The sequence below is a fragment of the Macrotis lagotis genome, chromosome 8 (assembly GCF_037893015.1).
Source record: "Macrotis lagotis isolate mMagLag1 chromosome 8, bilby.v1.9.chrom.fasta, whole genome shotgun sequence".
In the NCBI taxonomy this organism is placed as follows: Eukaryota; Metazoa; Chordata; class Mammalia; order Peramelemorphia; family Peramelidae; genus Macrotis; species Macrotis lagotis.
In genome coordinates this window covers 100,828,491-101,116,848 of record NC_133665.1, presented here as the reverse complement: position 1 = coordinate 101,116,848, position 288,358 = coordinate 100,828,491, and the positions used below count along the sequence as shown (strand labels likewise).

The following is a 288,358-nucleotide window of genomic DNA, read 5'->3' as shown; positions in this document are numbered from 1 at the left end:
GACAGACATTCCAGAGACAATTATTATCATTTTACAAGTGAAGAAACTGAGGCTCAGAGAGATAGCAGTATTATTTAGTGGCAAGAGCACTAGATTTCAGCTATCTCTGCTGTGTGTCCTTGGACAAGATACTTGAACTCTCTGGGTCTTTACTTTCTCATTAAAACTAGAGTAGAGTTTGAAATAATCATTAATATTTATATAGAGCTTACTTCTGTGGCAGACATAGTGCTGAATATTTTAAAATTATTACTTCATTTTATTAAGAGAACTAAAATACACACAGGGGTTAAGTGACTTTCCCAGGGTCACACAGTAAGTGTCTGGTGCTGAATTTGAACACAGGTCTTCCAGACTCCAGCCCCAGCATTCTATCCACTGTGCCATCTATATGTATCCAAGGTACCAGTTGCTGGAGTTGTACCAGATGACATCTTAGGTCTCTAACAATTCTAAATCCTATAATCCTATGATTTGCCAAGGTCCCACATGTAAAAAGGAATTCATTCTTTGATACTACAATCTGTCTCCAACCTTATTACTTTAATCCATTAGGGTTAATGCAGTTGTTGATGCCCATGATGCCCACAATGCCCTACAGGTTCCTAGCATGTGGCAGATAATAATTGTCTATTGGGTTTATTTGTCTATTGGTTTAATTAATTGTCTATTGGTTTAATTAAATTAATTTATGTCACTAGCACAAGAGATAGTGATTTCTTGGATTAAATTCAGCAGATAGATGGGTGAGGAAGAGGTACAAGGGCTGGCTGTATGAGGTCAGAGAGTGAATTGGTAATTTACTTTCTTCCTAGCTATGGGGCAATCCAGAACTGGGCAAAAATGCCCTCCACACACTCTGAAATGCATATAACCCCAAAGCCAGGGACAATCTTGGCCAACTTTATGGTTTTGGCATGGGTTGCTATCAGTCTTGGAGTTGTGCTCACAACACAAGATATCAGGACTTGAGAACATAGAAGAGAGAGAATCAGAGTTGGGAAGGATCTTTAAAAATGGATTATGTTAGAAAGGGATCTGAGAGATACCTAACCTGGAGTTCTATTTAGCAAACTAAACTGAAAAGGGTTGAAGCCAGGAAATCCGTGGAAAACAAAGAGATGTCTTCTAGTTTAAAAAAAAAAGGAGTGGACATGACCTTTTCCTAATGTTTCATCTACTTCATTTCAAGCCAGAAAATCCTCAGAGAAAAAAGATAAATCCAATAGTTTGTTGACTCAGCATTAAGATCAAGTCCTAGTGAGGCTTCTGTTTCCATTTTAAATCAAACAAAATGAAAGATGGTCATGGAAGAGGGTTCTTTTTCTTGAATTCTATTCCAGTTCCTCTGATTCCTCCCCACCTTAGTATCACCACCATCTAATCATTACCAACCACCATTGGCATGATCATGACAATCATCATCATCACTGTAATCATCATCATCATTATAAACATTACTGATATAAAAGACCAATGCCATCATTACCATTGTGAATACCATTACATTCACAATAATGGGTCACCCATATTTTAATTTATTGTTGTTATCAGAATGCTTATCATCAACGTAATAACTACTGGCAGTATAACAACTATCGGCAACATAACTCACACACCTTTAGGGCAGGGGGTGTTTTGGTACAGTATTTAAAAGCCTTAGCACCTAATGAAATGCCCAATAAATGCTTGCTGAATTGAATTGAATCTCTATCTGTACCATCAATAAATGGAAGCTTCTTAAGGCTAGTCTGTCATTTTTGGATTTGTATCTCCATTGTCTAGCATGGTACTGTCATATATAATAGGGACTTTAATCAAAATGTTTTTAATTGAATTCATTTGAATCATTACCACCACCACCTCCACTATGAAAGTATTACCATCATCATTACCACCAGGGTAACTTGCCCAGAGAGTTAGTCATATAAATTAATCATTCAAATTGGGACTAAGACTCAGGTTTTCAGACTCCAGGGATCAGAATCTTTCCACTACACCAGCCCATCTGCTATCTCTCAGCATTTTGTTTGATCTTTCCCATGCACTTATATTTCAACACTGGCTATCTGTGTTCATGGGCCTTTCACTCAATTAGAGTGAAATCTCTTTGAAAGCAAAGATTATCATTTTTTCATTGATATATCCACAATGCCCATGATGCCGGGTAAGGTTCCTAGCAGCAATAATTGTCTATTGGATTTAATCAAATTAATTGATGTTACCAGCATAAGAGAAACAATAGTAGTTTCTTGGATTAAATTCAGCAGATAGATGGGTGAGGAGGAGGAACAAGGGCTGGCCTGGAGAGAGCTATTCAAAAACCTAGAAGCAGTATTTATATTGGAAGCCAACGGCCCTCCCAACTAGTTGGAGCAAAGGAGAACCATGTTGTGGAAGAATAACAATAGGAGGATTTAGTGTTGTAAGAGACCTTAGAACAAAAAACAAAGAATTTTTTTTTTCTGTCTAGTAAATGGTAAGATCTATGAGGGCAAGGAGTTTGCTTACATAAACCTATGGTTTCCAAAGGAAGGGCCTACAATCCTAGCAAACAATGGATACACCCCAAGGGGGATTACAAATCAGAAAATAGAAAGATAAAACACACCCCACTCTCCCAGTACTAGCTAAGGAGGCACACATCTCCAATATAGCCCCAACCCCTTTCACCCATTATCACTCCACACTTTACCTGGAATCAGGAAGACTTGAGTTCAAATCTAGCCCTAGACGCGTTAGGTGATCCTGGGCAGGTCACTTCCTTAAATATCTATTTGCTTAAGTTTCCTTCTCTGTGCATTGGGGGAAATCTATCTTTCAGGGTAGTTGTGAGGTAATATTTGTAAAGTACTTAGCAGAATGCCTACCACAGTTGTTGCTATCTTTCATTATTGAAGAAGACCATGACACCAGGGAGGTGATGCCATGACAAGCACATGAATCAGATTTGAGTGAGGGGGATGCTGTGCTAAGTCACCATTCTCATTTTCCCTTCTAGAGTCATCTGGGTCCAATGGCCAGATATGAATCAAGACAACTGGAGCTTGCCCTAGATGTGAGGCAGTCATGGTTGAATGACTTGTCCAAGGTCACACAACTAGTAAGTGTCTGAACTCAGGTCCTCCTTACTCCAGGGCTAGTGCTCTATCTACTGTATGTATATAAATGTTTATTCCCTGTCCTTTTGTTCTGGCCCTTCATTTGACTGTGAAAGCATCCAAGCTCTTCCTTCTTGCTAGAGGAAAAATAATCTTTTAGGAACAGAACCTGATTATAACCCAGACATGGAAACTAGCAGTTTCCCAAGCAAAATTCACTCACCTCTAATGATGATGGATGATGATGATAGTGGTAATAATAATAATAATAATAATAATAATAATAATAATAATAATAATAATAGAATGGATATAGCACTTACAGTTTTGCAGTTATTTTTATCTCATTCAATCCTATGAGGTTAGCTACTATTATCCACATTTTGCAATTGGGGAAACTGAGGCAGAGGTTAAGTCCAGGATCACACAACCATTAAGTGTCTGACTCAGGATTTGGAACCTGGGACCTCTGAATTCAAATTTATTGGGTTTCCCATAGCACCATCAATCAATCTAGCCTCTTAATTTTGCAGGTGAAGAAATGGAGTCCAAGAGAGAGCTATCAATTTGCCCAAGGTAACATAGCTTGTAAATTGTAGATGGATCCAAATCCTCTGAATTTACTTCTAACATTCCACCTACAACATCAGGCTAATAGAGTATCAGATCCTAGCAATTCTTCCTCCATGATGTCTTTCAAATATCTCTTCCCTGAGATACAGTGTTAGACTTGGGGTCAGAAGGAGCTGGGTTTTAATGCTACCTTGGACACTTAGTAACTGTATTGCTTAGTATCATGAGTAACTTAGTAACATGAGTAAATCCCCCTTTCTCTGAACCCCAACTTTCTTACCTGAAAGATAAGAAATAAAACCCATGGTGCCATACCTCACAGGTTTGTTTCCAGGGTCAAATGAGGTAACTTGTAAAGTATATTGCAAATTTTAAGATGCAAAAAAAGATCACTTTTTTTTCCGATCCCATATCCTTCCTTCTTTTGATTTGCATCTTAGCTCTGAACCTCCCCCAGAGCTGACTTGACCACCATGGGGTCCAGTCTTTTTAATGGTCCAACTAGAATCCTTCCCACCTTTCTTGGCCTCATCCAGTCATCCTTAACATACAGCCAGATTTTTACCAATTCAGACAGCAAGCCTTCCATGCCACAGTAAATAGTCTTAATGAGTTGCTTTAGTCAAAATTATGGTGGATCCTCTGAGGAAGACTTTCTGAACCTAGGTAAGTCTCCAGGAGCTTTGTCAGTTTGTTTAGGACATCCTCCTCCCCCAAGACAGGAGAAAGAGAATTCAGAACTGAAAATAATATAAAAGTGAATTATAAAAAATTTAAATAAAGTTTCAATTAGTTACTACACTCAAAAATCAGGATCCCCTTCTTTCATTTTACAGATGAGAAAACTGAAGCCCAGAGAAGGGCATGACCCAATGGAAAAAAAAAAAAACTTGACCAAGGAACCATATGAGATCCAGCACTGCCCTTAGTTAGCTTTATGATTCTGAAAAAGTCATTTCCCTTCTCTGAGACTCAGTTTCCTCATCCATAAAATGAGGGGAATGAACTCCATGGATTCCTAAGCCCATAGATCTATTGGATCTAAAATCTAGTGAAGTTATGAATTTATACATGATTTGGTCAAGATAACAAAGGGAAAAGTCTCAGAGCTGGGAGCTGAGGTCAAAATGGCATTGAAGTGGGCCAGCTATATAAGTATAGGTGGGGGGGGGGGGCATTCCCATTGACCCTTCTTCCTTTCTAGGAGGAGGTGGCTAGGGAGATACTTGAGAAAAAACAGCTCTTTGGATTCCTTAGTTGGGAAGCAGAATCTGAGTATACTTGGCCTCCTGAGATTAGGGACCTCTGGAGGGAAGGGGGAGTAAGAGGGGCATACTAGCTGATTTGTGAGGGTCTCTGCAGTCAGAGAACTGAGAATGAAAAACAACTCAAGCAAAAAACTATGAGGTCAGGGCTGGTGGGGAGAAAGTCGTCTGAACTCTAATGAGGTAATCTGAAATAAACAGGGGAAAAGCAATTGGAGGTGACAGGTGTTGATAGGGGGAACCCCTCCCTGCCCCTCGAGGTCATTTCTCCTTAATCACTAGCATTAGTATGGCCCCAAACTTGACAGGTTCTGGGTGAGTCAAATGACATTGTAGCTGCCTGGCTCCTCTCTAGTCATGACAGGACTGGAATGAAGATGGACAGTCCTCCCATCATCACCCAGGCGGATAATTTAGGCCTCAGTTTCCTGTTGATGCACACCCTTCCCTCCCCAACCAGGGAGAATGCTTGACCCAAATGATTCCCATACTTATCTGTAGAGGATGGGCTAGGAAGGAGAAACAAGAGGCAAAATAATTCATCCCAAATCACCCAAGACCAAAGCTGCTAAGCTAGGGTTAGGAGTAGAGCCAGGAGGACATTCCTGGAGCCATGATGAACAATGAGGCTCTCCATGTCTGTCTAGAGGGAAAACTGCAGGAAGAGTGGAAGTGGGTGTGACCTCAGAGAGCATCAAGTTCAACTCCGACCTGAATAGACCCACCCTCACCCCCTCAATAACATCCCTGACAAGCATTCATCCAGCCAAGACTAATCCCTTTTTCCACATGATAGCCCTTTGCATATTTAAAAACCAAGATCATGTCCCATTCCCCACCCTGAAAAATAAGTCATATCTTTTCTAGGCTAAAGATCTCCACTTTCTTCAACCTTACCTCTTCATTTCTGCCAATAATTCCATCTCTAGTTCAGTTACCAAAACTCCATACCTCAGCTATTTTGGATTCTTCTTCCTCTTTCAGCCCACCCATGATCACAGAATTTGGGGACTAGGAAGGACAGTCATTATTATACAGATGAAACAAAACAAGTTCAGAGAGGGAATGGGTTTCCCAGGGTTTGCTACATACCATCCATGTTATTTTGAAAAGTCAAATTTCTCCAGGGTTCAGATTCCCCCTCCCTGAAAGGAGGAATAGGGATACAGGATTTGTAAAGCCCTTTCCAAAGCTCCAAAATCCATCACCTAATCAATAAATAAACAAACACCTACTATGTGTCAAAAACCATGGAGTTAACATTCTAACACCCTATTCTCCAGTAAGCCTGTGATTCTACACAGTGAATCAGAAGAGGATCCTTGGTCTGTTCGCTCCCAATCTCTCAGTTTTCTGAAGGACTTGCCGCCTTGTCCTCACCAGGAATGGGCTTCTTTCTCTCATCTTTTCAAAATGCATTCCTCCATTCTTCAAAGCCAATTTAATGAGCTACTTCCTCCTTCAAACCACTCCCTCTTAATCATCCCCCACCCACCCACCCCTTACAGTTGCTTGAACTTTATAGACCAGAGCTTATACCTTGCTGGCATAGATTTAATAAACCCAGAATCACCTCCATGCCATGAAGACATCCTAGGTGGCCTTAGTTCTGAAACTGTATATAGCCATCATTGCTACTGTTGCTGCTTACTAATACCACTCTCACTAAAAATAAATAACCCCCATTTCCACAGAAAAGGTAAAGCACTTTCCTTAAAACAACATCCTTTGGAGAGGACAAGACTTTGTATCCCTATTTCACAGAAGAAAAAAAACCGAGTCCCAGAGAGATTAAGTAACTGGCTTGAAGTCACAAAGGTCATGTGCGGATTTGAAATCACTCCTGACTCCAGGACCAGTGCCCTTCTCATCATACTCAATGTAAGGGAATAATAGGGAAGGATGGGAGACCTTCCCTAGTCCCTTAAAGTCATGCCACTTATGAGGCCAGCTCTTTTGCCTAGAGAGGAAGCTGGCTACAACTTTGACTTCTATGTGGTTTGTTTGTTTTTTCAGTCCAAACAGAAAATCAAATCCTTCCTCTCAGAACACCTGAGGTTAAACAACTGACCACAGATGTAAGGGAGTTGCTCTCACTAACCCTCAGCCTAGAAAGCCCACAATATAATCAGAAAGTATTAGAGTAACTATAAAGGTGAATTGTTACCCTGGTTCTTTTTAGGAAGTTTGGGTACCTTTCTTTGATTCAGTTAGAAGGGAACAATGGAATTGGCTGAGTTAGCAAAGTAACTGAAAGGCTTGAAGTAGTTAAGTCTTGAAAGAGTTAGAGGGAATCCAGGTTTATGAATTTTTTGTGGAGGAGAGAATTTCTTTTTCCTTCTCCTATTAGCCAAGCCACCTTGAAGCAGAGTTATTTGTTGGGCAGGAAATACTATATACAGTATTTATATACAGTAGGGAACAGAGATGACATGCCAGAGAGTAATGGCTAAAGAAAGGCAATTACTTAGAAGAAGAAGGAGTTTCAAGGAATAGAGCACTCTGAGAGAAGAAAATGACCTATAGAGAAGGACAGTCCCTGGGAACCCAACAGAGCCACCTTCCCAAAAGAGACATTCTGGGGCAGCTAGGTGGCACAGAGCACCAGCCCTGGAGTCAAGAAGTCTTGAGTTCAAATCCAGCCTCGGACACTTAATAATTACCTACCACTTAACCCCCCCATTGCCTGGTAAAAACCAAAAGAGATGCTCCAAGGAAGAAGAGCTACCCAAGAGCTCTACTAAAAAGGAAAATACTTAAAGTCTTTGCTATATGTATATCCAAAACCTGTGCTTCAATACTACAGTGCTTTAAATGTAAGATCTTTCCATGAATAATGTGTGATGCCTGAGTTATAGAGGAAATATTTTTAGCTACTGCCACCTTAGTAAATGCCTTTGCTAAGAGCTATTTGTTTTTCCTAGTGGTTGCATTGTTAATAGGAAGTGCCCTGATGGGGGCTCTTGAATGATAGTATTATGAATGTAGACCCACAGTCTTATCCCTGAAACCTAGAAGATAGAAATTCTTGTGCCTCAACCCCTGATTGAAAATACAAACTTGGGGAGTACTCCATTCAGGAGGCTACAAAAGAAAAATAAAGACACCAAATATTGCCATGGTCAGGTATAGCTATCCCCCACCCTCACTCCACCCATCTCCACCCCTGTCTTCTAAAAACAAAGGATGGGGGAAGGGGGGAATGGGGGAAGATGGGGCAGGAGGAGAAAATAGTTTTAGCAGCTCTACTCTAAATTCAACTAGAGCCCAAGAAAAGTGATTCCCATCTCAAAATATTGTGAGAGCCTAACAGAAGCAGCCATGTGTTCTGAGGGAGAGTAGGGAAGTGCCATATTTTGAGAAGGTTTTAAATATCAAGTAAACCAGATTGAATTCTACTTATGGGCAAGAGACAGCCCCTAAAGATTTCTAAGAAATAGAGTTACTGTGAGAAGATTTGTGTGTATCAAAAATGATACTTGCTGCTGTTGATCAATCATGTCTGACTCTTGGTGAGCCCCATTGCAGGTTTTCTAGGCAAAGATACTAGAGGAGCTTGCCATTTCCTTTTCCAACTCATTTTACAGATAAGGAAACTGAGGCAAACAGGGTGAAGTTTCACAACTAGTAAGAGACTGAGAGACCAGATTTGAACTCATGAAGATGAGTCTTCCAGATTCCAGCCCCAAAGCTCTTTCCATTGTGTCACTTATCCACTCAAAAGATCATGCTAAAAGAGATATGAAGGATGGATTGGGGAGGATGAACTAAAATCTCTTTGTCTCTGTGTGACTCTGTCTCTGTCTCTTTCTGTGTGTGTGTGTGTGTGTGTGTGTGTGTGTGTGTGTGTGTTTGTGTGTGTGTGTGTGTGTTTATGTGTGTGTGGGGTCTAGGAATCAAATCCAGCTTCAGACACTTAGCAGTTGTATAAGCATATCATGTAAGGTCTCTCAGTCTCATTTCTCTTTTCTATAAAATAACAATAATCCTAGAAACATCCATCCAAGGTTATTGTGAGGATAAAATGATAGAATATTTGTAAAGCGTTTTGCAAACTTTAAAGCACAACCTAAATGCCATTATTACAGTGAATAGAATATTAGCCTTGGAGTCAAGAAGTCCTGTGTTCAAATTCCACTTACTAGCAATATGATTGAACAAGTCACTCAGTCATGTGGGGACTTAATCAGTGTCCTCATCTGTAACATTAATCAATAATCTACAGGAAGCCTTTTAGCTCTAATTTCCAATCTTTTGACTCAATGTTCTCTATGTTACTCCCAACTCTAAAATCCTAGGACAGAATACTATCTCTTCCTTCTCATGAGGACTTGAAATAAATTAGGGAAAGAATGACTATTGGGTAAATAGATGCAAGCAGACCCAGGCAAGGTGGAATGAGGGGTTCTAATGACAAAGTCAGACATACCCCAAGAAGATATACAATGTGGAATCTTTGGGTACAATAATGATGTTTGTCTTTCATTCTTGAAGAAAACCCTGACATCAGAGAGGTGATGCCATGACAAGCACATGAATTGGATTTGAATGGGGGGTGGGGGCTGTGCTAAGTCACTAGTCTCACTTCCTCCTCCAGAACCATCTGGGTCCAGTGGCCAGGTATGAATCAGGAGACTGGAGATAGCCCTGGATGAGAGGCAATCAGGGTTAAGTGACTTATCCAAGTTACACAGCTAATGTCAAATGTCTAAGGTTGGATTTAAACTCCCATTCTAATGACTCCAAGGCCAGTACACTATTCGGTGCATCACCTAGCTGCCATTTGGGGACAATAATAGATCCAAAGGAAATACAAAATCCTAAACAGATGCAAGTAATAATAATAACTCCCTTGCCTAGAGAAGAGTTGTCAAACTCAAACAGAAACAGGGCCTCTAAACTATTTGTAAGGTTCCTTGCAGGCCAGTTAAGAACTTGGAAAACAACATTTTAACATCATCTATGTACTGTTGCATTTTTATTTAGTTTACCAAATACTTCCCAATTATATTTTCACTCAGTATTTCTGGCTGTAATATGGACCTGAACCATGTGTTTGACTTTAAAGTTTAAAGGCACTTTCCTGAAAACAGTCATGAATGAAGTTGGATAGTTGTTATTACCGCTTTTTATTTTTTTTATTTTTATTTTTGTAAGGAAAACAGGGTTAAGTGGCTTGCCCAAGGCCACACAGCTAGGCAATTATTAAGTGTCTGAGACTGGATTTGAACCCAGATGCTCCTGACTCCAGGGCCGGTGCTTTATCCACTATGCCACCTAGCTGCCCCTACCCCCTCTTTATTAATGTAGAGAGATGAAGAGCCCTTCAGTTCTGGGTCTTCTGCCTTGTCCAGGGTTACACAGCTAATCAATGCTCAGGTCAGGATTCAAACCCAAGTCTCCTAACTATGAGAACTGTTACAAAAAAGTCATCAGACAGAATGTCAGTTGAAAAGGATCTTAGAGACCATCTGGGCATCCATTCTTTTCTTAAAGATTTTCAGTAAGGGTCTGAACAAAGACCAAAGACTATTACTTTCAATTTAGGAAAAAAAACCTGTTATCTTATTATGTAATTTTGTGATCTCTTATACTTTATACTTTATTTTTCATCACATTCAACTGAGATCAACATATACCATGGAAACAATGTAAAGACTAACAGAATGCCTTCGGTGGGGGGTGGGGGGAAGGAAGCAAGATCAGGGGAAAAATTGTAAAACTCAAAATTAATAAAATCTTTCTAAAGAAAAAAGAAATTTAAAAAGATTTCCCATAGGAGTAAATTCATTATGTTGCAAAGTCCTTTCTGCTTTGGGGTAGCTCTTGTCATTAGGAAGTGCTTCCTTATAACCAATCTAAATGTCTGCAATTTTCATCTATTATTGTTCCTTATTCTGTCCATTTGGGACAAGCAAAATTAGTTTAATATCTCTTCCCCATAACCACCACCAAATATTTGAAAGTAGCATCCATATGCCCCATAAGTCTTTCTTCTCCAAGCTGAACATCCCAGGTCTCTCACCTAATCCACACATGGCATGTTCTCCGGGTCTCCCACTGACTTGTTGTTTTGATATAACATCAGTGACAGAGATAAGGGATGTGGCGGTCTGCTAGTTTGCATAGGAAGGCCCTCATGGGATTCTGATCCAGATATGCTTGAAAAGATGAGAGAGTGCTTCAGCGGTGATACTGCCATTTGGGGGGAAATAGGAAAAACATTCCAATTCTAGAAAATGTCCCTAATATCTTAAATTTATTTTCCTATAATGCAACTTAGATTTTAGGGATTTTAGGATTTTCAAATAACATGGATAGCTATGGCTGTAGATTGAATTAGAGAATATAGAGCTACAAAAGTCCATAGTGTCATAGGATCACAAATTCTGAGCTGGATGGAATTATAATGTTCATCTGATCCAACCAACCCCCTTGTTTTACAGAAGAGTTGTAAAGACACTTTCCAGAATTAAAGAATTTTAAAGTGAGAAAGGCCTTCAGAGGCCACCTTTTCCATTATCAATTGCTCCCCCCCACCCCCACCCCCCCGTAGAGGAATCTGCCACCATACTACATCCTACAAGTGCCTACTCAGACTCTGCTTAACCTTTTCCTTAAGGGGAAACCTCAAGACCTTTGGAGTCACCCCAATTCCTCAGGTGGGATAACTATAATAGGTAGAAAGGGTTTTGTTGTTTTTTAGGGGGGTTCCTGACATTAAATCTAAATTTTGTAATTTCCAATTTGTTACTTCTACCCACTGTTCCTTGTTCTGTCCTCTGGGGACAAAGAGCACAGTTTTAATCCCTTTTCCAATTGATAATCCTTCAAATATTTGAAGCAAGTTATTCCATCTTTCCCATCTCCCACTGAAGTCTTCTCTGCTCTAAGCTAAGCATCTCACCATTCCATCAACCAATTCTTACAGGGCCTGACCCAAAGCTCTTCCTATCCCAGTTACCCTCTCTGAGTGCTCTGGGTTAGCAATGTCTTTCCTAAAATGTGTCTCCAAGATGCTATCTACCTGATTCCTGCCATGTGGACAATGAGTTCTGTCTACAACTTCACTCCAATGGACCAGCCTCAAGTTGAATGTTCTGGCTCTTCCTCCTTTTCCTGCATTGGGGAAAACCAGGTGCCCTCCTCAGGGGCTAGGCACTGCAGTTCATACCAGCCAACTCTGTGGCTCATCTGTCCTGACTTGACACATTAGATTAAGAGGTACAGGAAGTATTCTGCTCATATGCCAGAGGGAGAAATCAAAGCCTATGGGATTTGCCAAATGTTGCCCAGCATGCCAGTTTCAGTGCCAGGGAAAGGAGCCAGCCTCTTCTCACTCCACCATGGCCTCCCCCTCACCCCAACCTTCCAACTCTAAATTCTATGATTCTATAGATTTAATGTCTGAAATGAGAGAAGTGCTTTCCTGGGACTCCTGGGCCTCACATGATTTTTCAGCCTCCACAATGATCATTCCCCCAAACTTTCCTGCCTCCTGGATGCCCTTCCTGATTTTCCAAAATGACTGGTTCGTTACTCCTTTGAAACCACCCCCTTCCCCAGGGCTAAGGGCCAAACCCCAGAGAGGGGTCTGCACCTCTGGGCTCCAAGCCCTGCCTCCTGGGAGGTCCAACCTTCCCCACCACCCCATCGGGCCACCCGCCAGGAACTGAGAATGGGTGTGCGGCGGGTGGCAACGAGGATAGAGGCCGCACCCCCTCCCCAGCCTCCAACAACAACAACAGGAGCAAAACCACATCCTCAAATTCCTAAGGCAGGGGAGTAGGCAGCCTCTGTAACTCTTGCTGCCCTGTAAGGCAGCCTCCATCTCCATATCTCCATCCCTGCCTCTATCTCCACATCTCACATTCCCCTTGCCCTTCAAGCCCTCCCTGCCCAGGGCCCACCTACTTCAAGCCTGCCCTGACCACTACACCTGATCCTTCCACTGCCTGGCTAGTCAAAGTACTTACTATCTGCTCTGGTTGTCATGTCAATGATAGAGGCTACCCAGGGTAATAGTCTGGGCATCAGGAAACATGAGTTCTAATTCTAGCTTTACCACTTCCTAGCTGTATGACCTTGGCCAAGTTACCTTCTGGGTCTCAATTTACCTTTCTGGAAAATGAATATAGCAAGACTTATATTCCCTATTTTATAATGTTGTTCAGAAGACCAAATGACATACAGGATGTGAAAGGACTTTGTGATTATTAAATCTTATATAAATACAAGGGGGTATATATACATACATGTACACACATATATGTATATATGATGGCCACTTTGGTTTAATGGAAAGGTGAATTAGGCTGAGATTCAAGAGATCTGGGTTTGAATCCTGTCTCTGACATTTAACCAACTTCCCTACACTTCTTTGCCTGTCACCCCTTCTCAATCTACTTTCCAGTCTGAATCATTTCAGTTCCTTGCCCCAGTCACTCTTTGATACACAGACTTGAGGAAATCTGACTTCACCACTTCTCTGCCTGTCACCCCCTTCTCAACCTACTTTCCTGTTTGAATCATTTCAGTTCCTTGCCCCAGTCATTCTTTGACACAAAAACCTGACTTCACAACAATTAATTTGAAAAGATCTGTCGGTTTTCATTGACCGTAAACTCAACCTGAATCATCAGAGTGAGAGGCTAATAGAAAGGCTTGGGTGACTCAAAACTCCATTAATAGAAGCAGAATATACAAAACAAGGGAAGTGATCACTCTACTGTCTTTCATGATGAGATTTCATTTAGAAATGTGTTAATCTTGGAGAAATATTTTAGGAAGAAAATTGCAAAATTAGAAGCATATAGAGAAGAGTGATCAGGAGGATAATGGATCTCAAACCTTTGTATCTAAGGTTTCCTCCTGATATGAAGAACTCAGGTTCAGGCTTACCTTGTTTTATTCCTCTTTACCTTATTGCATGTCACAGACATTATTACTATTATTATTTACAAATTGAAGGTTTGTGGCAACCCTGCATCAAACATGTCTATTGATGTCATTTTTTCATCAGTATGTATTCACATTGTATCTCTGTGTCACATTTTGGTAATTCTCTCAATATTTCCAATTTTTTCATTATTATTATATCTCTTATAGCATTCTGTGATCAGTGATCTTTTATGTTACTGCTATAATTATTTGGGGGCACCATAAATCACAGTCAAATAAAACAGCTAATTTGATCGATAAATATTATGTGTTCTGACTGCTCCACCAACTGGTCATTCTCTCTCCCCCGGTCTCCTTATTTCCTGAAACACTGTATTACTGAAAAATATTACATAAACTCTAGTTAATAAATCAGTGGCAGACTTTAAGAGCATTGACTCCAATTTTGCAAAAAGTTCTATGGGTAAAATGTTATCAAACAGCACCACATGCTACAAAGAAATCAATGAAACAAATGTCATTAGTGCCTTATTTTACTACAACCAACCCAGCCTTAAGCAACCACACTCTGATCAATCAGCAGCTATCAACAACACCAAAGACCCTGCACTAGCAAAAAGATTATAACTCACTGAAGGCTTGGATGATGGTTAGCAATAAAATATTTTTAAATTAAGGTATGTACATTATTTTCTTAGACATAGTACTATTACACACTTTAAAATAGACTACACTGTAGTGTAAACATAGCTTTTATATGCACTGGGAAACCCAAATTTTCATGTGACTCCCTTTATTGAGATATTTGCTTTATTGCAGTGGTCTGGAACCAAACCCACAGTATCTCTGAGGAATGCCTATACACTTCAGGGACCTCTTACTTCTCAGGCTAGTTGCCTTCACTCAGATGACCTATAAACTAATATCTCATGTTCCCCTAAGACAGTCACATGTTCTCCTTGCTAACACCTAGGCTTAAAACCTGAGTAATTTTATTTTCACAGTAAAGAGAAACTCCTGAGGTCAGAAAAACTACTGATATCCACAGATATCTGTATAAGGTGTGACAGGGATGTTGAGGTATGCCCCAATGATGTTTTGTTAAATGAATATTTTTGTCCTGTTTTTATTTGTATTTTTAAAGTAAAATTTAGTAAAGGTTCTGAATAAATGACCTTCAAGTTCATAAAGAAAAATCTTCATTTTTGTTTGCCTTGACAATGGAGTAATGTTTAGCTTCAATATAAGGAAGAAGGTATCTTCTCCCTTTCTATTTTTTATGTCAGGCTACATATCCAGGGCAATCTTCAATCATCCTGATTCAAATCTGGCCATTGACTCTGGAGGAGAAAGTGAGGCTGGTGACTTAGCACCTCACTCAAATCCAATTAATGTGCTTGTCATGGCATCAATTCCCTGATGTCATAGTCTCTTCGAAAATGAAGGATAAACACTTTTATAGCACCCTACTTACATGAACTATTTTAATAAATGCTTCAAGGTGGTTACAGGTGGGAAAAGACCTGGAAGAGACCTTGGAGATCATAAGGTCCAACTCCTTCATTTTGCATATGAGAAAATTGAGTCCTAGAAAGTTTCCATGACTTTCCCAAGGCCACGCAAATAGTAAGTAATGGATCTGGATCTCAACCCAGGGTCTTCTTTCTATTATACCTCCTAGTCTCCATCTCTGTCATTGGCTAAAAAGATTTATAAAAATGCATCACCAGGGATAGGAATAGAGATTGGAATGTTTTGGGGATTAATAATGGAAATAAGGAAGGGGCTGGCAATGGATTTGGGCATAGAAATTGGAGATTGGGATGTGATTGGGGATGAAATGAGGATGGCAGGGACAGTGATAATGATGATGACCCCCCATTTCCCTAAGACTAAGGCTAGGGGATAAGCTAGAGTAGACTCGGATTTAGGGATAAAATTACCTGTTGATCAGGATAAGGGTTAAAGGCAGGGTCACATTTAGGAATTATGAACTGACAAGGTCTCAGAAATAGCTATGAAGTATACAAATATAGGAGTAGGAGACTGTGAATTCCCTCCCTCTCCCTCTTTTCACTAGCACCACAGACTGGTTAAACTGTCACCAGAGCAGCCACTGATCATTTTAATTGGTGGTTACTTGGTATTGGCTAACACCAAGCTCAGAAGTTTAAGGTGCAGGAATATAGGAAGGCATTAGAAGAGTCCCAGGCTTCTCTCCTCTTCTTTAGTCACCAATCATCTCAGAATATAAATGGTACACTGTTGACCTGAAAAGAGTTGAATGGAACCACATTCCATATAGGCTTCTTGGGATACCCCTCAATCTCTGCCCTCCTCCTTACCTGGCAGTGGCAGAAATGGAGATATTAAAGTATTTACAGAATCACAGACTTTCAAAGATAGAGATTTAAGTGGCTAAATTGTAACTGTACAAGAGTGCCCTCTCAGTATGATCTCTAATAAGAGAGAGATTTATAAAGCACTTAGTAGGGCACTATGGAATGCATACAGTAAGAGCTTAATTAATGAACACTCTCGATTTCCCTTCTTTCCCCACTCCAGAAGAAGACTCTGGCAGCCCAGGATAGTACTAATGGTTATGAAGTTTTTCTTCTGTGGGTTCTTCACTTTACACTTTGTAACTTCAACCTGGTTCTGCCTTCTGGTGGCAAACAGAATAAGTCTTATCCCTTTTCCAGGTAATGGACCTTCAAATATTTGTCCATAACCATCATGACTCCCCCCAATCCCAAGTCTCCTCTTTTCCATGCTAAATGCTTTTTGGTTCCTTTGATATATCCTCATAAGACATGAACTTATAGTTCTGCACCATCTTGGTCGTTTGCCTCCAAACTCTTTTCAGTCAGTGATGGCCTTCCTGGGGTGTCCAGAACTGAACACAATATACCAATTGTGATCTGACTAGGGCAAAACACAGGCCTATCATCTCAATTCCTGGAAGCTATGCTCCTCTTAATACAGCCTGGGGACATATCCAGTTGAAGCCTGGAAATAAACCAATGTAACAGAGAATACAGAATGTGAGGGGAAGGGTCCTGGGAGATCATCTAGTCTAACTCTTTTGATTTATAAATGAAGTAGAGGTCCAGAGAGAGGAGGTCACTAGCCCAAGGCCACACAGTGATTAAAGTACTGAACCAAAGTTTCCTAACTCCAAAGCCAGAGCTCTTTGTCCTATTCTGATGATCCTGGTGTTCAGTCTGCATTCCAGAGACTCTAGAGTCTCATCACTGGCCCAACAGCCTTAGGCTCTCACCCAAACCCCAGGTGTCCTGTCTCCCAACCCAACATTCCAGCCAGGTGACCCCATGACCCTGTTCCTCATCCATCCTTCCAGGCCCAAAGCCAGAGGTTGGGGGCTCAGAGCTTCCTGACCCCCAGTTCCAGAATTCTCTAAATCAGGGTGTTGTCCCTGTCAGGATCTAAACCATTTATCCTGTAAATGGAGACACCATGTCCTGGGGACCCTACAATAAGGGAGTAGAGGCCATAGATGAGGTAGGAGGGAGGAGATACATAAGGAAGAGAAAATAGAACTGGTCAGCATTTTTTCCAAATCTGGACCTCCAAAGGATTAGGAACACAATTAGTGTTGGTAATATGAATGATTAATAATAATAATGATAATAAAAACTTTATATGTTAAGTACTTCATATACATTATCATGTTAAGCACTATCATATACATCATCATTCCATTACAGTGGAAAAGACACTGACTTCAGAATGAGAGAACCTAGATTCAAATCCTGCTTCTTTAATATTAGCTAGCAAAATCATTTCTCTTCTCTGTATCTCACTTTTCTCATCTATAAAATGGAGGTTGGGTTACAAGGCCCTTCGGCTCTAAGCCCCTGTCAGCTCTAAATCTATGGCCCTGTGAGCTCTAAACAACTCGTTCTATTAAGTTATGCACGTATTCTTCCCTCTTTTCTACAGATGAGAACATTGAAGGGGGGGCGGGGAATCTTAGATACCATTAAGGAAGGAACAAATGAAAGAACAAATGATCTCAACCCCCTTGTTTTATAGATAAGAAACTGAGACAGAGGAGGATAAGATGCTTTTCTGTTCTGCTGATTCCACTCCTACCCTAGCCTTGAAACTCTGCATTTGTCATGTAAAACATACCTTAATTCCTCTGTCCATGATTTATATGCATCAAGGAGCAGAGTGTACCTCAGAAGTATCTATTTGGTATATCTGGCGGAGTGTGGAATTTGGAGTCAGGAAGATCTGAATCTGAATCCAGCCTCAGACACTTCCTAGCTGTATAAACCTGAAAAGGAGATTTAATCCCCCTTCAGTCTCAATTTCCTAATCCATGACATAGAGATAATAATAGCACCCACCTCACAAGATTTCTATGAAGGCCAAATGAGATAGCTCTCAAAAGCACTTATTTTGCAAACCTTAAAGCATTCTGTAAATGTTAGCTCTTATGAAACAAAGAACCCCCATAGGTGGAGGGCCATGCTTTTTTCTTATTCAAACTAATCTGTCCTGTGAGAAAACTGGGGTACATGTGTTCCTCCTCCCTTCTCCCCCCTGTTTTCAAGCACCCACTCTAAAATTAATTTACAATTATATGTATGGGGATGGAGGAAGACTCACAATTTAAGCTCCTGAATATCTAATCGTTATCACCCCCTCCTTGAGGCAAGAGGTTAGCACAGAGAAAAGGAAGGAAGGAAGGAAGGAAGGAAGGAAGGAAGGAAGGAAGGGAGGGAGGGAGGGAGGGAGGGAGGGAGGGAGGGAAAAGAAGAAGAAATGAGAGAGAGAGAGAGAGAGAGAGAGAGAGAGAGAGAGAGAGAGAGAGAAATACTTTATTCTTCAATAAGAAAGCCAAGAAATCAAGGTCCTCTGTCCTCTGATTTGTCTTGTAGCAGTCCTGAAAGAATTCAGAATGGATCAGGAGGTGTTATCAAAGACATAGGCCAATGTTGGAGTACTATGCTACCCCAACACCCAATAGTTTAGGCCAATGTTGGAGTACTATGCTACCCCAACACCCAATAGTTTGGGATTCTTCGTACTTAAGTGCTCAGCCAGCCTGGAACAAGGCCCAGCCCTCAAGACTTCCCTGGAGCTACCTAGCAGAGGCAAACTAAGATACATGGGGAAAATAACTCAGGAATGACATGGAGAGGAGCAGACCCTGAAAGTTCAGCTAAACAGCTTGCTCAGCAGAGAAGGTACCCTAAGGAGTTCTCTCTTTGTGTATGAGGGCTCCATGAAGAGAGGAAAGACTTTAAGGTTGGACATTACCAGGAATAGAGAGGTGACTTTGACACTCTTGTGCCTCACTACTATTATCCTCCAAGTCAGACTAAGAATCAAAAAGTGGCTCACTGTGTGACCCTGGACAGATCAAGTTATCCTTTCTGTGTTACAGTTTCTTCATCTATTAAATAAGGGGTTAGGATCAATGTCTTTGGGAGAAAGTTTATGTTTTGAGGGGTTGTTTCATGGTTACTAATTTCATTATACCATCTTAGTAAATGTCTTTACTAAGAGCTAATTCTATTTATTGAATGATAGTTATTGAGAATTATGCTGGTGAGGTTTCATGAGCTTACAATGTTAGAAATACAGCTCCACAGGGTTATTTCTTAAGAATCAGGGTAGCAGATACCCCGAGGGGATACTATACTCTGAACTATGATCCTTCTTTGCTATTTCATGACCTTTGTTATACTTCTATCTTTCCTTAGTTTGAGGAATGGGGTGAAACTCTTGGCAGAAAGAATGGTTAAGGACATTTCAAGTGGGGCATGCAGAAGGAAGAAGCAAAGGTCAAAACCTTGGAAGTGACCATCACGATGAGGGAGAAGTTCCTGGGGCTGGAGCCAATCTGAGTAGTCATTCAAGATGTGGAGCCATGTGGAAGCAGTAGGCCATTGGGGGGGGGGGGGCAGGCAAGAGGAATCAGGATGTAAGGCAGGAGTGTCCTGGGAGCCAGTAGTGGTTTATGGGCTGAGAAGAGGAAGACACTGCCCCTAGAAGCAGGAGAAGAAGCCAACCCTGAAGCCTGACCTGAAGCCACTTTCAGTAATGGGGCCCAGTGGGTTGGGCTGGGCAGGGCTCCTGGGCCAATATGCAGAAGGCAAGTGAACTTGTCTGGAGTCAATGAAACTCAATCTCCAACTTTCATCACATATTCCAGCCCCAAAACCTTCTGGGGAGAGGGAAGTATGCATAATAAATGTGAGCTCTCAACTCACCTCAACTGCATTCCAGGCAAGTCCTAGCAAACCCTCACAGTAAAAAGCTCAGCCTTCTGCCACCCCAGCTTCCATGACTAAGCATTCCCGGGACCAAGAAGGGTGAGGGAGCTGATAGGTTCCAAAGAGATGATAAAATGGAATGTTGTTTTCCTATAGATTCCTTGAGGGCAGGTTGACACCTGTAGTTTAGATAGGTGATTGGCTCTCCCTCTGATCTAAATTCCTCCCATTTGCCTCCAAGTTCCCCATACCAACCAGTTGCCTCCCTTTCTCTTTGGTTCTTACCTTTATCTCCAACCAATGAATGACCAGTAAAGTTTAGATCAATACCTCAAGGATTTGTAATTGTGTTGCTATGGAGACATCCTTGAGCAATGCAGATCATAATTTAGGCGTCAATCTTTGAGACTGGTTAGCTGAAATGGTTCTCAGAGTTGTCTTGCTCACAGTCCACCACAAGGCCTGTCTACTGTGGGCTGAAAATTCCTTCTCCATCAAGTACTTCTTCCACCCAGAATCTTTCAGTAGACATTTGTAAGAAGCAATCAAAAAGACTCCCCAAGATACCTTGGCAACATATTGTTACAGGCAACTTGGGCAGGGGGGTCAACTCCTGATACATAGACAGAACATTAAAAGAAAAAAAAATGGTTCAAGTCCTTGATTTTACAAATGAAGAAAAAAAACCAGATTTGCTTGAGATCATACAAATTAGCCCTATTCCAGACTTGAATTGATTGAGGCCCAGGCTCTTTTCAATATACTCCAAATTCTCCCAAGGGCATATCTGGATTAATAGGGGTGGTCATGGTAAACTGCTGACATTTACCAACTATTATTAGTCTATTAATTTTCATGTCATCTCCCTACCCTAAACTATAACCAGTTCTATTTACCAAGAACAGCCTGGATAGACTGAATTCATCTTAATTTGATTCAATTAAATGTGTTGCAACTCAGACATTTATGAAGCTTATATGAAATTCAAGGCATAATGATACAAAGATGAAAAAAAGCCAATTCCTGCCTTCAAAGAGATTATAGTTTGGGGTTTTTAATTAATTAATTAATTAGTTTTGAATTTTACAATTTTCCCCCTAATCTCACTTCCCTCCCCCCACCCCCCACAGAAGGCAGTCTGTTAGTCTTTACATTGTTTCCATGGTATACATTGATCTAAGTTGAATGTAATGAGAGAGAAATCATATCTTTAAGGAAGAAAAATAAAGTATAAGAGATAGCAAAATTACATAATAAGATAATTTTTTTTAAATTAAAGGTAATAATCTTTGGTCTTTGTTCAAACTTGACAATTTTTTCTCTGGATACAGATAGTATTCTCCATCACAGATACCCCCAAATTGTCCCTGATAGTTGCACTGATGGAATTAGTGAGTCAATCAAGGTTGATCATCACCCCCATGTTGCTATTAGGGTATACAGTGTTTTTCTGGTTCTGCTCATCTCACTCAGCATCAGTTCATGTAAATCCTTCCAGGCTTCCCTGAATTCCCATCCCTCCTGGTTTCTAATAGAATGATAGTGTTCCATCATATATATATATATCACAGTTTATTAAGCCATTCCCCAGTTAATGGACATTCACTCAATTTTCAATTCAAAGAGATTATAGTTTACAAAAAGTGATAAACATATATAAGAATAGAAGTAATGAGAGGGCTAGGGCAGCAAAGTGGTACAGTAAATAGAGTAATTGGCCTGGAGTAACAGGAAAACTCATCTTCCTCAGTTCAAATTCAGCCTCAGACAATTACCATCTGTGTGATCCTGGGCAATCCACTTAACCCTGTTTGCCTCAGTTTCCTCATCTGTATAATGAGTTAGGGAAGAAAATGGAAAGCCATTCCAGTATTATGGACAAAAAAACCCTTTGTGACAAAGAGGTGGACACAGCTGAAAAGCAAGTACAAAATACCAGTTTTGGAAGCATTAAATCATGAGTCTCCCACAAGGCAATGAAAAGTTTTATATTGACAATACAAATAAATGACTAACATTCATTTAAAACTTTAAAATTAGCAAAGGACTATCTCATTCAGTCCTGGAAGGTAAGGGTTATCATCCCAATTTTACAGATGAGAAAACTGAAGCATCAGACATGGATTACCCAGGTCATACAGCTAGCAAGTGTGCAAAGCAGAATTTGATTTTTAGGTCTTCCTGACTCCAGATCCAGATCTCTATATCTTGCCCCCACTACAATAGTCATGGGGACATTATAAGATTTCATCAACGAAGAATCACACAGGCAAAGGAGAAAAAAAAGATCATGAGAGTCATATTCGATGGTAAAAGCTAGGGTTAATCAGTTTTCCCAGCTGCTGTTTGGTTTAAAACAAATCTCAATATCATGGGCATTGCTTCTATTCTATCAGTGTTCTCAGCCACTTCTCTGATTAAAGGGTGTTGAGGGTAGAGCAAGGCAACACTCCTCCCAAAGCTTCAAAATCCCAGCCCTGTTTCTTTTGATCTGTCACATGCCCCTCCCTCTCAACTTGTTAATTTAACTTCTAGGGATATTTTTATTTGCATTGTTGCAGTTATTGTGTATATGGCTTTCTTGGTTCTATTTATTTTACTTTGCATCAAGTCATACAAATCTATACATGCTTTTCAAAATTACTAATATGCTTTGTTTCTTCTCCACACTAATATTCTATTACATTCTCATGCCACAATTTTTTCAACCAGTTCCCAATTGATGGGCATCCACTTTGCTACCAGGATGTATTTGTTCTTGTTTTGATACCACAAATAATACTACTATGGCTATTTTGGTATATATTTTGGTATATATGGTATATATATTTTTTTGTTTTTCTGCTTTCTTGGGATAAGTCCTCACTAATGGTATTGCTAGACCAAAAGATAGGGAGAGTTTAACATTTTTTTCCTTATGTATTTCCAAACTGAAATCCAGAATAGTTCCCTATAGTGCTTTAGAGAAATACTGTCATGACCCAATAGTTTCATTGGTGTGAGAAGAGTAGAAACCATTCTACTCATTAAAAGTAGTCCACTCAATGTATCCTTTCCCCACAATTCCTACATTATCAACTGGGGAACATCTTATTTTTTCTCTTCCATGCACAGAAGGGATAGTTTTTCATACCACATAAGTTTGACAAGGAGATGCTTCTTCCCCACTAGTGCCCATAGGACATTGCTCCCATTCTGAATATGGGATACAGTAGAGAAGAAAAAAGAACATTTCTATTACCTATTTATTCTGTTTGAGCTACTTTGTTGTTATAATTGTTGTTACTGTAATTTATCCATCGTTCTCCAAGATATAACATGAGGATGCTGTCTTGACTTGTGTGAACTAAATTTAAATGAATTACATACTTTGTTAAACTGGTCTTTTCTCTGTTCTCCAAGTCTCTCTCTTGTGCCCCTTGCACTAACTTCCTTATTACCTCTACCTCATAGTCTCTCTCTCTCTCCTTTGAAGATATAGCTCAGGCACCATCTTCTACATGAAGGCTTTTGTGATTCTTTCAACTGCTAGGATTTCCCCTCCTGAATCACTTTATATTTAACTATCCTACATAAGTATTAGTATTTATTAACTTTATATTTGTATAGTACATATTTTTATAGGATTTTTTTTGGTAGGGATATCTTCCTCACAAGAAAGCAAACTCATTGCAAGGAAACATGATTTAATTCTTTCAACCTGTATTCTAGCCCCTAGCAAAGAGCCTGGTATGCAGTAGGTACAAAATAAATACTTGTTGACTGATTTGATTTGTGGCTCCTATAACGTCTATGGCTATAGAATGTACTGGATGGGGGCTCTAGGAGTGATTCGGATCATTGATATCCAAAACGCTCCATACTGAAACCAAAGGTATCAAGGATCTCTAGGGAAATTGGAAGAAACCTGGGTTATAACTGTGAAATGAAGATGTTGGACTAGACATTCTTCTAGTTCTAATGTTCTAAGCTATATGTCTCTTCAACGTCTGGCATTCTATGTTCTGAGTTTTCATCCCTTTTTAAATTATATTAAACTAAGATTCCCTTGGGAATTCCTTTGGGTAAATAGCTGAAATGAGTGGAAATGGATATAATTTTTACATTCCAGTTTCATATGAGATTTATGTAGTGTTTTATGTTTTACAAAGTGCTTTATAAATATCTCACTTGATCCTGACATAGGGAGGTAGATATTATTATTACTATACAAATAAAGACATAGGTGGACAGACATTAAGTGGAACTTGCTCAGAGTTATACAGTTAATAAATGTCTAAAGCTGTATTGGAATATGTCTTCCTGATTTCAGGTCCAGAACTCTCTCTATTGTCCACCCAGCTGGAAAATCCAGATCTGTCCTGGGGACAGCCTAAATCTCTTAAATCCCCAAACCTCTGAGCTCCTGAGTTCAGATTAGTAAATACTACAATACAATACTACAATACTTCAATAGAGGCTGTGATTAGGGTGGACTTGGGCTTCCTGTAGGTGAGACTTGAACCAGACCCTAAGATTAGAAAAGGGAGGGAGAACATTCCAAGTAATGGTGGAAGGAAAGCTAAGCAGGCAGAAGGGATGTGCCAGGGATAACCTGGCTGTGGTGGAGGCTCTGTGTAGAGGAAGAAAGGACGATGAAAGTATCAACACTCTCATTCTACAGACAAAATATATCTCAGAAAAGTAAAGTGACCTGCCTGACATTACAAAACAAGTTAGTGGCAAAGAAATGTCTTGTTATCCTACTAAATTCCATTGTCTTCTGGTAAGAAGTGACTGGCTTAAGAGTCCAGACTTGATATTGGCGAATTTCAAACCTGGTCCAGGCAGGAATCTCTGGGAGTGGATAAGATACTTGCTGCACTTTCTTGGCAGACACCTTCAAACTTCTGAGAGGCAGAGAGACAGGCCTCAAAGTCAAGGGTTCTGTCTCTAAACTCCACTACCTTTTCACTACATCTTCTTGCCTCTTACCTTAGAGCAAGGAAGGGAGATAAAAGTACATCTTCTTGAGATGAACATATAAAGAAACTGAGGTCCAGGGAAATGACTTGGCCATAATCACACAATGAATCAGGATAACAGCCAGAAAGACCTTTTTCTCAAGGGGCTTACAACCTTAAAAGGGGAGACAATATATGAATAATTATGCACAGACAGGATAAATTAGAGATGATCTTTGAGAAAAGGAATTCAAGGTGATCAGGAATGACTTCTAAAAAGAGGGAAGAATTTTAGTTGAAATCTCAAAGGAAACCTGGGAAGCCAGTAGGTAGAGATGAGGAGAGAACTGAAGACATGGGGTGGGTGAAGCAGCTAATGAAGATGCATGGAAATGGAAGATGAAATATTATGTGCAAGGAACAGCTTGTTAATGTTAGTGGATTCTAGAAAGGGGAGAGGGAATGAGAAGTTGGGGATACACCTGGTTTGCTTCTGGGTCCCTGGGAAGATGGCAATGCTCTGACCCACTAAAATTAGGAAGAAGAGAGGATTTTTGGGAGGGATTGAATCTATGACAGTAGGGTCCTAGCTTTAGAAAGGAAGAGACCTTAGACTTTTAGAGGGGAAAAGTCCAACCCCATAGTTCTACACATGAAGAAACTAAGGTCTAGTTTTTCAACACAGGAAATTGCCTATTCCAGGTCATTCCTAGTAAATAAAGCTAGGGTTCAAATGCATACCCTTTTACTCTGAATTTGGAGTTCTTTCAACATAGCATTGTTGTCTCTTACATGCTACTATGTGACAAGATTTAAAATTTGATCCCAGTTCTCTTGATTCTAAAATCAGTGTTCTTTCAATTATGACAATCTCTTTAATCTATCTGCCTCAGTTTCCTCAATGGTAAAATGGGGATAATCATAGGCCCTGCCTTCCAAGTGTTTTTGTGAGGATCAAATGAGTTATTCATAAAATGCTTAGCATGTAGTAGGTACTTAACCAATTCTTGTTTCCTTCCTTCCTGTGAAGTGGTAATCACTTTAGTCTAGAGTAGTCTGGGTGGATTTGAGGTAGGCTTTGAAGGATATGGAGAATATTACAAAGAAGAGGCAGAACCAAGGTGCAGAGGTGGGAAGGTTAGAGGAATATAAACCAGAAAGTAAAGTGAACAAGATTAGCTAAGGCAGCCAGTATGTGAAGGAGAGATAGAACTGAAGAGTTTGGAATGATTGGGCAGAAATCTCCAGCACCAAGGTTGGGCAGTTCATTGAGTGGTGACCTGGTAAACAAACAGGGCTGCCTTTAGTTCAGGTGGCATGAAGCACTTCGGGGTGGGGGGGTAGAGAGGGCAGTTAGGAGGGGAAGGTACCCTTCAAACCAGAGGCAGGGGATTCAGTGGCATGACCTTGCCTCCTTTCCTACCCTGGCTCCCATTCCCAACTCCATTCCTCTTCCCTAGGGGCCTCATTTCACAGCAGAATCATCAGCAAGAGGAGTTAAAGGTTGGTGCTAAGGGCTGGCATGGTAGGCTCCCCTGGCTTTAATGACTTTGATTTCAGTCCCATGAAAAATCTGATGATTCTCTGAGTTATCCCATTCCTGTGCTGAGGGCAGGGGGTTGGGGAAACTATGGGAAGGGAAGAATCAGAACAGCTGGGACACCCCCCCTTCCCCATCCTCCTCCTGCCCCCACCCAACCGCATCCCCCTATTCCATAGAAGCAGTGAGCTGGAACAGCAGAGGCCCAAGTCTGGTTCTAATTATGATGGATGATGATTATTTTTTTAAATTATGTTTCAGGGTTTGTAATATTGGTAATAGCAGGCTGAGAAAAGGCTGGCTTGGAATGGGTATTGCCCCCTCCCAAGTCCCCATCTCCTCCTCCCCCCCAGTCCCTTCTTCCAGTCAGGGTTCTCTTTTAAACCCTCCCAGAAAGTACTCTCCATTAAAGCCATTTCATTAAAGCCCATTCAGGCATCAAGCATTGACCCCCTGCCTCCTCTACTGACACCCAAACCCAAGCTACTGCTCTGGAATCTACTGCTCCTCTGCCCCCATTTCTGCAACAAGACTGTAGTGGGCATTCTCCAGGAATGCCTAATTAGAGGTCTGGGGATTTCTAGTCATAGTGAGGACCTTGCTTCAATGCTAGCCCTTTCCTTCCCTATCTTTGGTCCTGGAAGAGTGGAGGAATAACTAGGGTCTTTCTTGGTGAGGAGATTTGGAATGGCACAGGGGCTTTGATTCTGCCCTGAATCATCACCAAGACTATAGCCCTTATTTTCTATTGAGTGACCAGGGACCAGATAAGCCTGAACAGATTTTCTCCAGTGGAGGTTGCTATCTTCTCTACCTGATTACACTGACCCATGAGAGAAAAGTAGCTATCAGGTACCAAGACACCAGGATCACACCCAAGACTTGGTAAGCAGGTCTCTTGGCTACCAGCATGTTCTCAAGAAGCAAAACCTCTGACACCAGGCCTGACCCCCAGCAGCATCCTATTGGCACTGGCATCAGATGTAGCACCATATAACCTGGTTCCAGCTATCCAGCTTTAGTATATGATTCCTCTCCATCAATTCTTCAGTTCTGCCATCCTGGACCATACTTTCTCTTTCTTGTATTGGATACTCCTGTCATTTCCTATTCTCCCTCTTCAACAATCTTCTCAAACTTTGGGCTTTCTCCAAACCTCAATTCAAGCCTCAAGAGTCTCCTCACATGCATTTTCTTTGTGTATGAATTAATGTGTATGTGTATGTATGTATGTTTATGTAAAGTCGTTCAGTTATATCCAACTCTAAGAATCCCCATAAACTTTGTCCATGGCGTTTTCTTGGCAAAGATAAATGGAGGGGTTTGCCATTTCCTTCTCCAGGGTGTCTCCATTTAATAGATGAAGAACTGAGCAAATAGGGGTAACATAGCTAGTAAGTGCCTGAGACCTGATGTGAACTCAGATCTTTCTGACTCAAGACTTGGTACTCTATCCACTATGCCATAAAACTGTGATTCTCTCTCTCTTTTATTTCAGCCAAGCAAACAAACCATCTCTGTTTGAAAATCCCATAGGCATCTCAAATCCATCATTAAATCTGTCTTTCCTCCAAATTTCTCCATTCCTATTGAGGGTCTCATCATTCCTCTAGTCAACCAGGTTCTTGGTCTTGGAATCATCCTCAGCTCTTCACCTTTCTTCTGCCTTGCCATTCTTATCTAATCAATTGCCACATTTTATTACTCCTGCCTTTTCTCTAATGACACAGTCACTTCCCAATTTTAGGCCTACATCACCTTTCATCTACACCATTGCAAATACTTTTCATTGATTTTCATGCATTCAGTCCTACACATAATATCAAGTCCAACAATTCCCATTTTGTAGATAAAGGAACCTAAAGCTATGAGAGGTGAACAAGCATTCCTGATTATACCGCTAGTAAGCCTCTGATTCAAACTCAGATCAACTAAGAAGCTGTTCAACTATCCAAACAAAGGAGATGGAGAGGGATCAGTTAGACAAGCAGGAGGAGAACCTGGTGAGAACAGTATCAGAGCATCCAAAGGAAGAGAGAATACCCAGGAAAGGTGGGGGATTTTAGAGAATCAAACATTGCAGAGAGGTCAAGAATTGTTAAAAGGCCACCAGACTGAGCAGTTAAGGGATTATTGATCATCCTTGGGAAGGTCACGATCACAGACAAAATCTTTAATTATGTGCCCTATTATTTTTTAGGTATCAATATCAAGCTTAGCAGCCTCACTTAAAAAATTCATTTTTCTCCCCTCAAAAAAATTGGATGCACTAGTACCTCTCCAATTTTTCCACTCTTTAAAGATCCCAAATAGTGGCTCAGGAATCATAACCACAAGCTCTTTTAGTGTTTCATAGGATCATAAAATTCTAAATCTAGACGAAAAGTCAGTCATTTAGTCCTAACCCCTTCATCTTACAGTTGAAAAAAACCTGAGGCCCAAAGAGGTTGAATGATTTGTTCAAGATCACTCAGATGGTGTCAGAAGTAGAATTTGAAGGTTGATCCCATGACTTCAGGGTCAATACGTTTTCCATTGGAAAAGGTATAGGCTAATGGATCAAATCTAGGAGAAGGATAGAGACCATGTGAAACACATGACTAGTTTCTCAATCCCATCAAATTCTGTCTGATCCCAACAGGTAGAAAACTAAGTGGGAGATATAGAGTCTAATACAGATAATTTTCTGGAGATTTTATATTCACTGCTGATTTTCCCATAGTCTTAGAAGACATAGATTGTTGTTTAGTCGTTTCAGTTGTGTCCAACTCTTCTTAAACCTATTTAGGGTTTTCTTGGCAAAAATACTGGAATAGTTCACCATTTCCTTCTCCAGCTCATTTTATAGATGAAGAACTGAGACAAACAGGATTAAGTGACTTGCCCAGAGTAACACAATTATTAAGTGTATTAAGTATTAAGTCAGGGACATGAACCTGACTCCAGGTCCTGTACTCTTATTCACTGAACTTACCTGTCCTTGAAGGCTTATATGTCTAGGAACAACCACTACAGGGAAACATTTTCATCCTGTATTAAGACCCAACAGAGCCCAACACATAAAATTTGACCCAATTAAACCCATCTCTAGTTCCTCTGATCTCCTTAGGTATGGCTTTGCCTGGCTCTGATGGAAAACTACATCCAGAGCTGTGTCTCTAAGAGAAATGTTGCTAGGGAGTTCATGCTTGGAGCTCTTCTCTGAAGCAGCTCCACCCCAACAGTGGGCTGGGCCCCCTTTTCACCTATGCTGTGAATCTGTGTGGTCTTCTGGTCCAGAGAAATTGAGTCTTGTTTCATGTCCCCAGGAGAACAGAATTCCCTTGAAGCTTATTTGTGTGGATCTGTGTGTGGCAAGAAGGACTGGAGGTGGGTCCTAAGATGATCAAGTTTCTTTGGCACCTTGGTGAGAGCTGGAAAGTCTGTAAACCTTTTCCTGAAGAATTGACTAACAATAAGAGACAGAACTGTCAATTCATCCAAGACTAAATGAAATTAAACTTTGTACATAAAGTTCCACCATCTGTACCCACTATACCTTTTCAACCTTATCTTTCCTTATAAAACTTCACATTATGTGCCTCAGTCCCTCCGAAGTCACCCTTGATTTACAACCTGTGACATGGCTTATGCCAAGCTCTCTATCTGTTATGTATTCTACCCATCCATCTCTACCTCTTCAAATCCTACCTATACTATCAGATTTAACTCAAATGTCCTTATCTCTAGAAAGTGGAGGCAATTCTCCCTAATTTCCCCCAAATGGTGATAATCTTTCTCTTTGGAACTTCCAACTTCCACTCATTGCTCCTAATTTTTTCTCCTCAGGAAACAAGAAGAACAAGTTTCAATCTTCTTTATTAAATTTTTGGAAAGCAGATATCACATCTCCCCTAAATTTTCTTTTCTCTATACTAAACTCCTAATACAAAACATGCATACAAGGAAATAAATACAAACCAAAAAGTAATCAAAGCAGTTTCAAAAGAGGATTAATAACTAAGGGAGAGGAAAAGGTGGGAGGATCATGAGGAAACTTCAGTTGATATTTCCATGCCATGGTCTCTAGTCTCTTTCCCATCTTTGTCATCCTCCTCTGGATATACTCAGATATGCCAACATCCTTCCTCAAATGTCACATCCAGAACTGAGTAGAATACTCCAGTTGCTCTCATCAAAGAGCAGGGGAATTGTCACCTCATTAGAGGACCAGAGAATGTTACAGTTGGAAAATACTCAAGTCCAACTCTGACCCCACCCCCTCCGAATTTACAGATGAGGACTCTGAGTGTCACAAGCGGGGAAGTGACTTCCCATGATCATACAGCTAAAGTTGCTAAAAAGTGACATTCTAACCCTGGACATTTGACTTCAAATCCAGTAATCTGCCACTACCCAAGCTACTTTGGAAAGTCACTTTTAAGTGGACTCTTCCTCTCTCCATACCTGCCTCTTCTTTAAAGAGTTCTGCAACTAGCCCCCTGGCATCACTTCCACAAAGCAGAAAGATCTCATTACAAACAAGGCCAATAACTCAAAGATCGGCCAAAAACAACACCCTGTTTCAGTTCTGCTCCTTCTCCATGTTGCTATGCTCAGAGCTAGCGAATAATAAATTGGATAGTGGAAAAGCAAGCCAGCCGGAGGAGGTGTAAATAATGACTTGATATGGGTGAGGCCCCAAGCCTCAGAGGGGGAAATGGGCGTGGGCTCAGTGTAGGCCCCCGCCCGTCCAGCCACTGCTTCCCCTGAACCCCCTGCTCCCACACCCATCAGCGGGGCCTCCCCAAGGAACTTCCCTCCAGCCTGATGAGGTCATGAGGCACCAGGGGCTCCCTGGGAAGAGAGGTATGGCAACAATCTGCAGCAGAGGGTGGCTGGCTGATGGCATGGCTCTGTTCTGCAGAACTCATGGTAAATCCCCCACTGCCTCTTTCCATCTGCTTATCCCAAGTTGCAAGAAGCCAACCATGGGTTTGTCCATGAGTGAGAACATGTGTGAGCATGAATCTGTGTGAGTGACTATGGATATGTAAAAGTTTCTGCCCTATTGTGTGTAGATGTCCATATGTGCAATTCAGAATGTCTTCCAAAGCAAAATATAAGATGTGCACAAATGAGTCAGGATACATTCCTGAGAGCATTCCAAAGCCAAACACAAGAAACTTCTGGGATTCTCAGTTGCATTGGCTTACCCATACGTCTGCTCTCCTCCATTCCTGTGGATAAGGAGGAGACTGTGTCACTCTGATGTCAGGCTAAGACCTTTCAGGCAGAGTTGTTGGAACATAGGGCAAATTTTCCACTGACCCAATGGCTTAACAACTTTATGGGGATGTTGGTTTATTCTTATTGCTTTGTTTTCATTCTTTGATTTTCTACATTTTTCAGTATTGTTTTGGGGCTTATGTTCTACAGGCTAAAAAGTATTTTTTTAAATTTTTTTCTTTTTAAGTATTATTCTTCTGTATACATTCACAATCAGGTTCCAAGTGACTTCTCCATCTTGATTCCTCCAGCTCCCTCTCATCTAGGCTGACTGCCCATCCCCACCATGACTACTATCATCATCTTCAAATAAGCTATCCAAATTCCATTTCTCTTGCTTCCACTCCATGCCTTTGCTTTTCCTGTTGTCCTAACATCTCTGCTCCACTTTCCTATCTAAAGCCCTTGTGCTCTTCAGGGTTAAGCTCAAGCTTCACTTCCTTAGGGAAGTTCTCATGTTTCCCTCTCTTTTCTTTAAACTCCTGAAGCACTTACAGTCCATAACTACCACTGCCCAGGTAAGACAATGCTATGGACTAGAAGGGTGGGATGGATGACTTGAGTTGGAGACATAATGGAGTGTAACTGATCCAGAGGACCTGGGTTTAAGTCCCAATCCTGCTCCTTACTGTTTATATGACCTTAGTGTCAGATTCCATATCTATTCTCCAGACTGCAACATTAGTGCTTGGCTCAATCTCCATAGAACAGGAGGGCTACACATCTCCCACTGGGTTTTAAGGGTCGGGAATGGTTTTCTAATGCTATTATCTCATGAGCTCCCACCAATATCTTCCACTAATGATTATTAGTCAGTCAGATACAATTAAATTTTAGAAAAGGGATTTACTTAGGTGGTATTTACTAAGAATAATTGGTATTATAGAATAGCACCTGCCCCCCAAAAAACCTATGGGTAGTTTCTCAGCATAATATACAGAGTTCAGGGCAAAGTGGGCTCTATAGTAAAGGGTAATTTACAGCACTTAGAAGTACTCTTCTGGTTGCTGGGATTCCTTTCCTGCCCTTCATAGCATACTCACAAAGTTCTCTTTAGAATGGTGATGGTAGTTTTTCTACTGGATTTCTTGAGGAACCTTGAATCTGACTTTCTTCATCAAGTGCAGTCCTTCTTCAGTTCCAGGTGCAGACCTTGCTATAAGCCATTGTTCTGAGTATACCACTAAGATGATGTCTGACTCCTTTGGTCCTCTGCATTTCACTAGGATTTCCTCTGGTCCAAGGGGGGAGGAGGAAACTGAGGACAGCAACAAGGTACTCTTCCCATCCCTACCCAGCAATTCATTTTCAGGGGTTTGTCTAGAGGCTTCCACTATAAACTAGGAGTCAGGAAGACTGCTAGTGGGTTTTTCATTGATCTGATATTTTATAGATACGCCACAGGGCATGACCTGGTTTCCTCAGTCAATCTTAACACACATCCTATGAGTTATCATGCTCATTCATTCAAAAGTTTTTCAAGAACTGCAAGCTCAGTGTTATTAGTCATATTCAACTTTTCATGACCCCATTTGGGGTATTTGGCAAAGATACAGGAGTTGTTTGTAATTTCCTTCTCCAATTCATTTTAAAGATGAAGAAACTGAGGCAAAAAGCATTAACTCACTTACCCAGGGTCACACAGCTAGTAACTGAGTGAAGCAAGATTTGAACTCAGGAAAATGAGTCTTCCTGACTTTATTCTGGACACTCTATCCAGGGTGCCACCTAGCTGTCCCAAATTCAATATTAGGGGAAGGCATAAATTTAGAGCCAATAAAAGGATAGATTTAGACCTTGGGACCATAAAGTCCACTCCTTCCATTCTTCAGATGAAGAGACCTATACCTCAATGGAGAGGTCACGCAGTTAGGAAGTATCTGACAGAGGATTGAAATGTAGGTCTTCCTGACTCCTAGTTCAGTGTCCCATCCACTACACCACATTGTTTCAAAATCAGAGAGCCTAAGGTTCAAATCCTGGCTTTGCCACCTTGGATAAATCACCATCTCAGGGTTTCAGTTTCCTCATCTTTAAAATAAAGGCATTGACTTAGATGACTTCTTAGATGTCTTTTCACTCTTTTCATCATAAATGCCCTGATATGATTAAACACCATACCCTGGCATGACCCCATCTGTATTCAATTAGGAATGGCATCAATAATCTGGAAAACATCTCTGTTCCACTTTCCTAGTCAAACCCCTTGTGCTCTTCAAGGCTAAGCTCAAACTTCACCTTTGGAAACCAGGTTAGGAGAGATTTGGCTAAAAGGGATATTCATTCTGGAAGAGGAAGGGGGTTCAGAAGGAAGAGAAACAGAAAGGTTGCCTTCAGGTATTTGAAAGGAATTCAGGAATGGAAAGGGGATTCAGCATGCTCTATTTTGTTCCAGAGGTAAGAATGTATAGAGGTAGCAAAAAAGCAAATTTTCGCATGGTGTCAGGAAAAACCTCTTAGCAATTTGTTTTTGTTCAGTTGTTTTTCAGTCATTGCCATTTCCTTCTCCAGCTTATTTTACAAAAGAGAAAACTGAGGCAAACAGGATTAAGGACTGAGACTAGATTTGAACTCAGGGCTTCTAATTCCAGGCCTAGCTCTCTATCCACTGAACTATCTAGTTGTCCTTCAGAGCAATTAAAGCTATACAAAGTGGAATGAACACTCTTGCATTTCTTCCCATTGAAGGTCTTCAAGCAAAAGCTGAGTGACCTTTATGAGAAGGAAATATTGTTTTGGGGATTCCTTTCAGATATGTCCTGGACCAGATCCTCTAAAATTCTGTGGTGTCATTCTTTCTGCATTTCTTTCTAACCTATGTAAATAGGATCCCTTTTGTTTATATGAGGAGACGTATCATGACATAATGGATAGGGAATCCTTGGAATCAGAAAGACCAGGATTTAAGTCCTATCTCTGGTGTATATCAGCTTGGCAAAACTGAGGGTCCCCTGCCAACAATCAAAGTCAAGGCTTCTTCACTTAAATATTTTAATAACTTGATTTCAGTATTGTTGCTTTTATTTTGTGTATTGTGCAAATCATGATTCAGAGAGAAGGGGTCCATAATGCAAAAATGGTTAAGAATCCAGGTCTAAGACTCTACATTCTGCCGTACCAATCTGTATGTAATCACAGATCTCTATTAATCATCATCATCATTTATAACAACAACAACAATAAAAATGAAATGGAAGCACAAAGAGCAGTGTACCATTTCCCAAACCACTTTGACCCCAGATCATTTGGGAGTCTGAAATATATTGATAGCACAAAAATGAAGTGTTTCACTGGAATCAAGGTCACTATAAAGCAGGTGCAGTGATAGTCAAGAACCTTTAGAATCTCAGAGGATGTGTTCACTTAACCAGAATGTCAGCTCTTTGAGGGCAGTAACTGATGCATTCTTCAATTTTATGAGCCCAACAAGAGGTGCTTATGGACAATAAGTACTTAATAAATGATTCTTAAATTGTGTCCCAGTGGCAACATCAATTAAAGAAGACAGGGCAATGACCAGTTATCTCTTTCCATACTTGAAAGAATTTGCCATCCTGCCTCCCTTGATTAAGACTGCAACCTCTTGGGGCACCTAGGTAGCGTAGTGGATAAAGCACCGGCCTTGGAGTCAGGAGTACTTGGGTTCAAATCCAGTCTCAGACATTTAATAATTACCTAGCTGTGTGGCCTTGGGTAAGCCACTTAACCCCATTTGCCTTGCAAAAACCTAAAAAAAAATAAAAATAAAAATAGACTGCAACCTCTCTAAGTCTTAGGAGGTCATTTTCATAAGCTTCTGGAGCAAAAATGTACATTCCCTGGTAGCCAAATATTTGGCAACTCAGTTTTGTTTACCTGGAGAGGCTAGTCTTTGGATAGTAGATACAGTCTGTCAGACCAGGATCATCTCCCTCATATCATGATAAATCACTGGAGAAGAATGGTGATGGAAGAAGCAACCAAAGAAAATTGAATAACTAGAGTTTCTATAGTGCTCAGAAGGTTTGTAATGCATTTTATAAGCAGTAATTACCTAGCCCTCAAGTGTCAGAGTCAGGATTTCTGTCTCCAGTACTGTATGCTATACATCTTGCTACCACAGTTAAGAGTTCTGATGGGGCAGAGTTTACTGGACAGAGGAAAAAGCTACGGGAGCAACAAAGAAGAGAGCTGGAGATTTTCTAGGAAAGAAGCCATTCCTGACCTTGGGAACCTCTAAGCCTTGTGGAAAGAAGTCTAACAGATGGGGTCTTGGCATTGGGTTGATGACTGATGTCTTATGCTGAGAATGAGAGACAAGAAAGTAGAAATTGTATAGGGCTTTAGTGTCTCAACTTTTGTTATTCAGTCATTTTTCAGTCATGTCCGACTCTTCATGACCCCATTTTGGGGTGTTTTTTTTTTGGCAGAGATACTGGAGTGGTTTGCCATTTCCTTCTCCAGTTAATTTTACAGATGAAAGAACTGAGGCAAAGAGGGTTAAGTGATTTACTAAGTTACCCAACTAGTAAGTGTCTAAGGTCATATTTGAATTCAGGAAGATGAGTCTTCCTAATCCCAACCCCAAAGCTCTGTCCACTTTACCACCCCATTGCCCTCGGTATCTTAAGCCCCAGGTTCCATGTGAATACAGTCAAGATATTTTGTTTATTTTGTGCTATGACTTCCTCTATTAATCAGGGTTCATAATGTTTTCACTAATTTCCCCCTAAAGAAGTTGTGCAACGCTACTAAAATTAAGCATCACCAGAAGTTAATTCGCTGGATTCCTACTGGAGAGACAGGAAATCATGAGGTGATGAGGGTCTGAAATGGAGCAGGGGGGAGTGGTGAGGAGAAATGGAGGGGGAGATTCTGTTAAAGCACAATCAAGAAGACTCAGAAAGTGATTGAATGGAGGGGGTAAATCAAAGATGACTCCGAAATGGAAGCCTGAGCATTTTCATGGGGAATATGGATAGAGAGATAAGGAAGCCTATGGAGAGGAAAAGATGAAATATGAGAAAGAAATAGGGCAAGAATGGAGATGATGAGATGAAGGGTGCAAATGGCAGGATTAGTCTTCACCAGGAGGGCCATTTTATCTCCTACTTCAACAGGAAGATCTGCCCAGTTCCATACAATGCTAGGGTCTTCCTTCTACTAGTTATCTCCAATTTATCTTCTCTACATCTCATTTGTAAATAGCTTTCTTCACATTGTCTCTTCTAATGAGACTAGACTAGGTTCTTTGAAAGAAAGAAATTTTCCCCTTTTTCTTTGTGTTTCTAGTACCTAGCACAGAGCCTGACCCTCTCTGATTCAAGAGAAAGACCAAAGAATGGATGGAAAAAGCCAGGGAGGGATGTCAAGAAGCAAAGGAAGGCAGCTGAGGAAGTTTATGTCAAATGACTTCCACCTTCATATTGGAAGAAGTGAAGTTGTCTACTGTGAGAGGTCTTGGAGGCAGAGGATTGGTGTCTCGATGAGAAAAGAGAAGCTTTGGAGGAGCTTCATTTGCCTTTCATGCTGGATCAAGGCCAGTCTGTGGAAAGACTCTCTCGCCTAATTGGCTCAGTTTTGCTTACACTTCATCACTAAATATTACATGTTCCTAATATTTTGATGTCAAGTGGTAGGATTGTAGACTCTAGAAGTTCAGAGCCAAAAGACAGCAAGAACTAAAATGGGGAAAGTAACTGAATTTAGGGAAGTCAACAGAAAAGTTATTGCAATGGTCCCAATCTGAAGAATCTGAACTGTGGCAAAATGATAATAGTAGCCAAGACTGTTTTTTAAACATATATGTGCACATAAATATTGTATGTCTTTTAAAGGTTTGCAAATCTCTATTTCATTTGCTCCTCATAACAATCTTGTGAAATAGGAAGGACAGGTTCAATTATCCCCATTTTAAAGATGAAGAAACTGAGTAATGAAGTAGCTAACCTGGGGGGAGGGGAGGGCAGTGTTAGCTTTAAGGAAGATTAAAACTCAGTTCTCTCTGGTTCCCTCTGGCAAATGTTTATACTACAGCAAAATATTTATACTACAGCATTTTTTTTTAATGGTAATGAAAGTGGGGAGAGTAGAAACTTCATGATGAAAGGACCTGGAGTTTGGTTAAGGATCAGTCTGAAATCTGGGTTAGGATTAATTCTGTGGCCAAAGTATGTCATACTTAAAGCTGGGAGACACCTTGGAGATTTTCTAGTTCAATGCCCTTATCTCCCCTTATCTCCCCTTCTCTCACCCCTCCTCTAAATTCCACCTATGGAATTTTTCAGATGAGAGACTAAACCCTAGTCAAGTGACTTTCCAAAAGTTATATAGGTAGGAAGTAGAAGGGGAAAAGAATTTGGTAAGTGGAAAGATTTAATGCTCAAGCTAGTGAAAGAGTAAGTTTGGGTTTATCATCAAGCTCAGATCATATCCATAGAAGACACAGAAAATAGACTCATCTACATATCAAACCCATAATCCTGACAGATTTGGTCACTGAACCCAGATAAGGCTAACATGAAGCTGGACCTATTCAGGCCATCACTGTTTAGGACCAACCATTGTTCTTCAACAACTTGGCCCTGGATATTATTCTTTGAAATGTAATAACTCTGAAAACAATGTCTAAAATGCCCCTGACCTGGAGCTGCAGAGGTCAGGCCCCATTCTGGAGCAGCTTTTGGAATCAGGGACGCACTCCTCACAACTCTGCTGGCTGCCCTGTTTCTTGGATGCACAAAGCTAATCTTTCACAGGGACTCAGCTTATTCCTTTGTCTGTCAAGGCCCTACCCTTCCTTTCATCTGTCACCCCAGGGGTGGTCTGGACAAGGAGTTTTCTTTGGAAAAAGCAACAAGAAATAGCCATGTAAATGACATTTGGCCACATTCTATTCCTATTGAGTATTCAAGAGGAACCTAATTTGGAAGGGCCAATAACAACAAAGCAAAGGCATCAGCAGCAAAGGCTGTGGAACAGATTAGTAGCTTACACACACACACACACACACACACACAGAAACATAGACACACACACACACACACATACACACACACACACACACACACACACACACACACACACACACACACACACACACACACACACTTCTCCCCCAAAAAGTACTATCAGTTTTTGGAAGGAATTTCTTTCTAAACTAGATCTTTTAGGTCCCAGAAAGTTGAATGTAAGTTGAACCAATATCCAAAGATATTTTTTTTAATTGGCCCAGAAACCTTCTAACCAGGGTGATTGGCCAAAATCCTGCTTGTAGATAAAGTGGACTAGACATCCTCCCACTGGAGCTGATTTATACTACAATCAGGGAGGTAGGGGAGTTAAATTGAAGGGGCTGCCAATAGTCCTAATGACAGTACCAGCTCTTCTATTCAGAGGTTGCCTAAAGACATCAGATAAAAAGAGCCCAAGCCCCCGGGAGGCTTTTCTATAATAGTGTCTGAGCTGAGTATGTTGGAAGGAGGGACAGAGAGAAAGAGAAGCAGTAGAGGCCCCACCAAAGCAGCATAGTGTGGTACTGTCAGGTTACCTGAGTATCTATCCCTATGTGTCTCTGTCACTGAGAAAAGTATGTGCTATGGGCTGCCAGCTACCTGAAACCTCAAACACAATGTATGACAAAAAGACTGGGTGATGGTGGCTCTGGTTCTCAGTAACAGGTACATCCTTGATGGTGACATGTAGCTTCTTCCTTCTCTTTGTATTAGTTTAGAAATCTGCTTCAGAAGTCCCTGGCAGCAGATAAAGGACACTTTTCCATAGATCATCTGTGACAGGTGAAAGGATAAACCCTAGACTGGAGCTAATCAGAAACCAAGAGAAGAGGAAAGAAAGATTAATGCCTACTAAAATGTGTGTGTGTGTGTGTGTGTGTGTGTGTGTGTGTGTGTGTGTCCCTCCCTTGAAATAGGCAAGGATTTCTTAATGCAAGCTATGATGTAATTTTAAGTAGCTAAACTTCCCTCCCCACCCAAAATCCAACTCTCAGGAGTCATTTTTCATCTCTAGGTAGACAGCTCTCAAATTATCTGTAGTACGAATCACTTCCCTGAGTTCCAGTATTCTGCTAGCTGGACATCTCACCTGCATGTCTCACCAATTCATCATGTCCAAAAGTAAACTCACCATCTCTTCCTCTAAATCTCTCTCTTCCCAACTTTTACATTGGTTGATGGCACCAGTGTTCTCCTAGTCATTGAGACTCAAAACTTCAGCATCTTCTCAAATGCCTTCCCCCTCCCAATCATTTAACCAAATCTTGTCAATAGGCCTCTTCTGTTTATCATTCCCACTGCCCAAACAAATTCCTCATTCAGAAATTTGCCAACTCTTGCCTGCACAATTGCATCATAGGTCTCCCTTCCTTTCAAACCATCTTCCATGTCATTGCTAGATTAATCTTCCCAATATAGAGATCTGGTCATGCCATTTCCTGTTCAAAATTTTCAGTGGCTCCCAGTTGCTTACCATATGTACAAACTCCTTAACTTAACATTCAAAGCCCTCCACAATCTGCCTACAACCTATCTCTCCAGAGTATTCCCCCTCATTTTTTCAGGTCTCTAGTCAAATTAGACTCCTAAAGGTATATCTCCTTCCTGGCTTTTGATCACATCATTTCTTTTACCTGGAATGCCCCTTGAACTGACTCTCTAACTGCAGATGGTATACTCCATTAGTCAGTGAAATCTAGCTCTTAGCACAGGTCCTGGGCCATTGAAGGTATTTAACAAATGCTAGTTAACCAATAGACAACTTTTCCACAAACTCTTCCATAGACCTAATCTAATCTCATAGTACTTTGCATGTATTTTGTATATGTAATATTTGGATTTCCATGATATTTAGCTGTAGTCATAGCAAGTCTTCTCTACTAAATCAGGAGCTCCTTGAGGTCAGGGACCATGTTTTAATTATCTCTTATTAATCTAGTGTATCAACAGACATAAAATCCTTCAGCCAGCTCAAACTTGAAGCCCTTGCAACTTGGTAGGATCTGTCCAAACCTATATCTTGATGATGTGACATGTCAGAAGAGCACTTTAAATATATCTCAATGTAGTTGCTCAATAAATGTGGGTGGAATAGCTATTGGAGAATGAAAGATTCAACATTTTTAGATCTTTTGAGAAATATAATTATGTCTAGAGAGTAATACTCATTGGTATTTCTCCTATCACAAACCCCTTAGATCTATCCAAGGACAGTGAGAGGTTTAGAATGTACCATATATGAGGAATATTTGACAAAACTAAAGATGTTTTAGCTTGAAAAAGGCAAGACTTAGTAGCTGCCTTCAACTATAGTAAGGTCTGTCATAGATAGGGACAGATTTATTCAACAAAGTGGGTTGAACTAGGACCAATAAGTGGAATTAGTAAGGAGACAGAATCATAGCATCTGGGAGCTATAAGCCATCTCAAAGGTCAGCTAGCCCAATCTGTACTTAAGCAGGAATCCCATTTGCAATTTCTATATGTAAATGGTGCTTAAAGACTCCCAGTGACAGAAAACCTATTATCTTCTGGGGCAACCTTATTCCTCTTTTAGACAACTTTTGTCATTAGAAAGATTTTCCTTATGCAGAACTAAAACTCTCACCTATTCATTGTTCCTTGTTCTGCCCTTGGGGCCAAGCAGAAAAAAAATCTCACTCCTTTTGATCTGTGCTTGATTTCATCTCACAGCTCTTCCTGATCACATCCTCTACCTAATACTTCTTCTCCTCAAGCAAAACAAAACACAATCTAATGGTTTGTTCCATGGTTTGATTTCTAACTCTCACCGTTTTGGTTGGTCTCCTCTGGTCATGCCCCAGATTGCTAATATCCTTCCAGACTTAGAGCTGGAAACAATATTTCAGCTGTGATCTGGCAGAGTATATATGATCACTCCCTATTAGAGGTATGTTTAACAACTGGCTCTCCAGGAAAAAAAAAATTATATATACATATATATATATATATATATATATATATATATGTATAAACACACACAGAGAAGACACTTTTCAATATATTTAGTATCATTAGCATTTTCTCCATCACTTTAAGTCTAAACAATACACAAAAGAATAAAACAAGTCCTGATTTGTAGCCTTTACCAATTTCCCAGGTGTTAATGCTCAAATTGAAAATGCAACAACAAGCTCTATAGATGGTAGGAACTGCTTCTCATTCTGCATAATATTGTGCTTTCATGAATACAGACCTAAGAAACATTAGCTTTTTTTTTTTTGCTCCATCCTCAAATATTGGCTAATTATGAAGTGAGGAAGACGGCCCTATTTACAAGTCTTCTTGGAAAATGGAGCAGCCTGTCTCAGGAGACAGCTCAGGGTCCAAGCAAAATCACTTGTCAAGGGTGGTTTATAGAGAAATCCTACATTAAGTAGGAAATGACATGAGATCCTTTCAGATTCTGAAATTTCAAGATTCTGTGACATACTGACTGTACATCAGAGCCATGGCCTGTTGGCAATGACAAGATGTCTTTTTGATAGAATCTAGAGGGAAAAAAAGAAGACTATGGGAAGAAGTAGGTTAAACAAGAATAGAGAAAAGGTTAAATGTAGAAATTTTGAAAAATAGAAACAAGACAGGCCCATAATTAAAAGAAAAAGACTAGAAGACTAAAAGCCAAAAAGCAAAGGATATTGGATATGAGAAAGTCCAAGGGAGAATGGGACACAAGGGGAAAGAAATAGATGTTGGATTAAAAATACAGGAAGGGAGAGAAAATTAGAAAAATAATGCAAGAGTCTCTAAGCTGGTCTCCCTGCCTCCAGTCTCTCTCCACTGCAGTCCATCTTGATCATGCTGCCAGATTAATCTTTCTAAAACGTTATTTTAGTCATGTCATGTCCCTGGCTCAAGAATTTCTAATGGCTCCCTACTGGCCACCACATCAAGCCCAAATGTCTCTGCCTGGCTTACAGGGGCCTTAACAATCTGGCCCTACCCTACCTATCCAATTTTATTTCCTACCACTCCCCAAAATGTATTCTCTGCTCCAACTTCCAAATTAACACACACACACACACACACACACACACACACACACACACACACACACACACACTCTCCTACTTTGAGGTTTTTTTTAGGGTTTTTTTTTTTGGTTTTTGCAAGGCAAATGGGGTTAAGTGGCTTGCCCAAGGCCACACAGCTAGGTAATTATTGTCTGAGACCGGATTTGAACCCAGGTACTCTTGACTCCAAGGCCACCTAGCCGCCCCTACTTTGAGTTTTTGTTCATGCTTTTTACCTCTACTTGGAAAGTCCCTCTTCTCTTCCTTTGGTGTCCCAGTATTTTTCTTTATTTATTCCAGTGCACACTAATTCTTCCTCTTGAATTTCTATTACTTATAGCTTTGATAATTGTTTATTAGAGACATCTTAAATCTGTTGTCTCTCTCCATACCTGGGCCTTCTCCAAGCTAAGTAAGGCCTCTCTGTTTGCTGACCAGCTACCACCTGTGGGGAGGTGGGCCTCCTGGAGTCTTCCAGGAAAAAACATCACCACTGCTGGGAGAATAAACCTCAAGGAGGACCTAGAACACTCAAATCTCATTTCTTCTTCAGTAAATTTCTTTCCAGCCACTGGGAGCTACCTGGACTCTCTGTTGAATGGATTAGATTACTACAATTCCATTACATTTTCTCTATCCCAACTGAATCCTGGCTACCAATGTAAAAAAAAAAACAAAAAACTTTGTCCTCCATCCTCCTTCACTTTTTTTCTAACCCTTATCTATTTCAACCCTACTTCAACCCTATTTCAACCCTCTCTCTCTCTTTTGTGCCCCCCTAGAACATCTGCTCCATAATAACCAAACTTCTTTTCATCTTAAATATCTTTCTTATTCACTCTATCCATGTATCTTATAGCTCACTGAGAGTTGACTCTCCTAAAAGCACCCCATATCTCACTACCCTTTCAAGTCTAACTACACTTTCTTTCATGTCCCATATCTTGCTGATCACTCTCTGGTGTTCCTTGTAGATGACTCTCTAATACCAACCTTTCATCCTTAGAGGTTCATGCAATCCAAATTTGACTCCCACCCCATATATCCCTGTCATCTACTGAATCCCAAGACATTCTCCTTTCTTCAGTGAGTTCAGAGCTTGAATCACTGGCATTTCTCCACCCTCATTCATGCCTTCATTCTAGAGTGGATTTCAATATACATTCTGATACTCCCTAAAACACTAATTTTTCAGTTCCTTGGTCTAGTCATTTCCCATGATCAACTCAGCTACCACACAGAGATATTCACACTCTTGTCTTTGCCTTCATCTACCACTGTTTATTAACTTTCATCAGTTCACCTTTCCCTGTGCTTTATGATTCCTGCTTCTATTCTCCATCCTCACTTTATATCACAAGGGCCAATCCTGGACCTTATTCTCACTATATTCTATATCATTTGATGATATCATCGGTTTCAATTATTATTTCTACACAGATAATTTCCAGCTCTAAATTTCTCTACTATGATAGACCTATATATCTCCAGCTTCCCTTAGACATCTGGAATTGAGATAGCACAGGAATGATCATAAAAGATGATGTCTTAACTTGCACGTGAATTAAAATTAAGTTAGGCAGAGTTGCTCAAAGTTGCCAGCCTCATGCTTTTTTCCAGAATCATCAAAGTCCAGTGGTAGGACAAAAGTCAAGATGGTCTAGGATGCTTAACTGACTAACATTGTCAGTGTCAGACAAAACTCTTAAGGATTTCACAACACCTGCTTCAAGCTGCCTTCATGGCCATTGGAATAAGGCAGCGAGATGATAAGAGTGCTAGGTCGAGAGTCAGGAAGACCTGAGTTCAAATGGGATTTCAAACCCTTTCTAGCTATGTGACCTGAGCAAGTCATTCAACTTCTGTTTGCCTTAATCCCCTGGAGAAGAAAATGGCAAACCTTTTGTTTGCCAAGAAAACTTCATGAACGATATGAAGAGTGCAATGGTCCACAGGGTCAAGAAGAGTAAGACAGACTGAACAACTGAATTACAACAATGTGCAAGGGCCTCAGTTCCAAATAAGAAGAAAAAAGACAGTTCTTGCCTTCAAGAAACTTACAATCTGGTGGGAGAAGGCAACACACAAAGGAAACTGAAAAAGTAAGGGGAGAGAAGATAGTACAGGGACAGGGAATTTTAGAGAGTAATGATGCTGTAGTTGGAGTCAAGGAAAGTATCTGGTGAGAAATGAAAGGTTGGTTGGGTTTCTGAGCTCTCTTTGAATAGAAGTTTTAAGAGGAGGTTTTTGTTGCACCCTCTGGTCATCTAATCAGAGGGGTAGCCTACTGAGGGTAGATAAGGTATGAGTATCAAAGTTGATGCAATCTCCATGATAATGAATTCCTGATGATGAGTTTTTTGGGGGGGTTGGGGGGGAATGATTCTTTATGTTTGGCTATCATCTCCTATCATCATTGTTCCTCTGCAGTCACAATTGATAGTTTCATTGACTAGAGTTCTTAAGTCTTTCAAAATTGTTTTTTACAATTCTCAAGTTCCCCTGATTCTGCTCACTTCACTCTGAATCACCCTGAAGTCTCTCTGAAAACTATAGCATTCTTCATTTCTTATAGAGTAATAGTTTTCTATAATTTTTTTCATCCATTCCCTACTTAAAGGATACTCCCTCAGATTCAAATTCTTTGCCACTACAAAAAGAAACATGCAACAGCCTTCTAATTGGCCTCTCAATCACATCTCTTCCTCCATTCATCTGCCAAGATGATTTTCTAGAGTTTAGATCCAACAGGTCATATCTCTTTTGAATGAACTTCAACAGCTCCTGGACTGAATATAGAATCCTTTCTAGGACATTCAAAACTCCTCATAATATGGCCCCTTCCTACCTTTCCATTCTTTTCCCATTTTTCACTCCTTCACAAAATCTATAATCTAGCTTATACAGACCAACTTATAGTTCTTCATACAACCTCTTCAGCCTCTGTTCCTTTCACACTGTTCATTCCCCATTCCTGGAGTTTCCCAAACTCTTTTGAGGAGTCTTTAGGAGGAGTCTTTAGGAAGTACCCATAGCTACTGCCTTCACCTCCATGACTATCTTCCAACTATTTTAGAAGATATAATATATATATATATATATATATATATATATACATATATACATATGTACATAAAAATAAGGTATGAACTAAATAAATATAAAGTCATTTCAGACATTCAGGGTACTAATGACAAAGGAAATTGAGAAAGATTTTCTGAAAGACATGTCAGCTTCAACAGAGCCTTGAAGAGAGGCAGATGGGCCAAAACATAGAGGAGAGAGGGAAGAACATTCCAGACATGCAAAAATGAACTGAACAAAAGCATGGAGTTGGGAGATGGAAAGTCACAGATAGAGAAAATCAAGATCAATCTGGCTTGAATAGAGAGTATATGAGGGAGGTATTATGACATTAGTCTTTAATGTCAAGTAATGAAGGACTCTCAAGGCTAAATAAGTCAGTCTGTATTGTAGGAGCACTAAGAAATCACTGAAGCTTCTTAAAGAGTACACAGATAAGATCAGACCTATATCTTTACAATTTCAGTTTCTAAAAAATAAACTCTCCGGACCCGAGTTTCCCCATTTGTAAAATGAAGGGGTTAAACCAAATGATCTCTAAGGTTTCTTTCAATTCTAGATAATAAGCCTGGTTGTTTTGTTTCTGGCTTCTTAATGAAGTTCCTTCAGAACAGGAACTAGGATGATGTTCTGCACAAAATAATGGCTCTCTATTTTTGATGCATGAAAAGCATCAATGAATGAACTCATCACCAAAGAATACACATAAACATAGGATACATTCTCTGTTTACTCCACTATTCTTTGAAGATCCATGTGTGGGCACACATCTTAGTGTAGGTACCTCCTCTACTGAAGAGATAGCATTCCCTTTTATTCGGTGGTCTTCATGATCTGCTGTGAGCAAAACAATGCACTTAATGGCTAATTCTCTGGTGATGAGCTTTTTCTCACCTGGCTAGTATAGTCCTTGGATAACAGACAACACGGTGCCTCATGGAGCCATATTTGAATCCTTTCGAACTTTGTAAGACCAGGGAGTGGGGCATGTACTATTGGCATGATCTTTAAGAATCCAAAAGTCACCTCCACAAGACATGGGAAGATTCTATCTAGAATTAATATCTTTAGTATGGTTATTGATCATCATCATAATGACACATCTCTTGTGTTTTCAAGGTTTACATACACAGTGAAATGGGTAGCACAGGTATTCCCTTTGTGGAAAAGAAAATTCTTCATTTGGACTTTCACTCTGATTAACAGGGGACAGTTAGATGATGCAGTGGATAGAGCACTTGAAGTCAGGAGGATAGGAGTTTGAATCCAGCCTCAGACACTTGCCATTTATAAGCTGTATGACCTTGGACAAGTCACTTAACTTGATTGCCTCGTTTCCAGGGCCATCTCCAGTTGTCCTGATTCATATCTGGCCACTAGATCCAGATGGCTCTGAAGGAGAAACTGAGACTGGTAACTTAGGACAGCCCCCTCCCTCCCTCAAATCCAAGTCACGTGCTTGTCATGGCATCACCTCCCTGATGTCCTGGTCTTCTTCAAGAACAAAGGACAAACATCCATCCTGATTAATAGGGCAAAATCAAGACAAAGAAAATTAAAAGGATTTTATTGTACTCAAAGTAGCAACACATTAAGGCTGATCACTAGAGATCAGAAATGACTTCAAGATGGAGACAGTTTTTATAGGTAACTTTAAGATGATTCAGACTGGGTCCACCTCAGCAAAAGAGGTTGGGTCCTTGAATCTCAGTTCTTCCCCAAGATGGCAAGGAAGCAACAACTTTCAGTTAAGGATCCCTGATAAAGAGCAGATGATACAGAACTCCACCAGATCTGTGAAGGCATGATAAGCAGGTCTAGGAACAATGGGATACAATGTAACTTTCAACATCTTTTTCTGGATGAGGAAACTGAAGCACCTTGAGAAAAGTCATACAGCTAGTCCTTCAAGGTCTATTTTCCTCTGTTTGTTCTAGCATCAATTCCTCCTTGATCTTGCTTACCTGGTAATCCATAGCATTTATTGCCAATATGAGACATCTTGACATTCCAGTCAAAAGATTTAGAATAGGAAGGGACCTTAGAATTCATGACCCTTATTTGAAAAATGAAAAAAAAAAAAAACCAAACCTGATGCCCAGGAAAAGGAGAGTATCTACCATGTCACCAAATAAGTGGTAGAACTGACATGAAGGCAAAATTTCTGACTAAAAAATCAAAATTCTTTCCATTGTGCAGATTTTATAGTACCTACACCTCAGTCAGTGAAATTTTGAAATGCACAATGCCATTGTAACAACAGTAGTAATCACTGTGGAGGATACAAATGGGCAGAGCTTAATCTTTCTCAGGCCTTGGTTTCTCCCTTCAGGAGATGGTTCCTGGCATGTCCTTTTCTTCAGTCACTGCCCTCTCCTCCCAGTTTTTTTCTGAATATTAAAGCATCTCCACACTGTTACAACAATTAGCTCACTTTTAACCAAGGGACAATATAATAACTCTCAGATCCACAGGGTCCCTTATTCTGATATTCTGAAAAATTATTAAAACAATCACAAAAATTCAAAGCTCCTAGTTAGAAAAATTCCTAATATATGGATAGAAGTTTGGCTCTCTGTACTCTTTTAAATTTTGTGTATTTCCAGATAATCCATGGATTCTTTCATTCTACTTTTTTTTTCAGCCCAGGCTAATGTATATACCATTGAATCCTTCATAACCGAATCTAGGTTTCTTGAAACAGAATCATGATATGGGAAATGCTTAGAAAAGAGAAACAAGAAGAGTATATAATAATCCCTGTTTTGGGATAGGTACGGGGTAGAGAAATTGGAGGAGGATGAAATCTTTTGAAACTTCTAAAAGTCCCTGAAGAGATAGTCACATGGGACAGCTTTTGGTTTCAAAATGCCTGCAGAGAACTGATAGCCCATTTCAGACTTTCCCTTCTCTCTCACTTCTCAGCTCTCCTTTGTCCCTCTTCAAAGGAGACTTGTCCATTGACACGGTACCTCTGCTTCTCTCTAGCTTAAAGTATTAAGTTCCTGGGGGTTTGGGGGTAGGCTGAGGACTCCATCTCTTCTACTGCCACTGCTGCTCAGTTCCTACAATCCCAGATTTGTCATTTCAGTCTGTTTTCTCATAGACAATGTATGTCTTTTTTTTTATTACTTTGTTTTTTGGTTTTTTTTGCAAGGCAAATGGGGTTAAGTGACTTGCCCAAGGCCACACAGCTAGGTAATTATTAAGTGTCTGAGACCACATTTGAACCCAGGTACTCCTGACTCCAGGGCTGGTGCTTTATCCACTGCGCCACCTAGCCGCACTATGTATGTCTTTTTTAAAACTTGTCACTCAGGAATGAGACTGAATGCTTGTCGTTCCAAACTACAACTCTCACAATTCTAGTCACTTCTAGTTATCATAAGATCCCATTATATTAGGAAGGCATTTTCTTGTCATATAAATATATGCCCTCTTTTATGTGTATTAGTTCCTTCACTTTGATTGAGGTCCTTGAAGGCAGGGGCCAAATCAACTACTTCTTTGTCCCACAAACTCTGGTATAGAGTAGGTACTTAAATGTTACTGAGGATTTATGTATACTCTACTAAAAAATATTGTAGTCAGAAGTTCTGAGTTTGAATTCTAGCTCTCTAACCTTAGGCAAGTAGCTCAACTTCCAGGACTATAATTCTCAGCTGTAAAATAAGGACAGGGCATTCACTGTGAATTCAACTAAATTAAATTGCTAGGGAGATTTGGGAAACTGCAGGTAATGATTTGGTGCTCAATAGGGTTTTTTTTTCTGTTTTAAATCAGTTTTTGTTAGAATTTTTAAAAATTACTGTCATTCATGCATCCTCCTTGTGTTGGTGTAGGTTGCGCTGCCAGTTTTTAAGTCGTGCCCTCGGAGGCCCTATCCACCCTAGGACCCACCCAGTGACACCTCCTATGTGATAAACATCTGGCTGTGTGGGTGGTGTCCAAGAGAACTTTTCACATTCTTCCACAATGTGATCTTCCAGGATGAAGTCATGTTAGGGGGATTCCCAACTTAAGTTCTTTGAAGGCGGGGCCATTTCCTAGGCTTTTATTCCATCCCCCACAGTGCCTAGTAAATGATTGGGCACAGAATTAGATTCTCAATTAACAGAGTTGAGTTGGATTGAATTGAAACACTGAGAAAGGGGTTGTGGTATTCTGTCTCTTGAAATGTTTGAAAAAGTGAAAAAGTGATCAATGTGTGTGTGTGTGTGTGTGTGTGTGTGTGTGAGTGTGTGTGTGTGTGGTATGCTGTCCTTCCCTGGTTCTTGTTCTCCTCTTCTGCAAAGTGAATAAAATGGAATATATTTCTAAGATTCCTTCTGACTTTAACAAGTGCCAGCATGGAATAGTGAATGGCTCCCTGGATTTGGAGTAAAAAAAAACAACAACACTCTGAGTTTGAAATGGAGATAATAATACACTAAGCTTGGACAAGTCACTTAAATGTTCTAGTCTTAGATCCCATCTACATAAAATGAGGGGCTTGGAACATGTTCATCTTCAAGTCCCCTTCCAATTCTCAATCTTTTTTCCTACTTTTTTTAACATCTTTTTTTCCAGTAAAATGTCTATTCCCTTCTCTGCCTAGAGAGCCATCCCTTGTAGCAAAGAATTTAAAAGTGGGGTGGAGGTGGGGAGAAGGAAGAGAGAAGTCAGTTCATCAAAACACACATCAGTTAAGTCAAACTATATGCAATGTTCCATACCTATACTTTTGCTCTTCTAAACTACCAGAAGAGGGGCAGCTAGGTGGTGCAATGGATAAAGCACTGGCCCTGGAGTCAGCAGTACCTAGGTTCAAATCTGGTCTCAGACACTTAATAATTACCTAGCTGTGTGGCCTTAGGCAAGCCACTTAACCCCATCTGCCTTACAAAAACCTAAAAAAAAAAAAATACCAGAAGAAAAGGCTTGCCTGGTTATCCTAATTACATAGCATTCAATTTTTCCCTTTTTTCTTTTTTATTCCTCTTCTTTCTTTTTTTCCCTTTTTTCCTCCTTTCCCTTTCCCTTTCTTTTTCCTCTTTCCTTTTCTGTTCTTTCCTTTATTTTTCTTTCATTTTCTTTTCTTCTCCTTTTTTTCCATTCTATTCCTTTCCCTTTCCTCTTATTTTTCTTTTGTTTTGCTCCATAATTTACACTGCAAAATTTTTCTCATTGGTTCCTTTTGCACCACCTTCTCATGCTTCTCTGAATTCTTCATGTCTACTATTTCTTATGGTGCTCCACAATTTTTGTAGCCATTCCCAAATTATTGAATGCCTACTGTGTTTCCAGTTCTTTGTTGCAGATTGAAAATGAAAGATTTCTTCTTTCCTCATGAACTGCTTTCCCATTCTAGGACTTTCTTTTATGATAACAGTAATTCACATTTATATAGAACATTAAGATTTGCAATGCAGTTCTTTCATAATCTATGAGGTTAGTATAGTAATTTAATTGTTATTATCCCAAATCCGTAGAAAAGAAAATAACAGTGAAATGAAAGGATTTGCACAAAAATCAGAGTTCATTAGTAGCTATGCTGGGATGTCCAGTCAGGTCACCTGACTCCAAATTCAGATATTGGCTTAAAGTGTCCTCTTTTGGGAATTGCCAGAAGTTAAAAGAATCATTTCAGAGGCTGAAGTAGTTTAGCCTGGGATAAGATAGATGTACTAGTGGCCCAATGGACAAAGCCTAGACTTGAAGCTAGACCTGAGTTCAAATTCTACCTCAGACCTAGCTGTGTGACCCCCAGGAAAGTTTCCTGGTAGGTACCCCAGTGCTGTTACCATTGCCCCCCATAAATAAAACTGACCAAGTTAACCCCAAATAACTAGTGCCCTGGGGATTAGAGACTCAATTCAACTCTTCTTAGCTACTTCACTTTTTCCAGACCCATGTCCGCTTGGAAGCTAGATGACTCCAAGATCTGCCATGTTAATAACTCCAATGCTGTCCATACAAGTATCTGCCCCAGCCCAGGTGTCTCAAGCCCTTCAGGTTAGGTGGCTGTTCATGTAGCCTGCTCTCTGAAGCATTGATAGAGTGGTCTGTGAACTCATCCTAGGCCAAACTGCTGATGCTATTGTAATGTATCTTCAAACTTCTAGCCAATCTCTCCAGAATTGAGGGTGATTCAATTGCCTACATTTTGTATACTGATAAGTCTGATATGAATACACACACACACACACACACACACACACACACACACACACACGAGATCCCCTCATTCAAATTAATATATTTGGGGGTCCTTTCTGAGGGAATTGGGGGGACAGCTCCACTTTCATGTTTTGGTCACAGGATCTCCTCCCTCTCTAAGCCCAGATGGGCCCAAGAGGTTTTACCCTAACTGCTTTATTTGAACTGTAAAAGCAAACTGCTTACCTCAGTTAACTCTGGACTCTTTAATCCACTCAGTTTTAGACACCTTAAATTCACTAACATGACATTCTACAATTCCCGAGACACTCTTGAGAGTCTGTGTGTGAAAATGAGGAAAAGGGGGGTCTGGCATATTGGCCACAGAACTGCCATTACCTAACTGTCTAATGTTAATGATCCACTGAGACTATCTGCCTTCTCACACATATGAAAGGCCTCTCTTTCTGAATCCTAGTGGAAGAAGTCAGTCTATGAAGACTGGAGGGCTCTGACCTGGATCCAGGCTTAGGGCTGTTTGTAGCCTTCGTGTCTCACACACTGTAGATCCACTTCAATAATTTTGCCAGGTAGCAGTCCCCAGGCTCATTCTACTGAACAAATTAACTCATGGAATGACATGTGGTTCTGGCCTTCCATTTACATCATCACAGAATCTTTCAAGGCACTGATGTTACAGTTATATAGACTACTGATATAGGTAACTAAATGAAACTGGAAAATAAAATTGCTGTTGAGAATATAAAAATTGACTGAACAGATATAGGATGCTAAAATAAAGGTACTTTAATTTATTTTTATTCCATATAACTCACTTATAAAGTCAGAGAAAGACTAAGCAAAGAACTAACACAAAATTTCTTAACTGTTTCCTAGGAGCGAGGTTAAGAGTAGGAAAAGGAAAATTGGGTTATAGTACTGGCTTAATCACTAAGCTACTTGACCTTGAGTGTCTCAAAACACCTTTTAAAAACTTTGTTTCCCCCTCTGGAAAAGAAAAATGTCCACCTTTGATACTCTTCATTCTACATTCTGGGGTTTCCTCTCAGCTCTAACATATAATTATCTATAGTCTCTTTCCAGGTCTGATGGTCTGTATTCCAACATCCTTTCAACTCTGTTATTCAGTGTTCCCAGACTCCCTTACAGCTCTGACATCCTACAGCTCTACCAATTACCCTTTACAAGAAGATTCCTGGTTGTATATGGTCAGGAGTTCTTAATCTAGCATCTGTGGACAAGCTTTAAAAAGACATTTTGCTAACTGTATTGCAAAGGAACTTGTTTCCTTTATAATCTTACATATTTTATTTTATGCACTTAAAAGCCTTTATTTTTTTCTGAGATAAGATCTAAAGACTCAAAAAGACTGCCAAAAAGGTCCATAACACAAAAATGTTAAGAGAGTCTAGAGGACCTTTATTATATGTGAGTCAACTAAATCTTTCCTAGTTCTGAATTTCCATAGTAGCCATTTTTTTCACATTTGTATCACCAATCTACTAATATATAGTAGGCTAAATGCCTATATAAATGTATACTGAATTGGTCATAAGCCTTATGTCTGAAAAGGACCTCAAAAAGTCCTCTGGTCTATCCTTCTTGGATATCTAAAACATTCTAGCTTTCAAATGAGAAAACTGAAGTTCAGAGAAGTTAAATTTCCAAGTTCATTATAAGTGACTTCTCCTATCAACATAATCATAGCAGCTAAGTTACAATTTTTTTTAAAATGCTCTCATCTAGGATTTCAGCTGCAGCTCCCAAGAGTGGTCACTTTATTAGCCTGGACAGTGAGTTGATCACTCCTTAGCTGGTAAAACCTCATGTTCCTGAAGGGAAAGGATCAAGATGACTTTAATGAGACCTTTCTAGCTAAGTTCCAGTATTATAATTGTGAAAAACTGACCCCTAAAATGGCACAGTCCTACTCAGTTTCACTTTGGCTTTTGCTCAGTGAGTCCCCCACCAGTGGTATGAGTCAGGTGGAGATGGGAACACCATGTCAGTGCGGGGATCGTAGTTCATTCAGCTAGGTAGATCAAAGGACAAAGAAAATTCAGGAAGATCAGGTGGGGAGGAAAGAGCATAGACTAGTCATCAAGGAAGACTGGGGCCTGGTTGTCAAGGTAGAGATTGGAGTCAGGAACCAGAGATCCAATATGGTTACAATAGGGTCTGAGCAAAGCAGTGGCTATGTAGGTAGGCAGAAACTAGAATGACAAGAAACCAACAAGACATGAGGTAATCAAGTAACCTGAGCTTTTAACATGGAACACATACAGTTAGGTTTCTTGGCAGGCAATCACCTTGGCATCTGTGGTATGTGTATATATTTGGGGGGGGGGGTTGTCAAGTGATGCATTGTTGACAGCAATGTAACGATTGATTACATCTGAAAGATCATGGCCCCTTAATGTTCTCTCATTCAATTGAAGGCAGGAATGGCTTGTAAGCGGCCTGTGCTATGGAAAAATTCTTGGTTCTGTAAAATTTGCCTTGCCTTTTGGGGAAGGTGTGTGGCTCTCGGAGGGCTAATAAGGAGGAGGTAATAAATGGAGGAAATATTTACACAGGGTTTTTCTTTGATGACACAGGACTAAGTGAAGAAGGACAAACATAACCTTCTTTTCCTAGATGTGTACTTTAATTTGGCTTGGCCACCTGTGTGTGATCATAATTCCTTACTATAGAGTGCTTAATACTTTTCTAAACATTTTCACATACATTGTTAATTTATCCTCATAACAACCCTGTAAGCTATTGTAAGTAGGGTTGATCTGATCAAACCTATCTTATTTATGTGTGAGCTACTGTTTCTTCTCCAGAGGTTCTGTTAGAAATGAATGGAAGTCTCAGAACTACATTTTTCTCTCCTCTTTTCTTGTATTCTCTTCTTTTCCCTCCTCCCTCTTTTCTCACTTCCCCTTCCTCCCCTTCTCTTTTCTCCTGTTCTCTCTTGGGACTCCCTATCTTGCCCAGGCTGGAAATGCAGTGGCCACTCATGAACCTGATCCCAACATTGATTGGCACCACAGTTTTGCCCTATTCCATTCCCACATGAGCCAGTTGGTCTCTCCTTAGACATCCTGGTGTCTTCCTGCATCCAGGGACTTACCATATTGGTCTCAGACTTTATAAGAATACTATTGACTTTAACCTACTGAAACTCAAAGCTCCTGAGTTCAAGGAGTCCCAGTATCCTTAGTTTCCCCACTAATAGAAATCATAGGTATAAACCATCATACTTAGCCAGAACCATTCTTTCAGATGAGTCTCTGAAGAACGGTATAGGAAGTTCTCATTGGTGAACTTTAGTAAACTTCTCATGTCACCTATAGGTATATATAGACCCTAGTTAAGGATCCAAACCTAGGGGCAGAAGCTGATATATATTTCCCTGGACAAGAGCCTAAGATTATTCCAGTGAAAAACGTATATGCTTATCTCAAAAGTTGTCAAGTACTACATTATGTCTTGTACAACATTTCTGAAGTAAAAGGTCTAATAAGAGCTTTCTTGTAACATAGTCATTTATGTATATAATGAGCTTCACTCTGGTCATATTTCCTCAGTATCGGGCTTCTGCATCTCTCCTTTATGGTTCTGGGGTTATCCCTGAGGAGTTGGGCTGTTTTTGCTCTAGTGTCATAGTTCACACTTTCATTCTGGATCTTCTTCCCACTGTTAGCTTTCAATGACTAGGCCCCACTTCCATTTAACTATTTAACATCAATCAACTTTTACAAAGTAATGTTTACTTCAGGGAAAGATCAGTGAGAAAAATATGTACTATCCCCTCAATGGCTTGGGATACATCCTCCCTTATATCACTTAGGTCTCTAGGGAAAGTGAGCTCATACTTAATACAGTTACTACATAGCAATTTGATGTTCAGAAGTGGCAAGATTGCTGAATTAGTCCCTATCTCAATTACTACTGGACTGGCTGCAAACCTGAGAATTCACAAGACTATTGTCTACTATCTCTTCACCAAAAATGAAAGAAAAAAAAAAGCAAAGAAGGTATTCTATACTAATTACTCATGGTTGGACTGTGCCAATGTAATAAAAATGACAGTAACACCTAAATTTATTTATTCAGGATCAAATGTTAAATGCCAATATCAAATTTGGATGACTTTTATTTCAATGTTTTATGGTTATATTCAAGTAATTATAGGAGAATTATTTAATACATTCTATAGTTATTTTGAATGAAATATCTCTCTCTTCCTGCTATGTTTTTGGTGGTAAAATATAGAATGAGATGCAAGAGATGTTGTAAAGGTAGATTTGGCAATTGACTAGATGTGTAGGATGAAGTAGCTGAGGATAATGCTAGGGTTGTGAACCAAGAGGCTGGAAGAATGGTGGGGTCTTCTACAGAAATAGGAAAATTTAGAAGAGGAGAGGGTTTGGAATGAAAGAGATCAAGATGTTTTGGATGACTTGAGTTTAAGATATCACCAGAAAAACAAGTTTGAAATTCTAAAAGGCAACTGGTGATATGAGACTGAAGGGGCTAGATATATAAATCTATGAATCCTTGGTTTAGAGTTGATAATTAAACCTTCATTTCACACATTCAAGCAATTGCTGAGCACTATTAAATTTACATTCATAGCATCACTCACCTATGCTCCCATCTTTTTTTTGCATTTTGGCAAGGCAATGGGATTAAATGACTTGCCCAAGGTCACACACCTTGGTAGTAATTAAGTATCTGAGGCTCGATTTGAACTCAGGTCCTCCTGACTCCAGGGTCAGTACCCTATCTACTATGCCACCTACTATGCCTGATCCCTTCTCTTGATTCACAGTCACTACCTAGTTCAAGCCCTCATCACTGCTCATCTGCATTATTACAAGACTCCTAACAGGTCTACTTGCCTTTTTCCCCTCTCCAATAGATCTGCCACCCAGCTGCCAAAGTAATATTCCAAAATCACAGGTCAGAGCCCCATGATTCCCCTATCAAACTATAGCCCCTTATTTTTCTAGGATCAAATGCAAAGTCTTTGGCATCAAAACATTTTACAACCAGGTTCCAACCTATTTTACCAGCCTTATGATACATTCTTTCTCTCATGAACGCTGTGGTTTTGTCCAACTGGTTTTCTAGCTATCTCTGGGTCCATGTACATACAGGCTGCCATGTACCTGGATTCTTCAATACTAAAGGAAGCACCATCTACTTGAAGCTTTTTTTAAATCCTCCTTCATAAATTACTCTGTATTTATCTTGTGTCTATCTTGTATCTATCCAATTACTACATGTACATGCTGTCTCCCTGTAAGTTCCTTGGAGAGAGAAACTGCTTGCATTTTCTTTTTGCATCCTTATATCTTAATTCAATGACTGAAACAGATGGTGTTTGTTGAATAATTGATTGGTGGGAAGGCAATGAGAGAGAAGCAAGTTTTATGTGTCTGTGTCTCCCCATGATTACCCTGAACAGCTCTTGTCCCACAGCCATGCTTTTTTTACCTTCCTTGAAGAGCTGAGGTTTAGTTCAACATAAAAAGCAATCCTGGGCTGACAGTAATTCAAATTCAGCTATGGGGTGTGTATCTGAATAAGATGCTGAATCCCTAGTCCAACCTGTAGGGATGTGTCTAAGAGAGACCCAGACATTACATCTTGTCTTCAGAGAGCTTCAAGAAAACAAGATTCATACACAAATAATTAGAAACTAAGACAAGGTGGCTTAGCTTGCTAGACTTGGTCTAAAAATCTGAAATCAGTATGGAAAAGGTAAGGGGGCAAAGTTATGAGAACCAGAAGTTGAAAGTAAATCTGAACACTTAAGATGTGTTGCAGAAGGAAGATAGTGAACAACTAAAATCAAATCAATTCACATGCGCCCTCCAGAAGGATCTTGCATAAATAATTTAATAGAATTTAAAAAAATAACAACACCACAAAAAAATAAAGGTTTTCTTTAACATCAAGTTAAGTAGGACAGGCTATTTACAATAGGATCCCAATTTTATGAATGGGTCCCTGTTTTAAAAGGGCCACCCAGAAAAACTATGAAATGACGTTTCTGGAACAGTATTCAAATGTGCAGGTCAGCAGCAGGGGGTTGGGATATGAATGCCAGATTACTCATGGAATTACATGCTTCTAACTACCCTTGAACCCAGAGACCTATGACAGTATTCTCCTCCAAAAAATTTCTTCCAGTAGAAAGAAGGTAGTTAATTTTCTCCATTCTAACCCCAAAACAAGTAGTCAGCAAAGTTTTCTCTTCAAAGAAAAAATATTTGCCAGAAATAATTAATTATCTGGACAGTTTTCTCTTCCATATTGGTGACCTTCCACCTGATTTGGAGCTATAAAGAATATTTCTGTCTGGATTTCTTTTTCCCTTATGCACACTGTCAAGTTTTCCCTTGCCTTCTTCCTTTTCCTCTCAGATGTTGACTGTCAATATCACAGATCACACACACTTTGGCCAAGTCAAATGTGTGGGGCCTTGTAGAAGTACAAAACTGAGATGGAATAAACCAAGTCAATCACCTGTAATCACCATTCGAGGAAGATGAACTCTGTGGCCCTCAGTGATGAGGGTCGTGGGAGGAAATGGAAGCCACGGGAGAATGAAAAAAAGGGAATATAAAGGTTTGGGTTTTTTTTTATAGTTTCATCCAAATAACCTAAATTTAGGTTTAATTTCATACTTTTTATTTAAAAAATTGAGTGAAATGAAAATGAGATTTAATTATAGACACAAAAAGAATTAATCATTGAGAAGAGAGAGGAATGAGGCCAGACATGAGATAGCAAGTTAGCACTTGATCAAAAAGGAAAATTTCTCCCCCTCCTTTAATAACCCAAATGCCTTTGACTTTAATCTTGTTTTGTTGAGGGGATCTGTGTGGTTCCACTACATGGGAAGAAGTTTTTACAGTGTTTTAAGTCACTGAAACAGGAAGGTTTTTAAAATTATTTAGTAACCTGGCAACAAACCACACCACCGATTTCAACAATCCAACAGCACAACTGCAGGTGTGTCTGAGAGCCCCAGTGCCTCTGTTAAGACTATTCTATGCCAGAACATTTATTAGAATCTATTTGAGAAAAAGACACAAAGTTAACCTATTTTTATTCCTTTCCTAGTCTTCCTTTACCTTATTTTTTCCTTCTTAAATAAATGTATTTTTTTTTTTGGAGCCTGGGGTCCCTCCTTGTTCTGTATGTGGTAGCATGTTGTTGTGACAGCTGATTTGCAGTTAGATGCTTTTCTTGGAAGCAAAAAAAAATACATTTTTATACCAAGAGGAACATCACATGAACAAGCTCACTGGGTAAACAGCACCAGGGATAGAGCAGTTCTTGCTCAGTGAGAAGTATGTCATTTCTCCCTGACTTTATTTTGAGTTTTCCATGTGTTAGTCAGGAACAGGATAAAAAATATGTTTCAGAAAGTTTAAGGAAATAAGAAATTAAAGGCGAGAAAAATAAGCTACAAAGAAGTATCTAAAATTAGTAGCCAAGCATAGTGGAACAAACCCCAATTAGCTATTTTTGACTGTTGAAAAATTAATCTTCTAATACTTCTATTTTAAGGGTACCCACACCCTTTTCCCTTTTGTTGTTTTTTCTTTTTAAAACATTAATCAGTACCTCCTGCTCTCTACCAACCCCCCAAGTAAAACAAAACAAAAAACAAACTTGAAAAAATAAAGTCCTCAATAGAGTCCCTGCCTAGTTTGGCAAAACTAATTTTTACATTGTCCATGTCCAAAAAACGTCTCTATCTGCATTTTAAGTTTGATACTTCTCTGCCATGAGATGAGATACATGTTTTAACATCATTCTTGTGGACTCATAGTTTAATCACTGAGTTGATCAGAGTTCTAAAATCTTTCAAAGTGTTTTTCTCCATAATATTATCATTGAATAAATTTTTTCTTAGATCAGCTCACTTTGTATAAGTTGATAGTCTTCTCAGTTACCTTGAAAATATTTTATTATTTCTTATGGTAAAATAATATTCCATTTCATCCACAATTTGGCTAGTCCTTCCATAAATAAACCTTGGTTAAGTGTTCAGTTCAAGGTCCTGGCCTAAATGTTGAGAGTACAAATATAGGAGGTAGTGTGGTATAGTGGATAGAACTTGAATTTTAAAAAATTTTTAAATTCTGAATTTAACGCCAAATAAAATAAGCATATGTATATATGTAATAAAATAAGGAGGACTGTACACAAGTGTAAATCTCTATTATGTGCAGCTTGCTTTTACAATACATATATATATACATATATATATATTAATTTTCAAAGCTGTCCTATTTGTTCTTCCTTCTGGTCTTCCTTCTATTCTCTTCTGTGTATTAAAAAAGGTTTCAATAAACCTCTTGTAACTTTGTTCTTTTTGGGCTACCCTATCCCTAGACTCCTTCTTCCTGCCCCTATACAAACTGATTGGGGAAGGGCAAAGAAATCCTTGTAACACATACTTATAGTAATTCATAAAATATTTGAATGTATTATTTTTCATCTTGAAACCACCATTTTCTATCAGGAGATGGGAAACATGCTTTATTGTTGGTCCTCTGGAATTGTGGTTAGTCATTACTTTGATCATTGTAAAGTGTTTTGTAGCTGTTTGTCTTTACAATGTTGTTATTGTATAAATTTTTCTGGTTCTGCCCTCTTCACTCTGCATCAGTTCATACAACTCTTCCTGAGTATCTCTGCGATCATATATTTTTAATGTTTCTTATGGAGAATAATATATAATAATAATTTGTTCGGCTATCTGATGGTCAATTCCTTTATTTCTAATTCTTTGCTATAATAAAAACAGCAGACTATTTTTGTACAAATAGGTCCTCTTTAATCTCTTTGCAGTACAGTACAGACCTTGTAGTGGAACAAAGAGTTTAGCCAAAATGGTTATACCAAATTATGGCTCCAAGCAGTGGACTTGAAATCAATAAAAATTCAGATCTCACTTCAAGTATTTACTCATTGTATGATTCAGGGCAAATTATTTAATCTCTCCGAGTCTCATTTCTTCATTTATGAAATGGGAATATTATGATCTTTTTGTCATAGTGCTATAGCAAGGATATCCTGAGATAATATATATACAAAACACATTGTTAACCTTATATTACTCTATAAATAGGATGTATAAATCACCATCATAATTACTATTACTAATAGAAAAAACAGAGTCAACTACTGGTCAAGACAACTACTGGAAGAGAATTCAAACTGTTCAGATCCCATGTACCTATTTCATTCCAGTCCTGAAAATTTAATTACACCAAATAATTTTTTAGGTTTGTTTTTTTTTTGCAAGGCAAGCAGGGTTAAGTGGCTTGCCCAAGGCCACACAGCTAGGTAATTATTAAGTGTCTGAGACCGGATTTGAACCCAGCTACTCCTGACTCCTGGGCCGGTGCTTTATCCACTATGCCACCTAGCCACCCCCAGGCCAAATAATTAACAAGAAATTCAGGGAGAAACTATAAGAGTAACTTCTTCCATACCAGACCTATAAAACAGATTAGACAGAAGCCCAAGGGCAATAGGAAAGTTTCCAGCAAATTAAGCACCAGCAAGGTAATTTCCTAGCACAGCCAAGGGCACATATAACTTGCAAAGCTCAATGTGGAGACAGCAAGAGCAGAGGGAATCCAAGAAAGCACCCCCCCCCCCCCGCAAGGGAGGAACTTGAAAAGTGCCGGAGACATAGCAACAGAAGGAATCAGCAGTAGTCCCGGATATGCCAGGCCTAGGGGCTCTGAGGTCTCTAACACTCTAGCCTTGGAAAATAAGTCAGGGAGGGAGAAATTGAGAATCAGTGAACTCCCTGAAAACTCTGATTTAAAAAAAATAGCCTGGTTAACTATACTTCAAAATATTATAAATTACAACTACCTTTATCTATTAGAATCTGAAGACTAAGTAAAGATAGAAAGATTCTAACAAGAAACCCCAAAAGGCAATATCCCTGGAAAGTCATAACTGAAATGCAGATCTCCCCTGTCAAAGAAAAAAGTACTGCAAACATCCAGAAAAAAAAAGGAATCTGAGTGCCAAAATAAACTACATTTAGTATCACAAAAAGCTACTATTATAAATGAGAGATCTTAGAATAAAATATTCCAAAAGGCCAGAGATATGCTTTTTACCAAGAATAGCTTAATTCTTCAAAGCTTAAAATTAATCCTACAGAAAAAAGTAGATTTTTAATAGATTAGAGGAGTTTTAAGTATTTCTGATAGAAAGATCAAAGCTGAATAGGCATTTTGAAATATAAATGTAAAGAGTCCAGGGAAATTTAGAAAGATATATTTATTTGAAAATTTGGAAAAAGTTGCATGATATTGTAGTACTAGCATTCTAATAGGTCCAGGAGGCAAAGGGCATTAATAAGTGTTTACCATGTGCAGGTCCTTGCTAAGCAAATAGCAATATACAAGCAAATACAACAAAAAGATGGTCCTTCACTTCAAGGACTTTACACACTAATGGAGAAAGATAACACATGAAAGGGAATTGATAAAAAGTTGGAGGAAGAGGTACCTGAGAGAGGAGCAGAGTGGTGAAGGAATTCTAGAGTCAGGTGGCAGAGCCCAGGGATAAATGAAGATGTGAACAGGGCTGGCCTGGTCACTTTCCTTAAAACAGAAGTTATAGGAGGAAATGACCAATCAGAGGACAGGGCAGCAGGGGCAGAATGATCACCAGGGTGAGAAGGTAGAGCAATGAGACAGGATAGAACGAAATGGAGCCCAGAAAGGAATGAATTTGGAAGGAATAATTGGAGGTAGGAAGGGAGGGGGGAGAGAAAGAGAGAGAGAGAGAGAGAGAGAGAGAGAGAGAGAGAGAGAGAGAGAGAGAGAGAGAGAGAGAGAGAATCCCTTTAGGATTTTAACGGATATATCAAGTTAAAAAATAAAAACAAAATCTTTTAAGTAGATTGTTTTTGTTCTGAGTGTTTGAGACAGAAATGAGAAGGAAGGGTAAAGGGAATACACTAAAGGAAAAAGAAGGTGTAACCTGGACTCATAACTAGGTTGCACCAAAGGAAGACTATATAAACATGAAGAGAGGGTGAGCAATAGATGAAACTCATTCTTATCTCAAAAGAACAAAAGTGGTTGGACACAAATTATTTTGTGTAAAAATACATCAAATTAACATGGAAACTGAGGTGTTGGGAATGTGTGTGTCCAAGATAGAAGATAATATTGAGGAAAGGAGCAAAACAAACTTACTAATCCTAAAGGAAGAATTCAAAAGGAAAAGGGGAAGGACAGGAAGAAAGCAAAAACTAGAACCAAAGAGGATAACTAAGATTGCTGCTTCTCCTCCATCCTTGAAGGACATCAGGGAGGTGATGCCATGATATGCAAGTGAATTTGATTTAAATGAGGGAGGCTGTGCAAATTCACCAGCCTCATTTTCTACTCTGGAATCAACTGAGCCCAGTGATCAGATATGGAACAGGTGATTGAAGATGGTCCTAAGATTGCTTCTTAAGACAATTGGGGAATGGCTGAAAGTTGTGATACATGAATGTTATGCAATATTTTTGAACTTTAAGAAATGCAAAGGAAACTACTCAGTGAATCCTGGATAGTATGAACAAATAAAGAATGAACTGAGCAGAACTAGTAACATTTATACAAAGATAGAAATACTATAAAAAATTCAAAAGATTTAATAACTCTTATTAATAAAGTGACCAACTAGATCTCCAAAAAAACTGTGGATAAGTATAGTCTAGTGTCAGATGTAAATAGGTACATCCTTTTTTGGATGTGGCCATTGTGTGGATTTAAATTGATGGATGGATGATGCTTGTCACAAGGGATTTCTTTTTTTAATGGAAAAGGATTCAAGAATAGTGAGATTTTATATATATATATATATATATATATATATATATATATATATATATATATGGTCATTAAAATAATATGTAGAATTTATCACATACTTCTAGAAAATATAAGTGGTATGAAATGGAGCTTCCTAGTTTCATACAGAATCTTCTGTGTTTTGCTTGGTTTATAAAAACGTTCTTTTGCTGATTAAATTCAGAAAATACATTAAAAAGAAAAAAAATTTAAAAGAAAAAACAACCCTCCTAAAGGGAACAGTCTCTGGCCTCAAGAAGCTCACAGTCTAATAGATGGTAAGGAAAACATTGGCAAGGAAATATGAAAGATAGGAAAAGAGTAAGATGGAGATAATACTTGTGGGAAAAATCACATACTCTGATTAGAGAACAACATGAATAATGTAATTGTGGTAGGAACAAAAATAGGTCAGGAAGAGATCATTTCAGGTTGGAGCTATGAAGGGCTCCGGTAGGAAATAGAATTAGACTAAGACTTTAAGGAATGGATTTTGTCTAGAGGGACAAGGAGGGAAAGAAAACCTGAAGGGGCACTAGGATGAAGACAAGATATAAGGCTATATATGGGAGCCATGTTAAAGTATGAGCTGACTGGAAAAGAGGATGTATGTGTATGTAGTAGAGAATAAGCTTATTTGGGTAACTTGAGGCTTGATGTGGATAGCATGGAATGAATGCCAGGTCAAAGGATTTGAGCTTGTTCTGATAAAGACCTTAGTCTTTGGACTAGGAATTAGGAGATCTTAGTTGGGGTCTTAGTTCATCAGGCAACTTGCTGGGACATTAGGCAAATCCCTTTTTTCTCTCTGGGCCTCAATTTCCTCCTCTGTAAAATCAAAGGATTGTAGAGTACATGATCTCTAAAATTCCCTAACATTCTCTGATTCTAGATAGCTGTACTGTATTAAAAAAGATCAGAATCTGCATTTCATTTTCATCAAGCCTCAAACATAAGGGAAGAATTAAGCTTTGAGGGAGTATCATTTCCAAATTCAAGTAGACTTTTGTCTTGGAGCCTCCCTCCATAGAAAAATCTTGGAAAGTTGATATTGACAGGCATGCTTTCTTTTTGAATTGCATGTTTATTTAGTTATTCAGTCTGTGTGCTTGCTGGGATGGCATCTTGTGATAAACATCTGCTTTTGGTGAGGGTCTTGGTGGGGGTGAGGAGAGTTGTTGGGACTTAGTCATGATCAACACACAATCACTTCTATATCACAAACAAAACATTTAAGATAACTTCCCTAAAACAGAAGATAAAGTTCAAAGGCCCGATTTACAATCCTTTCATGAGGACTTTGTAAATGATGGACTCCAAATACTAGTCAAAATGGTCTGTTCCCATAACTAACAAGTCATGTACATTCTTATTTCATGTCTCTATTAGAACATTCTCTTTCCTTCACCTGTTGAATTTCTAGTCATCCTTTAATTCTCAACCCAAATGCTACCTCCTCCAGGAAACTTGATTCCCCAGAGGGTAAGAATCTTCCTCTTCAGATTTGCATATCACTTAATTTTGAAACTTTCAGAGCACTTCCCACTAAATTTTGTGTATTTTACTTATATTTATATCTTATTCCCTTATTCCCATCAAGGAAGGGGACCTTATTTTATCTAAGTAATTTTTATATCCTCAAGTATCAAGTAAGCACAGACCCTTAAGTTCTTTGTTGAATGTTCAATGAATAAGCTGTTTAAATAAAAATAGTGCAAATTTCCACAGTATATTTACAAAGATTTCTTCACAACAATGAGACAGGCAACATAGCTAGCATTATATTCCCTTTTGCAGTCAAGGAAATCTCTGCTTGTCCTAATAAGAGATGGTTGGATTAGATAACTTAAGGTCTTTCCATCTCTAAGACTATGATCTTATGAAGTATGAGCTGGCTGGGATTTCAACTCAGGTCTCAACACCTTTTTTTGCAAGGCAATGAGGGTTAAACAACTTGCCCAAGATCACATAGCTAAGCAAGTCTTAAGTGTCTGAGGTCACATTTGAACTCAAGCTCTCCTGAATCCAGGGCCCATGGTCTATCCACTGCTTCATCTAGCTGCCCCCAATAAGTCTCAACTCTGAAGAAAGATGGAACCCACCAGAGATGAAAGAAGTGTACTGTAAATCACTTAGATGTTTTCTACAGTTTATGACTCCTGTCCCTTTTATCTTCTGCATGTTCTGTAGGATGAAATAAATCTTGTACCTGATACATACTAACTTGAATACTTGTGTAAAAGATAGGAACTTCCTTAATACATTCATAGATATATGTATTCTTAAATCTCCCAAAATGGGAACATTCTGAGTTAGGACAATGAGAATCAAAGAGATAATATTATTTGGGGATAACCCCCAATATAAGAGCTTGGGGGCCATTATACATGAAGTTAAAGATAGTCCAGGCAAGAAGTGAGAATATGCTGAACTAAGGTGAGTGGAGAGAAGAGGATGGATTTAAGAGAGGTCACAGAACTAAGACTTGGGAACTGATTGGACATGGGAGTTTAAGGAAGAGGACATAGTCAAGGAAAGTCTAAAGTTATAACTGAATTCTGTCAAAGTTCAGCTTGAGAGCTTCCTTCTTCCTGAGGCCTTTCCCGATTCCTCTCCCTCCCACCATTATTGAGACAACTTTGTACTTTTTGTATATTTGTATGGACTTTGCAATTTATGAACTTGTGTACACATAAGCTCCTTTAAGTAGATAAGTGTTCCAATCTCATCATATCTCACATAGTTGGTGCTTAATAATTGACTGGAAGGATAATGATGTCCCAAAGAGAAACAGAGCCTTTCCTTATGTGCAAGTATAGTTTAGTTATTCTCATTGTCATTGAGAATGTGGCATTACATAATTCTAACACATAGCTTCATGCTGATGTTAAAAAAAGATGTGATTTTGTACCTTTGAGTGGCTAAAGATTATTGAAAATACTGCATCACCTCTCAAATATGATCTACCCTAAGTAAAAACAAAATTCAGCTAGGAAACAATTTTACAGTCATATTTCTGATAAATGTCTCACTTCTCAAATAAATAGAAGACTGATCAAATTTATAATAATACAAGCTATTCCCCAGTTGATAAGTGGACAAAGCATATGAACAGGCAGTTTTCAGAAAAAGTTTATTTATAGTAATATGAAAATCATTATTAGAGAAGTGCAAATTAAAACTCTGAGGTACCATCTCATACTTATCAGATTGACTAATATGACAGAAAATGAAAATGATAAATATTAGAAAAGATGTGCAAAAATTGGAATACTAATGCATTGCTGTTTTGAGTTGTGAACTGATCCAACCATTCTGGAGAGTAATTACCCAAAGGCTTATGAAACTGTGAATGCTTTTGATTAACAATATCCCAAAAGATCTAGACTATATCGCAAAGAAGTCATAAAAATGGGAAAATTGACCACATTCACAAAAATTTTTATAGCAGTTCTTTTTATGGTGGTAAAGAATTGAGGGGATATCCCTCAATAAAGGAATGGTTGAACAAATTGTGTTTCACGAATATAATGGAATACTATTTCTCTATAAGAAATGTTGGGCAGGTGGATTTTGGAAAAACCTGGAAAGAATTAGATGAACTGATGCTGAGTGAAGTGAGCAGAACCAGGAGACTACTGAATACATTAACAGCAACAACATTCTGTGATGATCAAATAAAATAAACTTAGTTCTTCTCAGCAATACAGTGATCCAAGACAATTTGAAAAGATTCATAATAAAAAATGCTAACTATATCCCAAGAAGGAAATATGGAGTCTGAATGTAAATCAAAGCATAATTATTACTTTTTTTTGTTCTCATGGTTTTTTTCTCTTTTGTTCTGATTCTTTCACAACATGACTAATGTGGAAATGTGTTCAACATGACTGCACATATATAATTTAAATCAAACTGCTTGGAACTCAAAATCTTACAAAAAGTTAATTTTGAAAATTATCTTTACATGAAATGAGAAAAATAAAACACTAAAGAAAAAAAGTAATAGTATTCATACTTAGATTCCACCCCCCCCCCCCCCTTTACTCTGGCCAGGAAGCATAGCTTAGTGGAAGGAGAATAGAGTGAGAGGCAGAAGACATAGGTCCTAGTCCTAACTCATTGACTAACTGTTCCTCTTGAGCAAGTCACAATTTCTCTAATTTCCTTGTTTCTGAAATAGTAAGGGTGAACTGGTTAATCTTCTAAGATCTTTTCCAACACTAGCATTCTATGACTTTAGGGAGCTTCAAAACAAGTCAAACTTTCATGAGTCCATACATTCATTCCACAAACAACACTCTATATTTTGTTAGGTGATGGGAAAGATGCAACTACCTACCTTCAAAGAGATAAAGGCATACTTTGCATCTTCCCAACCTGGAAAAAGTAGTAGGTAGGGAAGAGAAAGAGATCCAATGAATACATTTCTACATTTGTTTTAATATACCTATTATACAGCTCAATATGGAAGGTTCATGTATGTTTTTTACAATGCTTTTTTTTTTGGCAGGGCAGTGGGGTTAAGTGACTTGCCCAAGGTCACATTAACTACTAATAGCAAGGTAATAAGTGTCTGAGTCTGGATTTGAATTCAGGTCTTCCTGAATCTGGAGCCAGTGCTCTATCCACTGCATCACCTGCCCCAATACTTTCTTTTAAATTTTTTGTTTTTATTTGCTGATAATTGCTCAATTTCTTCTAGTACCTCTTTACATATAACAAAGACTATTTTTAAAGGAAATAAAAAGGATGAACAAGAAAAAACTTCTTAAAACTGTAAAGCAACAGATTTTAGGGTTTTACTTTCTCAATTTCTATGTTTTTTTGTTTTATTAGTTTAATCTATTCACATGTAAAGTTATGTTAGGTTTATATTTTTATCTTTGTTTCTAATATAACTTTCTTTTACTGAATTGGAATTTTTAAAAAAATCCTTTTTGAAGATATTTCTAATGTTATTTTTGCTTAATCTGTTTTAAGGAAATCCTTAAAGGTTCTCTTCTCAATTCCTTTCTCCATTCATTCATTCAATGGTCAAAGGACACAAACAGGCAGTCCCCAGATGTTTGTTCATTTTTGAAGAAGACCATGACATCAGGAAGGTGATGCCATGACAAACACATAAATTGGATTTGAGTGAGCAGATGCTATGTTAAGTCACTAGCCTCACTTTCTCCTCCAGAGCCATCTGGGTCTAGTGACTAGATATGGGTCAGGACAACCGGAGAGGGCCCTAGCTGCAAGGCAATCAGGGTTAAGTGACTTGCCCAAAGACACACAGTATGAGTCAAGTGTCTAAGGTCAAATTTGACAATCAGATGAAAAAACTGTATGATTAGTACCATTCCACATCCACCAGACTGGGCCAATGTGACAGAAAATAATAATGACAAATGCTGTGGTGGCAAAGGACTAGGGGATATCAATTATAGAATGGCTGAACAAACCATGATAGAACACCATCTCACTATAAGAAATAAGCAGGATGATTCCAGAAAAATCCAAAAGTTATACAAGGAAACAGAAGTAGCAGACCACCCTACAAAGAAACAGCAACACTATTGTGTGTTTCATGATTATCAACCATGAAAGACTCAACTACTCTGACGGATACAACGAACCAAGACAATTCCAAAGGACTCATGATGAAAAACACCACTTATCTCCCTAGAGAGAACTGATGAATGTGTAATGTTTTTCATTTTCACTATTTTTCTGTCTTCTCCTCTCAACATGGCAAATACATAAATGTTTTGAGTGATTTCACAGATATAATGGATATCATATTGCTTGCCTTCTCAATGGGTGGGGGGAGGAGATATGAAACTCAAAATATAAAAGGAATGTTATAGATACATAAACATTCTTCCATTTCCCTACTCCATTTGTCCACCTTTCTCTTAGATTTTGATGTTTACATATTAATTCCTTTTTCATTCTACCTTTACATTTTTTCTCCATTTATTTTTTTCCTTCCTCTATCCTCCCTTTTTTAGTTTTTAAAATTAGTCTTTTTAAAAAAAGATTTCTTTACTTTGCTATATCTTCATTCTTTTTTGTCTATTCTAAACAGTTTTTCTTTCCTTCATGATTCTTATACATCTTCATTTCTTCTTTAGCCTGGGTTCCTCATAGAATTAAAACTTTTTCTTTTTTGCTTATTTGGGGAGATTTGCTAAGGCAGATTCAAATTTTTCAGTTGTGTCATTTTTCCTGTATAGGCCAAACATTCTTCTTTGAAGATTCTTATTTTTCTCTTGTACTATTCAGGAACATCTTGGTGTGGTTCCATATTCTTAGAAACCAAAGCTTTTGCTGCTTTATCATGTATTGCTTCATTTTTCTTTTGTTTACTCGGATTTCTGGGTCTGTTTAGATGCCATCTTCCTTCTGTTATTAATAACTAACCTGCGGATTATAGTAGATATACTTGCATTCAACTTTTTAAAAGGAATTTTCTTCTGGGATCTTTGGTAACTTCAGTCTTCTTTATTCTTCTATCATTCAGTATCTGATTCTTTTCTCTTGATGGCAGATGCCTTGAAGGTTGAAACTCAATGGTATGTCTATTGCTTCCCACACTACTGAGGAATTCAATTTTCACTAGCCTCAAACCTTACATCATGTAACTAGGGAGTCAAGCACTAGTCCCAGCTGGATTCTAGTCTCCTTACCTTCTGTCCTGGTGTGGCACTCCACATATGGCACTCTATTCCAGATTTCTCCTAATTTAGTCCAGTGGTTGACCAGACTTCTGATTTCCTACATCTCCAGGTCCTCTGTGATCATGAATCACTAGGCTCCCGCAATGCCATATTGCCACAAGATGCCTAATTTGCTTGGGAAAAATAAATTCCATCCCTTCAAGGGGGCAAAAGCAGTGGGACCTGATGCTCCTCTGGAGGCAGATGAGAGCTGGTGAATCCCCCTGGGGCTCTGAAAGCTGCTTGCCTTCATCTCCAGTCACTGGGAAGTGATTGAGTATGCACACCTCATGTTTTTAATGAACAATATTCAACTCAAACATTTGCACAAAAGCAAATAAGACTGGGTATTACCACCTCCTCCACAGTTGATCTAAACTAACAGTTATGCACCGTAACTCCCCAACCCCAACTTTAATAATATTTCAATTTTGTTAACACGATTGTAAGGATATGATTCATTCCAGAAATATTGGTATGCTGTTCCATCATCATAATTTTCTTTTACATAGCTGTTGTTTCTATGATTTATTCTTTGATCCACTCATTTCTCATTGTTAAACTTCCATTTGGGTATCTTTTCTTTGCTTGTAATATGTTTCCATGAGTGGTCAATTTGTGTAAAAGTTCCAGCAAACTATATATAGTTTCCTATATACTGGTGTATAGCAATAAATTATAAAATTGGTATATAGGTCTTATACTTTAAAACAGTATAAAGGTGCAGACAATATGTAAAATTTTTGCTACCCCATTTAGAAATGTAATGACTTAATTCTCCAGAAATTTGTTCACTTTACAGATTTTTTCTCATTTATTTTTAGACTAGTCAAAAACTGAGAGAGCAATACATTAGCTTCCTGTAATAATTGTGTTGCTGCCTCTTGAAGTTATCTTCTTGGAGCTCAGATGTGTCCTTTATGAATTTTAATGCAAATTCCCAGAGCACATAAGTTCATTACTAATATTCATTATTTTATGATTCCTTTCTGCATGATATTTACCTATTTACCCTTTTAAATTTTTGAATACCTTTGAAAGCATTACAGCAACTATTATTATTATTATTTTTTGCTTTTTACCCCTCCATATAACTGTTGTAAGCAGTGCCATGGTTCTTCAGTTCCTTTTTTTTTTAAAAAGTGTTCCTGTTCCTATTGGCTTCCTTCCTCTCATTCCTGATCCTTTGTTGCCTTTAGGGCTCTATTGGTCTCTCCTGCTTTTTTCTGGTTATATATTTCTTCCCCCCTTGACTGGAGGTGGGTGGGGGAATGACACTTTTTGGGATGCAATTGTTGTGGTGACTTGTCTGGGATCACATCAGTGGTTAAGTGTCTTCTTGACTCCAGGCCTGGTACTACATCCACTTGCTACCTAGCTGCCCCAATCTAACAATGATAGCTATTAAAAATCACAAAAATCTGAGACCCTTTTTACTGGAAGATTCCAAGTAGAGAAGCTTTTTGCTGTTAAGAGCTACTTGCTCAGGCATAGATTAGAGGTGTCAAGATTACTCCTGTAACAAGTTTAAAATGTAACTGGGAAATGTTTGACTCTATAATGTGAATATGTAGGGCTTTTGTTTTTGTTTTCCTTTCATCTTAAATTTATTCTTTTCTCACTCCTACTGTTAACTCCCCCCTTTTGTTAATATTTTGTTTTCCAATTATATACAATAGTAATATGTACCCATCATTTTTTTTTGCAAGGTTCTGAATTCTACAATTTTCCCCCCTCCTCGCTTCCCTCCTCCCCTCCCCACAGAAAGCTGTCTTATAGTCCCTACATTGTTTCCATGTTACACACAGAGATCAAACTTTCCATTCAGTTCTGGTCACCTCAATAGGAAAGTTTGAAAGTTCCCTGTTTCATTGAAAGTTCATCTTTTCCCCTGAAAGAGGATATTCAGTTTTGCTGGGTAGTTGATTCTCAATTGTAAACCAAGATCTTTTGCCCTCGAAATATCGTATTTCAGTCCCTATGAAGTAGATGCCGCTAGATGCTGTGTAATCCTGACTATGAAGTTTCAGTAGTTCAATTGCTTTTTTCTGGGAGTTTTGGAATTTGGAATATTCCTGGAAATTTTTCTTTTGGGATCTCTTTCAGGTGACTGGTGAATTTCCTCAATTTCTATTTTACCCACTGCTTTTAGGATCTCAGGGCAATTTTGCTGTATTATTTCTTGAAAAATGAAGTCTAGGCTCTTTTCCTGATGTGGCTTTCAGATAGCCCAATAATTTTTAAAATTATTTCTTCTGGATCATTTTTCGAGGTCAGTTGTTTTTCCAGTGAGATATTTCACATTTTCTTCTAATTTCTGGTTTTTGGGGAAGTTTTATTTCTTCCTGATTTCTTGCAAAGTCATCAGCTTCCTTTAGTTCCATTCTGCATTTGAAGAAGTTATTTTCCTCAGACAGCTCTTTTAATCTCCTTTTCCAGCTGGCCAATTCTGCTTTTTAAGGCATTCTTCTAATTTGCTTTTTGTTTTACTTTTTTTTCCACTAGGCCTTAACTGGTTTTTAAAATTAGTTTCTTCAGTAATTTTTTGTATTTCTTTCACCAATCTGTTGATTTAGTTTTCATGATTTTTCTGCATCACTCTCATTGCTCCTCCCAATTTTTCCTCCATTTCCCTTAATTGCTTTTCAAAGTTTTTGTTTTGAGCTCATCCACAGTCTGAACCCACTTTCTATTTCTCCTGGAGGTTCTGGATAAAGAAGTTTAATTTTGTCATCATCTGAGTATGTTTTGATCTTCCATGGAACTAAAGTAATTCTCTATGGTCAGATTCTTCTTTTTTTTTTCTGCTGTTTACTCATTTTCTCAGCCCAAGACTAATTTACAGTACTTCCAAGGTTTGGGGTTTGTTTTTTTTTGGGGGGGGACACCCCACTGGGACCTTTATTCCTCCAAGGTCTTATGCTTTCTTGCCTGTGTTTTTATATGTAGATAACCACCTCACTTCCCTCTGCCCTGGAGCTGTAAGGAGGGATCCTGCTTGGCTATCATAATATGGAAGTCCAAACTGCAACCTTGATCTGAGCGTAGGCAAGCACCAGAGTCCTACCCCAAGGGAGAGCAGAGCAATTTCTGTAGTCTTCCCTGATCCCCTTACCATCTGCGGGCTTTGCTCTGGGGGTACAGGCTGCTTTCTCCAGATTCTTGCTGCAGCTGTGGCCAGTGCTCCCTCACTCCACACTCATTCTGGTGTCACAGAATTCTCTCCCCACCCCTTCAATTTGTTCCTGGGCTGTGCTGCAAACAAGGCTTTTTCTGCTTCCCATTTCTGGTAAAACACAGCTTTCCCGCGAAACTTAAAAGTTTGATCTTGGACTGGGAAAATGTACCAGTCAGTCTTTCTGTGGGTTCTGCCCCTCTAAATTTTGGCTAATCATAATTTGTTGGCTTTTGGAGTTTTTTTTGGGGGGGTGTTCCCAGGAAATACTGCCTTCACACCGCCAACTTGGTTCTGCCCCTGAATATGTAGTTTTCTAAGACAATATACTTCCTGCAGGAATTATACCCTTCCCTAGTTTTACCCTACTTCCCCAGACAACTCCAGGTCTCTTCCAACTGAATTTTTGTGTTTCTGTGTAATCTCTGCGAGATACTGAATAGGAGGTTGAATTTGGAGTGATCAGGGTTCAAATTTACTATGATCCTGTGGGACCAGAAGCAAAACACAATCTTTCTGAACAAAGAAATTTTTCACAAGTTATACACATCCTTGACATATTGTTGTGGCACATAATAGCCTTTATATAAAGATTACCTATATTATTACTGAGCTAAGGAATTTTCTAGCCCAACTTCCTTACTTTACTGGTAAGGAAACATCAATGTGAAAGAAAAGTTACACAAGTCATGGGCTAAGTCATAAAACTAGCTGCCTTCCAACCAGCTATGATTATCCCTTAACAACCTCTTACAACTCCTCAAATCATTTCTTATCAATCCATCCATCAACTCTCAATTCAATAAACATTTACTAATTGAACACCATTAACAATGTAATCCCAAGCGGGCGGCTAGGTGGTGTAGTGGATAAAGCACCGGCCTTGGAGTCAGGAGTACCTGGGTTCAAATCTGGTCTCAGACACTTAATAATTACCTAGCTGTGTGGCCTTGGGCAAGCCATTTAACCCTGTTTGCCTTGCAAAAACTAAAAAAAAAAAAAGAATGTAATCCCAGATGAGGATAAAAAATACACACTTTTTTCCTTCAGGTAGTTTACAGTCTAACTGAGGTTAAGCCACATACATAATTATCATATTGGAATATGGGAAAGACAAAGCAAGAATTCCAGCTATATACTAAGAAAATCTGAAGAGTGGATAGATCACTTCCAGCAGTGGGAAATGAAAGAAGAATGTAAGAAAGAGGGTCTTGAGGACTTCAGTGGGTAGAAATAGGTGATGTTTGTCCTTCATTCTTCAAGAAGACCATGACATCAGGGAGGTGATGCCATGACAAGCACTTGAATTTGAGAGAAGGGGTGCTGTGCTAAGTCACCAGCCTCACTGTCTCTCCTCCAGAGCTATTTGGGTCCAGTAGCTAAATATAAATCAGGATGGCTGGAAATGGCCCTAGATGTGAGGCAAAGAGGTTTAAGTGACTTGCCTAAGGTCATACTGCTACTATTTTTTAAAATTTATTTTTATTCTAATTTTGTACAAATGTTTTTCTTTACATTAATAAAATATACTTGTTTACAAGTAAACAAAATACCCCTCCCCCCATGAATATAGATAGACTTGCTTGGGCTTGGGCAAAAAAGTAAAGGGGGGAGAAAAAAATTAAAATTAAAATTAATTATAGCTATGGCCAGGTGGCACAATAGACGAAGCACCAGCCCTGGAGCCACTAGCACCGGAGTCCATATCCAGCCTCGTAAACCCAATAATCACCCAGCCATGTGACATTCAAGCCACCCGATCCCCACTGCCCTGCAAAAACCAAAAAGAAGAAAAAGAAGACCCAAATTAAAATAAAATAGTAACAATAGTAGTGGTGGCTGGGTGGCAGACAGCATTGGCCCTTGAGCCAGGAGCACCTGGGTCCAAATCTAGCCCCAGACACCCATTGATCACCCTGCTATGTGGCCCCAGGCAGGCCACCCAGTCCCACTTGCCCTGCACCCTCCCCCAAATAGTAACAAAAAATGTGTTTCAGTCTTTGTTCCAACACCATCAACTCTGTCGTGAGTGGATCACATTCTTTATGATAAGTCCATCACAAAAGTTACTTCCATATTTTTCCAACGTTGCCATTGCTGATCACAACTCCCTCCTTTCTTATTTCTCCACTACCATGTACTATATTTTCTCTCTCCTTTCACTCTGACTCTGCTGTAGGGTTGCTGAGTGGCGCAGCAGACAGATCCCTGATCCTGGGGCCAAGAAGCCCTGAGCCCCCATACCACCCCTTAGGCCCAGAATCCACCTGGCCCTATGGTCCTGGGCAGGCCATCCAATCCCAGCCCCTTGCAAGAAGTAAAAAAAAAAATGTGTTATATCTGACCACTGTCCCCCCATGGTCCATCCTCTCCTCCTTTATTCACATCCCCACCCCTTCCCCCTGCTCCCCCCTCCTTCTTACTCCAGTTGTCTATAGCCCATTGAGTATATTTGCTGTTTCCTCTCCTAGCCATCTCTGATGAGAGCAAAGGTTCCCTCATTCCCCCTTGCCTCCCCCCTTCCATATCATTGCAATAGCTCATTATAATTAAAAAAAAAATCTTATTATGTGAAATAGCTTGGACTATTCCTCCCTCTCCTTTTTCTTTCTCCCATTCCATTTCCCTTTTTTTCTTATTGACTCCATTTTTACACCATATTATATCTTCGAATTCAGCTTTCTCCTGTGCTTCAACTATAAAAGCTCTCTCTACCTGCTCTATTAACTGAGATGGTTCATATGAATATTATCAGTATCATTTTTCTATACATGCAGTTCATCCTCATTAAGTCCCTCATATTTCCCCCCCTCTCCTCCAATCTCCATGCTTCACCTGAGTCCTGTATCTGAAGATCAAACCTGTTCAGCTCTGGCCATTCCAAAAGGAACCTTTGAAATTCCCCTGGTTCATTGAAAGTCCATCTTTTTCCCTGGAAGAGGACATTCAGCCTTGTTGGGTAGTTCATTCTTGGCTGCATTCTAAGCTCTTTTGCCTTCCGGTATATTGTATTCCAAGCCCTACGAGCTTCCAATGTAGCTGCTGCTAAGTCCTGTGTGATCCTGACTGCCGCTCCACGATATTTGAACTGTGTCCTTCTGGCTGCTTTTAATATTTTCTCTTTGACTTGGGAGTTCTGGAACTTGGCTATAATATTCCTGGGGGTTGGTTTTTTGGGATCTCCTTCTCAGGGGGATGGGTGGATTCTCTCCATTTCTATTTTGCCCTCTGCTTCTAGAATATCAGGGCAATTTTCCTGTAGTAATTCTTTGAAAATGATGTCAAGGCTCTTTTCCTGATCATGACTTTCAGGTATTCCAATAATTTTCAAATTATCTTTCCTAAGTCTGTTTTCCACATCAGTTGTTTTTTCAATGAGATATTTCACATTTTCTTCTAATTTTTCATTTTTTTGGTTTTGAAGTATTGGTAAATTCATCAATCTCCCTGAATTCTATTCTTTGTCTGAAGGATTTATTTTCCTCAGAGTTTTCTTATCTCTTTTTCCATCTGGCCAATTTTGCTTTTTAAAGCATTCTTCTCCTCAATAACTTTTTGAACTGTTTTATCCATTTGACCTAAGCTGTTTTTTAGCATGCTATTTTCTTCAGCATTTTTTTGGATTTCCTTGACTAAGCTGCTGACGTCATTTTCATGTTTTTCCTGCATCTCTCTCCTTTCTTTTCCCAGTTTTTCTTCCAACTCCCTCATTTGTTTTCAAAGTCTTTTTTTGAGCTCTATCATAGCCTGAGCCCAATTTCTGGTTTTTTTGGAGTCTTTAGATGCAGGAGCTTGTGCTTCCTCATCTTCAGACTGAGTATTTTGATCCTTCTTGGGCTCATTTGCAAAATATTTCTCAATGGTCTTCCTCTTGTTTCTTTGTTCATTTTCCCAGCCTAAGCCTGTTTTTTGGGGGTGTTTCCTGAGCTTTTGGGACACTCCCACAAGGGTCTCAGTGTGTGAAGTTCTGTCCTCCCTCCTGGTCTGTGAATGACCATATGTGCCCCCCTCTGCCACAGGGCCGAGGTGGGTGGGGCCCTGTTGTTCTATGGGGGGGCCTAGACTGGGATCAGGATCTGAATGTGGTCAGAGCTCCAGAGTCCTGTTCCAGGGGCAGAGGACAGAGCTCTGCAGTCTCTCTTCATTTCCCTCCCTCAGCTCAATGGGCTCATGCCCTGGGGGCTTACCGCCTCCACCTGCTTCTGTTTCCGGGTCTAGGCTGCCAAAAGACCAGGCTGCTGGCTGTGTGCCCTGAGGGCTGGGCTCCTCGTCCTGGCCCTGGCAGAGGTCCCCCCCTGCTCCCCCACTCCATGCCGGTGCTCCCCAGGGTGCAGCCCAGGAGACTCACCCGCTGCTGCGAGCTGAGGCCCCCAGCGCCTTGGGGCTGCCTCCGGGAGGCTGAAGTTCCTTGGCTCTGGCAGGCCACCCCTCCGGCCCCGGGGAGCAGAGCCTCTCTGCTCTTTTCCAGGTTACCTTGAGTAGGAGAACTGCCTCACTGGGTCCCTTCGTGGGTTCTGTCTCTCAGAAGTTTAGTTAGAGTCCTTAGTTTATGAGTTTTTATCAGAGAGTTCCTAAGACTCGATCCCTTCATGTCACCATCTTGGCTCCACCCATACCGCTACTATTTGAGGTCATATTTGAACTCAGGTCCTCCTGAATTCAGGGCAGGGCTCTACCCACTGAGTCATCTAGCTGCCCAACAAAAATAGGTAAGGGAAAGATGAGAGCAGGGGACAGTGAATTGTTTGGAAAACATGAATATGAGTAGAGGGATAAAATGACCTTAAATTCATCAAACAATGGGGAAGAACTGAATAATTTTGAGTTAGCCTAGTGATCTAAGAACTACATTAGAAAGACTATTTGAACAGTAATTTTAAAGTTTAGAGAGTAAGGAAGATACATTAGGAATACATTTAGGAATCCATGATAGAAGAGGAGAATGAAACAGAAGGGATGAAGAGTTATTTTGCAGATGCATTCACCCAAGTTGGCAACTAACTCATTGTGGAAAAGGAGCAAGGGTTTTGTAGGTGACAAGTATTAATCAACAGAAACAGAAATGTTAGGGATGAGGTAGATTCTGAAGATGTGCTCAATTTTGAGTTCATGGAAATTCAGATGACAGTGAGATATTCAGATAAAAAGATTCAATAAACAATTAGAAAAGAGAGACTACTTCTGGGGGTAGGTGGAGATGGAGAAATGTTTTTGTGAATTATTCCTATAGAGGAATTCCTATAATAGCCATAGGATCTAGGGCAGAGTCTTAGCTAAATTTGTGATTAAGAAGCAGAAGCAGCAGCTATTGAGTGAAATTATAGAAGGGTGGATCAGAGTATATAGGATAAAACTATGAGAAAGTCAATAGAGAAGTATTGAGGAGGAGGTGATCAAGTGCTGAATAATGCAGAGATGCCAAGGAAGATAAAGGCTTAAAAAAAGGCCACTGGGTTAGGTGACAAAGAATTATCAAAGTTTCTTTTAGTCCTTTGATCTACAGGTCTACATGGTTTATTTTCTGGAAATTTCCCAGCAAGTCAAAGAATTTCAGGAGGCTGGAAAAGATTTGAAAAATATGTCCTTAAGTAGCAAACAGATAAACATTAAATTGTAACTTCTCTTCTTGTCATCTCTTCTCTGGTCTGTGGTTGAAAAGAGACTTTCTATGACTGCAGATTCCATTTTAAAAATGACTTCCTTCTTGCAGTCTTCCCCCTGCCCCATCTGTCAATGTCAGATTTCCTTTTAAAAAAAATAAGAAAAGGTCTGAGTTGAAAGGAGAAAAAAATAAAATTTAAGAGGGGGAAAAATGTCTAGGTAAGTATTTCTTTTACCCTTCCTGATGAGTTTTTCTATTAAAATCCAGATATAACTATCCTCTAAGGCAAATCTCAAACATAATCTCCTTTAGGAAGTCTTTCCCTATTTAAGTCCAAACATCCAATTCCCCAAATATTTGACTATTTTTGGGTAGGCACTATTGGACATTGAGACATTCTTTTCTTGAGCCTTATATCCTTAACATGTAGCACTTTATGTTAGTTATTTGTAGGTACTTTATTCCTGCTAGACTATGAGCTCCACAGGAACAGAAACTATGTACAATCTAAATTATACAGTTCTCCCAGAATTAAGCCCAGAATCCCATCCATAACTGGTCCTCAGTGTCTGATGAATGGAATCAAGAAGGGTATGTTTTTGCTAAGGCTCTAAAACAATTTTATAGCTATGTGTCAAGCATATAACCTTTAATCACTGAAGACTCCATCATGATGTCCTATTAACAATTCAATGATATATGCTGCTAAGGGAGTCATAATTAGGTTCATGCTATCAAATCTTTCCTCTAACACAATGAACAATCCAATTCCTTTCTCATTTTACATGGCACTACCAATTTTGCCATTTATACACCATCTTGAATTATTTCCTATGTGAAATGTTAAACACTAAATTTCTTGAGGGTTGGGACTGTGTCCTACTCTTTTTCAATAACTTCCTTAGATCTAGCACAGGGTCTGGATGATTGCATTGAATAAAGGGAAAACCCTCCTTCCAAAACAGCAAAGTTTAACAAGTGAGAAATTAAGGACTTGGAAAGTAGGTGGAGAAGGTCAGTGAAATGGAATGGAAAAAGTTAAGGCTCAAATTCCAATCAATGTCTTGGTGTCACAAGCTTTAAATTACTCCCCCTCTCTATAGGTTTCATCCTCTGGAATAAGGGGGGATAGATTCAACATTCTAGGATGTCCAGGCTTAAAATCCTTCACTCTTTTTCTTCTCCTTGCTTTACTGACTTGTTTTTTGAGCTTTCAACTTTTCACCTTGAGGGCCTTAGTCTCCTTGTTCCTAATATGCAAGCATATTAACTATCCTCTAATCAACTATCACAAGAATCAATCATGAGGGAAAGGTCTTTGGAGGGCATCCAGTTCCATGCCCTCATATTACAGAGTAGGAAATTGAATCTTAGATAGGGGAGGTGGCTTGTCCAAAGTTACTGCTAACTAGTGGCAGATTTGGGAATTAGAACTTGAGCTTCCACTCTCAAGCCTTATGTTCTTCCCATTATATCATGTCTTTTCCCTGATAAAAGAAATAGAAAAGGTGAACAAGAATGATAGTAAATGAGGTCTTATTTAAACCACTCATCTTATTCAGCAAATAATCAGGGTAAAACATTTTATATTTTTAGAAGTTGAATTTCTGTGGCTGTTGAGTTTTTTAAGACCCAAATCACCTCTGAGGGCTACAGGAATAAAGAGATTGGGGTGGAGTGGATTGGGAAAGAGAAGAGGAATCTCCCAAAGTAGCTTAATAGACGTCTCAGGAGCATTGTTGAAGCTGAAAACTCATTTTTCTTAATACTGTTTCTTTTCTTGCATGGGCAAGAACTGGCAACCTCAAAAGTGCTGAATGAAAGTGCAGTAATGGATGGGATTCCTTGGACTACAGACCAACTGCTTACCCGCAATTACCTTCTCTGTCTCTATATGTGACTTCATTGCTGTAAACACCATTCACCGCCATATAAACCATTAAATTAAAAACACACCCAGCATGTGGAACAAATCATAACATTTCCGCGTATGGGTTTGTTTGTTCACCCCCTCCCCCCCCCTCTTTTTAACTCTAAGTCAACAGAACAAGAGAATAAATTCTCCACTGGTGCCCCCATGCAGTTAACTTCATAATACCATTCTTATTCTATACAGCACACATCATTTTAATTTACAATTAAGTTTTTCTCCCAGCACAAATGTCTCATGCACCTTTCAAACTATAAACTTCATTGTGTGGAAGCTTCACATTTCAAGAATAAAAAAAGAAATTCATTTCACAAAATTAATGTAAGGTCAAAGAAAAACAGGATGTAGGGAGCCAATTTCTGGGCACTATCACAAAGAGGCTCAATTTCTCCCTTTTCCATGTAGATAAACTAGATCTAGGTTGAGAGAACTTCTTGCCAAAGATCCAGCCATGGGGTAGGCAACGCAGACAACTAAGATGAAAAGTTTAAGAGTACAAGTGAGGGACATTTTTTAGTATCACTGCTCACCTATTTCATTTGTCAAAGAATATTCTATGGTGAAGAAGTATTTATTTCCTAGAGTATCACATGTGAATAGTACACAAAGTGGTATACAAATTTTTTCTACGTGATCTATTCCCCATCTAACAAAGTTAGGACCAGCAAGGACAACCTATAAAAGCATAATAAAGGTAGGAGATGATTGTCAAAGGCATTGATGCCCACTTAAGCCCAGGCAGTACTATACAATGGGCTACTTGTTACTGGGATCTCCCATCATCCTTTTTTGCTTCTCTCATACTGCTCTCTCCTCTGAGACCCCAAGTGTCCTCATGGAATCTTTAAGGTACTGCACTCAGTCTAGCTACTGGAGCTGTGCCCAAGATACAAAACTACCTCTGGACCTTACTCTCCTCACCTCTTCACTCCCAGCTTCCCAAAGAACAAAGGTCTTTTTAATCTTCTCAGACAGGAGGAAAGCAATCATATAAATCCATTTAAAAAACTCTTATTATCCTATGATTACTTAAGAGACTAACTCCTCCCAGGGCTATTTGCACTTAAAAAAAATAAGAATCTGCAAACCCAAGAGAAGAGAGGGAATACTACTGGGGGGGTCATACTACAATTGCACCTCCCTTCCCCTCCTTTGATATCAGAGGAAAAGGTCAGAAAGCCTCTAGTACAATTGGCCACTAATTTACCATATAACTTAAGGTAAAAAAAATGTTTCTTTGCTTTCCCATCTGGAAAAGAAAGGTGTTAATAGACAATTCCAAGATCCGCTCCTTCTGCTATTCACATTCCCCCTTTTACTTACCCCTTATCAACCTACCTTTTGTGCAGAGGTCAATAATTAGTGAGGAAGTCTGAAATTTTAAAGCAGAGGACCTGTTCTCAAATTGTGGTTACAGGAACTTAGCCAACATAGTCTGCCTCAGTTTCCTCATCTGTAAAATGAAAGATTAGATGATCTCTTAAGGTACTTTCTAACTTGAAAGCCCTGTTCTAGAAAGCTGCCAAGTCCTGAGTCAGTATATAGAGCTGATAAAAAAATAATATGGGCAATTGTCATTCAGGGACTGAAGGCTAAATGGCCTAGTCTGAAGGATACTATGCTTTAGATGACAGCTTCTGTATCATCAAGGGCAAAAAAAAAGTAGCTAAAGGAGAACAGCATCATACAGGAAGCCCCTCTTGGATGCACAGGGCCAAAGTACTGTTTACACTGCAATGTCCAGATGTCAGAATTAGAATTTGGCCAAGGTACCAATCTATTTTTCAATTTTAACCTAGGTTGAAATAACCTACACATAGGACAATGGAAGGCAACTGACCTTGTTTTATTTAGAGTCAAATATATGAATGCAGTAACATTAGGAAGCTCATCTCATGACGACCTAGCTGTCTGTGTAAGCAGCCTTTAAAAAAAAATCCTCTACCCAGGCTTAGCTGCTGTGGTCACACTAATTACATTTTCCTTCCACTGAAGCAACTTGTGCTTTTGGATCAAAACTCTTGGAAAAACAGAAGACTCGTACAAGGATTAACTAATTAGGAGTAGCAAAACTCTTTGAAAGGAGAAGATGGTACAGAGTTTCAAAAAAGCAAGAGACTTTAAGGATTTTAGGATAGATGTGGAAGAGAGGGGTATCTTGAGTTTTATGTATTAAAAAACTACATCAAAAATCAGTATTTTGGATAGACTGAACCTAGGAAGTAGTTCATTGGTAGATACTGTTGAATGGGCAGCCCTATCTTATGTAGCTATGTGAAGCAACTGTTTAGCAAATACTAAACAATATTTAAACATTAAAATTAAATGAAATGTTAAAAATAATTAAATCAATGGTTTTGAAATTAAGCTATATGTTGGCAAGCTCTTTTTCAGGAACAAACCACACTGTGGAAAGTAATGGCTTTGGCCTGTCCCTAAGGACCTCACATGCTCTTTGCCACCCTAGCAAAGATCCAGAAGCTTTTGTGAAACTAAGGAAGCCGAAGAGTGAGGAAAGCTCCTAGACTTGACAGAGGGATGACCTTGGGTTACCTTGTTTCTCTATGTCTGTTTCCCTATCCACAAAATGGAATCAACACTTGTACTACTGAGGAGAACATAGTAAATTTTATCAAGTTATGGAAATGGGGGATGGGGTGGCTAGTGACTAAGTGGCGCAGTGGATAGAGCACTGGCGTTGAAGTCAGTTCAAATCCAGCCTCAGACATTTAATAATTACCTACCTGTGTGGCCTTGGGCAAGCCACTTAACCCCACTGTCTTGCCAAAAAAACCGCAACCCCCCCAAAAAAACCCCTTAAAGTTATGGAAATGGGAACTATATCAAGTATTTTCCCACAGAAACAATATTATAAAGGATGGATGGAGGGTGTGAGGGATTTGATAACACATCAGTTATGTTTCATTATATGGTGACTTTTTTTATATGTGGACTCACTGAGAAGCCTAACCACCCCTCTTCTGACATGGTGTCTATGGGAAAATGCATCCCAAATTCTGATTTCCAAATTAACTTTTAGAATATTGCCCATCCATAAATTAAGATTGCCTATGATGTTACGATACTATATAGGTATCGCAAAGCTTCAGAAAGAGTCCAGCTCTTCAAACAATCAAAAAAACTTTTATTAAGCTCCTACTATATGCCAGGCTAACCTTAAAACTTGAAACTGTTTCCATGAGCTAGTGTGAGAAAGTTCATGACCCCAGTCAACCTTCTGTTGATGAGCCAACCTTTCCACATTCCTTTGCATTCAATGTTCAAGGAATAACACATCACCAGATTGTCTTCAAGTTTTTCAAGCACCATAGAACCTGCCCAGAGGCTGTGCTACACCAGCAAGAAACTGTAAAAATCCAAGTTCACCAATAGACCCCAAGAGGATACAAGAGAAACTCTTTAAAAAAACAAATATTAAACCTTTTTGAAAAAATTTGATGTATTTTTATATAATTTTTATTTCCCAAAATATTTCTTCCCTCCTTCATCCAGAGTATTACTTACAAAAAAGAAGGAAAAAAGGGGGAAAGTATTCAGTAAATCTAAAAACACATCAACCCAATCTGACAGATTATGTATAATTTTCCACATTTGTAGATTCCCCTCCTCTGCAAAAAGGAAGCACATCCCATATCTCATCTTCAGGACCAACCTTGGTGATTATAATTACACAATATTAAGGTTTTCTTTTTTGTTCATTCCATGTGCATTGTTGCAGTTATTGGGTATAGCCTTACTTACTTTGATTACTTCACTTTGCAACAGTAATCTGTCTACTTATGCATCTCTGTAATCTTCAATCATCTTTTTTTTTAAAGGCACAGTACTAGACCATGACATTCATATACCACAATTTGGTTAGATATGCCCCAACTAAGGGGCATCTACATTGTTCTCAATTTTTGGCTGCTTCAAATTATTTGGCATATATAGAAGCTTTCTATTTTTCATCTCCTTGGAATATATATGTAAAAGTGAGATCTCTGGATCAAAAGGTTTATGCAACTTAAGTCACTTTCTTAGAATTCCAAACTACGTTTCAGAATAGTTGGGCCAATATTAGCGTGTCTATCATTCCATAATCCATCTTACACTGACCATTAGCATCTTTTATATTCTTTGCCAATTTGCTGGCTGTAAGGAGAAACCTCCAAATGAAATGTAAGATTTAAAGATAAAAAATGGACTTTTTCTTTGACTGCCCTTAAACTTCTGGATTAATTTTACTTTGCTCTCCATCAATGTTATTAATATGTTCATTTCACTTAAAATGTTTTACATACAAAATAGCATTTGCAACAGCTTTGATATTAATTTTTTCATTCTTTATCCTATTTTCCTGATTTCCCCCCCCCCCCCAAAAAAACAGCTAGTACTGGGATTTATAGGTTGAAAGGACAAGGTCAAGAAAGAATAATGACCATTGTTGGAAAGGTTGTGGGAAATCTGGGACACTATTACACTGTTGGTGGAGCTGTGAACTCATCCAACCTTTCTGGAGAGCTATTTGGAACTACACCCAAAGGGCAACAAAAATGTGCTTACCCTTTGACCCAGCAATACCACTACTGGGTCTATATCCTGAAGAGATGATGAAAAACGGTAAAACATCACTTGTACAAAAATACTTATAGCAGCCCTGTTTGTGGTGGCAAAGAATTGGAAATCAAGTAAATGTCCTTCAACTGGGGAATGGCTTAGCAAACTGTGGTATATGTATGTCATGGAACACTATTGTTCTATTAGAAACCAGGAGGGATGGGATTTCAGGGAAGCCTGGAAAGATTTGCATGAACTGATGCTGAGTGAGATGAGCAGAACCAGAAAACACTGTACACCCTAACAGCAACATGGGGGTGATGATCAACCTTGAAGGACTCGCTCATTCCATCAGTGCAACAATGGGAGCAATTTTGGGCTGTCTGCAATGGAGAATACCATCTGTAACCAGATAAAGAGCCGTGGAGTTTGAACAAAGTTCAAGGACTATTCCCTTCAATTTAGAAAAACACAAGATATCTTATTGTCTGATCTTGTTACCTCTTAGACTTCTTGTCTCTTCTCTAAGGATATGATTTCTCTCTCTTCACACCCAATTTGGATCAAGGTACAACATGGAAACAAAGTAAAGACTGACAGATTGCTTTCCGTGGAGGGGTGGGGGGGAGGGAAGTAAGATTGGGGGAAGGAATTGTAAAATTCAAATAATATCTTTAATAATAATATCTTTAATAAAAATTAATTAAAAAAAAGAAAGGACAAGGTCAGTAGGGAAAAAAAGCACTGTGAAATTATGGTAATGTCTACTGATAGCAAAGGGGAAAGATGAATTAGAGGCAAACACAATGCAGAAATCTGAAAAACTCCTAACTCCAAATACACCACTATCAATAACAGATACCTCAAAGATATTAATGAATTAGCAAAGTGTTTCTGTTTCCTAATTCCAAGTTTTGGAAGGAAATCCAACTGGTTGAGTTGATCATTTTTAATCTCATTCACCTTTCTGATGGTTCCAGAACAGATATTCTGGGAAGAATGGTCTGAGAAAAGACTAGCTGCAGCAGCAGCCTGGCCTCCCCACACTCTTCACTCACCTGTGAGATGCTGGGCAATGAAGTCAAAGTGCCTGTCCAGTGAGGTCTGAGATATTTAAAATTTGCTCAAATCAAAGCTCCAAGGTTAAACATTAGAGAGGACCTGGTTCAGCATCCTTTTTCACAAAGAAGGAAAATGGTGCCCACTTGCCCACACTCCTATAGAGCTTGTGTTACTGGGCCCTGATAATTCTCAGACTCCAGATCAACTCCAGATCTCATTTCCTGCAAACAGATGTCTCAATAACTGGCTTCCTTAGGACTCTATCTGCCAACTAAAAATAAAATCACTGGATATTGGTTGTACCAAATCAGTGTAAATGTTTTCATGTTGGAATGCTTGAGAAGAGTCCTCAGAACTCAAGGCAGTTGTGGCAAAACGGGTCCTGTCCTGACACTGATTAAACATCTAAGGGACCTGAGGACCATCCTCACCTCTCACTGAACTCATTTTTTCTCAATTGTAAAATAGAGGTAAGAGCACAGAATTTATAGTATGTTATAGCACTAAGGTTCTTTACTGCTATAGCCCAGGAGCATGGCAGGAGATGTTTAACAATCAGCTCTCCTGAGCCAGCAAGCCCCTCCAAGCTAACCTTTATTTTACAAAGGAGCAAAGTGAAATGTGGGCGTGATTAGTCTCTCATCATTCAGGTAGTAAACTGCCGGGTGCTCTGCTACCTACCAAGGACCTCTGACCAAAATCCATGCTTCTTTTACTATACGACACTGTCTACCTACCTCACAGACTGTCACAATCTTGTCTAAGTGCATCAGTGCTTGGCAGTCTTCTGCTGTGAATATGCTGGGAGAATCCCAGGTTGAACTCCATGGGGATGTCCAAAGTAAAGTCTTCATAAAACTGTCCAAACAAACACTTCATCATCACCCTATCTCCTTCTCAATTCAACCCTCTTTCCTCCCTTTCAACTTTAGGTTTCTATTAAGTACATCTTTCTGTGGGAAGCTGGTAGTTTATGACTTTTATAAACAATATTGTCAGAGTAACTAAATAATTCTCCTCAGTGAATTCTAGACCACCATGGCAACTCAGGAGCCAACACTTGCCTTTAGAAGATCCAGGATATTAACCACATAATCTTATACCTTTCAAAATAAATCAGTAAAAGTTTTATCTCTACAAATTAAATTAAATCCTCCAGCAATAATGGAAAAAATATCAAAAGAAAACCTTTCAAAATTGTATAAAAAAATCCTAACACCTTTAAATATTGTTAATTTAGAAATTCAGATCTCAATGTAAAAAGATTATAATCTGAATGACTTTCAAGTGAGATAAATGCATAAAATAAGGATTAAACAAGAACAGGACAAGATTATGGCTTAAGGGGCGTACCAGTGATACAAAGTTACCTCAAAATAATTCCCTAATAGGGACAGCTAGGTGGCACAGTGGATGGAGCACTGACTCTTGAGTCAGGAGGACTTGAGTTCAAATGTGACCTCAGACACTTAATTGCCTAGTTGTGTCAAGTTTGACAAGGCACTTAACCCCACTGACTTGTTAAAAAAAATCCCTAATAAATCACTAATTTTAATGAATTCTTGTTATAATTTTCTGAAGTAAGCATTCTAGAGAGGCGATGTGAAAAAGTGAAAATTATCACTAGATTTGACATCAAGAGATATGAATTTAAATTCTGGCCCCATTCATTGCTCACTATCTGACCAACTAAGGGATTTGCAGCTGCTTAGAATTCAAGATTCATCTCTGTCCAATAGATATTACAACTTCTAATTTTTAATTGTTGTTAATGTTTAGGTGATTATAAGAACTAGTATATGAATAATAGCACACATTATTTTAGTACTTCTCTGCTGTGAAGGAAAGATCAGAATTACTTATTTTAGTCTTGGAACCTATGAAAGGGCACTTGTCCTTTATCTAAGACAACTGTTAAGTAGGAAATGCTGTTGATTTTAGAGGTGTTGGCAGGAACCATACTTAGACCTCTAATGCATTTATAGTAACTTATATCTACTGAATCAAAACAGATGTATTAACTGCTAATAGAGCTAATGTAACTAGAGAAAGAAGTTTATAGTGATTGGAATTACTGAAGCAGTAAGTAAAATCTGGTCACATGAAAATTTACATTCCAAAGGAAATAAATCTCTGAATACAGACTAAGTATATGGTTTCCAATTTGAGAGTTGAAATCACAGGGTACATAGTTCTGAACAGACAACAAAAATCAACTTAATGAATAAATATAACTATTAGAAAATTAGAACACAGAATTTCCAGAAGCTTATCAGTTTTTCATAAGATGTTCAAAGTAGTTTATTTTGGTTAATGTTCAATGTTGATATTCATTACAGTCGCAAGGAAATTGGTTTTTAATCTTTGTCTACAATTACAAACAATGTGAAACTAAGCACAATAACAAAAACTTTAAAGAATATACAAGTGGTAAGTAATTCTTTTGGGGCCATTGGAAATCAAAATATTTAATTATACAGAAAAAAAATTTTTCTGGCCTCAAAATTAACTATAAAAATGGCTTTCTTTGCTCACACATTCAAATACAAATATCTCAAGTCACAATTTCATTATGAAGGAAATAATAAAAAATTAAACAAACGAAGTTAGCAATAATATTACAGTGGGGACAAAAAAGGTATTTTATACAGAGCTAAAATAACATTTCAGTGCTTCAGAAGGGTTACTTACCTGTGATTGCATTCTCTGAAGGGGCATCAAACAGGCCACTACTTCGGGTGTTTTTCCTGCCCTCTGCAGGAAAGCTAGAAAGTTTATGATTCTTATGACAAAGATTCTAAATATGACATTTAAGCAGCCATTTGATGCTACTTCTCCCTTTTTTTTGTGAAGTCAGGATGAGAACATGAAAGTAAAGGAGTAAAAAAAAGAAAAAACAACAATATTTCTCTAGAAGTAATTAACCTAAGTCACCTTTAGCTATGAGGCTCTGCATCTATCAATAAGGATACATCTTTTTAGAGTATTACTACTGACAACATACAACTCTTTTTCAAAGATGAAGTCATGAGTCACTAGTTATTTGTTTTCTGGAAACAAAGAAGGTTGCAGGCTGGGTCCACTATCTTTCTGTGGCATGAATCTATGGTAATACAGATTTGTAAGTTTTGTCAAACCTATTCACTTATATCGAAGATTAAAGATACTGTTGGAAGAAATATAAGAAACATTGTTAAAGATTTCAAAGTCATGTGCAAAATACTAAGAAATTTAAGAAGAGAAAGGAAGCAGGAGAGAAAAGAATAGCAGGAGAAAAGAGAGAGAGAGAGAGAGAGAGATTACTAAGAAATAACATAATTAATAGGAAGAAATATAAGAAACATTGTTAAGGATTTTGAAGTCATGTGCAAAATACTAAGAAATTAAGAAGAGAAAGGAAGGAGGAGAGAAAAAAATAGCAGGAGGGAAAAGAGAGAGAAAGAGAGAGAGAGAGAGGGAGAGAGAGAGAGAGAGAGAGATATTACTAAGAAATAACATAATTAACAGGTATGATCCAAAAAGAAAAATAACCTTAGCCCACTGAATCACAGGAGGCAAAATCCACAAAATGAATCAGTAGTAAAATATATGAATACATAAAAATATTGGTCACAAAAAGAGTAAGGGATCTTAATAGAAGGCAAAATTGATTTCATGGGTCACTAAGATGGGACCCATGTCTAGCACATGGCTCTGGAAGTACATAATTCATATAAAAAGAACACAGGAGACAAAAGAGGTAGTGGAATATCATAAAAAAGAAGACATACTCAGGTTTAGATATATGATCAGACAATGGAAAATATTGGAAAGCATATGAGTGAGTTACAAATTGGCAAAAAAAGAAAAAATACAACTGATACTGACATCAGAGTATTATTATGGATCACTAAATCAATAAAGGGAAAAGGATGAGAATTTTGGGAAAGAGATCACAAACTTGGCATTATAGTATAACAGAGTAGTAAGGAGAGCTTTACTTATTTGGACATCCGAATAAAACTCGTATTTCTCTCTGCTAAATGCAGAGAAGTTAATTTCTTGGTTTCCTTTACAATATTTTCATCCTTTAAAAGACACAAGGCATGAGGAAACTAAATGCTATTCTGAACCTGTTTTTCACCAACCCCAAGGAACTGGTTGCTGAAAGAGAGATAATAGAGCCTTGGGGGAAAGTGACCAGTACACATCATTAGTCTACATTTGTCCTAAGTTTTAAGAAATAATTTTCAAAAGACTCAGAGAAAGGACAGGTAGGATTCAATGGTCTAAAATTCTACTTAGAAATTTGACCTTGTGCTAAGCACTGGAAACCCAAAGTCAAGAATATTCTCCCTTATAGTTTAATAATACAGGGGAGTAGTTTCTAAGAAAGGGTGATGTGATATGGGAATTCACAGAGATGATGAGTGTCCAAAGACAATGATCACAATTCTCAGAGCAAAAGACAGAAAGGGAGAAGAGAGGTACCTTTATGATGGCAGAGCAGAAGATGACCAGGGTGAAGTTGAAGATATGGGAAACAAGGAATGCAGGGTGGAGTGGTTTCTGCTTCTCCTAGTTTTGTTCTCTAGTGGTCTGGATTAGAGACAGTGGCAGCAGTGGCAATGGCAGGGTTAAATAGATATGTAGTCCAAGACATGCAGAAATACATGAAAAGCAAAATTATTCAACTCTTCTGTTCTACTTTTTTACCACGGATGGCACAAAAAAAGAATAATAGGAAGCTGATACCCAAGATAAGTAGGGAGATAAAAAGAAGTACTCAGATGCCTGGATAAGCTCAAGATATTTGACCTAACATATTTTAACCCAGGGTGGTAGGAGAAACGGCAGACATGACTGTCTCTGAAAAACTATAAAGAATGGAAGGAATGTTGCAGAACTTGGGAAGAGGAGTCTGGAAACCATCTTTACTCCCTATTCCTCAGGCAGTTCCTTCAAAGTCCGTTCACCACCCTCCGAGAAAAGTCTACTCCTAAGCCTCACTTTGAAGATGATGGCCTCCTCTGGACCACAGTTAGAAAAACCTCAGTCGCCAACCCTCAAGTCACTCAGTATTCTTTGGACATCTCCTCCTGGTTTATAGACACTAACCAAGAAGTCTAAGTTGGTAAAAGGTCTCAGCATCATGCTATATATGAGAATTAGTTGAGGCAACTGGGCTTGTTTAACCTAGAAAAAAGAGGGCTTAGGTGGAGGCAAGATCTCTGTCTTCAAGTTATCTGAAGAGCTGCCATGAAGAAAAAGGATCAGACTGGTTCTAATTAGGCCCAGAAGGCAGAACCAGGAACAATGTATGTATGGAAATTGCAAAGACACAAATTTAAATTTGATGTCACAAAAACCAGCCTAACAATTGGAACTATGCAGAGTGAGGCTGGACACAGCAAATTCCCTGTCATGAAAGGTCTTCTGGACTGGATGATTTCTGATAGCCCTTCCCAATATGAGATTCTAAGATTCTCAAGGAAAATTCAATGAAAATCATCTAGAAAACAAGAAGTTGGGATATCAAAGTTTCTGGTAGAAGCTATCTATACAATGAAATTCTAATTTCTAAGCTGAAACTTTAGGAAAGATTGGGCAATTTACAGAATGATAAGTTTATGTAGATTTTGACCAGAAGCATAATAATTTGCAGGCCTAATTGGTAATGAATCTTCTTCCTGCAGAGACAAAGATTTGGGTAAAAACAGAGAAGTTAAACTACAAGAAATCAGTTCAGGCAGTACCTGGGTGAGCTAAGCTAATAAATGACAGCTACTTTTAAATCAGAGGTAGCAATGCCAAAAGCAGCAATTGATTCCATAATACTATGACTAGGCCTGGAAAGTACTTTAAATATGAAATAATGTTCAATCTCAAGTCTGACTGATGCCAATTTTCATTGTGAACAGTTCTTATCCTAGAATTCTTCTTCTTCTTGAAAGAAAGGAATACTGGTTAAGGGGGCTGTATAAGACACAAGATTTTGGCATTTGTAAATCTTTCTCAGAATTTAGCTTGACAAAGGATTTGTAGGTGTTAGATGATATATTCTAATTGCCTTCAATATTTACTGCCCAAGAGTCAGAAAATTTAGTCCTAGTCACAATTACATCCCTAGGGATGTTGCCTTGAACATGCCAGCATCTTTCTGAATGAAAGGGAATACATCTTTAAAACAGGGACAAGATTACCTTTAGTGAATAGCACTGATGTAGAAAAACATGAGTTAACATAGCTCTTAAAATTAGAAAGTACTTATGCAAAAGTAAGGAGGTATTACTATTTCCTTCCTCTACTAACCTGATGGGAGGGAATTATAATCACTTCAATCATTTAAAGTATTCTTATGACTTCATTCTATAGCTGTCTTATAAACTAATGTTTTCAATACAAAATGGAAGAATCTTCAGGTATTTGTTTGCCTAGTCTCTTGGGGTCCTGCCTTTATGGTCTCACATCAGAATGTTTATCCTGATTTTCTACAAACGTATGTTCATATGGATACACAATATAGTATAGTATGTTCTATATATGCATTATACAACAATTATAAAACATTTTAGGATTTGCAAAGTACTTTATAAACATCATTTCTTATTTGAATCCTCATAACAAACATAGATCATGTTACAGGCTTGACTACCCTATTTTACAGATGAGAAAATCTGAGGCCAAAAGGAGGGAAATGACTTGCCTAAGGTATCTGAGTGAGATGCAAACCCAGGTCTTGTAAACTTGTAGTCTCCTATTAAATCTGTCCTGTTGACTCATGCTATAATGCCCAAAGCAGAAACTACTATCAGAATATATTGTAGGCTCTCTGGGCTAGAAGTTCAAGCTGAGAAGTGATCACAGCTGAGTGAGAGAATGATGATTCCAGGCAAGTTCCAACTGAGAAGAGAGGGAGAAAGCTGAGCTGTATCAAAATTTTGGTAATAATTTTATAATTGTTTTCCTTCATATCCATTGTAGATTAGCAGAGGTGTCACAGCTTCCTCTGAAATATTCTGGCTACTCAGAGGCCATTTTGTATTGTTAGCATCTTGTGATGTCTTACCTCTTGGATGCAAGTTCCCTGGTGGCAGGGACTCTGGATTCCTTTTCTTTGAGAACTCCTCCAAACCTAGCACAATAATTTGTGCACATGGTATGTTGACTGTCTTTTTTGGTACACTCAAGAAAACTTCGAACTCTAATATATGATAAGAAAAATACCTTGGTTTAATGGTAGGTCTGACTTATCATTATCTTCCCCAAAGGGCTATGGATAGAAGCCACAGTGTATAACAGAGTGAAGAGGCTTAATTAAATATTTACTTAGAACTAAGTTAACATGATATGAATCTCTAAAATGAATGGTCATAAGCTACACAAAGTTCACTAAATTTTATAACTGTCCAAAGAAATAGTTCCATAAAGACATTATTATTCTTATGACCATCTTAGAAAAAAGAGCCTTTGAAATAAGCTTTATTTCATGATGGCCCAATACTAATTTGGGGAGGCAAAGCTAGAGGGTCTGAATAAAATAGAAGGGACTTCTAGTGTGTCTGGGAATTAAAAATTGCACAGAAATTGTACATCTCACTTCTGAGATGATTACCTTCTATGTCATCTGGAGGAAGAAGAACAGTTTCCCACCAAGGTGATCTACCTTGGAGCATCATTCTTCTGGCCACAATTTCTCAGGAAAATCATCAAGGTACCAAATATGCAAATACAAAGTGCCATGATCCAAACTGGTATAGTGTTGGGTTGTTGCCAACAGCAGTTATCTAAATAATAACTTCAACACACTTCCAATTTTTTCATAAGTTATAACAACCCCTTACACTTGTTTAATGGGTTAAAAATTAATCCCCAAACATCATCAGCATTTCTGAAATAGTTGTCTTGATAATATGCCTAAAGATATTTCTTCATTATTGCAAGAGTCTGAAAGTAAAACATTTTAAAATGGCAATAAATCATTAGTGGTATATGTGATGAGAAGATAAAGTGGTTATTGTGAAGGAATAATATCTAGAAACAAATCTATTTTTTTCATTGTGTTTTGCACCCCCACCATGACCTCCACCCTCCAGAAAGGAGTTTGTAGATCATAAGGAGCTTTGCTTCATCAGGAGCAATTCTTAGCAGGAGGAGAAAGTGTTAACTTCTGGTCTGCTAACTGAAACACATAAATCAACCCCCCCACCCCCCAAATCAATATAGGTTTTGAAAAGTATACTACATATAGCAGTTTTCATTCTATTCTGGCTAGAAATGAGGCAGTAAAAGCAAAGACCAACATGAGTTTTTAAAATATACTATATAACTAGCTGCTCTTTTTTTTATTTTTGGCTAAAGAACTGGGCAGTAAATGAAAATTTAAGGTGTTTATAAGATATCCTGGAGGTGTTCTCAGCTAGAAAACTGCAGTAAAATTAAAAAGAAAAATAGAACAGTCTGCTGGCACAATTTTAAAAACCTACTCTATCAAAGAAAACCATCAAGAAAGAAATGGAGTAAATTAATTTCCACATCTAATGGGGAATATATGTGATTAATGCCCAAGCAACCCCTGTAGTTTTAAAGTCCCAAAGGGAATGATCACCCCAGAGTACAGGCACTGCAAGGAGCACTATGTTTTCAAGGGCTGGAAGGGACCTCTTTTGAAAGCTTTTAAGAAAAATATTCAGAGTTTAATATGCAAGCAAGCAAGAGGTTTTATTTAAACAGGGGATGCCTGTATTCAAAAAGGCAGGTTGGCTTCTTTCTGGAAAACTTTAATTTTCCTTTTCTTATTAAAATACAATCAACTTCCAAAAACATACCTTATCTTCAAAGTTTAGCAGAAGCTTGAAATAATTCAAGAAGAGCAACTGCCAAATTAGTTTGTTTGTTACACTTTTATCTAAAAGGGGGAAAAAACCCCAAAAGTTGATATACAAATTACTAAGAAACTGAACAAAATTGTTAAACTGGAATTTCTGCTTTTGGCACTTTGTTTTAAACACACCTATGGCTTCCTCAGGGTCTCAATTCAATACCCAGATGCAGGAATACTTCTGCACTTCATCTCTAGTTCACTAAACAGATACCCTCTTACAGAGGGAACTGGACAGCTGACTGGAAGTAAGTTTAGTTCCATGTTCTTACTGCTAGTTTTTCTCATAACTGAGTTAACTGAGGCTTAAGGGGACTATGTAACTTGCCCAAGTCACTTGTCCAGTTAGTGTCCAAACCATTTTAACCCGATTTCTATTCCAGGAAAATAAACAACCAAATGTACCACATAACTGAAGAAGCCTACATGCACTTAGGCTTTCAACACAGAAAAAAGTAGTTCATTTTTTTAATTGTGAAGTCCCCCCTCCCAAAAAAAAAAACCTATCTACAACTTTTCTCCTTCAGTGTATGGAAATATCTTTAGTGAAAGTCCTCATGACCTCTGAACCACACTGTCTACAAGGTGTCTTAGTGACAGCTGACTTCAACCACTCCAACATAATTAAAGTTTCTGCTTGTTTTGCTACTGGGAGGTGGCTTCCAAACATGCATCCATTCTGGAAATTATTCCACTGTGTCTTCTCTAAAAATGAAGACTATATAAACAATGAGAGACAACATATTAAGAGAATCACTTATCCTAAAAAATAAAGTCACTTGTGTCTCCTGAGAGTTTCATGTTACCACCAAGTCACTGGTTCCCCATCTGAGGTTCTAGAGCAGCTTCTTCATCCTGCGATTCTGCTTGTCGATAGTCAGGGTCGTGCGCTCCACTGAAGAGGTCAGGCCATCAAGGACTTCATCCTGTCTCTCGAGTTCTGTCTCTGTTTCTAGAGCAATGCTCTTCAGTTTCTTCAAGATCTATCAGAAAACCACAGAAGTTTTCTTCAAACACCTATTCATAATCCAGAAACCTCTTGCATCCAAACATTTACACAAATTGTCCACCATACCTGAAATGTCCTACATCAGGGCTGTCCAACCATACTTTTAAAAGTTTTTATTGAAACAATAACCAACATACTTTGATTTGTCATTTTACTGAGAGCTCTGTGTTAGCTTGGCTTCATTTACTAACTATTTAATAAACCCACAGGTGGGCTGCATGCAGCCCATGGGCCACATTTAGGACAGCCCTGGCCAACATCAGAGAGCTTCGGCAATTTCTCCATGAAGCCTTCTCAGATTCCTTCCTAGTTATTATTGTGACTCAAATTATGTATTTACATATCTGTAGACATGTTGAACGCTCTGGTGGAATGTAAGCTCATTTTTTTTTTACTTTTGTTCATATATTCCAAGTATTCCAAGCATCTTGCATAGTGCTTAATTAATAAATATTTGTTGAAATGAACTGGTTATATGGTAAATTCAAAAACAAACACCCTTACACAAAAGAAAACACCAGAGTTGATGTGAACATTCAAAGACCAAAGAAATATCATGAACTGAAAGACCACAGGGCCTCATGGGAAGAAATGTTGTGAGACTGCACCTGGAAAATTTTATTCTTCAATTCCAGGCAATACCACACCCACTACTGACAAACTGGGGTGGAGAAGTAGGGAAGGCAATAGAAACGATCCAAGGGTTGGTGGGATTTAAGACAGATGAAAAGAACTAAATCTATCTTGGCTGACAATGGAAAGGAGATGAAATCATAACATAGCATACACTAAAACCTGTTCAGTTAAAGATAAATATTAAACAGTGGTATTAACTAAAGAAAAACTGAGTTTTAAAAACAGTGAGTTTTACTGCCCTATGGAGTAAATCTGGCCAAACTAAAATGATATTACCAAAAATATTTAAAATCACAATGACCAAATGATTAAAGAAGTTAGAAAGCATAAAGAAAGGAATTGGCCAATATGACCTCAATCAAGAAACTAAAATCTTCCTAGTTTTTCTGACTTCATGCCATATTCTTCAGATATTTTAATAAACAAATAAGGGTTTAATCTTGTTATATCACTATTATTTCAATTAGGTAAACATTTCCAGGATCTGAGCATAACTTCTGGAACCAAAAAAATGCATTTTAAAAGAAATATAAAGGACAGACCACTAATAATCAACATCTTAAAGAAAATCTACAAATCATTTATTGGGTCAACAAAAAGGAACTGAAGAATCTGAATTAGTAAATGGGGACATCCAGTATTTCATCCTCCCAATGGATCAATATCTCTACAGATATTTTCCAAATATTTTGTTACTATGGTCATTAATAACAATATTTGTGTTTTAAAGGTGAAAAAACAGTATGCAAGTACTTCATAGAAATAACTACTCCCATTTGGCTCTAATTCTCATTTACTGTAAATGGATCATTAACACAAAAAATAGCACACAGGTTGGGATCTGTCTGATGGCCAAAGGAGGAATGATGATATTTAAATGGGCAAAAACCTTGGTTTTTTTTAATAAATGATACTTAATTATCCTTCCTAAAACAATGTTGAAAAATATAACTGGTACAATCTCAAAAGTAGACTCTGTGTGATCTGGAATTAAAGCATTCTCATACATTGTTTATCATCAGGCAAAAGAATAAATCACTGACAAAAGTTAGTACTTTCAGAAAACAACACTTTCATACCATTAGAGAACCCAAAGCTGGTGGAAGCTCCATCAGTTGAGTCACTTAAAAAACTGGACAGAGCCCTGGAAAATATACTGTAGGGAACAATCCAGCTTTGGCAGAGGGGGATGGACTACATGACCTAATACAGTAGGTCTTTTCCATCTCTTATTTCTATGATCTCATATGGCTAATGCCCAAACAGCATAATAATAATTAAAAAAAATACTAGTTCACCACTATGGCATATAGATTCCTACATACCATTTTTTTCATATGGGTAACTATCAAGTCTTACTTTCCCACTCTAGAATTTATTCATTTTTACTTTGCTCTTAGAGTCAAGAGAAGGCCTATTTACACGGAATTTTTCTAAAATGTTTTCCAATAAATGCTTCATTTATAAAAAAAAACTGCCTGGTATTTCATCTGATACAAACTGAAGAGCCTTTCACAAATTGTGCCTGCAGTTATTCACTAGAATGTGTACTTCTTAGCAGGTTCTTTCTAAATGTGTTGCAAAGAATTGATTTTAAACTAAAAAATGCTTTAGAGCAATAAATTTCTAAACCATAAAAAAAGGCAATATAATAGAAAAAAATCCTAGACCTGAAATCAATAGGAAAGAGTTCCAAAATTGGTTCTCCCAGAGGACTGAGCCTTCTTGAGCCTGGATTTCCTCTTCCAGAGAATGTGGAACAGTCTTCCTTGACTCTCATATTCATAGTCTATCTAGCACAATTTGATGTGGTAGAAAAGTAGGAATGACTTTGAACTCATGGATATGTGTGAGATTATTCCAGCTGTTTTATACTTGGCTTCAATTCTAATGAAATGTTTTTCTTATTTCTGTGCTCTCTTTTGCCTGCATCATATTAGCTGAGAAACTATACCTAAGCATCTTCTTCATTTTCAACCTAAGGAGGAAAAGCAAGACCTAGAGAAAATTATCTATTTGGGGCAGCTAGATGGTACCATAAGATAAAGCACTGATCCAGGAGTTAAAAGAACTCTATTCAAATCCTGCCTCTGAGGCTTTACTAAGCTGTATGATTCCAGGGAAATCATTTACCTTTTCAAAGACTCAGTTTCCTCATTTGTAAAACAGGGAATATTACTGTATTTTTTAGCCCTTAAAGTGACATGATGTGAGATGATGTTGCTATCAACAATAGGATTCTTATTAGGAAAGCATTTTATATATCTACCTCACCAGGGAAATGGGAAACTATCATCATCATCATCATCATCATTATTACTCTTTTCTCATGAAAGAATAGTTCAGGAGCTTTGACTTTGAATATTCAAGCCAGAAATATGAATTCTGAGACATTCCAATTTACCTTAAAAGTTTTTCTTTTAATAAATTGTGAACAAGTTACTGTCAGTTGGATTAGATCTTACAAGGGATTAAACAAGAGCAAGCTTTGTATCTATTTGTATTTCTGAACTAATATGCCATAAGAAAACATTTATATCAATAATATTTAGATAATATTTAGATAATTAATGAACTATCACCAGGAAAGTCATTTGTCAAATCTGAGGAGTCTCAGAGCTATCAGACACCTCACAAAGTCAGAGGAACTAGAGAACATGATTACACTGAGAAAAGGTTTAGAAAAATTAGGGATTCTAAGGCTCAGGGAGACAGAAGTATTAGAAAAAACTCTGCTGCTAGAAACACTCACGAGACAGGAAAGAGTAAGCAATGAAACATTTATTAAATGCCTAAGCTCTGGAGAGGGTTAAAGAGGCAAAAGACAATTCCTGACCTCAGGTTGGATTTGTGCTTCACAGAATGAGAGAGACAACAAACAAACATAACTGTCCAAACAAGCTCTCTAAAGGATAAACAGGAAATCACTAAAAGAGGGAAGATCCTAGAATTCAGAAGGGTGGGAAAAGCTTCCTATAAAAGAAGGGATTTTTAAATGGGACTTGAGGGAAGTCAGGAGGTAGAGATGGGAAGAGAGCACTGCAGTCATGGAGCCAGAGATGGGGCAGCGACAAGGCTGTGGTGCGGAGGGTGTAAGAAAGACTAGAAAGTTGTGTGACTGAGGGAGGAAGGAAAGAGAAAGGCATAAAGGACTTTGAAAGCCAAATAGAAAATTTTGCTTTTGGTCCTGATGGCAATAGGGAATCACTAGAGTTTACTGAAAAGGGGGATAACACAGTCCTTTGCTTTAGGAAAAATCACTTTCATGGAAGATGAAATGAAGTGAGGAGAGAAACCTGGGGAAGGCCAAGCCACCAAACAGTATAATAAGGATGCTATTACAATAGCCTAGATATGAGGAGAGGGCAGCCTGGAGGCAGTACCAGAAAAGAAAAAGACATATTCAAGAGATATTGCAATATTTGCATATTCAAGAGATATGCAAACATAAAAGCAACATGAGATAGTGAAGAACCAGCATGACTGCTAGGCTGGGAGGCTGAGGACTAGGAGGATAGTGGTGCCCTTGATAATAAAAGGAAAGGAAGTAGGGGTTTGGAGGAAAGATGATGAATTCTGTTTTGGAAATATTGAGTTTCAAATGTCTTCTGAGTTCAAGATATCTGAAAGGAAGTTGGAACTGCTAGATGGGAAGTCAGCATAGAAGATGGAGTAGGAAAGGTAGATCTGAGAATCATCAGCATCATTTACATTAAAATTAAGCTAATAAAAATCCATGGGAGTGGATTAGATACAGAACAAAGGATCACAGATCTAGAACTAAAAAGACCTTCATCTCATAGACATAAAAGCCTTCAAGGTCCTTTTTTCATAGGTCTTTTTTATATATAGGTTTAAAAAAAAAACCCAAGACCCAAGAAAAAATAAGCAACTTTCTGAAGGCCACATAAGAGTAATCATTATAGGCAGAATCTGAACCCAGGTCCTCCGATTCCATAGTCAGAGCTCTTTCTATTCTTTGTCTACTAATTTTAATAAGCTGACAAATCTGGCATTGTAGGTATCTCATTATCAGCAACACTCCTAATTACCTCTAAATCCAGTTCACTGGTTATCTGAAGGCAAGTTCACGTCATGAGTTCCAGCTCAGAGGATATATCCTCAGTCAGGACAAGAACCTGATCAACTGGTCCTTCCCATTCATGACTGCCAAACTCCTACCCTAAAGCATAAAATACCAAGTTTCCATCTGTCAAGAAAGCCGATATTTTGCCTTGCACATATTTCATAGCTATGGGTAAAGGATAAATTCTTAACGAAGGATGGAGGCAATTATAAAAGATAAAATAGATAATTTTGTACATGAAATTGAAAAGCTTTGAATAAATAAAATTAAAGCAACACATAATCAGGAACAACTGAGATTTTTGTTATATATATATCTTTGATAAGGGTTTGATATTCAAAACATAACTAATAGAAATATATGAGATCAGAAGTCATTCTCCCAATAAAGAGGTAGTCAAAGAATATGAATAGTTTTCAAAAGAATTGCAAACTATTAACAACCACATGAAAGGTGCTCCTAATAATCAATAAGAGAAATACTTTTCAAAATGACCCTAAGCTTCACCAAACATTTAGTAAATTGGCAAAGATGTTAAAACAATGGAATAATCAATGATGGAAGAGTTATATTAAGACAGGTACATTACTGATGGAGCAACAAAATAGCATAACCATTGAGAAAAGCAATTTAGAATTATTCAAATAAAGTGACTGAAATGTTTAGATCCTCTGACACAGAGATTCCATTGTCAAAAAGGTCAATGAAAAAAAGAAAGGTTCAGGGGCGGCTAGGTGGCATAGTGGATAAAGCACCAGCCTTGGTGTCAGGAGTACCTGGGTTCAAATCCGGTCTCAGACACTTAATAATTACCTAGCTGTGTGGCCTTGGGCAAACCACTTAACCCCATTGCCTTGCAAAAATCTAAAAAAACAAACAAAAAAAGAAAGGTTCAAAATGCTTATAGCAATACTTTATAATAAAGACCTAAAAACAAACTAGATGCCCACCAACTGTGGAATGACTAAAAAAATTTTGGTATATAAATATAATAGATTATTATTGTGCTGTAAGAAATAGCAAATACAATATACAAACTTAAATGAAATATTGCAAACTGAAGCTAAGCAGAGCCAAAAAAAAATATACACAATGATTATAGCGATATAAATGGGAAAAAATAGACTTTACAAAACAATCAAAACTGAATATTGCCAAGTTATAAAGAATCTTTGGGGTTCCAAGGAAGTGGATCTCTGCACATAATGTCAGATTTTCTCTTCTGATATTCTGATTGGTTTTGCTGAAATTTCTTCTTTCTCGCTAAAAAAAAATTTTTCCCCTAAAAGATGAATTTATGTTGGAGAAAAAAAGGGTACAGGAATGGACACAAAGTAAAACAAAATGTTTTCATGAATTAGTTTAAAACTTTATCCTTCAAGAGGGTTAGGGGTCCTGGTCACCTAAGGACTGCTCTCAATAATACCATATATTTCTGAATAACTAAATGTATAGTTCTAATAGTTATACTGCTGTAGTTAATAGTGGATGATGGATTAGTTAATTCATTCTTTCATAATCAACAACATTTAAAATTAAAATGGCAGAGATAAGAACAGACCTAAATTCTCAGGATTTTGCTTTATTTCTGAAAATAATATAAAACATACTTCATAGAGCAGAATCTACACTTCACTCTATGGCTAAGATGCATTTGGTTAATGTACAAAAACTGACATCCAAAAATCAACTCTGGATATTCAAATAAATTAAAATCTTGCTCAAAAGCAAAGCACACAGTAGCTGATAAAGAATCAGCCCTCAGTTCAATTCCACATGCTAGCTGTGCATCCCTGTAATCTCATAGTGACATAAGCAACTGTCAAGAGCAGTTACTGATCTTTCTTAAGTAAAGGAGGTTTTTTTTTTGTGAGAACAGCTATGAACTACAATGAAACCACTGGTCCAGATTCCCCCAAAATAAAAATAATCTCATAGACATAAAAGCCTTTAAACAAAGAAATCATTTATCAAATAGTCTAAGACATTTGGCTTGACAATAATAAGAATTGAAACTAAGGTTTGGGGACCAATAATAAAAATTCCAAGAGAATGAAAATCATATGAATAAAAATTCACAACTGTTAATATCTCTGAAATCTTGGTAAAGGGTCCTTTTTGCTTTACAAGAAGGACTGAAGTAATTAAATGGCATCGTGTGAATTCCATATAACATGGGATGGAAAGAATGGAAAAATCTGAAGTCTGGCCAAATCTTAAAAACAGTTGCTACTTTTGGGGCCTAAGATGACAACCTGTCTAGTCATCAATGCACAAAACTCCACCAATGTACAATGACCTATCAGCCAAATCCTAATTGAGTTTTAAACCAATGATTAAGATTTAAAATGAAGACTTCTTCTGGATTCAGAAGAATCATGAGACTTGCTCAAGAATGATATTTCAAGACATATTCTTACCCAATTAGAATATCAACCAATTAGAATCAGACTGTGTGTGTGTGTGTGTGTGTGTGTGTGGTACTAGTATCTCAAGAGACAATGAAATAATTATATAGTAGATTTTAAGAGGGGCACCACCACAATCTAGTGAAAAGAACACTGGTCTTAAAGAGTCAGAAGATCCTGAGGCTCAGGATCTATCAAATGGACATAATATTCATACTACCTATTGCACAGAATTATAAGGACATGTAAACATAACTGCATGTATTTTGTGGTATTTATAGCCTGCTACTGATCATCTGATACCTTTCTACCACTCAAGCCTTATCATACTACTATTTGGTCTGTATTCTGCTTCAAATATGTCTATTCCTTCTCTAGAATTTTGGCTGAATTGCTACCAATCATTTATTAAAGAGTAACACAAACACTCCATCATCCAGGAAATCTTCAATGAGTCCTCCTTGTCAGCATTCACTTTTCACTTTTACCTCTCTCTGAGAACCAAATTAGAGAAAATCACATGATAATTATTTGTTTCATTCCTCTATTAGTCTTTGTGAGATCCATGAAGGCAGGCATGTTATGGATCTTAACTTTTTATCTCTGTGCACCATGTGCCAGTGCTCTGGACATAGGAGGAGGGGCACAATAAAAAGTTTTCTGAATAAATGAATAAACTTTAGAGAGAAGCATCTTTTTAAAAATGGAGAAACATTTGAAAAGCTTTATATAATCTGGAGTACAGTTAAGAGAAACTTAACATTGGGGAAAAGAAGAAAGCCATAAAAACAACAAAAAAAAAGCCCCATAAATTACCGTTAGAATGATGTTTGAATAAGTGAAAGGTCAATTTCTGGGAAAGGTGAGCAGTACTGAAATTATGTTGGGATGATTCAGTCAGGATGTGGAAAGGCAAAGCTTGAATAAATACAATGCGATGCCTAAGGCAAAGATGTAGAGAACCAAAAAATCCTTTAACTAGCCTATATGGGAGAAAGAACACTATTCCTTTAAAACAAATCTGTAAATGAAAGAAAGATGCAAAGACTAATAGACATAATGATCTTTTGGGCCTTTTTTTATGCCTGGGATAATTTATAAGTATTCCTAACTTTAAAAAGGAAGGGCAATAACACCATATCTAGTTCAAATAGCTAAAATATTCACCTTGATAGTTCTCTATTTGGCCAGGACTACAAGTCTGTAGTTTAGTAATAGTTATGAGTAGACTTTCACATCTTAGCATGGCAGTCACAGTGAATCCTTGGCAAATGCTGGTAAACATCACAACAAGACAACATGGCACTATCATAGTCCACTTAGAGCTGGGCTGTCATTAAATCAGGTGCCCTGGCAGAGCAAATGTAAGAAATACAGCAGATACAGTCGAACTACTTATTCAAACAGATGTTTACATTAAAAAAAAGTTTCATTTCAGCATCCTCCATTCATGGTGCCAGCCTAAGGATCAGACACCCTGGGCTGAACAGGCACCAAAGGAGACCCTGGGAAACTTACTTCCTACTTGTGGGCTTCCTTTTATTCAATTGTAACAAAGAAGTAAAGCTTCCTGTACTTCTAAAGGAATCGGCACTGAATTGCCTCGACGTTTCTCGACACAACAGTCCTGCTGTTCCTGTCACTTCAAGACACAAGCTCCAGCTTGGGGGGGGGGGGGGGGGGGCAACCACCCTACATCATAAGCACTGCTCATTTAGTTATTAAGCTGATCCTAAAAAAGAAACAATACTTTTTTTTTTTTTGCAGTGAAGAATTATCAACCATTTCTGAACAGACAGAACTTAGATAAATCAAGCTGTCTGCAACTTAGAATAGTTCTACCAGTTGGGGCCATTAATATCCTGTAGCGAAGGAAAGGAAAAATTTTTGGCTTTCACCACAGCCAAACCTCAGGAGACTATAAAGAACATTCTATGTTATAATTAATCATATTCAGCAAACAAAGACCACCACCAAAGGCCTCTACATATACTTTCTATTTCACCCTTTGTAAGTAAGCCACTCCACAGATCATCCATATACCAAGACTACCTAACTTGGGAGTATAGCTAAATGCAAGGAGAACCAAACAAGTCAGGAGAACACCAACTGGGATTAGTGGATCAATTCCACTAATCAATCAATGAAGTTTAACAATAAACAGGTTTATCAAGAGAAAGGCAAACCAACCAGGGCCTTTTGAGTATGAAACAAATTATGATGACATCAAAAGGTACTCTCTAGAACTACTAAAATAATAACCAGTGAATGTTAAGTGCACTCAACTTAGAAACTACCAGTTATTGGCAGATGACACCAAAACAAGTTAATAATTGAAATAACAGTGAAAGTGAAATAAGAGGTATTGAGAAACTAAAACGTCCTCCTCTTTGCAAAACGGCTTAAGAGAGTTTCTGCCTATGCAGATAGTTTTTCTATTTTTTTGTGAGCCTAAGGCAGAAAATGTTCACTTAAACTATCATTTGAATAAGACTTACCTACAGTTTATCCTTCAACATTTCAAATTTCCCCATCACAGTTTTGCTGTATCTTAGATTGGAATAAGAAATTAAATGGGAATTTTTTAGGAGTTTTGTAGAAGTTGCAGATGATATCAAAAGACTGATAAGTGACACAAAGCATATAACCAAATACTTAACCCAAATTTCACAATAAACACCTCACAAAAAAAAAAAGAAAAGAAAAATTAGACTTCTCTGGGAGGGAGGGCCAAGAAATTTTACATGGATTTTCCAGGTCATGGGGGCACCACACCCCTAACCCCTGTGATGTGGAAGGTATAACTGCCTCCTGCTTGGCTCAAATAAGAGATAATTTGCTATTGTTAACTCTTTAGGCCTTTCTTAAAGTTTGCTAATGCTGACCCCTTCAATTCAATTCACTTCAAGAAACATTTATTGGAACTACTGTGTACAATATAGATGAGAAACATACACATATGTGTGTCTATAAAAATACAAGTTATTCTGGAGAAAGGGGAAGAGGACACTAAATAGTGAGAAGATCAGAGAAGGATATATGTAGGAGGTAGCTCTTGTACTGAGCCTTAAAGGGAAATGGGGATTCAAAAGTAGGTGAGAAGAGTGAGCTTCATTCAAGGGAAACAGTGAGAGCAAATGCATGGAAACAGGAGACATGCTAGAACATATGAAAAGGGAAGAATGAATTTTGCTACTTCTGGTTTCTCTACTAAGAACTAAACTTTTTTATTGGAAATTAAAGAACAAAAATAGGTAAAAAAAATAATTGATAGAAGTAAATAAGAGAGGATCTAGTTGCCTTAGAAGAATTCAAGTCACTCAGATGAACCTTGATTCAGATCCTTGGATACTGTACTGCCTATACAAGTTCTAAGTTGCAGTTCCAGGTAGAAGAAGAGCAATAGCATTTGCAGCCTCAGAGGAGTAGAAGCCCTGGTCAGAGTTTCAGAGTGGAGAAGAGTGTGTGTTGGCTCTGGTCAGAGTTCCAAGGCAGAGAGAGAAGCACTAGCTCTTGTGGCTGCAAAAGAGTAGGGATCCTTCCTGGGTAAAGATTAGAGCAACAACACCACCTCTCTTTGATCATACCACCAGTGCCCTCACCGCCCCCCCGAATAGTTCTTAAAACAGAACTACAAAAAAACCCAAAGCTTAAAACAGTGCCTCCTCCACCCCAAGGAAAGTCATAAAGTTAAAAATCAAGAAATAGGCTGAAAAAAAGAACTCCTTAAAAGCAAAATTGGCAAAATGGAAAAAAAGTACCAAAGTTCTTTGAAATCATTCTTTAAAAAAACTAGAATTGGGCAAGTGGAAGTTAATGACTCCTTGAAACATCAAGAAACAAGAAAATAAAGTTAAAAATGAAAAAAATTAAAGAAAATGTTAAATATCTCTTTGTAAAACAACTCACCTGGGAGACTTCCAGAAATGGAGCCAAGATGGCAGCATGAAACTAGCATGCTCCCAGAGCTTTTCCCTACCAAAAACTAAATAAAATCTATACAGACATGAAAACTAAAGAACCCACCAAAAAAAAAAAAAAAAAAAAAGACAAGCTCCAAAGAAGTTTTCAGCTGCAGATATCATGGAGAATCTTCAGAGAAGGTCTATCTCTTTGGCGGGGGGAGGGGGAAGTAAAGCCCAACTAGGCAGGAGAACAGGAAAACTAGAAGGAAGTTTTTAGCCACACTGCAGACCAGGTCACCACAGCTATTTAGCAAGCCAGCAGGGAACACTGAGGGAACACTGAAGCAAAAGAACTGGATTGGGAACAAATCACTACATGTGCAGAACCTGGACATAAAGGAAGAAACAAGGTTCTGCAAAGGCAATGCATGAACTATACAGACAACATCTTGGCCTACAACAAACCAGGGATTACACCCCAGTCTTGGCATAAAAATCTTGGGCCTATACTACTTATACCCAAGATTAGAGCTCAGACAAACAATATGAGCAAAAAAGCTAAAAGAGCATTCACTATAGAAAGCTACTATGCAGATAATGCTACCTCAGAAGAAGAAAACAGTGAAAAATTACCTACAGGGGAAAACTCAAAAGAGTCTATGAATTGGACTCAAATCCTAAAACTCACAGAAGAGCTTTAAAAAACTTTTAAAGCCAAAGAAAAGAGGGGAAAAAAATGAAAAAAGAAATAAGTCATACAGGAAAATTATGAAAAATTGACCAAAGAAATCAACTCCTTTAAAAGTAAAAATAACCAACTAGAAAAAGAATAACACTTCAAAAAAATAAAATTGAACAATTGGGAAAAAAATGTCACTCAGAAAAGGGTAAAATTAATCAACTGGAAAAGGAAATATAAAAGTTAACTAAAGAAAATAAAACACTAAAAATTGGAATTGAACAAATAGAAATCAATGTGTCTATGAGAATACAAGATTCCATTCAAACAAAGTAAAAAAGCTGAAAAAATGGAAGAAAACATAACATATCTTTTAGGAAAAACAAATGACCTGGAAAATAGATCCAGGAGAGATAATTATTGGACTACCAGAAAGTCTAGATTAAAAAAAAAAATTGGAAAAAATCTTTCAGATTATCACGGGAAACTGCCCAAATCTGCTAGAGCAAGAAAACAAAATAGCCAACAAAAGACTACACAGAAAGAGATCCCGAGATAAAAACCCAAGGGCTATCATAGCTAAATAACAGAATTCTCAAATAAAGGAGAAAATACTACAAGCAACAAAAAGAAGCAATTTAAATACAAAGGAAATACAATCAGACTTACTCAGGACTTATCAGCTTCAACACTGAAGGACTGGAGGACCTAGAATACCTTATGTCAGAGGGCAAAGGACCTTGGATTACAACCAAAATTCAAATATATTCTATTCAATGAAATAGAGAACTTCCAAAATTTCCTTATAAAAAGACCAGAACTTAACAGAGAATTCAGTCTCCAAATACAAGACTCAAGAGATGCACAAAAACGTAAATGAAAAGGGGGGAAAAAATTTGTCAAGAATATCAAATTGTAAACAATCCTATAAGGGAAGATACAACACTTGTAACTCTTGAAAACTGTAATATTCTTAGGATAGTTAAAAGGCTGAATATAATTGAAGAGACTGGATTTAGAGGATTTGGGTATGGTTGGGTTCTTATCTTTCCACTGAAGAGGACTAAGATGACATTACTATATTTGAATCAAATAGCCCAGATGAAAAGCTGGGGTGCTTACTCTAAACTTATGTATCTCAGTTTCCTTTGACCTACATTAATTCTGTCTTGCTCATAAAAGCTTAACACTTTTTCTGATGAGGGCATCCTAAGCTGGTCAGTCTGGAACCAGTGTGTCCCATACCTCACAAAGTTCTTAAGAGAGACTTTCAGACTGTTCCAATACTTGGAGCACTTAGAAGCTCTCTAAGTTAATTAGAAGTGACTTTAGGAGCAAAGGGTGGGAACCTACTTAGAAAGTTTGGATTTAATCTATACTTCAGTTAACAAGGGTACCATGCTTGGGGAGCTGGGGGGGAGGACACTCATGAGGACTGTGTGTCCTAGAGGGTACTAAGGTGTAAAATGATTATAATTTGATGTGATTCATGACTCTTAAGAAGTGTATTTCTAACAAGACAGAAGAGGGGAGGGTACTAAGTGATTTTGAGGCAATGTTGCTTGTCAAATAAGCAATCAACCTGCAATTGTACTTTGATATTACTTTAAGCTTATCAAGTAATCAATTAATCAACCTTTGATTGATGGTAGTACTTGATTGATGGTACTTCTAAAGATAAGTAACATCAAATGAAGAGGTACAAAGTTCTATTTTAGTAGAGGGAAAGAAGGGAGGGTATGAACACTGAACAAATTCTAGTCAATAGATTTGGGCCAGAGAGGGAACAAAATACATTCCCACTTAGGTTTAAAAATCTAAGAAACTTTACAGGAAAGGTGAGGGAGGGGGGAAGGATAGAAAAGGGAAGAAGGGACTGATAAAAGGGAAAGCTAAAATTTAAAAGAAAAGCTAAAGGGGAAAGGAAGTAAAACTCTGGTGAGGAGGAATAAGATGAAAGCAAAGAGAAAAAATATAAATGGGAAAAGACAGCATGGAGGGAAATATAGAATTGGTAATCTTAAATGGAAATGTGAATGGGATAAACTCTCCCTCTATCGGAAGCAATAGCAGAATGGATTAAAAACAAGAATCCTACAATATGCTGTTTACAAGAAACACATTTGAAGCAAAGAGATACACGGGATATAAAAGTAAAAGGCTAGATGCAAAATATATTATGTTTCAGCTGAAGTAAAAAAAATCAAGTGTAGCAATCTTGATCTCAGATAAAGCAAAAGCAAAAAATGATCATATTAAAAGGAATAAGGAAGGAAACTATATCTTCTTAAAAGGTACCATAGGCAATGAAGCTATATCATTATTAAAAATGTATGCATCTAGTAATATAGTGTCCAAATTCCTAGAGGAAAAGCTGAGTGAATTACAAGGAGACACAGACAGCAAAACTTTAATAATGGAGAATCTCTATCTCTCTTTCTCAGAACTGGATAAATCTAATCACAAAATAAACAATAAGGAAGCTAAGAAAGTGAATAAAATCTTAAGAAATTTAGATGTGATAGACCTCTGAATAAAACTTAATGGGGATAGAAAAGAATGTATCTTTTTCTCCTCAGTAGATGGCACCTATACCAAAACTGACCATGTACTAGGGCATAAAAACCTTATAATCAAAAGTAGAAAGGCAGAAATAATAAATACATACTTTTCACATCATGATGTAATAAAAATTACATGAATAAAGGGTCATGAAAAGATAAACCAAAAATTAATTGGAAACTAAATATCTTAATTTCAAAGAATAAGTGGATCAAAAAAATCATAGAAATAATAAATAATTACATCCAAGAAAATGATAACAATAAGACATCACACTAAAATTTATGGGATGCAGCCAAAGTAGTTTTTAGGGGAAATTTTTTTAAATCTAAATGCTTATATGAATAAAACAGAGAAAGACGTGAACAATGAATTGGGTATGCAATCAAAAAAGCAAGAAAAATAACAAATTAAAGATCCCCAATTAAATACCAAATTAGAAATTCTGACAATCAAGGGAGAGATTAATAAAATTGAAAGCAAGAAAACCACTGACCTAATGGAGTTGTCCTTAAGCAATTTCTATCTAAAACCATCAGCAAATATATGTAATGGGAATAAACTAGGAGCATTTCTAATAAGATCAGAGGGAAACAAGGCTACCCATTATTACTATTACTATAGTATTAGAAATGTTAGCTTTATATTAAATGGGGCTGATGGATCCCCCTTCCCCCCACCCCTTAAGCATAGACATAAAATATTGATCAGATGGAGCAGATTTTGGGATTGGGATGGAAGAAGAATGAGGCACTGGATTTATAGGATCAAAGAACAAGAGCTGAAGGGACATCAAAAACTACTGAGCCAACTCCCTTTCATTGTGCAGATGAGGAAACTGAGGCTTATAAGGGTAATGTACCTTGACCAAATCACAGAAATATTATGCATCAGAGATGGAATTTGAACCTGACTCCCAGAGAAAATGCTCTTTTCATTCTATCATTCCTTGAAGGAGTGGTTAATAATAAAGGTTAGTTCCTGTGAAAAATGTAACTTTAGGGGCAGCTAGGTGGCGCAGTAGATACAGCACCAGCCCTGGAGTCAGGATTACCTGAGTTCAAATCCAGTCTCAGACTCTTAATAACTACCTAGTTGTGTGGCCTTAGGCAAGCCACTTGACCTCATTTGCCTTACAAAAAAACAAAAACCTAAAAAAAAAAAAGAAAAAGAAAAGCAAAGAAAAATGTAACTTTAAAATACACACTAAAAATAATTCCTAGGTTTTTAGGAAGGTACTGTTTATGTGATGCATGTTTATTTTTTAAATAAAAATTAGTTATCCAGAATAAAAAGAAATGCTAGCTTTAGCAATAAAGGAGAACAAAACTGAAAACTCAGATTTGGCCATGAAGAACAAAGCTTTCATTCCTTACAGTTGGTAGGATGATATACTTAGAGAACCTGTGAAAATTATCTTAAAAAACTACTTTAAACTATTAACAAATTCAGCAAAGTAGCAGGATATAAAATAAACCAAAATAAATCATCAGCATTTCTATATATGAACAACAAAGCCTAAGAGCAAGAAATAGAAAGAGAAGTTCCATTTAATGTAAATGCAAGGAAAAAATGAATAAAGTAACTGTAGACAACATTAAATACTTGGGAATCCACCTCCCAGGACAAACTCAGAAACTATGAACACAATTACAAAGCACTTCTCACAAAGTCAGATCTAAACAATTGGAAAAATATCAATTTCTCAGGGTTATGTTATGCTAATATAATAAAAATGACAATTCTACCCAAATTAAATTACTTATTCAGTGCCAAACCAATCAAACAACCATTTTACCATGCTAGGAAAAAAGTAACAAAATGTATCTGGAGCAACAAAAAGTCAAGAATAGTGAGGGAACTAGTGGGAAACTAGAGGGAAATAGTGAAGGTCTATACTAAAAAGCAATAGTCATCAAAGCTTCCTGGTACTGGTTAAGATTTAAGAGTACTGGATCAGTAGATTAGGATAGGTTCAAAAGAAACAGTAGTAAATGACTACAGTAATCTATCGTTGGACAAATCCAAAGATATTAGCTTCTGGGATAAGAACTCTCTATTTGACAAAATAATTGTTGGGAAAAACTGGAAAGATGTATGTCAAAAACTAGGTAAAGACCCACATCTCACACCCTATATCAAAATAAGGTCAAAATGGATACAGGATTTAGACGTGAAGTGCAACCCCATAGACCAATTAACAGACTAAGAAATACTCTGTCAGATCTATGGAAAGGGGAGAAATTTATGACCAAGAAAGAAACAGAGTGCAATATAAATTGCAAAATGGATGATTTTGACTATATTAAATAAAAAAGGGTTTGCACAATAAAACCAATGCTGCCAAAAAAAAAAAAAAACAGAAATCTGGGAAATAATTTTCACAGGTCTCATTTCTAAAATATTTAGAGAATTGAATCAAATTTATAAGGTTACAAGTTATTCCCCCCATTGATAAATGGTTAAAGGATATGAAAAAGCATTTTCAAATGAAGAAATTAAGGCTATATATATAGTCATATGGGAGAATGCTCCAAATCATTAGAGAAATGCATGTTAAAACAACTATGAGGTCCCACCTCACACCTATCAGATTGTTTTCCCTTTTTATCATCTTAGCCAATCAATTTTGGGAAAGTTGTGGAAGGACTGGGACATTGATGCATTGAGAGAAGTGGTGAACAAAATGCAACTACGGCCAAAGAACAATAAAACTGATCATACCCTTTGACCCAGAAATACCAATGCCAGGTCTATATCCAGAAGAAATCATAAAAAATTGAAAAAGTCCCACATGTTAAAAAAAATTCATAGCAGTTTTTTTTTTTGTAACATGGCAAAGAATTGTAAATTGTAAATTGGGGAATGGTTGAACAAGTTATAGTATATGAATGCTATAGAATACTACTGTTCTATAAGAAACCCTAAATGGTCAGATTCTACAGAAGCATGAAATGAATTACAGGAACCGATGCTGAGGGAAGGGAGCAGAATCAAGAGAACATTGTACACATTAACAATAATTTTGTGAGTTGATCAGCGTTGATTGATGAATGCAGCTCCTCTCAGCATTTCAGAGAGCAAGGGCAACCCTAGTAGAAAGCCGAGTAAATGGGCTATGCTATCCCCATCCAGAAGAAGAAAAACAAAACAAAACAAATCCTACAGAATCTGAATGAACACTACATCCACTTTTAAAAAATTTCTCTTATGTGTTTCTTTCCTATCTCATGGTTTTCTTTCTTTTCCCTTAATCCTAATTCCACATACCAAAAATGACTAATCTGTAAATATGTTAAATATAAATATGTATGTGCAATGCTCACCAGACTGTGTGCTGTTGAAGGGAGGGTGGAAGGAAATTATGTAACTTAAAAACAAGCATATGGATGAATGTTGAAAAACTTGCATAGCATATAGTTGGAAAAATAAAATAGAATATCAATTTTAAAAACACCTAGAAAATAGATCATCTAAGAATACTTGGACTAGAGGCAGCTAGGTGGAGCAGTAGATAGAGCACCAGCCCTGAAGTCAGGGGGACCTGAGTTCAAATTTGACCTCAGACACTTGGGCAAGTCACTTTAACCCCATTGTCTTAATTTAATGCAATAGAGGACTGTTAAGCATTCCTAATGAAAAGACCACAGTTGAATAGAAAACATTCCTTTCAAATATAAGATTCAAGATGATAGATAGAGGTAAACATGATAGACAGGTAAACATGAAAGAGAACACATAAGGGACTCAATAAAGATAAATTATTTATGTTTCTAGATGAGCAAATGATTTCCCAAGACAATGCTTGAAATCTCACTCTCATCAGAAATGGTCCAAAAGACAGAATAACATACACATACACAGATGTTTGAGTATAAAAATCTGTCTTACAAGGGAAGTAGTAGGGGAAGGGGAGAAGAGATGTGGTGGGGTGGGGGGGGGGTATGGGGAAGGGACTGATAAAAAGGAGGACAAACTAAGGAAGACCAAGGTCAAAAGCAAAACACACTTTTGAGGATGAGGAAAAGGATAAATAGGGGAGGAAATAGAATGAAAGGAAATGCACAATTAGTATTCTGTCAATGGGATGAACTCACCCATAAAGTAGAAACAGATGGCAGAATGAATTAGAAACCAGAATTCAGTAATTTGTAAACAAGATTCTTACTGAGGGCAGCTAGATGGCGCAGTGGATAGAGCACCAGCTCTGGAGTCAGGAGTACCTGAGTTCAAATGTGACCTCAGACACTTAATAATTACCTAGCCATGAGGCCTTGGGTAAGCCACTTAACCCCATTGCCTTACAAAAAAAAAAGATTCTTACTGAGTCCCTTATATTAAAAAATGACAATCTACCCAAGCTAATTTACTTATTCAAAACCATACCATTCAAACTGTAAGATTCATTTAAGTTCATATAAGTTTGCCCAACTTTTTCTGAAAGTATACTGCTTTCATTGCTTGTCATTTCTTACAGCACATTAGTTTCATCAGTCATATAGTATAACTTGTTCCATCCATTTTTCCCAGTTGATAAGCATCTCCTCAATTTCCAATTCTTCGCCACCCCCAAAAGAGTTGCTATATCTGTACCAAGGGTCTTTTTCCTTTTTTTTAAAAACTCTTTGGAATATACTTAGTGTCCCAACTTTTCCACATCCTTTGCAACACTTGTCATTTTACTTTTCTGTCATATTAACCAATCTGATAGGTGTGCCAGAGTTGTTTTAATTTGTTTTTCTCTAAACAGTAGTGATTTAGAGCATTTTTTCATATGACTGAAAGGATAACTATTCTTTTTCTGAAAATTACCTGTTCATATCATTTGACCATTTATAAGTTGGGGAATGCCTTGTAGTCTTATAAATTTGTCCCGTCTTCTGTCTGGTGTCTCTTTGGTGCTTAGCAAGGTGACTAACACATAGTCAGGGCTTAATAAATGCTAATGACCAAATAACTAAAGTCAAGAAGGACTAGAAATTAGTTCTCTTGGTTCCTTCCACTCCACAAAGCAAATCAGACTTAGGTAGTACTTTATGGCTTACAAAACAAGAACTGAGGATGAAAATAAGAGTCTGATCAAGTCCTGTAACAATTGAGTTAAGAAGTCTAAAGTCAGAATGAATTGCTGTTTGCAAAAAAAAAAACAACAACAAAACAAACAAAAATGTTTAAGTTATAATAAGGACAAGAAGAGAAAGTAAAGCATAGGAATGCAGGCTGAAAAGAATATGATAATAATAGATGACAGAAATAAAGCTGAATTGCTCAACTACTCATCTCTAAAATGAGGGGGTTGAACTAGAAGAGTTTGAGATTTCTTCTAGCTCTAGATCTATGATCCTATAAAATCTAAATACTATTGATAGCTTTTTAAAAAAATTACCTGACTTCTCTAAATTAAATTCATGTGATCTAGAGAAATTATATGCCATAGAATTGAAAGAATTTTCAAGTGATCATAGAATTATTGTCCAGGATCTCTGAAGATTAGTGGAAAGGACTAAAGTTGTGTTTATTTTCCAAAGAAGAAGAAATTAGAACTGAGTCAATTCCCTGGGAAAATTCTACAAGATATTGTTCTATGTATAGTTCCAACCACTCAAGAAAAGGAAGTGGAACCATCATGGATTTATTAATGTCATGCCAAATATTTCCCTTTTTAAAAAAAATTATATTTATTTCAAGGCAATGGGGTTAAGAGTAACTTGCCCAAGGTCACACAGCTAGGCAATTTTAAAGTGTCTGAGGTCGAATTTGAACACAGGTACTTCTGACTCCAGGGCCAGTGTTCTATCCACTGCACCACCTAGCTGCCCCTGAAACACTTCCCTTTTTGACAGGATTCCTACTGAACAGAGAAAGGCTATAGATATAATATAGATGCCTGGATTTCATCAAGACTGTGACAGAGTTTCTCATGATGTCACAGTATAAAAGATGGAGGACATATGCAGAATGGATAAAATCTGATTGGATAAATTAAGACAGTCAAGTGACCAAACCTGAAGAGTATTGATTAAAAGATTGTGTTCATCCAGGAAGGACATCTTTAGTGAGATTCCACAGGACTTTGCTTTCAGTCCTGTTGTGCTCAACATTTTTATTAGTACTTTGACTAAAGACAGATGGCATGCTTATTGAATTTGTAGGCAGCACTAAGATGGGAGGTAGAGCTAATATACTAAGTGATAGAATCCAGAACTAAGATTATGGACAGAACATCTTAAGGTGATGTCTAATAGGGATAGATATAGTCTTGCACTTAGGATAAAGAAAGTTAACTCCACTCCTGTGGCAATAGGGCTAGACAATACTATGTTTAAAAGATCCAGAGATTATAATGGCCTTCAAGGTCATCAATGTGGCATGGTAGCTTAAAAAGCTAATTAGCTTCTAGGGAAGGTAATGTCCTAAGATATTGAGTTTATGTCATTTTTGTACTCTGCTCTAGGCAGATGACATAAGGAATGTTAATTTCCAGGTATTACAGATATTTCTGAAGGGTCACTGACAAACTCAAACTAAATGCAGAGGAAAGCAATCTAGAGACTCAGAAAAAGATAAGCCATAAGGCTTTAGGAACCAACATTGTTCAGCTGGGAGATCTTGATGATGGTGAAGGCTAAAATTTATTGTATTTATTTATTTATACGCGCACACACACACACACACACACATTTTAAAAAAGAACCTTCTATCAATTGGAGCTGTCTAAGAAAACAGGACATGAGGCCTAAGGAAATGGAGTTCACTAGCACTAGAGGTATCAAAGGACAGCCTGGACAATTACATGTCAGGGAGGCTGTGAAAGAGGTCCCATGTGTCAAATAGAATTTGGACCAGATGATCTCAGAGTTCCAACTCTAAAAACCAACACCAAAAACCACTATTCCACCCCAAAACATACATACACACATAAGTACAGACCAAATAGGAGAAATCTCACAGCTGTTGTAAATCCATTTATTACAACTCCTCTATTATGATCTGCAAACAAGCCAAAGGTTGACTAGGAAGATAGATAGATACCTGGGGTGGAGGGGTGGGGGTGGGGAGCACAACGCCCCAATTCCTAAGCAGCTTCAAATAATTGTTTTTCTTCTCATTCAATTTTCTATTATTTCCTATACAACAAACAGCTACAATGAGCCCTCTTCACCTAGATGATTCAACCAATTTGGGATTTTATAAACAGTACAAATTTCCTGCTTTTCCTTGCTGCCAGCTGGCCCCTTCTCCATTCTCCAGGTGGCTGAGTGAGGACAGCAGTCTTCATACTTCTCTCCAGCCATCTCTGTATCTGGACTGACTTCTCCGGCTACCTCAGGTCCAACAGACCCAAAATTACAGGCCTCTAAGGTCCTAACACCTATTTATTTCCCTTTCGTGCCAATTTTAGGACAGCATGGACTATTTCAGTTGTTCTTGGTTCAAATATTCAATCACCATAATATTAATAGGATCAAATATTCCATAAACCGTGAAGAGTTGTCACATTTAGACTTGATTATACTAGAGGGAAGACCTAGGAAAAAAGTGGAGAAAAGCAAAGGCAAGGCAGATTTCAGATCAGTATAAAAGTATAAAAGGAAGACATAACAGAGTTCACTATAATCAAATGAATTCATATGACTGCAAGCTCCCTGCCCCTGAAAGCATTTGACCAGAGGCTGGATAATTTGTCAGCACAGTGTAGAGAGCACTGGGTATTGGTATCAGAAGAGCTGAGTTCACATCTCCCTTCATCTGGGCGAGATTTACTGGCAAGTCACTTAAACTGCTTTGAAACTAACAACAGCCTCCTGGGCTGAGGAGGGTCCAATGAGGCACTGTAAATGTGAGACATTAGTACCAGTCAGTCAATTAATATTTATTAAACATATAGGGGTGGCTAGGTGGCACAGTGGATAAAGCACTGGCCCTGGAGTCAGGAGTACCTGGGTTCAAATCTGGTCTCAGACACTTAATAATTACCTAGCCATGTGGCCTTGGGCAAGCCACTTAACCCCATTGCCTTGCAAAAACCTAAAAATAAAAAATATTTATCAAACACTTACTGCAACTATGGGGGGGGGGGACCACAATAAGGCAAAGTCAGTCCCTGCCCTCAAGTCACTCACAATTTAATAGGGAACATTATCAAAGAGGATTTAAGCATTGGGGAGGCCATTGGAGTAGAAAATTTCTAAAGTCCCTTCCAATTCCATAGCTTTATGGCTCTAGGATTATCACTGGAAATGAAAAATTATTTAGAATGTCTAGTATTTCAGTGAATTAAATATTCAGAGAGGATATCATCACTGTTGCCTACTAATAAAGTAATGCCTTTTTTAAAAGTTTCCAACTATTTCTAAAAAATAACATGTTTCAGAAGAATAGTAACATATGAAAGGCAATAATAATCAAAACACAACAGAGGGTTTTATGATAGGAATTCAAGATCAAATAGCTGCCACCAGAAATTACTAAAGGCTAATCTATAAGGAGTTTGTATTTAGTGAGCAATGTAAATCATGCAAGGAAATACCATAAACTGTGCAGGCTTTAAAAATTTAGTATCTATGAAAATCTAAGAAGACATGAACTGGTATAGTTAGAATGACTCTACATCTAAAACTCATTTGCATGGACTGAAAGATGACAATTAGTCATATTACAAAATATCCTGAAGAACTCAACCAATAAACTTCCCTGTAATAAGACCACTATCACAGAATAAACTGTTGCCCAAAACTGATTGAATAAAAAGGCTATACAAAACTAAGAACAATGTTCTTATCATATCAAATATTAAGAATCTCTACAATATACAGAACAAAAAAAAAACTTTTTAAAATGAAGAAGCTCTAACAGAAAAGACCAAAACGAGGTGGAAATAGAATTAGGGGCATATTATTTCTATTCTACAGCTTTTGGAGAGTCTACAGATGATAAGATGCTATCCTAATACTTATTCAACCACAAAAAGAAATGATTTTAGCAACTCTTGTAATAAACCCTATAAATCATTCAGTATTAAGAGTAATAGTTAAGGTAGAGATTTGTATTAAGGACTAGTTCTATCTGACCTTCATCAAAATATAAAAAAGATGAAAAGAATGAGATTGATCATGATAATCATGATAACAAAGATTAAATCTGTGCTGCTACTACCTATAAAGCTGTAGCAACTAGGTACCTAGAAAGATATAATCAAGTAGGTAGAATTATATACCAAAAGTTAGCTATCCTGGTAAATTAAAAGATCATAAATTAACATGCCACAAATACAAATCCCAATATATCTTTGAGAATTTAAAAAAAATACACTGACCTGGCACCAGAACATCATTACAGGAAAAAATGTTGCCTCCAACTGCTTGGATCCAACTGTTTCATAATCACAGAAAAGCTGCTTTTAAGAGATGACACCACACTGAATACTTAAGAATCTCCCAACTCATGGAATGGATAAAAAAAAATTAAAACCATATGAGGCCCAGACAAGTCATACCTGTCATCCTGTTTACTGGAGTTGTCTCAAACATGCTTTCAGTGGGTCTATAAAAGATAAGCTTACAGCCCAATTGGATCCTTCAGTTACAAAAAGCATAATTTCATCTATCTAGTGTAAAAGTTTTCAGAATATTAAATCTAAAGGGATAATACTAGGATAGCAAATAGTCCTCTAGATCATTTCTATCTTGGAAAAAATGAGAACAATACAAGTGATAATAAAGATATTTATCAAATACTTAAACTCTGAGCAAGTTACTGTTGGGAATACACAAATATTCTTTGTATCCAGGGGATGTATGGTCGAATTTGGGAGAAAGAAACACATAAATGATAACTAACAGTACATGGCAACATGCTTAATAGCAAATGAATGATCCATAAATAAATAATTCATGCTGTTGGAATGCAAGGGAGGAAAGAAGTCAAAGTAGAAGACTTCTGAAATAGTATTTTATTTTTACTAACATCTTTTGTTTTTATGTCACCTTCATTTCTAAATATATTCCTCCCCATTCCCAGACAGTATAACAAAAATATAAAAAGGAAAAAAACCAGTTCAAAAAAACTAACCAACACATGAATTCAGATTGACAATAGAAGCATTAGAACAATCTCCACCCACTATCTCCAGGCTTTACAAAGAAAGGAGGCATGCCTAGCTCATTTCTGCCCTTTGGAGTCCAACTATTATATAGTGCTCAAGGTTCTGTTGCTATTGGTCTTTCTATTTACATTATTAAATAGCCACTGTATGTGTGGTTCTTCTGGTCCTGTTTCCTTCAATTTGTGTCAATTTAATTCATAAAGGTCTGTCCATGCTTCTGTATTTTTCATATTTGTAATTTCTAACAGTGCAGTACTACAATTTGTTTAGCCATTCCCCACTCAAAGGGCATCTATGTCCCAGTTCTTTGCTACTATAAAAAGCACTGCCATAAATATTTTTGTGTATATGAGATCTTTCCTTCTATCTCTGACATCCTTGGGGTATATGCCTAGTACTTTGATGTCTAGGTCAAAAGGCATGGACAATTTTAGCCATTTTCTTACCAAAATTCCAAACTGCTTTTCAGAATCACTACATGGCATTAATATATGAAGCAGCACCATTTAAGTACTCATTTATAAACAACAGTATAACAAAGTGCAAAGAATAACTATCAGTCATAAAATATGAAAGCTAAATTGGTATAGAAGGAGATGCATAACAAATGAGCCAAGAGGTAGGTGGATACTTAAGTGCTGCTAGCCTTCCCCTTGTGGTACAAGTCTTGTGCAACAGGTAAGAATGCAAGCCAGAAATAGCTCTGTTCTAAGCAATGAGACAGTTAACTCCTCTCCCTGCGTCACCCTGAAGTCAGGCGAGGCTTTCCAAGCATTAACCACTGAACCATTGCTCCTGACTTGGTGAAATTCTAGATAAGTGTTCCTGAAATAGAAAGGTCTCAAACAGTCATTCCTGAAACACTGAGGTACCATCAATTATCCAAAAAGATACTGATAAGTACTTAAAAACTGCTATAATAGAACTAACACAGGCAGAAATTAGAATTATTTTAATTCACCATTTGAAACTTCAAAAGCCTAGTTTCCCAAAAGAGCCAAATCAAGAAGTAATACCAAAAGATTAAATGCAACTCAGTTTTCATTTGCAACTCAGATTAAATCCAACTCTTCTGAAGTTTTCTAAATATAAGACTGGCTAAAATTTTCTAAGTACTAGCAGCTGATGCCCTCTAAAAACTTATTTTGATTCTCTGTTTGCTGACTTTCTGCATCAATGAATAGAATCAATCTTCTAGTCACACTCTCAAATTCCTTACTGAAATATAAAATAGAGACACAATGGAAGAAATGTAAAGTGAAAAACTTGCAGTGTGAATGCTTTTTCAAGATAATAGTCAAGCTTATTTGTGAAGAGATGAGATTGTCTCTCCCCCTTCTCAGCAGAACTAGTAACAACAATGGGTGGAGAATTGCTCCATATATTTTCAGACTCAGTTTGGTTCCCTTCTACTTTTTTGAAATTCCTTTTTTTAGGGGTGGCTAGGTGGCAGAGTGAATAGAGTACTGGGCCCTGGAGTCAGAAGTACCTGAGTTCAAATCCAGCCTAAGACAATAATTACCTAGCTGTGTGGCCTTGGGCAAGCCACTTAACCCCATTGCCTTGCAAAAAGAAAAAGGAAAAAAAAGAAATAAAGCACAGCTTCAAAGTATGCACTAATTAACTATCATTTTAGAAACCAAAATTTCATCAAATAAGAACTTTAATTTAAATTATTCATTAAAAAAGTAAAAATAAAATTATTCATTAACCCAAAGGCCATTTTTAACATACAAATCTACCACAAAGCCCATGTTAAACTACTCTACTCATAAAAAACATGAATGTGTACACACTGAGGAAATATTTTACTGGTTTTCTACATTAGGATAAACCAAATTATACTCAAAGTCTAAAGGAAACTAACCTGAAACAAAAGAGAGTTAAATTGAAAAATACCAAAAATTGAAAACAATGCATATGAATATAATAAAACACAAAACAAGTAAGTTTGCTTTTGGAAGCTATAGAGAATAACTATTGAGAATCACTCAAGCACAGCTACATATTGGCCACTACAAGTATACTTTTATGTTTTTTCTTTTTTTCCCCAGTTACATGCAAAGACAGTTTTCAAAAATCCCTTTTTTTTTTAACATTTTGAGTTCCAATTTTTTCTCCCTTCCTTCCCTCTCACTCTCTAATCAATCTGATATAGGTTGCACATGTACAATCACGTCAAATATATCTCCATATTGGTCATGTTGTGAAAGAAGAATCAGAACAAGAGGGAAAAATCACAAGAAAGAACAATTTTTTTTTCAGTGAAAACAGCAAAGCATAATTTCTTAACTGACATTTCCCCCCTTCAGTGCTTCCTTATGATCTTGCACATAAAATACAAATTGACAAAAAAGTTCTTCTATAAGCTTTCCAATCTTGTTATATCGTATTTCCCTTTACCCATTCTCATACCATTCTCTCATATCCTCACCCTGCTCACTCCAGACTCCATAAAAGCCCTGCCCAAGTCCCTGCCTTCACTGTCCATCTCCCCTGTGGATGGCTTTCCTAATTTTCAAGTCCCCAATTCAAGGGATCCACGGACTCCAGGAAATTTGTGCTTGTCTTCCATTCCCCAAATCATCTACCTCACTTTCAATTTTTCACCCTAATCTGTCTGGACCTCTCCTACTTTTTTTAGTATGAGTTATTTGTAAACATCTCTTCTTTCCCCTACTAGATTAGGAATTCTTTGGTGATGACTACTGGCTTGTATCCTTTTTGTATCTCTTAGTGCAATGCATTGCATTAGTTTTACAGTTACACAATATTTAAGGAACTGAATTTTCTAGGTTGATAAAAAATGTAATGTGTGAAACATGATATAAATGAAAAGAATCTCCAAATTTCTATTTTTGAATGTATTAAGGTCAAATTTAAAGTCATCAAGTCAGTGAGCAAATACTGTCTACAAGAAAAAAGATACATGATATAGAGACCTCTTCCATATCTCTCCCCTACAAGTGGCATTCTCTGAAACACTAAGTATGCCCTTTTTTAGGATAGGAACAAAGTCATCTTTTGTCATCATAACGCTAGTATCTTATGTGCAGCACTCACTTGCTATTTTCTTCAAATCCAGTCTCATGAATAAACTCACAAGCTATGGAAATAGCTTTCACCTAATACAGCTTCAATTTCCTCATCTGCAAAAATAGAAATACTACTACCTGGAGGACATTTGTTCTGAGGCTTAAAACAAGGTAATTCATCTAAAGTGCTTTGCAAACTTGAAAGCATTAAAGACACTGAGTATCTTTTCATTTGAAGGTCCTGCTGTCTGTCAATAACATGCCCATGTTCACCTCTGAGCCTGGACTACTCCCCATCTCTCTCAATTCTCACCATGCTTTAAGGCCAAGGAAAAGCTTTTAACTGCACCACCTTGACCTTTATTGCTCCCTCTTTACTTAGTAAGCCATAAACAATGCCCACAGTCCCTCTCCTTTGCTGAGTTTTCTCTTATTTCCCTGAAGTACCTGAGGTCAGAAGCTCTCTTCCATGACAGGTATTCCACAAAGAATGGGACTCACAGCTGAGAAAGCCATGTTCCTCCTCCTCTTTCCTCCATCCTTCCTTGTTTAACTGCTACTCATCCTTCAAACCCTATTTCACTTTGTCATTACCTTTTCTCTATCAAAGGACCTTTGATGTTACAAAGTTCTCTAGGTAATACTGGGTACTCTAGTTACTATATCCCTGCTAGACCATGAGAACCAGAAAGTCGAACCCCATCTCTATTGAACCTCTTATTCTACCTCCACACAGCCTCTGGGTTCAATGCTCTGTGCACCTTTAATGCTTGCCAAATGAAATGAGGCTGAGGGTGGAATTTCAATGTATCCTTTATAAGGACTAAAAGCTAGGTGTTCAAAGAAGGCAAGAGGAGGGATGCTGAAGAGGTCAGAGGAATTGAGTCTGGGAAAAATGATTTCAGTGATTCTAGATTAAGAAGTTGCAATAGGAGGTAAAAATTCCCTAAGATAACTTCTCTTAGAAGATGAACGAATAGGATGCGATTGTGAGGTACCCAGCTGAGGTGATGAAGAGAGCTTGATAGGGTTTGAGACCCTAAGGTGTGCTAGAGACCATAAGTCATCTTGTAATACACAGGAAATCAAGAAAGAAGTCTGCCCTCAATATTTCAAGGTGCTGTATAACCTTTCTGAGGCTCTACCTCCAACCCCCTTTCATTCCAGCCTGGCCATTTATTTCATGTGCTTGTTCAAAGGGCTATTAACTTACGTTGAATGCTAACTAAGGTCCTTCATCTCTGAATCAGAGTTCTTTGGTCTGATGTGAAAACAATTAATTTTTATGTTAAAAATATTAATTGGGTATGCCCAAAGTAAGCTTTAGAAGTAATATGAACAAATAGAAAAACAGATGCAGTAGTCCAGTTTGTTAACCTGGATTGATATTAAGTACCTAAATAAAAATAGATTTATAAAAACATTACTGAACTAATGAGACTTTTAAAGAGTTCTACAAATAATAAAAACAGATGATTAAGGATGTGGTAAACAATACCTAGAACAAAAAGGTTAAGGCTTTGAGCTAAGGTCCTAGATGCCAAAAGGAGTTCAACGAATGCTTGTTGAAATGAATTCAAAACTTTTCTGCTCAGAAATCTTCCATGGTCTCACTACACTCAGGACAAATTCTTTAGTAGGCATTTAAAGACCACCATATGCAATTACTCTCTCACATCCTTCACTTCAGGTATTAGTATTAATATTATTAGTATTAGTTCATTAGCCACTTACCTGACCCTTGAAGTTTTTTGCCTCTAGAATTTTGCTTACTCTTGATCTTTCCAAACAGAAAGTCCTCTCTAAAAAGGACCCCAATGGACAAATACCTTTACAGCATATCTTTTTGGAGTAGCAAAGAAATAGAGACTAAAGCAATACTTTCTTCCCTTAAAGAATGGATAAACAAATGATGGTTTAAGAATTTAATTGAATACTATTACAATGAAGAAAAGATGAAATATATCTTAAGAGAAACCTGAGAAAACTAGGGGTAGGACAGAATCCAGGTCTGGCATCAGGAAGACCTGAGTTCAAATCCTGATTCAAAAATTTATGGCAGTCACTTAACCTTTGTTTGCCTCAATTTCCTCATTTGTGACATTGGAGATGATTATAGCACCTAGATCACAAGGATGGCAAGGATTAATTGAGATGTTTGTAAAGCACCTAGCAACCATGCTTACTGCATTGTAGGTGTCATATAAAACTTTGACCATTATTTTGTCATTATTCTTTATGTAAATGATATAAAAGGAAGTGAGTGGAACTAAGAGAACAATTCATTCAATATCATTATATAGAAAAATAGCTCTGAACAATGCTCAATGATGATCAATCATCACTGCAGAAGATGAAAGCTGCTCCCCACTTCTTAACAAGAGAGGTAATGCACTCAAGATGCAGGAGACACACAATAAGGAAATGTGCTCTGCTTGACCATGTATTTTTGTTAAAAGGGGACATCTCATTTTCTCTAGTGGAGGAAATTTAGGATATAGGAAAGGAAAAATGAAAAGATAATTAAGGTATCCTTAAAAAAAAACAGAAAAAAAAGTCCAGGAAAATAGAGTAATAGCATTGTAAAACACAGGTTGATTACATTTTATATTTAAAAAGCAAAGCAATAGGGGTGGCTAGGTGGTGTAGTGGATAAAGCACCAGCCCTGGAGTCAGGAGTACCTGGGTTCAAATCTGGTCTCAGACACTTAATAATTACCTAGCTGTGTGGCCTTGGGCAAGCCACTTAATGCTATTTGCCTTGCAAAAACCTAAAAAAAAAAAATTTTTTTTAAAAAGCAAAGCAAGCTATGAATTTTCAATTTTAATTCTTCTTTTTCATTCAAATTCCACCCCAGCCTGCTTACTATGTGATCTTTTCTTCTTGTAACTTCCAAAAGACTTAATGTCTCTTTTGTTTTGCTATCTGTCCACAAGGATGCATCTATAAGATCCTTAAGGGGAGGTACCAGACCTTACCCTTCTTTGTTTTCTCCAGAGTTCTGGGCATAATAAACAAGTACTCAACAATTATGACCAGAAACATTTTTTTAAAAAAAGAGAAACTTTAGCAATAAAAAAAAATCTTTAAGCAAACAAATGAGGACCTGGAGAATCTAAAAAGACAAGAGACTTCAGAAGCCACCTGAATTGTCCTCACAACATGAACAAGAATCTATTCCATAACATGTGTGACAAGCTGCCATTCAGTCCTCACTTGTTCCAGGGCAGAGCAGAGGAGGCCCCTCTCTTAGGAAGCCACTCAATTCTTCAACTAACTGAAGGCAGTCTGGAAGCCCCCCTGATACCCTCACCCCAGGTCCTTTCTTCCAAGACCCAGTCCTCTACAGCATGACCCTCAGGACTGATGGTCCTGCAGCTCACTGATATCATTACTAAAATATGGTGCTCAGAACTGAATGTGACACTTTCTCCAAATATGGTCCAATCAAGGGAAAGGTCAGTAAACCTATCATGCTGCTCTCTCTATTCCAAGACATGATTCTCCTAAGGCAATCTTCTCCTTTTTTCATTGCAAAATTATACTACTGTCCCATTATTTTTGCAATCCACCTTAATTTCTAGATTTTTTTTCATATGACCCAATATTTAAATCTATCCAGATTTTTCTGCATTAAAACATCTAATGTGTCAACTATTCTTTAGATGTTAGTGTCATTGTCAAATAAGACAAACATTTGATTAGTATGAAGGAGTGTTAACTACATTTCAGTTCTTGAATGTCACAGAAACTCAAATTTTATGAATTTTTTTTAAAAAAGTGGATTCTCAAGGGGCAGCTAGGTGGCACAGTAGATAGAGTCAGAGTCAGGAGGCCCTGGAGTCGGGAGGACCTGAGTTTAAATTCGGTCTCAGACACTTAATAATTACCTAGCTGTGAGACCTTCAGTAAAAGCCACTTAACCCCACTGCCTCACAAAAACTCACCCCCCCCCAAAAAAATTGGATTCTCAAATATTAAGAATGGTTTAAGGGAGGAAAAAAAGAATGCCAAGGTGGTATAGAACGTGAACACAGAAAGACTACAGGAAAGTCACCTTCTCTGGGACTCAGTTTCCTCATCTGTAAAATGGGAATACTGTAACATCTCATGTGATTGTAGAGTAATTATAAATTTTAAATTGTAGAGTAATATTATCAATATAAGGTATTATTATCATAATATCTCATTCTCATATTTTCCATTGAGATTTAGCTAGAAATATTTCTAGGACAATTACATATACTTTTCTTATTCTTTACACTTAGTGTTACTGTACAAGTGGATAAAATAACTAATTTTGTAAATGAATAAAATTATTAGGATCTAAGTCCCTCTTCTGTAAGCTCACATCCACTACAAACGTGAGGACAATGAGGAGGAGGAAGATGTTGCTGGTAGTGACAGTGGCAAGGGTAATGGCATGGTAAAGAGTAAAAACTAAGTTTTTAGTCAGTTTTCCCATCTTTAAAATGAAGATAATAATACCTATGCTACTCTCCTTACAGAAATTAAGTGTTCTGTCCACTTTAAACTTTATTAAATGGGATTTATTACTACCTGAAGGCAAGGGTCACTAGACCAGATCAGTCCTCTAGCTTCCTTCCACTTATATTTCTGAAAGATTTAATACAACTGTTAGAAATCACATATTTCATTAAGTAATAATCAACATATTTCCAAATGTAATTCAATTGGCCCTGCTAAGCAAGGAAAAGCATTTCATAATTTCTTTGGAAATAAGTGGGCATGTTTTCATTCTTCGCATATGAATATTTGAGTCAAAAGGTTTTTGAAGCACATTACCCAGGTACAGATAAGTTTTCTCTGTGAGATAAACTCTATTCAACAAACCCAACTGCATCAACCAGCTGTGTTGGCACTATAAAGACCAATCATATTTTAGGATTGTTAAATGTCCTAATACAGTGAAACAAAAAGGTATAAAAAAGCAAAAACCACTAGCCCACAAAACATCCTATTGGCCCACCCACACATTAGAATATGCCACTTCATATCCTTTTCTATCACAAATGTCCAAGAAAACCCTAGCAAAAAAAAAAGCTACTAGGGAAAAGCCAATATTAAATTCCTTTTAGCTTCGTTGCTAGATTTCTCTAAGAGCTTGAACAAGTGCCAATTGACAAAGGGGAAACTAAAAGGTTTTGCTATCTAATTTCTATGAATTTTCTTAACTCACACAATCAAGTAAGTCTTCAACAAAACCATTAACTTATCCCAGCAGTATTTTTCCATCTAATTCCATTCCAGTTAAAGGAGATGAACATTAAAAGAGACAAAGAAACAGAATTTTTTTTAGGTATTATTTAAAACAAAAAGTAACTTAGAGGAACCCAAAAAAAGACAAAGTTTTGCATTTCAAGATTTGGTCACCATTACAAAATGGATAATAAACAAAAGACCATAGTTCCAAAAGACAATGCAAACATATCAGACATTATAAACTATTAAAGTGATTCTGCCAAACCAAATCTAGTGAATAAAATTCTTCTCCTAGCCTCCTTAACCACAGCCCTTAAGCTAATACCGTCCTAGACCTTCCCACACCCAGTGACATTACGACAGCCATCGTTATTCAGTAGACAGAGGCTCAGACATAGACCACAGGAACTCAGCAAGCTGCTGCATACCTATACAGCACAGCTCCTGGAAACTGGCCCAGATAACCACAAAATACTACACTTACCATGAATGTCCCCTGGTGAAATCATGGCAAATCCTTTCACTTAAACTCCCAATTGCAATTTAAGACCACGAAGACTTCTACTTGCAAAGTACTAAGTTGAATATCATCTACAGCTGAGTGCAAGGAGATTTGCTTTTGAGTTTGTTTCCCCTAGAAATTAAGTCCCTTCATGCTTATTTTTAAGCTACTGTTACATTGGACTTCAAAACATCCATCCCTAAATATAAATCAAGGATTATATCTTTTTAAAATTTGTTTTTCATCATAGAAAATGTATCATTTCTTTTTTAAAAAAAGTCACAGGAAGAATAAGGAAGTAGGATTTCCTTTTATTTCTATTTCTTCAGAACTAAATTCTCTTAATTTTTCAAGGTCAGGTCAAAAAGCATACCCTACTCCAAAATAGTAGCAAGAGCTATTTATCATTTAACATTAGAATATCTTTCTGGTTACCTTTATTCATTTTTTTTTTTTTTGCAAGGCAATGGGGTTAAGTGGCTTGCCCAAGGCCACACAGCTGGGTAATTATTAAGTGTCTGAGGCCAAATTTGAACTCAAGTACTCCTGACTCTAGGGCTGGTGCTCTATCCACTGCGCCACCTAGCTGCCTCATGCTGGTTACCTTTAAATAAATATGCAAGTAACTTGAGTCAAAGACTCTTCTGAAACAAGGAGTTCAGGGATGGGAATACTTGTTACTTAAATGGATCACAGGAGCAGCCTGTGAATATGAACATCCTGTATTTCCCTAAGGGTAGTAATCACTAGCTTCCCTTACAAGCATGTAGGTTCACAAGACTTCAAAACATAGACAAGTTTTATTTATAAAGTAAAGAGAAAAGAAAGGATTTACATCTAAGCCCACAAGTGAGTCAGGCATCCTCCACCTACCCCAATATCCAGAAGAACCATTTATTGTTTCTAGTGACCTCTAAGGATTCTGTGCCTTACATCTTGAGCAGAAAAGGCAGAATTGTGATTATAGTAACAATTCGCATTGTGGGTCCTTCTCTCTGTCATCATTCTTCTCAGCTTGGCTTTAATTGTTTTGACTCTTTTTCAGAAGATGGTACTCATTGGTACTAGCTATCAAGTAGCTGGACTATGGAGTTACTGTACTGGCATCTCTCTCCAACCTATTTAAACCTTCTGTTCTTATACACCTGAATTCCATATCCCTGTCTTCCACAAAAGAGAAACTCTTTCAGATGTTTTGGAAACAGGTCTGTATTTTATGCTGGGTCATCTCACTGCAAATCTATTAACTATTTATTTTTACTCCCCACCCCCATCATTTGAGCTTTTCTACCAGCATCTTCCTCTTAGTATTTGTGCTTTTGAAATGTATTCTCTTCTCTTTACTTCAAATAAGCAAATTTTTGTAAATGCACTTGACACAATGTCTGGTAAATGGTAGGCACTATTGCTTCTCTCTGTTCCCCCACCTTCCCTCTTCACATTGTCTTTACAATTCTAATTTTTTTTCCCAGTTGAATAGGCTGAGCAAATTACTCAGGCTTGTTTCTGAGAAATCTTTAAAACTTAGCAGCTGTCCATGGCTCACCAAACTGGACTCTTAGGTGTCTGTCAATCTCAGCTTGTGCTGCCCTAGTTCCACATTTGTACAAGCTCCCCTTCCATGCCTTGGCAGACCCTTCTCCAACGATCCCTTTTTCATCACTCTCTGTTGAAATCTCATTCCTTACAACTGTAACTCAAATGTCACCTTCTCTAAGAAGTCTCCTGAGTTCTCAAGTTGGAAAGGATCTCTCTCCCTTATCAATTGTTCCTAGAACAATCTACCACTACTTTGTCCATTCCATTCCATTAAACTTCATCATACTTTTTTGTATCCTTATTTTATTACTCTCTGAGATGATGAAGTGCCTGAGTAAGAAGACTGTCATTTTTTTCATCTCTACATTCTCTCAGCACCTAGCAGAATGCCTCACATGAAATATTTATTAAAATACCCTGAGTGGGGCAGCTAGGTGGTGCAGTGAATAGAACACCAACCCTGGAGTCAGGAGTACCTGAGTTCAAATCCAGCCTCAGACACACTTAATAATTGCCTAGCTGTGTGACCTTGGGCAAGTCATTTAGCCCTAATGCATTAAAATTATAAAAAAAAGACTTAAAAAATACCTTGAATGATAACATTAAAAATCACACCTTACAGGTGAAATCTTTACCTTCTCAGTCACAAAAGCCCCATCTCCTAGTTCAGCCTAACTGTAACTACTAGACACAAAAAAAGAATAAGTATGTCTTGACTACAAATGTTTACATTTGAGATAAATGGGGGAAAAAGAGAGATACTCAAATTCTACCAGCCTGTAACCCTAAAGGCTTTAAAAGTACCCTAAAGAATGGTCAAAGAGGTGGCTAGGTGGCATAGTGGATAAAGCACCGGCCTTGGAGTCAGGAGTACCTGGGTTCAGATCTGTCTCAGACACTTAATAATTACCTAGCTGTGTGGCCTTGGGCAAGCCACTTAACCCCATTTGCCTTGAAAAAAAAACCTTTAAAAAAAAAAAGAATGGTCAAGAGTAACACTTGGTAAGTTTGCATTTACAGTACTTTTAAAGTTTCCAGTAAACCAAAAGACAAACAATAGCTATAGTGAGTTTGTTTTGGACTCAATAAGTATATCAAAGGAAGTGATTAAATGCCCAAGTGGAACATAGTAGTTGGAGAATAGAGAGCAGTATTTTTATGTGCTGTCAACATCAAAACCAAGTGACACATTTTAAAAATCTTTGCAAAAATGAATGCTTTTTTAATGAAAAAGGATGGGCCCAAGTTCCAAAGAGTTTAGGAAACACAATATAATCAGAATTATTAAAAACAAATACTTAGGCTGAAGTAAAAAAAAAATCAACATCAAAGAACCTTAATACTGGTGTCATTAACTTAGGAAAGAAGTCTACAAGCCTATACAAGCCTATGTGTCTGTGTGTGTGTGTATACACATGCATATGTGTGCATACACATATATGGACACTCATGCATGCAAGGGTACATAACTTGCAAGCCCTTAAGTAGTAAGTTTGGTATATGTGTGCATAGGAACACATGTGTGTGTGTGTATATGTATGCATGTATATGTATATATATATACATCTTGTTACATAAGAGTTGTGTGATGAAACTTTTAAATAGATTTTTAATTTCTACACATTACACAACTTTCAAAAATTAAAAAATACTTAATAAGTGCTGCTTGATGTTTGTTGAATGTTAAAAAAAAAAGTCCCTGGGATCTTTAAGTACATAAGCCCTGGGTAAGAACAAAATGATCCCCATTTTTAAGAAATTTTATTAAGACCCATATTCTGCATTATCTCCACAGAGGAATATCATAATGAACTTACAAGTTATGTTTCTTTTGAAGGAGAGAAAAATATGAGGTTATTAAGAAAGAAGGAAAAAATGAATTGCAAGTATGAGAAAAATGCTGTCAATATTCCAACTACCATTTGGGACTTTGCTATTACCTGTCTTAGTTCTTGAGCTTCTTCCTCAGAAACCTGCTCATTCATTTGTAACTGGATCTGACTGCTTTCTCCACTTTTGAGGGAAGGTCCAGGGTGCACCACACTTTCTATTAGCCCAGATGCTGGAATGAAAAATTCAAATACAATCATACACTGACATCTTCTGGAAATGTTAAGCAAGCAAGAATGCAAGACTAGTCAAAACCAAGCAAAATATTTAAAGACCTAAGTTATAGGATACAGATAAAGAAACTGAGCCAGAAAGAGATAAAGCAATTTGTTCAAGGTCACAGAGGTGACACAAGGAGATACAGGAATCAAACCCAGGTTCTCTCTATGATTTTGTTTTGCTTTGTTTTTTAAGGAGAAAACACTTTTTTCAAAATTCGTAGTTAATTTTTCTTAAGATCTAAAAAAACCAGAAACAAAAAATGTAAGAAAACCAGAGACCTGATGAAATTTACATTAGTTACATTACTAGGAACTACAGCATCATTCAAAGTTATTCCACCAAAGGCAACAATTTCAGAGAATACAGGAAATTGCAGCATTAGTCCAAGCCAAGCCAAGACAAAATTTATGAGGCTCACTTAGGTGGTAGGTGAGTCAGAGGGCTCTCCCATAGTCAAGCATTTACTCAGTTTTAAAATCTAGGTGTTTTCCACTGCCTCAGCACTGCCTATTATCCACTATGGTTTACAGAGCACCTGGGAATCCAATAATCTAACCTAAGAACAAAAGGGCAAGCAGAGTGACAAACAGTGCTGATCAATGTGGCAGCACAGATTGGGTTTGGAAATAGCAGGCCACCTGTCCCTTATTTAAAGAGCTCCTATATCAAAATAGCTGCTAGTTCTTGTCCTAGATAAGGGCTTCGATTAAAGGTCAATATTTGCCTTTTATTTATAATCCAGATCATCTCACACTTAGCACTAGCCATGTTTATCAGGACCCTTCCAACCATCCCACAAGTGGTCAAGGTAAAGGTTTGACTGTTTAAAGCAGGCTTCTACCACCTTCCATTACAGCTAGAAGCAATGCAGCATAATGGTAACAGCTGTTAAAGACATCATCAGAACTGAAAAGTAAATAAGGTTAGAAGCAGAAGCTAGCCTTCTGCCTGAAAAGCAGGAACCAAATTGGTTAGCAATGATATGCATCAGTTAACTTAAGCAAAGAGTGATGGGACAGGCATTTCTCTCTATATACATGTCCCTAAAAAAACCTCTTCATCTTGTTTAAGAGTAATTCCTGAAAACTGCAATTCTCTGAAGATCTCTGAGCATAAATGTGGAGAAGAACCTCATTTACAACAAGCAAACTGGTCAGTGAATTATTCTGTGAGTATGATTTGCTCTTTGCCACAATAAAGAAGGTCCTTTACTAAAACTGTAACAAAGTTAGAAGATGGAAATAAAAAATCAAGATGGATAATAGATATGAATGTCCCAAATCTCAGGACAAGAGCACACTCTAAGAATCACCCACCTAATTAAAGTCTGCTCATCAAATTTATTTTCTATAAGATATGACCTCTTTAATCCAGCATTTCAGACAACTTCCAGAATCCCATCCAATCTTAACTTTTCCATCTCTTACCTTCACACCAGCTTCCCTAAAGCCAAGGGAGTCTATTATTGATATCAACTCACCTGAGCTTTCCCATCTCTGTACTTTCATGTCTTCCACCTGCCTAGAATGTCTTTTCCTCCTTCTACCTGCTAAAACACTTGTTCCTTAAAACAGAACTCAAATTCCACCTCCTCTTAAAAACTATCTTTGACTGACCATTCTGGTATTAAATAAACTTAATGGCCCAATCTCCTGCACTGATTCCATCTAGATTACTTAATGATAGCTGATGCTCATGTTCTCAAATGCTCTCTAAACTAAAGATTATATTCCATTCACTGTTGTGGGATTCAAAAATTCAACAACAGCTTGAAAATTTGCAAGCCACTTCAGATTAATATTTTTATGTGTTCATTTAACCAAAATTATTGATCACAGAATCCCCCGTTCCCTGGCCTTTCTAAAGGAAATTAAATTTTATTATATATATATATATATATTATGGCATGTTACCCACCCAATGTAACACACATGTATGAGACTTCATTTCTCATACTTTATTTTTCTGCTTGAAGCTGAGCTGGTTTGAGTCTACATATACCTGAAGGGAAACCCAAGTACTTACTAGAGAGCACATCCCCTGAAAGGTTAGCCACCAGGTGTTGAAATTGACTTCAACCACAGTCACAGGCATTAAAATCTGAAAAAAAACTATAATCTACATCACTGCAAAGAGTTTCCATACAAAGATGAAATCATAGATCAATAAAATCCCTTTGTGTAGCATCTGTATTTTTTGAGTACTTCTACATGGTACAACAAACAAATATACATGATGGGAAGGACCATTATTGTTGTAAATCTTATTAGGGTCACAATACATGTGGTATGTACGTTTTGCATAAGTAGCAGCAATAATAACTGGAAAATATGGTTTAAAATGAATCACTGAGCTATTTACACAAAGATGACTTCAATAAAGAAATATGAGAACTTAAGAAAGTTTGAAATACCCAGTAATTTACAATTTTATTTTCCTATCTCCTAAGTCTCTCTAATCTTCTCATTATATTTCTTTAAAGTTTTATTGTTGTTTTGTTTTAACATTACATTTACAGATAACTCCCATTTCATGAGGTTTCTTGTAACAAAGTAAAACAACTAAGTGAAATGAATAATAGTGACCTCATCTCAAAGTGCACACAGTCACATCTGGAACACTCCCCCACTTCTCTATTTAAAAAAAAAAAAAAACCAAATCTATTTTCTCTCTACCCTTACTTCATTAAAAAAACACAACAAATTTCATCTAATTACTATGCACAGTCAAGCAAACTAAATTTCTTCAATGGCTATACAGAAAAATGTCTCATTTGGCATTCTAAATCTGTTGTAGAGAGCATGTTTCATCTTAAGTCCTCTGGAATCACTGTCTGATCATGGTTCTTTTCATTGTTTTGTACAGTGTTGATACTGTATAAATTGTTCTGGTTTCGCTCATTTCATTCTTTATCAGTTTATAAAAGCTTTCAAAAACTGGTTATTTTTATAATACTGATGTCATAGTATAAATGTTATGCTTCATAATAGAAACAAGAAATAATTTTCTAAGTGAAAAACTGCATGTTTCAAGAGAAATCTGGAAGGCAATTGCTCTCATTATAGATAACTGACAGGTTCTACCTATTTCTATTTTCAAACTGAAATATATGAGATAATGGATTCTTTAATGAACTCCATTTACAAAGGGGAAAAATAGCTTTAAACAGGATTTATTTAAAAAGCTACATCTGAGTATCTTTTCTCACTCAGAAGTTCCTTTCAATGAGGCAGAGTGCTGCCTCACCATCCTGCCCATCTTTTGGGGCCCTGGACCATGTCCTTCCTTCAGTTCACCAGAGGGGAGCCATTCCATGTGCTGAAGTCTATCAGTTAATAAACACTTATATGATGAGCTAGGCACTATGTCGAGTGCTGGAGATAAAAAAAAAGGAAATAAAAGGATTCCTATGTAGCCTGGGCTACTCCATGAAACTTTCTAGATAGAGCTCCTCCTGCCCAGGAAGCGCAAGCTCACTGTGATCAGACTGCCACCCTGTGGCTGTAACTTCTACTCAATAAAGAGACTACCAAAGGTTTGGTGTTTCTGAGGTGTCAGAAAACTCATGATTTCCACCCCAGCCCCCATTTCATTTGGAACAGTATAAATACAGGTGGAAGAAAAACTGCATCAACCTTAACTCACTGACTCAAGGGTAAACAATATTTATGATGATGATGGCTAGCATTCATAGACTGCTTTAAAGTATGCAAAAGACCCTTCAGGAGATTAACTTCTTCGATCCCATAGAGGGTTATGAATCTCAGTAATAAATCTGTCTGAAGAGGAGCAAGTATCTCAGAAAAGTTTGGAGAGGATGATTAAAGGTTCAAAGGAAGGATGGCATGACATCCAAAAAGGACAAGGACAGGATTACTACCATCCTCTTCTGTCTCCCTCTACCCAAACGAAAAGGAACCTTCCTCTGGTCTCCATCAAGAATTAACACTGCTTGGGGCAGCTAGGTGGTGGAGTGCATAGAGCACTTACCCTGAAGTCAGGAGAACATGATGATTTCAAATCTGGTCTCAGACACTCTATAATCACCTAGCAGTGTAACAAGTCATTAACCCCAATGCCTTACAAAAACCAAAAACAAATAAATAAACAATTAACACTGATGGCCACAGATTCCAGTGTGAGCTGAGGGGGAAAGGAAACAGAAATGAGGTGTGATGAAAACAAAAGGTCTTGGAAAGAGAGGGTAAGCCTGATTAATGAATATCACTGAAATGGAATAATGGATTGGAAAAGGAAAAGGAGTAGGTTTCTTTTATCTAAGGTGGGAGGAGAAGAAGATAGAGAGAAAGAGAGAAAGTGAGGATGAGAGACATAAAAGTAAATTCAAGAATTTAGGATTGGACAGCGTAATGGATGAGAAGAGGAACTGGGGGAAATGAAAGAGCTTGATCATACTAGTGAAAGCAAAACAAAACACAAACTGCTGCTTTAAAAAAAGAAAAGAAGTTCCCTGATTGACAAAGAGTCAAAGGATATGCAAAGACGATTTACAGATGAGGAAATCAAAACAATCCATAGTCATGAAAAACTGCTCTAAATCACTCTAATTTGCATTAGAGAAATGCAAATTAAAGCATCTCTGAGGTACCATCTCATACCTCTCAGACTGGCCAATATGACCAGAAAGGCCAATGATCAATGGTGGAGAGGATGTGGGAAATCTGGGACTAATACATTGTTGGTGGAGCTGTGAACTCATCCAGCCTTTCTGGAGAGCAATTTGGAATTACACCCCAACAAAAATGTGCATCCCCTTTGATCCAGCAATACCACTACTGGGTCTATATGCTGAAGAGATTATGAAAAAGGGTAAAAACACTTGTACAAAAGTATTCATAGCAGCCCTGTTTGTGGTGTCAAAGAACTGGAAATTGAATGAATGTGCATCAATTGGGGATGGCTTAATAAACTGTGGTATATGTATGTGATGGAACACAATTGTTCTATTAGATACCAAGAAGGATGGGAAGCAACATGGGGGGCAATGATTAACCTTGAAGGACTTGCTCATTCCATCAGTGCAACAATCAGGGACAATCTGGGGCTCTCTGCAATGAAGAATACCATCTGTATCCAGAGAAAGAACTGTGAAGTTTGAACAAAGACCAAAGACTATTACCTTCAATTTTTTAAAAAAAGGTATCTTATTATGTAATTTTGTTATCTCTTATACTTTTTTTCTTTAAGGATATGATTTCTCTCTCATCACATTCAATTTAGATCAATGTATACCATGGAAATAATGTAAAGACTAACAGACTGCCTTCTGTGAGGGGTAGGGAAGGGAAATCAGGGGAAAAATTGAAAAATTCAAAATAAAAAAACAAATTTTTTAAAAAAGAAAATAGGCTAGGTGGCACAATGGATAAAGCACTGACCCTGGAGTCATGAGTACCTGAGTTCAAATCTAGCCTCAGACACTTAATAATTACCTATCTGTGTACAGGCTTTGGGCAAGCCATTTAACCCCATTTGCCTTACAAAAAGCCTAAAAAAAAAAAATAAGGAATACAGACACACACATATCTATGGCATACATCTATATATATACATATATATATATATATATATGAGTATACATACATATGTATACTTCATATCAGTATACACATACGCACAAATAAATGCATATTTAATAGAAGAAATCACACATTTTACTATAACAACCCTGGGATACAAGAAAGAAAATAGGAATGGATAAATAAAGTCCCAAAATATGCTACATACAAGAAACACTTTTTAATGCAGAATGGAACAAAATGAAAATCAAGAGATAAAGCAAAATCTATTATGCTTCAAGTGAATCTGAGAAAGGCAGAAGTGACAATCATGATTTATAATAAAAACTGATGTCAAGAGAGAATTTGGGAAACTATGTTTATAAGAAACAAAGATAATGAAAATAATAATTAAATATATTTACATCAAATGGCAGATCATCTAAAGGAAAGCTGCAAAATGAAATAGTCAATGACATGATAACCAAAAACTTAACAGTCTAGAAGGTATCTCAATAAAGCCTTTATAAAATGAGATTTTTCTGTTAACTCAGGATAAAATTTTAATAAAGCTTTGGTTCTGGAATTAAACCTTTGAAATATGAATAAAAGGAAAAACAAAAACTTTTATAAGAACATATAATCAACTACCTTCCTTCTGAATCACCAAAAGTTTTAAGTACTTCCAAACTTAAATTGTATAGTGTGGGTACATTGCACATATTTTCAGACTGGCTTTTTCCTCTTCTCTTTATTGTTTTTAAAAATACTATTATTATATGAAATGGCTTTCTGGAAGAGGAGAGGTAGAGATATGGGAGAAAATCACTGTGAATAAAAAAAATAAGCCATCAATAAAAATTTATTTTAAAACAACCCCCTTAAATAGTCCTCTTTATAAAATAAAACCTCAAAAAATGGGAAATTCATAGATTCTAGGGTCTAGAAAATATTGCATATTCTGAGAAGCACATCATGGAACAAAGAGGACCTGGGTTCTAAAAAAACTAAGCTTAAGCTGCAGCAAGTGTTGTTGAGATAGAAAGGGATGTGTGGGCCTAGAAGGGTTGCTCCTTCCCTTGAAAAGGCAAGCTCAGTTTCACTAACTGGGTTAGTGACTAAATTAGTCTCTTAGGTGCTTTTAAAAGATCACAACAATTTTTAAGAGCCTTTAAGGCATAGAGAGGTTGAGATCTGCCATAGTGGAAGAAGTGACCAGACCAACGAAATCACAGGCCTTTTAAAACATTCCTGTCAGGTAAGAATGTCATTTCCAAGTATGACTCATTCAGAAAAAGCATGATTGTTTCTACTATAACTTTCCAATAGGATGAAGGTATTTCTGTGTCTGCCACTCACCTGCATGCCAAATGGTGCTGCCCTTCTCTGCTGGTGATGAGTCTCTTATGCTTTGGAACATCATCGCATCTTCTAAAAACTCAATTTTCTTGCTGAATTGCACTTCTAAAATTTGGATAATCTGTGGCATCTTTGCTGACAATAGTCGAAAGGCTGTGTCTGGTTTACCAATAAATCTCTGGCGTAAGCTAATTTCATAAGGGGTGTGAACTTTAATGTCATCTACATCTTCTCTTTCAAATCTGTGCAAAAGTTGAGAATTGGAGTCACTGATTTCCAAGGCAGAAACCAAGACAGTAAATTTTCCTGGTTTAGCATGCAATTCAGAGCTTTGTGAAATAATTGCTGGAACTTTTATTATTATCCCTGATTTTCCAAATGCCTCAGAACTGGTTATTGAGGTACTTTCCTTGGGTTTTGCTTCAGATGGGCTTTTCCAGAGTTTGGTATTAAAGGGCCACCAAGAAGGAGATTCAAGTTCTGTGAGTAATCTAAAGAGAAAACAACAACAAATGTTTATTATAATGTAGCCAAACATTTCAAGCATGTGTTCTTATAGACAATTCTGACTTAAAAGAACCTGAAAAAGTCAAATGTTCAAGAAACCACTGTGAGGGATCTTTGGTCTCAGTACGAAAGGTAGTATAAAATAGAAAGAGCAAAAGTCTTGGGAGTCAGAAGAATTCCCAATCCAGCCTAACATTTATTGGCTGTGGATGATGAGAAAATCTCTTCCCCTTAAGCCTCTGTTTTTCTTAACTATGAAAAAGACTATAATATGAGAACTACCTACCTCGTGGACTTCTATATAGAAAGTAATTGGTAAACACTGAATGAACAGACAAACTTTCAGTGAAAGTCAAACATACAATAGCACAGAAAATTCTACTAATTAAAATGAATTGTGGCTAAGGAATAAAATGTCAGATTAATATGAAGGGTCTAATGACTTCATTTAGACAAACAGGCTCATTATGAGATTTTTTTTCCTAAAAAAAGTAACATTAAGCAGTAAACTAATGGAATGAAAGCAAGCAGATTTAGAATCCAGTCTTAGATTTGTTTCTTGATAGCACAGTGACCTTGAGCAAGTCACTTAGCCTCAATATGGGGTTCCATATACCCCAGTTTCTTCATATATAAAACAGGTACAAATAGCAGCTGCCCTGCCAAAGAGTTTGTTCTAAAAAATCAAAATTAAAGATGACACTAAAATAAAAACACTGAACAGGAGGCATCAAGACTTATCTTAAATTGTAGCATATATACTCCATCTATTTTTTCATCATAAAGATGATTGGGATCATCCTTCAAATCACCTTCTCATTTCACTCACTAATGAATACTTCTGGACAGTCACACTTATTCCTACAAGGTTCACTCCATGAATGTTATCTTGTCTCAACTGGATCACACAGCAGCTTTTGGATTTTTTTCCTTTATTAGCTATCACACAATTCCCCCCTCAAGAACCATTCCAAATCTCCTTTCTACTCAAACCTCATATACCACCTCTTCTTCCCTCCCTTCTTTAAAGTTATAGCTTCACTTCTCACTCCATGGGGAAATTCGAGATCATTCTCCTCCCTGCTTCTATCCTGCTCAATACTCCAACAATCCCTTTCATCGTCATCCTGCATTCTTTTATTCTCTGCTCCCATCTGATGGAAAGGGACTCTATTCTTTGCCAAGAGTAGTCTCTCCACTAATGCTCCAGATGCCATATCCTACAAGACTCCTTTAGGAGCTTGTCCCCAATATAATTTCCTTTCTTTCTCTTGTTTCTTCATGGCCATTGTACTACTTCCTTTCTTTCCTTTCCTATTGCTTATAAACATGTCCAATCTCCCTTATCCTTTAAAAAAACATCCTTCACTTGACCCTGTCACACCTCAAGTTATTAAACTTCATCTTTTCTTACTCAGTCAACATCCTAGGAAGGATTATTTAGATTTCTTTAGCTCCATTTCCCTATTTCCTACTCTCTTCACAACACTATCTGACCTGGCTTTGGACCCTACCTCCTCAATGAAAAGTGCTCTCTCCAAATGTACCATATGAACTCAACTACTAAATGCAACAGCCTTTTCTAGTCCTCACTTTACTTCTCTTTAATTTTGTTGGGTTTTTTTAAGACTTTTTTTTTTGTTTTTGCAAGGCAATGGGGTTAAGTGGCTTGCCCAAGGCCACACAGCTAGGTAATTATATTAAGTGTCTGAGACCAGATTTGAACTCAGGTACTCCTGACTCCAGGGCCAGTGCTCTATCCACTGCGCCACCTAGCTGCCCCTTCTCTGTAGTTTTTAAAACCACTGAACCTTCCCTTTGCTCCTGGACACTCTTTTCCCCTAGGGTACAGAACACTGCTCTTTCTTGATATTTTTTCGATCTGTCTTACCATTCCTTCCCAGTTTCCTTTTCTGGATCCCTAATCTGCCCCTCCGTAATAAGTATTTATCTCCCAAAGTTCTCTCCTAGGTCTTTTTCTTTACTCTCTCTCTCCCCCTTACTGTTTCACCAAGTATCATGGACTTAGTTGTCAGCTCTATGCAACTAACACTCAACCTCTAGGAACAGCCCTAATCTCTCTCCTGAACTACATTATTAATCACTTGCTAAGAATTTCTACTCTGAGATCCCCTTAGCATCTCAAACTGAACTGAAACAAAAGAAAATGCATTCTACTTCCTCACTCCCTCCACCTCCCCCATCCAGCCTTCTACAAATTCTTCTACTTCTTTTGAAAGCACCACCATTATTCCAGTAATTGAGGCTCACAACTTAATCATTTTTGAGTCTTTTCCCCTTCCCCCTTACCTAGCGAATTGACAAGTCTTATCATTCTACCTCTAAGACATCTCTTATCCACCTTCTCTCCATGCACACAATCTTTACTCTTGTCTTTCTCATCTTTCTCTCCTAAACTATTCTAATAGTCTCCTACCTGACCTTCCTGCTTTTCTCTTTTCCAATTCACCTTATAGAGCTGCCAAACTGATAGATATCCTTTAAACACTGATATAACTAGGTCATTCCCTTAAGCTTTCAATGGCTCGAATTTACCTTTAGGATAGAATACAACCTCCCACCTGGTATTTGAGGCCTTTCATAATCTGCTTCCCAGTTATGTTTCAGATTCAATTACTATTCCCCTATTCATATACTCGATTTCTGCTTAAACTAGTCAACTATTCCCCTAATATTTCGTTCTCTTTCCTTTGTATGGGTAGACTTCAATATCTGAAAAGGGCTTCCTTTTAATCTTCACCATATGGAATCCCAAACTTTGTTCAAAGCACAACTAGGGTGCATCATCTTACCATACAAAGGAAATTCCCTAATATACTCTGCTCCATCAGTTAATTAGCACTCAGCCTCATGAAATTACTTTGAAAAACTTGGTATATACTTTGTATCTACTTAATAGTGTAAGTGTTGTATCCTTACAGTAGAATATAAGCTTTTTGAGGTTAAAGTTTATTTTCATTTGTTTTTATAGAGCCAGTACCTATCAGAATGTCTTGTAAATAGTAGTCCTTACTACATACAAAGGAACAAACATAAACATGCAAATATCTGTACGTAAATGTATACATACACATATAACATACATTTACAGTCTATTCAATAATAAATTATAAAAGAGGTTCAGCACAGTACTCCATTGCTAACTTGTGGATAATTGCACTGACTTTTCATATGGAACCTTGTTGGTTCAGTAACTTTAACAGGCCTGAGGAGACCTTTTGGTATGATGCAGGTAGGATACCAGGTAGGGGTCAGGAACTGAGTTTCACTAAAACATGGCAATCCCATTCTCTAGGAAGAACTGCTTTCAATCGCAAACAAAAGGTGGGCTCATTTAAAACCAATGTCCAACGATGTTTTAAAAATCTGGCAGTGAAAGATCATATGACCTTAGAAGCAAATCTGTTTTTTTGGAGTTTTTTAAGAGAAATTCCTTCTCTATTGTAATTAGAAAAAGACATCAGGATCCCTGCCTGGAATGTTACCTAGATCTATTGAATGAAAAGGGCAAAACCCTAGCTGGAAGGAGTGAAGAAGGAATAATAAACCATAGAAGAGGTAATATCAGTTTTTTACTTTCTTTACAAACCTCTTCCAGGATAGAGAATGTGAAACTGGTTGCTAGAAATCTAGACTCTGCCCATCCACAGCTGGATGGACAAGCTTCTGACCTCCTACAAGATGGACAGTTTAAAAATGGAAGGAACTGCTTTTACAATACAGCTAATTATTTATTGTTCATCACCACTGTACTGATTATGTAGAAGATGGAGGAGCTCCTTGTCTTCTGTACTAACACAAATGCTCAACAGACAATAGTAATGCTACTTTCTGTGATGAAAAAACATCTTCTAAAACACTTTGAATTCATGAGATACAGAGGGGATGCTACTGTTCAGAGAATGCTGCTTATTAACAAATCAATAGTGATGCCTACCTAGTCATTCCAATGAATCAAACACTGTTCCCAAGGATAAACAGCAAAGTCAAAGAACTATAAATCTGAGAATGGATATATGACAAAACACCAAAACATCCAAGTTGAGTGTAAATACTTAATGTATTATAGGAAAAATTCTGGAATCAAATTATATTAAGTACTTATTATAAAACAAAAATATATTAAATATGTAAAATATATGAATAAAAATTATATGAAACCTTCTGGGATTAAAGTTTATGCAGATATAAGAAAGGGAAGAACTGAAGTCTTTAATATTAAAGCACCTGATTACTGGTTGCCACTGGAAATGCTTGCCAAACTTAATATAAACTTTATTGACAACGAGTTTTATCAGTGTGAAACACAGTATTAGTAAATGTATAGCTTAAAACATAACCAAAGATCATGAACTATGCATCAAATGGTATCTCAGTACTGCACCATTTTATCATCTAACTCTGCATTACAATCAAACTTCCCAACTTAAAATCATCATTTATATTCTCATTTATGGCATGTCAATTCTACCAAGTGTGCTTTATAAGCACCATAGACACAAGAAGTAACAGAACTTCTTTTTGCCTATTAGGAAATTTGAATACTGAAATAAAAATTCTCAGGTCAAGAAATTTAAGCATGAGGAAAAAAGATCAGGTAATCATCCTTTTTTATCAGATTAGAAGTAATTGACAGGGCAGCTAGGTGGTACAGTAGATAGAATGCCGGCCCTGGAGTCAGGCATGCCTGAGTTCAAATCCCACCTCAGACAATTAATAATTGCCTAGCTGTGAGACCCTGGGCAAGTCACTTAACCCCATTGCCTTAAATAAATTTTTTTTAAAAAGTAGTTAACTTTAGATTAATTCAGGAGTTATATACTATACCTGTCAGCTACATCCATATCTGATTCAATCTTGTCCAATCCTTTCATGATGTTATCAAATTGCTCACCCTGATGGTGAAGGACTTTTGCTGTATCTTCTAACCGTTTCTGGGAACAGGCCATTAGGCCTGTCAATTCTTTACCCTTGGTCATCTGGGAAGGCGCCTGAGCTCCTGGGTGAGACAAGAGCAACTCCCTCCAAAAATGCTCAATAATGTTGAAGACCACATTCCGGCTGGGCTGGAAGGAACTGAACCAGTGCTTATTGTGGTCCTTCTCCAAAATAGTGATAGAGCTGAAGATGAGGTGAGATGATTCTTTTTTAATTTCACTGATGCTTGAAAGGGGAAAGCTGACCAGCAATTCTCCACTCTTATCAGCCAAAAATTTTAACAAAACTGAAGTCAATGAAAGCTTGCCAGAGATCCATCGTTTCTCAGGTTCCAAATAATAAGAACATGGCCATGTGTGGATGCAGATGTCTCTGTTCATCAGCTTGCTTAACCTACTAGACACAAAAGGATCCAACTTTTTACCTTTAAATGAGAAGAGAGAAAAAAACAAATTAACAAGACATATTCCTGCTTTCATAAGAAAGTCCACATACCATAAACAAAAATATTTGTAACATTTTTTTTGACAGCCAAAAATTATGATCAAAGTAGATACCCATAAACTGGGAAATGACTAAACAAATTGTGGTACATGAATAAATAGGAAATAGGAACATTAATAAGATATAAAAAGTGATGTGTATGATAAAGAAAAAGAAGCAAGGAAGGATCTAAATGAAATGATGCAAACTAAAGTAAGCAAAGTCCAGAAAACAATTTATATTGTAACTACAACAATGTAAATACAAAGAAGCATGAAAATAAAATCAAAGAGAATGTTACAAAATCATAAAAAATTAATATGGTTAGAGACAGAAGACAGTCCTCACCCCTTTCAGAGATAGGAGATCAACAAATATTATAAATTGCACATATTTTAATTCTGAAGGAAGAGTGACATATTCTTAACACTCTAAGTGCTATCCTTTTTTGTTTGTTTTGACTTGCCCAAGGTCACATAGCTAGGTAATAATTAAGAGTCTGAGGCTACATTTGAACTCAGATCCTCCTGACTCCAGGGCCAGTGCTCTATCTACTGTGTCACCTAGCTTCCCCCAAGTGCTATTCTTTAGCTGAAAAGAACATCAGATAGCAGACATTTTCTACCCTTGGGAATCCATCCCAATCTTTCATCCTCCAAATCACTACATTACAATTTACTTGTCTTAAGTGCCTTCTGTTTCAAAATGGAAGGAACAGAAGCTCATTTAGCCTTTATCAGATCAAAAAGCAAAAATAACCAGATCTCTGTAGACAAACATATACATTTAGGGATACATTTCAATTTAAATCTGAGTTTCAAAGACCTTCCTAAGTAAGATGTACCCCACCCTTTTCAAACTTGATGCGACAGCTCCTACATTACAAAATTTACCTTAAGTTTCCCAGTCCCCCCACCAGTTTAGTTACTAGTGTTGTAGTTCTTGAAGTTACTTGTCTTCATAAATGATATGAACTCCCAGTAAACTATCAGCTTCTTGAGGGAAGGGACTGCTTTAATTTTCATCTCTCTATTCCCAGGACACAGAACAAATTCCCGTTTCTGGGAGGTCCATCAAAAAAAAAGTATTGAATTGAACTAGATTCTGACAGTGGGGCATAGTAGGATACCATTAAGTATTTAATAAGTTCTTTTAACTACCTTTCTTAAGGACCTATTTACATGGTCAAACTATGCTATTCAGTGTAGGAAATCCAAAAGAAAAGGATCCAGACTGCAATCTTAAAGAGTCAAACTAGTTTGGGAACAACAATCTATACCCATGAATCAACCAGAAAATAATACAGATAGTAGATAAAAAAAAGGCATACTCCTGTGATATGCATGACAAGCACTAAAAGAATTCCAAGACAGATTCTATTCAATTCAATAAACATTCACCAAATGACCACAATGTCAGAGGCCACAGTGAGGGAACTAGCAGCATTAGTTGAGATGTGGTTTCTGGTTTCATTCGAACACAGGCCTTAGATGTCACTGAGTTCAACCACCTCATTTCAGCAGGGAGACAACTTAAAAGGCTCATAAGGTTTAAATGACTTGTTTGAGGTCCACACATGACAAAAGTGGCAGAGCCAGACTCTTAACTCCTTCCTCTCAGACTATGTTTGTGGTTCTTTCCACTGTGTCACTGCCTCCAATAACTTAAAGCCTAGGGAGGAGAAATGATGTAACTACAAAAAAATATGAAGCAAAAAAAAAAATACATACTAAGTATATAGGAGAGGTGGGAACAAGGAACAAGTTCTGTGTAGCAATATTTTAACAGTGTTCTCTTTCTACAAATGCTCCTCAGGAACTGGTAATAGATCTTTGTTTTTGTTTGTTTGTTTGTTTTTATGTCTATTTTTTGGCACTGCTTCTACAGGGATGCAGCAGAAAGGGTAAAACTGGAGCCAAAGGACCTGGGTCCAAATCTTGCCTCTAAAAACTTACTGTGTGACTTTTGGCAAGTATTCTTATCTCATTTCTACATCTATTTTAAAAGGGGGTAAATGGAGGAACAGATGTTTGGGGAATGTAGAGGAAACAGAAGCTTTCTCAATAAGATAAGGGTTAAAACAAGGATGCCAAAGTTACCACTATTATTTGCTAGAAATGCCAAATTATTATAATAACAAAATAAAAGAAATTGAGGAAATGAGAACAGATACAAAAAAATAAAATCGTGCTATTTTTCTGGTGATTGGGATGGTTTATTTTGAAAACCCTGGAAATTAAACTAAATATAAATTTTACTTAATAGAAACAATAACTTCAGATAGTAGGACATAAAAATAAAAGCAATGAAAATCATTAGCTTTTCCACAAAATCCAACAGGAGGAAATTTCATATAAAGTATCTATAAAACATGAAAATATCTCAGAGTTAAAGTCCTAACACTTGGTTAATCTACCAAGATATGTTCAAGACATATAAATATAACTAAAAACACATTTTATAGAAATAAAGGAAGAAAAACTATTGGAGATGTTAATTATCTGTTAATAGTTATACTGTGACAAAATAGTAAAAATGACAAAAACCTAAATTAATGTAAATTTAGATCACACCAAATTACCAAAGGGGTACTTTATGGGACTAGAGAAATAATAACATTCATCTAAAGGAACAAGATTTCAAGTATAAATTTATAAATCACACCTAACTACAAAAAAGTTACTTTAAAGAACTAGAAAAATAACAAAATTCATCTGATACTAAGCAAAGCTAGCAAAACCAAGAGAACACTGTACACATTAACAACACTGTGAGTTGATCAACTATGAGGGATGCAACTCCTCTCAGCAGTTCAGAGATCAAGAACAACACTAGGAGACCTCTTATGGACAATGCATTCACATCCAGAAGAAAAAACAACCCCCCCCCAAAAAACCCCAAAACTACAGAATCTGAATGGATAGAAACTATGTTCACTTTTTTTTATCACTTTTTTTTAAGAGTTTTCAAGGCAATGGGGTTAAGTGGTCTGCCCAAGGCCACACAGCTAGGTAATTATTAAGTGTCTGAGACCGGATTTGAACCCAGGTACTCCTGACTCCAGGGCCGGTGCTTTATCCACTGAGACACCTAGCCGCCCCACTGTTCACTTTTTTAAAAAAAACCTTCTCTTAAATTCCTTCCTATCCCATGGTTTTCTTTCTTTTCCTTTCATTCCAATTTCTCAAACATAAAATGACTAATATATAAATGTTAAACACAAAAGTATATGTACAGGGCAGCTAGGTGGCACAGTGGATAGAGCACGGGTCCTGGAGTCAGGAGGTGCCCTGAGTTTAAATCTGGTCTCAGACACTTAATAATTGCCTAACTGTATATGACCTTGGGCAAGTCACTTAACCCCAATGACTTAAATAAATTTAAAAAAAAATAAAGTATATGTACAACTTTTACCAAATTGTTTGAGGGGAGGGTTAGGGTTAGGCTTATAAATATGCAAATGGATGAATGTTGAAAAACTTTCATAATATATAATTGGAAAGCAAGCACCGGCCCTGGAGTCAGGAATACCTGGGTTCAAATCCGGTCTCAGACACTTAATAATTACCTAGCTGTGTGGCCTTGGGCAAGCCACTTAAGCCGGTTTGCCTTGCAAAAAAAAACCTAAAAAAATATATATATATATATATTTGGAAAAATATTAAATATCAATTAAAAAATTCATCTAATGGAACAAGACTTCAAGTATAAATTTAGAATCATAACAAACTACCAAAAGGTTACTTTACAGAACTAGAAAAATGTAACAAAATTCATCCAACTGAGCAAGACTTCAAGAATCTTCAAAAATAATGGAAAAAAAAAATGAAAGAGGCTTAAGTGTGTCAGATCTGAAGCTATACAATAAAGCAGGAAGAACTATCACAACTATCTTTCACTGACCAAAAAAAAAAAACCCCAGAAAAGTTGAACAATAGAACAGATTAGGTAAAAGACTCAGATATACTGAAGTTGACTATGTGATAATCTTGATTACTAGGTTAAGGACTCTCCCATTCAACCAAAACTACAGGGAAAATTGGAAAATCTGGTAAAATTAAATTTAAACCAGTATTTTCTATATCACAATAAGCTCCAAATTCCTAAATATAATATATAATACAAACATAAAAGGGTCATATTATTTTTAAAAAAATTAGAGGAAGGGATATAAATACGGCAATAGTTAATAAGTGATTCTAAAATATGCTTTTAAAAACAAAACTATACAACAGAATTTGATGGCATTATTATCTTTTGTTCTTTTTACTCTATTGAATGTTGATATTAGTTAATTGAATTTACAAGAGGAAAAATATGGAACTAAAAATTCTTTTTCCTTCTTTTTTTAGGGTGTAGAAATGATCTTGAAGGAGGCTGGATTTAGTAACCTCCAAGGTTCCTTCTGGGTACTGTATCTATGATCCTATGAAGTCTAAGATGGTTTCCAAGAAAAACTGGTAATCTCACTTTTCTCTATGCTAGTAGCTGGACTATGAATCAACCAGTTTTTAGAAACAATCAATAAATATTTATTAAGCAAACACCTGATAAGCAGCAAAAACAAAAAAAAATGTGTCCTCCATTCACAAAAAGCTCTCCATTTGCCGGGATATCAGGTTTCCTTGAAGTTCTGGAAGCACAGGCATTAGGATGCACACCTATTTGTGTGACCTTGGGTCAGTCATTTAATATCTCTAGGCTTTACCTACCCAGAATCATATTATCCTTTTGCAGAGAAAGAAAGACTTACCTGCCCTCTGACAGACCTGAAGCCCTGGGTGCTAGCTGCTTTTGTTTTCCCTCTCCCATTTGCTTCCCTCATCTGACAAGAACAACAGTTATTCGTGGAAACACAATGTAAAGACTGACAAATTGCTTAATGTGTGGGGTGGGGGTGGGGGAGGGAAGTAAGATTAGGGGAAAATTGTAAAACTCAAAATAAATAAAAATCTTTAATTAAAATAAATTTTAAAAAAATGAACAACAGCTCCATCAGACACAATACGAAGAATAGCTCAGTGAGTCCCAGTTGAAAATGACTGGACAAAATGCTGCTATATTCACACAGCCCAATACGGTGGGACACTGCCCCCTTGATCTCCCACGACCCTCCTCTCTCCCTGCCCTTACTGCCCCTCACCCCGGGGGCCTCCTCCCTCTGTTATCCGGTCCGACCTCCAAGTCTCCATCCACTCCACCGTTCCAGTCCTTCCCTCGATACTTTCTGTCCAAAGCCCCGCCATCATCTCCCCTCCCTTACTTCTCTACAGGAAGCCCTCCCCCCAATTTCTCCCCCTATTCCCCCTCCTAATCCCTCAAAATGGGTTCAATGTGGGTTCTCATCTCTCTAGGGTCGCCTTTTTTTTGAAGTCATAAAGGGATGAAGAAAAGAGTCGCCGTTAGGGCTGGGGTGTTATTCTCTATTAGTCTCCCCACCCCCTCCTTTTTCCCCCTTCACTCCCCCCCAATCCCCGAACTGGCTGAGAGATAAGCCCCAGCCCCCTCTCTGAACCTCAGTTTCCTAACACAGAAAAGGGGGGGAGTGTCTGTGAAAGGCCCCCGCAGAGCTCGAAGGCTGATGGATTGCCTTCCCCCCAAAACTCCCCTGTGTCGGGAAGGGGGAGGGGAGGAAAAGTTCCATCACCATAGCAACGGGGGGGGGGGGTCGGGCCGCGTTACCAGAGGCGTTCCGAAGCGAGGGGCTCCGTCCCGTAGTCTGCGCGGGTCTGCGGGTCAAATACGGAGCAGAGCTGGAGCCAGTGACCACGCGTCCTCCAAGGGGCCGGGAGGTCGCCGGCTGCTGTTGTTGTTGTCGTCGTCGCCGGGCGCGCTTCCGGCCCAGCGCACGCCGCCGCCGCCGCCGGGGGGCAGTCAGAGCGCAGTGCGCGTGCGCACGCAGCAGACCCTTAGACGCCGCCTTGCTCTTGCCCCTGGCCGTCGCGCTCGATTTTACGTCACACATCCAGGCTCCCAACTTCTTACTCCCCTCCCGACCATTCCGGAAGTGGTTCGGCCGGTGCGGCGCAGGCGGAAGGCGGCTGTGCGCAGGCGCGGGCGTGTCCGGCGGCCTCTCTCCGCAGGCCCCCGGGCGTCCTCGGGAGCTCCCGGCTTCTGCTCTCCCGTGTGGAGGAGACTTTTTATTATGGCTTCCTAACTTGGGGCCCGGCAAACAGTAGGCGCTTAACAAGGGTGGGCCCGGAGACGGTCACACAGCTGGCGGCGGCCACAACGGGGATTCGAACCGGGGACTCGGGACTCCCAAGGCCTGGCGGCCGGCTTGTTGCCTCCGCCCCTCCTCGCCCTTTGTGGGAACACTTTTGCGCGGCAAGCCCCCCACCCCCAGCTGAAGGGCCCAGAAATCCGGCTGAAAACAGCTTCCGGCCCAGCAGGAGCTGGGCTGGCACCTGTGTGCCCAGGAGGCATGGATCGGGAAGCGTGGGTATACGCCAGCAAGTGCTTCGGCGGACGGGGCACCCGCCCGACGGCCTATGAGAGGTTTTGCCAACCCCGTGCGAGTGTGGACTACATCGAGGCAGCATCTTTCACTTATTTGGACTTTTTCAAAGGGTATCTGCTTCCAAATTTCCCCTGCGTTTTCTCCTCTGCCTTCACCGAGGGCTGGGGAAGCAGGAAACACTGGGTGACCCAGGATGGAAAACCTAACTTGGATCACCTCCTTTGGAATTTTGGTAAGCATTTCAGTCCATCCAAATAGCAGCCCAGTGGCATTAACTTACTTGCTGCTTTTTAATGTTAAAATCAAGATCTCATTTATGTACTTAGTAATTTTCTTAAAGCAGGGTCTAGGTGTACTCTGGGGAAATGCCCAATAGAATATAAATGAACAAGTCTTTACCTTCAGAGAATTTACAGGATAGTTTTTGAAGAAAGGAATTGCCTTCATCCAGGGCCATCGCCAGTTGTCCTAATTTATATTCAACCACTGGATCCAGATGGCTCTGGAGGAGAGAGTGAGACAGGTGACTTAGCACAGCATCTGATTTATGTGCTTGTCATGGCATCCCCTCCCTGATGTTGTGGTTTTCATCTAAAATGAAGGAAAAACATTATTACTACAGACAAGTGGCCAAAAAGGAGCAATAAAATAAATAGGAAATAAAACACGGAGTGCTTATATATTACTCATTGAAAAGAGACCTGGTCAACAACTCACTACAAAACATAGGAAGTTGTTTCTTTCATCAAAGGATTATAAAATGAGATCTATACAACTTAAATTTTGTTTTGGTTTTTTTGCAAGGCAAATGGGGTTAAGTGGCTTGCCCAAGGCCATACTGCTAAGTAATTATTAAGTTTCTGAGGCCGGATTTGAACTCCGGTACTGCTGACTTCAGGGTTGTTGCCCTACCCATCCCTGCAGCTTAAGTTTTTATATCACTTTACATGGTTTTACATCCATATTTTTTTAATTTTTTTTTGTACTCCACCTCTTAGCCACCCCCCACATCCATTATTCCACTTAATCTTTACCAGGGTAGGCCAAGCAAGCAGTATATTCATCTTATAGATGAGGAAACCAAAAATCAAAGTGATTTATTTAAGGTAAAATAACTACTTATGAAAAGCATATTTAAAGTAACTTAATGGGATTCATATCCTTGGATTTGTATTCCTGAATCTAGTGTTCTTGATACTATTAGCTAGTGACCTTGGGCAAGTCACCTAACCCTGATTGCCTCACATCCAGGGCCATCTCCAGTTGTCCTGATTCATTTCTGACCACTGCATCCAGAAGGCTCTGGAGGAGAAAGTAAGACTGGTGATTTAACACAGTCACCCCCATACTCAAATCCAATGCCTGTGCTCATCATGCCATCACCTCCCTGTTGTCGTGATCTCTGAGAATGAAGGACCAGCCTCATCATCATCCACATTAGAGGCATTTACCTGCTACTATTCCCTCCCTTCCATTCCAATCTTCCCACAATGGGTTGGGTCACAATCCCTGGGAGTCCTAGACAACTCTCAGACTAGTTCTTTGTAGGAATGGTTGTTGATTTGCCTTAAAAGGTTGGACTTCTTTGAGTTCCTTATTTCTATGAAATCACAAATCTGATATTTTTTTCAAAAGTCCTCCCCATAGCCTGTTGAAATCCAACTGTGCTTTTAACTCAGTTGGTATCTACTCTTAACATCCTACCTGATTAATATAAATAAAAGATAATATATTGTTTTATGTGTGTTTGTTTTTTCTCCCTAAGTATATCCTAAGTTCTTTCAGAACAAGGTCCATGTATTAATACAGTAAAGAAGCACCAAGGAAGTTCCAAAGTCCAGAACATAGAAGCATTATAGATTTGTTCATTTTAGATAGGTTCATAGGGGAAGTTCTTGAACAGTCTTTGTTAAACACCAGTTATCTGGCAGGCACTATGCTAAACACTTTACAAATATCTCATTTGTTCCTCACAGCTTCTCTGGGGGGGGGGGGGGGGGGGGGGGGCAGGTAGGTGCTGTTATCCCCATTTTTTCAGTTGAGGAAACTTGAGTCAGCCAAACTTGTTAAATGACTGGCCCAGAGTCACACAGCTAGTAACTGCCTGAGGTAGAATTTGAATATGGGTGGTCCTCAGCTTAGTGTCTCCTAGTCAAAGGACAGCCTTTGGTACAAAAGGGGGAAAGGCATTCTGGAGGAGGGTGAGAAGGACTGAGGAGAAAGGAACAGCTAAGATGCAAAAGATTTTTCTCAGCTAGTGTTTTGGTAAGAAGGATCTATGTTTATTTCAGGGGATGCAGTCGTTCCTGTTGCAAACTGCAGTGTCCAGGAATACAACTCTAATCCAAAAGAACAGATCCCTCTGAGGGATTACATAAACTACTGGAAAGAATATATCCAGGGGAACTACTCCTCTCCCAAGGGATGTCTCTATCTCAAGGACTGGCACCTTAGTAGGTAAAAGGCATAGAATACTGCTGGACCACTAAGTATCAGCTTAACCTTTGATGGTTTTCTGACAATGGACAAATTCATTCACCAAGTATCCATTCGGCACCAGAAACTGACTGATTGGAAAGCAAAAGGCATGAGCAGAATTTAATGAAGGTAATTTGAGGAGAGAGAAATAACAACTTAGAGAAGCCTATTCTCATGAAATTCTCTCAACTTTGAAGAGAGATTAAGGAAAGCAGCCTTAGTGAAATGTCTGTGTACCCTAAGAGTATGTCCCTAAACTGAAGGAAATCTGCCAGTGAATTGGTAGAAATTTGAATTAAAATGGAATGATCTCTTCCCCTATCCCCAGCATTGATATTGTCTGTAGAGGAGTTCTCAGATCTTATTTTGCTAAAATCAAAACACCTAATGAAATCTCAGTTTATGTATTGATAAATTTATCCCCCAAGTAGAAATGATGAGAGAAACTTATTTATTTGGACTTAAAGTTGAGGCTATTAGACTAGGTCAGTTCCTTCCTGCTCTGATGTTTTATGATTCATTGAAGACCAAGATGAAGGGAAGAGATGAGAAAACACCTGACTTTTCCTAAATGACCCAGATGAATTATGCCCTAAACTAAAGAAACAACTAGGAGATACCATGAAAAACTGTGTAGGTGTGTAACAAGATGACTAAAAGTCACTCCAAAATAATTACCTAGCTGTGTGGCCTTGGGCAAACCACTTAACCCCATTGCCTTGCAAAAAAACCTAAAAACAAAAATCACTCTAAGACATCATAGGCTAAAATGCCAACTTAAACGATATTGTGCAGTTGGATTTCTTGCCTTCTTGTTGGGTGGGGAAGGGGCAGGAGAGGAAGAGAATCTGAAACTCAAAAAAATTTTTTTAAAGAAATGCTCAAAAATAAAAATTAGTTTTAAAATAAAAGAATATGTGCAATAGAAGTTCAGAGGAGAGAGATTTCAGAAAGGGATTGAGAAATTCAAAAGGAATTCATAAAAGAGCTTTCACATATCTGACTTTTTACTGTTCCATTTGTCAAAATCTTTGAGGCCCATTCAAATGCCAGTTCCATGAAACCTTCCCTGATGCCAGTGGCCTTTAATGATCACTCCCAGAGTATTTTGCTCTTTACTTTTGCTTGTAATAATTATATGTATTCAGCTCTTCATACTAGACTGACCTGTTGTATTTTATTCATCCCTGTACTTTATAATTCTTTCTTTAGTGCTTTATATATAAACCATGCCCAGTTGGTATTTGTTGACCAAGTTAATGAATTAATACACTACTCCAGCTCAGGCACCATAAGCACTGGGTGAGCTCAGCTTGAATAGAATAGACTAGCTAAGGCACAGGATGGAGTAAGTGGATTAAGACCAGGTGTTGTTGACTCTTAGTTGCAAGCTAAAATTAGTATAATTACTCTTTGCATTGGGGAGCCATTGGATTTTTGAGCAAAAGAATGCTAACAAATAGTGATTTTCTACAGAAATATTAAAAAAAATCCAGATAATCATTTTAACCTTGTGTGCCAAGCATATATAATAGAATATATCACTTTAAATTATAATACTTATTAAGTGTTGTATACGCAATTATATTCAAATCAGCCTTTACTTGACCATTGAATATTGAAAGGAAAAAATGAACAACTGGGCATACTCCTTGCTCCCCACTGTCCCTTTCCAACTGCCCTTCACACTGTCTTTCAGTTATTTCTTCCCTTGGGATTATGTCTATATTGACTTTGTCTAGATTCTTATTACATACTAGTCTACGTAATATGACTTTTTTTTTTGCAAAATGTTCTGTAGAAATAATCTTGATTCAGAGTTACAAAATGGTATCATGAGAGGGGACCTTAGAGGCCATCTACACATCAACTCATTTTGCATATAAGAAAACCAAGATACTTCTCTAGCTTTGCATAACTCATTGCCAAGTTAGGACTAGAATCTAGATTTTCTGAGTATTCACTGTTCTTTTCACTCTTACCATATTGCCCTCCGTGAATAAACAAATGTATATTGGAAGACTCCAGTCATGCCTGAGTCAACTGGTTCTTCCCAACAGAAAGTTACAATTGGTAGCTACAGTCAATAAGCATTTATTAAGCACCAGCTGTGTGCAAGAAAGCAGCATGATGTAGAGACAATCTCAGAACCCCTATGACCTGGGTTCAAGTCCTACTAACACTTCCTGACTGTGTAACCTTAGAAGCTTAGCCTCTCAGTGTTCAAGGCAGCTTTCATAATGCTTTCTTTGCACAGAAGGTATTGATCTGTATTGGTATCACAAGAGCAAAATGTAATCCGCTTAGGAAGACTTTTAGTGCCAACCAAGAGTTGATTCCTCATAGCAGTAGGGAACCATTAGAACTCATTGAGCAAGGAAGTAACATGGTCAGACATGGTCTGTGCTGTAGAAATCCCAGTTGGACAGCTGACAGGAAATTTATTTGTAGAAAGGTGAGCCTGGAGGCATCCTAAGACTCCTAGTGAGAGGGGATAACTGGAGTAGTGTCTGTATGAGTGGATGTGTAAGAGTTGTTATTGAGGCTGCTCAACAAGACTTGGTAACTAATTGGATCTGGGACATGAGAAAAAATAAGGGATCAAGGAAAGCTGCATTTAGGAAAATTTATCCCAGTAAAGAAGATGGACCCTGGACTTGCAGAACTGCATGATGCAACCTCCTCACCGTGTTTTCAACACCCTTTCTTTTCTCTTTTAAGGAGTTTCCCACATGACCATGTATATACCACACCTGTGTATTTCTCATCTGATTGGCTAAACGAGTATTGGGATGAACTAGCTGTGGATGATTATCGTTTCGTTTACATGGGGCCAAAAGGATCATGGTAAAGCAATGTTTGAGACTTTCTTGGTGCTGTGGGCCCGCAGGGTATCTTTAGTTCTGTGGGGGTGCTTCAGACAACCTATTCTGCATTGCCTCTACCAGTGTCATGAGTTGCCCAGACCACAGTGACTAATATAATGGTGATGAGCCTTTTGATATTTTGCTAGTTTGATCCTCATAAAGCAGATACAATCTGACTCCAAGACTACAGTCCAGGTCTTTCCAACATGTCAGCACTTTAGCTAGAGTCTGGGGTCTGCTGGGATAGCCTTTATAACCTGAGATCAATTCAGTGTTCTGGGGAGGTATCAGATAAGTCAGTTATTTTTCCTAAACCACTACTTTTTATCATCACTCTCTTCATTAATAAGCTTCCATGGCTTCCTCATACCTGCAAAATAAATTCTTTATTCTTTATATCAACATTTTACTGTCTTATATAATATGATCCCTAATGTAAATGCCAGTCACTCTAGGCTGACTGCCCTTTGAATATACCTTAGATTTCTTGCCTCAGTGCCTCTGCTCACATAATTTGCCATTTCCTCTCTCTTTTCTGGTGTGTCTTATCTAGGCTTCTGCTTTACCTAAATCCTAAGCATCCTTCCTTGCTGGTCTCTAAAGGATCTGGTTCTTATCCTTTAGGAATCATTGTTCTGTAGGTCCTTGGAACCCCCCCCCCCAACTTCTCCTCTCACAGACAGCCCAAAGATCATCTCTTTAGGTTGAGCTTCATCACCTTGTACTCGTTTACTAAAATTCCCTTATTCCTGACCTCTAACTTAAGCTATTATGATTTCCTGAGTCCAAAGTTAGAGCATATCCTATATCTATCTACTTTCCCTCCACCCTTTATTACTAATATTGCTACCATTGTACAGTATAGGTTTTATTTTTTTAGTATCCACTTTCTTTTTTTTCTCCTCTCATTCCCATTTAAATCTATAAGAATGGGTTTGGGAGGATATTAAAAAGAAAAAGCAGGGGCAGCTAGGTGGCACAGTGGATAGAGCACCAGCCCTGGAGTCAGGAGACCTGAGCTCAAATCCGGGCTCAGACACTTAATTACTTAGCTGTGTGGCCTTGGGCAAGTCACTTAACTCCATTGTCTTGGGGGGGAAAAAAACCTAAAAAAAAGGAAAAGCAGAACCTATAGTTATATGCAAATTCAGAAAATATTTCACAATTAACCTTACAAGTTCATATGAAAAAAATTTACCCCAGATTTGGTGGGCCTAAATTGATATAGCTAATCTCTACTGAAATTTCTTCAGACCTAAACTTGACTATTGTATCCCTCTCATCTGTGACAGACAGTCACTGTATTTCTTCCTTTCCAGAGTCCAGATAAGAGTGGTCTCTACTCTTCAGAACATACCTAACCTCAGTTTGGGATTCACCCATCTATCAATTACTTCAAGTTGGATCTAAAGACTAAATGTGTTAGGTCTGTTCTTTTCTCTACTAACCCATTAATTTATTTTTCTGGGATTTTTTTCAATGCAGTATCAGATAATTTTAATTAAAAGCCACTATATATATATTCCCATTATAACATAATTTGAGATCCAATAATACAAATTTCTTCTTTGCCCCATAATACTTTCATTATTCTTGCCCATTTGTTCCTCATTATAAATTTCATCACTTGATCTAAGAAGGTAGCAGAAGCTATAAAAGACTGAAAGCATCAGACAAGTAACAATTGTACCAGTAAATGAGAGGTTTTTTTAATCAGGCTACTGATAACAGGTTACAAAGTACTTTTCTCACAAACTGCTCTGCAAGAGAGTGTATCAGCCTCATCTTTCAGGTGAGGAAACTGCAAATCAAGACATGTGACTTGTTCAAGATCACACAGCTAGTATCAGACACACAACTCATGTCTAGGTCTTTTTCTTCTACTAATCTTCACAGATTTTGAAGCATCATCAATATGTCCTTGACACATATGATAGGAAGATTGGTTAAGGTTTTATGGATATGAAATACATGGCTAAACTTTCCATGTTTTATGTCACAGGAAGTTTTTTTTTTAGCGTTTTTGCAAGGCAATGGGGTTAAGTGGCTTGCCCCAGAAATTTTTTTTTACTAAATAAAATTATTGTGCAACTCATTGTCTCACTCCACAGGACCCCATTCCATGCAGATGTCTTCCGCTCTTATAGCTGGTCTGTCAATATCTGTGGAAGGAAGAGATGGCTACTCTACCCTCCAGGGCAAGAAGAGAGCCTGCGAGATTATCACGGGAACCTGCCCTATGATATCACTTCCTCTGCCCTCCTTGACATCAAAGTATATCCAAAATACCCCAGATGCTGTCCTCCTATTGAAATCATCCAGGAGGCAGGGGAGATGATCTTTGTCCCCAGTGGATGGCACCATCAAGTTTATAATCTGGTAAGATCCATGAAACTTCAGGGCTCCACCTTCTCAGTTAATCTCTCTCTTCATATTAAAAATGATCTCTTCTCCCCTAGATTTTTTGTAACACTTTGTCTGAACTTCTCTTTTGCACTTATGACATTCAGTCTTAACACTGAGCCTGGCATAAGGAAGATCCAAGTTCAAATTTGACCTCAGCCATTAATTAGCTTTGTGACCCTATGTCACCCCTGTTTGCCTCGATTTCCTCAAATGTAAAATGAGGTTAATAATAGCCCCTACCTCCTAAGTTTGCTTAGTGTAGTGACTGGCGTATTGTAATCACTCTTTAGATGTGAGCTGCTATGATTATGTGTATGTTCTATTCCCTATAGAGCTTCAGTACTTACTAGTGTGTGACTGTGGGCAAGGTACTTAATCCTTCTGAATCTCACTTTACGCACTTTAAAAATAGGGTCAATCATACCTGCACTGCCTATTTTACAGAGTTTGAGAAGGAACCAAACATGACTTTTGTGAAACTTGGAATGCCATAGAAATATGATATACTATCATTTCGAATTATTTAAAGATGGGTCTACATAGTTGTGTTTAATAGATGTTCACTGAGTTAAATTTAGGCTAAGAGAGTGAATGGGTTTTGTTCATTTAACTTAAGAGACAGATGGACTTGGGTTCAGATTCACCCTTGATATGGGAATAGCAATGCCTATAGTCCTATACCTACCTCAAAAGCTTATGTAAGGATCAGATGAAGAGATAATATACAAAAAATGCTTTTAGAACCTCAAAAACATAAATTCTATTTGCAAAATGCCTTGCATGTAACACATAAATCCATTTGCAAAATACCTTGCATGTAAATCCTCCATATGAGTTTCATTCTTTAAAATATTTTTCTTTGAGTAACATTTTATTTTTTATTTTATATTTTTTATTTTTGAGTAACATTTTATTTTTTCCCATTTACATTTGATGTTAAATTTCATAGGATCATAGAACTTACGATTTAGATAAGGAAGAGACCTTAGAGGCCAGTGACCTCAACCCCTTCATTTTGCAAATAAGGAACTAAGGAGTAAAGAAGCTGACTTGTCTTGCATCTTAAGCAACAGTCAATAGTTCCCTGTGCTAGACAGCAGGGAAACAAAGAAATAAAAGGCATTGTACCAGCCCCCCAGGAACTCACAGTTAAGTTGGGGAGAAAAGTTATACTTGGAAAGAATGAAGCAGTTTCATATATTCAGGAACAGGGATGACAGACTAGGGTTGGAGCATATCTAAGAAGAGCTGGTAAGACTCACAGCCTTTAAACTGAAAAGGAAAGGTGGGTAGGGAAAAATCGTTTGAGTATATATACCTAGTTAACTACCAATGAGAGAAACCACAATGTAGGTAGAATAGCAGTAGAGAAACTAAGAAATTTCTAGGAGAGAAAAATCAAAGAAGCCATCAGTAAGAGCCATGACCATGGATGCCTATAGACAGAATAGGTTAGAAAAGAGAGGTAGAGGGCAGCTAGGTGGCGCAGTAGATAAAGCACCAGCCCTGGAGTCAGGAGTACCTGGGTTCAAATCCAGTCTCAGACACTTAATAATTACCTAGCTGTGTGGCCTTGGGCAAGCCACTTAACTCCATTTGCCTTGCAAAATCCTAAAAAAGAAAAGAGAGGTAGGGAAGGTAAATGAAAGATCCTAATATTATGAGGCAACAGTGAGCTTATAAATTTAGCCAGGACATGATAGGCTAGCACCTAGGGGTGAAATGTGGACCCAAAATGGTTTGTTTTATCCAAAAGAAAGAGTTTAAAGGTAAGAACTGAGAATCATCATATTTGAAGATATTATCACATAAAGATATATAGGAACCAGGAGGGAACCTGGTAGAGAACATTTGAATGAATTGTCATGGTAGTACACTATTGACCACGTGGACAGAAGGAAGAACTAGCTAAATGAGATCAAGCATAGAAACATGATATGGGCACAGAAAAGCATGATATATAGTAGAGAAAAGAGACTTAAGCTATCCAGACATCTGCTGGAGCTCTCAGTCAAAAGCAGAACTACTTATGATTTATTAGATTGCTCAATGACAATTTTATGCTTCAAAAAATGGAAAAAGCACTACTCTGGCTGTGATTCTCATCAACAAGAAGGAACTTTTGATCGCAGAGACGGAACAAACAGTGACATTTCCATCTTAGAGTTCATGACAGATAAGGAAAGGAAAGCCAGGCATGGTCTAGCATGTACCACATTTTTAGCAAGACTGGATTTTAAAGGGTTCTTAGGATAAATAGTATATTTTTTTCATGAAATAAAATCACTATATAAATTAGCAGGTAAGATTTTCTTAGAGCTTTATGAAATGATTAAAAGTAATTGGGGCGAACTTCATAAAGTTTCATTGAGTTACCATTCAGTGAATCAAGATATCTTAAAAACATCAGCAAACAGGAAGAAAAGACTACATAATAAAGTGTCACAGTATCAGTTCGGTCCAAACTTTTCATAATGCCTAGATTGAGGCATCATGTCCTAAAAACCAGGCTAAGGCAAGAGCATGAACTTGGGCCAGCTTCAGCAACAATTAGACAACATCTTCCTAGGCAAAGAAGAATACAATTTATGGAAAACAGAAGTGACAACAAAGATACAGAGATATGTGTGTCCTCCTTTCATGCAACAGTTAAAAGGATAGTTTTTAAATAAAGGCACTTATCTGACTTCTATTAAAATTCTATGGGGAAAGTCAACCCAGGAGATTTAGGAAGTTTTTAATAATGGCCTAAAGTCACAAAGAGAACAATTCCAATAAGGGTGATAGTTTGAAGAGAACAATGTGAACTAACAAATCCATAGAGAAAAATTTTTTTAATAGCTGTGTATTCAGAAGACTGATGCCAAGGCAAATAGGAGAAGAAATCTAAAACCATGGCAAAGGCTTAAAATAAGTAAAGCTTAAAGTGAACTGAGATTGTTTAGAAAAGCTAAGAACCATAAAAAAGGATTTAAAAAAAATATGAAAGGAAAGGATAACATAAGGAAAAGAACAACATAATAAAAAACAGATACAACTACTTAACTACTTAATTTGCTTCTGTTTTCTATATCAAGGGAAACTTTAGAAAAGATAGCCTAAAAGTAACAGGAGAAATAAAAGCCAAATTGGAAAATTATAATAAAGGACTTCTTAAAGGACTTGAATTCTAAGTCATCAGACCTAAACAAAATACATTCCAGAGTACTGAAAAAACAGATAGATGTGCTTGTATAATATAATCTCCATCATCCATCTTTGGAACACCCTAGGAAAAAGTCTAATGTGCTGTCTTATTTAAGAGAAAGTGGAATCTGCAAACCATTGACCAGTTAAAGTTAACTTCATTTCCTGCCAAAATCCTAAAACTTTAGCCAGTGCTTGGTAGCTGAACATCTGGAAAAGGAAGAAAAGATTATAGAGAACTCATAGAATACTCTAATAGACCTAAATGTCATCAAAACATTGGTAAGATGAAATTTTCATAGAAATAAATAATTTTCCTTGAGTTTCAAGAAGTCAGCTTCAAATTCAGTATCTGTATATAGCAACTGTTTTTTTTTATTTTTTGCATAGTGGTGTGTGAGGGAAGGGAACTTAGTGGATTGCAAGCTCAACATTAATCAGCAGTGTGGCCTAACAACCACAGAAGCCACTGAGTTTTTGGACAACTTTATCTCTGGTTGTTCAGCCATTTTCAGTCATATTTGACTTCTTGTGATCCCAGAATGGCTTATCATTTCTTCTCCAGCTTATTTTATACATGAGGAAACTGAAATAAAAGAGGGCTAAGTGACTTGCCCAGGATCACAGCTAGTGATCCTTGAAATCAGGTTTTCCTGACTTTAAGCCCAGCACTCTGTCTGCTTGTACCACTTAGTTGTTTGGAACAGAAGGAAAGAAATGATAATCCCATTGTACACTGCCCTGCGTAAATATGAATGTGTTGTATTCAGTCTTTATGGTCATATTTTAGCAAAGATATTTATAAACCAAAGAATATCCAGAAGAGGGTAACACGATGAGGAAAGGCCTCAAGATTGTGTCTCATCGTGTATTAATTGAAGGGATTGGGAATGTTTAGCCTGGAGAAGGGAAGAAAGGGTTTCATGATATCATAACATTCATCAAGTACTGGAAGGACTCTCATGTAGAACAAGATTTAGACTTGTTCTGTATGCCCTCAAAGGACACAACTAGTAGCAGTGGATAGAAATTGCAGAAGCAGATTTTAGTTAAGTGGGATATAGTTAATAGCATTGGGCTTAGAACCTAAAAGGACCCGAGTTCAAAGTCTACCTCTAGTCCTGGTTCTCTACCAAGTTAACTGATAGTTGTTAGCTGTTAATACCTCTCTCAGGGGTCTTTACATTTTCTTTTTTTTTTTAAGTTTTATTTAAGACAATGGGATTGAATGACTTGCCCAAGGTCTCACAGCTAGGCAATCATTGAACTCAGGTCCTCCTGACTTCCAGGGCCAGTTCTCTATCCACTGCACCACCTAACTGCCCTACATTTTCACAGGACTTGTAAAAGGCTAATGAGAGGGCAATTTGGGCCTCTCTACCATTTCTTTGTTTCTCTTGAGACATGATCTTATTTCACCCAAGGTGGAAGTAGCTCAGACACCCAGGAGCAGTCCCAATATGATTGAAGATTTAATATGTTCTGACCCAGACTGGTTCGCCCCTCCTATAACAGCATGATATCCCTTCATACCTGGGACTCACTATCTTGGCACCAGACTTAATATCTGATATGGCTTCCCCCATTTCAGCTCACAGTCCCCAACTAGATCTCCCTTGACCTCCTCGGCAGCAGAGGCTACAAGCACTGCTATCCTCAGCCTCCTCAGCAGCAAGGGCTGCAAACACTACTGTCCTTGGCTTCTTTTCCTTATCTTTAAAAAATGAAACTTGAGAATCTATCTTTGGGATCTGTCAACTGGTGACTAAATATCATCAGCATTTGCTAACTCTGTCAGAATGTCACCCTTTGATAACCTCTGGATACTCATTTTAACCCAATTCCATATGAATCACTCTTTCAGGATGATACCATCTCCATTAATCACAACTGGTTGAATGGCTGTAATGTAGCTACCATGTGGCATTTCCTCCAAACTGAACTGGATGCTGTGCAACAGGAGATCTTTGAGTGGAGGGACACTATGGAAGATTGGCATCAGCACTGCCAGGTATGATGGTTGAAAACCTGAGTTGGGCTAGGGAGGGAACCAGAGCTCTAGAAAGTATCTGATTGTGGGTTCCCTACTTCCTGCAAAAAGGATACCCTACATAAGATAGAATCTGCATATAAGGTGGTGGGGTTTTTTCCCCAACAAATCTTTGTATTGATGGAGGCCTCCACAAAGCTCTTCCCTGAAATATGAAGTTTATTCTGGGTTCTGACAGTAGACTTGAGCCTGCTTTCTGAAAACTAGCCTAGCTAAGCATGGAATGGTTTTTCACCAGTAGACTCATCTCTTGGTGACAAATTCTTTGTCCCACAAAGAAACAACCAAATGACCTTCACTCCTGTAAGCCCCTTGTTTCTTCAGTGTTAGTTAACAGGAAAGGTAACCAGCAGTTCTAAGAATCACATGGTTTTAAAGATAGTCCATAAACTTTCATTTGATTCTTCTATTCTGATGAGATCATTCAGTGTCTGACAAGTTGGCATACTGCTAGAGGAAGTGAATCATAACAATATTGACATTCCTACTATGAATGTAACCAGAAGATAAATTGCAGCTAAATGGAAAGATGACTCACAGACACTCCTCTAAAACAAAAGAGCTGGCTTTGTCGTGTACCCTAAAGTCACAGGAAACATTACTTCATGGGTGTTTGACATCTTCTATCACAATATTCAAGAAAAGTATTTTCAAAAAACATGAAAATAACTTATGAACATCAGTTGCAAAGAATGAAGAGTATAGAAATTCTGAATCAAGGTATAATCTGATACTCTGACTTTGGTGCAGAAATGAGAAAAGGCAAGGCTGATGAGGAAAGCATGGTTCAGAAAAAATGAGACTGAAAGACACCAAGCACTTTAAATCTTCTCAGAATCTTCACATCTTTATTATGAACATTCTCTTTGAGAAAAGAATTGGTAGTCTCTGTAAATGGCAGCTACCAAATAACATCACAAAAAATGAAACTGCTTATATTTTACCTGATGGGAAAAGACTTGCTATTGATGAGGAGACTATTCCTCAGTTTTCTGACCACCAACTTGTAAGAGCAAACATCATAATTACTAAAAAGATATAATGAGAAAATAAAGTGGCATATCACTGAAATAACTTTATTCTGAACTATTCAAACAACCAATTAATAATGAAAGTTGGGAAATGAACTTACAGAAATGACTAATACCAGTTATGGTAACTTTATGCAGAAATTTAAGTCATATAAATCAACTGCCATAACAAGACCAGAAGAGTCTTTGATGTAGCCAAAGGCTCCTTTGTAAAATCTTTATGAGGGATAATAGATGATTATGAGCAATTTTATCTCATGAAATAGAGAAAATCAGGCTACAAAGCTAAGCTAGAGGATCTGCTAAGCAACCCAAAGGCATTTAAAGACAGAACTGGAAGGACAATAAACAGAAGAAAATGGAAAATAGATAAATATAATATTTATAAAAATATAACTATAATAATATTAATAACTATCTTAATCATCAATGACAATGAAGCCATCACACTAGAATTTTAACTTCATGGTCCTGAATGTGCTGATAGGGACCAAAAAAAAAAAAGATCAAAAAAGCAGTGGACCAGGGGTACATTGAGAAGATCCATACTGGAAGTAACATGATTGAGACTATTGAGGAAGTGAGTAATACACAAGGTATCTGAGGAAGGGAAACGTCAAAGATATGGCAATAAAGAGTACATCAGTAACCATATGCCTACTTTAGCATGCAAAACCTTTGTTAGTCATCAGTGCACAAACAGGGCATCCTTAATAAATGTAATAGTATGGAACAAGCAGACTTTCAGAAGAGATATTTAAGAGTGAGTCACATCTTTTTCATTTTCCATTTAACTGAAAAATGTAAAGAAAACAAGATCCTACTGTGCTTTCTTTGTTGATCGTGAAAAAGCATTTGATTTAAGTAGTAAACACCTCTTCCAGCAAAACATCTCCCATTCCCATGGTAAAAATTATTTAAGATACTTTGAATGACACAATAGCAGAAATAAGCTCTGCTCACAAACCTCAGTCACCATAGACATCCACTACAATGACTAAAAGCAATCCAAGGGCAGGTTGGTGGCACTGGATAGAATACTGACCTTAGGAGTCAGGAGGCTGAGAGTTTGAATCCAGCCTCAGATCCTTGACACTTAACTGAGTGACCTTGAGCAGTTACTTAACCCCGATTTCCTCACATCCAGGGTCATCTCCAATCATCCTGATTCATATCTGACCACTGGACCCTGGTGACTATGGAGGAGAAAGTGAGCCTAGTGACTTGGCACAGCATTCCCCTCACTCAAATCCAATTCACATGCTTGTGATGACATTACTTCCCTGATGTTATTGTCCTCTTTGAGAACAAAGGCCAAAAACATCAAAGGTAGTCAGGAGTGATTCACTGTGGGTGTGGGGATGCTGCTTCTGGATGATGACTGGTTGCACCAGGACAGTCCATATAGATGATATGCATTTGCACAAACTACCTCTTAGCTATTTGCATGTAAACTTGACACAGGTAATAATGACGATGGACAGCAATATTGGGCCTAGAGTTTAACAGAGGAGGAAGAGTTACTTGTCATCTTAATGATTTCAAACTTGCCTTTGTGAGAGAAGCACATCTTTCAAAAACCAGCATCCTACATGTGTTCTTATTTGACAGCCAGGGGCAGAATGTAGCACTTTCTGAAGAACTGAAATTAAGTTTCACACAGAGGACCTTGTATGTACCATGTGACTAATGAAGAACTTCAAAGGGGAAAAAAAGTTGTAAATAATGTCATTTAGGAAATGTATCAAAGTTAGATGGGTTAGTCACATGGCCAGAAATGAGGGCTGACAAGTGAGCTGTTCCCCACTGGCATCCAAATAATGTCTGGAGTCCCAGCACATAGAATGAATTATGATGTAAAGGGGAAGACATGGTCAAAAGTCTCACAGTTGAGCAGAAATGAATAAGCTATAATCTGCACCAAACAAACAAGATCACAGTATTTAGTATTTAGAGTTTCCATATAGGACAGACTAGCATAATCCTACTGCTTTACATATGGTAAGTACTTCATGTTTGTTAGGTTGGATTGAATTAACTATTACTAGATCATAAGGCAGGCCTGGCTTGGGAAAGCTCCTTCCTAAAAGAATTTGAAAGTTGCCCCCAGCCCACTATCTAGTAGTGGGGGGAAACAAACCACTTCCCAGAGGAAAGGAGCCTTAAAAACTTTGTCTTGCATCCAACCCTCAGAAGGCTAAAGTAACAAATGGGGATGGGGTCTTGTTTGTTCCTCATTTGGCATTTAATCAAAAGTTGCCTTAGGATATTGTGTGGTTTTTGTTGTAGCATTGTTAAACTTTTCACATTTTTATGTCAGTTTTCTCTAACTAAATTATGAGCTACTTGAGACCAAGGACCCTGACCTAAATTGCTTCTATTCCTGAAGTTTCCAACTAAAGGTTGTGTACATGCTCAAAGGGTTCTCAACAAAAATTTATTGAAGATGTGCTTTGGACGTGTCATTTGAAGCAAAATCTCATAATACTTTTTTTTTCTTTCTGATCTTCAGGTGATCATGAAGTCATGCACTGGAATTGACTACAAAGAATTTTATAACTTCCTCAAAGTCATAGCAGAAAAGAGAATTTCTCTCCTAGAAAAGGTTCCTGAGACCAAACCCTTAGAAAATATTTACAGTGACAGCTTTGGGCTGGGCCCCCATCATGCAGCATTTGATTTGGGTCGAATTGTTGATGTGTTAGCATCCTTGATCACAAACCCAGATTTCCAGAAACTAGAGACTGATAAACTTTCACCATCCCCAGAGGACTTGTTCAACCACCTGAAAGAAATAATAAATGCTTCTTCTCTCTATGCTTTTTAATTAAGTAGCAAGAATTAACTGCAAACTGCAGGTGTCCATCAATACTCACAGTCTACTTTGCCCCAAAGGTGATCTTGAACTTGGAAATCACTAAAAATTCGAATCTAGCTCTTCCATTGACTACTCATGTGACCTTGGGAAGATCACCTGTGAAATGAAGTGGTTAGACTAGATGAGCCCTAATAGGCCCTCTGGATCTCCTGGTCTTGGTACTAGGAACATAATTTAAATGAAAAGGAATTTTCTATTCCCATAGCTTCCCTTGAGATCCAGTCTAGCAGCATTGATGCAATAGAGAGAAAAGAAATTAAGTTCAGAAGCTCTTCCAGCAGATATTTATTGACATGTATTCTTAATGTGATCCTGCAGAGCCAGGCCAGCCACAGACTTTAAAGGCTTAAAGTAGCATCTCTCCATCCTGGGTACCCATGAAACTCCACTTCATGATGGACTCCCCCAAAGCTATCACATGCCAGCACTGAAAGCAACATTAGTGACTATCCATGAATTAAAGTAAACAATATAGCAGCAGCAGCTCCCTCCCCTCTCCTCCACTTGTCTTCTGACCCCTTTCTCTTCTGTAATCACCCCAAAATGGCTCTACCAACTATGCCTCTCATTTAGTGATCCCCATTTTCAGATAACAGCCACATGAAAACCTCCCCATGGCTCAAAGGGATCTTTGTCTGATGATGTGGAGCAAAGATGAGGAGAGTGGGCCACATGTGGGAAGCAACAGATCTGAGTTCAGGTTTCAATTCTTATTCTCATTCTCTCCATGGCAATCCCTAAGCCTCAGTCTCCCCATCTTTCAAATGGAGTTGATAGTATGACACTAACTATTCAGATTGCTATTTGTGAAGAAAGTGCTTTATAAACCTAATGGCTTTATAGGGACGATAGCTAATCTTAGAATTAGGGCTACTAAAAATGCTACAGCTTGGAAACGGGTGGGAATCATTCTTAAGATTAATCCCAAAGCTTGATTTGTGCATATCTGCTGTACTCTACAACTTGGTACTTTATGTCAGCTCTCAGACAGTGACTGCCCACACTTCTTCTCTCACTTGTATTTACCCTTATATTATAACAGGGTCCATCCAAGATACAGGATTATGGGTAGCACAGTGAAAGGTACTGGACTTCTGTTTTTCTGGCCCCTGCTTTTCATCCTTCATTGGCCCCTTGGGGAGAAGCAGAAAGTTGGAGGGGCAAGGGCACATGAGACAAATGAAGACAGTTATTCTTCCTGATTTCTCGGTCCTGGCTCAGAACACAAAATCCAGCCCTCTGGGGCAATAAAAGGTCCTTGAAAGGAGAGACCATGGCACAAACATTTCAGTATTGTCCATAACATCTCACAGTAGCTTTGTACATAGCAAATGTTTGACTTTTTTTTAAGAAAATACGAAAAATATTTAAAGTGCAATCTTATTTTCCCCCTTAAACTGACATCTTCCCCAAGGTAAGAATCAGGGAAGCCTGACCCAGTGGAAGACCTCAGAGCCTGCTTGTCTGCTTTCTGGGTAGCCCAGCAGGAAGAAGCTGCAAAGAAAAAGTGAGATGGCTGGAGAGAAAAGCGATCCATTTCCTGAGGAGTAGCACCCCGAGAGTCATTTGCCTTGGATACTTGACTGTGTCCACAAATCCCTATCTGGGGAAGGGAGGAACAGACCAAAGCCTGGTTCTTGCAGCCACACACTGTAGGTAATTAACCACCATGATCAGCTTTCTGTTTCCCCAGTGTCAGCTGGTCTACTGGCTTCTCTTTCCTTCACCTTCAACCTGACCCAGACCCAGGCCCAAGTCAAAAGATCCCCAGCAGGGTTGAGCTACCAAAGAGCCTTCTGATTATGGACTCCAGCCAAGCGGTGCAACCTCATGTCCTCCTTCTGGATGTGTTCATAACAGGACTGAGTCAGAGCAAGAGAGAAAATAATTAGTCCAGCACCAGAGAGAACCATTAAACTCGGCACCTGAGAGGTTTTGACCATCCAGTGCCATAGAGCACCAGAAGTAATGAAGTAACATCCAGTTTTCCCATTATTCCAGGCTGCTTCTAGCATGGTAGAGGAAAGCACTCTTCTTGGGAGACCAGATGTCTATGTTTGAGTATGCCATCCCCTTCTGGGGATAATGACAGGGGTATGAATTAAATCAGTGGTTTCATTGGTAAAGGGCACTTGCTGGCCAGGCAGCTCCAACCACAACAGCCCGACACCTTCTGTCAATGTAAGGCCTAAGATAGTTAGTTGCTGGGAGCACTGAAAAAACTTGTTCAAGGGCACAGCCAGGATTCTTCAGAGGTGGAACTAGAACCTGGATCTAATTGACTTGAAGGCTGGTTCCATATCCTCCTGCCCCCATTCCCCCCCCCCCCCCCCCCCCCCGCCGCCCCAGCCTTACTATATCCTCTTATTCTGACATGCAACGAGTGGGACTAAATTATTACCGTTTATTAATCAGAAGATTGTGAGAAGCCTCCTTTCCAAAAATTATGAGTTGGGAGATTATTCTCAACCAGAATATCAAAGATCCTCTAATCTTACCTTAAAAACATATGCCACAACTCAAAGAAAAAGGGAAAAGGAGAAACTCAGATATTGAACAACCACTGTGAAAAATTTGAGTCTCTGTGTGGAGAGCTCAGTTTATCCCCACTGTCATGGCTAGAGACTCAACTTCCAGTTCACTGATCCAAGAAGGAAAAAAGAGATTGAACATAAAGGAGGCAGCATTATGTAGTGGATCTTGTACAAACCTGCAGTATGACCTCAACACTCATTTCTTTCTACCTTGTTAAAAAGAGAAGGGGGCCAAGTTGGGGGAGGAGGGGAAGGAGAAGCTACATTGTCTCTAGGGTCCATTCCAGTCCCAACCTGATTCTATTAATAAATTGGATCTGTTTCTAGAAAGAGAACTCACCTCCAGGGCTGTTAGCAGAAAATCATACAAGCCTCCTCTGTGAATGGGATCCATCATGTCCCTGATCAGGTGAATTTCTGCTCCCAAATGCTGGATCCTAGGAAATACAAACCCAGAAATTTCTCAAGTGCTACTTTTGGAGTGCTGTAGGGAAGTTGTTTATGATTTCCCTGTTGGCATCCTGTAAACCATCTTGTGCTAAGAATTTCTACCACCACCCAAGCCAGTTGACAAAGACAAAAGTGACCCATGCTTAAGTCCCTGTATATCCAATCTATACCAACCTTCTGCTATCTCCTATGTAAGATTGGCTTACCGGGCCCGGGATACAACATAGATGAGTAAAGGCAGTAAGTCATCCATAGGAAGCTTATATTCTCTCTCCAAAACCCGGGAAACCGTGTTTTCAATCTCATCATAGGTCTTCTCAAGCATCTCCAGCTTCTCCCGGGGATCCACTGTAGTGCTATTGTAGAGAGGTAGTAGAAATAGCTCTCATTTAGACCAGGTCTTAATGATGAAACTTGTCAGCTTCATCAGCCTCCTAAGAAACAGTGAAGTTTGCTTGAGATCATCACATAGCTTGTGTAAAAGTCAAGATTCTGGGGGCAGCTAGGTGGCATAGTGGATAAAGCACCGGCCTTGGAGTTCAAATCCTGTCTCAGACACTTAATAATTACCTAGCTGTGTGGCCTTGGGCAAGCCACTTAACCCCATTTGCCTTGCAAAAAAAAAAAACCCTAAAAGTCAAGATTTGAAACCAGGTCTCCTGACTTCATTTTGTCACCTGGGGAAGGGTAGGACATCCTAAGGTCATCTCATCTTTTCATCTTTAAATCTTCCTTCATGTAGAACCATAACTTAAGCCAGACCAGACTTTGGTAGAGAGGAGGGGAAGAGAGATGGAGAGAGAAAATGAAAGGGGAAGAGAAACTTCAATCTGGAATGTACTTCTCCACATTACCCCTCCCAGCCTGATGGGAGATCCCTACTCTCAAGAATCCCTTCCACAAAATGAGCAGAACCAGAAGAACACTGTACACCCTAACAGCAACATGGGAGTGATGATCAACCTTACCAGGAGGGCAACAATCAGGCACAATTTTGGGGTATCTGTGTCAGAGAATGCTATCTGTATCCTGAGAAAGAATTGTGGAGTCTGAACAAAGACCAAGGACTATTACCTTAAATTTAAAAAAAAAACTGTTGTCTTATTATGTAATTCTGCTATACTCATACTTTGTTTCTTCTTTAAGGATATGATCTCTCATCACATTCAACTTAAATCAATGCATACTATGGGAATGATGTAAAGACTAGCAAACTGCCTTCTGTGGGGGGTTGGGGGAGGGAAGCAAGACTGGGGGAAAAATTGTAGAACTCAAAATAAATTTAAAAAAATTAAAAAAAAAAAAGAATCCCTTCCAGTCTGAAAGAAGACCCAGAAGACCCATACCTCAAAAAACTCCGAGTCTAATGGGGAACAATAAAGCCTTGCACTGAGGAGTCCCCTGTGTAAGCCAGGAATCAATTGCAAGTGGACTCTTGTGGAAACGCACATTAAAAAAAATACATAACCAAGTTCAGAGTGGTATTAGCTAAGTCGAAAATGCATTAAAACTAAGAGGCAGGAGAAAGTAGAACAAGCCAGAATAAATCATGGAAGACTTTTTGGTGGAAACAGATACACTTGTAGAGAGAAGGGGCAGTGCTTCCATCCAGAGAATGGCCAATGTACTTAAAGAGTATAGACTACAAAAACCTAAGGCAAAGCAGGGAATATTGCTAAAGGCATGAAGTTTGGTAGAGTAGAACAGAATCAACTGACAAAGGAAACTGTTAATAGGGGTATTGAAAACTGTCTGAGAGTTTATCTTCAATACAGTGAGGAGGGAGCTTTGATGGACCCATCTCTTGCTTTACTGCGGAATCAGATGAATGGGTGAATTGGGAGCTGGTGGGGCCAAATTATGACTTGTCTTGTATATCCACTTAAAAAGCAGTTCAGAGTCACTTGATAAAAGTTTGAAAAAAATAGATGAACAAAGCAAAATCTTGGAGGGCACACCTGCATGAATAATGGCAACATGGAGGCATTAAGGTCTCAAGTCAAGGCAACTGTATTTACTGGCATGCAGTTGGGCTAACTGGAATAGAATATGGGTATGGTCTCCAGCTACGGGTGAGAATGAAAGTGGAATGTTCTGACCCTCTCCAATGGGAGGAGAGGAAAGGCCCCACAGGGTCCACCCAACTCTCAAATGGGGTAGCTGGCCCTGAAAGGGTGACTCACATGATCTTTTGCAAGCACTCTGTAGCAGAGAGGAAGCACTTGTCTCTAACCAGGGAGTGTCTCTGTAAGGGGACAGTAAGAACCAAAATCAGCCTGGGGTCTCCTACCCAATCTCCTCACTATCTTAGTCTTTCCATAGGCCAACCTAGAATCTAGAGGCCTACATTCTGATGATTCTCGGCCCTTCGACATTCCCCTTCAATCGCTGTCCTCAGCTAGCCCTAATTGACCCTTGAACCCCAGCCTATAACTGACCTATTAAAGATTCATCAATCCTACAAGCCAGGACAAGTCAGATTAGACCACCTAAAGACCCATATTCTCTCATCATAACTTATCCCAGCTTGTGAAAGCTAAAAAGGAAATTGCAGAAGAAACTCAGAGTAATGACTTCCCCAAGAATCCATAGCTAGTATGAGGTTAGATCAGGACTACAGTTCTGACTCCAAACCCAGTGCTCGTTCTACAACTTGCTTCTTCTCTAATCTAGACAACATAAGTATATTTTTCATTCCTGGTATGTTTTTGTTGTCAGCACAACCCCCTAAAATTGCTGCATTCCTATCTATTTCGTCTTAAACCTCTCTTCCTAACCTCTACACAACCCATTTCCTCCAGCAAGCCAGAAGCCTTCCCTAATGCCAATAACTTCAACAGAACCTTCTTGTCCCTCCTTCTGTCTCTACCCACCTTAACCAATCTGGCATCCTACCAGAAATTAGGTGTTTAGCTATCTGAGAAGGCAGTCATCTCACCTGATTGGCTGTCAGTGTGAGGTCCTTGAGAGGCCACAGATGCCTAGAACAAGAAGAACACATTTAGCAGAGAGCAAGAGGGAAAAGGGCTGGTTATGTCATCGAACATTTTGCCAAAATAAGCTATAAAATATTCTTGAAGCATGTACCGTTAGAACTGAAAAGACCCATAGAGATCAATGATTCCACCACTATTATGCTATATGGTCCCCTACCAACATACCCACCTTATTTATATTTAATTGTTGATCACAAATTCCTTCTGATATAAATACTATAATATTGACTTCAACCTCATTGGACAGAGAACAAAATCAAGACCCAGAGAGATCGTAGAATTTAGTAATAGAAAGGTACCAGGGATATCTTAAATAAATCCCTCATTTTAGAAAGGCATAAAGACCAAGCCTGCCCAAAATTACAGAAATAGTAAGGAACAGAAGAGTAAAAACCCAGATTCTCAAGCTCTCCACTCCCCACTAAAGCTTCTGATAGTATAATGGGTAGAACCTTGATCTGGAGTCTGGATAGACCTGAGTTGAAAACTAGCTGAAAGCACTCAATAATTCTGGTTAACCCCTGACTGCCTCATCTAACCCGTTTCCTCATCTATAAAATGATAACAACAGCACCTAGATTGTGGTAAGAATTAAATGAGGTAACATGTGCAAAGTAATTTGCAAACCTTAAAATGTTGTGTAAATCCTAGTTATTATTGTTATGGTTATTACTGTGATGTGGTTTTCCTGAGATCATAGTTAATTAGAAGAAGAACTGAAGCCTGGTTTCCTGACTCCCAGCCTGGAGCTTACCCAATTAACATACCTTGTCTCCAGCTTGGGGAATTTAAAGACTAATTAGATGTTTACCTTACCAATGATGGTTTCATTGAGGACCTACCTCCAGAGAAATATAAACCCAGTGAATGACTTCCTAGGGTTCCTTTCTATCCCAGATTATGTATTCTCAATGATTTTGACCATCTGTAGCCCTACTTTTCGGCTTAAGCCCATCAGTCTGTACCAAACTGTTATGCAAGCCTATTTTAAATGAAACAAAATAAAAAAATTCCTTTTTAGTCTCTCAAGAAAGATTTCTCCAGCCTTTCCAGATTGTTTCCTTTAGGCAAATAGTCAGAACAAAGGCTGGAAACTTCCTTTGAAATTCAGTAAGAATGATAACTGAACATAACTCTGGAAATAGATAAGATCATCTAGCTATTCCCCTCTTCTTTGAAGTGATTGGCCTCTTGACCCACCTAAGGACTGTGTCTTCTCTTTGGGAATTCAAGGTTAAGATTTTGATCAAAGGAAGGAATTCCTTAGGAGGAAGAATCCAAAAAGGAACTGACTAGGTCTAGAATGTTAACCCCAAATTCCATTTTAACAAATTATGATTTTTTTCTTTGTTCAAGATTTCTATAAATGTTACCTAAAATCTTCCTGGCAGAAATCATGTCAGATAATCTGGGGAACTATCCCAGATGCTAGAAGTAGTTTGAATATAAATTAATATTAAATTAAAAGAAATTGCCTTTGGCAAACTAAATTGCAGAGTACATTATTAATATTTTTTCTTGGACACTATCCCTCTCTTGCTGTATGACAGAGCCCTGTCCTAGGCACATGGAGAATAGGTTAAAATATTCACATACCATGCCCCTGGAATAATATAATAATAAAACAGAAGCATAGTGTCCACAAAGAAACAGGTAATAGAAAGGTCCCCAAATTCTATGTGCAAGAAAGCTGAATTATACAAGAGAGGAAAACTGTAGGGTCAGGCCAGTGCTCACATAAACATCCCCAACATGTGACACCATTATATAGTAGAAGAGAGGCCTGGGTTCATAGCTTTGTTCTTCCCCTTATAGGTAACCTAACCCTTCTAGACTCAATTTCCTCATCTGTAAAAAGATGGGGTTGAACTGGTTGGCCTCTAAAGCCTCCCAATTCAAAAAATCCAAGATAATTTTATCTGGTTATTCAGAGTACTTTTTTCCTGAATACAGGTAAAATTACTGTCCCATAAAAATCCAAGCAATGGCCAGAGTGTATCAGAAAGGATGACTTTTCTGTACCCTTTGTAACCTCACTGGCACCAAGAAATGGAGATGGATGATTAATCCATCCTCCAAGCAACTCCTTTCTCTGGAGAATCAACAAAAAGACATAAATGGCACTGAGAAGAAAGAATGGTGAGAGAGAGAGAGAGAGAGAGAGAGAGAGAGAGAGAGAGAGAGAGAGAGCAAACCCAAGAAGGGTTCCTTCGGGATCTGGGATGGAAAGGAGTCAGAACCAAGGGGACCCCACTCACTTCTGCACGTCCAAACATTCCAGCAGCTTGGTGTCTGAGAATAGGCTCAGGTCAGCTATGCCCTGGCTATAGAGGTTATCTTCCTTCTCATGGTACAACATGTATAGCATGAAGAGCTCTGGATAGAAGCAGGGCAGGATGATTGGCAGGACCAGCCTGTAGGCCTCAGGGTGACTGGAAGAAAGGAAGAATTAGGTGGATATGTATCTGCAGAGATGATGCTTAGTATGACCTTCCTGCAGAGACCCAAGAATAGTTTGTCATCTCCTTCTCCAGTTCATTTTACAGAGGAGAAAACTGAGACCAATAGGATTAGGTGACTTGCCTAGGGTCACCCAGCTAGCAAGTGTCTGAGGCCAGATTTGAACTTATAAAGAGGAGCCTTTCTGACTCTAGACCCAGCACTCTACCCACTGTGCCACCATGCTGCCCCAATAAGCTCAAGGGTACAGGTATACCCTCAATAAAACAACTATTAAGAGGAAGCTCAGCCTTTCTCATTTTGATACCCTCCAAAATAAATTCATTATATTTTAAACTTTAAAATAGTTTGACGAGAATTGTCTTATTTGATTTTCCCAATACCAGAGTGAATGAGAAAAAAAAACCCCTTATTCCCAACTTTTACCAGAAGAGAATTAAGTCCTGGGGGGAGAGGACCAGATGATTTCTGAAGTCCCAGTTAGCTCTAAATCTATGATTCCAAGGTCATAGAGTGAGTTAGTTTCTAATGGAACTAGAGGCTTCATTAAGACCTCCTGACAGTCCAAGGCTCTTCTCTCTCTCTCTCTCTCTACTGTGTTTCAAGTCCTTGTTTAGATGGTTCAGAATGGGAAGAAAAGGCAAGAGGTTCTTGAACCACTGAGTACACTGAAAAGAGCATTATCTCTGGAGTCAGAAAGGTTCAAATCCCACCCCAGAATTTTATTACCTGGAAGCCTAGAGTAAGTCACTTCACCTCTGCTGGTCTTACTTTCATCATCTATAAAATAAGGGGTTGAACTAAATGGCCTCTGAGAGCCTTTTCAGTTTAAGATGTATATACATGTATATCTCCAGGATTCCCTATCTGAAAATATTTCAGGCTCTGATGTGCTTCCCTTTCCCTCAAGGAAAGGATGAAAGGGAAGGGGCCTGCCTCCCTCAGGAGGGAGCTGGCCTTAGACATGAGGACAGTATGGACCTAACCAGAAAGCCGTTAGACTCTGACTCCCCCATCCACATTGATCAGTATTTTACATCGACCTGCTGGATAGATAGCAAATGTATAGATAGATAGATATATTTTATCAGTTTTAATTTACAATATGATATTGATAGAAAATAATCCACATAAAGAAAAGTTTTTTGGATCCCTGCTCATACTTCATCTATATTTCCCTATATTTTCCTAAATACTCCTTAAAAGCTCACCCTTGGGGGTGGAGCTAAGATGGTGGCATGAGTAGACAAGTTCTTTGAAAGAGGCTTCTTAAGAGTATAATGGGAGGGGCAGCTAGGTGGATAGTAGGTCTCAGACTTAATAATGAACTAGCTGTGTGGCCTTGGGCAAGCCACTTAACCCCATTTGCCTTGCAAAAACCTAGCAAAAAACCTAAAAAAAAAAAAGTATAATGGGATCAGGACACCAAAAAGTTTAACAACCTATGTACAAATCTCTGTTTGTAATTCAGTCCTCTGCATAGAGTAGGTACTTAATCATTGCTAGCTCAAGATTGAAGTGAATGACTCAGGCCACAGAGTACCAAAGCCTCTATCACATATGTCACCATTTTCATTTTAATTAAAATTGCTTTCATATTACCAATGTCAAATTTCTCTTTAGCCTCATTTCACCTTTTGCAAGCCACTGATCATCCCCAAGTCTCAGTTCTCCATTTGTAAAGTGCTAGCAGATGAGAATTTGTAAATGGTACAAAAGATAAAATACAGTAAGAATGACATGGACAAACTTGGAGCAAAGGCAAGAACATTCATACTAAATGTGATCAGCCCTCAATGAAGCCTAGATTACTGAAATCCACAGATTTTGCTGTAGGAAATGTACCCAACCTTCTCTTCCCCACCAAACCTGTGCATTCATTCCTCTATTCCTCCACATGACCCTATCCATGGGACTCCCCTCCTCTGGAGGTAAGGTCCAGAGAACGAGATTAGAATTATAGGATTTAGAGCTGGACAGAATTTAGAGAATAACCAGTCCCAGGATCCACAAAATACAGCCCTAGAATCTAATCCAGCCAACTTGTCTGGCCAGTATTTACATTGGAAATTTTACATTAAAGAAAAAAAGATTAGTCAACAGTCTTGCCAACTTCAAGATTGGTCCAACCCCTTTTCTTACTGTGAAAGGGTCCCAAAGCTAAAAGAACTGAAATTTGAACATAGGTCTTGGGACATGCAACCACTGTCTCTTCCACTTTACTTCTCAGAGAGAAAACTAGGGGTCTGAGTCAGCCACATACAGGAAACCTAATCCCTGGGGAGCAGAGAGTGAAGCAGACAGAATCCCATCTCCAGAAAGTCAAAGCCCTAGAGACAGCTCAGTAAACACCAAGATGCAGGGAGGACCTGTTACCTTTTACTAGTGTCTTCACTCTCCTCTTGAATTTGGCCTTGCTGTTTCAAGGCCACCTGCAACAGTCCCCTATAAACATAAGAAAAGAAACAAGGTTTTATATGCCCTCCTCTCAGAATCTTGAAAATCTTGAGTTGGAAGGGATCTAGAAATCATCTTAGGCCTGCCTACCATTGCCAACTTACTGATAGAAAGCCCAGATTTCCTTGGCATGATGTTGCACTTCTTCCTGAGCCAGGACGAGCAGGTGTTTGTTGGCTCCAATCCCAGAGTAAGTGGTCTGGAAGGCCATTGTCAGCAGCTTCAGCAGCTTCCCCAGAGGGTGCACAGAGGATTTCAGGGCCTGCACAGTAAAGGGACGGTTCTAAACTCCTTCAGAGAATCACAAAATCTTAAAACTGCCCTTCAAAATTCAGGGCCTGTCCCATTTAATATGGGTTGTCTGACCTTTAGGGCACTCCTAGGTACCCTGAAAGAGAGGGTACTGTTGAGTGCCCCCATTTGTTCTTTATAAAGAAAGCAGGAACCCAAGGAAACAAAAACCCATCTTCTATGCCAGAGGTTAACTTTTTTGTGTCAGGGACACACCCTGTGGCAGTCTGGTGAAGTCTGTGGGCCCCTACCCAAAACAACACTTTTAAATAACTAAAAGAAAAACAAAATTTCCATTAAACTTTAGCAAAAATACAGATATAATTTTATTTTCTCAAAGGGAATCCCCTGAAATCTATCCATGTGGACTCTAGTTTCAGAACCCCTAGTCTACACAATATGAAATCAGAAGGACCCAAGAACAAAGAATGTCAAGACCAAGAGGCTCCGTGGGATACTGAATATAGAATGTTTGGTCTATAGGGGACTTTGGAATTCTACAATGACAAAATTGGGAAGAGACCTGAGATCTAGAACTTAAACTATCAGGGCTAGAAGAGACTCTAGAACACATTAACTTTGAACACAAAATGAGAAAGATAGGTGGAATCTTAGAACACAGGATATCAAAGAACATAGAACATAAAAAGTCAGCATTCAGAAGAAAGTTGAAATGAAATTTCCTGACTCCTTATCAATGCTCTAAAAGTGACTAAGGAGAGGGTGGGAGAGGGGAGATAAGACAAGAGACCTCAGTTTAGTCTCAAGTCTATTATAAAATCACTGAGACATCTAGGTGACAGTGCCCAGAATAGTCTTCTTTCATGAGAATAAACTCTGAATTGGGGTTTTCCCAAACTCATTTGGATGAATCTATTTTTTTCCTTATAGAATTGCTCAGGGCACTCTGAGGTGAAATGATTTGCCCAAGTCACCCAACCAATGACACTTGAAACCAACCATCTACTCTTTTAAATAAACCTAGGGCTCTTATAGTATGGAAACAGTTGGGAGAATGGGAAGACAGATGGGAGAATGGGAAGAGGGAGAACAGACCATACATACAGTTACAGTGGTAGAGAATTGGAGATTAGATGTAGCAGCAGATCTCTAAGCTTCTCAGGGTAGAGAAGCCTCTTTAAGGCTAAATATCAAATTAGATCAGGACCAAAGTTTCACCATTGCTCCCTGGAGACCACCACCACCACTAAACCAAGGGAATAAAAAGACTCAGGGCTAAAGGCTGCACTGCCCTGGGTCTCTTCCCTGCCTACTAAATCACATGTCACCTGCTCCCAAATAACCTATCCATCATTCAAGAACTCTCTGTGACTAGGAAACCCCCTATCTTCCATCCCTTCCTCTTCTTACTAACAAGGCAACCCTAAATGTCTTTATGGAAAGAGCAAAAAAAAAAGGGGGGGAGGGAGAAAGGCCATCACCAATGCTTACTCTCTGCCTCCCAACTCCAACATATTCACTTTCTCTACTGGATCAAGAATAGGAAGGGAAGGATGAACATATAAACCAATGAAAATGTTCAGCCATTTATACATAGCCAAGAGTAGGAAATGTAGGAGTGATGAATGAATGAATGAATGAATGAATGAATGAATGGATGAATAGATGGGTAGATGCATGAATGGATGGCCTGAGAGTGGGAAGGACAAAAGGGAGTTCAAAAATCAAGGAAGGCTTAAAAAAGTTTTAAAAAAAAGGAAAAAAAGGAAAAGGTTTTAGGGCCAAATGCAAAAGATCCCTTAGATTGTTCCCAGCAAAAGGGAAGAATTCATGACAGCCTCAAGCTTAGGACCTGATCCTTTAATCTTCTCTCCATTCTGAGTGTCAACTTTCTCTTATGTAAAATGGGAGTGATAATCTCTACTCAGTCCTCCTCATAATGAGGACCAAGCCAAGTATTAATAATAATAAAGTTTATTACCATTTTATACAGAATTATAAGGATTCCAGAATGTTTTCATGCATTGTCTCTTCTGAACCTATCCTTTATTCTTCACAAGGACTGTCTCCATTTTACAGAGGACATTGAGACTCAGAAAGGTTATATGGCCTGCCTATGGTCACAACACTAATAAATTAAAAAGGACAAATAAGAACCCACTGTATCCATGGCTCAAGTTCCTGAGCCCTTTCCACAATACCAGGCTGCTTTGAAAGGCATAAAACAAGACCCATGTTTGAGACTATTATTCACATTCCCTATGGGCATCTGCCTTGGAAGCTGGGGTAGACACCTGCCAGAAGCACAGTTCCCTTCCCTCCCTCACCAGCCCCCATTACTTTCTGTAGGTAGAGTTGGAGTGACTCTGGCTCCCGGTGTGCTGGCAGTTCTGCAAGTATGTCCTTGATCTTTGCTGAGACTTCATCCGGGTTACTTCTGGGTCCCAGAAGACACCAAAACATCTCATGGAATTCATCATCCTAAGGAGAGGGGCCCCACTTCCTGGCCTTGTTTCCCTCCCTTCGGTCTAGGGATATCCCCTTTTCCTGCTCCTTCTCAGAGTTCAGCAAGGGCTAGACACAAGGAAGGCCTCAGTAAATAAAGTGGAGTGAGGGTGACTGATGAGAGACACAACCTTCCCGCCCATCCATCCGTCCATCTATCTGTCCAAGAATGAGAATAAGAAGGGGAAGCTTCCTTTAGGAGTTGACCTGTGATCCTCTCTCCTCACCATTGGGTGACCTAGCTCCACTCTTACCTGTCACAGAAGAGATATTCCTGGGATTTCCGAATCTCCTTGGCTGTCTGAATATGGAAGCCCAAGAAAGCCTCTTGAGCATCCTCTGGACAGTTACAGCGGATGAAATTCTGGAACTGCTGATAGATACCTTGCCATCGGTTCTCCACAGGGAAGTCATCTAGCCCCAACTGGCTGGAGACAGGGAGAGAGAGGACCTGGCTCATATGACCCAGGCTCACACCTGCCAGTGCTGTTCCCCTCCAGCCTTTAAACCTCTTCTCCATCCCATATCCCCATGTCACACACCAGGAGGGGTCATGGCTCTGGAAGGACCAGGTAAAGTGAATGGCAAGGGACAGGAAGACCAGCAGAGAAGAATAAATAGAGGAAAATAATAATGTCCTAGGCAGGTGGATTATAAACTATTCCTGAGTATTTGGGTATCCACGGAATAGCTAAATAGATGGAACAGGTAATGATAGAAAGAATTAAGAGCGAAAGGAGGTAGATAAAAGAAAGCAAAGAGGAAGAATGAGAGAAGACAGAAACAAGAGGCAAAGAGTCATATTATGTCCCTAGGGATCCCTTACTCCATTCATCCTGAGTCCCTTCAATCTATGATCTGTTGTACATCTGGGATAGAGTCTACTTTTCTGGCCTCAGCCAACTTTTAGCTCTTCTGACCCACACTGACAAGGTTTTATTGGGCAATACAACCCAGAACATAAAGGTTAGACACCACTGATCTATAGAAGTTCCTAAGTCAGAGCTCAATCCATTCCTCAATGCATAGGCCAGGGTGATCCCAGATTCCCCACTCTCAATAATCCTATTGCTGGTAAATATAATGAACCAGCAGTTCATTTGAGGGTAATGCCAAGGATTCAGCAGACAAGATGAGCATGTTGTGTGAGAGCAAAGGGGAAGGAAAAGGAAAGAAGTATGGAGCTAGAAACAAATGGGCTCCCCTGGGTCCCTCTCTGCTCACCTCTGCTATTAAGGACTGAACCAAACTGAGGAGGGGAATTTGGAGAAGGGAAATGTAGGTAAGGAAAAGCAAATCAACTGCAGGGCCTCAAAGTGCAATATGAGTGCCCAACTCTGAATTTGCTTCCTAGGGATAGGTAACAAGAATGGCATTGTAGCTATAAGACTAGATGGATCCTAAGGTTCTTTGCAGTATTTATCTTTATTGTTCTAAAGGCAGTTTTCATTGTAACATTTTATATTTTATATCCAAAGCACCAACATTCTTTTTTTCTAAGACTCCTTTTAGTTGTGAGATCTATGATCATGGCCTAAGGTCCCTTATTAGTATAATGATCTAGTCCCTGCTAACTCATAGGATATTCTTTGTTCTAAAGGCCCTTCCAGATCTAATACTTCCATATCCTTTAGCTATAGTATTCTGTTGTTGTTCAATCATTTCAGTTGTGCCTGAAATGATCCCATTTGACCCTTCATGACCCCAATTGAGATTTTTCTTAGCAAAGATACCAGAGTGGTTTGCCATTTCTTTCTCAAAGGAAACTGATTCAGCTGACTAACAGATTCAGCTGACTTATCCAAGGTCACCTAGCCAGTAAGTATCTGATTTGAACCATATGAATCATCTTCCTGACTTCAAGCTTGGCATTCTATCCACCTAGTTGTTTCTCCACATGCTTTCATTTACCTAATGGAATTCATTAAAACCTTTAGGTTAGGCCTACTTTCCTTGATTCAAGAAACAAAAAGGTAATTGCCCCATCTATATTCAAATGTTTAGGAATAGGATATAGGCATATATTTAGGAATAGAGTCTTGAAGGTAAAAGAGCTGGGTTCTTACCGTTTACAGGTATTCATGGGATCCAGGGGATGAGCAGTGGTCTCCAGGACCCCCTGGGTATGAAAACCCCTACCAACTCTAGAACTGAAGGAAGCCTTCAGGAAGTAGCCATTGGGGAAAGTGATTTTGCCCTGGAACAAAGAGAGAACAAAATAGGATGTTGTGCCTTACCTTCTCATTCAAGAAGACACTCTTTCCATTTGGAGCTAATTTTCTGACCTTTGGTTGCTATCAAGTTACTCTGATGGAATTCATCCATTTTATCCCATAATTTTACCAGGCACAGGCTACCCTTAGCCTGCTCTACCTACCTTTCTACTTCATAGCTTTTGCACAATGTACTCATACCAAGGACTATCTCTCTTTTGTATTTGTATCTCCAAGGCTTGACACAATGCCTAGAACCTGGTAGGAGATTAATAAAAGCTTATTTGTCTTGATTAATTGATAGTCATTGACTATAGAAGGCTCCTGCCATAAAAGCAAATATGACCAAGAAGGAGTTAATGACTATCAACACTAAATTCCTCCTCTAACTTCATTACAGCCTAGAGGTGACCTTGAGCTCTTCAGGGCTCTGGCAATAGGGAGGAACATCTGGAAATTCCTACCAACTTAGGACTTTTGTCAGTGAAGAGAGGGTCCAAACTAAGGAAATGATACAATTCTGACTGGTTTTACTCTATTGGGTGTGAGTTTGGGGAATGAGGGAGTAATTGGTTACTACCAGATTGGGGAATAGAACTGATCTAAGACTAAGAAGCTTTAAGCTTTTTTGTGAGTTGTGGGGAGGAGGAGAGGGAGGATGTGATCAAATCTGTTAGCCTAGAAATAGAATCACATTGCTCCATGTCATGGGAAGGAAGGTAGAAAGATGTAGAAGTCAAGAGCTTTGCAGAGAGATAACTGTTGAAAGCTATCTTTGCATGTAATTGAAAAAAAATTTTTAAAACTAATTAGAAAATAAAATAAGTAGAAGCACAGGTATTGGACCTAAAATCTTGATTATTGATTTCTTGAAAGTCAATGAATCCATCCCCCAGCTTTAAAGTTACCCAAAGTCCAAAAAGACCCTTCACCCAGTCATCCACTGGATTTGATATCCTCAAGTTAATGCTACCATCTTGTCTCTCCCTCTATGGGAATACAGCTCAGCTCTATCCAAACTTTGCATTAATAATAATTCTGGAAGAAGGAAGAATTTAAATGATCCTACTCCCAAGTCCAAAGCTATAATCTATTGAATCTATTCTATTTAACCCATTCCACTAAATAGCTAAATGGAAGCTGCTTACCTTCCCTATGTAAGCCAAGTCTCTTGTGAAGCTGCCCTCATAGAGGGAGTCATCTTCCAACAGGAGAATTCCAGGACCCTAGTGGTGGAGATACAAGTGAACCTAGTGAATGCTTAAGAAGACTATAGGGAGCCAAAGAAGTCAGCACCTCACCATGTTGTTGTAAAGTACTTTAGATATTTATTATTTACCAATTTATTTATGATTATCTCAAAACAACCTTGTAGGTTGCTAGGTGATAGAGCATAGGCCCTGGAATCAGGAGGACCTGAGTGCAAATCTGGCCTCAGACACTTAGTAATTACTTAGCTGGGTGACCTTGGGTAAGTCACTTAACACCACTGCCTTGCAAAAAAAAAATTAGTATTACAGTCAAGAGACCCTTATTTTGGGGGAAGCTAGGTAACACAATAGATAGGCCCTGGAATCAGGAGGACCTGAGTTCAAATCTAGTCTCAGACAATAATTACCTAGCTATGTGACCTTGGGCAAATCACTTAACCCCATTGCCTTGCAAAACCCAAAACAAAACAAAAACGACCTTGTGAGATAGATAGTATAAATGTTATTTGCCCTATTTGACAAAGGAGGAAATGAAGATACAGAGTCTGGCTTCTTCAGTTACACAGCCAGTAAGGGGGGGAGATAGGATGCAAACCCAGGTCTCCTTACTCCAAGTCCAGGGCTATTTTCAGTATGCAGTTCAGGTATTTTCATGTCCCTTTTATGGAGGAAAAACCAAGTTCAGAAAGGTAATGACTTGCCCAAGGTCACATAGCTCATATATGCAATTCATTATCCTGTCATCTGCCAGAGAAAAGTCATTTGGATGAAGAGACAATGCATGAAAACATTCTGGGATCCTTAAAATTCTATATAAAATGCTAATAATAATAATAATGATAATAATAATAATTATTATTATTATTACTTGGTTTGGTCCTCATTATGAAGAGGGCTTCTCCATTGCAGGGAGAACTATTGGAAAACTACTTCTGACCACTGAAAAAATGAGACAACCCCAGGTCCAGGAATCTCAAAGGATAAAAAGCCACACATGTTCCAATTCTGGAGAAAGCTAGAGAGCAAATGAACCAGGAATCTTCCCCATGAATCTCAGAGTTTTATGTCCTCTGATCCAGCCTCCTTATTGTAGAGAAGAAGAAGACTAATGCAAGAGGGAAACACAACTCATCCAAAATGATAATGCTCAAAAGGAAACTAACTTCAAATCCCACATTCTTCCAACCACACCAAACCAGAGCATGGTTTATAAATTGCTTTCTGTCCTTATATCCCTGTAAAATACTTAGTATATAATGCTGAGCAAAGGGACAGAACCAAGAGAACATTGGACACACTGACAACAACATTGTGAGATGATCAACCTTGATGGAGGCAGTTCCTCTCAGCAGCTCACAGAGCTGGGACCATCCTACTAGATAGGCTATGGATGATGCTATCCCCATCCAGAGGAAGAAACAAAACAAAGAAAAACCACCAGAATCTGAAGGAACACTACATTCGCTTTTTAAAAATTTATCTTATGCTTTTCTTTCCTAACTCATGGTTTTCTTCCTTTTCCCTTAGTCCTAATTCTTCATACAGAAAATGACCAATCTGTATACAAGTGAAATATAAATGTATGTGTACAATATTCATCAGACTGTTTGCAGCTGAGGGGAGGGTGGTGGGAAAGGAGGGTAGAAGGGATGACTTAATCAATATTCTTTATTGTTCCCAAACTGAACTACCCAAGGCCACTGGGGCTTTTGTCAAAAGGACATTGAGGCCAAAGAGATTAAATGAGGCTCAGGTCTCCTTAACCATTTGTAACTTTCTCTCTACGATGCCATGACTAGTGAACAGGCTGCACCAGGAGCTTCTATGGCCAGACCAGAGCCCCTCTGAAGGTATATGTTAAAGAGAGACTCTGTCTTCATAGTCAGAAAGCTCAATGCCTACAATCAGGAAAACCAGGGTTCAAAACCTTACTCTAACCGTTGTTAGTTTGATGACCATGGATTTGTCTCTTAAACTCAATCTCTATTTTTTTTAAACCATAAACAACTACCTTGTGAGGCAGGTAGTAAAGATATAATTATCCTATTTTTACCGATGAAGAAAGTAAGCCAGAGAAATTAAAGGATTTGCCAAATATCATAACTCCAGGTCCTTTTTTTTAATTTCCAAGGTACCATTTTGCTTCTCTCAGAACACATAGCCATTTCTCCAGCATCCTCCTAATAACTGTTATTGAATTTTCCCCAGAGATCTCATATAGCAGTTTGCATCTTTCTGATACATATGTAAAAATAGCTGAAATCCCACACATTTAGGTTTGCAAAACAATTTACCATTTGAACCTCAGAACAATCCTGTAATAGTGTACACTGCATATTATCTGTGTTAATCTAATTATTCTTCCATTAACTCATTGAGAAGGGGAACTTTGTAAGAAATTCTCTATATGTTCCATACCTCTGAACAAACTGCTGAGCTCACAAAAGTAATGTGTTTGTTGAATAAATGGATAAATGAACAAAAGAGCAAATGAATGAATAAATCATTCTCCACTGATGAGATAAATTTAATATAAGGACAGTGGGCTCATGTGAGCTTTTACCAAGTTTTACCAAGACTTTTCCCTTTAAAAAAACAAAACCAAGGGGCAGCTAGGTAGCACAGTGGATAGAGCACCAGCCCTGGAGTCAGGAGGACCTGAGTTCAAATCCGGACTCAGACACTTAATAATTACCTGGCTGTGTGGCCTTGGGCAAGCTACTTAACCCCATTTGCCTTGCAAAAACCTAAAAAAAAGAAAAAATCTATTTGGTTTATTATATCAGCAGTTTAAATATGTTGTTCTTTTTTCCAGCTCCTTAGCACTTTATAAGCCAAGACAATGTTGTCAATTGTGGAACAAAGAAAGAAATTAGTGCTTGGTTTAGATCTCTACTTTTACTTCTTTTTTATTTAACTCTATTTAAATGTTATGATTTATTTTTTGAAAAAATTTTAAAAGTAACTGCAATGACTTACCACCATCTTATCTGCCTGGAAAGTCCTCTGGTAACAGACGCCAGACTGGGTGACCACAATGCCTTGCCCATGCCGGTGGTCAGCCTGCCACAATCCAATGTAACGTTCCCCCCTAGAAGATGAGACAGACAATCTGTAGCAGAGGGCTGGATCATAAACTATTGCCCATTTCACCCTCCAGCCCTTGATAAAACAGCTAGTGGGTCTTGTTGGCAAGGTATCACACAGCAGACAAATCATGTGGGATCCTAGGGCGGAAATGGAAAAATTAAGGAGAAAGCTACATATTTCTCTGACATATTTTATTCTTCCCCTTTTCTTTAATTTCTATAATTTAAAGGAAATGAATTGTAGGAAAAAGTACACTGGATTTGGATCCAAGAGACTTGAATCTGAATCCCAACTCTGACACATATTATCAGTGAACAAATGCCTTCATCTTTCTGGATGTCAGATACTTTAACTGTAAGATGGGGTTATGAACTATCAACCCCATAAAGTCAGTGTCGGGAAGATGATTCATAAGCCATAAAACACTCCAGAAATGAGGGTATTTATTATTGTAGCACATACAAGAGTGGAAGTCAGACACCCTCCTAGAAATAGGATATAATAGCAGAGAGAACAAGGTATTATTCTTGACTTGAGGGTCAGGAACCTAGGATTTGAACCTAGCCTCTAAAACATTATCTTTGTCAACAATTTCCTCATATATAAAATAGGGATCAATAATAATAATAATAAATTAATCAGTAATCAATAATTATATGACCTACCTCATCAAATTGTTGAGGAAAGGTTTTATAAATCAGAAAAATTATATAAATATTATTCTCAATAAAAATAATAACTAATATTTATATTATACTTACTGTCTTGTTTGATCCTAACAATAACCCTTGTAAGCTAGGGGCTCTTATTATTCCTATTTTACAAATGAGGAAACAGAGGTGAAATGACTTGTTCAGGCTTAACGATCAAATTTGAACTCGGGTCTTTCCGATGACAGGCCCAGCATCTTATTTGCTGCACCACATGAAGCTTTTTGAGAAGGCATGAAAGGGAGAACTTTTGTCTGTTCAGCAGGATGAGGAAGTCAAGTCTCTAGTGTGGGCTGCCAATAAATAAATCAAATCACAAATATGTGTATTCTGAATTCAAATTCATTTCACTTTCTATTTCAATAGCATTGGTCTTCAGAAGATCTCAAAGTCTTTTCTCACTCTTTGAACCAAATCTTCGAGAAATGGAAATTGTATTTTTCTCCACCTTGTTATGTGGTTTAGAAAAGTTTCAGCTCAGTATTAAAGTTGAAGGGTTATCTGGGCATGGGGTCATAGATTTAGAGACAAAAGGGCCATCTAGTCAAATCCCCTCCTTTTATAGGCAGGGAACTGAAGCCTAGAGAGGTTAAGCAAACTGGCAAAGGTCATCCAGGAGTACATGTACGATTTGAACCCAGGTCCTCTAACTCACTCATTTACAGGGAGGAGATGCAGATTAGACCAGGGAAGGGGTTCACCTAAGACCAGAGCCAAAGACTTCTACACTTGCCTCTCCAGTCCTAGTCCAGGGCTCTTTTGGTCACACTCTATGGTGGAATTAGCTGGAAAGGAAGGAGCAGAACCTGTGAGCCCTGATTTTCTCTTTCCTGGTGTGGAGGCAGAAAGCACTGAAAATTCAGTTCCTAGATCATAGATTCAGAACTGACAGAAACCTTGGAGGTCATTGAGTCCATCCCCACTCACTTGATGGATGAAGTGGTGAAGCACAGACAAGCTTCTGAGGCAGGATTTGAACCCAGGTCTTCCTGACTCCAAATCCACTATCTTATCTTCTACAATGGGATGCATGGGGCCTCTCTTTACAATTTCTCTTAGAACAATGTCCTGATCTGATATCCTTCCTTGAGATAGAAAATCTAATCATGTTTTCCTTGAGTAGGAGACTTAACCAAAATAGGGAGTGTATTGAGAGTAAAGGAAGCTAGAGCATGATGCCAACTAAGAGTGCCTTGTTTATTGTTGACAAAGGAAGTGGGGATGAGGAGAAGGAGCCTTTGTGAGGGAGCCAGGGCTGGGGCTCTTTTTAATTCTTTATATGCAAGGGATGTCTTTGGCAGTAATCTGGCAAACCCCTTCTCAGGACTGTGTTTAAATGAACAAAGTGCAGTGTTACAAAGAAAACCCATTGGATTAGAATGCAGATACCAAAATATTTCTTAAAACTAGTCATAAGCACCAAATTAAGAGCTCCTGCATTAGGAGGAAAAGTATTATGATTATTCTCTCAGAGTCTGGGTCCACATGAACATAAATCTCAATTTATAATTACACACACACACACACACACACACACACACACACACACACACATACACATGAAACTGTCTGCTTTTGTTTTCCCATTGCTATGGATTCTCATCTCTGCTTCCATGATAAGTCTAAAAGGTTAAGTCTTGCTTTTCTGATTCAAAGGGAAGGAACTCCACCAGGAGGAACTTCCCTCCAAGCAGGTGCTTGTGCGTTTATTCAATTAGGTGTCTGATAGATGGGAGCAAATGAAAATCTTCCATCCCTCATCACCTTCCCCCAAATTCCTTACCTGTTTCCGGTCACTGTTAAGAGCCATCGAACCAATCATACGTTTTAGAGGTCTCTTTAAGTCAGTTTTCTCTGGGGTGTCCTATTTTCCCCATCAGACTAAGAGTTTTTACTCAGGCAGCAAGTTCATAAGAACAGAGTCATGATTTTTCCCTTAGGCTGCAGGTTCCCTATGGTATGTTTCTTGCTCAAACAAGCCAAGTCTCAGATTTTGGCCATAAGGCTGTGACAGAAAGATGAATTGGCAGCTACTAATAATCCAAGGGAGAAATTCAATTTCTACACAAGGTCCTTACCTGTCTTTGTCCTCCCAGACCCCGTAACCATTCTTCTTGTCTCTGTCCCAGTGCCCCGTGAACTTAAAGGGCTGTGGAGCCTGAGAGGAGCTCTCTAGGACTCCAAACCCCTGCCTCATGTTGTCTCGGAAGTAGCCTTTGTACACAGACTCATTGGCATACCTGAAGGGGAAGAGGAAGTCTGTAGGTCAACAGACATCAGAAAGGATATGGTGGCCAGCACATCCTAAACAAGAACTCCACACCTCAACAGAAGGAGACCAAAGCTGTTGCACCTCAGAGCCAAGGCCATCCACACCATTTTGAGCCAAGTCAATTCATTGAGAAAAACTCCAGTGCCTGGTTACAAACAGAGTTCTGGCCCCAGTTACAGAGAGCTGATGCTGTTGGCCTTCTTCAGCCATGACAGATATCTTGACTCCCCTCATGAGAATTAGACAGGAAACTTACTGAGGGACCTCTGGGCCAGTTTCTACCAGAATCCCCCAACCCCACTTGGCTAAGAATCTGCCCCCTGCTTCCTGTTGCCCATTGTAGTCCTGATGTCAATGACTCCTAAGGGAGGGCCGGTAATAAGAAACAATAACTCGGTCATTCAGAACCCAGGGTGGACCAGGCAAAGATGAAGGAATTGTAGAAGTTAGGAAGCATATTTAGACCTATATCATGTGTTAGCTACAAGCATTAAACTGATTTTATTTAGCTCCAGAGAAAAGAAATTTAGATAAATGAGAAGAAATGAGAAATAAATTTTGGTACCATATAAGAAAAATTTCCTATTGATTCATGGACATAGCAGGTTCCCTATCATTGGAGATATCCAGGTGGAGGCAGGGTAACCAATTCTCGGGAGGTGAGATGGAAGGAATTCCTGTTTGGGTTCTAGGTGGACAAACTTGCCTCCAAGGACCCTGCCAACCAAGATGCTGTCATCTTCCCCCAGTGTTCCTGCCCTTTCTCTTTGTTTGGGAGATTAATGAGGCTGGAAAATTCATGCTAGAAAAGTCACTACTCCCTAAGGAGAGATGCACTAGAAACAGGATTCCCAGAATCACAGAATGTTGAGCCTGGGAGGGATCTTAGTTTAGAAACCATTTAGTTCAAATGCTGGGCACACAACTCCTCCCAAGGGACAGATGAATTTGAATGGGAAAATATTACATATATGTATTAATATAATTAGTTTTCTTGTAATATATTTTATTTTATACATTTTAATTCTGAGAAAGGAGCCTTATGCTCCTTAAGAAAGCTTGATCAAAGCAATACACTACCGTGTCTATAACCTGAAAAGATTATGAAACAGGTAAAAACATCACTTGTACAAAAATATTCATAGCAGCCCTATTTGTGGTGGCAAAGAATTGGAAATCAATTAAATGCCCTTCAGTTGGGGAATGGCTTAATAAACTGTGATATATGTATGTGATGGAACACTATTGTTCTGTTAGAAACCAGGAGGGATGGGAATTCAGGGAAGCCTGGAAGGATTTGCATGAACTGATGCTGAGTGAGATGAGCAGAACCAGAAAAACATTGTACAGCCTACACACATGGGGGTGATGATCAACCTTAATGGACATGCTCATTCCATCAGCACAACAATCAGGGACAATTTTAGGATATCTGTGATGGAGAATACCATCTGTATCCAGAGAAAGAATTGTGGAGTTTGAACAAAGACCAAAAACTATTACCTTTAATTAAAAAAATTATCTTATGTAATTTTATCTCATACTTTATTTTTCTTCCTTAAGGATATGATTTCTCTCTCAACACATTTAACTTAGATCAATGTATACTATGGAAACAATGTAAAGACTAACAGACTTCCTTCTGTGTGGGGGGGGAACAAGATTAGGGGGAAAATTGTAAAAAAAAAATTCAAAATAAATAATTTAAAAAATAAATATACAGAAGGAACCTCAAAAAGAGTCATAGAAACAAAAACAAATTTAAAAAAAAAAAGTTTGATCAAGTAAGGCCTGAACCTAGGGACTATAGAGGGAAAGTAATTGGAGCAAAGTCACCCAGTAAATCTAAGAGCAGAGCCAGGGTCTCACACCTGGGTCTCCTGAATCTGCCTTGGGTGTTTATGTATAATATGCATAGAGGGCAGGAGGGTGTCACTCTCCTCCCCACCTCCTCCCCACTTGGCTCAATACCCAGTGTCATTACTTACTCACAGATGCCATAGCCCTGCATCTGGCCCTCCTGCCAGTGGCATTTATAACAGTCATACTTGTCTTCAGTCCCATGAGGGACCAGGCGGATCCCAAACCTATAGAATCAATCAAAGATGGCACATGAAGTCTGTGATGATCTAGCTCCTTTTCACTCCCCCATTCCAGGGGACCTCTGGTCCTCTCTATTTCCTGCTTCCTAGCCCGCTCTCTTTCTCCAATCAGCTCCTAAAAACTCTCTATTGCTCCTGCTAGATTTATAAGTATTTTTTAATGATGATCATGACCATCACAACCACTTATCTATAAATCCAGGAAAACTGGGTTATTAACAGCTTACATTTCCATTGGGAAGACGTTTACAAACAGCTTTATAAACCTTGAAACACTTTGTAAATGAGAACAATTATTATAATTATCTTTGTTGTTAATTCATTTCAGTTGTGTCCAACTCTTCACAACCCCACTTGGGGTTTTCTTATCAAAGATACCAATATGGTTTGCCATTTCCTTCTCCAGCTCATTTTTGGAAATGAGGAAATTGAGGCAAACTTATCTAGGGTCACACAACTGGTAAGAGTCAGATTTGAACTCATGTAGATGAGTCTTCCCAATTCTAGGCCCCTACTGTTCCTGCTACTGTACCACACAACTGCCCCACTTTATCATTTTGGTGTTTACAAAGTCACTTTCCACCCAACAGTCTTATAAGGTAAGTAATTATCATTATTCCCATTTTAGAGATAAGAGACTTGGCCAAAGTCAAAAAGGTCAAACCAGCATGAAAAGAAAACAAATTCATCTTTGCTTCCCACTCCTTTTCTAAAAAGATACCCTTCCCTCATTCCCTGATTTCTTCATCCTCTCCCTTGCAAAAATCAAGCTGGTTCCTAAACCGACAGAAGAGTCAGCCCCACTCCCCCGGGTCCCCTGCCCCATGTGGCCTCAGCTTTGCCTCCCCTTTCCTGAGCTGTCCCAGGATCAGGCCCTGAGGCTTTCCTGCCCTCGCTATCATGACCTTCTCAACTCATGGGGTCTTACCCATGCTCCAAACCCTGGTGGAAATCACCAACATGGTTTCTTCCATCCGGCCACTTCAAGGTGCCCCTGAAACACAAACAAGTGAAAAGTAAAGGCAGTTTAAGGGCAGCTGCTCAGGGACAAGGACAGGAGAGAAGGCAGTCATGCCTTCAAGTCTTCATCTGTTCCTTAACTTTTCCGGATAGCAAAAGCCTGCCTTTGGTGTCACCAATAAGAAGTGTGGAAGAGGAGCGGCTAGGTGGCACAAGAGATAGAGCACTGGCCCTGGAGTCAGGAGTACCTGAGTTCAGGTCCTGCCTCAGACATTTAATAATTAATAATTACCTAGCTGTGTGGCCTTGGGCAAGCCACTAAGCCCCATTTGCCTTGCAAAAACCTAGGGGGAAAAAAAGTGTAAAAGAAAGGAGAATCATAGACAAAAGAAACTGTGTGGATTCAGGCTTTTCTAATAATGATAAAAATGACAGTTGGCATTAAGTCTCTCAATTTGTAAAGTTCATAGTGCAAAAGAATACTGTATTTGGGATCAGAAAACTCACTCATCTAACATTGGGGCTGTTCAAATAGCGAAGGGGATGCCCTTAAGGGTTCCAAGAATGAACCAAGGAAGTGTTGAATAAATTAAAATGAGGATTTCTTTGGTACATAGACTGGACTAAATGAGGTCCATTCAGCTCTCAAATTCTGGAAGACTCTTTCCCCTCAAGAACCAGCACTTCCCCTGATCACTCACTTTCCATGAGGCTTCCCCCAGAACCAACTTCCATCATAGGTGGCGAGTCGGAACCGATCCTCAGTTCGAAAAGTGTAGAGGCAGCAACGGGAGGGAGGGGGCTCAAGCCCCTCCTGATTCTGGTCCTGCTCCAGCACAGGGAAGTCCTTCTTCTCACTCAGTGCCTGGCAAATGGCCTGGCTCATCTTGGACAGCCAACAATCCTACAGGAAAAAAAAGCTAGGGTAAACATTTCAAAGATTTGGGGAAGGTAGGAAAGAAATTGGGGAGCTAAAGTCATGACACTGCTTTCATTCATGCCATACCATGAGGAAACCTTACTGAAATGAGCATATAACAGTCTCCAAGCTCATCTCTGTGTCCTCAGGGCTGCTAGATGGTGGAGTATATAGAGCACCCCAAATTATAAATTAAGAATGCCAAGAGTTTAAACTGTGTCTTAGATACTAACTGGCTTAGTCAAGCCATTTAACTGCTGCCTGCTTCTTCAGTTTCTTCATATAGAAAATGGGAAGAAGAACACCTACTTCCCAAGATTGTTGAGGACCAAATCAAATCATCAATGTAAAGGACTCTGCAAACCTTAAAGTCTAACATAAATGTCGATGGTGATGATGATGATGATGATGATGATTACAATTTACTAACTATTCCTACTACCACTAATACCACTACTACTACCTCTGACAATGACAGTAACAACTACTACCATTACTATCAAGATAGAACTCCCACAGCTACTCAGAAGAGTCCTTTTCTTGATCATACCCTCCCCACCTCAAACTTTAATCACCCTTAACTGCTTATTGGTTATTTCTATTATTAAACTCTGTCTAGTTAGCCCAGAGTTTAGAGAGGAGCACATGAGAACCTGATGAGGTGAGGGGAGAAGGGATTAAGGTGGAGAGGGATTCTGACTACATGTAGAAGAGTTAGCTTCACACAAGGGAAAAAAATGTCCTCCTGAGGCTTAACCTAAGAGTAATCATCTCACAGCCTCATACTTTGGCTCATAGAGTCAAATCTGACTCTATGACTTCTGACTCCAGTCAGTATTTTCTCCTTAGGATCTTTGTAGAGTAAAATATTTCTCACACCTTCTCTAAATGAATGGTCTTTCTCAATCAGGATATAAACTTCCTGAAGACTAGCTGATCTGCTTATAATCTGTATTACCAACATTTAGTATGTAATTAGTGCTTAATAATTTTTTTCTCTTATCCATTCATTTCATTCAGAGAGACCTATGCAAATAAATGGTGTGGTTGTGTGAACAACTCTTTCTGTTACAGACATAGCTCTATCACTTCTCTTTCATTCCAAGGAAGAAATCTGTATATTCAAGACAACTCACCATGGAAAGAAAAGGGCCCTGGACTTTATAGCCAGGTGGGAAGGATGCCTGTGGTTCACTGACCCGACCCTTCTGCTTTCCTGGCTCAGCCTCCCTCCCTTCTCACCTTGCCCTGGACATCCTTTGCAGAAAGAGAGAACTCTTCTTCAGGTGTGATGACATGGAACCCATACCTGGAAGGACAGGAGTTACAATCAGCAGTCCACAATAGTGAGACCATGGGGTAGTGGAATGAACCTGGACCCAAGGTATGAAACCTAAGACCAAGTCACAATTCTGCAGCTGACTCTTTGTGTACTCCATCTAAACCTATTTCTTCCTCTGCAAAATGGGAGTGAGAGGGGCATAGCCAAGATGGCAGCATGAAGGCAGCATTTCCTAAGAACTCTGACCCCCCCCAAACCCCCCCAAAATGAACAAAGGATGGTTCTAGCCAAAATTTAGAGGGCCAGAACCCACAGAAAGAGTGAGTGATACATTTTCCCAGTCCAAGATAACTTGGAAGTTCCGCCAGAAAGTCAGGACCGGGGCTGGAAAAAAAGTCAGGGGGCATGGCTTGGCACAGCCCAGCTGAGAGATCACCAGCAACAGCTTGAAGGGGCGGTGAGAGAACTCTGCTGCACCTGGGCAAGTGTGGAGTGAGGAGCATAGCTAAAGAATCTGCAGCAAGAATCAGGAGAAAGCAGCCTGCACCCCCAGAGACTGTAAGGGAAGTCTGCAGAGATTTCTCTGTTCTCCCTGGGGTAGGACCCCACTGTTTGCCTACACTCAGATATTGCAGTTTGGCCTTCCATATTGAGATAGCTGGATCCCGGGGGCAGCTAGGTGGCACAGTGGATAAAGCACTGGCTCTGGAGTCAGGAGTACCTGGGTTCAAATCCAGTCTCAGACACTTAATAATTACCTAGCTGTGTGGCCTTGGGCAAACCACTTAACGCCATTTGCCTTGCAAAAACCTAAAAAAAAAAAAAAGATAGCTGGATCCCTCCTTATAACTCCAGGGCAGAGGGAAGTAGTGGGGGGGGGGGCGCGGCCATCTACACATCAAAGCACAGGCTAGAGAACATAAGACCTTGGAGGAATAAAGGTCCCTGTGGGCTGTCCCCACCCCCAAAAAAAAACCAACCCCAAAGTCTTGGAAGTGCTGTAAATTAGTCTTGGGCTAAGGAAATGAATAAACAACAGAAAAAGAATCCAACCACAGAGAATTACTTTAGTCCCATGGAAGATGGGAAGATATACTCAGATGATGACAAAATAGAACCTTCCGTATCCAAAACCTCCAAGAGAAATAGAAAATGGTCTCAGACTATGGATGAGCTCAAAAAAAGACTTTGAAAAGCAGCTAAGGGAGGCGGAGGAAAAATTGGGAGGAGAAATGAGAACGATGCAGAAAGATCATGAAAACCAAATGAAAAGCTTGTTGAAAGATATTCAAAAACATAATGAAGAAAATAATATGTTAGAAACAAGTTTAGACCCAATGGAAAAAAGCAAAACAAAAGGCAAATGAGGAGAATGCATTAAAAAAGAATTGGCAGCTGGAAAAGGAGATATAAAAGCTCTCTGAAGAAAATAACCTCTTCAAATGCAGAATGGAACTAAAGGAAGCTGATGACTTTGCAAGAAAGCAGGAAGAAATAAAACTCTGCCAAAAAAAGCCAAAAATTAGAAGAAAATGTGAAATATCTCATTGGAAAAACAACCGACCTCAAAAACAGATCCAGAAGAAATAATTTAAAAATTATTGGGCTATCTGAAAGCCATGACCAGGAGAAGAGCCTAGACTTCATTTTTCAAGAAATAATACAGTGAAATTGCCCTGAGATCCTAGAAGCTGGGGGTAAAATAGAAATCGAGTGAATTCACCAGTCATGCCCTGAAAGAGATCCCAAAAGAAAAACTTCCAGGAATATTATAGCCAAATTCCAAAACTCCCAAATCAAAGAGAAAATTCTAAAAGCTGCCAGAAACAGATAATTCAACTGCCGAGGCTCCATAGTCAGGATTACACAGGACCTGGCAGCATCCACATTAAGGGCTTATAGGGACTGGAATATGATATTCTGAAGGCAAAAGATCTTGGTTTACAACCAAGAATCAACTACCCGGCAAAACTGAACATCTTCTTTCAGGAGAAAGGATTAGCTTTCAATGAAACAAAGAACTTTCAAACTTTCCTACTGAGGCGACCAGAACTGAACAGGAAAGTGTGATCTCCATGTACAGCATGAAAACAATGTAGACTATAAGACAGCCTTCTATGGGGGCGGAGAGGGAAGGGAGGAGGGAGGAAAAATTGTAGAATTCAGAGCCTTACAAAAAATGATGGGTACATATTACTATTGTATATAATTGGAAAACAAATAAAATTTTACAATTAAAAAAAATGGGAGTGAGAATACCTACATTATTTCTAGGATCATTTATAGGAAAGTGCTTTATATACTTTAAATGTTATAGAAATGAGATATTATAATTATTGTTAATATTCCAGCTTAGTAAAGTATCATCTCAGAAGACACTAGCACTGGCATGGGGCTTTTAATGTTTGCAAATGTTATCTGATTTTATCCTCACAGCAATCCTAGAGAGGGTTAGGTAAAGGGGGAAGGGAAGAAGCAGGGGTGTTTGGGAGAACTAGCACCTCAGGAGTAAAGGCTTGTTGAGCCCTTTTCAGGGTTGGGGTCCACTTGACACCTTTGGCTCCACAAGCTATAACATGCACATCCTAATAACCATCTCAGCAGAAAGGCTAAACCAGGAGGAGACTCAAACCTGTTGCTGAATTAGGGGGGTATCTACCCCCAGCATGTGAAGACTTTTCTGAAGGAATGGGAAGATAAGAACAATTTGTTCCAATGTACCCACTAGTTTGCTATTTATAAAACAGAAAGAGAAAGGAAAAAAGTAAAATGACTAAGATTGAGAAACCTTGACCAAGGGCTGGCAACATAGTGTTTTAGGGAAAGAGCTCAGGATTTAAAGTTAAGTGACAGAGGCAATGATTTCCTGTCTCAGGCATGTAGAGGATCTATATAATCAGAAGGCACCTTAGAGGTCATCTGTTCTAGCCTTCTCATTTTATGGAGAAAGAAACTAAGACCCTGAGAGGTTCTGTCATCTTCCCATGGTCAAAGAATCAGTAAATAGCAAGGGCTCACTTGTTTTGTTTTAGGTTTTTGCAAGGCAATGGGGTTAAGGGACTTGACCAAGGTCACACATTTAGGTAATTATTCAGTTAGGTAATTATTAAGTGTCTGAGGCCAGCTTTGAACTCTGGTTCTACTGATTCCAGGGCTGGTGTCCATTGTGTCATTTTTAAGAAAGCATTTTGTAAACCATAAAAAAGCCATCAGGAAGAAAGCTATTGTTTTGATTAAAAACCTACCATGTTGGGGCGGCTAGGTGGTACAGTGGATAGAGCACCAGCCCTGGAGTCAGGAGTACCTGAGTTCAAATCCAGCCTCAGACACATAATAATGACCTAGCTGTGTGGCCTTGGGCAAGCCACTTAACCCCATTGCCTTGCAAAAACTAAAACAAAACAAAACAAAAAAACCTACCATGTGCTAGGCACTGTGGGAATCAAAGAAAGGCAAAAATAAAAGCAGTTCCTGATCTCAAGGGGCTCACAGTCTAACAGGAAGATGTATCCAGGCTAAATTGGGGGTGATCTCAAGATTAAGGAGGACTGGGAAAGGCCTCTTTCAGAGGGCAAGACCTGAAGGAAGCCAGAGAAGCCAGAGACAGAGAGGAGAAAGGAGGGCATTCCATGCATTGAGGACACCCACTGAAAGCTTCCTTCTTATGGAGGAAAAGGGAGGGGGAACTGAGTCAGGGTCACCACATGCCATCTCACCACATCCTCTTCCTACTAGCCTTGCTGACTCACCTGTTCGAGGTCTGCTTCTTGTCAAGTGTGGCATCCACCCAAACCAGCTTCAGGTCAAAAGTCTGGAAGTTGTGACCCTGAAAGAACAAAAGATGGCATCACTGACCATGGGCCCAACTTTGGTGTTGCTCAGTCATTTCAGTCTGACTCTGTGGCTCCATTTGTGGTTTTCTTGGCAGAGATATTGGAATGGTTTGGCCAATTCCTTCTCCAGCTCATTTTGCAGATGAGGAAATTTAGGCAAATAGGTTTTAACCAGTTTTCCCAGGGTCACACAGTTGGTGGTTTGCATTTCCTTCTCCAGCTCATTTATAGATGCATAAAAAATGAGGAAAACAGGGTTAAGTGACTTGCCCAGTGTCACACTGCTAGTAAGTGTCTGAGGCCAAATTTGAATTCAGAACTTCCTGACTCCAGAATGGGGTCACCTCACTGCCTCAACTGCAAGTATATTTTGGAAGAGGTCATCCAACAGGTGGTTTTTATTTGTTTGTTTACAAATTCTGCTCTTATGTTCAAAGTGTACTCATCCTATCCAGATAAAAGAGCTATGGTCCTGAGTTAGGAAGCCCAAGTTGCAGCTCCAGCTCTACCCCTGACAAGCTGTGACCCTGTGGCAAGTGATTTGACTTTTTGGCTTTCCCAGTGGTAGAATGAAGAGATGAAGAAGGTACAGTTCGTTGGGGGACCCAGATCCCCAGGTCCAAGCCCCAGCCCAGATGAGCTGCATGACCTTGCAAGGACTTCTGTTCTGATCCTGTCAGACACAATTCACACACAAATAAGCGTGGGGACATGACACAGGCAAAGGACCAGAGGGACATGTCAAGTGGATGTGAGGAATAGAGAATGGGAGGTCTGCAGCGATAACCCTGGAGGAGGATTTCACTGGGTAGAGATGTGGGGGGGGGGGCTCTGAACCTCAGCCCCCCTCCTCCCCAAAATGGTGGCTGCCCCACTACCCTAAAGGATGGTTGTGAGGCTTATACTATAAATTACTTCATCCAGTGCTAGCACTTTCCTTCCAACAACCCTGTGCTGAATGAAGCACCTTGTCCTGAAGTCTGGGGCAGAAGGAAATTTGTGTTATTAAACAAGTCAGCTTTTCTAGGTTTCAGTTTCTTTACCTGTAAAGTGAGAGATCAGAAAAGATTTGTTTCTAATTTTCTTTCCCATGCTAAACATCCAATAGGTAATTTATTTTTTTTTATTGTTAGGAAGACTCCTAAACAATGAAAAAGATTTTATTATAGTTCATATTTACACATTCCTTTAAAGTTTGCTGTCATTTTTTTAAAAACTAGACCTATGATTTTATTGGTATTGGGAACTTGGAATGAGTAAACATTTATCTATACAGGACAATACCTGCTCTACAACAGCTAGAAATTGTCAGAGGCAGAATAACAATTCAGATATTCTTTTTTGTTTGTTTGGTTTTTTAAGGTTTTTGCAAGGCAATGGGGTTAAGTGGCTTGCCCAAGGCCACACAGCTAGGTAATTATTAAGTATCTGAGGCCGGATTTGAACTCAGGTACTCCTGACTCCAGGGCCAGTGCTTTATCCACTACACCACCTAGCGGCTCCTACAATTCAGATATTCTAAAAAGATGCTGAGTGCCCTTACCTTGGGGCCATACTTCTGTTGGCATGGATACTTATCCATGTTTTTTCAGGGTAGGGGCTGAGCACTTACTCCATATCCCTCCCTATACAATCTCCAAAGAATACACATCCCTAAAACTATTGCCTCTATCTCTTTCCTGAGACCACTTTTCTCACCTGCAGTAGAACAAGAACATCATTGAAAAGGAGGACTCGGTCAGCTCGGACAGGGCTGGCCACCACTGGCACTTCTTGGCTGTCTTGGAGCAGTCGCCGATTGGCAGTGCAGAGGGCATCCTAGAGAAGACGGGGCGGGGGATATAAATATGATGGGGAGAGATCTTGATGGGAATTCAATGAAATTCAGAAGAAGCCCCTGGCTCCCTCTCCCTCCCATCTCCATCCTCCAAGAAACTAACCCTTCCTCTGGCATCCAATGCTCACAACATTACTGGTGGTTAAGACTTGCATAAAATAATGAGAGTTCTTGGGCAATAAAGACAATGGACAATACACCTAAGCTTGTTAAGATTTTTTGGACATCATTTTTGTTGTGTTTTTTGTAACTTGTTTTTATGAAGAAAATAACCCTACCATAATGAAGCAAATATATTGCAAGAGGACTCACTATATCAATGTGGACAACATTTGTCCTTCGTTCCCAAGGACATAGAATATCAAAGCTGGAAAGGTTCTTAAATTCCAAAACTTAGAATGTCAAAACTGAAAGATGACAGAAGGAGAGACAGGTGGGAGTCAAGGAGAAAAACCCCTTCATTTATAAAGGAGTAAACTGAGGCCAGGGAGAACATGCCCAAAATCATCTACTGAGTTAGTGGCATGGTCCAGACTCAGTGTTCTGTTCACCAGACTCTACTACAATGCAAACTGCTAAGTGAGGTGGTCCGCTCCCAACACAGGGAGGGGGGCCTTCTCAGAAAGGCAGGCTAAAAACACAGACTCTCCCAGTTTAAGATCATGAATTATAACCTATTTATTCCTTCTTCCCAGTTCCTGCTTATTCTTTTCCAAAATAGGAAAGTTTATTAAGGGGCTGTAGAGACCAATGTAGAATGAGGGATCTCAGAGGGTCTTTAAAATTAAAAAAAAAAAAGAAAAAGCTCATCCCCTCCTCCAAAAGTCTTAGCCCTAAGTAGAAGACTGGGCAAAGTACTTGCCCTTGCCCGGATCACTCACCACCAGCCGGTTGCCCAGTCTCTCCCACAGAGCCTGGGTGGCTGAGGCCTTGTCCAGAGCCTGTCTGATGAAGGTCTGAAGAGCCACGAAGCGGTCAGCAGCCTGGATAGCCAGCTCCCTGGCAGTGTGATGCTAAGAGAGGGGAGGCATAAGTAAGGGCCAGGGCAGAGTCTGAGTCCTGCCAGATGAGGGAAAGGGGAAGACTTGGTAGCCATGGCCATGATAATATCTAACATTTCTAGCGTACCTTGAGGTTTATAAGGCACTGTGCCTATAGCATCTCATTTGATCTTCACATAAGAACCCTATGAAGCAGATATTATTATCCCTATTTTATAGATAAGGAAACTGAGGCTGAGAAAGGTTAAGGGACTTGATCAGGGTTTCTACTGATCAGCTACTAAGTTTCCAGATGAGACTTGAACTCAGATCTTCCTGACTTCAAGTCCAGTACTCTTAACTACTTCGCTGCCTCAATATTTATAAAGTTGTCATGCAAAAAGGAGTTTTGATTTTATTCTGCATGGTCCCAAAATTGGGACCAATGGATGGAAGTTACAGAGAGATTTAGGCTTTAAATAAGGAAGAATCTTCTAATAAAAAGAGCTGACCCAAAGTAGAATCCTTTGTCTCAGTACCTTCCCAATTCCTGGAGGTTTTTCATAGGCTGGATGACCATTTCAAATGTCACATAAAAGGGGATTTCTACTCAGGTACAAATCTACAAAGATAGCCCCCCAGACACTTTCAGATTTGGGGATTGTGAAATTCTGTGATTCTATCAGGATTCAATGTATCTGTCATCTCCTTAGATGCCACAACTCACAAAGATTCTTTTTACCTTAAAAATAAAATCAGTTCCTTCTGGAAGGCTTTCTTGATTCAAATATCACATTTAGAGCAGGAGCACTTAATTATAAATACAACTCCAAGTTCAGTGCTCTTAGAATTTGTGGGTGCTGTATTCACAAGAGTTCTGCCATTTGTAAATAGTTTTATGCCTCTCTTTACCCTGTCCCTTCCCTGTGGGATACTTGTCTCCCTACAAGTTAGGGGATCTCTAAGAGCAGGGGCTCCATCTGTGGCCTCTCAGACCAAGGGCTCCCTTGGGCTGGAGGCTGTGTCTTCCCTCCCTCCCAGGCAGTACCTCACCAACAGCATCTCCAAGTCTCAGCAAGATGAGGACGTACTGCTGCACGTGATCTGTGAGAGGCTGGCACAGGACATGAGGCAGGGCAGCTGTCCCTGAAGCCTCCAAGGCCACGTTGGTCAGGAACTGCTTCAACACCTTCCTCTGGCTCCTCCAAAGCTCACTGTCATTCCATGGCCCCAGAGGAAAAAAAAAAGGAACTCCACAGTGGAACCTCTTTCCTTTTCCCTCCTTTATCCCTCTCTAATTCCCAGTCTCTAGGTAGCAGATTCCCAGCTCCTAGGACTCCGGATAAAACAATCTTTCCACTCTATCACACTGCCTCCCATAGATAAATTAAAATAGGCCTATCAGTCAATAATTTATTAATGGCCCAAAGCTGACCAAGGCTTAGCTCTGAGTCCTGGGCTGGTTCAGGGAGCTGTAGCCACGCAGCCTAGGACTCAATATCTCTCCAAGCCCCAGCCCCAGGACTCCCCCCTTTCACTCACTTCTTCTTCCTGGTGGCCTTCTGAAAAGTCTGCAGCACCACACAGTCAGTGTATGTCACAAAATACCTGTAAGGAGTAGTTTTATAAGATACCCACATGGAGGACATTAAGTTTTCTCTGCCTAGTCAGGTTCCATCCATGACACCCCAACTTTCCACTTTCCTGCCCCAACCCTGCACTGGATTCAGGGAAAATAGCCATGGCTAGTCTATGGATGTCTTTGTTTACCCTTCAAGAATCACAGCCCTGGCCTGGGGGCTGTGGTCCTATGCAAACAAAGGTGATATTACATTGCCAACTTGCCTTTTTTCTCTATTTTTTCTATCACTCTGTTTTTAGTTAAATTTTGTCTTTTCCTTTCTACTATTCCCTTAGCCTTACCCTCCCAGGAGGCCAGATGCTCCAGAAAACAGGGCTCACATATCTTCCCCCTGTCTCCCTTACAAACAGCCCATCTGGGTTCCTCCAGACACCAACCACTTCTAAGACAGCTTTGATTCATACTGCTATCACCAAGGTTGTTAACCTAGAGTCCATGAGCCCTATTTCAAAATAAGTAATTTCCTTTTTAATCCTTTATATTGTATTTTTATGCACTTAAAAACAAAGAAAGGACTATCAGCTTCCACAAGTCATGCTGGTAAACAGAGTCTTGGAGAAGCCTACACAATGCCTCCTCCTCCAGAGCACTCACTGTCGGTAGGCCTCCAGGAACAGGTCCGGTCTGTGAAGAAGGTGCAGGGTTTGCAGGCTGACAGTGGCTGGGGAGTTAAGCCTCTGCCTCAGGGTCTGGAGGCTGGCCTGGGTCAGGTCCCACAGGTTCTGGTACTGCTCGCTGAGTTGCAGCAGCAGCTGCAGGCACTCTTGATCCTTCATGTTGAAGGGCTCTTCTCAGACAAAGAGAAAACACCATCCCTGAGGGGCTGGCTCCCTTTGGGGAAAGGGTCCAAATAGGGCCCATCCCCAGAACTTTGGGAGGAAGACATGACCAGGTAGCCCCAAATACCTGGAGCCTCCCTTTTCCTCCCATCTCACCATGAACAGTGTGTTCTAAGCAAGCAGGAAGACTTGGGGAATCAGACCTCCTAATCCCTCCACCCATATACTGGCACACACTCAGATACCTGTGTTTGTGCTCAGGTACACACTCAGACTCATACACACTTACATAGACCAACTCACCGGGGGCGGGGGGGGGGGGGGGGGGACAGAGACTAGCAGGGATGACTGACTGCTTTGCAGGGATAAAAGCTTAACTATATCTCCAAAAACAATGAATGTAGGCCATACATTTTAAATCAATTCACATTACATTTCTCCATCATCTTCTTAGACCAACAACAAAACATTAAATCAAGAGCTGATCTATAGACTTTATTGATTTTAGAAGTGAAAATGCTAACACAGAAAATTTAATAATCAACTCTGGTGAGCAGGTTTGAACTGGCCTCAGCACACCCTGGCCCAGTTTAGATAATCTCAATAAACTCACTCAGTGTTTGAGATATACCTACCTACAGCAGATAAGAGAGATAATTAAAGTGTAATTGGGTGGTTTAGTGGGAGGGAAAGAAAGGAAATGAATGAAGGTGAGAAGCCAGAGAAGAAAGAAAGGAATCATCCCAAATTATTATATCTGTTAAATATAATCTATAATTTATTATATCATATATAATAGTACACAATGTAATACCATGTATATTTGTTGTTGTCATTTCAGTCAAGTTTGAGTTTTCATAACTCCATTTTGGGGGATTTTATTGGTAAAGATAATGAAGTAGTTTTCCATTTCCTTCTCTAGCTCATTTTACAGATGAGGAAACTGAGGCAAAATGGATTAAGTGACTTTCCCAGAATCATACAGCTAGTAAATGTTTGAGATAACTGAGGCTCAGAGAGGTCTAAATGTCTTGTCCGATGTCACCATGGCAGCCGGGTTGCAAGATTCCTTCTCAAATCTCTGTCTTTTCTTAGGCACTGTCTCCCTTTCCTGTAGCACATTCCTTTCTCACCTCTACCTCAAAGAATCTCCACCTTTTTCAAGGCTAATCTTGGATGCCACCTCCTACAGGAGATCTTTCCACTCTGACATCCCATAAGATTTTGTATTCATTTTGTGTGTCTTTCATAGTATTTACTCACTATGCCATTTCCCCAAGTAGCAAGTAAGCTCCTTGAGAACAGGTCTTTGTAGTCTTAGGACATAGAATAGTATCTGGATACAGTTGACACTTAATAAATGTCTGTTGAATCGAATTGTATCACGAAAGTCTCTGCCAAGAAGCACACATCAACCTGGTGACTGAGGGGCAGCCTGGTAAGACATGACCAAAGTGGGTTTCAAGAGCAGTGTAGACCAAGATGGACTTAGCCCCTCTAAGCAGCTCAGTGATGAAGGACAATCCTAAAAGACTTGTGTGGAAAAATGCCCTCCTCATCCAGGGAAAGAACTGAGTCTGAATGCAGGCCAAAGCTGACTACTTTCACTTTTAAAACTTACTTTATTTTTTTTCTTCCTTGTTTTTTCCCCCCCTTTAGTTCTGTTTCTTCTTTCACAACATGACAAAAATGGAAATAGGTTAATAAGCATGATTATTCAAGTTGATTACTCACTGTCATGGGGAAGGAAGGAAGAAAAATGTGGAGCTCAGAAGTTCACAAAAAGATGAATGCTGAAAACTATTTTTGCATGTAATTGAAAAAAATTAAATAACATTAAAAGAAAGAGAGTAGTCTAGACCTAGATGTGCTACTTGCTGTGTTATATTTGATAAGTTCTGAACTTCTCTGGGTCTCAGGAACAGAGATAGCATTTGCCCCAGACACCTCCCAGGGTTGTGATGATGATGATCAGGGGAGCTCTTTGTAAACTGCAAAAGCTTAGGACACATGGCAGGAATTATTAATTATTCTAAATTTAAATTGAATTGAATCATAAAAAGTCATTGTCATAAGGGCTAGACCCTTTTCAAAGATGGGGGAATTGAGATCAGAAGAAATCACCAACTTTCCCAAAAGAAAAAAATTACTGTGATATAGAGATTTCAGGAACCATTTTTTTTTTTTTTTTTTTTTTTGCAAGGCATTGGGGTTAAGGGGCTTGCCCAAGGCCACACAGCTAGGTAATTATTAAGTGTCTGAGGCCGGATTTGAACTCAGGTACTCCTGACTCCAGGGCTAGTGCTCTATCCACTGTGCCACCTAGCCGCCCCTGAACCATTTTGTAAATGAAAAAAACAAAGCTCTCTCTGAATACTTCCAACTTTAAATCTATGACTCTGGAACTTGCAGAGGTTCACAATGATTAGCGATTAGTGTTGAAATGAGATTTGAACTCAGATCTCCTGACTTGGGGTCAGAGTCCTCATCCTCTGGGAGCTTACATAGAGATAAAACACAAACAAATACAGGGTGAGCATGACTGCCAAGCAGGAGGATGACAATGACCTTGTCCAAATCTCAGCTTAACTTTTGTTCCTCAACTGTTTCCCTCCCATTCATCTCTAGGAGAGATATAAAGGAACCTTAAGTTGGAGAAAAACTTGGCAGTTTGTAGAAGCCAATAGTCACTGGAGAGTCAGATCATTGGGAATGAGTTGGGGATATGGGGAAACTCTATCCCTAAGTCAGACTAAGGCTTCTGTCAGAGACTCTGCCCTTGGTGATCAGAACCATGCATTAAAAGAAATATTCATAAGCCTTCAGGGACACTGCACTGGCTGCATTCTGTTCTGGAAGCCCAGATCACAGGGCAGTGCATCTCCTTTTTGGAAAACGAATAGTCCAAAATCTAAGAACTGACAGGTCTGTCTTTGGGGAAGAAAAAGGAAAAAGTCAAAAGGCTAAGGGATTTTCCCTTGCCTCATGACTAGGTGTGTGACCTCTGCCTTGCCATGTGAGGCCAACCCTAAGTAATAACCTGATAGGGACTACACCCTATGTCCAGCTGCCTGGAAGACACTGCACACCTGGGCCCTTCCACGAGGAAGCCAGACAATACACTGGGGAGACAGACGATGCATTAGGCTTAGAGTCACAAAGATCTGAATTCAAACTTATCCTCAGATACTTAACTAGCTGTTTGACCCAGGGTTAAGTCACTTAATCTTTGTTTACCTCAGTTTCCTCAACTGTAAAATGGAGATAATAGCAGCATCTACCTCAAAGGGTGGTTAAAATATTTTAAAAGCCCTTAGCACAAGGACTAATACAGAGAAGATGTTCTATAAATGTTTATTCCCTCTTCCTTCCTAGGCATTTCCCTGGTCACAACTGTTTCCTACATAAGTTTATTCTTTGCACTGGTGGTTTGCATATTTATGGAATAGTATAATCCAGGGTTTGGGTTTTTTTTAATATACTATTAAGAACAATCTTACTATGCTATTTTATTTGTTTTTATTCATTAGTTTGATAAAGAAGGGAAGACACTGGGTGCTAACACAAATGAAGGTATTACAGACCTTCCCTTCACTAAAATTATCTTGGGGCACTAATCTTTTACTTTAGACTGGCAGCACCAGATCTTAGCCCCAAACCCACTGAGTCCTGAAGGGGCAATGACTTATTCATTTTTCATTTTTGTATACTCATTGCTTAGTCCAGAGTCAAGTAGACCTAAATTCAAATCTCACCTCTTACATTTACTAGTTGGGTGACCCAAGGCAGAACACGTAATCATTTCATATTTCAGGAAAATCTTATTAAGTCAGAGATCAGATACTATTGGTAGAGGGACTATCTGTATCAGGAGTTCTCACACTGGAAAAAAAGCACAATCTTTCATATATCAATATAATCCCAGTGCTCTGAACACAGTAAGCATTAAAAACAAATTTGTATTTACAAACATGTTTCTTCAGAAGAATTTAGAATGAAATTAAATTAGAATGAAAGCTTCCTGAGGACAGAGGACACATTGGTTTTTGATCTTTATATTTTCAGCCACACAAGACTTGAGTTCAAATCCTGTCTCTGGCATTTTACTGGGCATGTGATACTGGCATATTTAATGTCTCTGAGCCTCAGTTTCTTACCTGTAAAATAGGATACAATAATGTCTAATAGAATTGTCATGAAGATCAAATGAGATATTATGCTTTCTAAAGCAGTTTGCAAACCCTGATACATTACATGCATCATATGGATATTTTTATTATTCAACATTTAAATAATCTTTGATTTCATTTGGACAAGTGCTTTCTTAACCACCACAGATTGCATCCAAACCTTAGCACTCTCCACTGTACCACACTGCCTTAAAGAATTTTACACAAAGTAGGCATTTAATAAATATTTGAGTTGAATAGAATTTAAATCACTCAGTAATTGGGACATGTGGACTGACAATATTTCATTCTGTCATTGTGTCAGCATACAGTAGGCACTTAACAAATATTCATCAATTAACTGATTCCAAGAAAGCTGGGCTGGAAGCCTCTAGTAGACCTGGGCTTGCGTCCAGATTGAGGACAAGGACTTGGGCAGTTTATCAGGACCCACAAGTTCACTGGCCAAGGCCAAAATGGGACTCTCCAGACATTTCCCTTCCCCAAGACTCGAACTCACCTGCCAGGAGCAGAGGTTGAAAGACAAGGGTGTTGATGCGGCCAAGTAAGGCCAAGAAAGTTTCTTCCTCTTGTAGCAGTGATGTCTCCTCGGGAGTAGACATGGCGTAGGGAGAAGTGTGGCTGGGACTGAACCCCCAGGCGTCATCAGGGTCCACCTGATCAGGGACACACAATTTCATCAGTTTGTCTCTAGAAACTGTTGCAAGATCACCAGCCCATCCCCACCATCACCGCCCAAAACAGAGGACCAAACAGAAGCCAGATGATCGACTGGGAAATGTGGCACATGAATGCACCAAGATCTTACTGCTCCAGAAGACATGAAGAAAATGATGAATGCTGAGAAAGAAGGGAAGATTTACATGAACTAATGCAAAGATAAAGATGGGCATCCTCTCCCAACCTTCATGGTTTATCCAATTTTTTCAAGAAATAAGATAGTTTGGGCAAGTCACTTAACCCCATTGTCCCATAAAAACAAAAACAAAAACAACAAAAAAAAGGTGGCCCTCTCCTCACTTCACCTTCAGTGATGCTCTAACTCTCTCTCGACTCCATGCCTAACACCCTCACCCCCAATGTGTACCTGGCCCCTTGAGTACCTCAATGCCAAACAAAAATGCAATTCAAGTCATAAGGAAGGACAAAATGAAGAAGCAGCACACACTACTGCTATTAAGTCTAAACCTATCAACATCCACAAGAGTTTCCCTAAAGTGTATCATGTATCTGTACAGTCACCCAGTTGCCTGAAAGAACAGAAAAAACAAGATGCCACTATATTTAATGGGATTTTAAACAATAAAGAAGCCTTTGATTTCACAGATCAGAATACTACAACATAACAGTTCTCTTTCAATGAGGAAGTTTGTTAAGATAATGCAATATTCTTTGATGAATGTAATCAAGGATACCAATGATAAACAGCACATTGGGGGCAGCTACGTGGCACAGTAGATAGAGCACCAGTCCTGGAGTCAGGAGGACCTGAGTTCAAATCCAACCTCAGACACTTGATAATTACCCAGCTGTGTGACGTTGGGCAAGTCACTTAATCCCATTGCCTTACCAAAAAAAACCCCAAAAAACCAACAATAGCACATTAATAACTAACATCAAACAAAATATCCATCATAAGAGGGAAGATCACCAAAGGACTCCTTCACAGAGTAAATAAAAGTGGACTGGGAGGAGATGCTCCAATGGTCTTGTCTGTGGATGATGCTGTATTGATTACATCAAACCCCAGGACATTACAGAGCTTCTGGGGAGTAGGGTGGGAGATGAAAAATGTTTATGTACAGAATATGAGCATATGATCTGGGCAAATGAACTAGTGCATCATTCATAAACCTGGAATAGCCACTGTAGATGGATAACAAGTTGGGCTGGGAATCATATTGGATTTAAAAAAGGTAGACTGGACCTATATTTGAAAAACTCTGTAAGACATTTATTTTGCATTTTCAGCATCAACAGTATCCACTGAATAAGTCAGATTGAAACTGTGATGTGCAAAGCCCTGAAAAGTTTTGGTGCCAGAGGAGAAGGAGGAGGAGGAGGAGGAGGAGGAGGAGGAGGAGGAGCAGCTGGTTCCTCTGGGGTCCAGGGTCTAGGGAGTCTCTCAGTGATGCTGTTTCATCTGGGGGGTAGTGATGCCTCCTGGGGTGACCCAAGATTGTCTGCAGTTGCTGCTGGTGGGCTCCCAGCCTGAACTGGGGCTCTGGGAATCCCAGAGAGCTGTGCCCATTAAGCAGATGGGTGGAGGGATCTGCCCTTTGGGGCTCTCAGGAACTATTTATATATATTTTACAATTGGGAGAAGAGAAAGTGTATGTGGTGGAGTGGGGGAGGGTGACAGCCATAGGTTTCTCTCCCTCCATCCCTATAAAAAGAAAGGAAAATGTAAAAGGCTATTTCAGAGGCCCTCTACTCTTTCTACACTTTCTCTCTTGGGAACTCATCAATTCCCAATGGGTGGAAGCATCAAATCTATGCAAATGTCTCCTACTAGATCTCTCTCCTCAGCCCTAGTCCTCCATGCTTTATTAACTAACTATTGAACATCTCCAAGAGTGTCAGCCCCAGGCAACTCAAACTTTACCTCTCCATAAAAGGACTAGCCCTCTTTCCCCCTACACCTTCCCTACTTCCTAACTTCCCTCTTTCTATCTGGTACCCGGGATCAAAACCTAGGAGTCATTCTCAACATCCCCCTCTCCAAACCATCCTCAGATCTAATGGTGCCACATCTCTGAAATCCACCCCCTTCTCTCCACTCCCATGACCACTCCTCTAACTAGGTCCTCATCACCCCTTGCCTTAACTAGTACAATGCTTCTTTGTGGGTCACCTTGGGTACAATCTCTCCTTTTCCAATTCATTCTCCATACGGCTGCCAAAATGATTTCTCAAATCACAGAAATAACAAGTCTAGAAGTTTCATTGACATGATCCTCTACTGCCTTTAAAATAAGATAAAAAAAAAATGTTTGGTATTTTAAGTCCCTTCACTATCTGGCCCCAAGCTATCATTTCCAGTGGATTACACATTATTCACAGGCTCTACTACAGTCAAGCTGGCTTTTCCCTACTTAACATTTCATTTTCTCTTATTGTGAATTTGAAAAAGGTTAGCCCGTGCATGGAATATCCTCCTCACCTTGGCCTCTTAGAACCCTTAAGTTTCTTCAAGGATCAGCTTCCATCCAATTTTCCTAATTATTCTGTTGTTCAGTCATTTCAGTCATATCTTTCTTTTCTTGGGAAAGATACTGGAGTGGTTTGTCATTTCCTTCTCGAGCTCATTTTACAGATGATTAAGTAGAGGCAAACAATGTTAAGTGGCTTGCCCAGGGTCACACAGCTAGTGTCTGAGGCTGGATTTGAACTCAGTTAGATGAGTCTTCCTGACTCCAGGTCACCACCAATTAAGTTGTATTTACTTAGCTATGTATGTATTACTTCTTCCCAGTAGTATATAAGGTCCCTGGGGCAGAGAGTATTTTATTTCGATCTTTAAGAGCCCAACATAGTGCTGGGTCCTTAGTAGGTACTTATTAAATATTGAATTGATGCATCCAAGATTAGAAGGAATATAGAAAGCTACAGTTAGTGTTTCTGATAAAGGACTCATTTCTAAAATATAGAGAGAAGTGAATTAAATTTTTAAGATCGCAAGTCATTCTCCAATTGATAAATAGTCAAAGGATATAAACAGGCAGTTTTCAGATAAAGAATTTAAATATTTATAGTCATGAAAAAAATGTTCCAAATAAGAGAAATACAAATTAAAACAACTCCAAAGTACTCTCTCAGATCCATTAGATAGGCTAAGATGACAAAAAGGGAAAATGATCAATGTTGTAGAGGATGCAAGAAAATTGGGACAGTCATGCATTGTTGGTGGAGTTGTGAACTGATTCAACCATTCTGGAGAGGAATTTGGAACTATACCCAAAAGGCAAATAAAACTGTGCATCCCTTTGATCCAGCAACACCACTACTGGGTCTGTATCACAAAGGAACAGTTTCACACGTACAAAAATATTCATAGTCGCTCTTTTGGAAATTGAGGAATGTCCATCAACTGGGGAATGCCTGAACAAGTTGTGGGATGTGAGTGCTATGGAGTACGACTGTTCTGTAAGAAATCAGGAGCAGCCAGACTTTAGAGAAGCCTGGAAACAGTTGCCTGAACTGATGCTGAGTGAAGTGAACAAAGTCAAGAGAATGTCAGACACATTAACAACAACACTGTGAGATGATCAACTGGAATGGACGCAGCTCCTCCCAGCAGTTCAGAGACCCAGGACAACCCTGAGAGACCTGCTATGGACAGTGTCATCCACACCCAGAGAAAGAACCAGCATCTGAATGCAGAGCCAAGCAGCCTATGTTCACTTTTTTTAAACTATTTTTATATTTTTTATTTCTTTTTTTTGTTTGTTTTTTGGGGGGGGGGTTTGCAAGGCAAACGGGGTTAAGTGGCTTGCCCAAGGCCACACGGCTAGGTAATTATTAAGTGTCTGAGGTCAGATTTGAACTCAGGTACTCCTGACTTCAGGGCCAGTGCTCTATCCACTGTGCCACTTAGCTGCCCCTGGATTTTCTTTAGACTTTAAAAATGTCCTGCCCTCCCAGGTAACCATTCCCCATGCCTCCCAGCTCCCTTTTATGTGTCTTCTCATATTAGAACCTAAGCTTCTTGAGGGCAGGGACTATTTTTCAATTTGCTTGTATTTCATTTCCTCACACATAGCTTACTACAAGTTTGTTTCCTTCCTTCTTCACTATATATCAATGGGAGCTATCATCCTTATTCTAGTTCTAGGCAGGGTCACAGGAGTTCAGAAGACAGCAGTAAGGTCAGGGTGAATTTGGAAAGGTAGAAGAAAAGAGGCACCGTATTCCATCCATCCATTCAGTCAATATTCCCTATATAGGGGAGAGGGGAAGCCCCGGGGGGGGGGGGTCATTTTCTGTACTCTGAAACTTTCACACCCTTCCCAGCCAGGTCTGAGCAGGTTGGGCAGGTAGGGACTTGGAAGGAAGGCAGGGCAGATTCGGGGCAGTCAGACTGGTTGAAGTTGAGCAATAGCACCTGGGCAGGCCATGCCACAGGCAATGGGGGTGAGGAGCTAAGAGGGGGGCACTATGCCACAGGTAGCTTGGTCTGCTGAGGAAATTCCAGGTCTCTAGAGCTTGTCTGGTTACAGATGAAGAAATTGAGGCCCAGGGAGATTAAGTGACCCAGCAAGGTAGTAAACATCAGAGGCAGCATTTGAACTCAGGTTTTCTATTTTCAGACTATTTTCTCTTCACTGAATCACACTGTCTCCTCCTAGAACCCTGGACCAGATCTTTAACTTTTATCTTCCTCCATTTTCTAATCTGTGGAAAGGGGCAATACTTGTGCTGCCTACCTTCTGGGGTTGTTGAGATGAGGCTCTTTACAAATCTTATGTCCCTAAATAAATGTCAGTCATCATCATGATTATTATTAGGGGAGAAAAAAGGTAAATAAATTGTAAAACAACAGATTATATAACAAGCAGTCTCACACATAGAATAAACATAGATAATGCTTTACAATTTGCCAGGTACTTTACAAATATTTAATCACAAAAACCTGTCATTTTGTAAATGAGGAAACTGAGGCCAACAGAGGTTAAAGGACTAAGGCCAAATTTTGATTCAGCTCTTCCTGACTACAAGTCTAATGTCCTACCTACTTTGACACCTAAAGTCAGAGACTAGAGAAGAGGCTTGCCAGAGGCCAGCCCTAAAAGGGTCAGATCTGCTATGACATATTGACAACAGATCCCAGAATCCTGAGGTATCTGAGCTAAAAGGGGCTTTAAAGATCCTTAGGACCAAACCTTTTATCTTTAGGTATGGAACCATAATTTAACAGAAATAATCAGAGTCAAGAGGCCCAGACTAGACTCTTAGCCCTCTCTTCACTAGCTGGGTAACCCTGAGCAAGCAGTCTGATCTCTCTTGTCCTTTTATTCAAGCTGAAAGTGCTAAATAATATCAATAGCCCCACCCCTTTCTATAAGGGAGGCAAGGGAAAAGGAAGAGGGAGAAGGAAAAAGAATTAGTATTTATTTGTGCCTTGTGTTGAGAGCTTTACAATTTTATTCTCATAACTTTTACATATATTTTATTTTTATATATTTACTGCTATTTTACGATGAGAAAAACAGGCAGACATAGGTTAAGAGACTTGCCAGTGGTCAGTGGTCACACTGCCAGTAAATATCCTTTTTTTTTTTTGCAAGACAATAGGGTTAAGTAACTTGCCCAAGGTCACATAGCTAGTAAAAGTCAGATGTCTAAGGTCAAATTTGAACTCAGGTCCTTCTGGTGCTCTATCCACTGCCCTGCTAGTAAATATCAGAGGCTGAATTTGAACTTGTGTCTTCCTGACTTCAGGTCCAGGCCTCTGTCTGCTTCACCACTTAGCTTTGTCTGGCAAGTAGGGGGTTTTTGGGTTGTTGGTGGTGAGTCATTTCAATCATATCTGACTATTCATGACCTCATTCCAGCAAAGATGCTGGAATATTTGCCATTTCCTATTCCAACTCATTTTACAGAGGAGAAAACTGAGGCAAATAAGATGAAGTGACTTGCCTAGAGTCACACTAGTAAGAGTCTGAGGCTGAATTTGAACCCACATCCTCCTGACTCTAGCTCCCATGCTCTATCCATTGTGCCACCCAGCTGCAATAGAAGGTTTAAGGAGAGTTATTTTTTGATGAATCAGTGATTTCATCAGTGGAGGAATTTCCCTCATACAAGCACATCAGCCACATCAAGTCTTAAATATTTGCAACAAGGCACTGAGAGAGAAAGGGTCTTGCCGAAGTCATGGAGCTACTAAGGGGTCATGGGTTGGACTATAGCCCAGGTCTTCTAGATTCCAAAGTTCGTGTATTATTACCTTTGTTTTCTCCTTTATAGAAAACAAAATTGAATCTCAGAGAGGAGAAATGCACTGCCTGGGTCAAACAGCCCACACAAATCATCTCTAGTGCTTTTTTCAATGGGGAACACCCAGATCTTTCCCCCTAAACCCTCCTCCTACCCCCAACTTCTCTATTTCTGTAGTGGACAGCAACCAGCCCCCAGTCCCCCAGACTAGGAGTCATCCCCCAGTCCTCACTCTCTCTCACTTCCCAAATCTAAGACCTTCCTATTGTCTGCAAGATCAAATGGAAAATCTCTTTGGGGCATTCAAACCCCTCCTATCTTTCTGCCTTCCAGTATCTTACTCCCCAACACATTCTCTTCCATTCAATGATGGCTCTAGGCATTTTCTGCCCCTACCCGCCCAAGCCCATCCAGGAATACTATCCCTCCTCATCTCCACCTATTAGCTTCTAGGTGGTACAGTGGATAGAGTCCTGAAGTCAGGAGGACCTGAGTTCAAATGGGGCCTTAGACACTTGACTCTTACTAGCTGTGTGACTTTGGGCAAGTCACCTAAACCCTAGCTGCCTCGCATCCAGGGCCATCTCCAGTCATCCTGATTCATATCTGGCCACTGGACCCAGCTGACTCTGGAAGAGAAAGTGAGGTTGGTGACTTAGCACAGCAGCCCCCTCATTCAGATCCTATTCATGTGTTTGTTATGGCACCACCTCCCTGACATCATGGTCTTCTTCAAGAATGAAGGACAAACATCATCATCATCATCATCAGCTTCTACAGTAAGCCTTCCTCTTAATTCTTATACCTTCCCCCTCTTAATTATTTCCTCTTAATCCCCATTTATAATTTGTTCATATTTGTTTGAAGTCACCTCCTTGAGAGCAGGGACTGCCTTTTGCCTCTTCATATCTCCAATCCTCATCACGATGTCTGGTTCATAGCAGACAATTCATATTTATTGATTTGTTGATCCTTCTTAGGCAGTCTTTTCCCACTCAGCCCAACTGAGCCAATCTTCAATCAAAGGCCACAGAGCCCTGTATACAGCAGGCTCTAAGATGACTATCACACAGAATCTCTTATTCCCCCCCCCCCCCCCAATGCAGACTGCAGTCTATCCACGCCTCCACGGAACCATGAAACTATCTGGTGACTATGTAGACATCATTGATGGGCTGCAGGCCAGTCTGCTGGATGTGTCCTTGGGTTAGTCCTTTCTCTCTCTTGGCCTCAGCTGGACATGATGGTGTTTAACGTCCTTCTTAGCTCTGACAACTAAATCGTTGATCAAACCAAACTAATTACAGAGTTAAAATGATGAACTAGGGAATGACTAAAGAGATGACGACACATAAATGTAATAGAATATTACTGTACCCCAAGACATGATGAAAATGACCAATTTAGAGAATCCAAGGAAGGCAGCCTGAAGTGATGATAACAGATTCAAGGGTTATAATGAAGAAAAGGAAACTCAGAAAGACTCAAGAATGACAATCAACGCAATGGCTCATGGTGACTTCACAAGACCAAGCAGGCCTCCCACCTCCTGGTCAACAGCAACGGGATAAAAACAGTCAATGGGTAGATTTGCTCTGCTTGACTCGACTTCCCAGTGATGAGGGAGGACTTCAAGCTAGGGAGCAGGGACTGTAGGGAAAAGTTGGTGATGGCAGTAGAAGAAATGAGTATCAAAGGAACACTGAACAATTTACAGAAGAACGCAGAAGAAAGTCCAGAAATGAATCTAGGGGAAACAAACTGTATTACTATCATGCTCAATTTAATATTTTTTTAAATACTTTATATATATGATACACATTTCCTGTTCTTTGGGTATGGAGATGTTCACATTTATTTGTGTTGGAAGAACAAAATGACATCACTAGGTTGAGATCAAGGTAAAGTGCATTCAGCTGTGGTTGATTAATTCATTTGAGCTCAGAAGGCTCTATCACAGTTCGGGCACAAGTAGTCCATGTGAACATCTTCAGTGGAGATGTCTCTAGATCTGGGCATCTCCAGGTGCTTTGCTCCTAGAGCAGAGCATCTTCTTTGGTGTGGGCCCACCTGCTATGCTGGGTGGTCCTTTGCCAGTGTCTCACAATTAATTCCAAAGAACTTGGTGTTACAACCACCTCACCACATACAACTGAATAGAAGGATAGTGATCCCTTCTCCATCCAGATTTATTTCCTCATTGTGATAAACCTCACCTTGTTCATCCGGAATTATTAAATCCTGGGATAATTAACTATAGAAGCAACCTTAGGTCTTCTCAGTCAACTTTCCCCCTTGGAAGAGTTCTGCCTGAATTTTCCCCAAATTGGGGTCTGTCTCCCCTCAGACCAGGTGCTCTTGGAGGGGAGGGGGCTGTGATTCTTTTCTTATACTGGGGACTCCCAAGCCAGCCGCCAACTCCTTCTGTGGTTTCCCAGGTTTCCACACATAAACCAAACTGAATAGATTTTTTTTAAATGACCTTGAAGCTGGGAGTCCAAGGGGAGGGTGAGCAGGAATGAATTTTAAAGGTTCTGTCACTATTGACAAAGAAAGGGGTGGGAGTGTAAGGCGGGGAGGAATGGAGTCTCACCACTCTAAGACCAAGCCCAGAGCAGAATTCCAAACCCCACCTATGGTGAAAGGGAGAGGCCTGGGGTGGAGGCCAGCAGGAAGGGGAAGAGGGAGGGTTAGAGCTGAGCAATCCCAGGGGAATAGGTACTCGGTCAGGACTGAACTCCCAGCTTTCCTCCCCACCACCAGGGGCTCTGGCATTCTCAGCTCGGGGTAGATGGGCTGCTGTGTCCAGAGGCATTTCCCACCACCGTGGTAGTAGTTCAAGGCCAGGGTAGGGAAATAAAAGCTAAGGAGAGGGGAAGTGCCAATAGCTGTTGTTAGGGCTGCCCCTCCCTCCCTTCTGCCTAGAACTGGCATGCACAGGATTACCCAGGGAGATCAATGGCATTATGGGGATGTAAAAACTAACGCCACCCTAGGTTGCGTCCTAAGACTTAGAACTGGAGGGGATGAGGACATCCAGCCATTTACAACCACTTACAGATAAGGAACCAGGCCCAAGGTGACTTAGCCAAGATCTCTTAGATTCTAAGTGGCAGAGTTACCATTTGAACCCAGGTCCTTCCTGATGTCAAATCCAAGGCTTTCCACTATCCCATAAAACACAGGATCAGTGGTCCCACTCTCCAATGGCCTGGAGAGAATATCTTGGTAATATGTGGCCCATTTTTAGGAAGGACATCAACAAACTGAAATCCATCGTGATGGGAGACACTAGGATGGAGAAAGGCAAGGGAAATGAAGGTAGGGAGATAAATCTGAATAGGGTCCAATATGTGCCTCACACTTTAAAAATATTATATCATTTAGGTGCAGTTAGGTGGCACAGTGGATAAAGCACCAGCCCTGGAGGCCTGACAGAGGGCCTGAGTTCAAATCTGGCCTCAGACAATTAATAATTGCCTGGTTGTGTGACCTTGGACAAGTAACAACTCCACTGCCCTACAAAAACCAAAAAGAGAGAGAGAGAGAGAAATATTATATCATTTAATGCTCACAACAACCCAACCCTGTGAGGCAAATGCTAATAACATCAGTCCTGTTTTTCAGTTGAGGAAATTGAGGCAAATAGAAGTTAAATGACTTGCCTAGGGTCACACAGCTAGTTAGTATCCGAAGCTAGATTGAAACGCCAGTAAAGTGTCTTAGCCACTGTGCCACCAGCTGCCTTTTGGAGTGGTGGGTAGATGCCAGGAAAGGCCTCCTGTAGGTGAAATTTGAGCAGAGTCAAAAATGCAACTATTATCAAGGCCTGGAGGGACACCTTTATTTGACTGATTTGGGGGGTAGGGAGAAAGGGAGGGACAAAGGATGAAGGGGACACCTTAGCCGTATGTACTATATGAATGAAGGGGACCCCTCAGCCTTGCCTGTACCCAGTGGCCCTCTCAATTGAAGAATGGAGAGCCAGATGGAAATGGGGGGGGGGGGAGTTCCACAGCTGGGCTTCAGTTTGGGGGCAGAAGTTGACCCTATCCACTGGGGATGTGGGGGCACAGCTGGGAGGTGGTCCCATACAGGGATGGACACTTTCCTGTGAATGTGAAGAGGAAGCAGAGGCCCAATGATTCACCTAAACATGAAGAAACTGGTAGGACTTCTCCCTAATGACCCCCTCTTCCGCTCTCTGACTTTATTACTGCATCAATACCATGGATGCCCTGAATATGGGACACAGTAGAGTGGAAGAAGCCCTGCCTGCCTAGACATAGCATTAGAGCTGTTTATAGGGCCAGCTTGGCCACCAGCTCATATGACCTGGATCCATTCAATGTCCGTCTCTGGGCTTCTTCTTCCTCTTTCATGATGTCCTCTAGTTTCTATGCTCCCTGTTCTACAGCCCCTCCATCTCTGGCATGCTAACCTTCATGTTGTTCAATGTTCCGTGGCTTCTTCTAGCACTGATGTTCTGGACTCTTTATTTTCTATGATGCATCCCAGTTCTAACATTCTAGGTCCTAAGATTTCAATGGATAATGGACAAATATGGAAATACTTTGATGAGTATAAAGCATTCTTTTAATGCTGTGGGCCAGGATACTAGGTTCTAGGTCCTGGCTCTGACATTAGGTCACTCACCAATATATCCCTGGACAAGTCAGTCCCTCTGCAACTGCCTGTTTTAAGGTAGTGTGGCACAGTGGAAAACATACCATATGTGGAAGTCAAAAGAAAAGGTTTACATCCAGTTTCTGATACCGCATGAACTTGGGAAAGGTTAACAACCAGCTAAGTCTCAGTTTCCTCATATGTAAAATGGAGATACTAATACCTGAAAGATCTACCTTAACAGACAGTTATGAGGATCAACTGAAATAATAGTTATAAAGCCCTTTGCAGAGGCTTAAAGTTACATGAATATCAATTATTATTTTCCCACAGAAAACTGACCATGCGTCTACTTCCCAAGAATAAGGAATTCATTAAGGTTTCCAAAAGCTCTTTACAAACATTATCTTATTATCCTGTGACAATCCTGGGAGGTTGATGGTATTATTATTATTTTTTGGAGGAGGAAATTAAGGCAGAGGACTTACCAAGTATCATACAATTAGCGTCTGAGGCCAGATTTGAATTCCAGACCAGTACTCAATCCAGTGGGTCAACTAGCCGCTTACTGGGTGAGTGCTTGCCAAGGAATAGAAGGATGGGCTGCTATTAAATCTATTATTGTTAGATCAGTCATAGTTGACTTGACTTGGAGAAATTAGGCATAGTTTATCACCCCAAAGTACTGAATCATATAGAACATGGAAGAAGAGGACTAGAAGGGGTTCTAGACCAAAGAAAGGAAAAAAAAAAAGACTACATTAAAGTATAGACTACATACCCAGCCACTGGGGCCACCTAGAAGCCTAATGTGCCTGGAACATGATATTTTCTTAATAAAATAAATTTTCTTTGACTTGAATTTACTATCTTTTTGAGAACCTAGTCCAGAATCACCTGGCCAGGTCAGGTAGGAAAGTTCTTACTGTCTAACCTTAATCTCTCTTGAACAATTCCACCCCACCCAATCTATTTTATCTTCCTCTGACCTCCCTAAGACCACATGGAATGGACTGGCTTGATGTCTGTGCAGAAGAAAATTAAGGTATCTTACCTACCCCAATGGCCCTTTCTCCAGGGCCCATCAGGAGAAATCTGACTCCCCTGGAGGGGGAAGAATGGAAGAGGACAAGTCAGAAGCGGGAACTGGAAACAGCCTAGGCCTGAAGACAAGTTTGAACACCTTGTCACTGAGCAAGCCACTTCTTTGAACCACATTTTCCTCATCTGAGGAGGTTGGGTTAGTTGTTCATTCTCTGAGGCACTTTCAATTCTAAATTCTATGGTCCTGTCACTACCATTCTAACTCTCAGTTTCTTCTTCTAGACTCTTGTGCAGAAGGCTCTCCAGAAACATTAAAGCATGATCTGAGTAGGTTTATTATTAGCTGGCTGGACAAGCATCATGCTTCAGAGTCTGGGGAAGAGTGTCCCAGGCCCTTCCCTGGAGCCCAAGTCTCTAGTGACAGTAAATTCTTAACACCAAATATGGACCGCCACTCCTTTATATGATTGCTGTAAAGTCACAATTTCAGTAATGTCCTTACATTCCTACTCTCAAGATATTTACTTTTGATTAGGTTGAGCCGAATCAGGGATTTTGCCTTGAAAGGAAGCCCAACTCAAGTTGGACCCTATTGACATTCTTTGAACACAGGAATGAAATAATTCCTCTAGCTGAGATTGCCAAGGGCTGCTGAGGTTTCAAGACCGGATCTCACTACCTCATACTGCCTCATCCCCCTCTCCCCTTTTGCATGGGTCTTAGACATCCCCACAAGGTTTGCTTCCTTATTATCTCCATTAAAGATGATTTATTCCTCAGCTCTTGGCTTTGATTTATTTCAGGATTAAACACTGGTTTAGCAAAGTGATGCAGTTAGAGCCGAGAGGCAAAGGCAGGGACACAGAAATAACCACAGAATCAAACAGAGCAATGGAGAGAAGCTGCGGCACTAAAAGGTTGGCAGGGTTGGACCAGGAAAAGAATTTGATTCAATTCAGCATGCACTACTTTACAAAGCACTAGGAGAAGAAGAGAATACAAAACAGGAGACAGTCCTGGCCCTTCTGGAGTTTATAACCTAGTAGAGAGTACCAGATCTTGAAGCAGGGAGACACATCTTCCTGAGCTCAAATCTGGCCTCACATACGTACTAGCTGTGTGATCCCTGTCCAAGTCACTTAATGCTGTCTGCCTCAGTTTCCTTATCTGTAAAATGAGCAAGAGAAGGAAATGGCAAATTTCTCCAGCCAAGAAAACAGAAGGCAGGAAAAAAACTGATCGACAAAGGAGAAGAGAATACAAAAACAGAGGAGCTGGGAGCGGCTAGATGGTGCAGTGGATAGAGCACTGGCTCTGGAGTCAGGAGTACCTGAGTTCAAATCCGGCCTCAGACACTTAATAATTACCTAGCTGTGTGGCCTTGGGCAAGCCACTTAACCCCATTGCCTTGCAAAAACCTAAAAAAAAAAAATTCCAAAAAAAAAAACAACAGAGGAGCTTACATTCTAGTAGGCAGCTAATTATATAATAATTACAAATTTGTCTTAGTTCATTGTAAAAAGAGTTCAAAGAAGCATCATATTGTAAACTCCTTGCTGGCAAGTTTTATCTTTGTATTGGTAGCACTTCAGCATGCAAATTGTTGGTAGTTAAGATTGATTAGGTACAGTAATAGCAGGAAAGACTTTTGGAATCAGAGGTAGCAAGATTTTTCAGTCATTTTTGCTTCTCTTAGGCCTTTTTCATTTTCTACAGCCTCTGGCCCAGTAATCTACTCAAGATCCTGGGCTAGAATGTCTTTTCCTGCTTAAATATCTTTCCAGAGTTCCCAGACCTATCAACTGCCTATCTGAGATTTCAAATTCAAAATGTTCCTAACCAAATTCATTACCTTTTCTTCTAACCTCATTCTGCTTCTTACCTTCTTTATTCACCATCCTTCCAGTCATTTAATTGACTACTGTCTCTCATTTACATAGATGTACTAGGCACTGTTCAAAGATGATCTCATTTGGTCCTCCTATGACCTTGGGAAGTAGATGTTATCATTATTCCCTAAGAAAACTGAAGTTGAGTGACTTGCCCAAGGTCACACAGCTAGGGAAATTTCTAAACCCAGACATGAACTCAAAGTCTTTATTCCAGATTCCACTGTATCATCTAGCCTCCTTAGCATCCAAGCCTCAGAGTTACGGTCTCCTCTTGTATTATTCCTCATTTCCCTTCCTGTCCCCTCCCCTAGACACAGTTACCCATCAGTTGTCAGGTCTATTGGATTCCACCAGCACAACAGCTACCATTACTCTTCTCTCACATGAACCCCTCCCTCATCTCTTGACTATGGCCCTAATTGTCCTATCTCCAAACCATCCTCTCCACACATCCAAAACGACGTCCCTAAAGCCAGTGTCTGCCCTGGTCCTCACCAGGTAAGTTGCTTCAATGGCTCTAGAGTCACATACAAACTCCTCTTTTCCACCTTTACAGTCTTCACAATCTGGCTCCACACTCTCTCCCCAAATAAATTTCCCTTCATCATGAACCCCACCTTTCAACCATACTGACCCATATGCTGCAAATCTGATTCATGCACTTGTCACGGCCTCAGGAATGAAGGGGCGGCTAGGTGGCACAGGGGATAGAGCACCAGCCACGGAGTCAGGAGGACCTGAGTTCAGATCTGACCACAGACACTTAATAATTATCTGTGTGACCTTGGGCAAGCCATTTAACTCTATTGTCTTGCATCACCCCCCCCCCCCCAATGAAAACAAACATCATTATCATCACCTATGGGCTATTCCCTGGACATGGTGAAAAGAATTTCACGACTGATGAGACATGAAAGGTGAGAAGGAAGGACGAATCAAGGACCCAATCTGGGCAATGGGGGGAGCTGGTGGTGGGCAAGGCTGGCATAGCAGCATTTTAAGTTTCATATGAATTATCAACACCTTTCTCCTCTTAAGCCTAGACAACCCGGCAAAATGATTGAGCTCCAGTTTGTAGCATTTGGCTGATTTGGGGAGTTTAAATGCTTCCATGCAGCCTTTGATAGCCGGCTCTGTACAGCAGGTGCCAACACCTGCTCTGGATGGTAGTGACCTTAATAGAAATAGGGAAATTGTGGAAAAGTAGATATGTAAAGGGAGAAGATGAGTTCTATTTTGGGCATGGGACATTAGATTGTGAGCTCTTTAAGAGCAGGGTTCCCTCCTCTCTCCCCCCACTTTTTTTTTTAGTTTTTTTTCCAGGCAGTGGGGTTAAGTGTCTCGCCCAAGGCCACGCAGCTGGGTCACTATGAAGCGTCTGAGGCCGCATTTGAACTCGGGTCCTCCGGACTCCAGGGGGCCGCGCGCCACCCAGCCACCCTGTGCCACCCAGCCGCCCTGTGCCACCCAGCCGCCCTGCGCCACCCAGCTGCCACCCAGCCGCCCTGTGCCACCCAGCCGCCCTGCGCCACCCAGCTGCCACCCAGCCGCCCCGCGGGTGTTGCTTGAATCCCAGCATAAAGTAGCCTGGAGCTCCGGGGCCATCAGGTGGGAACACAGGGCTGTAAATTATGTGCATAAAGGGGCGGGGGACGGAAAAACGGTCTAAAAGTAAGGCTTGGGGGCAAAAAGGAGAGGAGGGGCCGCCCGGGGCGGGGGCGGGTGCCCGCGCGACTGAGTCCCGCGGGTCTCCACTGGCACCGGGCGGGTGCGCCAAGCCCCGGCCCTCACCCCCGGGGTGGCGCGCGGGTCTCCGGGGGTGGCGGGGGCTCTTCCCGCGCGCTGCGCGGGTGCCCGTGCCCAGCCCGGGGAGACCCGTGTGCGTCGTGGCGCCGCTGCCCCCCTCTAGCCGGGGCCCGGGCCCCGCAGGCCGTCCCGCGAGGGGCCGGGAAGCCCGCTCGGAGCCACGGGGCTCCACGCAGGACCGGGGCCGACACGCGAGGCGAGAGGGCGCGGGGGCCCCCGCCGCGCTTCCGAACCGCCCCCCGCCCCGCGGCGCCTCCTCACCTGCGCGGGGTCTCCGAGGCCGCGGCCGCCCCTGCCCACGGCCCGACGCTCCGCTCCCCGCCCGGCCCGGCCCGCCCGCTCTGCCCGCAGCTCCTCCCCGGGCCCGGCCCGCCCGCTCTGCCCGGCCCTCCTGCCCCCGCCCCGCCCCGCCCGGCCCGCCCGCTCTGCCCGGCCCTCCTGCCCCCGCCCCTCCCGGCCCGGCCCGGCCCGCCCTCTCTGCCCGGCCCTCCTGCCCTGCCCCCGCCCCTCCCGCCCGGCCCGCCCGCTCTGCCCCGCCTCAGTGCCCGCACCTGCGGCCCCCGCCCCGCCCCGCCCCGCCCCGCCCCGCCCCCCGGGCCCAGGGCGCCCCCCCATCCCACCTGGGCGCAGGGGCTTCCTCCTCCCGCCCCCAGCTCACCTGGCCTGGCTCACCTGCTCGCCGGGGATGCCCACCCCCGCTCCGCCCTTTCCCTTCTCGGACTCCCGCCCCCTTCCACCCCCCCCTTCTGCTCCGTCCTACCCAAAAAATGCATTTTGGGGAGATTTATCCACAGGGGAATTCGGATTAAACAAAATCGGAGCGAATGTCGGGGAAAGCGCCTGGCAGAAAAGGCCAAAACGGAGAAGGGCCCGGACTTAGCGGACAAACAAGCAAGCCTTGCGCCGCCGCATCAGCTGCCAGCCCCCTTTTATGAATAAATGCAAATACTGTGATGATTTATAATGTCTAAACCATATGAAGACATTGCTGCCACCATAGTAGCTTTTGCCATCGAATTTCTTGTTTAAATCAGGGCACACAAACGGCACACCAGCTGTTAAGAGAGCGTGAGACGGTAAGGAGAGGGCCTCCCGCTCCGTGAGGCTGGAAACCTTGTCTCTCCGTTTTGTTCAGTTCCCTCCGCCTCACTCAGTTCATGATTCTCCCCTGGGTTCCAGGGTCTGGTTCCTTTCGTCTCCAACCTCCCCCCTCCAAAAAGAAACAAAACGAGAATGCCTTTTTTTCTGTTTCTGAAGCCCACCTCCAGACTGGCTCTTCTGCGCCCGCCAAAGTTGGATTGATTGAGCCATTTTTTTTATAAAAGAAAGATTTTATTTATTTTGAATTTTATAATTTTCCCCTATTCTTGCTTCCCTCCCCCACCCCCCACAGAAGGCAATCTGTCAGTCTTTACATTGTTTCCATGGTGTACATTGATCTCAGTTGAATGTGATGAGAGCTGATTGATCCATTTTACTCGGAGTCGGGATCGCTGGCCCCAATCAATGAGAAGAGAGGGAACATTGACATCAGCTCCTATTTGGAGAAAGTGTCCAAAGAGGTACCAGTCCATCCTCTAGAGGTGGCAGATAAAATTCTGAGACTGGAGTCAGGAAAACCAGAGTTCAAATCCAGGATCTGATAGTATAAGTCATTTAAACCTCTGTTTGCCTCAGTTTCTTCATATGTCAAATGAAGATAATAATAGTACTCACCTGTCAGGGTTGTTGTGAGGATCAGATGAGATAATGACTATAAATCACTCAGCTCAGCTCTCGGTACATATTAATTATTATGTAAATGTTAGCACCACAGTGGATTGAGCACTGGGATTGGAATCAAGAAGAGTTATCTTCCTGAGTTCAAATCCAATCCCCACCTATGTAACCCTGGGCAAGTCACTTAATCCAGCTTGCCTCAGTTTTCTTACCTGTAAAAAGAGCTGAAGAAGGAAATGGCAAACTGCTCCAGTATCTGCCAAGAAAACCTCAAATAGGGTCATGAAGAGTCAGACATAACAAACAATAAGAGCATTATTAGCTATCATTATCTGATTGGATCTCAAGGAAGAAAAATTTAGGACAAATATAAAGATGTCTTAGTCCACCAGGCAGGTTCTTTATTAGTCCAAAAACACAACCTATTTTTGTCCTCCAACTATAGTTTGTATGTAACCCAAGTGCAGCCTATAAATCAGTCTTTAAAGGGATGGATGGGGAAATAATGAGGATAGAAAAAACTAGAATAACACAAATGCTCAAAAGAATTTATTTGACCTACTTGCTAGCTGTTCTCCAAACACCACCTGCTATCTTCTTACTTGGCTATTGATCCCTCTTGTTCGGCTAGAATGCACTCCCCTCCTCAATCTTTTTCTTAGAATTCTTATAAAAAGACTTTCCTGACCACCCCATAGGTTTCCTCTAGAAATGACATTGAATTTATTTATCTGTGTACATAGCTGTACATTCCTGTTAGAAAGGAATCTCCTGTAGGACAGAGAATTACTTTTGTTTGGTCTTTTTTTATTTTTCAATGTTTAGCACAAGGTTTGAAATAATAAATGTTTGTTGAGTTGAAATGAGATGTAGAAAGTGACTTTACAGTAAATATAAATTGTGGCCCTAAAATGAATTATCTTTGAAAAGAAAAAAGAAAACATACAGGTACTCAGTGAAAAACTTTTTCTTAAAGAAATCTGACCCTGTTAAAGGATAAAAACAGTTCTCAAAAGAATTGCAAACTATCAACAACCACGAGAAAGAATGTTCTAAATCACTGATGATAAGGAAAATTCCACTCCCAACAATCCTGACCTTTCACCTCACACCCTGCAAATTGACAAAGATAACACAGGTCATGGGGAAAGGGTTATAGAAGGTAGGCCCACCAGTACATTGTCCATGGAGTAGGGTTATTATATGCAAAGTCTCTTCTAGATACTTGTCCAACCTGTGAAATCCTGTGGCTGAACTCCACTACATATTAATAGTCTTAGTTATCTTCAAGCTCCTGGGCTCTCGTCCTAGATCTTGGTGCTCCAGGGGTAAAAATATCGTTCCTTAAGGTCAGCCAAACCTAACTTGAAAGAGGCTTGGCTGCAGGGCCAAGTGTCCAGGGACTCCGGCCATAAATGCTCCTTTCCCTGCTCTCCTGGAGAAAGGACTCCCAGGGCCAGGCCCAAGAATGGGTTGGCTGTTAGGGTGAGCTTGGACACACTGGGTTAGGCATTCATTAAGAAAGCTTTGCTGTGGGAGGGTCAGAGTCCTTGGAAAGGGCTGTCATCCACTTTAGTTTGTTTGCCCGACCCAGCTGCCAAAAGAGGTTATGTGACCATACAACTCTTGAACAAAGGGTCCTGTTGTCTTTCTTCTCCCTCCTCACCCCCTCCCCCTGCTCATTCCCACTAGTTGGCTTCCCTAGAGCAGTCTCCCCCATTCCCTCCAACCCCCCCCAACAGTCTTACTGAACAAAAGCCTATCCAGGCCTCTTGCCAGGTTGGGGGTATCAGCCCCAGAGAATGCCATAGCTAGAAGGGACCTTAAGGATCATTTAATCCCATTGCCTTGTGTTATAGAGGAGACAACTGAGCCCCAGAAAGGGAGGGGGTGACATATCCAGGAATCTTAGAACCATAGTAATTATAAGCATTATTTCACTACATTCCTACAGGATGGTTAACATAATTATTGTCTCCATTTTATAGATGAGGAAACTGAAGTTCTAAGAATATATAGGTAGTAATATGCTCACCACTAGTTAGCAAGTATATGTTTTAAACATCTGTTACCTTGAACCAGGCACTATGGGAGGCAGCTAATCAGAGTCTGAAGTTTCCTATCTCCAGGTAAATTGTGTCTCTCAGTCATTAAATGTCAGAATTGGAATATAGATTGTAGACAAATAAATTTGAAAGCCTTAGGTCCGGAGGACCCATGATAAAACATACTTCTCCTCTCCTAACAGTGAAGTGATCAACTCAGAGTAGAAATTGAGATGGATTTTTTTTTTCCATTGCAGGAATTTGTTTTCCTTGACTATTTGTTATGAGTTTCATTTTTCTTTCTTTATTTCAACTGGCAGGTGGAAGAGAGAGAGAAACTAATTTTTTGTTAATTAACTAAAAATTAAATTTAAAAAGGATATAGGCTGTCAAAGTGGAGACAGAGAGTACAGACTATCAAAACTGGAAAGATGGTAAGATAAGATCATAGATCTTGAGTTGTAAGTGACCATTGGAGACTGAAGAACAGAGAACAAGGAGTATCCGAGTAGTTAGGCTATACAGACAGCATCTAATCCAGTTTTCCCTTCCTTACCCCATCTTCACATTATCCATTTTTATAAAGCAGAAAATTGAGGCCAAAAGATGGGGAAACATTTTTCTAAAAATATTAGAACCATAAAATTTCAGACCTTAGAATTCATAGTCCCTTCTAATTTTAATCAGCCTAGAATTCAACATCATAATACTGGCTAATCCAGAGAGTTGAGATTCCAAAAGGCATAGTTGTTTACCTCTGTTCCATCTTCCCATGGAGTAGGGAGCCAGGTTTGAGGGTGGGATAGGTGGAAACTTTCCCAAAGGCAGAACAAGGGTCTGTGGATTGAGCAGGAAGGGAGGGTTGTTTAGTGTTTCCTTTCTAAAGCTTGGGAAAAATTAGAGGCCAATGAACCACCCCTTCTCCCAGGAGCCTGGCTTCCTGTCAGCCTAAGGTCTACTTATGGCTCTTGGAGTAGGGGAAGTAGGGGGATGGAGGAGAAGGGGTGGATCAGAGGAGTGACTCAAAAAGGAGAAGAAGTCAGAGGATAGTTTTTTAGGTCAAGTGTTCCAATTTCAGCCCCAGACCAATCATCCTATGAGCTTGAGCAAATCACTTCCCCTTCTTGCTGTTTCAAAAATTGTGTTAATAATGAATGAGTATGGGGCGGCTAGGTGGCGCAATGGATAGAGTGCTGGCCTTGAAGTCAGGAGTCCCTGGGTTCAAATCCGGCCTCAGACACTTAATAATTACCTAGCTATGTGGCCTTGGGCAAGCCACTTAACCCCATTGCCTTGCAAAAACATAAAAAACAAGTAAAAAAAAAAGTAAATAATGAGTATGAAGGGACTTTGGTAAAAGAGAAAGAACATAGGACTTGAGTCATAGGAACTTTGTTCTACTCTCTTGGTTGATATATTTACTAATAGAGGAATATCTCAGAGATAGGCAAAACTCAGCCAAAACAGAATTCATTATTATCATTCCCCCCAAAACTTACTCTTCTTCTGAACTTCCCTATATCTGTTGAGAATACACTCTTCCAAATTTCCAGATTCTCATCCTCAGAATCTGATCCTCAGAATCAACCTCAACTCTTCACCCTCCCTCATTGTATGTATATAATCAGATGCCAAATATTGTCAATTCTACCCCCACAACATCTCTCATATATTTTCTTGATATTCCTTTCTCCAGATTTCCTTGACACTGTTTGTTCTCTTCCGGTTCTCCTCCTGTCTATCGGGTCTTTCTTCAGTCTTCTTTGCTGGATCTTCTTCATTCCTGCTAACCATGGGTGCCCCCAAAGCTCTATCCTGGGCCACCCTCTCCTCCCTCTCTACTATTTGACTTGGTGAGCTCAGCTTGAATCCCATGGATTCAGTTATTATCTTTATACAGATTTTTTTCAAATCTATTAGTCCAGTCCTAACCTTTTTTTGACCATTAATGTCATGCAACTGCCTGTTGGATATTCAATTGGAATGTCCTATAGACATCTTGAACTCATCATATTCAAAACTGAACTAAGTATTTTTCCAGCTCCCCCTTTCCTAACTTCCCTATTTACTGGCAAGGGCACCACCCAATCACAAGCGAGAGTTTCCCTCAGAGTATTCCTTCTTGAGGTTAAACATTCCCAGATCCTTCAGTGGAATCATATGCTTGAAGAGTAGTGAATTCCTTATCACTGGATATGTCCAAGAAGAAACTAGAAAATTATCTGCACTGGTTTCAAGATTGCACTATTCCACACCTGAAATATCTTCCAGTTCTAAGACCTATGATATCATAACTGCCCAAGATTATAGAAAATGTTTGTGACTGAGTTAAAACTAGAACTTAGGTCTTTTAGCCCTAAAAAAAGTCTCTCCCCTCTTTCTCCTTTTCTCCCCCCAGCCCCACACAAATAAATACATTGTGGATCACCAGTTGACACCAATCCAGATTGAATTCAACAAGTATTTGAGTAATCTAATAATCCAAAGTCAAAGTTTTGCACTGTGTGGTTGAGTGATTATGGATCTCATCCAGGAAGCCCTGCCTGCTTCCAGGTTTTGTTGCAACATCTATAGGGAATCCTTCTTCAACTTGAACTCTGCACTGGATCTTCTTCATATATGGTTCCCTCTTTTGTGACTTGATCACTGGGTCAGCAAACAAAATTATCTCTGTTGTGCCAGTTCTCAAGGAATCTTGGGGGTAGTTTTAATATGTGCACAGGAGATCCTTTATTGGAAGAAAGCCTTTCAAGTCTCTTTTGTTCTACTAAATAAATGTGTTTATTATTATTTATTATTATTATTATTATTATTAAAAAGGTAAACCCTTCTTCTTGGGTGGATCTGGATCTCTCTCTCTCTCTCTTTTGTTTGAGCTGTATTATCATGATCCAAATGAGAGCTCCTTCATTCAGTATTGTCTAGTATATATTCTCCTTTGTATCCTTTCTCTGATTTCTACCTTTATGGATAAAGCGTTTCTTTGCTCTTTGTTGTGTGTCTTCACTGTCGAACTGGTGTTGGTGAAAAGAGAATCAAGCCTTGGATAGAAAGCTTGAGGTCCTACTTTCTCCATTAGGAAATAGCAATTAGAAGTTTAACATGAACTTAAACATTGTACCCCCTAGATCTATAACATTTAAGGGAGTGGAAAGATATAATTCTAGCCTGCTTCCCTCTCCCCGCACCTGCCACGAGCAGACCAGACCAAGCTCTGGCCACAAACTACTACTTCCCTTCCTGAGAAAAATTAAAGACTTTTTTTGGAGAAGGGTGATGAATGGGAGCTGATGCTAGAGGTATGTCTGGGCCTGCTCCCTTCCAGTCAAATAGAGACACCCAATGCTACATACAGACAACCTGGCTACATATATACATGCATATATTTAGGCAAACGCTGCAAATGGACAGTGAATTGTACCTTGAATTGGACAAAAAGAAAAGAATAGGTCAGATTGTGTTTAGGAAATTGCATGGTTTTTTTAATAACCCATTTCTTCCTGAAATAAGGCCCATTAAAAAAATCACCAATATTTTGCTATTACTATGCTAATACTATAAATGACAGATACCACAGTCTCTGAATAATTAGACAATAAAGAAGTTCAAAGAGGACATGAGCAAAGGGTGTTAGATTCAGAGCTCAAAAGGATCTTCAAGGCCACCAAGTCTAACCACATCATTTACAGATGAAGAAACTGTCAGGGTCACCCAAATAGGAAGAGTCTGAGGTGGCCTTGGAAAGCTGATCTTTTTGACTCTAAGCCTAGAGCTATATCCATTATTCCTTCCTACCTTCAGGTTGCAACATAATACATTGCAACAGAAATTATGAATTAGATTAAAAGAGGTCATAAAAAATGTATGAATGAAAAAGAAAATGGACTGATCTCATGGCCAAAGCTTCAGAGTTCTATCTCTCCCCATTCCAGGTCATTCACCTCTCATCTACCTGTGATCTTCCTAAAGTGTCCATCTGACCATGTTACTCACTTAACTCAAGAAACTGCAACCAGCTCCCTATTATCTGGAGGATCAAATATAAAATCCTCCAATTGGCATTCAAAGCCTTTTATAACCTCCTTCTCCTACCTTCCCCCTCATACCTTCCCTGGCATTCTCACTCCCTGAAATGCCTCACTCCTCGGCATTCTCAATATGGCACCACATCTCACTCTGAATATTTTCACTGACTACAGTTCTCTCCCTTCTCATCTCCTGTTCTTCTGACTTCCTTCAAGACTCAGCTCAAATCCCACCTTCTGCAGGAGCTTCTTCCCCCCCGCCCCCGCCTTAATGTTAGTGCCTTCCCTCTGAGGTTCCCTTCTATATAGATTGTGTATGTATAAAGTTGCTTGAATCTTGACTCTCGACTCCCCCCTTGGATTGTCAGCTCCTCCAGGGCAGAGATGAGTGTTTTTGTCTTTCTTTATCTTTCCAGTGCTTAGCACAATGCCATCACATAAATTCTTGCTGATTGTGCTTTATTGTATTCCTATGATGTTGAGAAAAAAATGAGGAAGGCTGCCACTATATTGGATGGAGGCTTCCATGGCAACCCTAGGAGGATATGGACCAGATGGCATGGAATGGGCTATGATCTGCATTATTGAAGGAAACATCTATAACAATGAGATCATGGGTCCATTTAGGTATTCACATGGTTAAAATATGTTTCTTTCTAAGGGCCCATCCTTGACCCTGGGCACAAACTCATATTTATCCTTTCCTCAGAACTTTTTTCTTGATTTCCAGATTTAGTATCATTTGATTTATTTATAATTTATTTAGTGTTTTATTTTTCCCCAGTTACATATAAAAACAATTTTTGATATTTGTTTTTAAAACTTGGAGTTCCAAATTCTCTCTTCCTCATGCCCTAGTCCCCCTTATTGAGATAGCAAGCAGTTTGATATAGGTTATATATGTGTAGTCATACAAAACATTTCCATAATTGTCATGTTGTAAAAGAAAACATAGACCTCTCTACCCTAAAAAAAAGAAGCCTCAAGAAAAATAAAATTTAAAAAAAAAGTATGCTTCAATGGACCATATGATTTAGAGCTGGAAAGATCTTTGTGAACCATCTGTTCCACTATCTCATTCTACAGTAAACGGAGGTCCATGGAGCGGAAATGGCCTGTTCAAGGTCATTCAGGTTTTCCTTGAAGGGCCCTGTGTATTAAATAGGCAATGTGGTGTTAAAAGGGAAAATATGCTGAACTTGAGTCAGAGTCCTAGGTTTGAGTCTCAGCTCTGCCATTTCCTCTTTGTCTATGGACATATGACATCTCTCTGAACCTCATTTTTCTCATCTGTCAAATAAGAACAACCTTTGCATTTCTAATCTCACCTGTAAACATAACAAGGAAGCTAATAAATTTGGTAGTGGCTTTCTGTCTTGGACCTCACAAAACACTGTCTAACTCTTCACTGATGCATTTATAATATGATAGTGCATATTATTAGTTATCAGATTGTGTCTTCTCCCTGATCTGTCTCCTGAGCTCCATTCCCAGGTCACCGTGCTTCATTACCATCTTTACCATTACCTCCTGTAGGCTTGTCAAACTCAATAGGTCCAGAGCAAAACTCGCTCTTTCCCCCTAATCATTCACTTCTTCCTAACCTCTCTGTTTCCCCACAGGGCTCCACAATCCTCCCAGTTCCCCAGATTTCCAATCAGAGTAAGTTTTCCTCACTCCCCCTATTCCTTCAGATTTGTCTTTTTCATCTTCACCATATCTATCCCTGCCATCTCATTCTTTCTACTTACATGGCCATTTCCCCCGTGTGAGCCTTCAAAATCTCCTGTTTTTAGCTTTACAAGAGCTTCTCACATGGTCCTTCTGCTTCCAGTCTCTCCTTGCTCTCTCATCCTTCACACAGCTCTCAAATGGATATTCCTAAAACATAAGACTTTTCCCCTTACCCAAGAAGCTTCAGTACTTTTAGGGTAAAATATAAATTCCTATGGAATTTATTTTTAAATGATTATAATAATATTTTAAATTAACAATACTTTCTTTCCTACTCACCTCTCCCTTCCTCTCCAAAGGAAAAGAAAACCATTATAATAAAGAAAACCCAAGCAAAGTCTACTTTGATCATGTGTGTAATCCTACATATTCATTTAGTGGGGAGACTTCCTACACTAAGGAAGGGAGAAAACCACATTGTGTGTGTGTGTGTGTGTGTGTGTGTGTGTGTGTGTGTGTTTGCATACAAGCATGTGAATATTTAGTTTTAGTTTTGTTTTGTTTTGTTTTTGGCAAGGCAAATGGGTTAAGTGGCTTGCCCAAGGCCACACAGCTAGGTAATTATAAAGTATCTGAGGTCAGATTTGAACTCAGGTACTCCTGACTCCAGGGTCAGTTCTCTATCCACTGTGCCACCTAACTCTCCCACAATATTCATTATTTATCTGTCTATCTATCTATCTATCTATCTATCTATCTATCTATCTATCTATCTATCTATCTATCTATCTATTTAGGTTTTTGCAAGGTAATGGGGTTAAGTGGCTTGCCCAAGGCCACATGGCTACGGCTATGTAATTATTAAGTGTCTGAGGCTGGATTTGAACTCAGGTACTCCTGACTCCAGGGACAGTGCTCTATCCACTTCACCACCAAGTATGTGAATATTTAGATGGACATTGTAAAGGGACAATAAATTGGGCCCTGGATTGAATAGGGAGGAGAGAATAGGTCAGAATGTTTTGGGAAAATTTTATAGTTCTTTTACTGATCCACAAATTCTCTCTGAAACAAGACCCATTTTTTAAAATCATCAATATTTTGCTAATGTAGTACTAGACTGTAAATCACAGAATCTTTCATTTCCATCACATTTCTGTTAAAAGACAGAGATCATTTTTGATCATTGACCTTCTGGAATTATGGATGGTCATGGAATTTATCAGAGTTTTAAATTCTTTCAAAAATATTTATATTTACGTGTTTTAATATAAATTGTCTCCTTTTCTCTCCTAATTCAATTAAAAATCAGTTCATACAGATCTTCCCATGTTTTTTCTGAAACTGTCCTCATTGTCATTTCTTATAGTACAGTAGTATTGTGACATTTTTATACCATAATTTATTCAGCTGTTCCTCACCTGATGAATACCTCCTTGGTTTCCAGTTCTTTGACATCATAAAAATAGTCACTATGAATATTTTTTCCTTTAGTACTTTATAATGTAATCCTCATAGGAGTATAGTTGAGCCAGAGGATATATATATACACAGTTTAATTACTTTGGGGGCATAATTCCAAATTGTTTCCCTTATTGGCTGAACTAATTCATAGTTCCACCAACACTGCATCAGTGCATTGGTTTTCCCACAGCCACTCCACCATTTGTCATTCTCTTTTTTGGTCAACTTTGTCAATCTGTCAAATCAGAATTGCTTTACTATTTATTTGTCTTATTAATAGTGATTTAGAGAATTTTAAAATATGGTTATAGACAACTTTAATTTTTCATAATTTTTTCATATCCATTGTCCATTTATTGGTTGGTAAATTATTTATTTTTATACATTTGAATCAGTTCCTTATAGATCTTGGAAACCTGCTGCAAAGATTTTTCTACAATTATAATTTCCTTTTTAATCTTAACTGAATTGGCTTTGTTTGTGTAAGAACTTGTAAGTTTCATGTTGTAAAAATTGTCCATTTTTTTTCTTCTGTGATCTTTTCTATTGTGTTGGGTATGAACTCCTCCCCTTTCCATAGATTAAAAGTAATTCCTTCCTTATCCTTCGACTTTTTTAAAGAGAGATTGTATATCCATTTGGAGTTTATATTGGGACATTGTAGGAGGATCTGGTATAAACCTAATTTATGCCACAATACTGTCTAGTTTTCCCAGCAATTTTTGTCAGATAGTAAGTCTTTACTCAACAGCTGTGACCTTTGGCTATGTGGAACTTGAGGTTACTGGGCTTGTTTTCTTTCTTTTGTATGTTGTGTTCCTATTCTGTTCCATTAATTGGTCATTGTCATTTTTAACCATTTGTTTTGATGAATACTGCTTTGTAGAATAGTTTAAGATCTGGGACTTCTAGACTTCCTTTTCCCCACTTATTTCCCCTGTTATTTCCCTTGAGATTCTTGAACTTTTGTTCTTCTAGATGAATTCTGTTTAGTGTTTAATTCCTACATAGTCTGACTCCAACATTTCCAGACTGATTTTATGTTATTCTCCCTTGTACACTCTTCATTCCAGTCAAACTGGTCTATTTGTTTTCTTCAATATGCAATAGTTTTTCTCATTTCTTGCAACACTATCCCTCAGGCTTGGAAAGCCCTCCCTCCCATCCTCTCTTTCCATCTTTTAAAATCTCTAACTTTCTTCAAGACTCTTGTTAATGTAACTTGTGATATGAAACTTTTTTCCATCTTCCTCCCCAATTTTTAATGACAGTCTCCCCAGATTACTTTATATTTTTTCCTCTGTGTATTTGTTGACCCTCTGGGAGAATACTATGATCCTTGAGGACAAGGTCAGCTTGTTTTGTCTTTGAATTCCCAGTGACTTGTATCAATTGAAAAAAATCAACCTGAGGTGTCCCTGTTAGAGCAGAGTCCAGAGTTGGGAGGACCTGAATTCAAATCCAGCCTCAGACACTTACTAGCTGTGTAATCCTGAGCAAAACACTTAATCCTGTTGCCTCGGTTTCCTCATCCATAAAATGAGCCAGAAAAGGAAATGGCTAATCACTCTGTCAAGAACACCTCAAATGGGGGTGGCTAGGTGGCACAGTGGATAAAGCACCGGCCCTGGAGTCAGGAGTACCTGGGTTCAAATCCGGTCTCAGACACTTAATAATTACCTAGCTGTGTGACCTTGGGCAAGTCACTTAACCCCATTGCCTTACAAAAAAAAAGAAGAGTCAAATGCCACTGAAATGATTGAACAACAGAATCAATATTCTGATTGTGAAGATAAAGAAACAAGTGGTGCTAATTAGAAATTTTTATAAAGTAAATCCCACATGACTGAAATGACTTAGCAGCAGCAGCAACAACAACAACAACAAAAGAATCAGTGCTTTGCACATAGTAGCCATGTAATTGTTTACTGAACGAATCAGGGTAAGGGTCATATGTTATCTCACTTTTTCATCCCCTACACAAATAAGCATTTATTGAATTGAATTAAATTGGCTATATAACTCCCCCCCACACACACACCAAAATGTAAACTCCTGAAGACAAGAATGCCTTCTGTAAAATTCTGAATTTCAGTGGGGAGACTTGCCACACTAAGGAAGTGTGTGTGTGTGTGTGTGTGTGTGTGTGTGTGTGTGTGTGTGTGTGTGCTGATGCTGTTGTCTAACCCAGTGCTCTGGCCTCATTTAAGCTTACATTGTTTTTTGATATTGCCAATTGTAATGAATTTATCAAACTCCACATAATGGGTCATCTTTCATTATTCCCAGTGAATGATTTCTAGATTTGACTATTTTGATTGATTTATTTCAATGTTTTCTTTCCCTCTGCAACTGCAGACAAAACCCATCTACAGTGGAGAGGCTTGGAAAGAGAATGGACTGACTAGAGTGACCACTTAGTAAATGTTTGTTGAGGTGTACTTTGATGGGATGGTAGCCCTGCCACCTGTTCTGTGTAATCTACTGCAAGTAACCAAGTTCAAAATATCATTTGAGGTAAAGAGATTTTCCTAGTTTATTAGCATCATAGGCTATTAGGAGATGCATCCACTTTTTAAAAAGGCAGAACCTGAGTTGTTTACTCAGAGGATGAAGTCAAAGCTCTTGTGTGTGTGTGTGTGTGTGTGTCTGTCTGTCTGTCTGTCTGTCTTTCTCCCTCTCTGTCTCTCTCTTTCTGTCTCCTTGTTTTTGTCCATGTCTCTGTCTCTTTGTTTCTTGCTGTCTCTGTCTCTGTCTCTCTCTCGTCTCTTTCCTACCACTGGTGGCTCCCCCTTCCCCTAATTTCCTTAGAGATTGTCACTGTGCCTGGAAATTCAAAAATGAATGTTTGCCAAAGAGGGAAGAATGCAACTGCAGGATACAATGTGGGAAGTTCCCACACTCCAGCCCCCTTCCCCTCTCAACTATCCTGCCTCTTCTGCAAGATGAAGGGCTTGGATCGATGCTCTGGATGGTCTTTCCAATTCAGCTGTCCTGCATTCTTGGATCTAAGGTCTCCCAACTTTTGGGGGTAATGATACTAGGTAAATGTAGAATAATAAATTGAAAAAATTCTTTATTCAGAGTAGAAATCTGGACCCCAAGTATGAAGGTAGGCCACATAAACAGTATTTCAAAACTCAGAGGATCTGTGGTTTCCTCCATGTGGGAACCCTATCCACCAATGCAATTGCAACCCTTCTTTATAGATATATATATATATATATATATATAGATATATAGATATATATAGATATATTCTACCACTAAACCACAAAACTCAACCTTGTGGCAAACTTGAACTAGATTTGTCCTTGGAAAACAGATATGGAATTCAATACAAAAGGCATGCTTGAATCTATTCCATCATGAACCTCCACTAGCATAGCCTTGGAGAACCTAAGACCATGGCCACATCCTGTGAAGCATCATGGTAGGTCATACTTTTGATGTCTTGCACTCCAGGCTCCTAACTCCATCCTCTATTATTGGACTATTGGATGCATACTAGGGATCAACAAGGGTGCTTGGTGGGGACACTAAGATGAGGTGAGGCCTGGGGACAGAGGCAGCGGCCTCACTACCAATAGTCCAAAGGACTTTATAAGGCAGCAAAATGGCATAGTGAATAAAGAACTAGTGCCTCAGACACTAGCTGGGTGATTGTAGGAAGTCATTTAAATATTTTTAGCCTCACTTTTCTCATCTGTAAAATGAGGATAATAACTATGGCTACCTCACAGGGCTGTAGGGAAGGCCAAATAAGGTAGACTGTGTGTAAAGTGCTTTGCAAGCCTTAGAGCCAGATGAATGCAAGCTTAGATGATGAGGTTGATGATGGTGATGACAATTAAGGACTGCAGCTAAGATGAACCTGTTTTTACCTAGCCAAGAATTGCTCTAACAAGCTGTTCATGCCCTAGTTATCCTCCTGGTTCCTCCTACCAGGGATCCCTTCCATCATGCTCTAGGCCTTCTCTGCCCCCTCCCTATCTATGCATCCATTGGAATCCAAGACACCGATAGGAAGCTTGGAGTGACCTCCCCTTAGGAGGACCATGCCCGGTCTCTGAAAGCCCAAGCCCCCAGGGAACATCCCTGGGTATATACCCCTCTACTAGTCCCAGAGACTTGCCCAGCTTCCAAGAGTCTCTAAATCTGCTCCCATCTGTCTCATAAATGTAATTCTGCTTCATGGCATCAATGAGCTGGTGAGTAGAGACTGATAATAGGGACAAGGGTCGGTGACCTGAAACACCTGAACGGAGAAAAGACTCATGGCAGAGAGGCAGAACAGGAACGAGGAGCAACTATTGGAGAAAAATCACCCCTCCCCCAAAAAAGCAGAGTGTGTAGAAACTGATTGTTTTCAGTGACCTTTAAAAAAGATTTAATTTTTGGTGATATTTTGTTTTTATATTATCTTAATTTCTGAATATATATTTCACCCCCTTCCTACATAGAGAACTATCCTTTGTATCCAGGGCCATCTCCAGTTGTCCTGATTCTTATCTGGTCACTGGACTCAAGATGACTCTGGAGGAGAAAGTGAGACTGGTGATTTAGCACAGCCACCCACCCCAAATCCAGTTCACATACTTGGCATGGCATCACCTCCCTGATTCTTTGAAAATGAAGGACAAACATCATTCTTTGTAACAAAGACTAAAAATAGAAGAAAAAAATCAATTCAGCAGACTAACCAACGCATCAATGAAATCTGATAGGTTATTCAGTGTTCCATAGCCATAGTTCACTGCCTCTGCAGAGAAGATAAATTTTTAAATCTCTTCTCTGGAGCCAACTATGGTCCTTATAATGATTCAACATTAAGTTTTGAGGTTTTGTTCTTTCAATTTACATTATTGTGACCATTGCAAACATCACTTTACCAATGTGCATCATTTTTTTTCAATTTTCAATTTCATTTTTTTATTCTCATTTTGTACAAATGTTTTTTTACATTAATAAAATATTCTTGTTTAAGAGTAAACGAAATACTCCCTCCCCCCATGAATATAGACTTGCTTGAACAATAAAGGGGAGAGAAAAAAATTAAAATAAAAAAATAGTAATAATTGTAGGTATGGCCAGGTGGTGCAATGGATGAAGCACCAGCCCTGGAGCCACGAGCACCCAAGCCCACATCCAGCCCCGTAGACCCAACAATCACCCAGCTGTGTGATATAATGTGCATCATTTCATATAAGTTTTCCCATGCATCTCTTCATACTCATAATTTTTTATGACATAGTGATATTCCATTATATTCATGTGCCTTGACTTGTTTAGACATTCCTCAATCTACCCCTCCATTGTAAATAAAATTACTCTTGAAATGTATAAGCCTTGATACTTGGTTTTTGGTTATGGATTTTTTTTGCAGATCAACAAAACTTTTATTTTATTTTTCCAATTACATGAAAAGGTAGTTTTCAACAATCATCCTTTTGTTAGTTGAGTTTCACATTTTTCTACCACCCTTGCTTACCTCTCCCCTCCCCATGGCAGTGGTTCTACATGTACAATCCTGTTCAACATATTAGTCATAATGTGAAAGAAGAATCAGAATTAAGGGAGGGGAAAAAACCTAGAAGAGAAACAACATAAAATAAGTTTTAAAAAGTGAGCATGGTATGCTTTGCTCTGCATTCAGATTCCATAGGTTTTTTTTTTTCTGGATGTGGATGTTTTTCCATAGTCCATCTCCCAGGATTATCCTTGATCTCTGAACTGCTGAAAGGACCATCAGAGTTGATCCTCTAACAATGTTGCTGTTAATGTGGACCGAATTCTCCTTCACTCAAGCATCTGTCCCTACAAGTCTTTCCAAAGCCTTGGTACTTGTAAGGGGAGCTGATGATTGTCCTTAGGGAAAATCCAAGCCATAGAAACAGTGATTTTTAAAGAAAGAGTGCTCTAATGCAGAGGCTATGTGTATCATTATCCTTATTTTACAGGTGAAGAGACTTGATGCAGAGAGGTGAATGACTTGAATAAAGTGAGTGGACCCAAGCCCAGACGTCCTGACTCCAAGTCTTGTGCTATTCCCACTACAATTCACTGCCTCCTATTTCTGGTTTGAGTTCCAACCGTGCTCTGATCGTCCTCCTCTGAACCTGCTCAAACTTGGTGCTGTCCTTTCTAAAATGCTCCCAGCTCACCTCCTCAGGTAAGCTGACCTGGGAAGGACAACAAAGTATGAAATCTTGGCAGGGCTTCTCAGCCAGGGGTTCATGAACTTTTGGTTTGAGTTTTACTTGATTTTCTTTGTAATCCTCCATAATTTATTTATCTTCAAACATTATTTTGAGGAGTAATCTATGGGCTTTTTACCTAAGGGAGCCATGGTACAAAGAAGGTTAAGAACCAGGTTGAGGGGGGCGGCTAGGTGGCATAGTGGATAAAGCGCCAGCCTTGGAGTCAGGAGGACCTGGGTTCAAATCTGGTCACAGACACTTAATAATGACCTAGCTGTGTGGCCTTGGGCAAGTTACTTAACCCCATTTGCCTTGCAAAAACTTAAAAAAAAAAGAACCAGGTTGAGTCCAGGAGTAAGGGAATGAGAAGTGGGACCAAGGTGGGGTCATCAGCGGTGGCTGGAGAAGAAGAAACAACTGCACAGGGGATTGTGGGAAGGTGCACTGGGTGGTGGAAGCATTTTTTTCCAGAATAAATGAATTTAGCCAGAGGTTGTGAAACCAATGTGTCAGAGGCCAAAGTCTCAGGGAAAGAAAACCCAAGAGAAAAAACAGCAGAGGACAAAGGTGTTGTCCTTCATGCCTGCTTAGCCTCCATGGTCTAGGAATTCAGGGCTGAAGGACTGGTCTAGTGGAAAGAATGTCATGTTTGGCGTGAGAAGAGTTGGTTTGAAATCCCTGCTGTGGCATTTGCTGTCAGAGCGACCTTGGTCTCCGTGCTTTAAGCTGGGTCACCTTCTATTTCCTCATCGGTAAAATGACTGACGGTCTCAAGTCCTTAACAGCTCCAGAGTGGGTATAATGCTCATGGACAGCCCATGGTGGAGGGGGCATTGAGTCCCCCTCCCCCTCCCCGTGGGGCCGTGGTGGAACTGGGCTCTGACGTCACCCACGACTTCTTGTAGCCACGCACCTTCTGATTTTGGTTTATTTCTGAGAAATCGGATGAAAAGCATCTTTTTCCTAGAGGGGCCTCGGTCTCCTGCACCCCCAGCCTTCCTTCCGGGCGGGGCAGAACGCTGTCACGTGATGACCGCGGCACATGGGACAGAACATGTGACGTGTGATCCCTCACGTCCGTCATGAGACACGCAGGCCAGGCCGCGCCGCCGACATGACTATCACACATGCGACACGTGGCGGCACGTGACCACCACACCACCAGGCTCGTGCCATCACGTGGCGACACACCACGCAACCGGCCATACCACATGACCACGCCAGCTCTATCACGTGACAGACGCCCCATGCCACGTGACGGACACCCTGCTCGTGACAGGTTCCGGGGGCACAGGACGAGGCCCCCCGCGGTGGCGGCTTCACGCGATGACACGCCAGCGGGGCGGGCGGGGCCCGCAGCACGGGGGCCCCGGGCCTCTCCCTTGTGGAACGTCTGAACACCCCCCCCGCAGTGCCCGGGCGCCCCCTCCCTGCCCCCCCGCGGTGCCCGGGCGCCCCCCCTCCCTGCCCCCCCCCCCTGCCCCCCCCCGGGCTCCCCGGGAAGCCGCGGGGCCCAGGCGGGACCTGCCGGCCACGCGCCGCCGCCCCTCACACTCTGGCCACAAGAGGGCGCCGGCGCGGCACCCCGCAGCCTGCCGGGGAGCCCCCGGGCCGGGCCGGGCCCCGCCGTCCTACCCCGGGCCGGGCCGGATCCGGAGGCGCCGGTTGAGGCCCGGCTCAGACCCCAGGGACGGGCCAGGCGGCGCCTCCGCCTCCGCCGGCTTCGGCTCGCGCGTCTCCGGGGCACGGGGGGCCGCACGGGGGGCCGCACGGGGGGCCGCACGGGGGGCCGCACGGGGGGCCGCACGGGGGGCCGCACGGGGGGCCGCACGGGGGGCCGCACGGGGGGCCGCACGGGCGCCTCACCTGCGCGCCAGGGGCGCTTCTGCTTAGTGCCCACCTGCGGGGGAGTGGGCCCGGCAAACTGCAACTCCCCCCCTCCCCCTCCTTCCCCAAATCTCACAAATTCTATCTTCATCACTCATATCTATACCATTCTCTTCACTCCCTTCAATACCATCCTAGCTTTGGCCCTTTAGTTGGATTTTTTTTTTTTTAGTTTTTGCAAGGCAATGGGGTTCAGTGGCTTGCCCAAGGCCACACGGCTGGGTAATTACTAAGTGTCTGAGACCGGATTTGAACCCAGGTCCGCCTGACTCCAGGGTCGGGGCTCTGTCCACCACCTAGTCGCCCCTTTTAGTTGGATTTTTTGCAATAGCTTCCTAATTAGTCCTGGATCAATTTTTTCTTTTGATCCTTTTTATATTTTTTGTACCTTTCTATTGTTTTTTGAATTTTACAATTCCCGGCCCCAACTCCCTTTCCTTCCCCCACCTGCCCCTCAGAAAGCAGCGTGATAGTCTTTACATTGTTTCCATGGTATACGTTGATCTAAATTGAATGTGTTGAGAGACAAACCATATCCTCAAGGAAAAAATATGCTAGAAAAGATAGCAAAATTACATATTACCTTTTTTTTTTTTTTTACATTAAAGGTAATAGTCCTTGGTCTTTGTTCAAACTCCACAGTTCTTTCTCTGGATGTATTCTCCAGCACAGATCCCCTAAAATTGTCCCTGATTGTTGCACTGATGCTCATTTCATCAGCGCAACAATCAGGGACAGTTTGGGGCTGTCTGCAACCTTTATATTTCTTCCTTAAGTATATGATTTCTCTCTCATCACACTCAGTTTAGATCAATGTATACCATGGAAACAATGTAAAGATTGGCAAATTTCCTTCTGTAGGGGGTGGGGGGAGGGAAGCAAAATTAGGGGGGAAAATTATAAAACTCAAAATAAATAAAATCTTTAAAAGGAAAAAACAGGTTGATCATCACCCCCTTTTTGCTGTTAAAATATATAAAGATCTTCTGATTCTGCTCACAGCATCAGTTCATGCAAATCCCTCCAGGCTTCCCTGAATTCCCATCCCTCCTGGTTTCTAATTGAACAGTAGTGTTCCATGACATACATATACCACAGTTTGTTCAGCCATTCCCCAATTGGTGGACATTCACTGAATTTCCAATTCTTTGCTACCACAAACAGATGAATATTTTTTGTATAAGTGATGTTTTTACCCTTTTTTCATCATCTCTTCAGGATATAGACCCAGTAGTGGTATTGCTGGATCAAAGGGCATGCACATTTTTATTGCCCTTTGGGCATAATTCTGGATTGCTCTCCAGAAAGGCTGGATGAGTTCACAGTTCCACCAACAATTTATTAATGTCCCAGATTTCCCACATCCCTTCCAACATTGATCATTGTCCTTTCTGGTCATAATGGTCAATCTGAGAGGTGTGAAGTGGTACCTCAGAGATGCTTTAATTTTCATTTCTCTAATCAGTAATGATTTAGAGCAATTTTTCGTATGACTGTGGATTGCTTTGATTTCCTCATCTGTAAATTGCCTCTGCATATCCTTTGTTTTGGTCCTTTTTAAAAAAAATTATATACCACATTTTATAATTTAATTTTTAATTCATAATGGTGTTACTCTGAAATAAAACAATAAAATACAGATTCCAGATTTTTTTTTAAAAAAATCATGCAAAAAGATCAAGATGACAAGGAAACGATGAAGAACAAGCTTTTATTTTTAAATCTTTTAAAATTATTTTAATTAAAATAGAAAAAAATTTTTCACTTACACTCTGTCATTTAATCTCTGCTCATAGTGAAAGAAACATTTCCATACATGAGCTGGTCTTTCAGAGAAACACAACATACAGCAACTTCAGACAAAAATGAAGTGGAACCGAACCATTAGGAGCATTTGAATCCATCTCTCAGTGAATGGGAGCCTCTGTGTGGCTGGATCCACTTGAGCACTCCTGGAGAAAAAATTTTTACATAATAGCCTACTTTGCCCTTTTGCCTCTTATTATTTTTGTATATTTTGCCTGTATATACATATATACACATTTTATACAAATGAATATATGGACACATTTTAATACAGATTTATCATTAAAAGCTCCATGGGTTTCCCTCTTGGACAAATTTTCTCATGATCAAGGATTAATGAGGAGTCTCAACACTTTTGCCACCATATGTGCTATGTTGACAGAATTTCTTTCCAGTATTCTGACTTCAAGGACCAGTCTAAGACTAGGATTAGGGTTCAGTGAGTGGTAGGGTTTGGAGTGAATCTCTCCATAAAGTTGGCTGACCCCAAGGTGAATCCTGCCTGGAAATTTATCTTCCAGGCTGTACAACCAACTGAGTTTCCCTGCCCAGTCTGTGTAGACTCTGCTGGGTGGGTCCCCTGAGTTATCTGAGCTCCTGCTACATCCTTTGCCCTCTCTCCTTTCAAGAATCCTGGCCAGGTTCCAGGGTGACCAAAGTTGCAATTGGACAGCCAAGGAGAGTTCTGTGCATGATGCTGATTGCCATGACTACCAGTCACAGGCTCCCCCCCTATCATTCAGGAACAAAGAGCCATGGGCAGTGGCACTTCCTGCCCCTTACCTACCCCCCACCCTAATTGAGACATGGACAGCCCCAGGGCCTTTTTCCTTGCAGGGTGCTGTAGTCACATTTCACCACCATGTCAGACCCTTGGGGTCTTGAACCGTGGCGGGGGGGGCTCTTTTGTGGAGAAGGGCTTCTCAGAGAACAGAGAACCCTGAGCCCTTGGACTCCAAGTTCCTAAGGCCAGCTTTGGCTGGGGTAGTTTGTCTTCTTAAGGCCCAAAACTCATAATATCAGAAGTGAGTGGGATCCTAGAAAAAATATCATAGAATGTAGAGTTGGAAACAACCTGAGGAATTAGAACATCAAATGTCTAATCTTGAAGAAACTTGGAGCTTAGACAATATAACAGAATAGTCACCCTGAAAGAGTGCTTAGAACACAGAATATACCATCAGCCCTTGACAGACCCTAAACTCAATAGAACACAGAATTTCCTATTCCAAAGAAAGCTTCTAGTCTAAAGGGCTTAATTTTTATTTTTTTGGTTATATAAATTGAGGTTCAGAGGAAGGAGGAACCTGTCCAAGGTCACACACTGGGACTTGAACCCATACTGTCATGTTACCCTCATCCTATCTTTGCCTTAAATCCCCTCAATAGCCAATATCCATCTTCTGGCATAAATCACTCTCCCATGCTCTCCTCAGCTCCCTCCCCCCTTCCTGGGGAACAGGATACCCTTCTACTTCTCTGATGAATAAATGATTCTCCCCACCCCCACTGGGCCAGAGCCGCTGGACAGTCAGCAGGCGGCAGGCGGCCACAGAGCCAGCTGGTGGGGTGGGGGGAGGAGCGAGGTGGGGGAGATAGCCCAAGACTGGGAAGCAGCCAGCCTTCCCCCTGAGGCTCTTCATCACAGGGCAGGCCCAGGCTCTGGTGGGTGGTGAGGTGTGCAGGGTGGGCATCCGAGAGCCACCCGGCCAGAGAGCTTCAGGATGGAGGAACCAGACAAGAAGATCAGGAGGCGGCAGCCCTTCCCAAGCCCCTTTTCAGCCCTTGGCTTCGGGGTCCTTTCTCTGGTTTTTGCCTTGGCAGGGAGCCAGCTGGTAGAGGTAAGACAGATGGAGGGAAAGCCCAGAAGAAGGAAGGGAAGGGGGAGGGAGACAGGTTGGGAGAGATTTGGGGCTGGTGGGTCCACCCTGGAGGAGCCAGAGAGGAGGGCAGGTGGGCAGGCTAATCCCAGGCCTGGAGGCCAGAATAGAGGCTGCCTGTTGCTGTCCCAATCTGGAGTTTAGGGGAGAGTTGAACTTGGAACCCCAAAACTGAGGGAGGCTGGGAATGAGAACCCCTTGCATTCTGACTTCCTGGTCACAGCATCGTCGTAGAGAGGCTCTCCATTTCTATGGGACTTTAAGGTTTCCCAAAACAGACTCTCCACAAAATAGCTCCCTAAGGATGGAAATGCGCATCTATTATCCTCATTTTGTCAGTTAGGAAAAAGATATCCAGAGATGGATAGATGGAGGGAGGGATGGATGGATGGATAAATGAATGAAGCAGTATTTAAATACTTGCAATGCGATGGGTTCTGTGCTAGGGTGGCAAACCCCAAAGTAAGCAGATCCCTGTCCTCAGGGAGCTTAAATACTAGGGAGACCACACCTCTGGACAGTGGTGGCTCTGGAAGGCAGCTCTGGTCTGGAAGTCAATGATTGAATTACTATTCCCAGAGAAAGAGGAGGAAAGTAGTTGGAGAGGTGGTGGGGCATGCAAGGCATCAGGGAAAATGGTATGATGTCTGGGGGCGGGGAGGGGATGTGAAGTCTGGTCTGGCTCCAGATAGAGGGGGTGGGTTAGGTGAGATGGGAAGCAATTTGCCCAAGATCAATTTACCCAGCTAGGGTGGGCCAGACCCACAATTCAAACCCAGATCTCCAGGCTCCAAGCCTAGTGCCCTTCCCAAGGCTCTATGATGAATGCCAGGCTTAGAAGGGACTTTACTTATGCCTCTGGGATTGATTAGCATGAGCCGAGGTCCATTGTCCAGATTTAAGGATGGGGCAAGGAAAGTCACTTACCCATAGCTTCTTGGTTTAGAACTAAGACTCAAGGCAAGAGGATTTAGTGACATTTAATGACAACTGGATGTGTCATCAGAGGATATGGGTTTGTGTCTCATATCTGCCATTTTAAGGCAACTTAAGTCATGTTAGGCAAGTTATTGAACCTCTCTAGGTCTCAGTTTTCTCAATGATAAAAAGAAGGAGTTGGACTATATAATTTCTCTTTCCTTACAATGCAAAAATCCTATTTTTTCTCTTTCCACTTGTAACATACTGTTGCATGTCTTAAAAGAATGGGAAGGGTAGGAGATCTTTCCCTTTTAAAATTTTGGGAAAGAGAGACCACAGACTCAACATAAAAGCAAGATTAAGGGAGGTCCAGCGTCATAGAAAGTAAGGACAGTCTTATTGGGAAGGCAATTATTTTTTATTCCTTGACAATCTAGTTCCATGTTAGAAAATTTTTTTCTCTGGCCAGTGTCTTTATTTTATGTGTAGAAATGTAAATAGAATATAAAAGCCAAAATGGCCACAGTATTAATATTCTAAATAAATACCCAGGTTTCAGTTTAACAGTACTTTTAAATTTGCTGATTATCCTTAACCTGTAGTATCAAACAAAATTAGAAGAAGAATAAAGAAGAGGCATCATTCCTATTTCATTTTCCTTTTAGGAGGACCCAAGAGAAAGAAAGCATTTTAACATCTTACAAAAAGTTTATTTTCAAAAAGTTAAACAAAGAATATACAATGACTAATTTTATGTATCAAAAGAAAACAAAAGAGGCTCTTGGAAATGTAAAGGACAATTGGAGACCCAGGGCATTTATGGTGCTTCTTTCCTTACAGCTGTTCCAAGGTTTCTAACATAATGATACTGTTTCCTCAGATTATCACCGTTCCAGTATTGTTCTATTACCCACCCAGTGCCATCTCTACACATTCATCAATCGCCAGATTCATAAATGAATCAGACCCCTGCAATATTCCTTGGACATGCCTCCCACCACTTAATTTCAATGATAGCTTCTTGTCTGTAAACTTTATTAGCTCGGGTAGGTGCGCTTTGCTCATTTTATTTCAGTTGCGGCCCTTTGTCTTCTCCCTGGGCAAACCTCGGCTTTGTTCACGCTCCCCTTGCTGCCACTGACGCTAGTTTATGTCTGGCAGAATGAGGCTTCCCAGATCAGGAATAGACATTCCTCCAACCCCATACCACCCCCAACCTCTACTCCAGTCCCCCAAGTTGTGTAGCATACTTCCACTTGGGCTTCTCCATTTTAGAGTAAAAGAGTATAGTCAGGTCCAGCCCACCAGATGAAGTCTCATTTAGACCTCCCTCCAATACAGAGACCTTTAGCTTGTTCTCTGACTAAACAAGTTTTCCATCACATACTTTTTTTTGGATATCCCTAAGACATCAATATTTTCTGTCCAATCCTCCTTCCACCACCTTAAGTTTATGAGAAAGGAGTGGCTCAAGGGATGCCCATCAAGTGGGGAATGACTAAACAAGTTGTTGTACATGATTATGATGGAGTACCACTGTGCTGTAAGAAATGATGAGGTGGTTGATTTTAGAAAAATGTGGAAAGACTTTCATGACATAAAAAAGTAAAATTGGCATAACCAAGAGCATACAGTATATATAGTATTTACAGTAAAATCAAAATTATTTGAAGAATTGCTAATAACCAAGTTATTGTAAATATTATAAAGGACCCATGAAGGAAGATGCTATCTACTTTCACAGAAAGAACTGATAAATAGATGTATGCATAGTATGACCTTACATATATTTAAAAATCTGTGTCAAATGGTGGTCTTCTCTAGTGAGAGGTGGGGAGGGAGGGAGACATTTCAGAACTTAAAATGCAACAAAATAAATTGATTTAATTTAATAAAAAAAATCAGTGACCTAGTCTGGTCCCTCAGGTAGGTTCTCCATCAAACCTGGGCAAGCCCCAAAGACTCTCTGTCAATAGATGGATGCTTTTTTCCAGCAGTCCTAAAACTCTACCATCTTCTCCCTTAATTCATAGATTCAGAATCTCAAAGAGTTGGAAGGAATCTAGTCCAACCTCCATGTAAAATGGAATCCCTTCTAATATATCCCTGACAAGTGACCATCCAGCCTCCCCTTTATGACCTCTAGAAAATGGTGCTGCTCTTCTGGTTTCTTGGGTTCCCTCTTAATCTTTGGTTGAGTTGGGATCCAAGGTTCAGAGACATCTCTTATGATCAATGACCTTCAATTTCAAAATATGTTTCATGTATACCTATTGTTTTTATACTAGTCTCACCTTTTGCCCCCGTCTTCCTAAACTAAGCAATATTTGAATTTTGTCTTCTTTTGTCATAAAGAAAATCAGTGAAGCAAAATTCTCTTCTTCACTCTACATCAGTACAAATATATCATCCTATTTTTCTCTGAACTACTCATATTTGTCATTTTCTATGACATAATAGTATCCCATTATATTCAGAGGCCACGATCTGTTCAGTCTTTCCCCTTTTTGTTCTAATTTTTAGTTGCCACAAAAAATGCTGCTATGACTATTTGAATTCATATAGAATCTTCCTTTTTCATTCAAACCTCATTGGGGATATATGGTTGTTGGTGAGCCAGCTAGGTCAAAGGCTACAATTAGTTTAGTGACTTTCCTCACATACTTCCTTTTCAAAATTTTTTTTCAATTGATTATTTTAATTTTTCCAATTACATGTTTTGAAAGTTTTTCAACATTCATCCACCTGCATATGCTTATTTTTAAGTTACATAATTTACATAATAAGTTACATAATTTCCCTCCACTCTCTCTTCCCACCCACCCCCCTTGCCTCAGTGGCAAAAAACTAAGATTAATATTGTACACACACATTTGTGTTTAACATGTTTACAGAAGTCATTTTCAGTATGAGGAATTTGGATTGGGGAAAGAAAGGGAAAAGAAAGAAAATCATGAGATAGGAAAGAAATACATAAGAGAAATTTTTAAAAAGTGAATGTTCATTAAGATTCTTTTTGTTGTTGTTTTGGTCTGGTTTTTCTTCATCTGGATGGGGATAACATTGTCCATACCCAGTCTAATAGGGTTGTTCTATCTCTCTGAACTGCTAGCAGGAGCTGCTTCCATCAAAGTTGATCATCTCACAATGTGTTGTTGATGTGTACATTTGTTCTCTTGGTTCCACTCCCTTTGCTCAGCACGAGATCCTGTAATTCATTCCAAGCTTCTCTAGAGTCTGACCATTTATGGTTTCTTATAGAACAATAGTCTTCCATAATTCTCATGTACCATAACTTGTTTAGCCATTTCCCAATTGATGGGCATCCCCTTAATTTCCAATTCTTTTGCCACTAAAAAAAGAGCTGCTATGAATATCTAGGAACATGTGGGACTTTCCCCATTTTTATGGTTTATTCTGGATTGGAATTGTATTGAATTATTCTAGAATTGGAATTGCTGGGTCAAAAGGAATGAACAGTTTTATTGCTCTTTGGACCCCACATACTTCTAAGACCAATTCACTTTGAATAATTTGTTTCTGTATTTATCAAGAAGAGAAGTGAAGGAACTTGGGGGAAGGGGTGAGGAGTTTGCTATCAATGCCACTCAATAGCTGTCACCACCTCTAGGTTCAGCCTTCAAGGTGTCCAAATCTGAGAAATGTTACCAGATTTTTTTCCTGGCAGAGGGATATGAGACAACCTTTTCAACATTGGAGCAGTAAAACCTAAACAGGGGATATCGCCTAGGGAAGGAAATGAGGGACAACCCATCAATCAATTAGCAAAGATTTACTAAAACCAGCTCTGTTCAGAGTATTTTATGAAATAAAAAGGCAAGGGAGAAATAGATCCTAGATTTACAGATGGAAAGGATCTTAATCTTCGTCCTCAGACAATCACAGCCTAATTGAGCCATCACTATTGTCATTCTCATGGTGAAGTGGTTCTAAGAATCTGGTCTGGGATCCTGAGGTCTCTGAGACCATTTCAAGGGCTTCTGAAGGCCAAAACCATTTTCATAATACAGTTATCTCTTCCACATTGTAGGAGTTAGGGGTCCAGCACCCCTGATCTGGAAAATTTATGGAAAAATTTTTGGCCCTCCCTTTGTATCAAAGAACTCTGAACTTTTTCTTTAATGGAGTATTTATAGTATCTTATTATAAAATTTGGGTTAAGTATTTGAGCTTAGGTTCTGCATCTACTGGCCTTCACATATCAAATTTTGCCACTTCTCTAAAACTCCCAATATAGTTGCATTTAATTTTTTATGTTGACCCATGTTATATTGAAACCATGATGAAGAAAATCATGATATGGAAAGGATAGTTGTAATACTAAGATGCTTTAATTTCTAATATAGTAAATATTAATAAATATAATCACATAAACAGAAACCCTTGGTGGAGGAGGGAAGGTCCTCATTTTTAAATGTAGCTACAGATTCCTGGATATATGGATACAGTCCCAGAACTGTAGAACTGGAAGGGACTCAGAAGTCTCCTACTCCAAATTCCTCATTTTACAGAGAAGGAAACTGAGGCCTTAGAGAGGTGAAGTAATTTGTTCAAGGTAATAGAGGGAATCAATGACCTTCCATGCTTTAGATGGTTCTCCAAGAGTAGCCAAAAGCACCCCAGTGACCAAGTGCCTTCTGGTGATTCACTTCTCAGCCCTTTTCAGACTGGTCATCTGATGACAGGCACACAGTAGGACCACAATCAATGTTTGTTGGGCTGAACCAAATATTCAGAACCTTTCCTGCTTGGCAGGACATTCCAGAGATTGAACTGGAAGTTGTAGGGCAGGGGTGTGTGATTAGAGAATCTTAGATTTAGAACCAAGAAGAGCCTTGGATCCCATATAGAGCAGCCCTCTTACTTTACAGAGGGGGAAACTGAGGCACAGGGACGAAATGACAACATACAGCACCCCCATCAGTCCCATACTCCTTCCATTTTGCCTGTCTAACAGTAGCCTGCAATTTTACCACCTTTAAATTTATAAAGAGCTCCAAGGATGCTCAGGATTAGGCAATGCAATGTTATTGATGAAACTGAGAGATGAGGGGTGTAAATTGTTCCACATCACCATGCTGGGAAGCACAGGAACTCATACTTCCCAGGACTCTTGTCTTCCTCTCTGGCTAGCTCACCTACCTCTTTACCACACTTATCTTGGGTTCCTTCATAAACACAAAATCTGGGTGGCCTTGGAAGAAGGGGGCAGTATCATAATTACCTTGTTGGACCTCTCTTGAGGAGACTGGGTCATGGGTCCTGATGTGCAAGGGAGCAGGTCCCTGTGCCCAGGGACAGGATTTCTATCTCAAACCCTGGGGAACCATCAATTTAGGGGGCGACCTCCATTTAGGGATGGAGGAAGGGTGGGATGTGATTAAGCTTAGAAGTTCTAGACTCTCTATCTCAGCTCTATGGTTATGTGTACACATACACTTAGATCAATCAATTGATCAGTTGATCAATAGATAGATGGATGGATGGGTATATATATATATATATATATATATATATATATAGAGAGAGAGAGAGAGAGAGAGAGAGAGACAGCAGACAGACATCTCTATGATCAAGAGTATATATATATACATATATATACATATATATTATATATATATATATACACTTTGATGGATGAATGGATGGATCGATAGATGTATGTAGGTAGGTAGATAGGTAGATAGGTGATTGATAGATGGGTGGGTAGGTAGATAGATAGATAGATAGATAGATAGATAGATAGATGGGTAGGTAGGTAGATAGGTAGGTAGATAGGTCAGTGAGAATGGCTGGGGAAAGAGAGAACCAGTATGGAGAGGCATATAAGAAATTTTGGGGAGGATGGCAGGTGGTATAACAGGGTCAGTGGGTAAGGAAGTGAGTGTGGAGCTCAGCCAAGGTGGAAGGGGAGAGATGGAGCTAGAGACAGGAGAGATAGATGGAATAAGAGAGAGAGAGAGAGAGAAGAGAGATGGAAGGAGAGAGACATATAGAGACAGACACAGAGCTAAAGACAGTGAAACACAAGTGGAAAGAGAAATAGAGTAAGGGAAAGAGGACAAAGAGAACTACTAGGAGCCGGGGGTGGGGGGTGGGGATAGTAGAGACTGAGAAAGGGAAAGGGAAATACAGAGAAAGAGAGAAAAGTAGAGACATTGAGTCAGAGAAAGAGTTATAGAGAGAGAGACAAAGGATAAGACATGGAGAAAAGAGATCGGCAGAAATGGAAAGGCATAGATTGAGACAGATACAAGAAATGAGACATCAAGTGGCAAAGAGTGAGAGCCAAATGAACAAAGGCAAAGAAAGACAGACCAACAGACTCAGAAAGAGGTAAATAGACCAATAGAGACCCAGGATCAGAATGGGATTGTGGGAGAAGGGGGCCAAAGAGGAGAAAAGGAGAGATGAGGACTACCACACTGTACGGGTTGGGGGACCAAGAGTTAACCACCCTTCTCCCACCCCACCATCCCTCCTCCTTTCCTGCCTGATTCTGGAGCCAGACCCTAGAGCTGAGTACTGGGGTTGAATGTCCCTGTAATTAGATCTACACACCCATTCTGGTGGCGGGGAGGGGGAATAGCTCATTGAAGGCTGAAATCTGAGCCGGTTCATTTCATTGGTCTTGGGCTCAGCTCAGCTTAAAAAGTCCAGTCCCAACCCCCAGGGCAGGGGGTATCACTGGGCTCAGCAGGACTGACTCCAATGACCCAAGGTGGGGCTAGAATCTTGACCTAGTCCTTGAGGCAGAGAGGAGACTCCCTTCCCATACAGGTCTCCCCACCTTTTCCTAGGTCTAGATGTAATACCTTGCCCTTTGTTCAGTGGTCCAGTGGTCTAGTGGCTCCTTGAGCCCCCTTCTCCACCCTGTATACATACATAATTCAGTTCAGCAAATGTATACAGCACCAGTACTGCATTCATTGTTGTGTAAAACACTTCTCTGCACCTAATCATTTATCTGGTCAGGAATTACACTATACACATCTCTATATTTAGCTCTATGGTCATGTGTACACATACACTCAGATTGATCAATTGATTGGGTGATCGATAGATAATTGATAGATGGAAGGAGAGTGAGAGAGAGAGAGAGAGAGAGAGAGAGAGAGAGAGAGAGAGAGAGAGAGAGACAGCAGACAGACATCTCTATGGTCAAGTGTATATTTATAATATATATATATATATATATACATACACATACACTTAGATTGATGGATGAATGGATGGATTGATAGGTAGGTGGATAGATAGATATAGGTAGGTAGATAGATATATGTAGGTAGGTAGATAGGTAGATAGATGATTGATAGATGGGTAGGTAGACAGACAGACAGACAGACAGATGGACAGATAGACAGATGGGTAGGTAGGTAGGTAGGTAGCTCTATGATCATGTGTATACATATATACTTAGATTGCTAGCTGACTGGTTGGCTGGCTGGCTGGCTGGCTGGATGGATGGATGGATGGATGGACAGACAGGCAGACAGACATACAGACATAGATAGTAAGATGAACATTTGTTAAGTACTTATAAATCCCAGAAATAGGAATACAAGCTAGTAAGACAGTACCTGTTCTTAAGAGTTTATATTCTAATGTGGAGATGAGGGAATCAGGTGTGGGGGCCTGGTTCTGGGAAAGATGAGACAAAAGTTCACCTGTCAGAGCATCCAGGGGCAGGAGGGTCCAAGGTTCTGGTAAGCTGAGACTGAGGGTGATGGGGAGCATGCAGGCAGCTTCATGTGAAGTTGCTCCCTCGTATACACCCATCTTTTTTTTTTTCTCTAAAGGAAGGATATTAAAAAACTAGAGTCCATCCAAAGGAAGGTAAGGATGGAAAGGAAATCATACCATAAGGGAACTAGTGGAAGGAACTAAGTATGTCTATAAAAGAGAGGATGGCTTAGCAGTTTTTAAGGGTCAGGCTTTCTTTCCTGGGACCCAGGAAGCAGAACTGTAACAATGAGTAGAAGTTATAGGAATGCAGATTTCATATATTATGCATATACATATATACATAGGTTTGTATGAGGAAAAACTTTCTAAAAATCAATACAATGCAAAAATAGAAGGACTCCTTGGGAACTAGAAGTCTTCAATAGGGTCAGATGATTTCTTGTTGGGAACATGGACAGGATTTCTGTTCAGGTCCATTTTGACTGAGATGCCCTCAGAGGCCTCCCCAGCTCTGGGATTTCCAGCACTGCATCATCTGAAGTAAAACAGAGGCCTCGGAGGAGCTTGTTCTTGTATGCAGGCTAACTGCATCATTACCTGTAAATGGGTTTATAAAGACCACATCTCTTTCTTCCTTCTGCCTTCCTATTTAGAGGCAAATCCTCCATAAAACCCTCTTTCTGTGATTTTTTCCCTCATTTTTTTCAGTTCCTTCTGATCATCTTTCCATTTCCCCTTCACCAAGGGGCTCAAGGCCACAATTTCTCCTAGTCTTTCCTATCAAAGGAGGGGAATAGACTCCAACTCATAGAACACAGGGTAATAATAACAATAATAATAATAATAATAATAATAATAATAATAATAGCTAGAATATATAGAATGCTTCAAAGTTTGCAAATGCTTTATAGGTATTATCTGATTTGGCTTTCCTAACAGTCCTGGAAGGATTTTACGTTTTGCAAGTGAGGAACCTGAGTCTGAGACAGGTTAAATCATTTACCCAGGGTCACCTAGCAGTAAAGTCTGGGGCAGGATCTACAGGGTGTGTGCTACTCAGCTGCCCCCAAACCCAACTCTCCCCATTTTCTCTCCAGGGGGCTTTGGGTCAGTCATTCTCCTTTTCTGGCTCTCGCTATCCTCCACTGTAAGGTGGAGGTAAGAATATTCGTGCTGAATTCACTCGGTTGTTATAAGAAGAAATGATGAACAAGTCTCCCAGAACTTTAGGCCAGTGGTTTCAAACTCACAGAGAAACAGAGGGCCACTAAAGCAAGCCTAAGGATCCCACTAGGTGACACATTTTTACAAATGAAGAAACTGAGGCAAGTAGAGGTTAAATAGCTTGCTCATGGTCACTGGGCTAGTAAATGTCTGAGGCTGTGTTTGAAATCTGCTCTACCTAACACTAAGTATACAGCTATATCCATTGCCAATCAATAGTTAATAAGTATTGTGAACTTGCTCCTATAAGATAGGTACCACACTACATAAAGTTTAGATTTCTTATCTTGGTATATAAAAACTTCTATAAGCTAGCATGAACCTACCTTTCCAGACTTTTCTCATTACCTTCATACATTATATCAGTCAAATTGAACCATTTTCTTTCCCCTTAGTACATCCTGTACTTTCTCAACTCAGAATTTCCCATGTCTGGCATTGCCTCCTTTGGTGTCTTCATTAGTTGACTTACCAACCAATGTGGTCCACCTACAAAGTCACCACTGTAGCTCAGGTCTTCCTCATCTCTTGGATGGACATTTTGATATCTTCTAATTGATCACTTTGCCTTTATTCTCTGCTCTCTACATAGGTGAAAAGGCAGGAGAAAATGCTTAGTATGAGATGGAATGACTAAAAAGTCTCCATAGAAGAAGGAGAACTACATAGATGAATGGGCCCTGGAAGATGGGGTCAGATTTGGATAAGGGGAGATGAGTTGGCAAAGTATTATAGATTGGGATCTGAGGTGGTGGTGTTTCAAGGAAGCATCTAAACAAAGATGGTGGGCAGGAATGAGCATGATGTGTTCAAGAGACATTGGCGGGACTAGTTTGATGAACTCTCAAAAAAGATTTCCCATATTAATCAAAGAAATTTGAATTTTTAGGAGCAATATAGATGATGGAAATCAAATCAACAAGCATTTATTAAATACCTCCTCTCATTGTGCTGAGTTCTGGGGGGGAAAAGGCAATAAACCAAACTCCTGCCCTCATAAGGATCACAATTTAATGGAGAATAGCAGGGGAAGACTACATGCAAAGAATAATGTGCCTACAAGATAGAGACAGAGTAAACTGGAGATAGTATCCAAGTGTGAGGGGGACCAAGAAGGGCTTCCTGCTGAAGGTGAGATTTTAGGGGATGCTTGAAGGAAGCCAGAGAGGCTGGAAGGTGGAGATGAAGAGAAAGGAAAAGAGAGAAATCTGGAAAATGAAAAAGACATTTAGATATGGACATAAACATTTACTTTGAAAAACATGACTTTAGATAACTGGATTTAGAGTTATTTTTCAGTCATATGATGGTCTTGGACTTGATTTTTGAGTATTTGGGATGACACCATAGAGGAAAGCTCATTTTGGTTAAGTGAAGGGTTGATGACAATTTTGATGGGCAGAGTGACTTTTGAGGGATGCAGTCCTAGAATCTAACAAAAGAAACATTAATAATCTAGCTAAGAGTGGAGTCCTTGAATTGGCAGCAAAAAGGACAGCAGGATCCAGGAGTAAAGCATGAAGGCCAGAAATCACTAGAATTTGTTAACAGATTAAATCAGAAAGGATAGAGGCAGAGTAGGGTTAGGCTTGCCAGGAGCTCCTAATTTGGTACATGGAAGGTGATGAGGTTGCTTTATCTCCCCCCACCCTTGTCTTGTACCTAACTATATATCATGTTGCCCTTCTTCTTCGACCCCCATTCTCACATTGTTCCTTGAAGGCAGGGATTGTCTTACAAATGCCATTGCGTCTTCAGGGTCAAGAATATTTGAACATTCTTTCATGTGTAATAAATGCATGTTGATTGATTAATAATAGAGATGTTTATTGGGCTATAGAGATACAAGAGAAGCTCTCTCTCTCTCTCTCTCTCTCTGTCTCTTGCTTATTGTAAAATAAAGGAAGAACATGAAGTCTGATATGTCTCAAAGGGCCACATGGGATGGATCCTAAGGCGATAAGTAAGAGAGCAGTCAGCTAGTTATTACATCCCAAAACCCACATCATAATTATGCAAAGTCCAGTTAACAAATTCCTACATGGGCCATGCCTAAAATATTTGCTTCCTTATATATTTTAAGATCATTACATCTCTGGCAGGAGGTGAGTGATACTTTTCATCTTCAGTCCTCTGGAGTAGAGGTGAGTCTTGAAGGAAGACAGAGAAACGAAAAAATGAAAGTATACAAAGAAAATGAGATGCATTCAAGGAGCAGCTGCTAAGTCAGTGTAGCTGGATCATGGAGTGTGTGGATGGAGAGGGGTGAAGCATAAGAAAAACGTGGAATTTCCAGGAAAGGACTGGGTTGCCTCAAATGGCTATGAGAGTAATTAGATTTGGAACTGAAGCCAAGTGGGAGTCATCACCGTTTCTTGAAGAGTGAGGATGACACAGTCGAAAAATCCCATTGGCCACTGATGGGTTGGAATGCTTTGCCTCCTTGCCTCTACCTCTTGGTCAAGGCTCAGCTTACATCCCAGTTGCTAATCCCTTCCATTTTCAAATGACTGTTATCTAAATAAGACTTATTTTCTATGAACCTAGCTGTCTCCTCCATTATTCCATATACTTCTTGAGGATGGGCTTTTTTTTTTGCTTTCTTTTTCTCTTCAGTATTTAGCATATATTGGTGCATTTGAAAAATACTTATTGACTGAATGAATGTGATCAAGCATGAAACAAAGGGTGTCTTTAAAAGTCTGTTTCATTGAGAGGTGATAAGGAGCTGAGGATTAGGATGCTTCTGGAGGAGTCTAGAGAAGGTTAGAGGTTAGAGGAGATGCCATGAAGGTAGAAGGACAAGATTCGTCAATGGATTGGATAAATATTTGGCCTGAGTGAGGGAAGGGTGGGAGGGTGACAATGAGGCTGCCCTGGATGGTAATGGGAAAGTTTGGAAGGGGGGAAAGTCTGGAAAGAAAGGTCATCAGAAAGCTATGATATTCTCATCATGAACTAAGAAGGCCCCTCTGCCCCCAAATATGTCCCCAATCCATTTACCAATAGTGGAAATTCTGCCATTAGAGATCCATTAGGCATTGCCCTTTCTGTTTGCCTGGGTCAAGTGTCCTGGGAGGGGTGGGATAAAGTCATCAATTAGTAATGTGGCAAATTCATTTGTCAGAATGCTGAGAGCAAGACAATGAGAGAATGGAAATTTTAATTGGGAAGAGGGTAGGGAGGAACATGAGCCCACAGGCCTAGGTGGGGTGCTTTGGTTGGAAGAGGAGCTTCTATAAGGGAAGAAAGATGGCCAAATGGGAGCAGGAAAGGGAGATGCTTAGTTTTACCAAGGGACACGATGTATGGGCTTATAAATGTTGCTCAGTTGAGTCCTAAGTCTTTATGATTCCAATTGGGGTTTTCTTGGCATGGATACTGGAGTGGTTTGCCATTTTCTTCTCCAGATCATTTTATGATTTGGAGAATGAGGAAACCGAGATAAACAAGGTTGTGACTTGTCTAGGGTCACACAACACCACCTAGCTGATCATTTACGTACATGTGTGTAATACAGATACATCTCAGGTATGCAAAAGTCTTATTAGAACTTTGGAACGCCCTGTATCTGTGTAAGAACAGTATATGCATGCATAACATACACAGATGCATATATCTGCACATACACAACCACATAATACAAGTATATAATACATTCTCTTTTCTGTATCTCAATTATGCCTAATATCAGACTAATCTTAATTGTTTTAGATTCTAGGGAGTTCTGGAGATTCATCCAAAACTCAAGTTGACTTGCTCTTTGCACATCAAGTGTAACCAAGGTTTACAGTGTGTGTGTGTGTGTGTGTGTGTGTGTGTGTGTGTGTGTGTGTGTGTGGTCTCAGAGCAGGTTCTGTCTTCATCAGGTTGTTGTATTGGAAAAAGGTCCCCAGGTTTTCTGGGTCTTCATTCATCAGGTCTCAAATGAGCTAGTGGGGCTGGAGGCATTGCCCAGGTCCTTTCCTGCTCTGACTCTGGAATCAGAAGGGAAGCCTCCTGCAGACACCCTTCCTCCTGGGGCCTCACCTCTCTCTCAACCCTCTGGAGCTCTCAACAGGAGAGCTGACTCTCTGGGATGCCCTTATCCTGTGGTTCCCTTGCATATCCTCCTCACCTTTACCTTTTGGAATTTCTAGTTCCATTTAAAGCTCAATTGACACCTTTTCCACCAGCCCCCGAGGTTAACACCCCCTCCCCAAATTACTTTCCATGTATTTTGTGTTTTTGTCTTTGTTCACGTTTTCTCTCAGTAAGATGTAACTCCTTGAGTCCAGGGGCTGCTTGTTCAAAGGAATGACAATGATTTGTGTGGGGGTCCTCCTCCGACCAGAGGCCACGACTGTGCTTTCCTTAAACTTGGCTCTCCTCCAGGAGCCAGGGTAGTGACCAGTCCATAGCAGGCCTCTAATACTTGGTTTTCCTTGTCTGTTATGTTGGTGCATCTGCCCGATAGAGGACGGGCACTGGTTGGCAGGACTTTCCTCTCTGTATCTCTACTGCCCACCCCAGGGCCTGGCACATTGAAGTCTGTAGGAGCAGTGGACGGCCCTTCCCATTCTTCTCCCCGAAAGCCTAGGAAGATGTGGGCGGTGGCTCAGAGGGAGCATCGGGGAGATGTGATAATGTGATTTGTAAACCGTCAAGGCCTCTGTAAATGTGTGGGATGATTATTATTGTTGGCAGCTCCCATCGGCCGAACAGAGCTAGAATGCAGCAGACACCAGTTTATTAAGAACTTTGGACTTTTCAGGGAACTGTATCGGGACCTGAAGGAGATGCAAGGTTGATACAGGGATCTTGCCCTCCAGGAGGTATTTGTGCACATCTTCTTCCTTTAAGTTTTAAAGGAAGGGGACCAGTAGTTTAAACAAATATCTTGAGGCTCTAAGGTCAGGGATCTGTTTGTTTGTTTGATTGATTTTGAACCTGTTGCTTAAAGAACACCCTGAGACCAGGGACCTGTTACTTACAGAATACCCTTTGGTCCTGAGGCCAGGGACCTGTTGTTTACAGAACACCTGAGGCCCTGAGGCCCTGAGGCCCTGAGGCCAGAGACCTGTTTGTACAAGAAACATCAACACAGGGACCTCTCTACCCTTTACCGGAGCTCACCGTGTGTCCATTGACTTTGAATTAAGGAAGATCGCTTCTAGACACAAATAAATAGGACCAGAATTAGGCTATTAGAAGGGGATAAGAGGAGGAAACAAGCATAATGAGATCAGCTGTGTGAAAAGAGCTGGACCTTCTGCGGCCGCACAGGAACAGGCCGGAAGTTCTGCCCATCAGGGGAGCTGAAGGACAGCAGAAAGCTGTTCTTAAAGACAACAAGAGGAAGGGGAGGGAATAGCTATTTATTAAATTTATTTATTAAAATAAGTTTATTATTATCTAAATTTATTTATTAAATGACTACCATGTACCAGTCACTGTCTTAAGTGCTTTATAAATATTGTCTAATTTGATCAAATAATCTCTTATTTGATAACCAAGGACATCAAGGCCTGCTATCCAGAGGTGAGCTATGCCGGAAAACGTTTCCTGCTCACGTGCCCCCTGCTAGATTTCTGTGAGGTGGCATGGCTCTCCTATCCATCGGTGGGAGACTGACATCATCTCTGCTCTTGCAGGCAACGCACTTCCCCCTTTGGTGGTCCTCTGCTGGTCTTGTTTCTTGTGGCATAGCTGCCCCTTCTCCAGAGTCTGGTAACCACCAGTTAACCCCTCCCCAGGGGCTTGAAGCCCCTGGGCCGGAGTCTGGATGGAAATGAATTCGAGGAAGCTTCTTAGTATCCCCTTCATCTTATAAAGAGGAGACTCTTCTCAGCTGACATCCTGCAATGAGAGAGAGAGACAGACAGACAGACAGACAGACAGAGTCAGAGACACACAAAAACAGAGTGACACAGGGGGCAGACACAGAGCCAGAGCCAGAGAGACAAAGAAACAGAGACCACACACACATACACAGACAGACAGACAGACAGACAAAGACAGAGAGAGAGAGAGAGAGACAGAGAGACAGAGAAAGATAGAGACAGAGCCAGAGACAAACACAGACAGAGACAGACACACACACACACACACACACACACACACACACAGAGGGAGAGAGAGAGAGAGACAGAGACAGAGAGACAGAGACAGAGAGACAGAGAGAGAGAGAGATTCAGGGGGGAGGGAGGGAGAACCTGCAAGAGCTTGGCCAAATATGTAGATGGACTGAGTATTGATCATCCCATATGGGTTGAGGATAACCAATGCATGGCAGAATAGGGCCTGGCCCCTCTGGGGATAGGCAGCCCTGATGTTGTGCAGCTGCTACCTTTGGGGACCCCCCATCCCAAGACACGCAAGATCAGCAGCACTGTGGACTCAGTGTATTCCCGACTTCTAGGTGAGTGATTATTCTCCTTCTTCAGTGACCTTGTAAATGGAATTTGCCTCCAGGTGCTGGAATTCCTAGGTATTGGTCTCCAAAGTGGTTTACACACATTGACTCACTCTCCTTTGGTGTCAAATAACCTGGTGAGGTAAGTTCTAGGGATTTTATTAACCTCATTTTCCAGATGATGAAACTGGAACAAGGAGAGACTTTTCCAAGGTCATTTAGCTTGCAAGAATCATGGGGAGCAAGACCCACAAAAGGGCATCCCAGACACTCCTGTACTGAGGAGGAGGGCAGCTAGATGGTGCAGTGTATAGAGCACTGGATCTAGAGTCAGAAGGACCTGGATTCAAATTCTGCCTCAGAAACTTACTAGCTGTGTGACCTTGGGTAAGTCATTTAGCCCTCACCTCCAGGGCCAGCTCCAGTCATCCTGATCCATATCTGACCATGGGACCAGGTGGCTGCAGAGGAGAAAGTGAGGCTGATGACTTCACAGCACCCCTCACTCAGAGCCAGTCCATGAGTTTATCATGGCCTCACCTCCCTGATAACAATGATCTTCTTCAAGAACAAAGAACAAGGGGGCAGCACCAGCCCTGGAGTCAGGAGTTATCTGAGTTCAAATCCAGCCTCAGACACTTAATAATCACCTAGCTGTGTGGTCTTGGGCAAGCCACTTAACCCCATTGCCTTGCAAAAACAAAAACAAAAAAAGAACAAAGGACAAACATCCTCTTGAGGAGGACATATAATATATGGATGGGAGAAATGATTCCTTCAGAATAGCCAGATTGGAGTTGGAGTCTCAATGTGACTCCTTCTTCTCTCTGCAACCTCGGGCAGTTCAATCCCATTCAACAAGCAAGAATAAAGAACCTACTATGTGCAAGGCCCTTTGCTTGTCACTAGAAATACACATAAAGACAGTCAAGCAGCTGGGGCGGGCACAGTAGAAGACCTGAGTTCAAATTCTGCCTCAGACACATAATAGCCCTAGGACCCTGAGCAACGTATTTAACCTTTGTCTGTCTCAATTTCCTCATCTGTAAAATGAGAACAATTATAGTATTTACCTCCTAAAGCTGCTGTAAGGATCAAATGAACTGACATATATAAATAAAATATACATATATATTTAAATACACATGAATCTACCTAGATGTGCATATATGAATATATTTATATGTGTGAATATATCACAATATACATCTATTTAGATATCTTTGTAAACTGGAAAGCATTATATGAATGCTAGTTATTATCGATATAACCTTATTTATTCTGCATATATATCTATCTATCTATATCTATCTATCTATCTATCTATCTATCTATCTATCTATCTATCTATCTATCCATATATGTATACATATATATATGTACTTACTCTTCCCCCAGTTTGGGACTCACTTTGTCTCAAAAATGACTGAGTAGACAAGAGACTTTCAGAAAACCCAAGAAGGACCTTGGTGTTAACTAGCTTGACCACCAGGAGGCAGGTGCGGCCCATGGATGTAATAGGGCCCCAGCCCCTGGTTTGGAGACAGCCTGTCCTTTGCCTTCTCCTCCAGGGGATGGCGATTAGCTCTTGTGAGAATCCGTTTCTGGAGGGGTGGGGAAGGTGATGGTCCTCCCTTCCCCTCCCCTGGTGTCTGGTATCCCAGAACACTCAACTTGGAGTCGGGACACCTGAACAGCACGTGCCTCTTGTACCTACTGGATGGATACTGGTTGTGTGTCCTTGGGCAAATTTTTCTCATTTCTGAACCTTATTAACCCTCTCTGTAAAATAGGGATGAGGATAATAATACTTGGTTACCTGCTTCCAAGGAAAGTTATGAGGAAAACTCTTTGTAAACTTTCCTTAAAGTCTTATATAAATGTGAGTTATTATTAGGGGAGAAGAATTAGGACTGGGAGGTGTGATTATAATAATAATAATGATGATGATAATGATAATAATAATTATTATTATTATTACCCCTGTTGCTATTGTTAAGATCATAATTCCAGCTCACACCCTCTGAACCAATGTCCTTTCCAAACTTCTTTGAGGGTGGGTGGTCCTGTTCCTCTTCTCTGAAGGGTCTGTCCCCTCTTTCTATCATAAGGGGTGTTGTAGAATCATCCAAACCCCTGGTGTCCCCTGCTTAGCCCCATCCTCAGACTTATTTCTCCTCTCCTTGACTCTCAACCCAAAGGTTATTCTTTTGTCTCCTACCATTGGGTCTCTGGCTGGTCTTTTCCTTGTGGGGAGATTGACCCTATATTTGAGAGGTGGGAAATAAAGAAGATGACATAGGCACAGGTCTGTGTCAAGCTCTGAGGGTGGGGTCCAGTGTCTTGGAGAAACAGCCAATGGATTGAAAGAGAAACATCTGGCCCAAACTTTCTCTTTCTCTGCCTTTTCTCAAGTTGGTACCCCTCACCCCCACCCAACCTTCTGTATCAGGATGCTGAGGACTTAGGTGTCTGGAGGAAGCTTCAGGTATAAGCTCCCATCATCAGGGAGCCCCTGATCCCAGGGAGCTGGCCCTAAATCAATGATTTAGAGCTTTGGGGGATCTTCAAGACCTACTGAATTCCCTTAATTGACAAATGAGATAAACTGAAAATCAGAGAGGTTAGTGGTTCTATCAACCAAGGTTGGAAAGCATGTAAATAGCAAATCAGGACTTCCCTGATTTACAGAAGGAAGGGTGTTTAGATCACAGAGTCTAGGGGTCCTTAATCTGGGAGTCTGGGAACTTTTAAAAAATAATATTTTGATAACTTAATTGCTATATAATTAGTCTCCTTTAAAAGCACAGTTCTGAGAAACTGACTGCAAAGGGGTCTCTGACCCATGACATGCCTGCTCTAGGACCATTCCTTCATTTTCTGGTCTTTCCAAGAGGCAAAAGGACTGTCTCCTAGCTTCAGGGAGCCCATCTCTGGGGGTGGGTGGGTGGGGTGGATCAGAGAAATATAAGTGGATGACGTCATTGGCCATTCCAGAGGACCAAGGTTCACAACAGAACTATATTACAGAGACTCCTGACAAAGGTCTTCAACTTTCCCATGTTGCGTTGACCTTGGCAGCAGAATCGTAGGGGTCTCTAAGGGGACCCCTACTATTTTTGTATGTATGTCCATGCTATATGCTGGAATGGGTGAGGCACAGTCTTAGGAAATATGACGGGTCAATAAACACATCAGTTTGCAGCCCTAATACCACCCTGTCACCCCATTTAGGATCATAGAATTTTAGGGTGACAAGGGACCTTAGAACAAAAAATGTCAATACCGGAAGCAACCTGAGAACTCAGAACATAGAATTTCAGAGTTAGAAGTAAACTTAGAGTCATCTAATTGAATTCCCTCTTTTTTCGGAGGAGGAACTGAGTCCCAGATCATATAACCAGTCTTGAGATCCCTTCTAGGGAAATGTGGTATAGTGAGGGAAGGCATTGAGAGTCATAAACTTGCCAATAAATCGAGATTCTGTCACTGAGGCTATGTATAGCCTTTTTTTGTCTCTTTGGGTCTCAGTTTCCCTATCTGTAAACTGAGGAGGTTGGATTAGTTGATTTCAAAAGTCCCTTCCCATTTTTCTGGGGTCTGTAACCTGTGTGTTGGAGCCAGGATCCTAGGATGCTGGCAAACAACTGGCACGAGAAACTAGCTAGCAAGAATAAGAATTGAGAGAAACTACCGACTTAAGGGAAGACTCTCTCCAATCCCCCCCAACAGAAGAGGAAACTACTTTTCTTACCTTGTATCCAGACCTCTAACATCCTGTCCCCTACATTTAGCAAGATGTCAGCTTCTTGGGGAGGAATTATTTCTTTTTTTCTTTTTTTTATCTATGGTGCTTAGTTCTTAGTAAGCTAGAAAAAGCTGAATTGAAGGGAATTGAATTAAATTGAGGACCCTGCACCAGGCCTCCTCCCACACATCCCTCAAATTGACTTTGCTATCTAAAGATGACTTAAGGATAGCCCTGGGCTATCTGTGTTTACCCCTGATGGCAGGACGGGCAGTTATGGCTCAGATATCACACCAAGAGTTGACTCATAGAAGCTCAGGCGGAGAGTGGGAATGGGGTTATGTAGGGGAGGGGGTGAGTGAATGGGGAGTCATATACCTGGGATTAACTGATGAAGGGACCCTGGGTCCTAATATTTCTCTGCCTTGCCTCCTCCTCTGTGGCTCTCTCAGCCCTCTCTCCCTTCTCTTGTCTCTTACAGCCCAGCACAGCGCCCCCAAAACCCAAACCTCCCCCCCTCACCAAGGAGACCGTCGTCTTCTGGGACATGCGCTTGTGGCACGTGGTTGGCATATTTTCCCTCTTTGTCCTGTCTATCAGTAAGTAGTGTTCCCCAATCTTTCTTCCTACCATGCCCTAGCTCCTTCCCTAACACCGCATCCCCCACCCTCTCCTTCCCCCCTCTTCCCTGATTCTTCCCACCCTATCTCCCCTATCTTGCTTCCCATATTCACTATCTAAACTCTTACTTTTTCTTTCCCAACTCCCCCCCCCCACACTCCTACTTTTCTATTCACCTTCTACAATATAGCTCAGAATAGAGGATGGTTAATTGCATTTGGTCTCAGAGAATCTGGGTTCAAATATCAGCTATTTGACCAAGGGCAATTTCTTATCCTTTCTTGGCCTCAGTTTCTTCATCTGTAAAAATGAGATGGTTGGGCTAGATGGATTCTAAGTTTCCTTCAAACTCCAAATCCATGGTCCTATGATTCTCAACTTGGGTTCAAAGTTAGTCAAGATATCAACCATCACATTGTGACATCATCAATTCACTTTGAAAAAGAGGTACTTTGTACTACATAACCATTCAATGTACCAGGCTTAGACACCCAGAGGTAGAGGGGTTGCTATCAGATCTCAGGGATGGAATAGGGGGCAGGCTGATGGAGGGCAAGGCTTGAAGGGAGGCTCCACCAGAGTCTGGAGACCTAAGGAACCTCTTAGTTCATTGGGCTGCCTGCTCCAAATGGCACCTGGGTGACTGAGGAGAAGGTCATATTTGTGGTGGGCAGGCAACCTGTGGCAGGCGTTCAGACTGGGGCTGAAAAGTTATGGTAAATGCTAGTCGCAGACCAAGCAAGGGAGGAATTCTGGTAAGTACTAGTTGACTAACCACAGGAGGCCCCTAGTTGTTTCTGGCACCTTCTGGTGCTCAAAATGTCCCTGTTTGGGGTCTGCGGGATGGAGGAAACTGGCAATGGGGGTGGTGGGAGGGATTCTACCCAGTGACTAGAGTCCTCTTTGCCAGGGAAGGTTGCCTCAGGGTAATTACTATAATTATGGGGCCTGATGTTGGGAAGGGATTCCTGTCATTCTGTCCCCAGAATGCCCACTGGATGATTTTCTGCCCCCCCTTGCCCCCCTTCCCCTTACTGGTCCATTTAAAGGGCCACCACCCAGATAAGAAAAAGAGTAAACTGGGTAGGTCAAGATGGAAATCCTTCTGCAGGTTCTCCAACCATAGGTTAGATGTGGTTCCCAACTGTATTTTATCTAATACCATATTCCTCCAATGACTCACATTGAGTCCTGAATAAAATTGGGCAGGTCCAAGGTACCTGGCCCCTGAGTCTACCTGTCATCCACTGTAGCTCAGATGATCCGATCGTCATGGACCTGATGGCCTCTAAGCTCTATGTTTAAATCTGATTCTTCTTGTCTTCATCCTTGATGTCATGGAGTTTTTGTTGCTTATAAACTGGTCTCTCTCCATGAGAATCCTGTGAAATCATTAACTAGAACAAGGGTTCAGATGAAGAAACAGGTCCAGAGAGGCATGAAATGACCAGTTGAATTTCATACAGTGTATCGAACCCTAGGCTCCTGATTCCTAGTTCAACCTTCATTCCTTCCACAATACCACAGGAACCTCTGTTCCAGTGGTTTCTCTCGGCCTTTGGAAGGCTGTTTTTTCTTGGGATTGGCATGTCATTCTCTCTCTAATTCTGCTTGGCTAGGGCTCATGAGAAAGTGAACCTGGATTATCTAAGGCAGGGAGTCAATGGGGTGGGATGGAGGGAGAAGGCTGCCCCAGTGATAGATCTGGTGTGGGGAGGAGAACCAGTTCAGAAAGCCCCTTTTTGACATCAATAATGACTCATTTAACTTAAATAAACATTCTAATAGCTTTTTTTTTAAAAAAAAAAAACCAAGTATTTTCAAGTCATTTAGCTCTAAATAGATCTATGCTAATGGTAGGATAAATATTGTCATTTCAATTTTGAAGCTGGGGAAACTGAGGCCCCAGTGAGGGGGAGGGACTTGTTCAGGGTGATAGTAAAAGAGCATATATTTGAACCCAGGACTTTCCACTTTAATCACAGCCCATTCCCTATCTCTATCAGATATCACACCAAGAGTTGTCCCATGGAAGCTCAGGTGGAGAGTGGGAACAGGGTTATATGAGTCTTTCTCATTTCATACTATATTACAGACCAGTAGGTATGGGGACTAGATGTGATACACATAATTGCAGATACACATAATCCTTCTCCCAATACCGATCAGACCCTAGGATCCTGAGAAGTTATGTATCCTGCCCAGGATCATGTGTCCAGTAAGTGTGGATGGAGGGACCTGAACCTAGGTCTTCTTCACACCAAGGCTGGCTCTCTCTTCATTCATGTTGGAAGTGTAAGACATTCATAAACTCATTATAATGTGGAATATTAGAGCTGTGTAGAAATTTAAAGATTCATCTAATTGGAGCCTCAGTTTTTGCATCTATTACTATTATTATCATTTTTATAATCATTATTATAAGAGAAGCAACCGTGTGCCCGGATAGAGGGCAGACCTGGGTTCAAGACTTGCCTGTGATACATGCTGCCATTTTCTTTTTTTTTTAAGGTTTTTTTTTTGCAAGGAAAATGGGGTTAAGTGGCTTGCCCAAGGCCACACAGCTAGGTAATTATGAAGTGTCTGATGCCGGATTTGAATTCAGGTACTCCTGACTCCAGGGCTGGCGCTTTATCCACTGCGCCACCTAGCCACCCCCTACACTGCCCATTTTCAAGTGAAGAAATGTGGCCTAGAGAGATGAGGGGGCATCCAAGACCATACTATGAGTATGGCAAGCTTGGAAATGAATCTTAGTCTTCTAACCCTTGGTCCAATCCTTTTTTTTTTCTCTCCTTCTTGAAAATCTCTGTTTGGTAGCTCTCCATGGCTCAGGGAAAATGGAATCCCCACCAAAGAAAAGGAAGAGTTCAGGGATGGAAGGTTCAGGATACATAGAGAAACACAGAGAAAAGGGAGATAGCAGGATTTTGTCTTCATAGGATGAGGAAGTCAGGGCCTTTGGTATTCTAAGTGCTACTGTTTTACATTAACCCAGCACCTGGGGACTGTATTATACACCAAGCTGCCCAATGGGATATCCCTGCAGAATATAGAGTCAGCAGGCAGGATACCCCACAGTCCTTCCTTACAGCTTTATTGGGAACCATGCACTGTGTTGTCACTGGTCCTCTCTTCATTTGAGGTCAATGTTCCCTTGGTTCAGACATTTAATTCAGGTTCCATCATCTACACGAGAGCTTTCCTGAACCTAAACCCCCTGATGGCTATTGCTGCATATTTTATGTATAGGAGGCCCCATAGTAAAATGTGTGGAAAATTGGCCTTACAATCAGGAAGACCAATTCAAACTCCAGCTCTTAAGAGATATCTGTGACCCTGGGCAAATCACATCATTATTCTGAGGTTCAGTTTTCACTTCTATTGTTATCATTATAATAATTATTATATAAAAGACAACAGTGTACTATAGAGGGTAGAGAGCAGATCTGGATTCCAGGTTCATCTGTGATACACATAATCTGAGTGACCCCTGGGCTTAATTTAACTCCCAGTCCCACCCTGAGCAATGGAGCCTCATCAGACCCCATCAGACCTGGGCTAGTCATTTAAGCCTCAGTTCTACCTTGAATAATAGCACCTCAATTCCACTGGAGTACTCCTGCTGGGGACCCAGGTTCCTATCAGTCCAGTCTTTGGGTTGCTAAATGGTGCTGCTCTGTTTTGGTAGATGGAACTTCCTTAGTAGGAATTCCCTACACTAAAGAAGTCCATTTCTTATCTACTTTTATTTGTACCCGTCTCCCTTGATGGAATATAAGCTCTCCAAGGGCAGGGACTCATTCTATTTTTGTCTGTATTTCTAGCTCCTAGTAGAATGTCTAGAATATATTAGCCCCTCGTTGACTTGTCCTTAGTTTTTAAAGAGGACCAGGAACATCATAGGGTGATGTCTTGACTACTGTGTGAATTGGATTTAAGTTAAGCAGAGTGGTACAAACTCTGATCCCCCTCACCTTTAAGTTGAGGAAACTACAGCTCATGAAGATAATGTGACACACAACTATTTAGCATCAAGGCTAGACCCCAGGCCTGTGGCTTCATATTTCTGAAGTCTTTAGTTCTGCTCTACTACCTCCTACTGAGTCTGGGGAGAGATATATTGGGGTCATCCAAGACCAAACATCAGACCCTTGGAGATGACCCAAACAGTAAGAAAACTCCACAAGGGCAGATAAATTGCAGTGGGGGGTCAGTGAGTGACCCCTCTGCACTCTGAACTAAAGAAATCTGGGTAGCAGAGATCCTGGGGTGCTAGGAGGATGAAGTCACTGGGTGGTTCCTCCTGGGGTGGGAGATGGCCCCATCCAGATGTGTAAGGCAAGGAAGGGAGCCAGGACCACATTTCCATCTGCCTCCCATGTGTCCCCCCTTGGCACCAGATCCTTGGCTATTCTCTCAGACGGTACCTTTGCATTAACTCTAGCCCCCTCCCTGGACCCCTTCCTAAATCCTCCTCCCCAACTTCCCCTCTTCCCAGGGGAAGAGAGTAGAGTTGACAGGCTGGGAGGGGATCCTGGATTGCAGTTTTTTTCCATTTCTCCCTTGATGATGGGCTTCATTCAAATGTATTTCACAACATTGTACTTAGTATTAGAGTCTTTCTCCACATTAAATCATTTCAGGCCCCAGTTGCCCCTCTTCAGGATCTCAATGGGCCCCAAAGAAGGAGAAAGAGGATCACATCTCTGCTTTTTCTATCCTCTGTGCGCAACATGCTCTTCCCAGAGAAAGCCTGGCACTCTAATAGCCTACTGCTTCCATGGTAATGATGATGATGATGATGATGATGATGATAATAATAATAATAATTAATAATAGCTTACATTTGTATAGAACTTAAAGGCTTACACAAGGCTTTCCTAAGGAATCCCTGGAGGAGAAGAGTGAAACTATTATTATTCTCATTTTATAAGTGAGGACCAGAGGCTAAGGAACCCACCCTAGAGCAGACAGATGGAAAATGTCAGAGCTAGGATTCCACCCTTGGATCCAACCATTATAGAATCAAAGAATCACAAATTTGGAGAATTGGAAGGGACCTTGGTAGCCCCCCAGCTCAACCCATATATGAAAGAAATCCTGTTATAACATACCCAACTCATTGTTATCCAACCACTTCTTGCAAGCCTCCAAATACAGGGAGTTCACTCCTGATCAAGGCAGCTCACCCCTTTTCCTGCTCACACCGTTCTCTTATTTGAAAGTTTTCCTTGACATTGAACCTAAAGTTTCTGTTTTGTAGTCAAACAGAACAAATCTAATTCTTCTTCCCTCTTTCCTTGATACCACACTGCCTCATAAGATGTGTGACTTTCCCAAGAGCTCACAGTTGGTTTTAAGGGGGCTGTTTATGGACTGAATATTTCAGGGCTAGAAGCAACCCCAAGAGGTATTACTTCTAGATAGCTGGATGGTGCAGTGGATAGAGCATAGGGTCTAGAGTTAGGAAGATGTGAATTCAAATTTGATTCTAATACTTACTAGCTGTGTGACCCTGAGCAAATCTCTAAACATCTTTATGTCTCAGTTTCCCCCACTGTAAAATTGTATAATAATAGCATTCACCTCCCAGGAGTGATGAGATAATATTTGTAATAACAATAATAATAATTAGCACAAAATCTGGCACACCCTACCCAACTCTGTCCTGCTCTGCCCCCAGTTCTGAATCATCCTCTCAACACAGTGAAGTATTTGATTCTCCACTTATATTTCCTAACCCTGCCCAGGGTCTAAAGCTAAGATGCTTGGGTAGAATCTCAGAATGGCAAGGCTGGCTTCAAACCCAAATTTCCCATCTCCAACCAAGGACGGTGGTCTTAGCACTAATGATGCCGAGCTATGCATGCTTATGTGTCACCCATTGGACCTATTATCAAATGAATGAATGAAAAAGCTTACTATCAAGCACTACTAGGGGTAGACATATAAAAGTGAAACTAGTTCCTGCCCCAGGGAGCTTACATTCTAATAGGAGGAGACAGCACATATAGGAGAATAATGGCCAGAGAACCATATTGTGAGAAGTAATTTATTTGGACCCCTATATTCTACACCAATCAGTTTGATAGTCTACATGAATCTTATAGGGATGAATAGGTTCTGAGAGTGGGTGGACCTCAAACTTTAATGTAATGGTCACTACTTGTTTAGCAAGTTATGAGGCTCATTTAGGCAACCACAAGAATGCTGACAAGGATATCTCCATCCTGTTTTGCTTAAATTCCAAATCTTAAAGCAGCATGGGTAGGATGCCTTGATGCTTTGGAAAGTCTCCCAATTTATTTTTGTAACTCTAGACTGTTTTCTCTTGTCCAATATGAGCAGGTGACCATCTTATGGCCATCTTATGATCACTTAGTCAGTGGAGATGCCCTATGCTTCACACAAACTATAACCCCACCCTACTGATATGTCATTTTTGTCCCTCAAGAGCAATGTCTATCAACCAATGAAATTCTGTATTTTGCCATACCTCTTTTGTATATAAGGTCCTGGATAATGGGAGCATCACAGATCGTGAGGAAGATCTGAAGTTCACATCTTTATTGGAGACTATGGATCAACTTTAATAAGGTGCTGTTGGCTGGGAGCTCTGCCACAGTCTCTTTTATTGTAGGTTAAACAATTTTAATCCCAGTAGACTGACAACTAACAGAGCTGGCTTAATTATGGTTCTAGAACTAAAAATGGGGAGTGAGGGGAGTGGCATGGAGAAGACAAAGGGGTGACGAACTTGAGTTGAAGTTTGACTATCACTTATTAGCTATGTGATTTTCCTCTTTTTGGCTTCAGTTTTTCTATCTAGAAAAATGAAATAGATGATCTCTAAAGATACCTTCCAAGGGCAGCCAGGTGGCACCGGCCCTGGAGTCAGGAGTACCTGGGTTCAAATCCGGTCTCAGACACTTAATAATTACCTAGCTGTGTGGCCTTGGGCAAGCCACTTAAGCCCATTTGCCTTGCAAAAACCAAAAAAAAAAAAAGACACCTTTCAGCCTCGAATTCTGTTTTCTAAGGTCCTTTCTAGCTCTAGGTCCCTCTTAGCCCTGGCATTCTGGGATTTTTCAGTTTGCTTAGATATCACAGAATTGGGGGAAGGCAAATGGAGGATCAAATACTTTGCCTTTATCCTCAACCCTTCCTAAGCACTATTCCACTGACTCACTGTGATGAGTCTTATGCAGTCCTGGGGGGCAGTGAAGAAGGACATATAAGGTCACCTGTCAAAGGCTGCCTCTAGCCTTGATATTATCAGTTTATAATCATCGTCCCCAGGGGGTACAAAATCCTGCCTTTCATTCTTCTAAAAACTAATTCAAACACATCCCAGACAAATGTTTGTGAGGGAAAAAAACAGAGTAGGTTTGCACTTTCCTCCCCAGCCTGGCAACATCTGCATGAGACAGAGGCCAACATCTGCACAGGCTCCTTTGAAGCTCGTTGGCTCCCCAGGCTCAATGTGCAGTGGGTGTTGTCTCCTGCCTTCCCCTCTAGCACTGGAGGAATGAGGGTGGTCCTGAGACAGGGAACCTAGATGATGTTTTTAGATCAACAACAATGATGATGATGGTCAGTATTGATTAATAATAACTCACATTTATGTTTCATTAAATTTTTATTAAATGAGTCACCACAGTGGCCATTTCTATAGAGTTATAAAGTTTGCAGAATATTTTAACTTCAACACACTTGCAATTATTATGATTATTATCTGTTTTATAGGTGAGGAAACTGGCTCAGACAGGGTAAGGGACTTGCTCAGGGTCACCCAGATAATAAGTGGTTAGGGCTCAGATTTCCACAGCTGTCTTTTTCACATGATTCTACTAAAGACTAGGAGATTCCTTCCTCTGTAGCCCCCATAAGAATGGGAAACCCACTCTAGGTCAGCAGTGGTTGACCAAGGCAAATCCTTCAGTACTTGGGGAAACATGGTATCTCCTTCAGGTCAAGGAGAATGTATTTGGGGAAGAAAAATAGGAATGGGAGAAATCTAGTCTCCTGGACCTTTTCCCTTCTAAAGTGGGGGGTGTGGGGGGAGAAGTGTAAATTCTGGAGCATTTAACCCTATGGCTGGGTTGCTGGGGAATAAGTCTCATGATTTAGAAGTCATAATCACCTTATTTGAGTGGTGATAAAAATAGAATCCTCAAAGAAACCAAGAACTGAGGCCATACTGTAAACCAAACTGGGGGCCAGGTCAGAGCTCCTAGCTTCCTTTCCACCTTCCTCCCTCTCCACCTTCCCCAGAAACTCAAGAGGTCTACTAGTTTTTATTCATTCTGTCACATGAATTCTTGATGCTAATGATAATAACTTATACAGGTGGTACCTATACCTGTAAAACACTCTAGGTGACCAAAGTAACAGATTTTTCCATTGGTTCCCCCCCGCCCCCGCCAAACAGTCACTCTCCCAAACTGACCATGCCAATGAGCACACTAGAATTCCAGAGTTGAAAGAGTCTAGAACTTTAGAACAGAGAATACTAGAGCTAGGAGACAGAATTCTGGATAATCATATCTGTTAATGACATACTTATAGGAATACAAATACACTGTCATTTACTGCCGAAAGGATAAGGGTCCTTAATGGCCCTTAGGTATCCCTTAGGAAGGGGCAAATGCTCCTTAATTTCTGTGTGATTATCCTCTCTCTCTGAGTCATGAGCACTGAATTGGGACCACTATTAAATGTAGTTTCACATTGTAGATTCATCAGGAAAGTAGAGGTTTGCAGACTGTGATGGCCAGAGAGGTCAGGGGGTCCTTGCATTCCAAGGGCCTGGTCCACCTGGTTAAGCACCTGGTTATGAGTCTGTACCCTTAGATTGCTGCTCATCTCCCTGTAGTATCATGATATGTAGCCTGGCTCAGGAGACAGAGAGACGGGTTCACATCTCTGTTCTTTTACTAGCTTGGTGACCCTTGGAAAGTTATTTAATCTTAAATTTTCTCTTCTTTAAAAATCATGGGATTTGGATGAGATGAGCATTTCTCCAAGTGTGGTCCTTGGACCTCTGGGGATTTTTTTCAGAGAGTCCATGAGGTCAAAGCTATTTTTCACAATAATACTAAGACATTATTTGTCTACTAAAATATCCCTCCAACTATATATCTGTGTGAGGCCAAATTTTCTTCATATAATTTAACCAAAACAACATATCGCAACAGATTGAATGCAGAAACAGATATGGAAATCCATCTGTCTTCTATTAAGACAGACATTAAAGAGATTTGCAAAAATATGTAAACAATGCCCAGTCTTCTCACTATTTTTTTTTGTTTTGAAAAATATGGTTAGTTTTCATAAAATATTTTATTTATGTTAATACATAATGGGTTAGAATTTTATCAGTTTTGATTTCTAATGTGGTAAATATTAACATATTTAATATAAACAAAAGCTCTTTGGAGTCCTTAATGACTTTTTAAAGAATATCAAAGGGGGTGGCTAGGTGGCAGCTAGGTGGCAGCTAGGTGGCAGCTAGGTGGTGCAGTGGATAAAGCACTGGCCCTGGAGTCAGGAGTACCTGGGTTCAAATCCGGTCTCAGACACTTAATAATTACCTAGCTGTGTGGCCTTGGGCAAGCCACTTAACCCTGTTTACCTTGCAAAAAAAAACCCTAAAAAAAAAAAAAAAGAATATCAAAGGATCCTCAATAGTTTTTCAGAATGTCAAGGGATCTTGAGACCAAAGAGGTCTGAGAACTACTAGACAGGATAATCTTCAAGTCCTTGTTCCAAATCATATAATCCTTTAAGAAGTAGCAGGATTCTTAATGATTAATTCTGTTGCTGATTCCCCAAAATATACCTACCAATCTACTTAACACCCACACCCACACTGGAGGAGCCCACACCTCCAATGATTTAGCCCTAGAAACTTAAATTTCAGTATCTGGGTTTTAATAAGATCTGACTCTCCTAGCTCCCTCTCCTCCCCAGGGCTGGTTCTGTGGCCTGGGTCTGGGCCTGGACAGGCTGTACCGGATCTAGGACAACAAATTTCAGCCTTATTTGAGCCTGTGGGTTTTGGGGGCGGACAGTTACAGCTGGGAAAACAGGTGAGGGAGAGAGACTGGTGGGCAGGGGTGGGTGGGGGAGTGGTACTAAAATCACAAATGGCCAGCAGCTGTAACAAGACACAGAAGCTCCAGAAGTGACCCTCAGTAGGATGCCCAGGCTGAGTCATCTTCCAGGGCAAAACCTGGACAAGAGGCCTGTAGAGGGGAGAACTAATAAAGGAGGCACAATCCCAATTTTAGGGAGCCCCTAGTCTGAGGGGGCTGCCTTCAGATGACCTCTAGCCCAAGGGATAGTCAATCTCTGCCTTTGGGGGAAATTGGACACTGAGAAAAATAATATAATAAGGTAACCCAAGTTAAACTCTAACTTACCTCTTGGCGAAATCACAGGACTCAGGGACAGAAACTCTGAATTGTCCTAACCAGAGACACAAGTCCTTCTTTCACTTGATTGGGTTCTAGATTCACAGTGGTTCAACCCATTTTCATTACCTGGGTCTGGGATGAACCTGCCAAGTTCCTATGAAGTAAAAAACCTGGTTCCATCTCTAACCCTGGGCTCATGGCCTCTGGCCCTGCTCCAGCCCTGCTCCCATCTCATCTCTGATCCCATTCTCCTCCTTCCAGTCATCACTCTATGCTGTGTCTTCAACTGTCGAGTGCCCCGGACCCGAAAGGAGATTGAGGCCCGGTACCTGCAGAGGAGGGCCGCCAAGATGTACACAGACAAGTTGGAGACGGTGCCCCCGCTGACAGAGCTCACCGAGGTTCCTGGAGGTGAGGGAGGCTTTCCCTTCTTTCCCCAACTCCCTAAGCCCAGACTTCCCTTCTCCTGTATCCTCCCTCCATTCCAAGTTTCTTTGTCCCAGACTCCTCCACTCCAAAGTTCCATATCCCATTCCCACTAAATTCTTCTACAGTAAACCCCTTCATCACAAATTCCCATTAGGGTTGAGAACCCTGGAGGATAGGGAAGACCATGTGTTTGCACAGCTGCCCACAATCATTCTCTTGACGCTGCTGATTGTGGATTGGCATGGCAGAATGTTTGGACCCTGAGTGTCACATTGAAAGTGGTTTCTGAGAGAGGGAAGTTGGGGGTGGAGGGAGGGTCTGGGTGGAGAAGGGGAGAAGAGGGAGAGACCCAAAGAGCTCAGAATAATCATTGCAAAGAACAGGATCCAAATTCTCAGATGTGAATGGGAGGCTAGAGACATTCAAGAGTGACTGTTCAAGGCTGATCCTGCATTCAGAGTGAGGGAGTGAGAGGAACACAGATTTAGAGTTGGAAGGGACCTTAGAGGTCATCTTCTCCACCCCCCTTATTTTAGGGAAGAGGAAACTGAGTCTCAGAGAGTTGAAACGATTTGTCCATTAACATGCCACTAGTATGTATCAGTCAGTCATGATGGATTTTTGAGGTGAGGGAGAAAGGATCTGAACCCTAGGACCCCAAGACCATGAACCCTAGGACCAATCCCTACATCAGTATTTGGGGAGCTGTGAGAACAGATAGAGATGATTGGCTCTGAGACCTCTGTGGTGTCTGCAAAAGAAATGAGTAGTTCAGGGGAAAACCCATGGGTCAAGAGCTTCAGTATGTTTATAAATAGCAGCAAATGGTGCTAAGTTGGTGAGCTGGGTGGGTGACTTCATGCCAACTCTTTCAACTTTTCCATTCCAAAGTCTTACTTCCTAAACCCTTCACATCAGACTTTCCTGAGCCTCCTTGACCCTGGGGATTGGGGGCAGAACTACTGACCCCCCTTTATTACCACTAAGTTTTTCTGTTTCCTGGGATTTCCCCCAAACCTCTGCAGTGGTTTCTTCTCCCTTTGCTGACCTCTCTTCATTTTGTACTCTAGGCTCCTCTGGCAGGCTGTCCCCTCTCTTGGGCTACACCCAGTCCCAATCTCTTGGATCTCTACCTGTGCTGAAGGAAGAGGATGAGATGACCTCATAGGGCAGTTAGCAGCCTGTCTCCTCCGTCTCTCCTCTTCTCTTTGTCTACCTGTCTGTCTCTGTCTCTCTCTTTCCCCTCTTTCCTCCTCCTTTCCCAAATTCCAAGAAGACAACACTTCTTCTCTTGGGAATGAGCAGCCAGCTTTTCAGTGCCCAGCTTGTCCATCTCTCCCAAGACCCATCTTGGTTGGGAGAAGGGAGAGAATGGGAGAGAGACTGAATTGACGAGTTAAAAGAACAAGTCATACTAGGATCCTGAACTTGGTGTTCTAGGAAAAAAAAATTGATTAGTTGGGACCCATAGTAAGAATTGAGGTAGGTATCATTGAGGGTGACCAAATTTCTCTCCCACTTTGAGTTCAAATTCTGAATTTGGACTAGAAAATGGAACCAAAATGAAGTTACATCATCAAATTTTGGAATTGGAAGGGAAGCTGAGAGGTCATTGAATCACAAAGTCATAAATTTTAAAGGAAGGAACCTCAGAGGTCATCTGGTTCAGCTCCTTTGTTTTACAGATGGGGAAACTGAGGTCTAAGAGAGATTAAGTGTTTTAGCTGAGCTCCCACAGGTGGTAAGTGGCAAACCAGAATTCAAACTTGAGTCAAAACTACAATTTCAGATTATCTGTTGTAAAATGAGGATACTGAGGTCCACTTTTGTAATCATGTCCAAGATTAGCAAATTGCCAAATCCATATTTAAATGAAAATTTTCTAATCCCAATGTTCAATGTTCTTTCTGCATCTGATTCAACTTCGAGAAAGTAGGATTTTTCAGATAATTCAAAATACCTGAAACCAGCAAACCAATCCTAGATAGAATTGCTAACTTTAGAGCATCCTGATGTTTACTAAATCAATGCAAGAATTGGGAAGAGAAGAGGACATTTATTGGGGGGATTGAGGAGAAACGTCGAAGCATGAGATTGCTCTTGAGACCAAACAAACAAGGATTATAGTCATAGAATATGAACAAAGGATTTGAATTGAACCAGAGATTTCCAGAAGCAAAAATGAGCCATCCCATTGCTAGGGTCTTCAAGAAACAGATGATGGACTTCGTGAATGGAATGTTGTACAGGGGACATCTGTTCAGGTACAGATGAAAAATCAGTTGTCTCTGAGGTCTAGGGTTTTATGGGTCATGGAGCTGGACCTTTAGAGTTAGAAGGAGACTTAGCATATAGAACATGAATGTTTGAGCCAGAAAGAAGGAATTATAGATATGTTATAACCAGCTATTCTATATCAGATCATATATGATGCTTATTATATGGTCTACATATGTCAGATATATGTTAAATAGTTTAACCTTTTATTTTACAGATAAAAAAATTGAGACCCAGAGAGAATTTCCTAACTTCTAAGGAATGTACAGGGTTGAGAGGTAGAGGCCTAGAAAGAGACTGTGGTTTTAAAATTTCGCTATTGACTTAGAGGCAGGAGACTTGATCAGATGACCCCCCAGGTATGATAATGGCTTTGTTTCTTTGTGTCACAATCCTTTAAAAAAGAGGCAGAGAAAAGTAGGAGAAAGAAAGGAGAAAAGAGCAGCAGATATGAAGTGGTGGAAAGTAGCTCTTATGATGAAGGGTAGAGGAATTAGGGAAGAGATGAGAAGGCTGAGAGATAATGGAATTGTTATCAGATTCTGTCAAAGTCTGTACAACCTGAACACCCAGCTCTGGCTTCCCTTATACCCAAGCTGCAGAGCAAGGGAGAGTCAGAGGCTTGAATTGAAGCAGAAGGCATTGGGGTCAGATCCAAAGAAGGACTCACTCAATATGGGACTTCATGGCAAGGAGGTTACCTGCAGAGACCTGGGAGCTCAGACATCCTCCTGTCCATCTCAAGGAGCTTTTTCAAATGGTAGGCAGGGAAGAGAAGGGGATAAGGGTCAGGGAACAGTGAAGAGAGTTACAGTGAATAGGAAAGGTCATCAAACTAGGAGTCAGAGGACCTAGGCCCTAGTCCCTAGTTTGTTTCATGTTGTGTGATTGGAATTGGAATATTCACTTGGCTGACTTCATTTCCTTGGGTCTCAGTTTATTTCAGGGGCAGCAAGATTCTGTGTGAAATAGATTGTGGTCTTGGAGCCAGAAGACTCAAGTTCAGATCTGAACTCAGACAATTACTGGCTATGTGACCCTGGGGAAAGTCACTTTATCAGTGTTTGCCTCAGTTTCCTCATCTGAGAAAGCAGAGCAGATAAATAATAGCAACTACCTCCCAGGGTTGTGAGAATCAAATGAGATAATTGTATGGGACTTAACATAGTATCTGACATGTAGTGGGCCCTATATAAACTTGATTTATTATTATCCATAAGATGAAAGGCCCCTTCCATCTATGATCTGATTTTCCTATGACTTCTCTCTGGGCCTCAGTTTCCACCTCTTCAAAAATAGGGACAATGACACTGTCCTATATTTCCTGGGGGGGGAGGTTGTGAGGCTCAAATGAGAATATATGTGTGAAAATGCTTTGGAAAGTATAAAACATGGGGGAAAGAGAGACAGAAAGACAGAGACACAGAGAGTCAGACAGACAGAGAATGAGACACATACACAGAGGCACATACAGAGAAAAAGAGACAGGGAAAGAGAGACAGAGAGACCTGGAGAGAAAGACAGATATAGACATAGAGAGAGACACAGACTCAGAAAGACAGAGACAGAAGGAGACACGAAGAGAGATAGGGGGAGACAGAAACCTGCACAGAGAGACAGAAAGACATACAGATACACACACACCCAGAGACAGAAAGAGTGTATTATCAAGGGAGCACCTAGAACTTTACACTCCTTATGGACTCTGAGGGTGACCAGTTTGGTCCTTCATTCACCTCTTCTTTCCCATACTCTTTCTCTCCCTTCTGTTACCTTCCTCTCCACAATAGGCGACAAAAAGAAGAAGAAGAAGGATACTGTGGACACGGTGGCCATCAAGGTGGAGGAGGATGAGAAGAAAGAGGGCAAAAAATGAAGGGCTCCATGACTCCCTGTGTACCTCAAAGACTCAGAGAATGTCCAGAGGGGCTCTAGAAATTATGGGCCCAATTCCCTCATTTGAAAGAGAGAGGAGGGGAAAGGACTTGCCCAAGGTCACAGCGCAAGTCAGCAGCAGAGACAAAGCCTGGAACCCAGGCCTCTCGGTGTCTGGGCCAGGACCGTTTCTAGGGGTTTTTCCCTTTCAGGAATCCTCCCTCTTCCATACTCTGATGGCCCAAGCAAAGTCATCACATGGGCCTGATTTCCTTGAGTCCTTCCTTGTTTTATCTCCCACAACCCCCCCCCACACCTTGTCCATTCCAGAATCTTTTCTGTTCTTCATGAGGGTGGGGAGCTTCCTAACTAAGTTGACTATAGGAATTCCCATTCCCAGATCTCTTTAGGAATGATGGAGCACTCCCAATGAGGGAGGTTGCCAGTCTTCCTATCTGAGGGTGGCATCATGCTTGACATGTTGGCAGTTAGGAAGACTTGGTTTAAAATCCTGTCTACAACAAATAGTATGGCCAAGGACAAGTCACATCCAATATGAATGAAGGGGTGGAGAGTAGGTTTATGATGAAAAGGTCATGGGAATTAGGGTGGAGGTGAGAAAACTGAGAAAGGATGCCTTGCTCTAGTGGTGCTGACCCCTGGAAATCCTTCATGCTGCCTCCTCCTGCCATGGTGGTCAGGACTTTTCCCCTTGGACACCATACAGCACCTTGTTTTGTCCCTCTCTTGTGTATTTACTACATAATACTGCATATTGTGGTTATTTGGGTTGGTGCCTTATCTCCCTATGATCTGCTGGCTCTGCAAGATCAGGGGAACAAGGTTTTTTAAGTTTTATTTTTCACCCAGCACCAAGAGCAGGGACTTCAACATAAAAGACATTTAGTAAATGCTTATTGAAGTAAATGTCTTGTCTCTTCTACCAGATTGTAGAAATCATGAGGATGGATATTCATCTCATCTCCCAGGACACTGAGCACAGTATGCATTTAATAAAAATTTGGTGAATAAATAAATGAATGAGGAATGAGATTTTTATAGAAGTAGGGTGGGGGCGGGGCTTTTATCTGTTGTTGAAGGGGGTGGTGACATCAGAAAGGTAATGCCATGACAAGCACATGAATTGGATTTGAGTGAGGGGAGGGGACTGTGCTAAGTCACCGCCTTACTTTCTCTCCTGAAGCCATCTGGGTCCAGTGGCCAGATAAGGATCAGGACAATTGGAGATGACCCTGGATGCAGTGGGAGAACTTGATCTTTTAAAGCTAAGGTCTTTAACAGGTCTCACTTTGTCAGAGGAAAAGCCCATTCAGTGATTAAGGCTAGGTAAGAAAGAGAGGGGCCAAAAAAATGGCCTCTTTTACCTAGTCAAAAAAAAAAAAAAAATCAATCTGGGATTTTCTAAGCCAAAAAAAAAATTCCATTTACATTTACTCTGGGCCAATCAAGGCCCAAACAATTACCAAGTGGCCTTGGCCTGGGACCTGTTATTGGTCATTGGAAGGAGAGTCACCAAAAAAAGCTGTGGAAACAGAACTAGTTCTGGCCTTGGAGACAGGAGAATGATCTCTTTGGAGAAGAGGGTCTGTGAAGGGCAGTGGTAGAAAATTAGGCTAGAAATTAAACTGGTGACAGAGTGTAGAGGGTGGATTGAGAAGTTTGGCTCTTACCCAATAAGGTGTGGTCAGTCACTAGAAATCCTACTGTAAGGGAAGCATATGACAGAAACAGCCTACCCATGGACATGGCTACCAAGAGATGAGCTGCTTAAAGTGATCCTTATCCATCTTCAGTTTGGACATATGTGGGCCCTATCCTCTGAAGATTTAGACTTTAAATAGGATATTTATATGGATGTGTTTTTTTTAAAAACCACACATTTTAAAACAAATCCTATAAGGATGTACGTTGTTTCATACTACAGCTCCTGGTGACATTGATATTTGATGGACAATTCATCTTCATGAGACTGTTGTTTCCCAGAAGACAGGGGCTGAGTTTCATATCTGATCTATTTTGGGTCCAATGAAATTCAGCTTTCTCTCCAAAGTTGACTTGGGCCTTTAGGGCTTCTTGCAAGAATTTTATATTAGCAAAGTTCCAATAAATATGACACTATTCTGATTCTAAATTACACTCCTTCCCCCCC

General features: G+C 39.9%; 4 protein-coding genes and 1 pseudogene across 5 annotated transcripts; 2 read left to right on the top strand and 3 right to left on the bottom strand.

Moving 5' to 3' along the window:
- Positions 1–78,290: 78,290 nt before the first annotated feature.
- Positions 78,291–152,393, bottom strand: SNAP47 (synaptosome associated protein 47). Of its 2 annotated transcripts, none has more exons than XM_074197767.1 (5): positions 152,214–152,393; positions 145,938–146,472; positions 140,583–141,073; positions 133,533–133,654; positions 78,291–96,884 (listed from the first exon to the last, which is right to left on the bottom strand). In XM_074197767.1, exons 2-5 carry the CDS (start codon positions 146,426–146,428, stop codon positions 96,738–96,740), a joined length of 1,251 nt encoding a protein of 416 aa, XP_074053868.1. In that variant the 5' UTR covers positions 146,429–146,472; positions 152,214–152,393; the 3' UTR covers positions 78,291–96,737. The 2 variants fall into 2 exon arrangements, with proteins under 2 accessions (XP_074053868.1, XP_074053869.1); XM_074197768.1 differs by lacking the exon at positions 152,214–152,393 and adding an exon at positions 151,285–151,644.
- A 337-nt stretch (positions 152,394–152,730) lies between these two features.
- JMJD4 (jumonji domain containing 4) lies at positions 152,731–172,170 on the top strand. Its single transcript, XM_074197769.1, has 6 exons — positions 152,731–153,223; positions 155,283–155,448; positions 158,191–158,316; positions 160,448–160,715; positions 165,793–165,939; positions 169,522–172,170. Exons 1-6 carry the CDS (start codon positions 152,956–152,958, stop codon positions 169,834–169,836), a joined length of 1,290 nt encoding a protein of 429 aa, XP_074053870.1. The 5' UTR covers positions 152,731–152,955; the 3' UTR covers positions 169,837–172,170.
- Positions 155,014–228,172, bottom strand: ALS2CL (ALS2 C-terminal like). The gene is made up of 26 exons (XM_074197766.1): positions 228,130–228,172; positions 212,061–212,217; positions 207,187–207,379; positions 206,493–206,558; positions 205,999–206,164; positions 204,852–204,983; positions 203,832–203,951; positions 202,050–202,126; positions 198,261–198,327; positions 196,801–197,003; positions 196,068–196,133; positions 195,026–195,124; positions 192,844–193,005; positions 189,945–190,056; positions 186,903–186,980; positions 185,608–185,738; positions 183,796–183,969; positions 183,377–183,473; positions 180,889–181,046; positions 180,704–180,772; positions 178,126–178,299; positions 175,810–175,852; positions 175,055–175,116; positions 173,078–173,227; positions 172,762–172,858; positions 155,014–171,749 (listed from the first exon to the last, which is right to left on the bottom strand). The coding sequence occupies exons 2-26, from the start codon at positions 212,161–212,163 to the stop codon at positions 171,669–171,671; spliced, it is 2,880 nt and encodes a 959-aa protein (XP_074053867.1). The 5' UTR covers positions 212,164–212,217; positions 228,130–228,172; the 3' UTR covers positions 155,014–171,668.
- A 22,240-nt stretch (positions 228,173–250,412) lies between these two features.
- On the top strand, positions 250,413–283,204 carry TMIE (transmembrane inner ear). The gene is made up of 4 exons (XM_074199023.1): positions 250,413–250,529; positions 271,047–271,164; positions 281,869–282,018; positions 283,107–283,204. The coding sequence occupies exons 1-4, from the start codon at positions 250,413–250,415 to the stop codon at positions 283,202–283,204; spliced, it is 483 nt and encodes a 160-aa protein (XP_074055124.1).
- Positions 252,324–252,554, bottom strand: LOC141494909 (small nuclear ribonucleoprotein G pseudogene; annotated as a pseudogene).
- Positions 283,205–288,358: the final 5,154 nt, after the last annotated feature.

Bases quoted from the DNA above. Each gene is read 5' to 3' on its own strand.
- SNAP47 (XM_074197767.1), bottom strand. From the start codon at position 146,428: ATGAACAGAGACATCTGCATCCACACATGGCCATGTTCTTATTATTTG. The intron at 141,074-145,937 runs GTATAGTATATA...TTTTCTCTTTAG, and splicing joins GATATGGATGTAGCTGACAG to ATTACTCACAGAACTTGAAT. The intron at 133,655-140,582 runs GTGAGTGGCAGA...TTTTCATTCCAG, and splicing joins CAGCACCATTTGGCATGCAG to CATCTGGGCTAATAGAAAGT.
- JMJD4 (XM_074197769.1), top strand. From the start codon at position 152,956: ATGGATCGGGAAGCGTGGGTATACGCCAGCAAGTGCTTCGGCGGACGG. The intron at 155,449-158,190 runs GTAAAAGGCATA...TTCTCTTTTAAG, and splicing joins AAGGACTGGCACCTTAGTAG to GAGTTTCCCACATGACCATG. The intron at 165,940-169,521 runs GTATGATGGTTG...TCTGATCTTCAG, and splicing joins ATTGGCATCAGCACTGCCAG to GTGATCATGAAGTCATGCAC.
- ALS2CL (XM_074197766.1), bottom strand. From the start codon at position 212,163: ATGTCTACTCCCGAGGAGACATCACTGCTACAAGAGGAAGAAACTTTC. The intron at 197,004-198,260 runs GTGAGAAGGGAG...TTTTTCCTGTAG, and splicing joins CAAAGGATGTCCAGGGCAAG to GATTGTTGGCTGTCCAAGAT. The intron at 175,117-175,809 runs GTGAGATGACTG...GTCCCCTTACAG, and splicing joins TCACACTGACAGCCAATCAG to AGACACTCCCTGGTTAGAGA.
- TMIE (XM_074199023.1), top strand. From the start codon at position 250,413: ATGGAGGAACCAGACAAGAAGATCAGGAGGCGGCAGCCCTTCCCAAGC. The intron at 250,530-271,046 runs GTAAGACAGATG...TGTCTCTTACAG, and splicing joins CAGGGAGCCAGCTGGTAGAG to CCCAGCACAGCGCCCCCAAA. The intron at 271,165-281,868 runs GTAAGTAGTGTT...TCCTCCTTCCAG, and splicing joins CCTCTTTGTCCTGTCTATCA to TCATCACTCTATGCTGTGTC.